General features: G+C 42.3%; 14 protein-coding genes and 1 long non-coding RNA gene across 23 annotated transcripts; 7 read left to right on the top strand and 8 right to left on the bottom strand.

The window, feature by feature from the left end:
- Positions 1-823: 823 nt before the first annotated feature.
- nbeal2 (neurobeachin-like 2) lies at positions 824-35,527 on the bottom strand. Of its 3 annotated transcripts, none has more exons than XM_076737390.1 (55): positions 34,994-35,527; positions 28,524-28,612; positions 28,148-28,312; positions 27,494-27,575; positions 27,005-27,117; positions 26,663-26,745; positions 25,882-25,967; positions 25,488-25,791; positions 25,228-25,334; positions 24,754-24,840; positions 23,694-23,777; positions 23,400-23,498; positions 22,601-23,235; positions 22,367-22,499; positions 21,896-22,015; positions 21,454-21,787; positions 21,156-21,238; positions 20,955-21,047; positions 20,628-20,799; positions 19,849-19,982; positions 18,665-18,824; positions 18,253-18,355; positions 17,929-18,079; positions 17,121-17,276; positions 16,845-17,004; positions 16,322-16,410; positions 14,963-15,673; positions 14,643-14,827; positions 14,313-14,469; positions 13,034-13,177; positions 11,668-11,991; positions 10,680-10,829; positions 10,405-10,562; positions 10,100-10,224; positions 9,889-10,006; positions 9,579-9,736; positions 9,351-9,484; positions 9,126-9,233; positions 8,937-9,032; positions 8,693-8,817; positions 8,275-8,415; positions 8,059-8,189; positions 7,794-7,903; positions 7,583-7,700; positions 7,396-7,493; positions 7,186-7,299; positions 7,001-7,087; positions 6,804-6,913; positions 6,071-6,243; positions 5,883-5,977; positions 5,683-5,799; positions 4,544-4,705; positions 4,309-4,457; positions 4,091-4,226; positions 824-3,846 (listed from the first exon to the last, which is right to left on the bottom strand). In XM_076737390.1, the coding sequence occupies exons 1-55, from the start codon at positions 35,066-35,068 to the stop codon at positions 3,739-3,741; spliced, it is 8,439 nt and encodes a 2,812-aa protein (XP_076593505.1). In that variant the 5' UTR covers positions 35,069-35,527; the 3' UTR covers positions 824-3,738. The 3 variants fall into 3 exon arrangements, with proteins under 3 accessions (XP_076593505.1, XP_076593506.1, XP_076593507.1); XM_076737391.1 differs by having other exon boundaries at positions 14,643-14,824; XM_076737392.1 differs by lacking the exon at positions 24,754-24,840.
- Positions 35,528-36,964: 1,437 nt separating this feature from the next.
- Positions 36,965-44,388, top strand: ccdc12 (coiled-coil domain containing 12). The gene is made up of 7 exons (XM_076737047.1): positions 36,965-37,083; positions 40,048-40,118; positions 42,846-42,925; positions 43,132-43,193; positions 43,293-43,327; positions 43,426-43,502; positions 44,027-44,388. Exons 1-7 carry the CDS (start codon positions 37,000-37,002, stop codon positions 44,104-44,106), a joined length of 489 nt encoding a protein of 162 aa, XP_076593162.1. The 5' UTR covers positions 36,965-36,999; the 3' UTR covers positions 44,107-44,388.
- Positions 44,389-44,674: 286 nt separating this feature from the next.
- LOC143324495 (kinesin-like protein KIFC3) lies at positions 44,675-58,872 on the bottom strand. Its single transcript, XM_076737046.1, has 22 exons — positions 58,560-58,872; positions 55,968-58,149; positions 55,170-55,435; positions 54,853-54,972; positions 54,516-54,612; positions 54,195-54,352; positions 53,812-54,064; positions 51,550-51,722; positions 51,027-51,092; positions 50,636-50,773; positions 50,026-50,223; positions 49,616-49,789; positions 48,873-49,020; positions 47,705-47,835; positions 47,502-47,613; positions 47,250-47,431; positions 47,072-47,176; positions 46,852-46,982; positions 46,639-46,759; positions 46,424-46,553; positions 45,974-46,203; positions 44,675-45,866 (listed from the first exon to the last, which is right to left on the bottom strand). Exons 4-22 carry the CDS (start codon positions 54,949-54,951, stop codon positions 45,741-45,743), a joined length of 2,772 nt encoding a protein of 923 aa, XP_076593161.1. The 5' UTR covers positions 54,952-54,972; positions 55,170-55,435; positions 55,968-58,149; positions 58,560-58,872; the 3' UTR covers positions 44,675-45,740.
- A 455-nt stretch (positions 58,873-59,327) lies between these two features.
- Positions 59,328-65,363, top strand: cep72 (centrosomal protein 72). The gene is made up of 14 exons (XM_076736347.1): positions 59,328-59,411; positions 59,648-59,778; positions 60,202-60,394; positions 60,472-60,580; positions 60,891-61,048; positions 61,152-61,195; positions 61,281-61,323; positions 61,691-61,807; positions 61,925-62,100; positions 62,191-62,275; positions 62,356-62,534; positions 62,622-62,748; positions 62,828-62,939; positions 63,047-65,363. Exons 1-14 carry the CDS (start codon positions 59,336-59,338, stop codon positions 63,066-63,068), a joined length of 1,572 nt encoding a protein of 523 aa, XP_076592462.1. The 5' UTR covers positions 59,328-59,335; the 3' UTR covers positions 63,069-65,363.
- tppp (tubulin polymerization promoting protein) lies at positions 63,899-77,959 on the bottom strand. 2 transcript variants are annotated; one of them, XM_076736350.1, is made up of 5 exons: positions 77,123-77,959; positions 71,239-71,319; positions 70,219-70,554; positions 66,070-66,223; positions 63,899-65,986 (listed from the first exon to the last, which is right to left on the bottom strand). In XM_076736350.1, the coding sequence occupies exons 2-5, from the start codon at positions 71,250-71,252 to the stop codon at positions 65,777-65,779; spliced, it is 714 nt and encodes a 237-aa protein (XP_076592465.1). In that variant the 5' UTR covers positions 71,253-71,319; positions 77,123-77,959; the 3' UTR covers positions 63,899-65,776. The 2 variants fall into 2 exon arrangements, with proteins under 2 accessions (XP_076592465.1, XP_076592463.1); XM_076736348.1 differs by lacking the exon at positions 77,123-77,959 and adding an exon at positions 71,992-72,510.
- Positions 77,960-78,630: 671 nt separating this feature from the next.
- zdhhc11 (zDHHC palmitoyltransferase 11) lies at positions 78,631-83,886 on the bottom strand. Its single transcript, XM_076736334.1, has 11 exons — positions 83,614-83,886; positions 82,247-82,465; positions 81,657-81,835; positions 81,472-81,573; positions 81,247-81,371; positions 80,973-81,128; positions 80,750-80,868; positions 80,617-80,666; positions 80,469-80,532; positions 80,298-80,376; positions 78,631-80,014 (listed from the first exon to the last, which is right to left on the bottom strand). The coding sequence occupies exons 2-11, from the start codon at positions 82,463-82,465 to the stop codon at positions 79,866-79,868; spliced, it is 1,242 nt and encodes a 413-aa protein (XP_076592449.1). The 5' UTR covers positions 83,614-83,886; the 3' UTR covers positions 78,631-79,865.
- Positions 83,887-84,482: 596 nt separating this feature from the next.
- On the bottom strand, positions 84,483-91,803 carry brd9 (bromodomain containing 9). The gene is made up of 17 exons (XM_076738206.1): positions 91,638-91,803; positions 90,182-90,402; positions 89,974-90,102; positions 89,753-89,885; positions 89,565-89,622; positions 88,616-88,760; positions 88,407-88,517; positions 87,486-87,673; positions 87,186-87,318; positions 86,889-86,964; positions 86,672-86,767; positions 86,444-86,576; positions 86,252-86,363; positions 86,085-86,141; positions 85,896-86,001; positions 84,955-85,125; positions 84,483-84,788 (listed from the first exon to the last, which is right to left on the bottom strand). The coding sequence occupies exons 1-17, from the start codon at positions 91,684-91,686 to the stop codon at positions 84,688-84,690; spliced, it is 2,019 nt and encodes a 672-aa protein (XP_076594321.1). The 5' UTR covers positions 91,687-91,803; the 3' UTR covers positions 84,483-84,687.
- A 117-nt stretch (positions 91,804-91,920) lies between these two features.
- On the top strand, positions 91,921-96,263 carry trip13 (thyroid hormone receptor interactor 13). Its single transcript, XM_076736739.1, is given in 10 exon segments — positions 91,921-91,930; positions 94,147-94,202; positions 94,256-94,346; positions 94,450-94,522; positions 94,619-94,673; positions 94,716-94,721; positions 94,779-94,823; positions 94,825-94,877; positions 95,033-95,146; positions 96,239-96,263. Coding segments are annotated over 10 exon segments (528 nt in total).
- Positions 96,264-102,196: 5,933 nt separating this feature from the next.
- nkd2b (NKD inhibitor of WNT signaling pathway 2b) lies at positions 102,197-125,633 on the top strand. 2 transcript variants are annotated; one of them, XM_076736199.1, is made up of 10 exons: positions 102,197-102,481; positions 102,609-102,635; positions 102,750-102,841; positions 120,825-120,885; positions 121,523-121,650; positions 123,112-123,207; positions 123,364-123,505; positions 123,862-123,919; positions 124,028-124,152; positions 124,253-125,633. In XM_076736199.1, exons 1-10 carry the CDS (start codon positions 102,457-102,459, stop codon positions 124,873-124,875), a joined length of 1,377 nt encoding a protein of 458 aa, XP_076592314.1. In that variant the 5' UTR covers positions 102,197-102,456; the 3' UTR covers positions 124,876-125,633. The 2 variants fall into 2 exon arrangements, with proteins under 2 accessions (XP_076592314.1, XP_076592315.1); XM_076736200.1 differs by having other exon boundaries at positions 102,343-102,481; positions 124,031-124,152; positions 124,253-125,627.
- A 1,695-nt stretch (positions 125,634-127,328) lies between these two features.
- plekhg4b (pleckstrin homology domain containing, family G (with RhoGef domain) member 4B) lies at positions 127,329-175,679 on the top strand. 5 transcript variants are annotated; one of them, XM_076737880.1, is made up of 23 exons: positions 127,329-127,483; positions 141,943-142,140; positions 143,171-144,404; positions 147,647-147,850; positions 148,056-148,179; positions 148,575-148,668; positions 149,188-149,274; positions 149,577-149,693; positions 150,065-150,163; positions 150,450-150,592; positions 150,708-150,846; positions 150,971-151,093; positions 151,189-151,353; positions 151,579-152,438; positions 153,071-153,320; positions 153,626-153,715; positions 154,070-154,294; positions 154,518-154,688; positions 154,782-154,959; positions 155,076-155,192; positions 155,485-155,763; positions 156,472-156,710; positions 157,974-159,509. In XM_076737880.1, the coding sequence occupies exons 3-23, from the start codon at positions 143,387-143,389 to the stop codon at positions 158,016-158,018; spliced, it is 4,767 nt and encodes a 1,588-aa protein (XP_076593995.1). In that variant the 5' UTR covers positions 127,329-127,483; positions 141,943-142,140; positions 143,171-143,386; the 3' UTR covers positions 158,019-159,509. The 5 variants fall into 5 exon arrangements, with proteins under 5 accessions (XP_076593995.1, XP_076593996.1, XP_076593993.1 ...); XM_076737881.1 differs by lacking the exon at positions 127,329-127,483 and adding an exon at positions 131,709-131,839; XM_076737878.1 differs by lacking the exons at positions 127,329-127,483; positions 156,472-156,710; positions 157,974-159,509 and adding exons at positions 137,015-137,213; positions 173,255-173,487; positions 175,379-175,679.
- Positions 159,436-168,282, bottom strand: LOC143325020 (uncharacterized). The gene is made up of 6 exons (XM_076737882.1): positions 168,216-168,282; positions 162,575-162,746; positions 160,842-160,961; positions 160,575-160,631; positions 160,358-160,465; positions 159,436-160,242 (listed from the first exon to the last, which is right to left on the bottom strand). The coding sequence occupies exons 2-6, from the start codon at positions 162,740-162,742 to the stop codon at positions 160,141-160,143; spliced, it is 555 nt and encodes a 184-aa protein (XP_076593997.1). The 5' UTR covers positions 162,743-162,746; positions 168,216-168,282; the 3' UTR covers positions 159,436-160,140.
- LOC143325203 (uncharacterized) lies at positions 168,707-170,954 on the top strand. The gene is made up of 7 exons (XM_076738147.1): positions 168,707-168,740; positions 168,820-168,985; positions 169,092-169,202; positions 169,406-169,462; positions 170,021-170,122; positions 170,229-170,345; positions 170,431-170,954. The coding sequence occupies exons 2-7, from the start codon at positions 168,824-168,826 to the stop codon at positions 170,458-170,460; spliced, it is 579 nt and encodes a 192-aa protein (XP_076594262.1). The 5' UTR covers positions 168,707-168,740; positions 168,820-168,823; the 3' UTR covers positions 170,461-170,954.
- Positions 175,680-186,106: 10,427 nt separating the features above from the next.
- LOC143324148 (protein FAM200A-like) lies at positions 186,107-199,009 on the top strand. Its single transcript, XM_076736375.1, is given in 7 exon segments — positions 186,107-186,214; positions 188,127-188,195; positions 191,956-193,798; positions 193,801-196,532; positions 196,739-196,894; positions 197,022-197,114; positions 197,499-199,009. Coding segments are annotated over 2 exon segments (1,995 nt in total). The 5' UTR covers positions 186,107-186,214; positions 188,127-188,195; positions 191,956-193,321; the 3' UTR covers positions 195,319-196,532; positions 196,739-196,894; positions 197,022-197,114; positions 197,499-199,009.
- A 7,561-nt stretch (positions 199,010-206,570) lies between these two features.
- Positions 206,571-209,050, bottom strand: LOC143325205 (uncharacterized). Its single transcript, XR_013077512.1, has 3 exons — positions 208,774-209,050; positions 207,750-207,991; positions 206,571-206,878 (listed from the first exon to the last, which is right to left on the bottom strand). It is a non-coding gene; the product is annotated as an uncharacterized LOC143325205 (long non-coding RNA).
- A 1,412-nt stretch (positions 209,051-210,462) lies between these two features.
- On the bottom strand, positions 210,463-212,548 carry LOC143325244 (uncharacterized). Its single transcript, XM_076738198.1, has 7 exons — positions 212,515-212,548; positions 212,270-212,435; positions 212,058-212,162; positions 211,798-211,854; positions 211,136-211,237; positions 210,913-211,029; positions 210,463-210,827 (listed from the first exon to the last, which is right to left on the bottom strand). Exons 2-7 carry the CDS (start codon positions 212,429-212,431, stop codon positions 210,798-210,800), a joined length of 573 nt encoding a protein of 190 aa, XP_076594313.1. The 5' UTR covers positions 212,432-212,435; positions 212,515-212,548; the 3' UTR covers positions 210,463-210,797.
- Between the last annotated feature and the right edge of the window lie 11,949 nt (positions 212,549-224,497).

Genomic DNA, 224,497 nt, shown 5'->3' with positions numbered 1-224,497 from the left:
CGCAGGGTAAATTACACACCTTGTAAATTCTAGTGAATGCATCGCAGGGGGGCCTGGAGACTTCAGAGGAAAACAAATGGAGAGATGCCTCAGACACAATACTACTTGCACTTCAAAGCCTGTCGAGGGATGAGAGGGCACAGAGAGGATGTTCCTGCTCTGATAAAACTTCAAGCCAGGTTTCAGTCACATGGAATTCTCCTTTCTCTCACTAATTTGCACGGACAGACAGAAATAGTCTTCTTAACTCTGATGTTTTATGACTTAAGCGTCATCCACGCTGCAAAAATCGTATCTTATCAAGTGATTTTTTTGTTCAGTGTTGACTCATAAAGGGCTTATTTTCTTTAAAACAAGTGAAAGCACAGTTCTGGCTGTGTGGTGAGGTCTTTTTATGTAGATTTAGTATTGAGTTCATCATTTATTTGATGTTTGCTCCAATGCTGCCGAGTAGTTTTTAATTTAACATTAGGCCTTAGAATGCCTTCTTTTCATTTCCAATAGAAACCAACTTGTTTTTCAGAGTCAAATGTCATTATTCTTAATTTTAATGCAGCAATCTGCCTCTGTCTCATTTCAAGATATTGATGAGCATGTCCAGAAAATTCTTAACACAAGTAGATTTTTATTGGAAACAGGATGTTGTAATCTTATTGCACCACAGCATTTTCTTCAGTTGTTTCAAGAAAAAAAAAAAAGAAGCTTTTTGACCAAAAAGTGCTTGGTAAGGCGTTGATGTTTGCTGCGCAGCGGAGCAAACATCAAATAAATAATAAAATAAACAAAGCTTATCAGCCATCAGACAGATAAGCAGTTCCCACCACTTCTTTTCTCTTTACACGTCTCCTGGTCTTGCTGTAGGGGTGCAGACTCTTTATCTGGGGGCTGAGTTCCTCTGTGGTCATACATGGGCGAGAACGATAAGGCAGCCATTAAAAAAAAACATGATTTTGTCCACAGGCCTGAGGAGAAATTAACCAGAAGGGGAGGGAAGAAGAGGGCTGAGGTCGTTGACGGAGGCCTGTTTGAGGGCTGTTGTGGTTCTTGGCAGCAACAACTTGAACAACACCAAAATGGCAGCATTTCATGAGATCCATCCCCTCAGCCTGCCCTCAGGTCTGGAGAGGTCAGAGGGAGATACTGCCAATAACTGAGAGCGAGGTGTCAACCCCTCCCACCATTGTCAATGGGGCCATATCAGAGTAACTGCATCCCTCTTCACCCTCCTACTCCACTTCCCTTATTCACATTTCTGCAGCTTGTATTTGACTGGGGGTCCACAGGTCGGTTTTATCACCCACCTCACCCCTCCCCACCCTTCTGAATTGTACCCCCGGAGGTGTTTATGGGGAGGCTGACAGGATGTTCGGCCCACCAGGAGATCAAAGCCTCCGCTTCAAGTAAATGTGCCGTTGCTCACTGTGACCTTTTCAACTCTAATTGGGATAACATCACAGACGCATGCAAGGCTGGGATTACAGTAGAGGAGCTGGATGATCGACGTCGTGGCAGCGGATCAGTTTCCTTCCTGCTGTGGTTCACACACAAGAATCAGAGCTCATTTTTCAGCAGTGGGCGATGATCCTCAGGATATGATCCGTGGTTCACAGAAAAGAGGATTCCTGAATACGCTAAGTGTGCAGTCAGCGGCCGTATTAAGACTTCAGATACAAACAGATGGAGTGGAGAGAGAGAACAGACAATCAGGATTCCCCCTGTCATGTTTAAGTTACAAGGAGCACAGGCGGCTTGATTTTGAAAAAGCAAAGTGTATTTACCACATCTTCCAAGAAAAATACAAAGGCTTAATAAAAGTAGTTCAAGAAAAATGGATCAAGTCCAAATCCAAGGCAGTGCTGGCCCTCACTTAAGGCTTTTTGTGTCACTTTGAACTGAAATCAGAACATTTGAACAAGAAATCATATAATAATATCATACATTATATAAAGCGTGACTTAAATCTACTTCCTAATGACTATACAGACCCAATTCTGAAAGGAAGCCTCCATTTTGAGCTCCACTGATTAAACTAAAGGCTCTGAGTGTTGCTGCATAATTAATTAGGTGAAATATTACATCCATAACACAAAACAGAGCAGCGTTACATGAATTAATCAGTATGCAAAATAGCAATCTAGATAAGCAAATGTGCACTTGAACAGCTGCTTATGCAAACAATCCTTTATATTCACATACTGTCTCAGTTGCACAGACAGCATCTCACCTTACTGTTGTATATTTTGAATAAAACGTGATATCAGACAGCCTGAATGTACTGATTTCATGTATTTCCAGGAAAGAAGATGAAGTGGTGAGTAAACAACATCTTAAATATAATTTCTTTTATACTTGCCAACACTTAAGAATATTCTGAGCTTCACTTACAAAGACTAGGTAATTTGCGTGTGTCCACCATGTCACTGCTGCAGCCCTCGTCCATACAGTTCCCTTTGTCTCTCTCCTGTCATGACACTGCATATAACAATCACTTTGTTCCGACCACAGTAAAAGAAGCTAACAGGAAGTGAATTCCTCCGAAGCTCACTCACAGACTGTCTGCTCACGTGTTTCAGAGTCATCAGATGTTTTCAGCACTTCAGTACAATACCAGTACAGGCAAGCATGTGCATCCAGCCAGCAGTTTACTGAGTTCATCAGGTCACACAGCAGGTCTGAGTAGGAGTAGTAAGTCGTGTTTATGTCTGATCAGCAGGGTTAAGATCTGACTTACAGAGATCTTCCATAAAACAGATGATTGTAATTCAGTGTTTATACAAGGCTCAAGACACAAGCTAAAAAAGGCACTTTCTTTCAGATCAAACAAAACAGGGATATAGTCATGTGATGCACAGAGTAATGACAAAACTAGTATGGACACATTTGTAAAGGCCTTTACTCCATTGTGTGGAAGGCATCAGAAGGCTCTCCTCTCGAGTTTCATTGCATCCAAGCTCCACGACCATGATAAAAAAAGTGAATGTATTTCACATACTTGACCATTAAAGCAGTTATTGCTTTAATTGTAACAGTTTTACATCGCTTAGAGCCTGAAGGAATGCAGAATTATACACTGTGGTATTGTGGTGCAAGGATCATCCTGATGTCGACTGCTGCAGATCACAGCGCGACATTGGTTCGCTAGTGATCAATCGCTTCCTGTGTCTTTCTTTACAAAGTCAACCCTCTTGTGGTATATACCAGTATTGCAAAGTGGAAATCTCAAACAACATCTACAGTAGTTTTCAAGTTTCAAGGAGTTTTAAGAAGGGGCCATTGCCAAAACAATGGCTTTGGGACATTAAACAGCCCAGGGATCACAGCTGTTCCTCGGACAAGAAAGAAGCCAGGATCATGGAGTCTGGGGAGTTCACAGCATTACTTCTCTCTGTGTCTGAGGCTGTATGTGCATCAGCGTGAGTACATCCCTGAAACATGACTCAGTGAATATACAGTTCAACAGCAGTTCACGTCAAACACTGAGCTCCTCTCCATCCACAGAACGAGGCCACTCTTTGGAATGATGCCGATTAAAAACAATACACAACTGTCTATGAAATACGCAATAAAATATCAAACCATTTAAGAATTTTTTTAAAAAAGTGCTCAGTGTATAGTTGCTCTCTCAGAGAGATCAGTGGCTGAGGAGGAAAGTTTCCCAGCATGTACAGTAAAGGAAAGAAGGCCTTGTTGAGTCGGCGGAGCATCCTGCCAGTGCAGATCGCTGCACCATTGCTCATCTCATTTGCCAGCATTCTCAGTGGGATTATATTCAGTTTCACCTGCCGACACCTGAGAGATGCGGCGTGTGGAGCCCCACAGACGACGGGAGAATTGTCCTGAGCGAACCTGAGAGCAGGAGGGGGAACATGTTAATCTTCACTTGAGGGCTAAAACGGAGATGTTAGACTAAAGACGCTCGATTATCATCTGAAAAAACAGGCTTTCAACAAGTACTTAGCATATGAACACCCCCGACACACACACACACACACACACACACACACACACACACACACACACACACACACGTACAAACATGCATCTCCACCCACTCCCGCATGCCACAAACACTTGATGTCCTGCTTCTCACCTCCTCTGGCTTCCCTGCCCCCACCACAATTAACTTCCCATCCTCTAGTCCCACTAGGATATGGCTGCACTCCTTTGTGACAGACACACTCCTCACAGGGACCTTCAAGGCCAGGGGCATGACTGAAGCATCCAGACTGTCAAACAGAGAAGAGCTAGAATGGAGGAAACCATAAAGTTTTGTATACACGATGCAAATGATGCTCTCAATGTCTTTACCTGCATAAATCCCGTATGTGGAGACCGCCTTGCATGGTCCCCAGGATGATGTATTCAGACACCAGGTGGAGAGCAGTCACCTGCTCCTCCATGGTGAAGGAGGACAGCAGACAGCCATTTACTGAGTAAACATGAATGGAGTACTTGCCCTGTAGGAATAAACAGACAAGGCATAAAGATTTTGAGATGCTTGCCGGAGTGTGTTTTTCCATTTGCACTGTATGTATTAATGTACCGTTCTATGAGAGCGTTCCTCCAGCGAGGTCTGTACCACAATGTGTCCCTCCATGCCCACCTGGAGCTGAGAGATTTGGGCAGGCACACAGCTCTCACCAGGAGGCCGCAGTGTTCGCAGGAACTGGCCTCGTCGGACAGTGTGCACAATCACAGTCCCATCCTGACACACAGTGAGCAGCAAGTAAGCATCAATGAAGATGACCTCTCATACATACACCTTTTTGTTTGTATGCCCATTATCTGCCTTGTGCACTTTTGTGGATGTTTTTTAGTTTGACAATGCAAACCAGGGTCTTTAAACCAAAGACACATGGACTCACAAGTAGCTAGTTTATTGGAGTTTTTTTGGCAAACTGTCATGCTGCAACGTTTGGCAACAGAGAGAGTCCAAACAGATCAATGCAAAGCGCTCCATAATGTCCATAACGGACTTTCATGATTTATACGTCTTCTCTAACTTTAAAACCAGTTGGGTGTCACACAAAACTGATTTTCCCATGGTTCATTTTCTTACATTACACTCTCCAGGAATGAAAAACCGCTGGCTATAAGATGATTACATCTGTCTCTTCATCTCTATAAAGAGTGTGTGCTTTGGGGTTGTTTCCTGTGGCTGGTACACATTACATTCTCACTTCTAATGAACCACATCACAGTTTGCTTGGAGAACATCCAAGTTTTTCAAGCATAATTGTGGTTACTTAGGTTGAACAGCATTTTTCACACCTGCAGAGGCAGAGCTCAAGCAGTATGAGAGAGAAAATAAAAAAAGCCTGACATGATAGCTTTCTATCATTACTACAGAGCAGAAACAATTAGTCGATAAATCAATTAGTTGATCAACTAAGAATTACAATTTTTTCCTTGCGTTACATAATTGAAAAAGATATCTAGCCTTTGGGTTTTTTGGTAAGATTAAAAAAAGCTATTTGATAATCTAACATTGGGCTCTGGGAAATTTTGACTATATTTTTCACTATTTTCTGACCTCTCATAGACCGAACAATTAATGAATGAAGACAATGAATGCCAGATCAATGAAAATAATCACCAGTTGCAGCCCTAAATCATTTCCTTGTTACTTATTGTGTATGTTGTGTGTTTTGTATCAAGCGTCTAACAAGAGAGGTCTCTGACCTTTGACCCTGAGACAGCCATGTCCAGTTCAGTGCTGATGGCCACACAGGTGACCTCCTGGTCATGTCCACAGAGAACCTGCACCGGCCGAGGAGACAGGCCACTGGAGAAACCACCCTGATGCACAAAAAGCCATCCTTTTGACAGTAGTTCATAATTATGCATGTGCACAAACATGTGACAGATCTGAAGATGTCTACCTGCTGTAGAACCTGCCACACTATGCAGGATGTGTCCCTTGAGCCAGAGATGAGGTAGATGCCACAGAGATCCAGAGCCAAGCAGGTAACAACGTCTTTGTGAAACACATAAAAACACAAATAAATGTGTAACACCGAAAGAAAGCATAGGTATACAGTAAGTTAGACATACAACAATAAGAGCTCACCTATGTGCCGGCAGATCCTGCCCACCAGCTTGCCCTTCCCCAGCTGTGTGACACGGAGACTGCAGTCCCAGTGTCCCCCACTGAACAGCAGGCGGCCGTCGTTGGACACCACCAGCACCTGAGCGCTGATCTCCACCCCGGGAGAGAAAGGTCCGCTCAAGAAACGCTGCGTCCTGCACCACAACGCAGGGTTGGAGAGATCAAAGCAAGTTCAAAATGAGAAGTGAGAGTGAGCCGTGGTTGAAATGTGAAGGAAATTTATAATCGGCACATTAAACTGTCATGACATCTGCAAATTACAACCTGCATGAAACCCAGTGTCCCAAAGGTTCTTAATCCTCATTCATTCTGCGTTTATGTGATCCGTGTTCAAGGTCAGTTTGAAATAAGATCCATTAAAGCACATTTCAATTAATTAAACAGGCTTTGAAGCTTCACAGACAAAGAAGCACAGCCAGGCAGATGTTATCCAACTGTCAGGGAAGTTTTATGCATCCTTTGAGTCTGCTAATGATGGCGTATTTCATCACTGGTTCTCAGAAAAGAGAAAAGCTCTGTGCAATACTCAGCTGCAGCTAGACACACAACACAATGACAACCTTACACATGGGACCCTTGTGGTTGGGACATTTCTGGGAGATTTTGGTAAACTGATATTTAACAGAGACTAATTTTGGATGGCGGGTGATGAAACCTAAATGTGGGTGGGGGTATGTTTTCTGTAGGCACTCACTTGGGGTTAGTCATGGTGGGGTCCTTAGTGAAAGTGAAGTAGTTGGCAATGTTTTTGTCATATGGCAGCCAGCTGTGTGTCCCTATCAACCCATTTGAACTCACAGTCACCTGCAGAGAAAAAGTGCCACAATACAAAAATGCTAAACTGCAGCTGTTTAAAATGAATGTCTTTTTGCTGTCATGACTGAACCTTACCAGTATATCTGAGCCCTGGATGATGAAGGAACGATTCTGGTTCTTTGGTACCACTGCCTGGACCAGAGGAAGGCCATCACTTACCACCTAAGGCACACACACGCATACACACCAACACATGATGAGTTATTCATTTAGCAGAATAATGACATCATGACAGGACTTCAAAGCATTTTAGAGCCCACCTCCACAAATGGTCGGAGCTTATTGAGCTGCTCAAAGATACTCAGGGGCAAAGTGTCCAGGCGGGCCTGCCGCCTCACCGCGTTCTCAGCTGACATGCGAGGAGGATGAGGTTCCTGGTTGGAGACATCAAGATGATAAATAAAATTTAACAGCATTTTGTTGATAAGCACGGCTTTAAAAGCAGCTGTGAATTATTCTGGGAGTTGTACCTTGAGGAGCTGACAGGGAGTCTGTCCGAAGTTGCTGATGATGCCTTCCAGGGCCTTACGCTCTGTCTCATTGGCAATTGCATCCAGATCTACTGCACCTGCAGGGGCGCCAAACAGGAAACAAGAGTGAGTCTCATACAAAAGAACACAGGAAAACACTGTTCATGCGTAAAGGCTGAAGGCTTACCCTCATAAGTGCAGTAGTAGAAGACGTTGAGGGCATTCACTGCCTCTTCACCTCTCTGCTTGCAGCCGAAGATCAGGTCAATCCACTCATGGAGGTGACTGGACACATGCTCACATTCCTTGAGTTTAAGATACATGTTGTTGTCACTTTGAATAGTTGTCCTAAAACATTATGTTAAGTTTCATCACTCTAGCTGTTTGTGTAGACTCACCAGGGCTTTCCTGTGCTTCCTGATGAAGTCCTCTCTTGATGTGGCCCAGCGAGGCAGCAGAACATCTGTCACTGGGTCCTGAGATATCTGCAAGCGTCCCAGGTCGAAGCCTACAACAGTCATGCAGCAGCGATGCATTAGGTTCTTTCATTAAACAAATATTTGAACATCATTTGTATACATATCTTTACATGCCACGACAAAAAAAATGCAGATTCATTCACTTTCAAACAGTCGACTTGCCCAAAGTTATAGTCTTCCTCACCGTTCATGTTTTGCAGGAATTCTGGGAAGTAGAAGAACTCCGGGATGAGCTCTTTGACGTCGGCTGGACTCTCCATGCGAGCCTGCCAGGCTGCTGCCACTGAGTGGAACTGTCTGTCTGCGCAGTCAAACCTAAACAACGGCAGCATGCACCAACATGAGGCCACAGAAAAGCAGGAAATTCAATGTAATATCATGCACTCGTCAGAGTTCCCACCTGCCACTCTGCAGCTGGATATGCAGAGTTGTGAATGGTTCCATGCGGATCATGTAGTGCATGACTCCTGCTGCATTAGAGTAGTGTGTGCCATAGTGGAATTTGTCGATGGTGCCTGTTGGGTCCTCAAAGCTCTCATACCTGGTGACAAACAGAAAACAGCTCACTGATTAAAGCATCAGAGGGAGGGATTTTCATGTTTTAGCCCATTATTGAAAAATTCGGCATCCTTCAATCTTTCTTAGCTTCCATGCTGCCATTGCAGTATGCTATGACTATCAACTAAAAGTCTTCTTGTGATAGGTAATGTGACACATTTCAGATTATTCAGAGACTGTTTTGAAACCTAATCCTTGTTGTTTCATTCAAGTGCTTGTGAACGACACCTGAGAAGTGACAGTCGACAGTCGACACTTACTTTTCTCTGACATTCTGTGCATGGCGAGGGTTGACGACACCTATGGGCTTGGACAAGTCTCTGAAAACGGATGGGTTCTCCAGATCCAGAATGGGAGATGTATAGTCACACAAGACCCAGGGGAACTGAAGAGAAATAAGAAACACAACAACAACATGACGCCTGTAAGCATGTCATTTTTTTGCAGTGACAGGATCATAAATAGAAGCCGTACCCGCCGTCAGGGGAGATGGTGTGTACGTACCACAGGATACTGCGACAGGTCGTTGTAGGTGCGTCCAGCGATGGTGTTCAGTTGCATCAAATACTCAAAATTTGAGATTTCTCTGCACACCCATTTCTGTTCAACACATCAAAGTCAGATTGGTCCAACACAATGAGCACAGATCATAATAACCGAGCTTCATGAAGAAGAAGTGAATTAAATAAACACCTGTGTAAGCCCAGATGCCTTCAGTAGCTCTTGGGGGGAGCGAGAGCCAAAGTAAAACAGGTTGGGAGGCCGCAGGCCCAGGATCCTAGAGTACACTTTGTTTCGAACCTGAGATGGAAGACATAAAGAATTTAAGAGCCTTTGTGTCACAACTGCAATACATCAGAAGCATCTATTTTGCTTTAATTATAAAGAAGAAGGAGATCAATTTGAACTAAGCTTCACCTTCTTCCTGAAGTTGATGAAGTAATGAGCCTGGTCTATGAAGAACAGCTCCAGTGCAGAGCGTCGCAGGTTGTAGCGTCTCAGATGGACTTCTCTGAGCTGAGACAGAGGTCTCTTGAAATCAAACCCGATTCCTAAAGACACAGGTATTATTCACCTCTGCGGGCACCGTTTGAAGAACAGTGAAAAAAAAAAAGTAAGTAAGTTTCTGATCACGTATCTTCTTACCTTCCTCTGTCTCTTCTTTCTCGCTGCTGCCATCGTAGAAGTAAAGATGATGTGTAGTAACCTCCAGACGACCTGGAACAACCGCCACGATGGTGATGAGCTCACAGTCTTCAGACAGAACCAGTTTTTCTTTCTGGCTCTCGTCCTCTCCCTCCACCCTGACAGCACAGGAAAAACTTTACATTTTCTGCACTGCATGTTAACAAATAACTGGGACATTATATTCAAGGACTTTTCAAATTTAGTAACTTGTGTCCGAGTCCCTGTGAAGTGCCTTTTTTCTGTGTGTTTATGACCCCTGGAGACTCACTTGTCATCCAAAAAGACCACGTCCTCTTCTCCTAACTGGTCATCCTCCATGTCACTTACTTTTGCCTGTTTTGCAACAGCCAATGGGAGGGGTTCGGAGCTACGAGGGCTGTCAGCTCCTGATGATGACAAAAACAAAAGCATATTTAGTGCACCATCACTGTATAACGCTCATATGACAGCAAGATGATGTCTTTATACCAGTGACATACCCATGTTGTCCCTCTGGGCGCTGGCCTCACTGTGGGGATCGTAGTTGTAGTTGGGCACAAGTTTGAGACGCATCTTTGAATAGGTCTCTGCATTGGACAATTTCAATTTCACCTCTGGTTGAACTCTGACAAAAACAAGGCAAAGGAAAAATGAAAAGTCAGCAAAGAACAGGGAAGTTTCACATAAATATTAAACAAAATTAAAACAAAATAGATCTCAGAGGCCACCTTATCCCCTCAGATGTAATTCTTGGCCAGAGAGGTTTTAAGAAAGATTCCTGATTAAAAGTCAGAGGTTGTCTTACCGAAGGGCCCATGCTCCCCTCTCACTGGTCAAAAGCCTGCGCAGAGCTCTCCAGTGCTGCCACACCACCCCCTGCTGGCTGGAGCTCTGCTTCTGCCCACTGAAGTATCTGTTGTTCTCGCTCCGGACTCGCTTCAGGTACGGGTCCACGATCACTTCCTGCTCTCACACAAAGGACACAAATGTAAGGTCGGTGATTTGAAAGGTCAAAGCCGCATTTTGAGCAAGATTTTTTTATGACGGTGTTTGTTGCATGACACCTGAAAGTTTTGTAACCTGAAACTTAGACTTGCTGTCTGATCGGTCTTTGTCCCGTTTGAAGGCTGTGCTCATCAGGTCATCGAAGCAGGAATTCCAGAAATTGGACATGATGTCATGGCTCCTCCCAAATGTGTCCAGCTCGTATTGCTCCATGGTGGGCTGAACCTGGGGGTAGATTTTCAGAAGGAGGACATTAACTCACACACACACACACGTACAAAAACGTCAAGGACAACTCAACAAGTGAAAAATCTTGGTGCTACAACACAGACTAGGAATCAGTGCTCCTAAACTTGCGTTTTTTAATTTATTGCATTAGGAGATATTTTCACAGCTTCTTACCATTTCATGCAAGAAATTTGAAGCTGTATAAAATACATACCTACAGAATGACCATATACATTCATTTAAAACAAACAGGCTCAACTGCAAACACATACACGCTTGAAAAAATCAGCCTGGGTTACATTTCAAATCGGTCACGGCAGAAAAAGCTATGCAATACTGGCTAATGTATTGCAGGATATGTATACAGAAGCAATCTAAACAAAACAGATTTATGAACATGAACTGTCACACACACCGATGATAAATCCACCTCTCAGCTCGGGGTTAGTGTTTCTGGCATCCGTTCATAAAATATCTCAGCTTCAAGTTGGAGCATAAACCGATCGCTGCTTGAAATGTATTCAGGGTCAGCTTGAAAACACTCGGGAGTTTCTGGCTGTTTTTCTTCTACTTTCTAAACTTGTGATAGCATTTCTTTAAAATGTGGATTAGATTTCCCAGCCACCCACCAGGAGGTAACTGGTCAGACCAGGAGGCAAGACTGGGAAACTCCTGAGTGCATGTGACGAAGAACAGAGCCAGGGGTATCTGAGAGTGGATGCTTGATTACATCTGCTTTGTTATACTGAAGGCTGGAAATGAGGCTCTCTAGACTCCTTAAACAAAAGCTAAATGACATCTATTTTTAAATGAAAATGTCAGCCAAAACACGGACCTGCTGCTGGTAAAACCCCTGCCACTCCACTGTGTGACAATAAGCCTTCAGGTCCTGGGCGAAGGTGGTGCTGCCGTTGGTGATGGGCAGGTTGGGTAGCAGCTTTTGGATGGTGACGGGGTCGGCGTGCTGGTCGAGCAACGTCCGCACAATGGGCACCAGATGGGGGAAAGCCTCTACATGGCCACAGTTGGTGCTGTCCATTACACCTCCCGGCCACAGGGGGGCGCCCAGCTGCCCCAGCAAGAAACACACCTCCTCCCAGCTGAGACACAGCACGGTCTGGAGGAGGCTGAAGAGCTTCAAATAAGCCATCTCACACACCTGAAGAGGGGCAAGAGGCGAATTACTTGCTATGCTTCTGACTGAGAGACAATACACACAGTTTATAAAGAGTTAGTACAAACACATACATTCAACGTGTTTTACTTAGTTTCCCACTTTACTTTTTTTTTTAACTTTATCAGTGGTGGTGCTTTACTTACATAAAAGCATCCAGACTACATTGTAAAAATACTCCTTTTACGAGTCAAAATTAGACTTTGTACACGTTAATACTTATTGTGCTGAGCGGGATTTAACTGATGTATTTTGTTGAGGTAGAGCTTGTTTTGTAAAACGTTGGGTGATTCATGACATAGCCTCATATTTTATAAGCCGATCATATTCTTTGTATGAAAAACACATGAGGTAACACATTAACAGCTGTCAGATGTATGTAGTGGAGTCAAAAAAGTCTGATACTTCCCTCTGAAATGCATAAAGTAGTACACTGCTTGAGTAAATGTACTTGATTACATTCCACCACTGGAATTAATATGGAAATGTTAAGTGTATCTTTTATTTTAAGTTGTATATTCACTCAACTTAAAGTAGCAGCAGGCTTTTCTTTCCAAGATGCCAACAGCTGCGATGTCAGGGTGCAATTAAGTTAATTTATTTCAAAGCAGACATTTTGAAAAACGAATAGCTTAAGGGGGAGTTGTACCACTTTGGAGATGAACACAACCAGCAGCAGTGTGTGATGAAAAACGTTCTGGTCAGTGCATTTATGACCGCTCGCTCTATCCCACAATCCCACAGTGAGAGCAGCAGTCATAACTCTGAGAGGAGCTGCCCTTTCATACAGAACACTCCCTGCGAGGAATGACTGCAATGTCTTTGAAAAGAAGGCCATAGAAGGCCTGGTATTTCTAAACTAGCTCTATCTGAGTGCGCTTATCAAGTTAAATGAATACTGTAAACCCCTTTAAGTTTATTTTCTGCACAGTCCCATCAATCGGGTGTTTGGGCTGTGAAAGACATGGACAGCGAGGAATATGTGTGATTGGTGTACATGACTGAACAAGTTGTGGGTGTAGCTGACCGGTGAGTGTTGCTGTTGAATGTATCTGGTGATGATCCGCAGGCCGATCTGGGCCATTTCCTTCAGCTCGGTGTTCCCGGGGCTGCCAGGGGTGCTATGCCAGGCCTGTAACCTGTCCAGCAGGTTCACCACCCCCTCAAAAATCTGCAATACAACAACGGCATGCATCAACAAAGGACTCAACAAAAAAAGGCTCGACCTGTTTCCACACCTTGCAGCATGTATGACAACCAGCTCAACCTGCACTTAAAGGGTGATTCAAACGCTACCTGCACCCAACCATGATTCTCCACCCTCCAGTAAGACAAGATTTACTGTGTATCTGAACATATCTACCTGAAAGCCGCAACATAAATTATGATAGTGTCTTTTAAATATTACATAACAGTTTGATGTTTATACAGTGTGTGCCACTAGCTCAGTCACTGAAGTCTGCTGAACTGCTTTCTGGCAACAAGAGATGTGATTGAAGAAAAAGGTGGAGTGTTGCCCTGAGGACTGGGCATTTGTAATTCATAACTATTTTAAGCTCCACTGTGCACTGAGTATTTACAGCAAGGAAAAGAAAAGCACAGATAGCGAGGTCACTCGACTGCTTCTGTCTTACTGATGTAAACTATTCTCAAGGCCTAAAGATTACCAAAGATACACCACATGATGAAGGTTTGTGATTCACGACCCAAGAGTCCGATAAGAAGATGACACAACTCTCATGTCTGTGCAGTAAATATAAAATAGCTTAGCTTAGCATAAAAACTGCAGACAGCTAACCGAGCCTGTCCAAAGGTAACACAATCCGTCCACTAGCTCCTAATCGACACGTTTTATCTCATTTGTTTAGTCCACACAAAGACTGAAGTGTAAAAATGACAAGTTGTGGTTTTATGGGGTTTTTATATTTTTAGAGTTTAGTTTTAAGTTCTAGGCTGTGAGCAGGCGCTAACGTTGGCAGGCAACCAGCAGCTCCAGTCTAGCTGCCCTCCTGATCTTTATGCTAAGCTAAACTAACTGGCTGCTGGCTGTGGCTTCATATTTAAGAGACTGACATGAGACGGGTGTCATTCTTCTCATCTGACTCTCGGCAAATAAGTGAATAAATGGATATCCAAAAATATTCAGCTATTATTTTAAGTGCATACACCATGATGCGTTTAAATCCTAATGTTTGAATATTTGATTTTAATATCTATATGAAGATATTTCATATCCAAATTTCCCCTTAAGTCCTGGTCTTTGTTTCTTTTTTATCTTCTATGTCTTGGTGGGACATGTGATATACCTTTTCACTCCACAGCGTGTTGTTGTCTGTACCCTCAGCGAACAGGAAATCCTGCAGCAGCCTGAGGAGCCGAAGCAGACCAGGACAGAAAGGCAGAAACACTCCCTGGGCCTCCCTCAGGTCTGACAGAGAGGACTCCAGCATCATCTCCAACAGACTGGCACACAGAGTAGAAAACACACTTTGAATACATCACGCCAGCGTGACACCAAAACATTTCTAGATATTTAGACAAAAGGTGACACAGCTGAAGGTGCGGTTCAGTTTGTTTTTCCATTGCTTCACTGCCAGTTCCATGCGTTTGTTTTCTTTGAAATCTTCATCACTGACCTGCGCTTGATGTCATCGGGAGGCCGGACCAGTTGGCAGGAGGAGCCCAGTTTGGTGAGAACAGAAAAGACCTGTCCTCTCTCTCTCCACACCACATCCTCTCCCCCCTCCACGCCGCTACGGCTCCACAGCACAGAGAAGACGATGTTGGTTAGCAGGTTGCACAGCTCCTCCTCTGGGGTCTGCTGTAAAGCCAACAGCAATCAGACCCAAATCCTTACAGAAAAGATCTAAACTCTCAAAAAACATGACATATAATAGACTCTCAAATCAGAGCTTATCTCAGCTCAGACAAATTTGAGCTGAGGAAGCAGCCATACCTGTGGGTTGGACGTATTGGAGATCGTATCTCCAGTAGGAGGGTCTGTCCCATAGCTGGTGTCATCCAGCACGTTGGACAGACTGGAGCTCTTCCTGGGTCTGAGCGGTGGGAAGGGCTTGCAGTGTTCTAGAGGAGATGGTGTGTTTGTTAGACTACCTGCAGGAGTGTGTGTGCCGCTCTCCCCCATGCCCCCTAGCTCCAAATCAAAGGGCGATGTACCAAAGGGGGAGAGGGGCTGGTAGTCTCTCCCATCCTCATCGGGGCGAGATGAGGTGATATCAACTGCATTGGAGATGGAGGACGAGTGGCTCCCCTGGTCTACTGAATCAAACGGCTTAAAATGGAGGGAGCCAGTGAAGTTTTTAAGCGGACCTCCACCTCCACTTGGAGGCGACTGGGACAAGTCAGAGAATCCCTCAGAGATATCCCGCTGACCGCCGTCATCCTCCTCCTCATCCTCGATGTCCTGCGAGGTGCGGTAGCTCATGAAGATGTCCGTGTTTGCGTCCTCGATGACCAGAGCCTGATCCCTCTGCAGCGGTGGCCGATAGCTTGGTTCAAAGGAGCTGTGAGTGCTGGAGCCTGCAATGCTGGCAGCGTGGGACTCATAGGACTCTTTCACATACAGCTTGGTGAGCACGTCCTGCCAGCCCGGCTGCTTAGCAAGCTGCTTCACATAATCGTCATTGGAGTAGATCAGATGAAAGAGCTGGAATAATATCAGAGGGAACAGAGGAAGAGCTTGTTTCCAGTAGAGATGATAAATATGCTTGGATGAAACTTCACACTCAAAAGTTGACCTTTACAGATTTAGCCAAGTACAAGCCCAATGCTAGATATGTTGAGACGCTGTATAAAACGAAAATAAAACAGAATGTGATCATTTGTTAATTATTTTTGACATATGCTCAATTGAAAACAGTACACAGACAGTATATTTGAAGGTTTACCTCATCAGCTTCCTATGCTTATTCTGAATTGGATGCAACAACACGTTTCAAACAAGTTGGGACAGGAGCAACAAAAGACTGGGAAAGTTGTGGAATGCTCCAAAAACACCTTTTTGGAACATTCCACAGGTAAACAGGTTCATTGGTAACAGGTGATAGTATCAAGGTTGGATATGATATCCTGGAAAGGCTCAGCTTTCACAAGCGAGGATGGAGAGAGGTTCAACACATGTGAACACATGATTGTATAAAGGACATTAATACATGGGCTCAGGAACGCTTCATGAAACTGTTGATTTTGGACACAGTTCAAGTTCAAATGAATGCATTCTGTTTTTCTTTAGGTTTCACACAACGTCCCAGCTTTGTTGCAAACAGGGTTGTCTAAATGATGTGAGCAGACTGACCTTGCGGCAGACGTCTAAGCGGACAGTGAGCTCAGCTCGATGAGACAGACAGACCACAGCCAGGAGGTCTCTGAAGTTAGGGATGGCATCTGTGGGGCAGCAGCCGAACTGATTTCATTTTAAAGTCCTTAGAAACCTATTTTTTAATCAGCTTTCTGCTAAATAAATACTGGGGTCCTTCATAAAGTCAACAGATGAGAACAACACTGGTCAGTTCACATGGAAGTTTCTGTATTTGTGATCCTTCTGTGCTGTTTTTATTGATTACATAATTAGCACCAAATGACATGGTTCTTTCCAGGACAGACCTTTAAAAAATGTTATTAAGTTGTTGTAAATTTATAGACCCCTAAAATAAAGTGTGACCAAATTCAACAAATGTAATATTCAAAATCAGACCCTGATGTGTCCTGATGAAGCAGATGCTTTTTGAACATTAATCTCTTCTCGCTTATTTAATGTCATAGAGAAAAACTTGAGATTTGAAAGCAAATTTTGGGGTGCTTTAACATTTTGGGATTACCTGTAGCAAGGACCTGCTCGTACAGACATCGCACAGTGGTCATGGTCACTGGAATGCTTTCGAGGAAACACACCAGACCAAGATATCCAAAATCCTTCAGCTTAACTCGCTGCTTGTTGCGCTCAGACACTCGTTCGCTTTTGAGGAGTTTGTATAAAACCTGCAAAATTAAAGGGACAAGTTGTTTTTTCCTGTTTTGACAACATATCACATGGGCGTTTGGAGTAATCATCAGTCATGGGATAGGCTGAAATATGTCCCGTCAGTCGTTCTCACCCTGAAGACTCTCTCTCTGGCCTCGTCTCCGAAGTTTGGAGTGAGCAGCAGGCAGTACAGCTGCTCCACGCCCCACTCCAGCAGCACTGCCTGCACCTGCTCACGAGGAGGGCTGTTCCTCAACAGTTCATACAGCACATCCAAGGCCCTCACCACCTTTGAGAGAGGAGAAAATCAAGAGGTCAGAGGTGAAGATGGAGGAGGAGGAGGAAGTACCAGGAAATATGGATTGGGGGGGTAAAGTTTAAAGTGGTCACAAGGGGAGTTTGGAAGTATACACACAGGAAATGTCTTTAGTTTTAGGCTTTATCTATCTTGGTCATATTTGTCAACACAACAAGCTTGAGGAGGCATCGGTTTATTGAGACCTGGATGCCTAAATCTCTCCTTTTCATTCTGCTGCTGTAACAAGTGAATTTACCCAATGTTGGATAAATAAAGTCTTATCTTATTTTATATAATTGTGAGTCAATCACCTTCACAAAGTGTTGTGTTTGTATTGTCATAACTATTCAGAATTTCTTAAATCTTAGCCCGACAACATTATAATAAAACACTTTTTAAACAATAAAAACTAACTAACTGAAACTAAATTGAATTAAAACAAAAAAAAATGGAAATAAAATAAAAGTAAAAACGGATGAAAAATACAAAGTCTCGTACGGGGAGGCTAAAACATGAGAATAAAAAAGTAAGCATTGATGATCAGAGGGAGTTCATTCGACTGAAACTGAAAATGAAATATGATGCTGAAAAGGTCAAATGATACCAAAATTAAACTCCCTACTGAAACACAGATAAAACAAACCTGCTGCTCCTCTCCTACAGACAGAATGTAGGCGAGGACGCTGTGAAGCTCCTCTGATGTAGGAGACTTGAGAAAATCTTTCAGCAAGGCGAACAGAGAGGTTTGAATAGTCTGCTTTTCATCGGACAGAGAGCTGCCGTCTTTCTCCACACTGTGACCAAAGATATTAGAAAAGCAAGAAAGAAACTATCAACTATCATAGTTGATAACAGGACAAGAACAAGTGTACAGATGCTTGTTTACACTCAGCTGCAGTTTCACTTAAATTTGGAATTGTCTTTATATTGTGGTGTCTTAATTTGAAACTGTGGATGTCAAACTCACCTGTAGTACGTGCGAATAGTGTCCAGAATATATTGGACCCCATACTTCCTCTTCATGCGCTGCTTGCCTTTGTTTATCACAGACGACAGGTACTGCACATGAGCTATGGAAGAAAAAGAGTGCTTTTATCATCTCCCTTCAGTTTGACATTTAGAAATGTCAAACCAATATGCAAGCTTGTACCAAAGAATTGCATTCATCTGCAAAACAGGGTACTGAGGTGCAGCTTTATGGCACACATTCACTTTTAATCCTTGCCACAGCTTGAACTCAGGACATTAATGTATTCTATGTCTGCTCTATGGTGCTTTTACCATGCATGTACACATAAAAGGGACACAAACAGCTTCGGCATACATGAAAAGGTTCACAGGTGCATTGCTCAGCAACACCAGGGCTGCTTATGCCTTACCCAGACAAACAGCGAAATGGCTTTTAGTCCAGATGCGGAAATCAAAGAGCAGGTGCTGGTAGAGTTGCTGTAGAAGTGGGCTGTTTCCCTCGTTGAAGACCTGCTCCAGCAGCAGCTGGCATGCCATTAAAACGTTCATGTCCATCATACTGCCAGGAAGCTGCAGCAGAGGAAGCACAGAGGAGGGTGTTTAAATGCATTTGTGTTTAAGCATCTTTCCATTCATTTGGATTCATCTGTGTGCATCGTCTATTTTCAGTATCACTTAGGGGCTGATGAAGTGGTCGGGTTCACTACACACTGTATGTCTGTTTCTGTCTTTGCCACTGCCAAGCTTAGCAAACCCCAAGTGCTTATTAAGACACAGTTTCCTTACAGGATGCTCCACCTTAACGTCATATATTGCGACATATCCTGTGAAAGAAGAAACCATGTCTTTGCTGCACCAAGGTGACACCTGATTGGCCTCAAATGTCAAAGATTCACATCTATTAACAGTGCGATACAATGTGAACTTCTGAACTCAAAAACATCATCACGAAGCTTAAGAAATCGTTTGCACTACTGATGCTGTATACTGCAATACTGTGCTTTGAGAGGGCTGAACACTGATCACTGCCTGAGAAGCCTTTGATACACGCTCTTGATCAAAAATCAGAAGAACTGTGTTGTCCATCACAAAGCAACAGAAGTTTGTCTTGATGTCTTAATTCTCAAAATCACCAATTTGTATTCACAGTATATAGCAACAGTAAAAAGCTAACAAAATTATTAGTTATGCTTGCTTGACCCCCTCTAAGCAGTTTAAAAACGTATCAGCAAAACATGCTGCACAACTCACTATGGCTTCCATGTCTGTTACATGATATCTAATTTGCATATAATTTTCCCAGATTTCAATACAACACTTTCATGCAACAGATTTTATAATTGATATCCTTTGTTCTCAGTCACAGAGACCACGCAATCTGGCAAACTCTGCATAAATTCCCACACACAAGCATGTGATGTTGTCATTCTGAAAGAGCCACTGCTGCTTCAGGAACACCATACCCATTCATTACACAGCAATTACACAGCCGCAATGCAATGAAAAAGGTCAAGTATTCACTTTCAGATGCTAATCAGCTCTTCGCGCAAATAGTTCCCACTTGCTGGAGCAAGCTGACGTGCAGGGCACTTACTTTGCTGAGCATGGCTCCAATGATGCTCGGCCCATGGCATTGCAGCAGGCTCTCCTGATTGACAGGGTGATGACGAATCAGGTTTTTCACCATCAGCAGGAAGGCAGCAATGCTGTTTCTCTCTAGTCTGCCCTCTGAGAGAAAAAAAAAAAATAGGGCAAAACAACTTTTAAGATTTCCTGTGTTAGCCACAGTCACATTCAGACATTACAAAGCACTTTATTGACATTATCATATCTCAGGATGAGTCATTAGTTATATGTCACGGTATTTGTCTCACGTCTGTGATGTGTTTGATCTTTGTTCCATCTACCTCCTTTTGTCCATGGTAGAATTTATGCAAGGTGCACTGAGCCACTGAAGTGCAATTCCTCATGCCCGTGCTGACTCTGACATTCAACCTATTAGCACTGATTTCGCAATCTTTGCTACGTTTGTCAGTTGTATACAATAGTATGTGCCTCTTATCTGACTGTTGAGCACTTCCTGTTTGTCCTTGCATCATGCACCATATGTACACTCTGACTCACTGCTATTCAAAATGTCTTCTGAGTCTGAAATGGTATTCATGATGGTTAAAGGCTAATTTCGCAAAAGTGCCTAAATATTTCCACCTCCACCCAAACACAATACGTGATACATGCCCACAGTCATAAAAAAAAATTACATTCAAAAAATTTCTAAGATCTTTTTCCAGAAACAATGTCACTTAATGAACACAGTATCATTGGATTTAACATACAGTGCAGGAAAAAAATTAATACTAAATACGGCCTAACCTGAGGACTTATTCAGTGGCAGCAACATGGCGGCGGGGCCTCTGGAGGAGGTGAGCTCCGGTCCTAGCAGGTCTGAGACCTCCTGACCACCGTTGTAAACCGGCTCGGCCTCACATACCTGCTCGAGCAGCGGCAGCAAAACACCTAAACCCCCCACCACGTTTAAGACATCCTGCAGGGGAGAAAAACCACACTCATAAATGTGTTTTATAGTCCTACTTTGATCAGAAATTCAAGAACAACCCTAATTCCAAAAAAGTGAGGACGGTGCATAAGAGACATCACAGCCACATTCATGAGGAAAATTCAACATGTCTCATATCTAACCTTGATGTCCCAGTTCACTACCCTGTGTCCTGTAAGCCTGCCATCATATTGGTGATTGGGCGACAGGTCCAGGCATATCTGGCTCTTGAAGGCCTGAAGAAAACATACACACATACACACACGTAAGCGAGAATATTAAGCTGGAATTTCCTAACAAATGCAGTGGAGTAGAATATGTTTTCCTGCATTTCAGTGGATCACCTGTGGAGTGTAGTAGAGCAGAAGCCTGCTGTTGAGATCAGATAACTCTCCATCCGCTTTGAATAAGGACACGTGATTGGGGCCTGTGATGGAGAGAAGAAACCAGTGTAGGCCATCAAATAAGCAAACATTACTTGATTCATATCAAAAAAAAAACACTTGCAGGGAGTATCTTTTCAACTTGTTTTCTTTACTACTAGTTTCCTGCGCATTGTGAACCCCAGAATGCTAAAAAAAAATTAAATGTTCAAGGAGTATAATGTGTGCAACATTTGCATTGTAGCAGAGCGTGACCTACCCGCAGCATGCAGAGCTCTCGCCTGTGTCTGCTGCAGAGCCTCGTGGCAGATGAAGGCAGTGCCAAGGAGCCCATCCAGAGACGTGGGGGTTCCCCACTCTGTGTCCTGCAGTCCGGCGGGGATTGTGTGCACAGGGGAGTCGCCCAAAGAGCCCCAGCGGCCTCCTGCAAAGGAGGCTGGGAAAGACTGGGAACGCATGAGGGAGGGGGCATGGGCAGGGAAGGCAAACTCAGGAGATGATGGGTTGGTGTAAGAGGACATAGGAAGGTTGGGGGAGGTGGTGGTGGTAGTGGTCCGGTGGCCTGCAGAGCCAATGCAGCAGGATGTAAAAGGCTAAGGGAGCAGGTTCAGGTGGGGGAGAAACGGAGGAAGTTAGATTGATAGAGAGGAACTACTTAGAAATAATACCATATACGTACATTAGATACCAATTTCAGTTACCTCACTGAAAGATGGAAAGCGAAGCTGAGCAGTTACACGCTGTTCACCATCGATGTAGACGGTGACCAGGTTCTGACCAAATGGACGACGGCCTGGGATGTGGACTATAGCCACTGAATGCTGTGATGAGGACATTAAAGAGCACACAAAGTTGTCAACGCTGGACGATGCAAAATTGGTGGCTGAAGTTTAGTGCTTACAGTGCAAAGGGACATTTTTGTTTTAAGAAACTGCGGCAAACAGTCTCACAGTTCACAACTTTAATTCAACCACACTGATTCTTACAGCCACTTGTCTCTTCAGGAGGTGCACTCTTCAATTTTCTACAGTGATTATCATCCAAGGTCACAGGCTCAGACAACATCGCTTAAAAAAATGATGAGTGATTTTCTCCGAGGTGGACTCTATTTTTATTTGGGACAGACTAAATGTGGACAACTGTTGGACAAAAGCCTAGTTGTCCACACTCACCCAGCATGAGTCAACTAGTGGGTGCTCAGGCAGCGCGACAGCCATGTAGTCTTTCTTAGTGCAAACAGCCACGACCAGCACGCCCTCCATGGTGAAGAAGGCTTCCAGCCCAGTTCCACTTGCTGTGAAGAAACTTTACAAAAGACAACAAATTCTGTCAAAAAATGTAAAACGCAGCCATCTATATATAATAGCTTGCAATTCAAGTTAATTCTCACAAATGTGTCCCTTTACCTGTAGAGCTGTTTCCTGCGTGGTCCTTTTCCCATGTCGTGCTGCGCCCCTGTGCCAGAGTTGGTTGAAGGTTTCCGGTTGTTGGAGAACTCCATGTTCAGGCAGAGCCAAGCATGAAAGGCAAACCCGCTGCCAGGCCAGCGTTGGATTGTGGGCACCATAATACCTGCCATGGGGGGCGTAAGATCGAAGTACTGCAAGGCGCTGTCCTGGCCTTCTCTGGCCGCCATGGTTGAGAGCACTCGGATGATGCGAGTGCAGTAGGGGTGCACCTTCCCCACCACAGTGCCATTGTCCTGGTCCACCCGGAGGAGTCTGAGCAGGCTCTTCAGCTCCTCTGGTCTCAGACACAGGGAGCCAAGGTCCTGCAGGAGGCTGAGCAGGGCGTCTGCACACTGCCTGTCCAGACTCTGGGGCTGCAAGAGCACCTGCAGCAGTGCCACCACCATGCCTGCCTCCACAGCCACAGTGCGACAGGATAAAGAGCCACCGCAGACGGCAGCCAGCCACTGGGCCACCAGCAGCTGAAGGTCCCTCTGACCCGACAGGTCTGGCAGCCACTGCAAGAGCAGCAGCAAAGGCTGGTCGTTACTAATGCCAAGGTGATGGGCGTGGGAATGCTCGCCCTCCACCGCCTGGAGACATAAACAGTGAATACAGAGAATCAAAATAAGACAAAGGAATGTTCACAAGTTAACAAGCAACATAGTTTAAGTAGGAACAAGGTCATCAATAAGAGCAAAAATGAGTTCTACTGTCTCTGCAGTCAGTGGGGATAATGAGGTAATGTGTCTTTCACCATGTTCATCAACTCCTGCAGCAGCCTTTTGGTGGGTTGACCTTGACTCTTCAGCACATCAAATAGCTGGGAGTAGCCAATCCTCTCCTTGAAAACCTCCTGAGGGGAAAGGAGACAGAAATAGGCTGGAGAAAGCTGCTCCACAGGGGATAACTAGTTGGCACACTTGGAAGGGAATACAATGAGAAAACAGCTTTCCTCAGACTGGCATCAGAGTATAATATGCTTTATAATACATGTACAAAAGTATGAAGTATTCATGATTTCACCAAAGAAGATCACCAAGGACCTTACCTTAGCAGAGGGTGAGTTACTCATTATAGCTGTGAGGACTCCTAAGGCATGAACTGTAATACTGTCTGTTCCTTTCTCCCAAACCTACATCAAAATAAAGAGGTACAGTTGATTATGGTATTGCAGAACTGCAAATGTGCACCGTTGTGAGTTGACACCAAAACCCCCCAAAAAAGGTGGACAATTCATCAACACTACATGATCAAGAGGAAAACATATCAACTTTGAGGAAATCTTTCACCAAATGAACAAGGGATTTTTGTTCTGATAAACTGTGAAGTGCAAGAGGAAGTACAGCACATTTTCACACCAAAATTATTGGAGCACACTGGCTCAAAGTAAGTGAACAGCTGTACCAGTCACTAAACAATCACCTCTTTGTCAATTACTGATAGGTCCTAGCATGCAAAAAACACAAAGCCAACCACCAAAAAAGAAAAACTGAGGCAACCCCCAGCTATTGCTGGAAATGAGGCAACATCAAACCCCAGGACAAGAGCCAGGTCTTTCATACAAGCACAACCGGTCATACGACAGAGCAGCCCAAAAAAACGGGGAAAAGAAGGAATGACATGCATCGAAAAACAACCATTTCATGCACTATGAAAAACACTGCATGCTCTTCTTACCCGGTGTTGTCAACAGGGAATTCAGCCTCTAATTATGAGTGTGATATAAATCAACACTCCCACATGAGCAAAGATTAATCCTCCAGCAGTTGATAATCTGAATCTTAACTTTTCAAGTTCAAAGCTAACATCAGCTTGTCCTTTAGTATGTTTCAAGTTGGATTCAAGTAGAATAAAGAGACGCACCAAATAACAGTAATCGCATATACCATAGGCTATAAGCAACATTGCATTCCAGATGAGACAGATAAAAACAGAACTCCAGACAACTATCAGGTACAGCCACATCACCTGCTTTATTTACAAATGAGTGTGAGCCAGACTTCCTGCCTGAAGCTTCCTGTTTAAAAAGCTCAAAGCTGTGAACGAGTGGAAAGAAGGCTGAGTTTCCTGCTGACAGACCAATATCAACACCAAGTGGGGGAAAGTACCTGGTCCACTTCGACCTCTGTGAGTAAACATGTAGTGAGGTCACACATAACCTCACGTTCCGGCCTATGCCTGTTGCTCTGAAAGAGCTACACATGCAGGTACACACGCAAACACACGCAAACACACACACACACACACACACACACACACACACACACACACACAAAACACAAAACACAAAAAGACAATTAGACAAAAAAAAGTCATCTGTCAAAGGTAATGGAGGCAGGTTTGACCCTGGTCCTGCAGGTGCAGCGGGACAAAACATAAGCTGGAAGCATAAACATTTCTGTGATATTTCACATTTACCAAATAAAAAGAGGTTAGACAGCAGATGTGGTGACAGATGTGGCGGAAACTGACATGACATAAAGTAAAAGGTGACAGACTGACAGGCAGGCAAAATGACAGAAGGACAGATATAAAGAGCTGACAGAGCAGACAGAGACATTTTAGATGGGCAGGGGTCTGACCTTGCTGTTCTGAATGAGCCTGAGGATGTGTTCAAAGCAGTTGTTGTTGAGGAACACAGCCTGCAGGACTGGTCTGTCAGAGCACTGCAGGATCTCAGGAACGGCAGCTAAAATTGGCAACAAGGATGTTGTGAGGATGTGTTAATTTATCAGACACTGGGGAAATCAATTATTTGACCTCCATACTGATTGAAGGAGATAGAAAAGGAATGCTTTCTTCAAGACGAGCGAGACTCGAGATCTCGTGGACATGCTCTTACTCAGCATTAGGCTCTGGAGGGAGATCAGGCTGTCCTCCCAGCTCTGCCTGTCTTGGTCCTCACTGCTAAGCAGACGGTTCCAGTTGAGGAGCTGGAAGAAGCTCTCCAGTATTGTTTTGATCTCCACCTGCCGCTCCGCGGGGCTGCTGGAGTGCAGCAGGTGGATCATCGCGGTCAGGCACTGCAAAGTCAGCCTTGGGAGCGCCATGGCCTTGGGTTCAGGGGAAGTCCGGCAGCACCACGCTCGCAAAACGGAGAACATGTCCTCAACAGAGTGAGGGGTGATGGAGAGGAGGCCATTCTTCTGCAAAAATACAGACAAAGTAACTGTAATCAGTTTTAATCTGCACTTGTAGTGTAATCGCTGATGAAGAGGACAGATATGATAGCAGACCTTTCCTCCACTGATGACAGCACCCTGGAGATGAATCAATCTGAGCGTGAGGAGCTCTGGGATCTGGTCGCTTTCCTGGAGGCTTCCTGTGAAAATGTGTTCAAACCAAGAAACAATTATATGCAAATTAAGAATACACCTCTTCATTTGTAGCTTCTCAAGGTTGGTTCTTTCACCTTTGCTAATGCATGCTGCGATTGACTGCAGCCCCCTGCCACGAAAAATAAAACAAAGTAAAAATAAACAGATAAATAAATAATAAAAGGGAAATGTTCATGGTACAATGGCTGAGTAAAACGTGCCCCTGAAATGGCACCTCTGTAGCTCAGTTATGCCAAAAAAGAAAAGTCTTAGCCTTGCTAATTGGTTAGGTATTACACAATTAGCTCTTAATGTTTCTAATTAAAGCATGCTATTACGGTATAATCCTCCTAAAAATTTGGACATACTGAAACATGCCCAGACTGAGATTTCCCACATGACTTATAGAATAGCGCTCGCTGATCAAACGGGCTTCTATAATTAGAAATGCTTGGACTGATAACCTGATAATGAGACGCTGAATAATTGCGTTTTTAGCCCAAATCCAAAATTTGATCAACAGAGCAAGTATGATTTTGTGGGAAATTTGGAACAAATGAAAGCAATTTTTTTGTTTGTTTGCTTCAAAGATGACAGATCTAAGTTGTGTTTGGCCAGCGGCAGGAACAGTTTGATTCTTGTGGTATGTGAGGTCTGACGGAGATCAGAGTGGCAGAGCAGATGGAAGGGAGTGTCTCACCATGGAAGAGAGCAGGCAGCTCCTCTGGCAAGGCCAGCGGGGAGAACTTATACTTGTTCCTCTCCAGCAAGCTCACCTCCTCCCTGCAACACACAAAGCCTCAAGTCACCGCGCTGACTCCCACTCACATCACGCCTAGTCAGTCAGCGACCGCCGCTAATACTGCTGCGACTCATGAGGCTTGACTTCAAGGCTTAGAGGCAACAAGACAGGGTGTTACACATCACAAAAGGTTGGGCAAGATGTTAAATGCAAAAGATAGTCTTTCAGGCTTTGTGTGGCTAAATTCCACCTCCCACACACTCGTGCAGGCTTCTGCTGGCTAAAGCAGCACACACTCACCCTGCCAGGCGTCTCCTCCATGTCTGATTAGGGTCAAACAGACTCTCACAAAGCACAAGACCATACTGCACCACCAGCTGCAGAGACGACTGCTCCCCTTGTCCCGCCTTGAGCTGATGAACATGTACAAAATACATACGATGAAACACATCCTCAGCACAGATGCACCTGTTTTTGACGTTATTTTTAACATGCAACAAATACACCACATTCCAGTACAATGAATAGAAGGCCATACACGCCCATTTCTCTTTTCACTGTGAACTAGTTCTGTTACTTCTGGGTGAGGATGTCACACTCTGTAAGCAGAATAAATTGTGTATAGGTTCACGGTCTCTCTACTGTATATCACACTTCTGCACAGTTTGGCTAAAATGGCACTAAATAATCTTTGCATGCATGACATACTGAGCCTGCTGTGGAGCCAAGACTCAACATAGATCACTGAAATCTGTGTCCTGTTTGAGCTACAGTTTAAAACAGCCTTACCTGGTCCAAACAGAAATTCAAAAGCTTGATGGTTTCGAAAACAAAACCAGGGGTCTTGTCTGGGTCGATGTTCTCCATATTCCTAGAAGTAAAGAGAAACTCACACAAGTGAGTGTTGAGAAAATCTGCCTGATGCTTACCCAATATGGCATATGGCATAAGAAAGCACCAATTCAGTGAACGCAGAGAACATAAGGGACGACTTCCTGACACTGAGCTGCAGCTGTTTTGCACAATCTGCATCGCAATTTCAGGAAAGGTTGAAAAACTAATTCATCTGGTTCCCTTTATCAATGGCTGCTTTGTTATTGGCAAGGATTTAACATTTCAAAAGGGAACCAAATGACAAGATGACCAAATTTTGTAGTTTATGTGAACTCTGGCAAATTTGTATTTACTCAAAAAAATGTATTTAGTCTCTGGTAACAGCTTAAATATTGTTTTATCCCTAAGAAAATACATCCAACAGCCTAACATCTATTACTAAAAGCAGCACAGCCACAATTTAAGGAAGAAATATTAAATGGCCAGCAACTGAAGATGTAGTCCAGTATTTCTGTCTGCTGCTTATTATCACGATAATAACAGCTCCACTATGTGACGTGTTTTCCTGCCATGACGATGAAGCACACACACGGCAGGCTGAGCCCTCACCTGCACACAATGATGAAGAACTTGATGAGGAGCAGGGGGTGTGGGGTGCTGCTGTTGTGCTCTGCTACGCCTGAGAGGTGCACCGCACTGTCCCATAGCTGGGTGCTGAGGAAAACCAGGACCTCCCTGGGGAGCAAGGGCACCTCGGAGCTGCTCTCCTCCAGCCTGGGAGATGGGAGAGGAGGACGTGAACAGAGTGGAGGCAGCAGCAGCAGCAAAGAGGCAAAGGGCGTTGTAAAAGGGGCTGTGTTTACACATAACATAAACATGTCATCGGTATCTCTACAGAGGGTCAAAGTTAATCCTGCTTTGGGCAATAGAAACTGGTGGGAGCTCTTGGGTATGTAGTTTCTGTAAAATAAATGTTACAACTCACCTCCGAGGCCCCAGTGACTGCACATCAATGAGCCTCTCGAAGGACGCCACGAACGCCTCCAACCACTGCTGCAGATAGCTCACATCTTTCTGCAGGAGGGAGGAAAGAGCATTTGAGGCAATAAAGTCAACTTTATGCCTTCAGGCACATGCACAGTGTTAGTAAAGAATGTATGTATGTATGTATATATATCAATGGAATAAGCTCTTTGGTTGAGCTTAGTTGTTGTATCACTGTCAAAAAATGTTGAGCATTTAGCTGTGACACACTGTGGCTAAAACACGGCACTGACTAAACCATATGACCTGTTTTTGAAATAGGGTGTTGCAGAGAGATGCAACTCACAGAGAGGAACACATGGTTTTACCAATTATTTCCTTTTTCAAAAACAGGGAGGTTGAAAGAAAAAACTGTATTTCATTGTCTTCAGCGAGACATTCCTACACCACTGCCTCCTTATAATGTCATTTAAGATGGCTTCAACCCTACGAGGATGTTTACATACAACAGTCGTTATCTCCGCTTTAATCAGCCTCTGCAGTGCAACATATCCTGCCACTCTTGCCTCCTCACATCAGTCTCTCAATCTCACATCGACGAAATAACACAGATGAGTAACACGGCTCACCAGAGAAACAGGTCAGCTTTAGAGTAAGGAAACTACTGAATTAATCTTGTATAAAAGAAACCAAACGATCACAAATGCGTCCTGATGATTGAGACATTTCAGGCAACTCTCAGGAACCCTGTGTTTCAAAATCTAATTGCAAAACACAGGATATCTAGAACTGTTCCTTGATGCCCTCGTGTGATGGAACAAACTGAACACTTTGATGAGCAGCAGCAGCCTCTGCAGAGCGGGAAGCGTGAAGGAAGACATGAGTCGTTTCAGACTGACTGCCTTCTTGTACACAAATAGCAGACAGTACTATGCGTACGGCACATGGTGTAACAATCAATCAGGTGCTTCCCCTTGGCCAACGAGCAAAAAATGAGCAGCGCACAGTATGCTGCAGTTGATATAAGTTACTTCAAAAGCTGCACCGTGACAAAAACCTCAAGCACAGAGCTCCAACATACATACTGTAACTACAAGCTTCTTGCATGTCTAATGTGTAGCTAACTGTCACAGTTCCTCTATTAAAGAGAAATGGAAATCTAATGCAGTTAACTCTGAAAACACTGAGTAACTATATCTCTTCTTATGCTGCATTAATGTTAAATGCACATTACCAACTGCCATTGACTTATGAGCCAGTCCATCTCTCATTGTATGTGGCTGAGCAGGGTGCCAGGTTCTTGCGAACCCAGTCTCAGGTGAGCCTTCAGCGTCGTCCTCAGCTGGCAGCTCAGAAGCTGCACATCACTCCTAACCAGCACCAGGGTCTGACCTGTTCCTTTCTTGTCTTCCAACGTCAAGCGAGCAAACCAGGAAATGACATGTCACTTTAACCGACGCTTATTTCCTTCATACTCTGCCTCCTCATCAAACCCCTTCCTCTTTTGGCTCTCCTGCTAGCTGTGAGCAGATATGAGGGAGGTCTCTAGAAAAACATCCCACAGCATCAATAACTGCCTTTGAGCTCTCTAAAGTGAAAACAACAAAAATCTGCCGTTCTCTGTCTGAACATGTGTCACTGGCTGAGCTGCGTGAGAACACAGACCAACTAAAATGTGACAAGATGAGGCAATAAATGTCATGGCGTAAGGAACACTGTATTTCCACTTGGGGAAAGTTTGGTTTGTGTGCATTCAAGCCATCACTGGAAGCTTTATGTAATAACTTTGACAAGTCAGCTATTGAGAAAAACAAAATAAAACCTCTGCGTGTACTCTGTGAGAACAGGAAACTGCAAACAACCTATTGTTTTGTGCCTCTAACATCTGGATGATCGGGTGTTTGAGACATGGGTAGGAGAGGCAGGGACATTGAGAAATAGTTGCAACACCCCTTGAGCTTTGTTTTATTTTCCAATTAAATATACAGCAGTGGAACAAGTGATTCCTCCCTAACATTGCTGAGGATATAATAATAGGCTTTTTGGATGACACCTAACAATACAGTGTTGCTGATGATGATACCCTGCACAGAATATGTCATCAACTGCAGTAATAGGGGTTAATCAGTGACTAGATTTGCAATTTGTGAGTTTGCATATGGATGTTAAACTGAACCTGACTACATGGAGAAAATAAGCATTGCTTTTCTAGTTTTATGAGTAAGGAAGTATCATTTTTCTGTTCCCTTTCAGATGCTCTGATGTGATGTTCAGGTACACTCGTGCTGGAAGCAACTGCAACCGATAGATTTTTAGTGTATAATTTGAAAAAATTAGATCACAAATAGGAAGTGAATCTAGTTTGCTAATGAGAAGTAAAACCAGGGGAACACATTATGGTTTTCTGTAGTAAAATTGGTTCAGACACCTGGTTTATGCCCGTGCCCCTCCTAAAAAGCATATTTTACAAAATTACTATTGATCCACACCTCTCCAAAAATACAAATCCTTTGATTTTACTTCTATCGACTTCTTTCCCTCATCGCTGCGCTCAAGGATTTGTTCAATGTGGGTTTGCAGAGAAACAAAAAGGAAAATCAAAGACACTATTAGAACAGACGTCACAAACCAACCATGAGGCACCAACCCCTACAAACTGTGTCATTTATCTCTGTTTTCTCTGCACATGGCCAAGCAGCTGTGCCTCTCTCTGCTGCTTGGCATTCTGCTTCGCTCCAGCTTCCTGCACAAGTGAAAGCAAAGAGCACTTTGATTTTCCTGGTTGGCCCTTCTGTTGGTAAACAGGGGAGATGGAGGCACACGAGAGAATTCAGTCACAGGGCTCATGGGACAGTCACAGTGAGCTGCAGGTGATAGCTGCTGTTGTTGCACCCCTCAGCGCAGCACACTGATGTGAATCATAGCATGATCAGTAATGGAAACAGTAGGGTGACTGATGGCGTGGTGACAAAAGCCAGGAAATGTGACTGTTCTCCGAACATAGCAGGCAGAGGAGGTGGTTTCACAGCTGCGTGGAGGGCAGCAGTCAGGTGGTCACTGTGGTCCATTTCTACCACTGCAGGCTTTAATTAGTCCCTCCAACAGTCTCTCAAGCTGATGATCACAGGATAATCACACACTTTTTTCAGCAGCTTGTGACATCAGCCATTCTGAAGCGACCGGGAAAGATGCTTCTTCCTTTCTCACTTTCATTCAGATTATCAGACTTAGGTCATCAACAGCTGCATTGATTAGTTGATTAAACAATGAACAGAAAATTAGATCGTGACTATTTAATAATGGATTATTCAGCATTTATTCAGTTAAAATACCAAATGTTTGCTGGCTCCTGCATCTCATATATGATCATTTTTCTCTGTTTGTATGACTGCAGATTGACCACAGCTGGGTATTTTAGCAGTTTTGGGACAAAATAGGCAACATTAAGACTTGACTATGGGCTCTGGCAACTTATTTGACCACAGTTATGAGCTAAATTATCTACTAATTAATTGCAAAATGCATCTGCAAAGTATTCAGTTAAGACAACTGAAGTTATAGCCCTACAACTGGCATGTAAGGAAACAAAACTACTTTAACTGTTGTCAGTACACTCCAGTATTACTGTATTATGAGTGGATAAAAGAACGAGCACATCCAAAAACAATACCATTTTGGGTGTCTTCAGACACGATCTGACAAGTCATGTTACTCCCTCTGTGATTGGATCAGACTGTTCTGTGTATGTCCATATCTGTCAGGCAAGAGCATTTGATGATGGTCTGAAACACATTCTCAGATATGAGATATGGAGCTTTGAAATTGTGCCAGCAAGGTGGTTTTCAACTGCAGCAAATGAAGGAGACAGGCATGTTTAGCTCATTGTATGATGTGCACTGAGCATTGCTTTGCTTGACGCTGCCAGAAACCCGATAACAAAGAAGCATTTCATCAATAAACACTGTATGTTTACATTGTCAATGCAATAAATGCATGTCTATGGTGAAACGATGTGTCCATATAGTGTTGTCTCAAATACAGCAAATAATCAACCCTCTGGTCTTTAACGAAAGATGCTATCCAGAAAATCATCAGCTGATCTGCTTGCCTGTTTGTTTGGTCATTTATAAAGAAAATGCCTCATTTTGGGCCAACTTCACTGCAAGATACGTTTATACTGTATCACAATGCCTTTTCAACATTTCACGTCAGTCCTCAGACCTCAGCTGATCTGAAAGTCTTGCGAGGGGCGTGTGATTTCTTGCACAATCGGAGGAAGCAGAGCTCCTTTATCACCAACAAGCCTAAGCAGGTTTGGCTTTTCTTACTGCAGATACAGAACGACGGCTGTCATACTGTATGTACTCAGACATGCTAGAATCAATTGTTGGGATTCATAACAGATTTATTACATATTGCAAACTCCCATATGATACTATAGAAGTTTACTGAATATCTGAGCAAACATGCACTGATGCTGTCAGGATATCTCTTATATACTGAGGTGGATTAATGCTAAAAAAAACCCTGAAATGACTGAAATACTTACAGACTTAAATTCAGATCTGCTACGCAGAGTAAAGACAGCTGCAGGGGTGTGTTTGTTGGCACTCAAACAGAGATCGTTAGGCCATTGCTACTAGTAAGTAAAGGCTTGTTTACAGCACTAACAAGAAGCCTATTTAATAGAGCTCAGGTCTTATGCCCGGGTTGACTCATTTGCAATAGTCAAAACTTTCCACGTTGTGTCACAAATCAGAAAACAAGGCCTGTGAGTCGGAGTTGGGATGTGTCCAGTTAGAAAAAAGAAAAAAAAGACATTGAATGTATCAACTTGACTAACAGGCAGACAACAAAAACATTACATACGGTGACATATTGATGTCTGTAGGAGAGCCAAGTGTTTGTTCTCTGAAGTGGTTCAGCCTATTGTATTCCTCTGAGTCACACAAGGTGGTGACGTTTAATACTGGGCTCAAACGAGTCCATGCCCCTCTGCCATGCGTCAACGCAGCTCAAGAATAAGGGCAGGTCATTTGCACACATGCAAAAGCAAAATCCACTAATCTCCAAGAAAGCTCGCAAATCTATGTGTCATTGTCTGGTGAGAAAAGACTATTATAAACTTTGTTCCTTTAGCCTTGAGGGCAACTGAAGAGAGCCAACTGAGAGCCAAGAGGCAGCTTAATAAGGAAGTGGTCCTGCACATGGAGATGCTAGACAGCTGTTATAGTCGGGACACACACGCACGCACACACACACACACACACACACACACACACACACACACCAATGACTCTTTCTGGCTGTGGATTATTTGTGGCAGAGCCTACAACTTGTTTAGTTTGTTAAAGACCGTGAAAGGTTTAGTAAATCCACAGTTGTACATGCAGCAGCAGCAGCAGCAGCAGCCCAGAGAACAAGTAACAGGGCGTATTAGAGACACACTTCCTCTGGGATGTGACCAAAGTGACCACAATGTCCACTTTGATTGTCCATGCCCTCAGAACTGATACACTTCTTGTTCACTTGTGCCTCTGATGCCCTGATGCCGTTTTTGCAGTTATTTCAGCTTAATGTCCCACAGTGAACATACAGTACATGCAAACACTGAGAGAAGTCCCATCTTGTTTTCTCTGTCCTCAGGCATGGAAGCAGATTGCAAACACATTAAATAGTAACACGTCATTTATTCACAGCCAAACTTTCTTCCTCCTTCAAGAGGAGACTTGACATGAAGGCACATGCAACGTCCTTGTCCAATTCATTTATTTTCATCGTTATTACCAGAATATTGCACCTTGATGAGCAACCACAGGAATGAGCTGTAGTCGTACCCACAGGGGGCAACATCTGAGACTAACATACCTCATAAAGCAATATCACAATGAGGATCTTGCCAAACTAGTTCAGATTTTAGACTTGAACTGTAAGAGTAACAGGCAATATACTGCTGGTACTAATGAGTGAGAATATTGTCTTTTCCTGGACAATACAACCAGGCTTCACTACAATATCAGTCCCATTATAGCTGAAATGTGCTTCACTGAGGAAGAGAGACAAGGAGAAACAGGAACAGGAAGTAGCCTCAGTGACACCTGCATGGCAGGTACACGATCAAACACACTTCTTTATGAGGGTTAATCTGCTTCAGTGGCTGCTTTCTGCTGTCAATAACTTCAGTGGCTCAGTGGCTCGGTGACACAGTCCTATGATACGACATGATATCCGTGTCCGGCATGCGCAGCGCAGCCTCTGCCTCTGGGTAAATAAACAGCTACTGGACAAACAGACCAGGCAATAACTGGCGACTTCCTCATTTTATCGGTTCACAACACACGGCAGAAAGAGGACACACGGTGTGGATCACAGACCACCATGGTGTGTGTATCGGTTCGTGTTTTAAACTTCAGGCAGAGCACCCGCTGCAACAACAGGTGTCACCGTCAGGTCTTCCGCACTTGCACTCACCTTTGTGTAATATAACATCCACAGCTCATACAGCCTTTCCTTCGATGGCATCCCGCCGCCCTTGTGGTTGCTCATTATTTCACCTTTTGTGTTTTGTTTTGTTTTAATAAATCATGAAAGTGATGAGCGAAGCCAGGGCTGTCTGAAGTTGTTTCCTTAAGGCAGGAGGACGCGGCACGCTCCTGCGAACCATTCCTGCAAATTCAGGCGCAGTAATCCACACAAAAGTGTCCACTGTCTCGGCACGCAAAGTTAGCAGAGTGGCACGAAAAAGCAAAACATGACGGTGTAGATCCGACCACGCCGCGATCACTGTCGAAATGGTGAAACCAGGAACAAAAATGCGTGGAAATGCATGTCTGGAGAAACACCCATGTCCGCATTTGTTGCTGTATGATTCCTATTGGAGAGAGTTCCCACGGAAGCGACAGATGCCATCCGCTCAAGACCAAGACACGACTGCGCTGCCCGCAGGAGAGGTGTGCAGTCCTGTGTTACATGTGATGGTCAGGAGCAAGTGATCATCAACTAGAGTCTGACTCCAAAAAGGCACGAAACACACTGAAGAGTTGATTGTAGATCATGCTCACAGGTAGGCTGATATTCTTAAAGACACACACACATAAACACACAGACGCAGCCTCCTGCAGGACTGATACAGGAAAGCTACATGCACTGACAAAGATGAAGTGGAAATGCATTTTTTTCTATTAAGTAATCAATGGGGGGGGGGGGGGGGGGGGGAGGCCGCACATATATGCTTGTATATGCGCAAATGATCCTAGCAATTTCTGTAGACTGAGGATGATGACGGACAGCAAGCAATATTCGGTACTGATAATACAAAAACACAAACACGTGACTGAACTTCAGATTCTAACATGTTCCTGGTGCCTTAGTAGTGAACTAATAAATAACTATTTCTCATCATGTTATTATATTCCCAATGAAGACTATCGATCAATAACCCTGTAACTCTGAGAGACCTTGGTAAAAGTGGTGTTACACACATACTGAAAAATGCATTCACTTGAAGAGTTTGCATGTTTTAAGTGGTCCCGGTGATGTAACTCCACATACTGTAAACCTACGTGGTCTGGCAACAGCATACCCATTCATTCTGTTTGTTTTACATAAATTACATAAAAAGCAGATTATAAGTTTATGGGCCTAACTAATATTTACCATACTGTAAGTTTAGTGCTTGTTTTTTGTGGGTCAGTTGCTAAAATTTGTAGAAAAGCAGAGAAAATGCACCTGTCCGTTGAATAGGTTGCTGTATAGACAACTTTTTCCTGCCTGCTCATGTACTCTATATGTAATTTGGGATCCAGGAGTTAATGTTAATTGGTAATTGTCACTTGATTGGCCACTAACATGTGTTACAAATTGGCAATTTATTGATTTATCAGTGTTTTGATATTTACTCTTGCATCTTTAACATAGTCAGGTTTGTGTTGTTACACACTGACGTTGGACATTATGGACACAGTGAAGCTCGAGGCAGCTGTATTACCATGGCGATGGCCTACATACCTAACCAGGACCTGACAGTGTGACAATCAACAGACGGGACAGTGTGCCAGTCTGTCCTATGTATTCGCCTTAATGTAAAGATCCGTTAATAGTACAAGTAGGTTTAAATAAGCTATTTGAAAATAGTCTTTGCAGTAAGTTTCTGATAGTTAAATAAATCATTTGAAGTTAACTCCATGCGCCAGTGCATCCACATCAACTCCTACATAAGATTGTTAGTGTTTAGATTTTAGAAAATCTCTTTACCTTCAATACAAATTCAATTTGTAAATGAGAATGTTTCAAATCCAATCAATAATAATAACAATAATAATATTAATGATAATGCTGTAGAAATTTGTCAAGAAAACACAAATACTATCGATCAGGAACAGGCCACTGTAATCGATGTGGTCGACGGTCGTTTGTACATCCTCAGGCAGGACAGTCAATGGATGTCAGAGACAATTGAGCGGCGTTTATACGCAAACATGGAGCGAAATGTTGGCTCGCTACAAGAGCAGGCCTTGAAGAGAAAAGAGAGGCTAAAAGCTCTAAGAGACAAAAAAATTCATGTAAGTGCTTTGTCTGGGGATGTCTGGTTTCTTAGAAATGCAACATAGCCGGTAAACAACGCTTCATTTTGTCAGGGAGGTAGCTAACGTTAGCTGACTTAGCTTGTAGACAGCGTTAGCATAGTCGTTAAACTTAGTGAGCAAATCAGTCATAAAGTTGGTTCATGGATATGTTGATGTGCTCTGACAGGATGTAACTCTTGGTTTTGATATTTAATTTAGATCTAGTTAAACTCAACATTTACTTTACAGTTTATACGGTTTGCCTGTGCAGCTAATATCCGAAGCTAACGTGAATGGACTTCTGTCTCAGAGACAAAGATAACCTGTAGTCATGTATGAAATTTAGTATCTTAGCTAAGTCTTAGTTAATAAGAATTAACGAGACCACGTGGGTAGTTTATAACAACAGTCCTTATATATTTACCACATTGACTTAGTTTATAGATCATTGGGGAAATACCAAAATCAAACAGAAGTCACATGTTCAAATTAGCCTCTCAACTTTTAGGTATGTTATTATACTGTTTGTGCTTTTGAGGCATTTCAGGGTATTTTGTCTACACAGATTAAACCTTATGCTTCTATGTACAGTGTTTGGCAAAACCAGAGCTGTATTAATAGCTAGATTTCCTTATATTTAAGACATTTGTTGGATGTTCAGCAATGCATTTAAAAGATTGGGTCCCAATAGCTTGTTGACAGAGAGAGGAACAGGATAGATGGTGGCTGCAGGGCCAGGAGCTTTGACCTATTCTTTATGTTAGGATCTCTGCTGCCTCACAGTGATATGAATCATTTGATTTTTTTTAAGGTCTCTCACTTTATTCTGTATTTTGAACAGTTTCTCAGATTGAGATATATGGGGACACCAGTGGTTTTAAATGTCTTGAACTATAATGGAATTTCAGATGGGGAAAAGCAGTCAGAGAAAGCCTGAGGATATCAGGGAACTTCTTTAAGAAATGCTTTGCGATAAATGAGGCTATCAGCCATTTACTTTTATCAAATCTTTGAACTGATTTAACAATAAAACTTGATTCTAAAAAATATGATAGCTTGATTGTTTAGAGCCCTTCACATCCTTTGCAAACCATTCACATGTATTATGGAGGATTATATATTATATTTACTGCATATATGTTTACTGCATACATACATATGTATGTATATTAGTCTCAGTATGGTAAAATAACTTTCATGCTGAGACTGCAAAATCCACAATTCAGAGACCGATGGTCATGGCGGATGGAGGCATGCTTGAGAAACTTCTCTGTTTCATCAGTTTGTATTTTAAGTAGCATCCTGGTGATGTGTTGAGTAATTGCAGTTACTAATATCAGTTTTTACATCAGTTTCTGTTATTTTCGGAATGTATGTTGCTTAGTTTCTTGTATGTCATACTTGCTTATTGTTTTTGTTGTTGTTTTCTGATTTTTATTGTGTATCTAATGGTTTTGTAAACACACTGTTTCTATTGGTACTGTCCCATAGATGGACATGATGAGTTGATGAGGAGGCAAAGGGCAGTGGATGAGGGAAGAGATGAAGACACACATTTGTAGGGGTGTGTGTTTGAATATGTGTGTGGATGAATGTAGAGGTGAAGGTGGCGTGGAGGGAAGTTTTAGATCTCGAGATAGTAAACTTTAAAAGAAAAATGTGATAACTTGGCCGTGTGTTTGTTTATCTTTGCCCTATCAAGTTGAAATGAGTACGAAAGGTCATGGGTTAGTGAGAGGGTAGTTTTCATTTTTCAGGAGCCCACAGTGGACACAAGACAAGGACCCTTCTTTGCAGCACAGCTATAAAGTGGACACTGTGGCATGCTAGTAAAAATCCACCTCTTATGGAGGACGGTGGAGGAAGAGAGATGAGAGAATTTCACTTTCACTGCTGTAAAAGTGGATTTGAATGAAGTATGGAGATAGTTCGTTTACATGAAAGTTCTGTGGGGGACAAAAAATAACAGCACATCTCTGGCCACTGCCACACGCTGCACTGTAAAGTTTAAGTTATGTGTTAAAGGTGTTTGAGAACTCCATCTTATCAGCGGCATTGTGCATTGAGCAAATTCCGCCCATGATAAATTCACTATCACAGCTCCACATCAACACACACCTTTGGTCTCGGCCCACATGTTCTACTGGACTGAGAGCCGGTCACTTGCTCCCTGTGTTGAACCATTGAAACATTACAGTTATGCTGCTTCACTGTGACAGTCTTTCAGTTCTGGATATGATTTCTTCTTGCAACAAGAAGTGTGTAAGCCACTATTCTGGCAGTTCGACTCCAGTGTGTTTCTCTCAGCTGGTGTTGAACAGAAGCGCACTGGCTTGGCCAGCGATGTTTGATAAACGATTGTTGACATTCCTGAAGCTGGGGCTTGTTTTCCTTTTGTGCTGCACTTCAAGAATGAGTCAGTCCCCCGAATTGTTCTCGCAGGTGGACAGGAAGCCTCTTCAGGAAAATGGAAGATGGGAGGAGTTCAATATGCTTGTTACTGTTTTCACTTGGGGTCAATATAATTTTTTCCTGAATTTCTGCAAGCCTATGTCATGATTTGGATAAAGTGGATGATTTAGTGTAGGCCACAGTCTGAAATGCTGCTGTTGCTGTTATCTTTTTTGTTGTTACAGCTAGGCCTGAAGCAACAAGTGATTTGATTTTCCTAATTTAATAGGCCCAGTTCTCAAAGTTCTGCATCTCCTAAATAGCAAAATGCCTTCAGTAATCGTCAAGCTTAAAATTTAAATTTGTCATTTGAGTCCCACATGATGGCTTTTACTTTACTATTCCAGATCTCTGAAATGGGCTGATGCTTAGGTTAAGGGGCTCATCTTTTTGCCTCCCTCTCGTGTTGTTGTCAGTATTTATTGAATAATTCAATGTTTCTTTATCTCAGTATGGTACTGTGTGGTAAATTGAAGTTATTTCAAAGATGGCATGATGATATTTTAACAGGGGCAAGAGGATGAGGGGGAGCCAGAGAAGAAAAAAACTTTACTAGATGAGACTACTGAAGAGAGGCACAGGTTGGTTCATCACACCACACACAAAAATAACTGTTATTTGCTTGTTTTTGTCGTTTATTTTCATCACATTTTCAATAAAAGCACGTCATGATTTTTGCAGCCGTTGCTCAATGTTGCTCACCCCTTCAGCTGAGGCTTTTGAAGCTGCACAAGCGGAACTGAAACTGATACAGAAGTACATCCTCAGATCATCATAGTATTTATCTGACCATTATCTGAACACCATCTTCTTTTAACACCGCCCATGTCTCAGTGCAGGTTGTGAGATGCAGTGTTTACACTGGGCCGGCTCGCAGCCTCGTGCTATTAACTGCTCAAATATCCAGCAGGTTACTCAACTCAGTCAGTAGGAAGGAGCAGCCATCTTTCCTGTCCTACAGGACCTTTTTCCATTGTTTATATTTAATGACTGCACTGAGGGAGTGCCACTGTGTTTCCTCCAGTCCGACAGAACAGATCTCTCTCATGAGAATAGCAGCAGAGTCTAAAGGCCTAATTTAGACATTTGTTAGTGAAGAGAAAGGTCAGCGTTCAATGTGCTCTGGGGTTTTTTTAATCTGTGTTTTGCTCAGTTGAGACACACATCTGTAGCAGGGTGTGAGTATAATGTGTCTTGCTATTAAAATTTCATGAGAGATCAAATTTCCAAACCAAGCCATGAAACACAACAATCTCACACAAGTTATTGCTGTTCAAATGGATGATCCACAAGTTTTTAATATGTTGGGCTTTTATAGCTCTGTGTGTGTGATCATACATTCCTCCACCCCTATTCCACAAAAGGCACCAGCCACACCATGCAGCTCTTCCTGTTAAGTCTTGTTAGCGCTACTGTTTCTAGATAGACTGACAGGTAAGTAGATTTAACATAATAGGAAAGCGCAAATACGCTTCAACGAAGTTCAGAAGCCTCTAAGATATGAGCTAACTACATGTTAGCTTTAACAACCTCTGTGACTCATGTGGAAGTGAAAAGGCTGGTTGTTGTCTGGAGTTATTTTCGCTGTGGAGATTGGGGCAGGTAGATTGATAGGAGTGGGTAAACATTCAAACACTGACTCACCTCCTCTTCCACAACCGTTCACTCTAAACATTCGGAGAGGGCCATGCTTGGGTCAGTGCTGCGAATTTATCACTGGCTCTCTTTGATGCTGCAGTGTGCTTGAAGTGGAGATGTGGAAACGAACTCTTAAAGTTTGGACGCATCAAACTAAAAGACAATTGAGGGAAAAAAATCATTGATGTCAAGCTTGAAAGCAGAAAGATTACGTGTCCAGCCTGTTTTTCTCTGCCCTGCCTGTGGTGGGACTTAAGAGGGCAATGTTCTTCAGTATGTGTCTGCCCATCTGTGCTTTGGTCCTCCACCGGGGTAGTTTTTTTCTATAATGCATTATGGTGACCCCTTCACCACCCCTTTAGTGCCACAAATTCTACAGGAAATGTAGAAGTCGAAGACATTGTAAAGGATTTTGCACCAAAACTTGCTTCTCAGAGGACAATCTTTAGAGATAAATTATGGCAAGAATGGAGATATGTTTTCTCTCATGGCTCTCAGATGATGGCCTTTGCACAAGTGCCACCCTTACACCGAAACTGGGGCAATGTCAGAGCATCTGGACCTTGTAACACTGACTGCAAAATTATTGAAATCTTTTCATTCGTTTCATTGACTTTTACTTTTGATAAACATTGATGTAGTTTCCCTCTATTTTACTTTTATTTATTCATTTTATTTCTCAGGGACAGTGCAAATATAATAAATATTACTGTCAGTATGTCTCACAGTCACCTGTAGCCCTGGCCAGGTGTGAAGTTAGTGACCTAAAGTCAACTTAAAATCAAGAAACAAGTTATAAATTTTATGATTATTTCCTTCATTTTATTATAGTCGCTGTCTAAGTTCATGTCATATTTATATTACAGATGATTTTATTTCACTTCAAATAAACAAAAATAGGTGTGTATGTGTGTGTGAGTGGCAGGAGAATTCAGTTTAAGGATGAGATGGATAGAGCGACATATTTCTCCACTGAGACAGAGTCCTCAGGAGAGAGTCAGGAGGCAGAGAGAGAGATGTGTGGACGAGGAGTGGACCCCAGTCAGCCAAAGGCAGAACATGACCAGCATTCCTGCCCTACCCATACAAGGCATTGGTCTGTCTGTCAGTACCAGGGGTGGTGATAAATGTACCAAGGGTGCACCCTCTCGAGCCTCATCACAAATCCACTTTAAGCCCACAACAGCTGATAACTGTCTTGGTCCGTGCTTGGTCAGACAGTAGTTCATGGCTGCCCCTGGACTTTGGGTGTAATCGGCAGAGACGTCAACTAAACTCGCCAAGAATTCCTCTGTGTGGAGATGTGATGAAAGACTGCGTAATTCAACATCAAGGAAAGCATTCCTCAGCTGCTCGCTGCTCTCCTCAAGTCCGTGCCCAGGAGCAGGTGGAACATGTTAATCAGACGTGTTCATAGGAATAAAGAGGGACATTATACCCGACCCCCTCCAGACATTAGAGGTGCAGCTGTGTAGGATTTGCAGATGGTCTTTTATGCTCCTTAATCTCTGGTGGAATATATTTGCCTACACTGCCACCCCCTGGATTTTCACAAGTGTGCTTGGAAAAAGAGTGTGGGAGACCTGTTGACTTATAATGTATCAGTTAGCATCTCTTACCAAACCTACCACTAAAAGTAGACTTGTGTGACTGTGTATTTTGGTCCTCAGAGAGCTGAAGCTGAGGAACTACACGCCGGAGGATGAAGAGCTTAAGGGGAGGCAGGTGCCCAAAGCCAAACCTGCATCAGGTGAGAACTCTTCAGTCATTAACAAGCTTTGGAAAAAAAAAAACATCAACTCAGATGATTTTAATGTCACAGTGCCTTTCTGTTGAGTGCTGTTAGTATCATACTCATTACTTTGCTTCCAGGAAGGTCATAGCACATGAGTGTTGCCCACTGCTGCCATTATCATGTATCCATTATGACTCATGATGTGTATTCTTTGCTTGCAGTGGAGGATAAAGTAAAAGACCAGTTAGAGGCTGCTCATCCAGAGCCCATCATTGAAGAAGTGGTGAGTACTCTTTTCCGTCTAAGTGTAATTTCCTCTTTTGAAGAAGCATAGCAGTTGTGGTGGTTGTAGTTGCCATATTCAGCTGTTCTCTTTCCACAGGATTTGGCCAACCTCGCCCCAAGAAAACCAGACTGGTACGAGCTTTTTTGAAAATGATTTTCCGACCTGTGCAGTGCATAAAGTCAAAGACGATTTGTTACTGACATTGTCTTTTTGTTGATTCTGAATCTAGGGATCTGAAGCGTGATGTTGCAAAGAAACTGGAGAAGTTGGAGAGGAGAACGCAGAGAGCTATCGCTGAGCTCATCCGTTAGTATTTCCCATTTCAGGTTTTTGCGTTTTATCACTGAATTTTGCTGTCACCATAGAGACAGGCCTGTCTGAGCCGGCCGTGAATTATTAGGCTAATTGCTTTGTGGTTTCCAGACTCCACGGAGACTCGAAGCCATCTGATAACATCAATGGTGTGATTCCTCCACTGATGTGTGAGCCACATTCTAAAAATAGGCGTGAGCTTTCGCAGAGAACGCAGAACAGGTTTCAAAGTTAAGGCTGTCCCTCATCGTAATGTGTGACAGACTGATTGCTCATTTCCATTGCATTTCTGTGAACATGTGTACTCACAATAACACAATTAATACATTACAGTTCATAATGGCATTTAAATATAAATAACAGTCAGTCACTTCAGATCAGTCATAGGGATGCTTGGTTACAGGGTGTCAGTGGTGCATGTTATCCACCCGGCCTGAATGAAACCTTCATCAGCATCATGACCAATATTCAGGATCCACACACAGACTGACAGTGAGTGTTTGTGTGTGTGTGTGCAGGCGATCGTCTCCAAGGCAGTGACCAGGAGTTGGCCGCCGTGGTGGGAGCTGTCAGAGTGGAGGAGGGAGACTCAGACTGAATCTAAGATGTGATTACAGAAAAAGATTACAGAGGAGAGGCCTTGGTTTGCTGGGACTGTTCTTTCACATCTGTGTCGCGCTCAAAGAGACGTCCACTTACCTCGCTGCAAGGAGTGAAAAGACGTTTTGGCAGGTCTTCATGTTCCCTTCGAGTCCTACCTTGTCTCGATGCATTACTACATTTGAATATGTAGTAGTACATTCACTTTATGTGGTTTATTGATGTGCATCAATGTTTTGTTGTAATTTTTATATTTCAAGTAAAAGAATGTGATGTTTTCAAATGTAGGATTATTATTTTCATGCATTTTGCCTTAATTGGAAAGTCGGGGTGGTCCTATATCACGCTATTTGTAATTTTATATAATGATATCAATATATATTGTGATGTGATACATTCTGCAGAAAAACACTTCATCACAGTGATGCAAAAATTGTATAAAAATTTTCCTAAAATGCATCCAGATATGTTCAAGGGACCACAGTGAAACAAACATGTCCCCTCCTGATGGGGTGCAGTAGACAATCCGGAAAGGAAGTGAAAGGGTCCAATGAGAGAAAAGACGCTTTTTAAATACATCATATTTATTCAGAAAATTACCTGAATCATCATGAAGTGACCCCTATCGTAGTTACTGCAACATCAATGACTTGCTACACTTGAATCAGGAGTTCGTGCTGATTCAGTGGGTGATAAATAGAACAATGATGAACAGTTAACAGCAAGCTGTTTTTGGTATGACATTCACAAGTGATATCTATTGCAAGCACCTAAATACCTGTTTTCAACGGAAACACTCACAGTAAAGTGCATCTTCTGTCACGTAGGCCCAAACTGTCTCCTCGATGAGGAGGATATTGCACAGTTCATTGCATTACCACTCTTAATACAAGGCCACCTGCTCTCTTTCTTCTTTTCCCAAGAGGCGAGTTATCAAGGCTCCAAAGAGGAACGGAAAGCGCTCTTCTGAAGTTCACAAAAACACCACTAATATGTGACTTAAGTGTCATTGAAATGCTTCTGACATAGTTTTGCTACAAAACAGAGTCTCCTACACACTACAACCTCCAAAAATATGCAACATTGGAGATGAAGCTCACAAACTACAGACATTTATAGCAAGATGATTAATACAGAAAAAACTGAAGTGTTGTGGCTCCGGAAGCTTGATGAACCTGTTTGAACATAATGCTGCACTAAACACTGCAAGAAACCTCACAAGGCTGACGAGATCGTATAAGATAAATCCTGGGTTTTGGCATTTAATAAAACGGAAAGTGAGATATTGTAGTTCAAGGAAGCAGCCAATCTTAAACCATGGGGGAGTCAGAGGTTGTTATGGCACTGGAATAAATACTCCTGCATGCAGATTACTTAATGATAAAGGCTTACCACTTGTCAGAAGCAGAAAATGCAAGGAGGAGGCCGATATCCTCAATGCCTAACCTCCATCAAAGGTTGGCATTCAGGTGCCACACGGACCTCCACACATTTAGCCCTTGAGCAGGATTGCTGTTGATCTCATTGACGCTGTAGCATTATGATTGATCGGTAGGGTGGATGATAATCTCGCTGATGCATTTGTGGCTTCCTGGTCATCACTGGGACCAGGAGGCGGGTGATTCCAGGCTTTCAGTCGCACTGTCCGCCACCAGACTCGATCTTCCTGGCTGCAGGACCCAGCTCCACCTTGCAAACCCTCTGGGCAAACTTGAGTGAGCAAAGTGTCTCTCCCACATTGCTCTCCAGTGCAGACACCTTCAGAAGAAAAGTTGAAACAAAACAAGGCTCATAACAAGCATCAGAAAGGATGCAATTTACTGCCATACTTCTAAAAATCTATACATTCGGAGCAGCAATCTCACCTGCACCACCATGACAGTCTTGCTGCCTTTGCCCAGGGAGTCTTGTAATAAGTACGTGAGGCGAGAGTTCCTGAAAGGGATATGAGTCTGCCGAGCTCGCAGTGCCTGAATTACGTCCCCCAGTGCCAGCAGGGAGCGGTTGATATTCTGGGCCTCTTTCAGCCTCTCTCCCTCTGCACCAGACTTCCATACCCTCTCTGAGCCAGCCAGGTCCACCAGGTTCAACTTGCCTGTGGACAGAAATGTTAATTCAGAGAAAAGGTGAAGCCATGAAGGCAAGTCATCTCTGGATCTAAATCCTGATCAGAAGCTTCCCTTTTGTGCCCTTTCTCTCTCTCCACCTTCTTTCTGCTTAAAGACTATAGATGCTGACAACGATGTCCCTCAGGTATTAATAAGGAGCCTTTCCTACACTTTCCCTGTTGAAGGTGAAATGCATGTGTGACTGACCGGTGGTTTTGGACCCGGTGGCGAGGTCAGTGCCCTGAACGGTGATGCAGAGCAGAGCGTGGGAGCGGGAGCTGTGCTGGTTCATCTGAGTGCCGAAGGTGATCCTGTTCCTCCGGGCTGTGGCTAAAATCTTCACACAAACAGGAATAATCAGTATCAGTGTAATGTCTCGTTTTTAAAGTGGAGCATGGCTTGTTTAAAACACACTGCGTCACCTTCTTGATGTGCTGAAAGCTCTTAACTTCGATGACCCTGAGGCCCGGAACATGCAGCTGTCCTGTTCCGTCCGGGTTGATTTTTATGTCCAGTTTTTCTCCGTCCTTACTCAGCAGGTCTCTGAGAAGCAAAATATAACACCATCAATAAAACAAACAATGTCGAGTAGCCGTAAATTTGGCTGTCTGGTGAGAAAGTGCTGCATGCTGTACCTTAGCACCTCGTTGTAGATCTCCACAGAGCTGACAGTGACGGTGTAAGACCACATGTCCTTCCTCTCCTCGATCTCACTGAAGAGATGCTTCAGGGCTCGCTGGTTGATGCCTGGGTTCTCCACACTGCCCTGAAAATCAGAGGATTATCAGCCTGCATCCTGTATTATGGATCATCACTCAATGGCTACAGTAACGCTGTCCAACTAGACGAACATACCTCCATGGTGTACGTTTTTCCAGAACCAGTCTGCCCGTACGCGAATATGCAGACATGGTAGCCATCGATGCAGGACGTCACCAGAGGCTCAATCTCCTGAAAGACCTGATGAAACCAAACAAAGGGTTAAAGTTCTTGCTGCGACTATATTTCCTGCACATGCTGTTCATTTGCATACCTCCTCCTGTGTGGCCTGAGGGTGGAAGACCTTGTCCAGTTCAAAGATGCGACCTTTTCCTTTGTTCAGCACGTTGAGCGAGGACTCGTTGTTGGGGTCCGTCGTCACCACCACAGACTGGCCCTCCTCGTGCTGGTCCTCCTTCAGCACAGGCTTCACACGGCACAGCACGCGGATGTTGCCTGAAAACAAGGCGGCCCAGTTAATGACACAGATTTCTTTTTCTGCAGTGACTTTTATTTGTCTTCATACCTTTCAGCTCCACCAGCTGCTCATGGTACTTCCTGCGCAGCGCAACCTCTTTCCTATATTTCTCCAGAAGATCTTTGTTGGCTTCAGACATCTCACTGATAGCTGCTGAAATCTGCCACAGACAAAAGACAGCCAAAGACTGCTTAGCAGGCTTGTCAGTTTGGTGAGATTAGCTGTTCCACTACACAGAGGGGACTGAGTACCTGTTTTTTTGCATCACTGATAGCTGCTCCGTAAAAGTCTGAGAAGTTTCGAACCTGGCTCCTCAGACTGGTGTAGTCTGTCTTCATGGAGCGCAAAGTTGGAGGGAGTGCTGTCAGACGCTTCTGCAAGCCTGACAAAAATAAAAACCTATGTAGAATCACGCTGAAATACAGTTTTGTATCAATAAATCTTTTCGAAAGGACTAGTTTGACATATTTAGGAAACATGCTTATTTGCTTTCTTGTTGATGAGAAGCTTGATACCACTCTCATGTGTCAGTTAAAGGTAAAGTACAGCCTTATCTTAGCATAGACTGGAAAGAGAAAGAAACAGCTGGCATGACATGATGTTATATTTTGTTTGTTTAATCCGTACAAAAACTGTAAAAATACCAAAATAACATTTTTACACAGGCTTATGCATGAGAACATTTCTTGGACAGGTGCTGTGACTTCCTGGCGTCTTTGCTGACCACCTGGGAGCCTTGTGATGGCAAGGTGCTCCAGGAAGTCACTGCACCCAGTCAAGAAATAGTCTGACCCATAACTCCCCTGTAAAAGCATAAGGTGTTATTTTTACACTTTCTGCGTGGATTACACAAATGAGAAATGTTGTTAGGCAGATTTTGTTTGATTTGGACAATGCTACACCAGCAGACACGAGGGCGGTATTAATCTTCTCATCTCACCCTCAGCACAAAAATAAATAGGTTAATTTTGCAAAATGATGAACTTTGTCTTCAAGGACATTTTTCTTTCATTTTCTTGCATGCAGAATCCAAGATCTCCTTCTTTGGGGTTTTAAAGGTCCAGTGTGTAGGATTCAGTGGCATCTAGTGGTGAGAATATACAAATGAACACCCCTCGCCTCACCCCTCCCATTTCAAGTGTGTAGGAGCACAAAACTCATGAAAGTCACTCTCTGCAGTGTGTGTCTGGTTTGTCTGCTCTGGGCTAGTGTAGAAACATGGCAACATGGTGGACTCTGTGGAAGAGGAGCCACTCTCTCTGTGAATATAAAGAGCTCATTCAAAGGTAACAAAAGCACTTTTTTTTTTTCAGGTGATTATACATGAATCCATATGAATATTATATTCCATTTCTGCCAAAACATCCCCTAAATCCTGCACACTGGTCCTTTAATTAGGCAGCGTTCGGTGTAACTCACTGAAGAATTGGTCCTGCAGGTTCTGAAAGTGCTCGGCTGAGCAGCTGGCAGCAGCCTTCACAGCTTCCTCCTTCCTTTCCTCCAAGTGGCCAATCTCTTTCAACAGTTCCTCTCTCAGTTTACCAATTTCTCTCTCATACGCTGCAATCTGTAAAAGGTTCAGCACAGCAATTTGTCAATCTGTCAGCTCGACGGGTCCAATCTGTGCAGGTTCAGCTCTGTAATGAGTTCATCTGTCAATAAAATTGATCCAGGTTGTGAATTTCCAGCAGCAAAGTGGAAACTTCCTCTTTCTGCCTGTGATTTTCTCTCCTCTGATCATCTGTTCTCTAAACACCGAGTGGTTTATTCATCCCTCTAGACTTTGTCAACTCTGTCTCTTTCACTTTTTAAAATTAGAGTTGATGGCACCAGGAGGACCATCTGTGATGTGTTGCCTCTTAGTGGCCAGCAGCCAACAGTAATAATTTGCGTACTGATGGATATTTAGCATCATTATAGAGCATTATTGTCAAAAGCCCACATGATGGCTCACAATTTATGTCCAGCTTGTTTCTGCACAATGATTTACATCCCAATACACAGGTCATATACATCAAGTACAAACTGCTTTATACTGTATAAAAAATCAGTTTAATCCGCTGGTGTGTGTGTGTATTACTGTGTTTGTTTACTTTAAAGCAGATAAGACAGGTAAGAATTCAAGGCAAGCTATTTACATGTGATTGTGCAGCCTCTGTTACCTTGTGCTGAAGATTACAGCTGTATTCATCGGACTTCCTGATTTGCTCCTCCAGCTGTTTGCACCGCTCATTCTGATGGGTCAGCTTTTCAGACAGCAGCTCATTCCTCTGTCTGGCTTTAGTCAGGTGCTTTAATGTGGCGGGTGATTCCACCTCCACAGTCTGGGTGACATACTGAGAGAGAAAACACATCTGATTCATCTACTCCATTAACATGAAAAACAAGGAGGCAGTGCGTATTTAATTGCAGTTTTGTTTTTTTGTTCCTTCTTTATAATTAACGTTGATGTGTTTCCAGTCAACATATCTCACTCTCAAATCCAACAAAAAGCTGTTTTATAATTCAACAGCTCCAAAGCCACTCGGCAGTGTTCAAATCTATTTCGATAGCCAGTTCAGATGGGACTCACCTTCACCACTGGCTCCTTGCCTCTCTCTCTGTCCAACTCCAGCTGCAGCTCCCTCACTCGCTCCTCTCGTTTCCTCAGCTCCTCTCCTCTCCTCCACTCGCTTTGTTCGCTCTGTCGCTCCAGGTGAGAAAGCTGCTCGGCACGCTGCTGCAGGGACATCTCCAGCTGCTGCACTCTGCTGCGGAGGTTTTCATTCTCCTAGCACAGCGCATAAAACAAAGTACAGTACAAGCATTGGAGTTAGCGGCAGCAGTGGAGGAAGTATTCAGATGAGTGAAAGTCCTGAAAGTGTTGAAAGTACAAAGACAATATAATAAATGTTTTACCTCATCATCTTCATTGATTTCTGTAAATATCTGTTTATTCTGAATTTGATGCAGCAACATATTTCAAACAAGTTTGGACAGGAGCAACAAAAGACTGGGAAAGTTGTGGAATACTCCAAAAACACCTGTTTGGAACATTCCACAGGAAAACAGGTTCATTGGTGAGAGTATCATGAGTGAGTGTCCTAACTTTTTTAGAATCTGGGTTGTATCTGCAGCCGTCAGACAATGGTAGTGCCTCGGCAGCACGTCAGTGAGCTCTCAGCTGTGCTGGTGCGTCTCACCTTGATGAGCATGGTGCTGGACTGGGAGGGGATGGCTGACAGCTGCTGCAGGAGGCCTTGGGTAACGCTCAGGCTCTGTTTCAGACTCTCGTTCTCTGCTGATAGACACAGAACCCGCTTCTCTGAGTCTGTGGCCCCCTGAGGAAATGAAACATGAGGTTCAGCATAACAATGAGAGATGCATCAAAACTGAATTCTTTGCCATGTTAATTCCTCACACATACAGTGTTTCTTCATCATAGATGTGTTATTTGAGGTGCTATACTAGGGGTGCTGAGCATTTCTACAGGATGGCATTTTATTCAGTGGGTGTGGGGATACAGCTTTGCTGATGACATGGAAAGTGACAAAGGCTTGACAAATGATTAAGTCAATAGTTCACAGCGCTTACAGTGGCCGTTCTCAGTCTTGACAGCTCCTCCTCGCGCTCCTCTATGCAGCTCTTGAGCTCATCAATCTGTGCAAGACATTTACACAATTAAAAGTTACTAACACAAGTTTGATGTCAGAATTTTTATTTAACCTTTTTTTTGAACAGGACGTCTCTTGAGATGCATCATGTCTTTTAAAGAGACAGACCTGGCCATAGTGGTCGTGTAGGGTACATTACACAGAGCCACATAAAAAATTTACAACACTCACATATATGCATGATGACATGAGACATCCTTCATTTATGAAGGTATGCATATACAGTAATTATGTGTCTCCATAAGTTATGACACCTTCTCTTCCCCAATACTTATGGGCATGAAATAATAAAGCATAACATAATGGAGATTTTGTCATAAATAATTCATACTTTTAAACAGAAGAACTTGTGCTTTTCAATTCATTATTAATGCATTTCAGACAGGCTTTTTTTCCTAAAATGGATATAGCATTTGTGATTTAACTAACATGCAGCATCATACCTGCTGCTGAAAGGTCTGTATGCGAGAGTGTCGGTCTCTTTCCTTCTGCTCCAGCTGGGAGTGCAGCAGACGCAGTTCTCCCCTCAGCTTACTCCTCTCACCCTGCAGACCGTACAGAGACTCCACCAGCCTGTGGACGCCAGCTTGTGTCCCTGTGTCACCGCTGGGCTCACCTGGGGGACATAAATAAGAAAAACGACAATCAGACTCTCCATCGGCAGCAGCAAAAGAACCTTCTGCCATCTTCGGATGCGTATTCACATTAGGCCTCACAGAACAGCAAATTTCCTTTGAACTTCCTCTGACCTGTTTTCTATATGTAATCCTTTCAGTTATGACTAATTTCCACAGTACGCTTGAATGTTTGCGTTTGTGTGTAATATTAATGAACATTAAAGATGCACTTAAAGCTCTTTCACACACCATGCAGTCACTCCGCAGTGAAGTAACATTATCATTGCCGTGTTTCCACTCTCGAATCTCAAGGGCAACTTCACAGAACCAATATAGGATTGCTGAAGCTTCTCACGTGAAGGCCGGAACATGTGCAGAGCCAAAATTCACATCTGTATATACGATGCAACAACCCGCTAAAACTCCTCTATCGTTCACCAGGGACCTGAGCAGCATGGCCAGCAGCGTTTTAATCTCCCTCCTCCTCAATGATTTATCGGGCTCTGTCACCTCTGATTTCCATTGCAGGGCCTTATGCTAATTCTATCTCCACGCCATGTCAGGTTTGCTGTGTCACAGTGGTGCAAGGAGAGGTGGTGGTGTCAGGAAAGAAGAAAAACATAAAGAGGCTGCAGCTGTGCATCAGGGGTGTTGATGCAAACGTGCTTGCAAGAGAAGTGAAAAGTCTGTGAGCTGTTCTGGTCTTGTAAGAAAACCTATTTCCTTTGACTGGAAAGCAGATGATAAAGATTTTTCTAAGAATTTTGATTTCTTCTTGGTGAATGACCACTGAATGGAGAACCAGGCGCATTGCACAAGTGGTGGAAATTCTGCACATCCAACAGGCACGGGATCACTCCTCCACTTAGGCCTGCACCTTGCATTACAGTAAATAAACAAAGCGAACAGCCTTGTAACACTGGGACAAGGACTCCGGGCTATTTTTAGTCCAACACAAGTACACGTGGCACCTTGCATGTGCCAGACCTTGTAAGTGCATTTGCAGGGAATAAAACAGCACTCTCAGCCATGTTTTATTCATGACAAAGAGCCACAGAGTCACAATCCAAGTACCAAAGACACCCACCATGTAATCATGTATCTTTGTCCTGTGACTAATGAGAGTCAGTGCACATGAGGTCCTCTGCTTAAGCACACCTCCACGGTGAGGTTCATAGAGAAACTGGTCTGGTTATCATACAATCTGACATATTTCTCTAAGGCTGCATCAGTCAGCCTGAGGACAGGAATGTGATCTGACTACAACTTCACGGAGCCATGCAAGCTTAACAAGCTGTGCACACGTGCACAGAAAAGTGATGTAAGACACTGCAGTTGGCACATCCAACCTTCTGCTCTGAGGTCAAAGAACCATCTGGTCAAATCTGAAACACAGCAGACACCGACATCTAAAGCCATGAGGTCAATTGCAGCAGTGAAGTGTTAGTCTGGCCAGCTTGACTTGGACCAACACACACATAATCTAATCAGTCTGCTCTTTTGCTGATGTCTGTGTTCCTCCATAAAAAAGGTGTCCCTGGTTAAAAAAAATCTAATCTCAGGCCAACAGTGGAAAAACACTTAAGTGAATTACATAAGGCATCGCCTAAAAAAATTATGAATTTAGAAAAAAATCCCTTCCTTTGAATGAACTTCTCAAATCCAGCTCACATTTTTACACAGTAATGGAAAACTATAGATTCCCACAGCTGTAAAAGAAAGCACCAAACATCCTAATCTATACTACGTAAGATGATGGACATACGCCTATTATGACGAGCGTGTGAAACTGTCCTCCTAATCCACCTTCCTCCATCCATCAGATAATCTCATTGAATCTTAAATCTCATATCGATTTAAATCCACCTTTAGTCCCCTGTGCCATTTCATGCTCCTATTTTCATGCCATCTACTTCTGTGTGGTTATTAAAAAAGCCATAATGACCTCTGCTTCTCTCTGCTTTTCATCATATCCACACCCACCATGTGGAAATGTAACCCATCCTGTCTTGCACCTTGATTTCATCCTCCCCCACACATTTCTTTCCTCTCTCCTCCCCCTCTGCAGCCCTTCCCTTTCTCCCTCACCCTCGCTCAATGGACTGGGGGTCTGCTGCTGGCTGATGGCCTCCTCTAGGCTGCTGATGATGCTGTTCTTGTCCCTGAGACGCTGGCGGTAGGACGCCCGCAGGGCTTTCATCTGCCGGCGGTGCTGGACGCGGTGCCTCTTCAGCTGGACCCGGTACTGGTCGGCCTGCTGCTGAAGCTGCTGGAAATGGGAGTACTGCTCCAGAAAAGTCAGCAAGTGGGACATCACCGCCACCAGGGGAGACTCTGACAACTGGGCAGCACAGAAGCACACATACACACAAGGTTTAGTGACACCGCAGAGGCTCCTATTTGGGGAACTGCAATTTATGTTCCTGCATCAGACGAGCTGCTGAGTCAAGGTGATGACACAGTTTTGCCACCTTTCCTGTTGTTTCCAGCTGAACTTGTGAGGCCCTCCTCTTCTCAGCCTCCTGCTTGAAGGACAAAAAGGCAGCCAGAGGAGTGCATGCTGGGATTTCAGGGCCGTCTTTCTCATCCTCATCACTCAGAGATATTTCATCACTGTCACTGCTGCTGCCTGGATTACAACAAATCACATAAATAATTAAGAGTAAAGGTATGCACTAATTAATCAATTAATAGAAACTATCCATATCATGAATAATGTATCATTCCTCTGTGTTACATAGCAGCCTTTATGTTGGACTATAAATATTCTGAAACGCCATCTGAGGACTCACTTGACTCACTAAGCTGAGCACAAGCCTTTTTTCCCATTTTGGAGGTGTGGCCATCTCTCCTTCTGCTCCCTGTTTCCATGGAAACAGGTCCTGGCTCCTGAGAACAGTAACATATATGAGGGTCTGACAGTAAAATACACATAAATATTTACACATTGCATACATAGAAATGCAGCCAAAGGGCAGAACGATGACACCACTAATTTCTACGTCCTTTATGATGGAGACCATAGCCTTTTCTGTACGGTGAGGTGGGAGGTGACGCATGCATGTTCCTCGCGTAAAATGTTTTCCCAAAGAGGACCCCTGAGGCTTGACTTGATGTGGCTAGACGTACGTCTGAGGAAGCTCCACACGCCCCCTCCAAGGCTTCCTCCTCCTCCTTCTTAAAGACAGTGTAGAAGATGTAGACTAAAAGGGAGTAGAAGGCATACATCTCCACGCTGTCCAAGAGTCCCTGTGAATGACAGATGAACTCAATAATCACATAAACCTTTACCGTGGTGCAGCAAAGGAGGAGTTACCCTGCTGTTATTTTAACACACAAATTGACTGATTATCAAAGGATGCATGATGATGCTGGTCTCGACTTCTCCACAGGTTCGCTTAATCATTCACCCCATCCCATCATGCACAATGCCTTATCTTCTTTACCTTATCACATATCGTCTCCTCTTTGGTGATGACAATCTGACATTCCAGCCATTTGAATTCCCCTTTCACTCTCCATCTGTGTTGTCAATGACAAATCTTCCCATGCAGCCCTTATCCTCAGAGCTGCAACAGCATCCCCGCGCTGCGTGCAGCTCCTGTTACTCCCTCTCCGCCGTTCTCTCTCCACCCCTTTCTCCTCCTCTCCACTTTGCTCCATCTACAGGCTGCATCTGCAGCGAGCATGCTCAGTGCAGTTTCCTGATCCGCTGCAGTGGTGGAGTGACAGATACAGAGTGGAGACTGATTGAGCTCTGGGGGGGTTGATGCTGATAACAGCAGCTAGAGGCAGAGGTGGATGAGATGTGCCAGATTCCAGGGGCTCATAAAGATCAGAAAGTGCAGCATAATGCAGGTGCAAATATTGAGCTGTTTGCAAAGTAGCACAGCAGTGATAAGTGATGCAAGAGCTGGACAATTGAACATGAGCAAAGAGATCTTTAGAATGCAATGCAGTATTACATAACTGGGGTGATTTTTTTTTTTAGAAACATCTATATAATTTACTCAAGTTATGTTGACTTCCTATGGTGAATATTAACAAAAGTTTTAATGGCACTTTCTTAACAACACGCAATTAAATAAAATATTAAAAGTACAACATGAACATTTTTGTTACACAGCCCAAAAAAAAAAAAAAAAAAGACATGAACTGAATGATGAATCAAAGCACAGCCAGCACAGACGTCATGAACATTCTGGCACTTCAAACACACAAATATGCACTAAATTATTGAATACCTTGAAAGTGTCTCTGGTCACCTGTGCCCTGAGGTCTGGAAAAGGCACCGTCCAGCCGACAGGCACAGAGCCACAGATGCTTGTACGCTTACTGCAGCGAAACTGCTGAGGCAGCTGCTCGCAACTCTGAAATCCTGAGAGAGAATCTGCAGCGTCCACTCCAAATCTCTGTAAAGAACAGTAACATCTCGCAAGGACAACACTGTGGACAAACCTCATCTAAGTGATGCTGAGTGAAACAGATGGGGTCATTTCTGTTGACATCACAGCCACTGAAAACCAAGGAAGTACTAAAAAGTGCATTGATAAGTATCACATGGGCTTGATGAGGTAAAAGCAGGGCCAAGGTTTTAGACCACTGCAGATATTTAAACAGTGATACTGCTGAGGCTGCAGAACATATGGGACCCAGACTCGAAGGCATCTGGATGTTTTTGGAATACACAACACTAAAACTGTTAGCAGATAGATGTGAGGAGGATTGTAACAGCCTCAGAGTGAATACTGCCTGCTACACATTCTTGGAAATAATGCTGGCTGCATCAAAGTGAAATTGAATAGCTTGTTCAATGTCACTGAGTCACTTCCAGTGTATAAAAAAAACATATTGCTGCACCACAGCGATGCAGAATGCCACCATGAGCTATCAGTTGTGAACTGTGGTCACGTACTCTCATGCAAATGAGTTTGCTCAGTGGTATCTGGGTTTTGTCTAATCCTGTGCTCTTATTCAAATGGAATTCATATGAAGTTCAGCCACAGTCTCGGTTTAGCAGCTGCACTAAATTCTAGTAAAACACCCGATGCATGACGGGATGTGGTGATGCAAAGAAACTACAAGATCAGATTTCTAAATGATTTCTGAAATACTTGGAAATTCCATCTCCGGTGTGACTCCCCATCACTAACGGACGATTTGACTGTTTTTTTTGCTTTAAAAGACCAAGTGACACAGTCCTAATTGCTTTGCTTAATAGTAACTGTATTCTGTCCTTAAACAGCCACGTGTAAAACAACAGTACATCTCAGTGTATGCAACATTAGGAACTGGTGCTGCTGTTTTATTGTTAATGTTGATTAATCCACCAAGCCCATCGATTCTTTTTAGATTCATCATGTCATCTATAATGTGTCAGAAAATTGTAGAAAAAGCTTGCCATTACCCAGAGCCCAAGGTGAAAACTTCAAAATGTTTTGTCTTAAACCCAAAAATATTTCATTCATAATAACATAACAAAGAGAAAAGCAGGAAATCCTCACATTAGAGATGCTGGAACCAGCTGTTGTGTGGTATTTTTGCATGATCATTAATAATTGCTGGATTAATCCATTATCAAACTCGTTGCCATTTCATTGTCTGTCCGTTGACAGATACAAGATAAATTTGTACATTTTAATCTGTTCTTTTGTATGTGATGCTTTCATGTTGTGTTGAATGATGCTCTGTCAGTTCTGTTGCACTATGAGGTCATCAAGGCAAATTCCTAACAACGCTTGTTGTAATGGCAATAAATCTTCCTCACAAATGTCCTGAAAGTCTTTTAAGTTAGGCACATTATTTTTTGCATAGGTCAAATTTGTCACCTGACAGTCCATAAATAATCTCAGATCCCGACTTATCATACAGATCCCTATTCATGTGCTAAATACCCATGTTACACCGGTCAGTCACATCCAACAGAAACTTGCTGAGGGCCTGTGTGGAGGCCCAACAGCCAAGAGACATGGAACCTTTTAAAAGCCACTTGATGAGTTCCTCAGTTGCAGGTGGAGAAATGAACACAGCTAGAGTGTTTGTCCCATCTCTTGGAGCCACAAGCAGCGGGAGGCTGAGGGCCACACCGCCCAAGGCCCCTAAAGCATTACCGGCAAACAGGCACACCGTCAGGCAGCAGGACAGGGAGGACAGGCCCAGGCAGCGTGCCATCACTGTGACAGTATCTGCTGAGAGCCAGTCATGCAGTCCCAGCAGCAGACAAGAGCCACACAGGAGAATATGTGCCGTGTTGTGGTCTTCGCTGAGCCACAGGAAGTCAAAGGAGACCAGCGCTGGAGCCAGAACCTCCCCGGCCCACTCTGCTTCTCTCTGGATGGAGGTGAGGTATGAGCTGGAGGGATGGAAGATGCAAAGTGCTGCAGAGAGTCCAAGCAGGAAAAGGCCTACAGAAGGAGCCCTGTGGTCCTGCAGAGAGACAGAGACATTTTGTACATGGACTCACTGATTAGAACAGAGATGCCAGCCATGGAGAGTTAAGATTACAGATATTGATTGTCTATTGCAAATAAATATGGCAATTTAGCTGAAAAACACCCAACAGAGAAAAGAATCAGTGAAAGAAGCGTAGTTTTTTAACTGTAAATAATTATTTTCCGTATGAATGACTTTTCCAATTATTTTCCTTGATTAATAGATTAATCGTTCGGTCAATAAAATGTAGGAAAATAGTGAAAATTCACGATTTGTCGGAGCAAGACAGACATTATTCCCCGGTAGATTGACTAATTGGTTGATCGGGGGATGGTTTCAGCCCCAGAAGTGCATAAATTGCAACATCGCCCATCTTTATTGACGCTACACTAAATGACACCCACCTTAAAGAGTGTATGAGACGCGTGAAGCGCTGTAGCAGTCAAAATGATGTTAGAACAAGATGTGATGAACTCTGGTATACAGCACGCCATTGATCCTGAAGACGAGTGGCATCCGTGCAAACGTCCACGATATTGACAACGCTCCGTTATTAGCGGCTGCGGAGAAAGCTAGTTCTGATGAATGTCTCTGAAGTTAACGACCACAACTGTAGGACAAATCTGCCTGTAGTCTAGTATTTTGTGGTGTCAATGGCCAGCTATACCCAGAGCACATGAGGTCAAACTTCAGCAAGAACACTTACACCTTTGTTTTGACACGTGACAAATCCGGATATGGACAGTGCGCAGGCGCGTAGAGATGCTTTCAATGCTGCTCGTAAATTCTGAACGATTCCAGTATGACAAAGTGCACACGGAGGTCTGAATTTGACTGACTTTTTGAGAATACCGTGAGTATTGATTTCTACATTTTTTAAAACGCATTTACGTGTTTTTGAATGACACTCTGCTCTACAAATGAACTTGAAATAAATGTATGTGACTAACTATCTAATTAACTAGAAATGTGTCAATTGAAATACATTTCTATTTTGTTAAACTAACATTTTAAATATAATGCTTTAGTTTACACACAACGGCAAGCCAAACTTTTAAGAATATACTTTCATTCAGCAAAAAGTGTCATAGGAAGACCGCATTAGCAGGTAGCGTGAACTAAGGCAGCGTTAAACGTTCACGAACAGCCGTTACCTGAAGGCAGCCAAAGTTCGAAAAGTATGGCGCCGGAGAGCTTGACAACAATAACAGAGCAATGGATACGCGATAGGTTACAATTAGAACATCCCTGTCTTGGTAATATTTTCTCCTGCTAGTACAAACGTTTTATGGGAATAAATAGCAGCTAACAAGCCGTGGCATTAATATTTTGTTATCTAAAGCAATTGTAGCTAGTTACTGTCTCAAACCGTAGCATCAGTTGCTAAGCTAACGACAGCTAACATAGCCACCAAATAATTGTCAATTCTATACATGAGAACCAAATAATGCAGCGCGGTCTCATTTATACATGAATTATACTTTTTAAACAGGTGATGTCCGCTCACTGAGCCTCCCGGGGACGTATGAGGACGGGAAGATCAGGCATCTTGGAAACGCACTGATTAACTTTGTCCGGCTGAAGTCTCTGGACCTTTCCAACAATGCCCTCGTTTCCGTACAGGTAACTTTAGCTTTAAACACCGGGTCGTGTTTTCAAGCTGTGAATGTTTGTAGATGTTTCATCAAATTCCACTATTCTTAACTGATGTCACAACTGGAAAAGGTTAACCACTTAACGTACAGTTTTTCCCTTGCATTTCTTCTTTAAGTTGCTTTAAAAAACTAAAGTCATGTGCTAAACCGTCCGAGTGCAACACGCTTATTGGCTTGTTAAAGATCCTCATCAGAGCCACATGGTGACATTTCTAGAAATATTCAAATCCAAGATGTACTGTGCAGGTGTCTTATGCTGCCTGACTGACACACCTGCCCTCCTTCACCCACCCCTCCCTCTCACCACAAGCCTGTTCACAGGCAGAAAGTACAGTGACGTTGTTTTGAGCGTATCTGATTGTCACTGTTACCTGGCCCCTTTCCTGTCCAGGGAGTTCAACATTTGAAAGTGCTGGAGAGGCTGATCCTGTACCGTAACTGCATACCTTCCCTTGAAGAGGTGGAAGTACTGTATGAGCTGCCATCTTTGAGAGAGCTGGATCTCCGGCTGAACCCTCTGACCAAAAGTCACCCACACTACCGCCTTCATCTGGTGCATGCCATGCCCAGTCTTCGCAAACTCGGTAAGACATAGCCACGTCGGACAGATTGTGCTAATCTCAGTTTTCAGCCTAACTGGGCGTCCTCCTTTGTTTTCTAGATGGCTGTTCAGTCAGATACGCCGAGCACAGGGCCGCCATAATGCAATTCTCTTCTGACCTTCTACCTCAGCAGAGGAGCTCGGCTTTGAACCAGGCTGCTGATCGAAGGTACACTGATTGTCAGATGCTTAAATTTAATGACTTTATGTATCACACCTCTACCAAAGACCTGGAGAACATGGAAAACACCCCCAAAGCTCTGGAACACACTACATATAGATATCAGGGAAGCAGGGCGCGAAATATTTTCACAAGAAAGCTAAAAACATATCTCTTCACTTTAGCCTTTAACTAGCTGTGACTTCCTGATACAGGTCTGAAACTTGTGCTTTGCCTCTTGCTTATGCACTCCTGTATTTCTTTTAAATTGTTGTATTCTACCTTTTCCTGTCTTTCTTGTCTTCCTTGTGGTTTTCAGAAGCAGAAATCAGAGACTGGCTTTTGTTGATGACCTGACCAAGAGGACCTCTTTCCTTACTAACAGCGATGAGGTTGTGTTGAATTTTGTTGCAGCAAATCATGGAGACCAAAGTGAAGCTTGGCCGCTCGCTGACTCCGTTCACAAGGAGGCAGAAGGTAAGATGTCAAAGTCCAAAAGCTAATTCTCAAATCCAAACCAGTAGAACTTGAGTTTTGTTTTCAAACATCTTTTATTTTCAAACTGTCTTTTGTCTTAAAGAATCGAAAGATTTTACAGAACAAAGGACTTCTTCTCCGAAACAGGTGATTTTTATTTCACAGTTGGTCAAACAGTGTTACCAGTAGTACATCTTCATTATCATATACTGCATGTGCTTTATCTTTTTAGGAAACTGCTAAATCCATCCTCAGGCACCCCCGCACAAAATATGGTAGGTTTTTGCAGCTCTCTGTTCAGAGAGTTGATTAGAGATGCAAAGTTAGTCGTGTGCACGTGGGTGGTTTATTATGAGGATGGAGATTCCTACAGCTTATATGAAATGAGCAATACTTCATGGTTCAATGGCAAGTTTCCCTACTTTAGTTCTAGCTTTATGTGGAGCAAAAAAAATCATGATCCATGAGCAATTTATGACAAATCAGCATTCTCGTTACTAATCAGTACCTCTTATTTTTAATGGTGATTAGAACAGGTAATCATAGCTGGATGAACACGGGATTAAATACTTTTTCTTCAAATAGTAATATACAGGTCACTAAATTACAGTTATTGATGCCAATGTGTAAAATCACCACTAGGTGGCGACAGAAGCCCCTGTGTAGAGAAACGCAGACCTGTGCCTGGAAAACAAAAGCAAAAAGACCTCCCCAAACAAGGCAGACATGTGGCCAAAGTGCATTTTACTCCCAATCCTGGTAAGGCCCGAATATCTGTACTTAATAAAATCCTTTGTCAGAACTTAAAAAACTTCAAACACCAAATTTTCAGTCTCTTAACAAGTTGATGAATTTACGTTATGAACATTTTTCCAGATCAAAGTCACAGCTCTTCATTCATTAACATCCGGCCTCCCAGTCCACGTCGTCCTGCTTTGACTCTGTCTGACCGCTCCAACCCCATCTTACATCCTCCAAGACTGACTTATTCCAGCTTCAACAAGACGGAAGGGGGCTCCAGCCTGCCGCAGCAAGCAGAGGAGGAAAAAAGGGTGGGAAGTTGATTCATTTGTTATTTTTATCATATAAATTAATTAAATAATATTTTTCTCTATAAACTCAACTCTGACTCTACCTCCCAGGGTAGTTATAGGAAACCCCTGGAGATGTTCCTCAACCTCGTGGACAAACACTTCACAGGAAAGAGGCATCATAACAACTTCCTGTGTGAGTTTGGTTTTTGGGAATGTGACATCTGATTACAGAAGGCCTGAGATAATAACTATCTTTTCTATTTTTGGCTCCAGCGCAAGCAGTCCAGATCCTGGGCATGATGGAAAATGATATTTCCAGTTGGGAGGCTGAGGTCAGGACCTTAAGACGGGAAGCTGATGCACTGAGTTTTCAAGCGGCTGTGCGAGAGGAAGGGCACAAAACTGAAGTCCGTAACCTCTCTGCTCAGCTGGAGGAAGCTCGCAGTGCAGTTGTAAGTGGATACAGCTCTAGAAAAGGATGTTGAGCTTTAGCTGGCTTTGGTGAGCACGCTGTATTTATTGTCTTTACTCTAACACAGGGCAAACTGAACGAGCAGCTGAGGATTGTCTTGGAGGAAAATGTGGCTCTGCAGAAACAGCTCATCAAGTTAGAACGACAGTATCTCAAGTCTATGATGAAAAGTTCACCTATTACTCAGATTAAAGGTGGGCGTAAATGCCAGTTGCAGACTTGTACAAGTGAGTATTTTGCTGTTTGCCTTACTCATACTCTGTGCTTCCTCAGAGGCTCAGACACAAGTGGAGGAGCTGAGGCAAGAGATCATGGGGCTGAGAGAGAAAGTGCAGGAGGCCGAGAAAGTCAAGGAATTGTCAAATATGCTGCAAGAAAGCCACAGGTAAGAAGATGCAGCCATCGTGGTGTCAACACACACACAAAATTGATGTTCTTACACCTAAATCAGCCCCACTCTGTTGGATGTTGGTGATTGTGCAACTCCTGCAGGTCCCTATTGGCTACCATCTAGTGTTTGCTAGCCGAGCTGAAGGTAGAAGTGGTGTTCTTTGAAGGAGAGTTTGAATGAAGACGAGCACAACAGGATGAAAACCTCAAAGCCCGGCTGTGCAGAGCGTCATATTAGCATCGCATTCACTGCACGAGGCCCAGCAGCTGCACACAGTTTTTCATTCATTGTTACGGTTTGTCACTGCAATGTGCATTTATTTTTTGGTGTGTATTAAGTTCCCAGTCCTTGTGTATTTATAGCATAGTGTTTATTATTTCAAAAAAAATATGTATAGGCTGTGTTTGCTTGACGTAAACAGTAATGGGGGAAGGCATTCAGTTCACGAAAGTTTGTGTATAAGTGTGTGACAGGGCTGTTGTGTTAAATCATTATAAAGAGGGAAATGTTAGTGAGGAGGTCATAGTGTATTTCCTGGATCAGTGGCAAGATTCTGTCTCTCTGAGCTGTTTTCCCCCATTTTTTCTTTTTTTTTAGGTCACTCGTGTCTCCATCTGCTTTGTACACTGCAGTGGAATGAATGTATCTAGATTCCAGCAGCTGCACTGTGACTTTATTTATACCTCTGCCTTAGGGCTGGAGAGCCACACACACACACACACTTGCACTTTCCTCACACAAACACTAATGCAAGACCTGGCAAAGCAGGTTAGGATGTGGATGCTGCTACATAAGCTGAATGTAGCTTTTGCTTTTATGTGAACGTTACAGGTCACTGGTTGGTGTTACTGGTGGGGAGTTTCACAGTGTTCCTGAAAAAGCCAAAAACAAAAAACAAAAAAAAAAACCCAGTGTGTTTTGACTGGCACCCTTTAACCTACTCAGCAGAGAGCTTCAGATGTGTGTTTTCTTTTTTATTTTCAATAATGCACTACAAATCATGAACATACATTAAGAGGCCGAAAGAACAAGAACAAAAACACACTGCATGCACCGGGGCACAATAGTACATTAAGTTATTTTAAAAGAAAAGAAGACAATGTTGTTCCTCCACATTAAAGGTGCACAGTATTTGGCATTAAGCACAGAAAACAGATCATATTCGAGCTACTGCAGCAGACAAAGACTGACACACTGATAGCTGCTAGTTTTGCACTTGATGCATGATTCTTTATCAGCTGAGGCTACAGGAAATGTCTGAAACTGTCACTATGTTGGAAAAATATTCTACAAAAGTTTATTACCTGCTTGCAATTTTCCCTTTATCTCATACGTACAGTGTGTAAGGATACAACAGTAAAACCCTGCTTTTGTTTTCAGTGGAATTTGTACTTTTGATGACAGTACCACCCATAAAAGGTGTTTTCTTTACCAACAAACAAATATAATAGCATTAGAGTGCAGCTGACTTTGTACATGTACAGGTTGATACATATTGATTTCAATATTCATCACTTATTTTTTTTTTTTTAAGCAAGAAAATATTTAAGTCTGTCCAGTAGTCTGTCCTCACAGCAGGCACGGCAGTTCAGATAAGATATGACAAACTCCTACTGTCATCTATATGCTTCTGAATCAAATGCAATATACATTAACATGCACAAAGTACAGCAATACAGAAAAAAAAACAACATAAGGAGCCAGTGTCATAAATTAAGCCATGTGGCTATAAATTTTTAGAATATACACAATCTTACCACAAATATATTAGAACTACTGTATAGAAATCTGATGAGGAAATAAGTCAAATGTTAAAAATACAATCTTGTACAACTCAGTTCATCTACTGTGGTTAGAGCGTCCTCATTGAGCTGAACTCACCAATTAAAAATTCAAAAAGCATGTTAGCAAAATGGTTTATGTGAGGGGAGATACAATAAGGTCTGGATGGCGACAGGAAGAGAAAAGAAAAGGAACTCCTGCACATTTAAAAGGTTTGCATGGAAGGAATTTTGTTTTTCATGTTTTACATATTCACAAACGCAAAAAGATACGGCAGCGGTGAGAAAAGCGTTCGGTCTCGCGGTGAACTGAAATGTCTTTTCGCCCAGAAGTTGAAAACAAGTTGACAAAAACCTTAATATTATTTTTCTTGGTTTGAGCTGAAGGCAAATGACTCAAATGACGGTGGGAGCTTATGAAATAAACAAAGGATTAAACAAACGGGGGTGGCAGATAAACAACACTGAAGATGGAATTAAGAATTTAAGTTTTCAAAAGAAACAAACTGACAACATCAATGTGAGAAAAGTGTGCCAATTGTCACTGAAACCCTGCACAAAATGAAAACTGCATCTCTTCAGCTACATCTGGGAATAGAAAATGTTCCATTAAAAAGTGCATTGTTGTTAATTCATCAAACTGTTGTCCCACTTCTGTTTTTCTTGGCATGTCGTTTCAATTGTGCTCAATTAATATTATAAGGCCCTATCACAACAGCAAAGCTCTGATATTCATAGCATAGCAGTTTCTCTCCGATGTTCTCTTCAGTGTTTGGCAGTAACTTGCGATCAGACAGGAATGTACCAGCTGGTGATGACTTTGTAAAAATAGATGTAAACAGTTTTCCAGTTCTCACACTTCACAAAGAGAGGAACTCAAAATCATCTCTCTCTCTCACACACACACACACACACATACACACACACACAAAATATATGGGTGGGAAAATATATGAAATCCTATTCTTTTGTGCTTTCTTTGAGTACTCTTAATAGAAAATTATCCTAGTAGTTGATCAAATGTTTTTTTTTTTTTCCTCATCCTCGCCCTCACATGGGTTTGCCCACAGTGGGTTTATTCACTTTCTTTTCGTATGAGCCTCGGTGTTTGTATCCCGAGACGTATCCGGAAGTGTCGACTATGTCTTCTCGTCCCGCCTTACCCTTCCCGCGGCCGGTGTTGTCAAACCGCTCCTTGTGCGAACCTGTAAACTTGGTGGTGTCCGTGAGACGGGTCACTGTCGGGGAAGCCACGGCTCTCTGTGAGGAAGTTTTTAAATCATTTGAGTGAATTCTGCGCCTTGTCGGTATGAAGTCAGTGACATTCACGCTTTGAGTCTTACCGTGACTCCTGCAATGACGGGTGCCTTCCCCTCAATCAGCTTGAACACCTCGGCCTCGGCCTCCTCTCCAGTCTTGTCTTTGTATTTCTTGCGGGCCAGCTCTCCAAGTGCAACCTTGAACTCGTCGTACGTGATGTTGCGAGAGGATTTCTTCCTGAAATGTAGGTGGAAAAGGATCTTAAGCATGGGATTAACACTTGTCCCATCACCGTGTTTCCCGGGACAGGAACTCTATTTAGGTTTGCTTTGTCAGCAGGTCCTTTCCACAGCCTCTCAGTAAGAGTTTGAAAGCTTGAAAACGAGTAGTGTACATGGAGCCAAGTGTGATCGCTTCAACATGGCAGATGTAAGACAGCATGGAGGTGAACTACTGAGATGAGCACTGATAAAAACTTCACTGTTTGGATGTCTTCTCCCAGTGCTTCGGTACTCAACTGTCGTCTGAGAAACTCCACAGACTTACACTCACACACACGCACACACACACACACCTGTAGGCATTAAATGCGACTCTTCATATCATGCATCAGATTCTTCTTTTTTCATCTCTTTAAGGGTCATTGCAACAGCTAACAGTAATCAGAATAAGTATGTAATACCGTAAACTGTGAAACCGTGATATTTTCTGAGGCAGTTGACAAACCGTTGCAACATCACCCTGATGTTTTCATCCCAGCCAGAGACGTTTCGACCTGCTGGAAGCAGCGAAGTGCTGGAAGGGTTTTGTGAATCCTCGTATTCTCACATATAAAATCAAACCGTTGTAACGTTGACAGCACCATACCACAGATCATCATCATCAATCATCCTCCGTCTGAGAACGCTCCAGTTTAATTGGCTGTGCGCCCGTTTCACCTCCATGTTAAAAGTGCATAGTAACACAAATACAAACAGCCATCGCTGTGGTGATAAATCACCTAAACAACGGCCTATAAAGCCTGGAGTCTCCCTGGGCAACCTGCTGTCATAGCAACAAGCTACAGTAAACAGTGATGTTTGGTTTTATTATTAATTTGACTCATCCAGTGACCCCATTTTTTATTTTATTTTATTTATTTTTTTTGCTTTTGTTTGGGCGATCCATCAGTGTTGAACCTTTGAAAGCTCCATTCCTCTGCGCCTGTCTCTCGTCAGGAGGGACACTGGACTTTCAGCTGCCACGACTGTATGAGGGAAGATAGCTGCGTGTCCTCTGCACATCTCCCCAAACTGAGCTAACACATTCTCCAAAGTACACAAATGATTAAGCCGCATAACTAAACAGCTAATCGCAATCTGAGGAGGCGGCGGCGGTAAGGGTTAAAAAGGACAAAGGTTAGAGGAGGAGTGGAAGTTTTCATTTGAGATACTGCTGTCGCTTAGTTCAAGCATCTGCAGAATATGGTCCATATGGATCTGACGCGGTAACTGACTATTCGATTTAAAAATACCCCTGCACCACCTACAATCGTGCTCAGTGATGAGGAAATACTACCAAAGCCTGGAAAATGAAGCAACCATAAGACCACGCTAGTAATTAATTAGCCCAAGACAGATTTCCAGCTCATCCATAGTTTATGCTGCGGTGTTCTGGCTCCAAGCAGGCAGACAGCACAGTAGACAGGCAATGTTCTGCAGCAGACCTCCATACCCACAGTAAATAAGGACTCATCCACCCGTGCCGTCATTAGCCAGTGCTCATTAAGATGTTTAATTTTTCGTGTGTGAGCAAAGAGCTTTGACACTGATTAAAGGGAAAGTGGAGGTCTGCATCTCTGGCATGGCAGCCCTCCTCGGCTCAGTCATGCCTGCAGTCAGAAACTACATGAGCCCCTCCCCCAGTCTGTACCTCCTTTTATCCTGTGGCTGCATCTGAAATGTACGTACACCACAGGCTTTGTCCAGATTCTACTGATTCTACTGTACGGTCCTCCCTGATTAGACCTTGTGCAGCTCAGACAACAGGGCCTGCAAATCCACGTGCCAGACACACACACATCCAAGCACCTAATGTATACAACATTATACAGATTCACCACGAAAAGAACGTATGTATGGCAGCCGGGGAACTTTCTTCTCTCAAATCCTTAAAGCGGTTGCGTTATATTGTTTGCACATTTCAAAATATTGCTCACCAAAGGAGCGTGATGAAAACAAGCTTAAATCCCACAGTCAGCTTAAAGTTCCCACTCCGGTCTTGCCAAGAAAAATGTTCACAGCAGTAAACATGAACGCCCATTGCCATGCCAACTGTGAAGGTGTTGATGTGGGTGACTCAAAGTCCAGAAAAACAAGGATACTTCTTTTGCTTCACTGTAAAAAGTGATGGCTGAAATAACGAAGGACCGTTTGGATGTATACATATCCTTAACAGCTATAAAACCTGCATGACCTTTAAGAGTACTTTCTTGGTGAAGTTGCTCATTATGTGTCAGCAGAGGCTCTCCATTGCTAAGTGCACAATAAAGGTAATCATGAAAACATGTAGACTGCAAGTTATCATTTTTATGCTTTCATCTGCATGTTGCATTCTGCATTGTTATATTCTGCCACCTTCGGAGCATAGACGTGCTATGAATGATCTGGGATAAAGCTTCAAAATATAAACATGGATAAAAAAAACCTGGTCAAAAGTACAAGTCAGTCTGAGTCTCTAGCATCTGAAGGCACATGCACGGCCTTGTACAGGCTGTGGTTGAGGACTGGATCCTGCCTCAGCTGAGTACCTTATACATTATATCTGTGCAACTTTCTACTTAATACGCATGATATCAGAAATTAAAAAGTAAGCCATTTTAGTTTCCACTGCAGTGTATGCTTAAAAGCATACGCTAAGCTAATGCTTCTATTAAAATAGAAGCATTAGCTTTGTGGAAACACATTTCTTAAATACTGGAGCACTCTCCTATTATAAAGACAGGAACAAACAGTCTCAAACAGAAAATAACACTAAAAACCATTTTGGAACCTCCTGTATATAAGTGTGTACACAAAGTGACGGAGACTGAACTATGATTACACACCAGCAGAAGACGGAAAAAGCACTAAATCAATTTGAGATTTCCAAGCAGACATTTTTCACCCCTGCAGCGAGACTCGATGATGAGTGGCTTCCAGCCATTCTCTTCTATTTTGGTGCTGTCTAGCAGGACAATCTTTATTCACAACATTCAGCCAGGGTAAAAAGCTGCTTTGTGTATGAATGAAGATCTCCAATACAACCATGTGCAAAGAGCCCTGTCCTTTCTAACAGCAGCTTTTATCTTTCCAACGTGGGGTACATCTGTATATATCTTCCTGCAGATGAGTGTGGTGGGGAAGATATTTGCACTCATCTGTCAATGTGTTATCAATCCAAATGGTTTGCAGACATGCAATACACTTTGTAAATGAAAGCACAGCTGTACAGATGAAAAGTTTGTCTTCTTCTGTGAAATAATATTGAGGCTACAGCTTATTATTCGACTCTACTTCACTTAAATCAAGCGGTAAGGGATGAGTCAACCTGGCCTGAGGAGACGCAGGATGAGCCATCTTGGCCTCTTGCTCTGGCTGCTGTTTCTGATGGACAGATTCAGCTGACCAAACTTAATATACAAAACAAAGGCAGCTTCCAGAATAGTGCCTGAAAATATCAGTTCATGTTAATATTTCATTGGTACAGGCACTAGTGAAACATGAAGAAACAGTTGACATCTTAATTAATTCTTTCAACTGCAGTCAGTTTTCATTGTCCTCTCTGGCTCGTCAGTCAGCGTACAATAAGGTCGGTGCCTGGTTTACTTGACTGTGTGCTGAAGACGAAGCCATTGATTCAATTCTCTGAACACTAATGAAATAGAAAAGAAATATCCTTCGTTCAGAGACAGTTTTCATCTCCACCTCTGTTTTTTACAACCACAGTGCTACCCTTTCTGCACCCCTTTAGTGGCCTTTCGGGCATGCTGGCTTAGGTGACTAAGCCTGCAGTCATCTCTGCTGTTGCAACAGTAAAACAGCACGATATAGTAAAAGAAGACAATCCTGTAGTAGCATGCCTGTTACAAAATCTTAGCTGGCTCAAAGGTTGGAAGATTACACAGACTTTCAGAGGATACAAACCCATATAGACACAGAGAGAATTGACAGTATTTAGCTTTAAATGCACTATGCATTTGATGCCTTTCTTACTTGACTTTGCTGAAGACGATGTCCACGTCAGTGAGGGTGATGTTCTTGCCGTCAATCACGCCACAGTCCTTGCAGAGCTTGGACCAGTTCTTGCCATGCATCTCCTTGCCGGTGGCACGAGTGTCACCATGGATGGCAAAACGCCGAAACGACTCTTCCAACGCCGTTATCTCCACTGGCGTGGACGACCCCACACCTCCTTCACTGGTCCCATTAGACTCGGACGAAAGCCTTTTGGATGTCCGGTCTTTAGACTGTTCACTGTGTGGCCGTAAAGGGGCCGAGGCCATGTTTGGATGCTTGGCTGTCTGGACTTTAAAGTCGTCTATGTTGTCTCTGAGAGGGAAAAAAATACAACATCATCTGATGATCATCATCTGAACATGTGATGTAACAGGTATACATGGCAGTTTTCAGCTGAGATAATATAATGGAAAATGTGCAGTATATGCACGGAAGCCACTCATTTAAACCACATTTAAACACAAGTGGTTTGAGAAGAGCAGTCAGTGGGGCATATTAAGGTTAATTAACAACATTAAATAATTCCAGTAAGTTTTTCAGGAAAACAGGTTAATCTAAATCATCAGATTCAAGAGAAATAGACATTTAATCACATGCCTGTACACCAAGGAGGAGGAAGAGGATATTTGGCTGAAGTACATCTGATGTAATCCTGTTCTGCAAGACTTGCAACGGACAAACTCTTTTGGAGAAACTGAACATTGGATCTTAAGATCAAGACATGGCATGCTAGTTTGTCTTTTGGCTGTCCCGTATTGTACGGTACTTCTGTGTCACAGGCGAGATTAGACTCTCCAGAGGTGTGTTTCTGTGCTCACGCTGCCTGTGAATGGGCAGATGTCTTACGTGTTCTGGCACAGAGGTGAAGGATATAAATAGATCTCTGTGGAATTCAAAGGCGCACAAATCGAGCACCAAGAAAGCAGATGGATATTTGAACTAACACAAAATGTGAAGCGAAAGCTCATTATACTGGAGACGACACCGAAAACTTACTTCTGGTCTGCCATGCTGGTGCAGGAATTTGGTTCCTTCTGTACAGTGCTCGGATTAGCTGACTTTTGTTTTCTCTTTGTGCTGTGGAAAAGATGAGAATGGAGGTGAATACTGTGAGAGGATGTGTCTGTGCAGATGTGAGTGCCAGTGAGTGGAAGGCATAATAAAGAAAAGAATTAAATTAAAGCAATTAATGCAGCTACACTACAAAAGCATGCAATATTCCACTCTTGTCCTCATCATCCTTTTATCGTGCACAATTATTTATGACATAATGTCTAATCCAGTCTGGAATACATACACAGACACACAGACGGAGCTACATTTAAGGAAAGCCTTCAGAATAGACTGAATAATAACCACAGCTTCACAAAGAGCTACATCAAAAGCCTCTTCATCATCATTAACACCAAATTCCTTCCAGATCAACACCTCAATGTTAATTATTGTTCGTTGTGACAGATCTTAAAGGTTGGATTTGCAAGATGAGCGCTGTAGGGATTCCACTCTATACACATCATCACCCTGATTTGCATCTCTGTGTGCAGAGCAGCAGCATGTCACCTTCTCAAATCAGCGTCACACTTGAACGACATCCAAAGTGCTCACCCTAATCATTATTCCTTAAGTGAGATGCAGGAAAATCGAATTACTAACATGCAAAATAGCAATAAAAAAAAGGCCTTGTGCTGTTTCTATTAAGATAATGTAACCCTGAGCTGTATTTGTCGCAAGTGATGGTGCTCTGCTCACCTTTCAGCTGTTCCCATACTTAGCTCAGCATCCTTAAAGGACGTGTGGTGCCATGGCGCGGTACACCCCAGCAAAGTCTCTAAAACAATTTGCCAGCAGTGGCACTTGCCGCAGTTTAAATAGGTAAACAAAATGCCAACTGGAGAGAGATGCCGTGTCCTGTGGACTAAACCGTCTGCTCCAGCTAGAAAAGTTTCAAGCAAGTCGCCTTTAACATGCAGTCACTCACCCCCAATGGCACCATGCAAAGCATAAAGGGTTTTGTCTCCACGACCCTGTGGCCAGAGATTGCCAATTTGACCTTGCTCAGGCCAGTCGACACTTAAATGGGTACAAAAGTTCCACGACTGACACTGCATAAAGCCATTATAATCAGGATGTCGATTCTTACGGGAGAAAAAGAAGAGATTATTAACGTGTGTGAATAATGGCATTCAGAGCAGCAGACACTGGGAAGCCTTTGTCCAGTGCTCGTGGCTTCTCTGTCTGACCCATGGCCATTTCTTCACACATACACACGTGGTGACATCGCAGAGTACCACTATTCATGGCAGGGGTTTTGTAGTCATACGTCATCCAGGACTCAGGACAATGCAGACGGAGTTATAGAGGTTGTTTATTTCTCAAGCATAGAGAATCACCAATGAGCTGCACGTGTAAAGTATATTTACATCACTACGAGAGAAGTCAGTTATCAATCAAAATGCATTTTGCTGCACTCATAACTTACTATTCAGTATACTTCCAAAGAAAACAAATGAATGAAAATGATTTCTCGCCTCAGAAGTTATAAAACATGTATTTAATTCATCTGCAGCCCTTGTTACTGGACCATAGTTTAAGGGGTTCAAGGCATAATTTTGTGCACCACTTGTATTTATCTGATATAAAGTAATCTTCAAGAACAAATCATATTTTATCTTAACAGATGGAGTCCAGAGATCAGTGCTATTATAAAGCTCCACTTGGAAAATGAGACACCAGTGTGAGTTTTTTCACAGAAACTAATGCAATCACATCTAAGGCTGCCATGTCCAGTTACTTTCAATACTGATTGATGTGGGGGGTTTTTTGTTTTTTGTTTTTTTTTTAAATTGCTTAACAATTTAGTCTAGAGAATAGTGGAAAATGTCCACAAGGTTTTGTCCAATACCCAAAGATACTTAATTTATAAAAGATCATCGCACATGTTGGAGTTATTAATGAACACAGTTCCAAGTTTAAGTGGGGACCTGCTATTTTATAACCAATAGAATCATATTGTAATGCAAAGGAAGGATTATTACTCTTAATAACGTACTTTACATGGAAACACAGTCCACTAAAATCTTTATATTATCATGTGATGCAGGTTTTGATGTTCCCTGCTTCAGTTGTTTGTTGCAGCTTCCTGTTATGCCCACAGTGAAATTCCATCATGATCAACTTTACTTTCAGTGGGGATCCACATCCTTTCAAACAAATCAGCCACTTGCTGTGTGCTTTCCTTTGTGTTTCAATGACAGCAGCAAAATCGATGGGAAACAAAGGAATCTTTTCACTGTCCTCCTCCAATTTATAGTCAGTAGTTTCAAGTGCCTCAAGTCCTCCAAGTACAACAAGCCTCCTCAAACCACATCATGTTCAGTACATGAGAGAGGTCATTAACACTGCAGTTCAGTAGCCTAGAGAGGAACACAGATGAAAGGACAGAGCTTTTTTAGTTGTATCATTAGTGTGGAGTAGAGACCAGTTGGTACAGTAAAGCTTTACCTTTCTGAATTGCTACTCTAATGGTATTTGCTCAAAATCAGACAAATACAGGCATCATTTCAGAGCAGTTTTGTCCTGTGCCTTGTTTCTGCCCCACTTTGCCACATCCAAACGAAAAGCCATTTGGTTTAGGGCAGATCTCCAGAGACAAATCTGTGACTGGATGACAGCATGCTTACATACACTCCCCTTCTGGCAATACACTGCACAGATGAGTGCTTTAACCATAAATTGACCCATTTTGAACTGCATCTATTCATAGCAACAATACTCTGGAACATTCTACTCGTTCTCAAGGGAGGAGATCGGCCAGCAGACAACACGCAGGATAAAATACCAAAAACCAAAAAATTTGTGTTTAGCTGTTCGTTTGGCAGATGGTGTTTAACTCACAAAATGAAGACACTGTTGTCAGAGTGATGTGCATGTATGTGTGTGTGTGTGTTTGTGTGTGTGTGTGTGTGTGTGTGTATGAGAGAGAGAGAGCAAAGTGTTTAACAGTAGTCTACTCCTCCATCATGCCATCGTGGTGAGTGGGCATGCAAAGATCCCATCTGCTTTCTATCCAGATCAGTGTCCTTTCCAGGCTACTGCTCTGGAATGTGACAGTGTCAGTCTATCAAAATGTAAAAAACATCATCATTGCCCCCTCCCCACTGCTCAAGACAGACCTCCATCTATACTACACCTTGTCTGCCCGCTTTCTGGGAGTAAGTACTACTCCTCTGGGCCTTAAACCTCCATCGTTGCCCTAAAACTACTCAAACACAGCAGAGAACCGTACCGCACCAATGATTAGTCCACTCAAAATTACTTTGATGACTGATTCATTTTTACTTTTTTCAAACAAAACATTTAATTGTTCAAGTGCTCTGTTGGTTAGACGAAACAAAAGAATTGATGGCATCACCTTGGCCTCAGGGAAATAGTAATGATTCATCCATTCATTGAGAAAATGATCTGCAGATTAGCAGTAATTAAAATAATCATTATTTGCAGCCCTAATGAACCACAGTGTTGCACTGGCTGAAGTGTTCTTTCATTACTATGAACGTGGGCATTGTAGTTCTTTTTTAGTTAACCCCACAGACACTGTCCTAGAGGGGTTCATAGTGGCGTAATCTCAACATCCTCGTTCAATTCCAGGGATTCCCCTCTCTCCCTCTCCCTCTCTCTCTGTGTTTCCTCTGTGCATCTTCACTTTAAACTAGTGAAGGCAAAATACATAACTAGTAAATACTCTCTAACTCTAACTCTGCGGCTGAAAATGGTCCCCAACAAAAGCCCTGTTTACTTGTACTTGAGTAATGTTTGCTAAAAACTACAGTGCTCTGCTGTTTTAGGACTTAATAATAATAATAAACAAGATAATTGTGAACCTTTTTGCAGAGTCACATCTTCCATAGAAGAATGGGTTTGTGGCCGTGTGCCACAGATAGCACGGGGAAGTTGGAAAACAGAGAAATGGACAAACACATTGTTGGTTTTGCTCAGTAATAACAAAAATATGCCTTATGAACAAGCCTTCAGCATGGCCTCAACATTGTTTCAGGATTGTTCACCTGAAACCACTCAGTGCAACTTCCAACATTTCCCAGTTTGGCCACAGTCGCCCCACCCTCACTCTCCACCCGAAGACACAAGGAGAGAGGGCATGACATCAGCGTGCTGCAGCCCAGGTCTGAGGTCACCACCATGCTGTCTCTGTCAGTCCCCCCTCCCTAAACCCTATAACTGCTTTGTGAGTCAAAGATCTTGGCAGGCATTGTGCAGTAGAAAAACAAGATGTTTGAAATTAGCTGCAGTGGTTATTGTTGGCAGCAGCAGCAAACCAAATAGAGGTATAAGGCAGTGTAAAGAAAGCCCGGGGGTCCTTATACAACCCCACATTTGTGAGGAATATGTGATGCCAGAGACAGCAGTGTCCCTGACGAGGCTCAGATGGAGGGAGGCCTGTTGAGCCAGCAGCAAATTAGCTGTGATTAGAGTCCAGATAGAGACTTTTAGAAACCAGACTGTGTTCCATAATGTCTAACTTAATTAATTAAGATAGCTCATTTTAAAGTCTCTGGAATGTCATCTCTTTTACAATAATTTATAATCTAGCAGCTGAATAATGAAAACGCAGTGAAACCACAATAGCAGCTATTCCCTAATGTTAAGGTCAAAGTGAATAAATAATCCTCCCTTTGGTTTCTTGTAGTAAAGACAATGCTGTCATCCCACAATACTTCATTTTACCCCAAAGCATTCCCATTATTTTGTAAACCTGACCCGAATATGAGTCACCACAAACAAAATAGGGTAATTTACACTCTGAGGTTAATTGTTTGTGACAGAACCCAAAGGCTGTTGGACTAGTGCAACGAAACTAAGAACAGTAAAATCTGGGACAAACTCAGTGACTGTGTCTTCTTCTCATGCATACCTAATTCAACCTATGGGGAGAACGCAGCTCTGAAACCACTCACTGAGAAGGAATAAGCATATTACCCTCCTCAGGTGTACTGTCTTTGAATAAACAACGTAATGCAATAATAACTTCTTTTCTACTGCTATAAACAGCAGCAGTGGAGCTAATTCAATTCTGGACATTAATTTTCTATCAAGCAATCAACATACACATAATTACACCAAATCCATATAACTTGCCTCCTATTACCCTCACTCATGCTTCAGAACTCAATTAACAGAAAATCAGGATGACAATAAAAGGAGGAATACTTTTTTTTTTTCTTTCATGCATAATTATGTAACTACCTACATGTAACCCAACAGCTTGGCATGAAGGCTGCAGCCACAGGCCAAACGGACTGTCAATCATTCTGTCTAACCAATAATGGTGCTTATTGGAGATTCCTCCACTCTGACTCTCACCGAGCCCACGTTTAAAAGATAAACAGAGGAGGAACAGCTCGTGTTTATGTTACAGGACGCGGCTGCAGCTGCTGGCTGAACCTCTGTGTCTCAGTCAAATATGTTACATAAACTTGCAAAATGTCAGATTCACACAGAGTCCACGTGATCCGTTTGTTATTGTCAGCCCCTCGTGCGTGCCTGCTATTGCAGAACATGGCAACACAGATTTTTTTAAAAAACAGAAAAAACACAACAAACCTTTCATATTGTACTCAACCGAGTGAAAAACATGTTGCCACACGTCTTCGCAGCTTACAGGGTGTCTTCTATTTCAATGGCAGCATAAAGGAAGCATGCGGAGACGCCAAAACAAAACAAAACCCACACCTAACACCAATCAGCTGAATTTGTGTCATCGAATTCTTCATTTTTCAGATTGTCAAAACATGCAGGTCTACCTTGAGCCAAAACAAGCTGCGATTCGCATCAGCTAATAAACCAATAAATCCGTTTCAATCACCTGGTGCCGTAATCCTCCACCTTCTGTCAAATTCACAAAACCATAACTGCGCGTCGCAGAGTCTTCAGGTCTGTTTCCTCCTCGCAGCCTGAGCTCAAGTCCTCTCGACGCCTCGGTCCCCCCGAGATGCTGAAGAGAAACCAGCCCGCTGATTGGCTGCAGCCGAGTGCGACGGGCTTGTTTTCCTCTCGCCTCGTCGTTGCGGGCTGTGATGGTGCTCAGTGGAGCGCTGATAAACAGGCAGTATGAGCCCCGAGCATCTTTTTAGTGCTTTTGAGAGGCGGGGGTGGAGGATGTAAACAAAGGGCGCGCTTGGTTTTATATAGGGGATTTCATCTTCATTAATAAACAACCAGCGAGAAGCCCCCGTGTGTGTGTGTCTATGTGTGTGAGAGAGAGGTATCATGAGCCATAGTCAGGAAATGCATCTCAGAGGGCAATGGTCACATACAAAAGCAATAAAAACATAAATAAATCTGATCCTTGCTCTTATCTGAGCACAGAATGTCTTAATGTCCCGATGGTGGCCAGAGGGAAGTGACTGTCCGGGCTTCATATCATGATGAGCAGTTTGTCAAAACAAATAAAAAACGTTTTTCAACATCCTCTCAAGACGGATGCTCATCCTCCCAAGGCTGCCCTCTCAAACTTCCTCCTCTGATGTCCAGCGCAGTAATGTGTTACACAACGAGGAGCAGCTTAATGGCTGGACATGGATGGACATTATGTAACCTCCAGTCTCACTGATGATAAAGCAGTGCCAAGCTCTCAGATGTGCAATTCAAAGAGTGGGGCAAGAGGTAAAACATGCACGCCTGTGAGCGAAAGACAAGGCCCAGAGTGATGACAGGCTTCATGATGAAAGCAGGCTGGACTGCGCGTAATCGCTTCATGACATAATAGTCCACCGCAAGCTGCTTCAATTGCGCCACCACGTGGTCAAATGCAGCCTTTACTGTCAAATTGGGCTAAAACTGTGAAACCATGAAACCACACACTGTACAACAAGGAGCAAAGCAAAAGTGACTTCATCTTAACTTTTTAGAAAATGTCCATTAGACTGAAAGGATGTTCTTTGAGGTCAGTCACACCTGTGGCATCCTGTCCAAGTCAACTTTATATGAGACACAGCCTTTCATTAAGCATCTGTCTTCTCTCTGAGCTTCATCTGACTCAGGCTTCCAGCATTTGTTTCTCAGAAATTCCCCTTCTCATTGAAAATAACAAATAGGAGACCAAAAAATTTATATTTACAAGCAACTTAATTAATGCTCCTACTTTGTTAACTTGACAGTTTGAAGCTTCCAGCTTTTTGTGTTGCTTACAAGCATTTGTTCTTTCAGACAAACAGTAAAAAGAAGAAAGTTATTTACGTTGGACTATTGGTGCACTGGGGACCACAAAGACTCCACATTACATGACACCACACATACATGTGGCCCAAATCACACTTCACATTATTATATGATATTTGATAACTGAAACATAACTACATATCACACTTTGTAGAACAATATTCACCCATTTATTGTTGGTCACATCACAGACAGTCCACTCTGAAACAAGAGACTGTTAAAGAAAGCAAACAAAATACTTTAATTTCCGGTCAAACATACCAATTTCTGGTCCATGCCCCTGAGTGGTGAAAATATGACACTGTACAAACACAAGATACAAGACAACACTTGAACTGGCAGCTATAATCAATACAATAGAGGCATAAATGTCTAAAAATATATAGATATATTCTTGAAATTCATACTGTGAAAAAGACAAATTCAAATAATTTGTTAATGAAGAGTTTCAGTAGACATTTGTCAGAATAGGAAAAAACACCTCATCATTGAATTTCAGTAGCAGCTCAAGTCTCTCCACTATACCACCAATAAACAAGTCACCTTCCTGGGCCTTCAAAACATCCTGCTCAGAACCAGTGAGCACATGAGCCTGCAGGTGCTGCAGAGGTAAAGAACTGCTGAGCTTAATCCACATTCATCTAAGAGTAGAGAGGCTCCTTTAACAAGCTGGGTGATGAACACATGAAGTAGAAATGATGAGGGAGCTTTGTGCAACATCTCCACCTCATAGTCCTGCTGTTTTCTTCAAATCTTGATCTTTTGAATCTATTGCTCTGCCCAGTGACACTTGTCATATTGCCACAAACCTCATGACGAACTGGCGGGACACCCATTTCACTCACTAAGAAATATATTTTCAGGTCAACATTACTTGCCTAAATGTTGCCTCTTGCACTGATTGCTGTGTCTGTCGCCCAACGTGCGTCTCAGCTACAGACCAAGCTGTTGCTGATGAATGAGTGTTCATATGTCGCTGGTAAATCCAAACTGTTCAGCTTAGAATATAGACAGAAACATCTAGAGGAGGTCAACTTTGGCTGTCTATAGTGCCACTATGTGGTCAAGTATGCTGAAGAAGAAAAATAATGAACCAAACATGGAAATGTAAATTCATAGTCTTTACTATCAAATCACTGGACAGTGCCAGTTTTGTGGAAAAAGCAAAAATAAAACAATGCTTTAAATAATTCAACTGTCATCATAAAAACACATAGCGTCGATAAAAAGGAACAAAACACGAGTACAGGTCCACAGTTATGTATCAAACTGCTGTCGTCAAGTCCAAGAGGTCCTTTGGTTGTGTGGCTCAGTTTCATGAGGCATATCTTCAAAATAAATAGTTCCTCGTCGCAGAATATCCTGATGCACCACCATGCAGACATCAGCTACTGCAAAGTATCATCTGGAGTCATAACTGAGCTGCCCAGAGGGTCCTGCACTCCAGGAACACTGTCAGCAGACTTCACGCTGGCCCTCTGAGCCTCTTCATCACTGTCAGGCTTCCAGCTTTTGATGCTGCTCATACATATTTCCCCTTTCAGACAGAGGAAACAAGAAGAGATAAGTACTATTTACACACTGCAAAGACAAATACTCTGAACTAATAAAGATAACTGACAAAATTGCATTTGTATGCATACTGTATTTACAATTCATTTACACTTTTACACACAGCTCTTTACACTGTGATGCAGCCTGAGAACAAAAGTCCTTTTATAAATAATGTGAACCTTCTCTTATTGTGTTTGTATTTTACTGGAAGGCAATTCTAATATTCTTGCTCCTCCATGTTTGTAAATACAGCCCTGAATACTTACTTGCTGTGCTCTCAGTGGGATTTTCTGTGCCATAATGGAAACTATTCTCCTTTTCCGCTGACTTCTTAAAGTTTTCCAACTAGACCAAAACAGATTTTTAATGCAGTATTAGCCATTTGAAGCAGGTGAAATCAGTCAAAAAGGAAATATAAAGTAAGTCAGCATGCTTACCTCAGTGCATATGGACCCTGAAAGCCGGCTTGTGAGTAAGCCTTTATCGTCAAATTTGCAGGTACTGCAGGTAAACCAGAGCGGCATTAATTATCCTTCTCTCCAAAATTCGATTTAATTAGTGTCTAACAAGAAGTGATTAGTTTACCTTGAACTCTGTGATAATGCTGGCTCACAGTCAACTGAGCTCTCCTGAGTCTTTAAAAGGGAAAAAAAACCAAATGCTTTATACACATGACCGTATAAACAAGTGACAGTGGGAGGTCAATGCGAGGTCTCACCTGTGGAGCCTTGTTTTCGGTTTTCGCGTCATGTGGATTTCTTGCCTCTGTGTCTCGGTTTCTGGCTTCCTTCTGGCGCTTCATCTTCACATAATCATATGTGCTTATGCCTTTATAAACTGGAAGGGCAAGACGAGAACACACACCAGCGGAAAATGGTGAAGACTGTTGACTGGATGAGGAGAAAAGAGCTTAAATGTCGGTCTTGAAGACCGTGACTCACAGAGGTAAAAGTGGAAGCCCAGCAGATGGCCGAGCAGCAGCAGGCAGGTGATGCTCAGCAGGACTGTGACAAAGGCTAATATAAGGAGACCAGCTGAACTAGTCTTCATGGGTGCTAAGGGTAAAAACACCAACCAGGTACCATTCCCCAGCACACCTACAGAAAGAACAACACACTTAGCTTTTAAAGATACAATCAACAAAAATACTATGAAAGCCATTTCTGTGCCTTCCATTCGGTCAGATAATGAAAGCTCAATATTCTACTGACTCACTGTTGAACTGTGGGGCGGTCCGTAGGGTGTTTGGATCCATGTAATGCTGAATAAATATGAACAAGATGACAACAATGAGCAGGAAGACACCTAGTGTAGCAGAGGACAGTGCCACAAAGAAGCACCTGAAGACGACACAAAAAGCTGGATGTTAATTTACACATTAGATTTGAACGCCAACCGTGACACAGGAAGTACTGTGGTTCATCCAAAAAGTTCTCCTACCAGTAGTTTCTGCCACCCACGCAGGTGTTCAGCCATTTGCAATGGTGATCAAAGTCTTCCACACACTTGTTGCAAACACCACAGTGTTTTACTTTGGGGCCACTGCATGAAGAATGATTACGTCGACATCATTAAGCACAACATTTAAAAAAGCAAAAATCACATTAGAGGCTTTGGATACATACACCTTGACATCACACAGATAACAGCGTAGGTCCTGGATGACATGCGGCTGCTTTGTCCGGTCAAAAAGTGGCATTGGGCTGGAATAGCTCTGTTTGGCCCTCACACTGGCATCTGCTGGGTCTATAGTCACAGCAGCAATATGGGTAAAAAAGTGTACAATGAATGCCACGGCCATCAGCTGCACACAGCAAGAGTCAAGGAAAAAAGCAATATACACTGGAAAAAATGCTTTCAGTGTGTGGCAAATGTGTGCCAAAAACTGAACGAAAACTGTTGCACACAAGTGGATCTTTTGTGTGAGAAATAAAGTCAGCTCTGAAGAAATCAACTGTTCTTAAACCAGCGCTGACATCATGCCACATTCAACATGTGACAAAAACACCACTGATTATGTCTTTCGGACGTAATAGAGACCACACAAACAGAGGCAGAGTCACGTCTGGTGTGACTGGAGCCCATACAGACGGCCCACACAATAAAATCCTTGTCTTGTCCTGCAGCAGAGACTAATGTTTGTTCCATATTCAAATCTGAAAGCTTCACACTTAACGGTCAGCTCAAATGACAGCACGCTGCGCGTTAAGGATACAGCATAGGCCACATGGCTCCATGGCACAGGCAGAAGAGGGATGTAGATGCCGAAGCTGACTATGGCGAGGTAGCTGTACAGCAGCCAGCCGATCACTTGGAAAGCCTGAGGGGGCCATGACCATCCGTTCATCCTGGGAGGCTTGGAGGGCACCAGCTCATTTCTGCTGCTGCCACGGGCGGGAGCGGTGCGTCTCAGCCTCTGACTGAAGCAGTTCATCTGGACAGCGCAAGAGAGGAAGAGACACAGTCAGTGGAGGAAAAGTTTCTTCCATGTGGCTCAAAAACATCCATCCACACATGTCACACACAGCCTGGCTCCAGCATAGTGTGGCCGCATTTGCTGGGGAAATGAGTTAGGAAAATGAGCTGAGCGTCAAGATAGTGACTGTTCACCCATTATGGACAGACACTGGCGACTAAATCAGCAGCCTTAGGTTAACCTCACTGGTATAAATGGGGTGGACAAAGTATCAGGAACCTGGGAATACAATTCAACTGAAGTAGGGCTGCAACAAATGATTATTTTCATTGATTGATCTGTCGATTGATTAATCAATTTGTTTACATGGATCAGTATTTCCCCAAGTCCCAAGATGACGTCCTCAAATGTCCACAACCCAAAGATATTCAGCTCACTGTCACAGAGGAGTAATTAGAATTGATTAATTGTTGCAGCTCTGCCCCAAAGTGCAAACTACAGCCCGGAAACTGAACATCATAATGAAGGAAGGGTTTCTTGCTGAGTTGTTGCATTAACTGCACTAGTCTAGTTTTCAGTGACTTGACAACATTAAACAGACAGAGGCAGTGGACCTTATCCACCTCGACACATGACGAAGGCAACACTGCGTATAAATAACAAGAGGGATATTATCTGTCTGTCAGAAAACAGCTGATCCACAGTCTGAGGAACATCACTTTCTGTGTAAAAAAAAAAAAAAAAAAAAAAAAAAAAAAAGGCTCTGACATCACATGTTTGGCTCTTGGCCGTTGTGCTAAACCCAAATGAACTAAAAACCTGCAAACAATCAACAATTTGTGGACTTCATAACAAAAAAAAAGCGATTAATAATTTTATTTGTTCATCAGTGTTAGACCTAGGAGTGAAATATAGTGAAAGAGGTAATAGGTGAAACGTTTGGCTGTGTGTCTTCCTGGAAACTGTTGCCTCCCTTCTGCTAAAGCTCCAGCTAACCTTCATCAGAGGTTATCTGCCTCAGCTCACCCCACATTATGCATTCAATCCACACACCGCCCGCTCGGGTATTTTCAATTTTTACGTCTTATAATAAACAATTAAAACATGCCAGCAACACCCAGTAGGCAAATAGGTCTGTATGTTTCAACACATGAAGAATTACTTACTTTTGCGGGGGAAAGACGGCGATCATAGAGTTACAATGGCTCCTATTCAAAGACATACGGAGATTTCCAGCGCTTGATATCCCATGATTAGTTTGTCAGACGGGTCGGTGCTTCAAAAAGTAAAATTCACATGGTGAGCTAACACACGCCGCCAGGACAGCGCAAAATAACAACAAAACACCCGTAATAGTGGATAAAAGGCACAAACGTTGTTGAATTTATGTCAGCGAAGGACTGAGTGAGAAGTTGAAGAAACAACTCAATCAGCAGGTCGTCCCAGCGCCATGGAAACTGTCCTACTGCGCATGCGCACTGACGGCTCCCCTCAAGATAACCAGCTTTCTATCTTGGCCCTTCGCGGACTGAACACGCATGTAGTCTGCCTCGCAAACTCAATCCCTGCGGATCTTTTTCATACTTTCAGGCCCTGGAGAATAAAAGCTCCCCCCAAAACAGCCAATGCTCTTTTCCTCTAGAAAGCAAGAGGGAACTGCGAACAAGTGATATGCACATGACACTTCTGCTTTCAAAAATAAAATCTGAAGTTTCTGATGCAACATCATGCTGAACGTAAACGTATACTGCATGCATATGGCTTTAATTTCACTTCTCTATTAGGTCTCCACATACTGAAACATCCTACAATAACAAATATTGCTCAATTAAAGCCTATGTGTGGACATTCACTGCTGCAGAAGTCTGAGGACTCAGCCAGACGATCTTTCAACATCATTTCACTGTAAATGCACTAAATTTGGATGAGTACTGCAGGACAGTTCCTACATTTACAGCAGTTACGACAGCATGTGTAATGCTGCTGATCACAGTTTTTTCATTTGCTTACTGACACTCACTTACACACACACACATTTACAAATACAGATGTGAGCATTTATTTTTAAGTGTTGCACTAATACAAAACCATACAATTACACTACAAACATTCTGTACAATCATATTTAATATTAAAAACAGGTCTGAGGCTCCTGCTCTCCCCACAGATTTTTTTTACAGTCTGAGGCTGAGTACCCCTGTGCTGTTAACACCAGCATGGCAGAGCGGCAGTGTGTGTGGTCAGCTGTTGGCTGTGCTCTCTGGCTCTGGAGACTGCAGGAACTCATAGGGATCGTGAACCATTTCAGACTGGTCCCCCACACCCAGGTGAGATGGGCTCCCTGTGGATAAAACAAAGTATGGTCATTATGTTGTTGCACGGGTGTTACTATTCTGTGAATATAACAGATACCACTGACAATAATGTGATGTTTTATCAAACAATAAGAATGAGTGAAGCTCCACTCTGAGCACCTAATCTTGTAATCTTACACCTACTGCAGATACCTAAGTGGTGCTGGTCCCTCTCTGACGCATTAGAGAGGGAGGACAGGTTGGACGAGGGTCTGGAGCCAACTCTGTCCACCTGAGCCTCCTGAAACTCCTGCAGGAGTTTGTCTGCATCATCGAAGTGCTGCTGGCCCTCCTCGTTCCCTGGCTCTTTTTTCACTGTTTTACCTGATGAAGAAAGTCAGAAGGTAAGACTGTTGCAGGAAATTAAATGAATGAACTACAGAAAAAACTGCACACCTATTCTAGTGAAGGCTTGGCTTGCAAGTACACATAAAGGAGCTTTAGGATTGCAGAGAATTACGAAGAAAAATCACAGTATGTCTTATTCCACGATCACGCACGATATCAAGGGAGGCAGGTGAAGCAACTGTTAATCAAAGTAACAGAAGTGTTGTGTGTGACGCTGGTGGTCTTGTGTACCAAAAAAAAAGGAAAGAAAGACAAAATGTTGGTTGATGCGATATAATATTAAAAGCAAATGCAGGAGGCGGTGTAAACTTCCTGCCATTCGGCCATTATTTATCGACTGGGTAGCGTCTGTTACCGATTAACCTGTTTACCAGTGGAATGTTCCAAACAGGTGTTTTTGGAGCATTCCACATCTTTCCCAGTCTTTAGTTTCTCCTGTCCCAACTTGTTTGAAAGGTGATGCTGCATCAAATTCAGAGTAAGCATATATTTGCAAAATGTAGTAAAAACTCACCCTGAGAGTTTGAATAGGATTGAGACTTTAATGCCCTTCAGTACTGCCACTCCTCACATCTTATCTCATGTTGTGCTTTCTACGGCTACAAGCATTATCACATTAACATAACGTAAGCTTAGCATTTACATGGACTCTACTTGACACATCTTACTGGCTTAATGGGGTTATGAGTGGATTACTGGTGTACATGTAAGTGCAGCCACTTAAGAGTGCTGATGGGGATAATCACCTAATGAGTTCAGCATGGATATATCCAGAGACATATCAGGATAGTTCTTCATTGACATGAAGTCCAGGACCGAGCCACTCTCTCCCAGGCCAGGGCCGTCTGCCATCTGAACAATAATACAGCGCTTCAATCAGACAGTCAAAAGACTATTTAAATGCATCTTCACTTGTAGCAGCAACTACAGCATACCTGAATGTCACAAATGCTGGATTTGGTTTCATCAGGTTTCAGCATGATGTTTCTTTTCTGCAATGTAAAATAAGCATCATACACATAACAGGAACCAGACTGTGGCGGGACTGGTCAAGACAACCTTGAAGACTGAGAGGATGATATATCAGCAACAAACCAGATACCTGTCGGATTTGACTGACAGCTTTGAGGTGATCGCCTGCTGTCATCTTGTCCAGAAGCCTGTCAACCCAATGCTTTGTGACGCTTCCACAGCCCTTGACAAACTCCTGTATGCTGAGGGTCAAAGTGCACAAAATTACAATTTCCACTCATTTCAAATCACAGTCTGACCTTTGACAGCAAAGTCCACCTACCTGAGAGCACACTGTACTCCTGTCTCATCTCCATAGGCTGAATAGAGCATGTCCACCTCATCAGATAGCAGGTCTGGAAAGATGGAGTTCTTCTGAAGGGTCTGAACGTTGTAGGCACTGCTGAGAAATGTTACTATACAGAACAAGAAAAAAGCATAATCCATTATAAGTCACAGACTTTGTGCCAATTAGTAATTGCTATTAACATAAGAGCACTTCACAGCATACCTTTGTGTCTCCTGTCATCTTTGAAACCCAAGGTCGTTAATCCAGGGAGAAGCTTATTTGACAAGGAACTCAGATCCACTTTATGAGTCTCCTCTTCTGCAAAAACCAAGAACAATATGCCTCTTTCTCAGATATCACATATACACTAATGCAGTGTAGATGCTGCATGAACATAGAGTTTTAAATATGTTTAAAAGACTAAACAATGATAACAAACCTTCCGCATCAGGATCAAGCTGATTTACAACAGTATATAGAAGAGAACTGTCTGGCTCTTTACGCAAGTAGCCCATCTGAAATCACAGAACAGAGAAAATGTAGTGTCAATACAAACTACACTGAAAAGTTGAAAAGCCCACACAGTTAATTGCTTCACCAGTATACCTCAGTCAAAACTGACCTCCTCAAGTGTGGAAGCCTACTGCCACTTTGTCAGTGTATGTTAAATAGATGAGTAAGTGAAGGAAACATTATGTATGAGTGGGAATTTATACACAATAAGTAAAGTGGAAACCTTGGAGTTAGGCATGTATCTGTTGATTCGATCCCGAGCTTCATCTGCAGAATGCTCGACGAGTGCCAGAACATGCTCCTCTGCTGTACTGTCAGTCAAGCTGCAAGCGTTTCCCTCTGGTTCATACAGATAACTGAAATACCAGAAGTGACGCTGTTATCACTTCATTACACTGACAGGGTGTTCAATCACAGTACGTCACAAACTCAGGACTTCCCCACTAGTGCTTCCAACTGCCTTTCATTCTTTAAGTATACACAAAAAGTCACATTTAATCTAGATATTACAAGTAAGGAATACCTGATGACTTCCTTCATGTCTTTGACTGGTTGTTTCCTTGACTTCTTAGCTGACTCCACTGGGATGGGGATAATCTCTGGAGGAGGTATATCAGTTGTGAGGTCTTCATCTCCCAAAATGGCTGCCTGCTGGGTGAAGTCCATGTCCTGCATGAAAGACATGCTGCGCTTCAGAGCCAACAGCCGTTCCTGTAGACAGGGTAGAGGAGAAACTCTTACTTTTGTCTGCTTAACTGATATTCCTGTGTATATACGGTAAGAGAGTAGATGGAGTAGAAAGGGACAGCTGAAAGTTGATTGTGATGACAGTGATGTTTTAAATCCACCCTCGGTCAATTGACATTGGCATTGGCATTAGTGGCTGACTTCCTGTAACGAGTCTGTTTGAGTTACTACATCCAAATTAGTTTTATTAGCGTGCAGAGCTCATGATTAGAAAATGTCATAGTGCACTGAATATATTCCATGACTCACTGTACGTGAAGCAATGCTGTGATTTGACTCTAAATGACACTGTTGCTGCAGTCTGTCTGTCTGATGTCCATCAAGCTTATTCACAAATTAAAACTTAAGTGTATAATTTATGGAAATATATGGATCAACAAATCACAGAAGTTCCACTTTTATATGTTGATATATTACACTAACATTTTGATCTACTCCATTTAGGTATTTCATACCTACCTGTAGTGAAACATTACCTGTAAAAATATTTGATCAAAAGCTAAAACAAAGGGAAGGGAAGCTAAACAAAGGGAAGCAAAGCTAAACAAAGGGAAGTGAAGCGTCTCAGCAAATGACTGTTCAATGAAGTCACACCACAAGACAGCTAAGAAAACAAAGCTGTGTGTCTAATTGATTGAATGGGTGGGTTACAAGAGAAGTATTATTTGTTTATTTTTCTTCCATTTGACATCAGTACCTTGCTCATCATCTTGAATCCTGTATGGAGCAGTTTCTTGGCAGCCTTGTAGTAGACAGTCTCTGGTCGGTTGTACACCATGGCATTGTCACACATCAGCTTGAAGTCCGCCTGAAGGCCAGAAAGTAGGTTTGTAATTTTATAATACTCTCAAAAGTAATGAACACTCATCATTCCAACTCTTTTTTTGTGTTGAAAAGTATCCTCACCTTGAATTCTGTAACTGTGTTGTACTCATTGTTTCTAATCTTGTCTTTCATGGTGCTGAAGTCCATAGGGTGTTTGATGATCATTGAGTAACCGGGAGCAATCGCATCTGTTACTGGAAATGAGAAGAATCCATGGGGGTCTTTCCTGGAAAGACAAGTGATGCCCCGTCCGTGTTATTCAGTACAGCACCAACCTTAACATTTGTTTAGGCTTGTCTTTTTGAGTGCAAGTGCTCTTGTCTGATCATGCTGGGGCGCATTATCTGTCCGGCCAATATGATCAATATGAATGTGTTAATGGTAAACTATGGCTAATATATCAATAAAGTCACATACAACTTGTATGAGTGTATAATACAAGCTCAGGTCTGTGCTCAAATAGATTTAAGGGTGGCAAGTTTATTGCACCTGACAATATTTAGCATGTAGGTGTGGCACGGAACAAACAGCAAATGCAAATGCTGCTATTATTAGAGTCATGAAAATGTGAAGGGGCTTTGTCCCGTAGGACAATGAATCAATGCATGTGCTCAGCTAGTTTAATGTCATCTGTCAATAAGCCAACAGGATGAGTTGTATGCAAAGGTGACATTCGGACCTGAGGGTGGAGTAAAATAGAAATCTCAATGTGTCCAAAACAAAAAAAAACTTTATCTTTTGGGCAGTGTGACTGTGTTCAGTAAATTTCATGGCAACGTGCCTATTAATTTGTGATATTTATTGTGTAAACTGTGCTAGTTGGTGTTCCTGTTAGTGGAAAAAAAAATAGAACTCATCGCTAGGGACAAATATCAGTCCCACCCTTAACCCCTACTTAACCCTCAGTCTTCATGCTTCTGGATCTATTAAGTCAGATTTTGTCAGCCTCCTGCTCTTCAGGAGCAGTGCTGTGGCATTAAGGCAACAGAAGGCTGAACGCAACAATTAGACTGAAATAAGTGTTCCTCACCTCTGCAGCTGCCTCAGAAAGTGCTCCAGCAGTTGTTGGCGAGGAGTGGACTCATTCTCTACATTGGGCAAACAAACAAAAAAAAATTATTTATTAGCACTTTTACAATTGAATAATTGCCCAAATTCAATGTAATGTTTACTTGTCAAAAATATTCTGATGTTGTCCTCATAGTCAGGCATTCTTACCTTGTTGCGTCCTGCATGCTCGGACCGGTCTGTCTCCCTGCTGTTCTATTTCCACCTTAATATTGGGGTGAAACTCCTCTCCTTCAGGCTCCATCTCAAATTCTCTCTCTTTCTTCTTTTTCTTCTCTTCAGGCTTATGAGATACAGTCATACCATGAGTGACTTTTTAATGAAACGATGATGAATTTAATGGTCATATTCTCATGCTTAAGTTTACTCACCTCTAATCCAATACTTATACTTTTTGACAAAGTGAACGGTTCAACAGGTACACCAGCACTGGTGGCAGCTGTAGCAGCTGCTGCTTCTGATTCATTCTGCTCTCGCTCTCTCTTCTTCCTCTTTTCCTCCTATAGGATGGGATGAATTTAACTTATAGTGGCAAAAAAGACAGGAGCTATAAGGTGGAATATTCTTCTGTAAACTAACCTTCCGCCGCCTTCTGTCCTCATCGTCCACATATTTGTCTTTATCCTTTTCAGACTTTTTCTTCTTCTTTTTCTTCTTCTCTTTGTGGCGTTCTCGTTCATGGTCCGATCTGTCATCATAGTAGCTGGAGTCATGGCCCGAACCAGAGAGCTCTGTCACCTCACTGCCTCCAACTTTGAGGACAAGCTTCAGGGGCTTCTCAAGAGCCTTGTCCTCATAGTCTACAACCAAAACAATCAAGATGAAGCCAATAAGTCAGACAGGAATCATGGAACAAGGTGAAAAGCTGGTGAAGGACTACGTGAGCATGTGGAATTATGTTGGTATTTGTACACAGTATTTCAAACTACTGCACAAACAAACATATGCATGTGCAAATAAGCATGTTTGTTTTTTCAGATTAAGGATGTTTTTATATCCTCAACAATTACAATGTCGAAGTTATTACAAGCCAAACTGCTGATGATAGCAACAACTTTTTTTAATATTATGAAAAGAACTACACTTTATCTTCCAAATTATTATGCACATTCTCTCTACTACATTGTCCTGTCTAAATCACTATTGCTATTATAAATGCCTAGAGAGATTATTTTTAAAGAATGGCCAAAGTGCAATTTACATAAAGAACATTATTTAGAGATCATGTAACATATTAATACATGAGCTCTTCTTTGAGGGGATTCTCTGATCCACAGCTTGAGCTTGTAAGGCCAGGTTCACTTTCTTTCTCTTGCTTATCAGTGTGTAATAACCTCTTTAAGAAGATTTCCCTTTAGATCACCTGGGGAACTAATTAACACACATGAGATTGATACCGGTTATAGGAGAAGAAAAGAAAAACATAACGTGCATAAACTTTCACTGAAAAGCTAAAAAATTATGTGAACTCAAATCTGACACAATTGTCACTTGCGTAATGACTTGGATCACACTGGATCTGGATCACACTGCTTTTACTTCATGCACCAAATAGGTTGTGTATTGCAAAGAGTTCATGTAAGAAGCTATGCATAACATCTACTGTATGTTGTGGCTGGGTTGTATACGGGTAACGTTAAATTACTTACAGAGCAAATTAAACTGGAATTTCAAACTAACGATACAAAGACTTGAAAATCAGATAGAACTTAACTTGCTGATTTAACTTTTACATACTAGCACAGCCAAAAAACAAACAAAACCTACTTATCATATCAAATTATAACGAACTAATTAGCACAGGATTTTCGCAGGAAATTAATTTACGCCAACGGCATCGGAAACGTGGAGAGGGATGTGCACCGTCTTGGCATATTAGTGTAGATTAAAACACACACACACAAAAAGACAACGTAAATCGTCTTTGCCAGTTGAGCTTACTAGCCTAGCTAAGCTCAGCTAAGCTAAGCTAAGATGGAAGCTAGCTGGAACAAAAGCGGTGCGGTAACTAATAGTAAAATGTGCATTCATGTACCATCAACTGTTCTCCACTCCGGTTTGTGTTTCTTGTGTTTTTTCCCCATATCTCCGTGTTTATATCCGAAGTCTTATGTTTACTGAAAATATTTTGCCACTACTCGCTAACGTTACTCCAGCTTTAGCCGGTCGTTGCAACAACAGAGCTAGCGGCAGCCGGATGTGATAACCAAAAACAAATGATGTATTTCCGGTGTAACAAATCAGCGCGAGGAATTTGAGCGACTGTCGGTTTTCTACTGGCACAGCGAACCGCTGACGTTATCGGACTGATAACCGAAATGGTGAAAGGTATGGTTTGAGTTTTGTCGATGTAGAAACTGTTTTCCTTTATCCACTGAGGAAAGTTAACATTAGTCAGCTGCAACATCGCCAACTTGCCCAGCTCACGCAATGGAAAAGTGCCTTCTGGTTAAGCAAACTTATCCGCTGAGTAAATTAGCTAAGTTAACTCCTCCATGTGATGAGTACTGCTTATAAAGCTCTGCAAAGTCAGTAAAACGTCTTTGGTAATTTGTGTCAGCCCACCCTTCATGAACTAAATGAAAGTCCCATTTTTCAACATTTACTTACAAAAGAAGTCAAAAGTTTGGGTGCAGTTCTCATTCAATGTTTTTTTCTTATACTTGCTAGTTTCTACATTGCAGATTAATACTGGAAGACATCAGAACTACAAAAGAACACAAATGGAGTTATGCAGTAAACAAAAAGTGTAAACAAAGCACTCATCAGCCAAAGTACAGATTTCCACTGGTCTAATGTCCATTCCTTGTGTTTTTAGGCCCAAGCAATTCTCTTGTTCCTGTTGGTCTCCTTCAGTAGTGTTTTCTTTGCAAAGGCCTGATTCACTCAGTCTCCTCTGAATGCTGCTTGAGCTCTGTGAAGCATTTATGATGCTGTAATCTGAGATTATCATTAATTAATTTCTGAGACTGGTAACCGTTATGAACTTCTCCACTGCAGCAGAGGTAACTCTTGGTTTCCTCGGGCGGTCCTCATGAGAGCCAGTTTCATCATAGTATTTGATGGTTTTTCGCGACTGCCCTTGCAGATACATTCAAAGTTCTTAAAATTCTCCACATTGACTGACCTTCATGTCTTAAAGTAATGATGGACCTGTCATTTCTCTTTCCTAAATTGAGCAGTCACATGTGGCTGTTTCATGTATAACCACACTATCTTGGCACAACACAACTGATGATCTCAAATGTATTAAGAAGGTAAGAAATTCTGCTGATTAACCTTAGACGGGGCATAGCTGTTAATTGAAAACCATTCCAGTTGATTACATCATGAAGCTGGTTAAGATAATACCAACAGTGTGCAAAGCTGTCAGACTAATAAAATTAGATGCCATTAATCATGCAGGATGGTATCAGATGTTACAGGTGGGAAAATAGTCAGTTTTTATCTTAATGATAATACAATTATCATGTAATGGAATTGGAGCTATACTGTACTTTCCTGTGTACTATTTTTTGTGTTAAAGCTCTACTGTATCACAACAGCCTGGTTTTTGGAGACAACAGAAGGACGGTGTCTGATGACAGCTTCCTGCAGATGCATGTGGAATCTGTGGCTGTGATTGATATGGAGCAAATGGTAACACAGGGATGTTATTTTGATGTCAGTGCTGTGGCAGAATGCCAGTATACTTTTAACTCCTTATCAGTATTTGCTGTTGGCTTGCCGGGAACCTATATGATCACTGAGTGCTGCCAACAGGTAACACTAGTGTGGACGAGAGCTCGGCACATTGGACAGAACGTCATGTTCAGAAAATCTTGCTTTCTTAGTTTGATTTATTTCTAGTTGAAGTCTGACAGTCAGGCAGGACTTAACACAGGAAGCAACCAAGGACAGTAGGTTTTAAAGGTGGCTGTAAAAAGTTCAAGGAGAGGAGATGCTGTTTCAGCTTGGATTCAGGCTTTCATGTGTCTATTTGTATGCTTGTGTTACAAACTGGCATAAAAATATGGCTTAACACTGCTCTTGTCTCGGTCCTCATGCATAACATTGGGAGGATAAAATATATGCAGATTCCACTGCATCTGTCTTAAGCAAACCCCGGCTCTAATATGAATGGGCCCTGGTACAAGAGGACTATGCCACAGGGGTGGTTTGAGGAGTTGCTGTGAATGTTTGTTACTTTTTCCTTTTGTGAAACCCTTGAATTCACTGGAATCCATTCAGTCATCTGTGAATCCGACCTGACCAAAGCCTCCTTTGTTTCTTATGGAGAAAACTACAGTTGTTTTGTAACTAGCTTTTAAGCTCCCATAGAATAAGTATTGCATAATCGAAAGAGACATCAATGCTGGCGTTAATATAAAGATGCGGTTAGCGTAATAATGATGATTGAGTGTCATTATTTTAATCTGCTCTGCCATCCTGTGTGTGTGTTATATTTTCACCTTGATCCTGCACAACTTGAAAGACCCTCTTTTCCCTTTGGCTCTTTAAAATTTTATCTTGACTAAATATTTCCCTCTCTTTGTTTTGAACAGCTGAATTCCATGGGATTTGGGACAGGATGGTATTTGTGAGTGAAGTCAAAACTTAGGTGCTCAGGTTTTTCACATGGCTAAACTTCACATTGTTTTCATATTCCTGCAGCTCCTGGACTCTGTCAAAACGGCGTTTTACTTCTCCAACAAGAATATGCACTGCAGCCTGATTTCATGGAAACATGTTGTGCTGCTTCAAGGTAAATCACTAATGAGAAATCACATTCACATGAATTGGCTGAGGTTGTGTCAGAAATGTGCGTAAACTAAGTAATTTATGGTTTTGTGTATGCCCACATTCAGGACCTCTGGGCACAGGGAGAACATCACTTTGCAAAGCTCTCGCCCAGAAGCTGTCAATCAGACTGTCAAGTTGGTAAGACAATCCTCATTTTAGTGAAACCGCTTCAGCAGTAACTACACCTACTCTTTTCATTTCAAAATACACTCAGGCACACTCCTCTCCCTGCAGGTATTCTTATGGGAAATTTGTTGAGATAAGCAGCCGTTTGTTCTCAAAGTGGTTTGTCAGAGGTACAGATGGCTCCTTTTTATGTTAAACTGTGCAGTTGGAGGTTGATCTAGATCGAGCTGATATTATTTCGGTAGCTAATCATGCCTCTTTTTTACAGAGCAGTAAGATGGTCACGAAGATCTTCCAAAAGATCCGAACAACCTATCAGTGACAAAGATGCTCTTGTATTTGTGCTGATTGATGGGCTACAAATACTGTGAAGTGAACGTTTATTAATTCTATCTTTTCAGTGCATTCCTTTATTGATTGGCTTCCATATTCACTGGAAAGAGAAGACTTGTGCACTTGATGTTCCTTAGTTATTCCATGTTCAGGTGTGTCTCTGTTCCTCTTTGTGAACCTGTTTGACAGAGATTTGGTGGAGAGTCTGACAGCAGCTAGGGTGGCCTGACAACTGGGAAGAGAGCCCCCTGACGCCATCCGAGTGGTCAACAACTTTCTCGCTCGATTGGACCAGATCAAGTGGTCAGTAAGCAACGTAACCAATGCACTGTTTGACACTGCACTGCCCACCGTTCAACTGCCAATGAGTCCTTGTCTCAGCAAAAGACCTCCTCTTCAGGATCCCAGGAAGCAAAGAAAAGGTACCATTGCGTTTAAGAGTAACCCTACATTTAAGATATGATTAAAGGATACACACTGTACAATCATCGCCTCCTGTATTAAGTCCTGCCAGAATAAAACTTTATTGATCCCACCCTGGGGAAATTAAGTTGTTGCAGACAGCAATGATGGCAAGAATAAGAAGGAGATGTAGAAAAAGAGCAAATAAACAATAAAAAGGGATACAGAATAAAATGAACTATATATATGTGTACATTACATACAAAAGAGTATAAAAATAATATTGCCTTGAAATGGAAATTTTTAGATCTGGATAATAAAATACAGCAAGTCTGTCCCCACTTCCTTTGTCTTTGTCTTTGGCTTTAATGTGCAGCTGGTTCAGTTCACACCATTTGACAAAGTTGGTGATGACTTTCCCGCATTCCAGCTCATTCCCCTGTGATACACATCCAACACTGGCTGTGTCATCGGAGAGCTTCTGGACGTGACAGCTGTCAGTGTTCTGTCTGAAGTCTGATGTGTGGAGGGTGAAGAGGAAAGGAGGGAGCGCTGTCCCCTGTGGAGCCCCCATGATACAAACTACCACATCAGACACGCAGCTGCAAAGCCTCACATACTGTGGTCTGTTGGTGAGGTAGTTGATGGGCCACGCAGCCAGGTGGCAGTCTACTCCAGCTCCTTCCAGCTTCCCCCTGAGCAGTGATGGCTGGATTGTGTTGAAAGCACTGGAGAAGTAAAAAAAAAAAAACATGACCCTCACAGTAACACAAACTGAAAATACCAAAAAAGATGTGGAGGTGGGAGAAAAATATCACTGGACAAAGCCAGTAGGGAGGTTTAGACACATGACTGTGCCTCTAATGTACACCGAGGCTGATCTGCTGGTATAAACCAAAATGTTGTGGATGTGACTGACTTTAAATCTTTGAAGCACTGATGGGTGAATTCTGGGTACCTTTTCCAGACCTCTCTATTGTTGTCCCCCTAAAGGCGCTCCTCCAGCTTCCTCCTGTAGCTGTCTTTGCCTCTGCTTATCTCCCTTTTCAGCTCCCTCTGCACCCTCCTCAGCTCATCTTTGTCCCCAGATCTTAAAACCCTCTTCTTCTAGTTTGGTAGGGCTTTCAGATCCGGGGACACCCAGGGTTCTTTATCTGGGAAACACTGTACCTTCCTGGTCAGTCTCCTCCCTGTGTGGACTGCACAACACTTCCCAGTCACTGGTGTCAAAGCAGTCCCTCAGTGCCATCGTGGTCTCCTCAGACCATCTTCTCACATACCTGATGGCTGATGGTTGTTTATTCACCACAGGTATGTAGGCAGGGAGCAGATGAACCAGGTTCTGATCAGAGCAGCCATTAGGGGGAGGGGTGAAGAACTGTAGGCATCCTTTGTGTTAGCATACAGTAGGTCCAACGTCCTATTGTCTCTGGTGTGTCTTAGTTTCAAAGTGATGTTTTCTAACATGAAGCTTTATCTGAACAGTGCCAGCTTCTTTTTGTTGTCATGCTCCAGGGATAGCTCAGATTTGTGTTGGCATTGGTTATTTCCTTGTATTGATATCACTACATACATATTAACTCAGTCTGTGGATTTTGTTGGCAATATCCCATTGAAAGGGCAGACATGAAAAGCAGTCCCATGACGGGCCAGAGGCCTCGGTGGATTAACATTGTCTGACTCCTGTGTTGTGTGTTTTATGACATACATGATGATCACAATAAGGGCAGCAGCCCGCAGCGATAAAAGCAGATTGCAGGCGACCTTGAACCTGTCTCCTATAAGATATCTGAATAACTTTGCTGTGTAAAACCAGAAACCCCCACAAATATATAAAATGTACATTTGCAAACGTGGAAGTAAACAGGGCTCTTCCAGCTTGTGCAGCTGTGTGAGATAACACATCACTCGCTCATGAGACGGACTCCCGCAGGCAGACTCCAAGTGATACAATGTCTGAGTGCGTGTTGTCGAAAGATGATTCAGTTTTTCAATGTATCAGCCGTACGCACAGTTTACACGAGCGGATCAGTGTCTCCATTGTTCATATGAACACGTTTTGCATTCTGTGAATGCTCTGCTGCTTTGCATGTCAGCTGCCGGGTTCAGACAATGTGCCCTTTGTTTGTTGTTGGGCAACAGCTTTTTCACTCCACTTCAAAAGTGGAGGCTGGAGGCTGTTCCTGAGTCTTTCACTCACATGCTTCATTCCTGCTCAGACCTCATCACTGTCACCTTTCAAATGACTTTTTTTGTGGGTGTTTTATTAAGCGCGTCTCACATAGAACTTTGGTGCATTTGATTTTACTGTCTAAAGCCTGCCGTTAGGATCAAGCAAAAGATTTATACTCTCTTTATGCTCTAATCAAGACCTTCAAGCACAGATTTTTCTAAAGTATTGGGTTTTATAAGAAAGCCAGAATGGATTTCCCCTCATTTCATTAAAGAAGCATAACTGTTGTTTATGTGAATTATCCCTTTAATGCCACAGTATCTTTTTACACCTAATTGTTTGGCGCCTGCTATTTTCATACGCCAATGAAGTTTTTATGTGAGATGAATTGCACGAGGACCCTGTACTTTTCTCTAATCTGATCAATGATCACAAAGTGGAGAGAAAAAAGGAAGACGGAGAAAGGGAGAGCTGTAGGAACGGGCACGGTAAATAAAACCATAATTGCTCTGTCTGGAGGCCCTTTTCTTTTGACTGTAGTTGGTCCAAAACCAGGCAGCTGTTAAAAGGCAATCAAGACTGAGAAGGAAGAAAAGTCAAAAGCCTTATTGTTGCAGGGTTTTATCACAGTTTCGAGCAATTTGAAAATGTCAGAAAACTCCAAACAAAACAAACAGTCTGATGTTTATCCTCTCAACCGTTGTTCAGGTACATGGCTGAAAGCAACGGAATATCGCAGCATGTGCCAATGGTGATTCACATATGGGAGGGGATTAATTTACACACAGACTTATAGGCATGTTCAGAAGAAACTGAGCAGAACTGCACACAAAACCAGGGACAGGTTATGGTTTATGTTGCTATAATCTTTCAGATGATCGTGAAGTCTTGAAAAACCCTGCACTTCTGCCAGGATGATGATCCACATCCTCCGTACAAATACTCGACGAGCCCATAAAACTTGAGCCGTGTCAGGACTTCTCAATTCTTCATCCACATGACAGCCCTTGATGATAAACCAGGTCTTTCATCTTAGTGAATATTGCCCTTAAAAAACAACTTTAGCTCTCGCTCCCTGTGTGTTCGCAGTCTAAACTAGCCTGTCAGAAACTGTAACAGTAGTTTGTTTTTTTTTTGCAGCGCATATGCATGTCATCCATTTAAGTGGTATGTTAGGGGGAGAAGGAGAAGGAGGACGAGGGAGAGATACCTTGTAAAGAGGCAGAATCCTGAGAGCCACGCTGCATAAAGAAATGACGATAATTAGGCACGGCAAGCGGGATCAAAGAAGGCTTCCATCAATGAGCTATGCAAATGTGTCGGCTCATCCTGTCAACCACAGACAGTGATCTGAGACTCCTGTGTCTATGGGAAGTCAAATGGCAGACAAATTGACAGGAAGTGCAGTATAGCTGCTGAAACTGAAAACTGAAACTGGGACACTATCATATAGTAGCACTCACAGAAAATGAGATGCTCTCCCAGTAGCACAGAGAATAAATGCCTCTTATGTTATTCCAGGCAGAGCTCCTCTGTCTAGGTAATAGAGGATAAAGATAAGGTCGAGTGCGTACTCTGTAATTTCTTCTAGGACAGCAGCACTGACAGGAACAGTGAGTGTGTGAGTGACTGGCTCCATCTGTTAGAACAGTTGATGCCTCGATAACATGCAGAGATCAAAGTGGCATCTCTCCTCGGTTTGAATGTAATCTGCACAGGAGTGGAATATTGACAAAACACGAGCGTCGCATTCATGTTTTTGTAAGGTTGCCTGAAACTTACTTGTTATTGCTGGTGAGAAGTTGTCCAGGCTACAACCAGGCTTTATCGAAATGAAAACTATGTCACGAGGTCACCTGACATGCCGACTTCCTGCAATACAGTCCCTTCCTGCCTCCTCCTCCTCCTTCTCCTCCTCCTCCTCCTCCTCCTCCTCCTCATCGTAGTGACCACGCTCTACTGGGCCCACGTGCTGGCATCATTTCCAGCATTCACTTTTCTTTTCAGAGTTCAGTCTCATGGATGTCACTGTTTTAGCCAACATCCACAGGAGCCCGCTCACGCCTGCAGAGTGCAAACGAGAGAAACAGGAGGCTGACTGCAGTTTATTGAACGGCCACCGGTGTCATTCATGATAGCAGAGTTTTTTCTGAAAGTTTGTTTACGGGGCAGAATTCATTTATTATAGTGCTGACAAAGTCTGATTTGGGCAGGAGGCTCTCCATATTCAAGTCCCTCATGTGATTTAAAATCCGGAAATGTGTGAAATTAGAGTGAAACTCTGTCTGAGTGCAAGTAAATGTACATAGACTCTGAGATGCTGATGTGTGGCTTCACAGAGTATAACTGATGAAGTTGGTGAATATCATCTTTAAATGTGGGTCTCTACCTAAGAGCCTGTTCAAGCCCTTAAAGAAAGCTTGCATTGAAATGATTATTGATCACTTTGAATCTTATTTCAAAAATTTATTGAGAATGTCTATATATATCTTGTGTGTGTACTTTGAAAAATGTAAATTAACACATAATTTAATGATCTATTATCTGTTGTGACCACATTTTTGGTTAAGTGGTGGACTTATGTTCCATTTACATTTATTTACATGTCAAGAAATGTCGTATGTTAAATGGGCTTTCTGTACACACAGGACAATGAACAGAGCCCAAAGCATGTAGCCACTAATTCATATTCATAAAATGCCCCAACTTGTAGTTGCAGGACCTTCAGAGAACATCTCAAGGACTTTACAGGGACGTTTGGGAAAAGTCCTCCAGACGTCAATTATTATCAGTAGTATAATTATTTTTATGATTAGGCTACTAGTACTCAAACACAGAAGGTAAAACATTTGGCTCAGCAATGAAGCCACACGACAAAGGAAGGAATCAAAAAGCTTTTTACTCACTTGTAAACACTGCGAGGCGTCTAGGAGAACCTTCCATGACCAAACACTTTTGGATTTTGACTTTAAAATGTTTCTGGTCAGAAAACCATTCAGTGCAACAATTAAGAATTACAACCAAAGTGAACTTCAAGTCATCATGACTGATTGCATTATGGGGAAATGTTGCAACAAAGAACAATAGAGGTCTGGCTGTGGTTACAGTATGTGCAGCAGGCCCTGCTTTAACACCCTGCCAAAGGAAACAAACTGTAAAACAGCTGAAGAGCTTTTGATGTCTGGTGGGTGAAAGTACAGCATGTTCTTCCTGGTTCTCTTTTATAAACAAAAGTTTATCTTTAGCATCTGTCGTACGCAAGCCTGAAACAAATGATGGAAATTATAATGAACAGCTTTTCAGAGTGCGGTTAGCACACAGACAAACAGCATAATCATTCACTAAATAATAATGCTATTAATTACCCCTTATGTTTATCCACACCACAGAATTTGGGAAACATCAGTTCATTAAAAAACCACAATCTAATTGGGGTTGAAGCAGTCAAGCATAAATGCTCCTCTAATTGTGATTTATATACGATCATAAACCTTTGTGAAGATACATTCAGTTAACGCTTCTTTCATTAATAACTCTGGATCTTTACCTTTTGGTGTTTAGGTTAGTTTGATTAAGAAAAACTTGCGATACAAACGGGTCTACAAACTAATTTTATTTAAAATGTTGCAAGTTATTAGCAAAATAATAAAAGTGTCCTCGTCATAAATCTAAAATCTACTTTGGAAAGCATGAATGGAGCCGGACGGAAAACTATACCAACAGAGGACGCGGTTTTACGTTCAACGACACACCCACACGAGCAGCCAAACCAGTGTTCAGTGCGTCAAGTCGGATAGGACGAACCGGAACACGAGTGAAAGGACTTTTCAAAAATAAAAGTACGTTTGATAAAACTGGAAGGAAAAAAAATAGCTGAAACGAAAAAGTCATATCTAAACTAAATACCATTGGGCTAGTTTTTCGACGCACCATTCCAAACCAAATGAACTTTTAGGTCACTAACCAGCATGCTGCTTATAGCTTAAGCTTAAGCTATAGTAGAAATGAGGATTTGTTTGGTTTTCTTGTAAACTTACTTCTTCTTTTTTTCTTTTTTTTTTTTTTGCTTGTTTGTTTTTTGGCTGTTTTTCACACACATCTCGCAGCTGAATTAGACACTTATCAGAAAAAGGACAGCAAGGATCACGGGCAGGATCACACAGACTCATTTGCAGTTTTTAATTGTGACACTATTACATTTGCACAATAACTTCACAGTGCAGCGAGTTGCACTGTAAGGCAGCAAATCAGTGAGTGCAATCTAGTATTTTTTCCCTCTAAAATTCCATAAACAAGCCTTCACTTTAGCCCATCTGCAAAATTATGTTCACTCTTTAAAGGCTGAGTAATTAGTTAATAAAAATAATAAATTGGCCAGATTAACCATCAAAAAAATGACAGCTGCAGCCCTCATGAAATGAGGAAAATAATGGAGAAATTCTTCATAGTGGCTGATTTATGATTAGATAGATGCTTATCCAAATAAAAATATAATGACCTAACCTTCAGGAAACCTACAGAGACGGCAAAAAATACATTTTTTAATTCAAGCCATTTATAAGTCTGCTTATATCAAGCTGTTTAATTGAAACCGTTTTTTTAATACATACAAATTTTGTAAATTCTCGATGTCATGTCGTGATTTTTAACGTTTTGCGACGCTTCTAGCGATGCTGAGGTTTTATTTTATAAAACATGACACAGAAGTACCGTGCATTTTGCGTCTGCCTTGACACTGGCTCCGTGATCTGTGCTGTGTTCAAAGCGCTCCCACATCCAGTTGGACTGGAGTGAAGCCTGGAGACAGACAGACAGAGTGCCCTGTCTCCCTCACACATCATTTCTACATGTTTATCTCGTTCCGGCGCAGAAACAACTGATGCTTCAATGAACACGCGGTTTAATTACCTTCCTCTGGATGAAGTTGGACTTTTCTTCTCGCAAAACAAACACAATGTGACCATGTTGAGTCAGTGACTGTATTATCCTTGTCCGATTTCGCAGTACCTTTATTGATCCAGGGAGGAGGGACTTAAGAATGGGCAAACTTCAGTCAAAACATGGTGAGAAATTTTGGAGCTCAAAGTGCTGAATGACAACATTTTTAAAGCATTTCCAGTGTTGTTTTCATATCGTACAAAAAAACTAACGATTGTCTGTTCTGCATCCCTGTTTGTGATGGATCCGAAGCGTGTAAGCGCAGAGAAAACCCTGAAGGTGAGGACGGATCATTTCGTATAATGGGGCTTTATAAATGGTGATGATGTGCTGAAGCATAGTTTGAGCTTCCGCTTCATACCTGCTGATCGGTGTGTTTTCTCCATGTCTCAGGAGACAGTTTTGTAGTGAACGCGTTCCTCCGGAGAGGGATGGAGGAATGTGAGAGGTACAGCGCGACGGATCACAAGCTGAAGAACATGCAGGTACAAGGCTTTTTTTTCCTTTTTTTTTTTTTTGGTCTCTATTTCACGTATATTTTCGCTTTCTTCGTTAGTGACAGCCAACTCAACATCAAAACCATCTTATTTTGACTCCCTGTTTTGATTTACGTTGAACGAAAAGCCATTGAGTTTTTAATTTTAATCACCTGTAAATGTGTGAAAACACCTTTCAATGCTGACTTCAAAGCATTTTCAAGAGCAAAACAAAAAAAATTAGCATTCAATAACAATCAATGTAGCCCTATGATTTATTTTGGCACAGAGGAGCCTTTAATCCTGTTCTGCCTGAATGGGAAAATGCTGGCTGCTACTCTCCGAAATAATCATCACACCCTTTTTGTTAAGCTGTGCAACATTCCTGTTGGTCTAACAGTTTCACATTGACAAAAATAATTTATTGTCAGGGAAAAAAAAGGTGTGCCAGGTGTGTGCTTGTGTGCTTGTGCATGCATTTGCTGATGGGATGAGTGTCAAGCGCTTCAAAGATGAGCTGAGAACTTCTTGGCATAAGAGGAAGCGATCTGCATTCACAAAGCATGTGTGAAGGCGTGCTGATGCCTTTGCAAAGTTGTAGGTTGTTGTTTTTTCTGTCATGTCTGGCTCTGGCACAACACTGCAGCGGTTATTCCCCTGCCAGCATCATTGGATGGGGTTATGACAGCCCTGAGCCTCGTGTGTGAAACGGCTTGGCAAGGCAGCACGCACGCACACACACACACACACACACACACACACACACACACACACACACACAGACTGGATGGAAAGGTAGTCGTTTCACAGACTGAGGGATATAAAGTTTGCTCTTGTGGCTGCTGGCATCATGACTCAGGGCTGTGTCTTTTTCCTCAATGCCTCCCATTCTAGTGCGGCTCCCAGTGGGCAGCCTTCTGCGGCATAACATTACATCACTTCAATTAGCGTGTCGTTTTGAGGGGTACAAGAGCCCACGAGCTCTCAGACACAAACTGCGAGAAGTTCACGCAGAGGTACTGACAATCTGTGAGGTGGGTGGTTGTAATAGTGGAAGAGTTATAGATTATATCAGGGCTATAAACCGCCCACTCATGGCAAATTAAAAGAGAACTTTACTCTGCTTCAGAGGAGTCTGAGTTCACACTCCCCTGAAGGGAAACCACCAAAGGCATATGCTTGACACTTATTAGTAGGCGGGTCCCACCCTTACTTCTATGAAAGTCATGCCCCTGATTTATTTTGCGTCATTCGTTGGTTGCATTAGAGGCTCGTTCACGGACCACAACTGGATAACTATCAGCTTTTAACCAGCCAGCCCTTTACTTTTCCTGCTTTCCTCGAGACTAATGTAAGATCGACTGAGAGGAGGTGAACAGTAAAACGCAGTCACATCTGTTACAACATGTGCTCATGAAAACAGTATAGAAATATTGCTTTGTGAAGAATGGCTCAACTTCACGCTGGATTTTGAATGGCACATGAGCAAAATGTGAATAATAGAATACAATGCTTGTATGCAGGATACAGAGCAGAGCTGAAATAATTAGAGGGTGAACTGATCAGGCCACTGACAGAAAACTAATTGACGACTGCTTTGATGATTATTTTTCAAGTCTTTTTTCAGATTTTATGCTTTTCTTTCTCTGATGTGACATAACTTAGACAAAAACAAGCAATCTGAAGACATCTCTTTGGGCTTTGGGAAATTGTAATGGCTATTTTTGCAGATTGACCAATAGTGAAAATATAGGTTAGCTGCAGCCTTAATGCAAAGTATCAAATGCCAAACAATCCAGTATCATGAATGGAATTGATGTTATAATGATATGTGTTGCTTATATGCTTGCTATTGTAGAGAGCAGAGGCAATATGTGACTGCCTGCTCGTTAGTAGTGACAGCTCTATTCATGTTGTTTGAAATGAGCCTGTGCCTACATTAATGTACAGCTAGCTGATATCCCCGGGGATGCTTTTGATGCCGTATAGTTTCCCATCTATCGGCATGACTTTCAACACAGACAGAGTTTATCTCCACTGTAAGACAGCACCACCATTTCCACATTTGATCCCATATACCATTAATTAATTCTTTGCTAGGATCGCATTACATTGTCCCATTTCCAGATATGATTATTGGATTATGGTTTCTTAGATGTCTGGGGTTTAGACCAAGATTAAACAAGTCCAAGTCAGATAGAAAATAGCAGTAATTATAGAATTTTTTTAAGGGGATTTGAAGTTTTTAGACCAATTTCAGCCACATTTTCTTCTCCTGAATGTTTTAGCTTATGCTTCTCACCAGATAGTAGTTTTTCCACTTAGTCGTGGTTGATGAGCAGCAGGGACAGTTAAAATTACTTATGATTTGGTACAGGAGGAGGTTGGCCAAACACACTGTTTAGCTCTGACCATCCCCCTCCTCATTGTCAAGGGGGGGGGGGTAGGATTCCTGAGCTGTCTGGCTGCGACTTCAAAGCGCAGAGCTGGGAGTTATAAAAGGGCTCTGATATCAGTGGAGCCTCCGAACCCTCACCCCTCTATCCCCCTGCCCCTGTCCTGGGGGATGGGCTGAGATGGAGCACAACCACGGGGAGGAGTGGGGGGGACAAGCGCTAACATAGCCCGTGCCCAACATCAGTTTGTGTAAACCTGTGATTGTCCTCAATAAATCAGTCAATTCTATTCAACACATTCTGAATGCTTTGCCGCGCTTTAACAAGAAATAACAAAAGATCAAAGGACGCACAGGCCTGTTTAAATATTGATATTGGTGCAAACCATGTTTCAAGACTGCAGCTGGTAAGCTGCCCTCAGTATGTAACGCTATAGGCTCTTAATGTGTCATCTGCGTGGACAAAGAGAGCGTGATTCAGCAGGATGGCTTGGCTCATCCGGCCTAGATTTTGACACTTTGTTGCAGGTGTTCAAGACAAGTCTTACCTGTCCAAGCACCTGGTGCAACGTAGAAATATTACAGGTGAGATCAAAGTGGCAGTCCACAGGTTGAGTCACCCACCAAAAAATGAGCCCAGTCTGTAGTTATTGAATATGTAAGATGCAGAAAACTCCTAACCCTGTACTTATCCACCCTTGTGTTCATTAGTGGAAGAGCTCTGTGAAGGTTCACTGTGTCTCACCTCTGGAAACATCAACACATCAACAGTCCAGACCCTCACGCACACAACCTCAGTGCTTCATTCTGGAGCTTCAAACAGACATGCTCGGATGCCCAAATAATGACAGGCTAATTCGGCCTTTCAGCACCATCTTTTGTCTCAAAACTTCCCACAGACTTGGCCCGTGAGGAGGGAGTGTGTCAACATTCTAAATTCCACAACAAAGACCTTTATTATTCCGCTTTGAAAGGTTAATGATATCACACTTGAAGTAAAAAGGCTCGGTTAGGGATTCGGTTGGATGTAATGATGTGCCAAAAGCTCCGAGACGCAAATTTATTTTGACTTTCGGAGAGTTACACAGCACTCACTCCTCAATAATAAATTTAGTTTAAGAGCAGAGTTCCCAAGCAGCTCGCTAAACCAACTTTAAGCTAATGTTTTTTTAACATTCATTTGGAATCTGTGAATAAGATTTTCCCCTTATATAAAAATCCTCATTTGGCGATCCCGCTCAAAATGGATGTTATGTTTGGACAGTTCCGCCGCTGGGCATTTGGGTATATCTTCTCGTCACCATGTTAATTTTGAGTGAGCAGTATTTGATTTGGATCTGACGCTGGGATGTCTGGGTAGTCTTAAGGCTGTGACCCTACACGACATTTCAGTGCACGGCCGCAAGTTTCAAACTGAGGTCATTTCTTTTGAGTTTGGAGTTGTGTGTGTGCTGGATACGCTGGTCGTGCAGCTCCTGAAGAGTACTTGAAGACTTCTTTCACGAGATGTTCTCGCCAGAAACATCTCGTGATTTTTCACCTCCGCCTCTCTTACGTCTGCAAATGACAAAAAAAAAAAAAAAAAAGGAAAAAAAGGAGCGTGACGCTGATGCGGCACTAGCAGGGAGCAATAGATGGTGGAGAGGAGACAAAAAGGTGTGCTCATATATGTACTGCTTTTGAAGGGACTTGAAGGCATTTGGAGAGTTTGTTTTTTTCCACCTCTCTTTTTTTTTTTTTTTTTTTTGAAATTGGCTTCACAAGAAGGCGAGCTGTGAGCCTTCATCTCTGAATGAAAAGCATGTGGCTGGCATCCAGAACAGCGGGGTCTTTCAGCACGGCCCCGGCAGACATCTGTTCCTGGTTTGTACAGCAAAATCCTGGAGCAGGGAGAGGGGCTGTGGTGGAAATGGGGTGGGAGAGGGTGGCGGGGAAGAGGAAAAGAGGAGGAGGAGGTGGGAGTTTAAGGGTGTTTCTTTTTTTCATGGGGGAGATATCTGAGGGGTTTTAAGAGTAGTGGGGGAAGGGGCGTAAAGGGAGAGCCTCATCGGCCCCGTCCACTGCATTGTTGAGATGACCATTGCGCTCATCTTCAATATTAACTTGTAACAGCTGTTAAACATGCAAATCACGCCCCTCTTTTAGGCCTTTTTTTTCTCTCTGGGTTGCCATTTGCCCAGAACAAACATTCACTGCTCCGTCAGTGTAAACATCATCACCTGGTTGGCTCTGACAGCCGTCACAAGTGCGAGATGCTTGTTTTATCCATTCTTTCATGTTGGAGTGTTTCAGTGTGTATCACCACATGGCTTCGCCTGTGAGTCAGAGGTTGAGTCCCTCTCTCGCTCTCTGTATGTGGATGAGTGAGAGGCAGAGAATGGTTTGTGTGGCCTGTGCCTAACGGAGAGAGACATTCAAACACTGCCGGCAGTGTTTATTTTTCTTCGGATATTTATACTGTTTGAAGGACTTTGAAGCAGTTTCCTCACTTTCTCATTCAAATTTGCCTGCGACCTGCACTCATGAAGGGAGCACGCCGTCTCTCTGGCCGTCAGGAGGAATCAAAGAGCCATCAAACATGTCACACAGACAAGCTGAGGCCTTTAGCTTGAGGCCAGTTGTTTGTTTTTCCCAGTTGGTAATCTAAACATTGACAAGCAACGATTTAACCATAAGATATAAGAATAATTTTGATGGTGCATTGACTTGTAATAGGGAGAATGGTGCCTCTTTCATTGCCCCTCTGTTCCCTGAATGCCTGTTCTTGAACTATGTAACTTGGGTTACATTGATCTTGTGTGAGCGGTGTGTAACGCTCAAAGTGTGTCAGACAAAGCTAGCTCCGTATTCTTAGTATGCGCATCATGGCAGAGGCAAAGAGATTGGAGAGGAAGCTTAGAAGAGAAAAAGAGAGCGCGACCACACCTTCACACCCAGGGGTGTGTGGACATGGGAGGACAGCCGAGAACAGGCACTCAGCTGTGGGCACGGGTCCCACCGACCTCCCTCGCTCCCTCTGGTTCTCCTGCAGAGTACCAGGCGTGTGGAGAGTGAGCGAGAGGCCAAACTAGAAAACTGAAGTTGCACTGTTCAATGTATATTATGTGCAATTTAGCCAATAACATGTCGCCAGCCACATCTTTTTCGATTACGCACATAACCTGCATTCAAACACGTAGCAAACAATGAATGGACTTCAAATGCTGGCAGTGTTTTGGCAAAACTGAAACATTTTTGTCCTGTAACATCCTGTAATATCACACTATCCTGTCAGAAGGCCTGGTTGTTTGGCTTCCGACGACATCTTTGCCAGTTCCACGTCCTTCAGCTTGTCAACAAAAGCATGTGTGCAGCTGTCTATGGGAGGCAGGGATCAAGGCGCGATTTGCATTTACAACAGTGTTAAAGTGAATTGCACTCTATTGGGTGCCAAGTTGAAAAAAAAATACCCATATTCATGCATAATGTTGCTGTAAAGGCATAGTTCTACATTTTGGGAATATACACTTCTTTGCCGTCCTGCTGAGAGTTAGATGAGAAGATTGATACCACTCTCATGTCTGTGCAGTAAATATGAAACCAGCCGCTTAGCTTAGCATTAAGACTGGAAACGGGGGGAAACAGCTAGACTGACTCTGACTGCAAAAGGTGCTTTCAGACAGCAAGCTACCTCAGAGCCTACCACCACAGGCTGCTGCTGCTGTCTGTCCACCTAATATAACCTCATCACACAGCTAAGCAGGTTGTAGTCACAATATGACACAATTAATCATGCAAATTTTGCTGACTAATTTCATAAACATTGTTTATCATCCCAGACTGTCATAAACTCCAGTGGCAAAGTGCACATTCTGACCGACGGTAGCCCTGTGTGAAAAATCAAAATAGACGTATAAAGTAACAATTGCTTGTTGTCTGGATCGTTTGGTTTTAAGGGGACAACATTGCGACAGCATTTGTCGTACCATAACATCATTTTATGACATAAGTAAACATTTAGATTTCTCCTTCAGCTCAAAACAGTAGTATATATTTAGACGAGAAATGACACTTGCTCAACCTCCTTCATTATTGGAGCTCTTATCTGCAGACGTATAGAATGAATCTCACCTTTGTAGTTATCTCAGCTCCCTCATCTGTGCTTTGAAGTCCCTGCTTTTCATGATATTTATGAGATATCTGTTTGTGTGCTTCAGAGAGATCGGTGTAGCTTTACAGGACCAGATTGCTGCGAGTCATCAGGCGTGCAGTTGTACGTGAATATTTCAACTTCCTGAATGGAGCCCATACCAGGTGTTCAGTGACATTACATGACCTAGACGTGCATGGTCACTGATGACAGCAGGGAGACCTCACTTCCCCTTCATTGGATAGCGTGCTGGTGGCTGTTTGGGGCAAGCCCCGCCGAGGGTTAACACTGGTCTGTGTCTTTGCTCTCACTCCCTGCCAGGGGAAAGAAAATACCTGAAGCTGGAGCCCAGTGCTTAGCACTGACATTTTTGGCAAAGGCTGCTGGATCCAAGTCTGTGTTTGATCTTATGCTTCCCCAGCCAAGTAAAACACCGGGAGACTCAAAGGTTATTACATTTTAGTGTGTAAGGTATGTTTCCACATAAACCCTTGTTCCCCCTTAGAAAGCTTTAGCTCGTTTCCAAGTGGACTTCATTTCGCAAGCCTTAGAGCAGCCAGGGGAATATCATATTTTTTCAGTTATGATTGTTGGTGGTGTTATTATATGCTGTCATTACAGTCATTGTTAATTGATTACACTGTTTAAATGACAAATTCACTGAGTATATTTCATGTGAGGAGCTTGGGGAGGACAGTGGAACCTTCAGAGTCAATGCGTAACTTCTACATATACAGCTTAACATGATCGGAAGAGACACTGCGGATCTATTTTGTTCAATATTTTGTTGCCTTAAATATTTGCAGATTGAAAGGAATACTGAGGTTTGGGCTTGTTTGTTTAAAGAGGACAGGGGATTCCTCTCTTGGACATGAGATTGTTATCCTATGAATTCAACCAGTGGAAACTTGAGATTGACTCCACAAAGGTCAGAGGCTAACTTGACGTATATTCCACAATACAAGCAGAGGGGGAACAAAGAGTGCAGCACAATAGCAGCTATGAATGACTTGGACCATAAATCTGTGCCATCAATGCCTCTATTTATGTTGCATCTCCTTTTGGCCCACTGGTAAATAAGATTCACTCTGTGTTCTTAAAAAAAAAGAAGCCTTTGGAGTCACCCCTCAATGCTTCGCAACTTCATCCTTGCTCCACATTCCTAAACCTGACGCCCTGCTAGGTTTGAGACCGGAGAGTCAAGCACCACCCACCACAAACCCTGGCTTCCTGTATGCTAAAAAAAAAAAAAAAAAAACACAGGCCAGTGGAGGGCACTCCATGCTGCTGGCATTGTTACTCTTTGTGATGCTCTGTGGTGTCTGATGCTGTGGTATTCTTTGCATATAGATCAAGCATGACATTTGAGATTATGAGAGCATCGGCATGATTTGGAGTGTTTCTTCCATGAGGAGCCAGTGCCTTAAATTCATTTGATGTTCAAGAACCTTGAAAAAGATGTGGAACTCATAGCAGAACTGTGTTCAGAGGTGAACAGACTTTACACAATATCCATCTTCCCGTCTTCCAGTTTCATATACAGAATGCCATAGCACAAGATTTATCAAACACACCCAAACCCAGACCCCTGAGGAGTTAGGCATCTTTCTCTGTGCTCTGAGCTGAGCCTCCCCCTCTTTGGGACCCCAAGCCTGCACATGTGTAGGTATCGCTATTACTCAGCTCATAAAACGCCACAGTCCCATCTGAAAGTGGTTAGCTGTTGAAACACACTAGCAGCTTCAAAGCTTGGATCCAGGCTCTGCAGACAGCACAGGCCTGGCCCTCCTTCTGCACATCAGATTCCGCTCCGATGGGGAATGGCTGCAAAGTTGCTTTTGTTACACAAACCTGTTCCCGTCATCAAAACCCTCAATGGGTCTCCGTTGAGAGGAAGTGGTTTATTTTTGTCATGGGTGGTAATTTTTCAGGGGGAATTTAATTTGGTAAAAGAATGATTGCGGAATGATTCTATGAATATGTACAGAAGACATAAGAATTCAGCGGTTCTCACAGTCTGTCGTGGTGTATTTCTATACCCAAACACCTTTTGTGCTCTTTCTATATGTGACAGAAAGGGAGGGAGAGGATGAAACAGTGCTGAAAGAGGCCACTGTTCTCATTTCCTCTGAAGGCAGCCTTCTTTTCTTCCCCCACCCATTTCTTTCCTGAGCCCCGTCCACTTCAAAAGCTGACCTGGCCCTGTCTGCCATGTAACTTGTTTACCTAAAGGCTCATTTCAAATAAACAGCAGTTCTCCTTGGGATGCCTGCCCCCCTCACTGAGAGCCTTTCAGACACACCATCTGCTCATAGGAGGTGCTTCAGAAAGAGAACACACTCTTCTAAATCAGGATTTTATTTCATGATATTGCTGCTAAGTGACCTTTGTAGCATTACAAAAAAACCCCAAAACCCTCAGCTTACAGTGATCAAAATGTATTTAAAAAGAACAAAAAAGCCTTTCGCTCATAGAAAATCTGCTCCTGAAAGCTGGTGGCACAATGAAACATTCTAGGCAGCAGAATTGCCTTTAAATGAATACAGCAAAGTTCTCAGACATAGTAGCTCTGCAAGGTCTTTCTCTATAACCTGCAGCTACTTCATTGTGTTGATAGGGGCTGACTGATCCTATCACTTAAAGAATGCCAGTGTATCAGAATATCTGAACTTTGACCCACAGTGTCATGTGCTTGGCTTTGAGAACCGCTCTGTCATGGCACCACCTGATTATCTCATAGCGTGTAAGGTGTAACTGCACATCAGCCCCTTCTGCCTTTGAAGCATGAATTGTCTTTCAAGGACTTTTATCAAACATCGAGAGTCACACTTAATGCTTTTAAGTGGACCGCCTCCAGACTTGTCGTGTGATCGAGAACAAGACTCCATCAGTCTTGTAGCTTTGCATGTGAGATAAGATAAGAATATACAAGTTGAGCTGAGCTAATGCAGCTCATGTTTAAGTGCTCATGCTCACTTCATATAGCCTCACAGCTATGGTTTCCAGTAATTATGGCTGTGAAAGTAGCAGCTCTCTGTGCACTCTGCTGAGCTGCCCTCTGCACCATAGCCTTTTGATCTCTGCTTGTGCCATGGATGAATTACGTTGCAGAATTTCACACTGGGGAACAGTGTTTCAGACACACACAGCTAGTCTGTCAGGTCACTAACGTGCACACATGGCAGCTTCAGCCCAAAAGGACAAAGCACAGATATTGCACTCTTGCAGACTCTGGCCTCAGAATCTTTACTTGGCATATTTCTGCAATGTGTCACAATTAAAAATTATAATTCATGGTTTGCACCGTGAGGCTTTTAAATTCTTGTCTTGCAGCAACGTTTTCAAAAGTAATTCATCATACGCATGCCCTCACATCCTTTTTATTTTTTTGACCAGTAATTTTCTTTGAGAATAATTCAACAGAAATATGAATGAGCTTTGCATGATGTTGGTGCATCAGTAATTGGCGCATGTGCTACTTTCTTCTTTTCTACATCTCATCTGTTCCTCTTCAGCTTTCAACTTTGTCCCCTTTTTCATGGGAAGTTGTGTCTCATATGCCAAATCATTACAGCCAGTGGCCCTTTAGCAACGATCCATTTCACATATCCAGGTTTCCTTCACATCATCTCTGGATCGTGGAGTCTCCTCTGCTTCCTGAGCCCAGCAGGAGTGTATTTTTAGGAATCCTTAGGAAAACACTTGGTGTTGACCCTGGGATGACCCCCTGTCCAGTTCCAGGCCTGTGAGGAACTTCACAGCTTGGAATTAAGCCTGTTCTTGCAGTGTCAAGAATTCTTGTGGTCTTTGAGACTGGCAATCCTTACTGGCTGGAGGAGACAGCGGTACCGGACAGTCAGAGAGAGTTACACAACAACACAGAGAGAGACAGGAGCTAAAAGAGGAGCGGCCACTTTGAATATGCAGCGGTTATTTTTTCTGCATGTCAGATTTAAGATATTTAGTGTCAAAAACTGCAGCAGTCTGCAAAACCAAGACATTTTTTACCCAAACAATGTTGGCAGGGTGGCCTCGAGCCTTAAATATTCCATAGTAAGGAGGAAAGGTACCAATTATGCAAACCAGTGGTGTCTCTTAGGACCTGAGGTTTGGCAAGAGTCATTGGGAATAGTTAGGCTATAGCAGATGAGTTATTAGGGGCCCTGTCTGTGTGCTTGCTTGTCTACCTTGGTTATTTGTTGCATCCTACTGCACTGAACTCTGTATTTTGGCTGTCTCTGGCCAGCAAGCCTGATTCCCTCTGAAGACTGAATGAAATAATAGTACAGTACAACGGCCGCCCGTCTCTGTTTGCCCTGTGTGCCTCCCAGATGGATATGTTGAGAGTTCATGCTACATTACTGGCTGATTGGTCACCGCCGCAAATGCTCCTCTTATCGTGGTCAGTCATATGGATCGGTACTTCTCTGTGTAAGTTACCCAAAGGGAGCAGTAACTAGTGGACTGTAGAGCTGTGGTTTTGACCCTGAACCTGCTTTTATCCTGACGGAAGACATGTTCAGGAAGCCAGCAGGCAGCTCTTCCACCAGCCCACCAGCCTTTAGCAGCAGGAGTGCCCCAGATTTAAGTGAGCAGCCAAAAAGTTGTCATGGATTACATCAGGGGTGCCCAAACTTTTCCCTTGGAGGACCACACCTGAAACTTAATGGTGGGACAGGGGCCAAAAGCAAACACGTGCACTGTTGCTTTGTTAAGATACAAAATAGTACTGAGATCCTAAGTTCCCTTAATTGACTGATTTCCTGTGTGAAGTGTTACTCTGGATTAAAAATTAAAAACTGTCAAGTGTTTATTCGATACACAGCTGAAATACTTTGTAAAAACTCAGGAATGATTAACAGTAGTGAACACTTGAAATAGATAATGAGCTGTAAAATAGTTAAAAGTTACACACTTCAATTTTATGTAAAGATTATTGCAACAATACCCACTTAACATGCAGCTTCGAATGCATTTACACTAGCGTATCTGGAACATGACAGGTGGTGCTGATGAAGAGGTACTTCATCTGACAACACTGTGGGGTTACGTCAGACGAAAAGGTTGGGAACCACTCTACATGGGCAGTGATGCTTCTCTTCCACACTGGCGTGCAGCTGTCCCTCCCCAACATGGTTTGTTTACATTTCTCAGTCACCCACAGGAGCACTATAACGCCTGCAGCTCCACCAGCCTCCAACCACAGAGCCTCGCCCCTATGAACTGCCAGGCCTGCTTTTCAAAGCTGTGACTCAAATCCTTTGCAGCTTAACAAAACGAGCAGTGAAAACACTGGCGTTGGTGGTTATCTCACAGGTGAGAGCAATTATAACTGACATTTCAATACAAGACAGACAGCTGCAACCTGACGCTAACTACAGTACACAACAAGCGCTCTTAAAGGTGAGAGTGATTGTGTTGAAATGGTTTTCTCCCAGCAGAAGAGGACAAGGTGGAGAGGTGCTTACAAAGCCTTGTTGACTGTAACTGACAGGCCATCAGTTTGAAGAGCTGATTTATACTAAACCCCCTGGCTACGTGAGATGATTGCAGCTGATCGCTTTCAAATGCTGCTCGGCTGGACACTTGTGGAGGGTGATACGTGACTGCGTGAGAGGTGGAGTCGCTTTGGACCATAATGGGATTGGCATTGCAGCCACCTCACCCACAACCTGGCATTCTCAGATCCAGTGTGTTGTTTAAAGGGCCTGTGGAATGTGGAACAAATCCCCTCAGCTTTATCGGCCTGGGCGCGCTCCCCATTGGCCGGGCTTAAGAGCCAGGGGCCTGCGCGGGAGCTTACAGAATTTCACATGGAGGCCAGAAACAGAGGAACATCCTGTTTGAGTCTAACCGCCTGTCCCACACTTTGCTTTGATATGCCGTCGCCTTGTGCACTCGCTCCTTTCTTGTTTGTCAGGTTGTGAGTGCCTGTTTGAAATCTGGACTGTGTATGTCCCGTCTGGTTTCTGTGTACTTTTTGGCATCTGGGGCTGCAGCATATGATTCATTTTAAAGCTGAAATAATTCATCAGTTGATCAATTTGAAGGAAAATCTGTAATCTATATAGTTTAAGCAATTTACTAAGCACATTTGCCAAAACATTTGCTGGCTCCAGCTTCTCACGTGTGAGGACGTGGGTTTTGGACTGTTTAAGATGTCACATTGAGCACTAGGGAATTGTTACAGGCTTTTTCTTGAGGCATGTTTAATTGATCAATTGAAAATAATATTGATAATGAAAATAATTAGTTAGTTGCAATCATGTAACATTCTTAATGCCATACCCTACTTGAGACATGGACCCTTGAGTTGAAACTTCTCGAGTTTGTAAAGTAAAAAGTCAGCATCACTTATGGTTGGTACAAGAACACATTTTACTAAACTTTTGTTTGAGCAGATCATTAAATATGTGAGTGCATATAACACATGGCATTGGTCATATAAAAGTCCACACAGAGACTATTGCATTACACCAGCAAGCCCTGTTACCTCTGAATTAAAGCAACATGCTCTCTGTTGTGCAGTCACAATGTGTGTGGCACCACAGTTTAAGCCTTACTTCAGGTTTTTTTTTTTTTTTTGGATACTGTGAATCATAACAGGCGCTTTCTGTTGTTCTCTTTCCAGTAACTACTAAAATACATTAACAGTGTTATAATCTCCAACCTCTATTTAATACATTTGCTTAACCCAGATTCATGTTTGTGATTCCAGTCACTGGTATGAAGCACATCGTGTCCAGTACAGTACAGTAGCTGCCTGTGTGACAGCTGAGAGGAGGGCATGACATTACATCAGACTCCTATCAAAGCCCGCTTTAATGAAGGCAAGCTGATTACAGCACCGGTGACAGATGCAGGGTGGTCAGCCAGTGATGCTAATCTGTGTTTATGCCATCCAGCAGGTCATAATCAAAGTGAGAGAAAGATCAGCGATAGGGTGAGGAGCGGCCTGGAGGGGCATGCAGAGTTTAGGAGATAGTCTCTCCTGATTGAAGGGGAGCGGGTGACTTTCAGTGGTTTACGTGCTGCTCTTACATAGACGGGCAAGCATGCTCATCTCCCCCCACAGCTGTTGTTATACTAGGACCGAAGAGACTTCGCCCCAGTGATTCATGTCCTGCCAAGGGAGAGGTCTTGCCTCCTGTTTGACCTCAGAGAGAGTCCTGCTACCCTGAAAGAGCCATATCTGGGCCATCTTGGCCACATGGGGCCAGTCCAGATGACAGGATGGCATTCTGCTCTGATCTCATTTCCATTCATAGAAAGACATGTCACAACACCCTGATACATAGATAAAATACCCTGATTAGTGGACAAAGGCATGTTTTAGTTATCTAATAATTGCAAGCATAAAATCATAAAAACATGCTTTTAGCTCGTGTTTATATTGTGATCACGATGAACATTATTATGCAGGCTGACTCAGATCCAGCAGTATACGCAGCACTGTTTGTTTTAATATTGCTACTCAATACTAGCTGGAGCCAATCTGCTCTGTTGACTCTGAGCAACATAATTACCCTGACTTGGACTGAAAGCTGAGGCCCGATGAACCAAAGGGAGAGAGAGCTTTCTGTTCAGGCGGCAAGAGACCAACATATTGTTCTTTTACTGTCTTGCAAGAGAAGAGACAGAAGTTGTGCAACTGGCCTTCTCTCTTTAGCTCCCCATATTTTCAGCCCCAGCCCCTTCCCCTCTCTCCACCCCTCATCTCCCTCTCTGTTACTCTGCCTCTCTTCAGTATAACCACTCACATCTGGTTTTGAGTCAAGGCCAGGTTGGTTTCTACTGGAATGGAGGGCTTTTATTTCTCAATGGCCCCACTCCCTCTCCAGTTTCATTCTGCGGTGAAGAGTATGCAGTTTGTTTACGAACTGGTGTTTCTTTCTTTATACTGATACTACTTAGTCCTCACTTTCAATGACTGGGGAACCCCACAATCATCCCCAATTAATGGCCAGTGGGAGCTAGAGTGCTGGTCGGCTGGTGGTCATCAAGGCTTTCCTGTGGCGCCCTCCCAAGTGTCAGTTCCAGGTGACTTTGTAATTCTTTGTAATTGTAGTTCTCGCAGTGGTAGCTACTCAGTATTTATCTCCCAAGACACTCTTTGCATCAAATTAAGGAAATACTAAATGAGATTGTTGGTTTGGTTAAAAAAGAGAAACACAAACACAGAATTTAACGTAGAGTTGTAGCACCGTCTGTGCAGTAAAAGTCATCTGCGAACTAATTGCGACTTAATATGATAAAGAAACTATCTGAACTATTTCAGAAAACCACATAGTTTCAAAATTACATGGAGGCGCTTCCACACAGTATCCTGTTTTTGCACTTTTTCCAGCATATGTTTGTGCTTGGATACGCATCCAGACATCTGATCAAGTTGCCATATTTTGTACCCCGAGGCCAGAGGAACTGTGTAAACAATCTTCATGTTAGCCTCCCCTATTTTTGAAGATGTGATTTTCAAAATCAGTTGTGCATCATATGGTTTGAAGAATGGACTAAAAGAAGCGTGCATGCTTATATTTAGGGGTTGAGACCGAGGGGGGGAGTGAGAACAAAGATGTGCAGTGTTTTCCAGCAGGAGGATGGGTGGCAGGCAGGCAGAGAGAGAGAGAGACTGCTGGGGGACGTCTGATGTCACCTGGTAGAGAGCTATGAAAGCTTCCCCTGGTTACCCTATCCCACATAAAAGTCTGGCAGTAGGCTGAGGCTTTAGGGAAGCTTGGCAGAACTGCTGCATTAAACAGGAACAAACATCACACACCTCACTGTCTGTCTCTCATGTCAAGGCGTCTGGGAGACAGAACCTGTTTACATGGAGCACTGTCAGCGCATATTTCCAATGCACTGTTTGTTAAGACAACTGAGATCTGATACAGCCCCTTGTCAGTGTTGTTGAAGCGTCTGTCCCACACATGCTCTTTTCCATCTGTCCTCCCTGTACATAACATCACACAGCGTGTAGATGTGTGTATCACGGGTTTCAGGTGTACGCCACCGGTTGAAAACGAGGAGCACTTTGCTCCAAAATGCTAACTTGTTTGCGTAGCCCACAGAGCAGTTTGTGATCTGATAGTGAAAGAATGAGAGCTGCTAGATGCCAGAAAGCAGTTAATTACACATGTGGTGGGCAGATTTGAGAGCCCGACACCGTGGGCGATGTGGATGGAGATGCCATGTGTTTAGATGTTAAACTGCAGACTGCGGTCAGACCCAGCCTGCTCTCTCATTAGTTCCCCCAATGGATGTAATGAGCGTGGAGGTGGTGGTGCTGGTGGTGATGGTGGGTGGAGAACCATGTGTTCAACACAAGCCCTGCTGGTCCCCTCCTTGTGCTCTCAGCAAGACGTCTCCTGATATCTGAATTTTAATTAGAGACGAGATTCGCTCTTGGCAAGTCTGCTGATTGATTTGTTTCATTATATTTAACGGCGAATCCTGTCTTCCATTTAGAGGTGCTTATACCTTGCACTGCACCCTCATGGGAACGAGGATGAGAAAGACTCAATGGTTGTCTTTGATGCTCCTCCGAGCTGCAGAACAGTGCGTCTGTGTGAACTCCTTCTTCTTCTTCCTTACACACTGCCCTTCATTAAGGGACTGGGTACAAAGCGAGCAGATAAAAGCATCCAGTGCAGAAAGGAAACAACAACTTGGCTGCAGAAACCACAAAAAATGGAAACTGTGTGTGTGCTTTTGCGCGGGGATGCACATACACTTGTCTGGTTTCTAGCATGTGTATTTGGTGATTAAAGACTGCAGCTTGTTTGGGGCCCAGGGAGCGGTACCAGTTGTCTCCACCTTTCCCACAAGCCTTCCAGAGTCTGTAAAAACCCACCTCCACCTCTCCCACTGCGCTCACAGGGATTGGAGTAAGCAGAAGATAGGCCATATCTCCACTTTAACAAACCACATCCTCCTCTGCTTCTACTCCTATCTGCTTCTCTCCTTTCCCATCTTTGTTCCTCTTATCTTTCCTTTCCTCATTTGTGCCCTCTTTCGTCTACTCCTTTCTGTCTTCTTTACTCCTCCCGCTTACTTCCTGCACCTCTCCTGTTTCCCTCTCCACCTCTCCCCAAGACTCTACTCCCATTCCTCCGCTGTTTTCTCTCACTGTCTCCGGTGGCCAATTTACAGGGGGGTGTCCGAGTCTTGACCCTGACACTCAACCCGCTCCCCCCCTTCAGCGGTGAAGGTCAGGGCCAGATTACAGGCTGGAGGTATCATCCTCTGAAGTGAGGAATAATGACGGGCTCTGAGATTGTTAAATAGAACCACAGGCCCTGGCGCTGTCATTACTCGGAGAGAGAGGGGAAGGGGAAGGGAAAGGGGGGCTCATTCACCTAAACGCATGCAGATGTTCAGACTCTTGCTTGAGCCTCGGCTCTGTTGAAGGTACATGGAGTTCTTTTGTTTTCTAGCATCTATCTGTTTTTTATTTGTCTCGTTTCAGTGGGCCTCCTTGATTCAATCTGGTGAGATTTCATTTCAAAGTGTGTGTGGAGCAGCTTAGAGGACTGAGAATGACGTAAATAAGATGAATCATTTGTTGTTTAAATACTTGTGGTTTAGGGCCTGTGCTGCACTTAATTTTCATTGTTTCCACAATCCAGTTGTAATTAAAGAATGGCTGTGTGTGTGTGTGTGTGTGTGTGTGTGTGTGAGACCAGTGAGATCCTGCTGCCTTTGCCTCTGTGTGCCTCTGCATTAGCACATGTGTGGGATGGTTATGAATACATTGTGGTTCTGTTTTATTCGGGATATAGATTATTCACATATGACAGGGGAACTTTCCCCCCTTCCACCCCTTTGTCCTGCTTTTGTTTTATGGCCATGGAGTTGTATATTTAATCAGCCCCATCCTATCTGCGTGGAAATTTCCATCTGGCAATTATTCTCCATTCAAAATAAATACGCGAATGCTGCTGAGAGCTCATTGTGGGCTTTGCTTTACATAAACCTAAACTTCACAGAGTCAAGTTTTTACAGTGATGAAATACAACAAAAGCTTTTCCCAAACTCTGGGTGTCTTCCATCAAACTCTCCTCACTGGGTTCCTTGTCAGGCAGGATGAGAATAAACAGGTTGGCTGAGAGAGAGAGAGAGAGAGAGAGAGAGAGAGAGAGAGAGAGAGAGAGAGAGAGAGAGAGAGAGCCCCAGTGATGAAGTGCATTATGGAGTTTTTGATGGATGCGAGGGGTCCGTTTGAAGGGCTTGGAGGAATCTTGAAAGCTTGGCTGTGGCTGCGCTCGCCGTGTCCCAGACAGTGAAACACAATAAGCGTGCAGATGTTCAAAGTGTTTGGCCGCGCCGGAGCCTCCAGCCCTCTCCCTCTCATCTGAGTAGGAAATGCTTTAGCTGGAACTGTTTGTTTTCTCTGTGTCTGTGGTCTGAACTGTAGATTCACTTACATCTCTGATCCCCCCCCCCCCCCTTCATTTCTTTCCTTGTCCCAGGAGTTTCCAAATGGCGAGCAGAAGGAAGGACAATTCACAGATCAACACTGTCCCCTAGAGGGTAGGTTGAGAAGGATGTTTTCTCACTTCGCTCACTGATGCAGTCCATGCTATAACAATCACTGAACACTTGAGGCCACAGAAGACACATCTAATGTTGCATGATAGATGTACGATTCCATAAATAATATAACCTGAAACCTGGCAGATATAGATCTGGATGACATCACTGTATGCATTTATTATTTCATGATACTTCATGTTCAATCAGTATAGCGATTGATGACAAAAAGATTGATGGCCTCTCCTCTGATGGATGCATACAGTGAGTCAGGCTGAACGAGATTAAAGTATTTTATCATCATCACATTTATTTATTTATTTATTTTTTTTTGCTGTATTATTTTACAGACTTAAATGCAGTTTTTAACATGTACATATCACCATGTGCTGCTATTGTGAATAGAAATCCTGCACACTGTACATAATGAATTTAGACATGTTTACATGCATATGTTGTGCATAATCATCCCCTTCATGTACGCATAGTCATTCAGAACTTAGAATAGCTGACCTGTATATAGACTTTAATTAATGTTGTTGGCTCTTGGTGATTTTCATGACCACTGAACTACACAAAGCTTCTGAGCGAGAAATCAGTGTTTTTGTGCTTAAAATGTGTCCTCTTGTGTTGACAGTGGTTCTTCCTCCAGAGAAGGCTGAGGGCTGTGAAAGCTACTTGCAGTACCTGCACTCGGAGGACGGGGAGCGGGAGATACTGAGAGATGTGACCAAAGCTACCGGGAAGAAACGCATCAGTCTGGACGTAAGCAGATATAATACCCTGAAAAAAGGCAGTGCTGTAATGTGGTTTAGTTTCCAAAAACAGTCCAACCTTGATTCCAAAGAGTTGGGACACTGCATGAAACACGAATAAAACAGAATGTAGGCATTTTCTAAACCTTTTTGAAATATCCTCAATGAAAACAGTACAAAGACAATATATATTATGTTTACCTCATCAATTCATTGACTTTTACAAATATATGCTCATTTTGACGTAGATGCAGCAACACGTTTCAAACACGTTGGGACTGGAGCAACAAAAATTCAATATTGACGTGGTGAATAGGCTCAAGCGTATGCAACATGAGCTAATAGTAATTAGATCAATAACTCTGAACTAGCATTGCTTCACATGACAGGGTTTTTGGGGGGGGGGGGGGGGGTCAGAAAAGGTCTCTCTGAACCATTTGCCAAGAGCGAAGAGAACTGGGTGTTGAAACCGTTTTGTGAAAACATTTGAACACAGGTTAGGAAATAAATGCCCAGTGGGTAAGCTCTGTCCGGGCTGCAGCTGTATGTCAGAACATCTGTCTGTATGTTGAGCCTGCTCCAGACCGTATCCTGATTGAATTTAGGGACCAATAAATAGAATAAATAGATTGTAATGTTTATACTTGTGCTTTAATAAACTGCTTAGATCTGCCCTTTGGTGATCACTCCTGGTTATGTGAGCTTAGGAGATATTATAGAACCATAAAGGGCTGCCTCTCTCCCTGGGGTCTCCTCCCTTGTAAATGCTCACTGCCTTTCACACAGTGTCAGCTCTCCACCGTGCCTGCAGCAGGGGCTCTATTCCAGATGTTTATTTTTCCAATTATGGCCATGTTACTAGATACATCTGAATCAACGTTCCTGCCAAAAAGTTGTAACTGAGAATAGTGGTTGTGCTCATTTTTCCTGGAGGACGGTGAAAAGACAAGGTCATAGTGGTCTTTTTCTTCTTTGCTCCGCTGACACAAAGTAAAGGCAACTGATAAGTGATCTGCTGGAAACCGGAGTTTCAGTTGGCCTCTGCTCTTTTGTTCTCAAGATGTATGAAATCATGTAAAGGGATTTTTTGAGTCCAGCACTGTTTTTTGCAGGGGAAGGCTGCCTTTAAACACGCCTGCTGATTAAGTGCACACTGATTCATGCAACGCTTGATTTGATGTGACCAGAGGGGATAGTGTCATGAATCTTTCTTGTTAACAGTAAATTCTCATGAGGAATGAAGGAAAACAACACTGAAACGCCTTTCGAAAAATCTTTACAAATCACACTGAAGACAGCGGCGATGACGGTGAAATGGGACACATGCTACTGCGCCCTGGTGTCATAAATGCTGCCGTGTCTTTGACGTACTGTGGAAGGACTATGGCTTTACTGGTGACTGGCAAAAAAGTTGTGGATTGAAACTGTTTATGTGCTGAAAGTATGATTAAGTACATGTTTGTATCCACAGGACTTGGAGTGTGACGTTTCTGTGGAGGATGACAACCGCCAGGAGTGGATCTTCACTCTGTATGACTTTGACAACAGTGGGAAAGTTACAAAAGAGGTGTGTGTGTGTGTGTGTGTGTGTGTGTGTGTGTGTGTGTGTGTGTGTGTGTGTGTGTGTGTGTGCGCGCGCGCGCGTGTGTGTGTGTGTGTGTGTGTGTGTTAGTTGTCATTCCTAGGACTACAGACTTGCTAAGTGTCTTTTATGTCACTATAGGACATGTCCAGTCTGATGCACACAATCTATGATGTAGTGGACGCCTCTGTGAACCACTCCTGCCATAATAAGAGCAAGACTCTGCGCGTCAAACTGACAGTCACTCCAGAGCCCAGGTGCCACAGGAGAGAAACAGGAACAGGTACATGACCATGAAAACAGCATCACACCTCTGACAAGATGTATTCTCTCTGTATGCTGTGCGGCAACTCAGTATCCCCGATATTTGTTGATTTCAGGGATAGTTTTGACTCCTGATTCATAGTCTGCAAATCCTAGTTATTATTCTATAAAATACAAACAAATCATCTAAATTGTGATGACTTCTTGCATTTCCTCTGAAGGCTTACTCGGTTTAGGTTGTGCAAAACAATAAAAGTAGCAAACTGTAATGGTGCAGCATGTGAAAAAAAACAGCCACTGAGTGTTTCAGTTTGCAAGCCTGGATGTTGCGTAACACCTTTTCCTGATCTGAGTTCTTGTACCTTCCCTCTTCAGATCGCTGTCATCAGGAAGAGGGGCGTTCATCTGACAAGCGGCTGTCCTCCTACATCAGGTTAGTACACATCAACTGTTCTGCGCTTAGATGCTGATCCTTGTGTGTATTGTAGTAATTTAGTCTTCTCATTTGTCCACTAATTGTGAGGGTTTTGCACATTTTTAGCAGCAGGGGGCAGAGCAATGAGATGACAGCTGAGGGTCAGCATTACTGTGTGGATGAGAACACAGAGAGAAGGAATCACTACCTGGACCTGGCTGGTATAGAGAACTACACCTCCAGATTTGAAGGTAAGTGTCTTTCTCTATGCTGACGCACAGTGGAAACAGCAGCTCAAAACCCAGTGTTATACTACAGCTACTGACCCTGTGTCTCTTCTTTGTCTTTCAGGGACCACCCTTCCCTTTCCACCTCAGGAGGCTCATGGTCGGAGTTCCCAGAGCCAGAGCCGATCACGTTCCCAGGAACCAGAAACCCAAGTTGTTAACCAGCGCCGCTCACAGGTCATCAGCGATAGCTATAACCCTACAGAGTCTCGAAGCAAGGGTACACAATTCCTCAAATCCCCCAAGGGAACCTACAGGGGAGGTGGAGGGAATAACGGGGGCAGCGGAGGTGGCAAATCCACTAAATGTCACGGCTATCACCCGCCTGTGCAAACCATGCTGCACAGTGGGAGCGCAGCAGGACACGGGGGTCAGGATGTGTACCACTTGCCACACCAAACCCAGTCCTCCGGCCACCATCAGCACCCTTTGCAATACAGTCACAGCAAACGGCTAAGAGCAAAAACCCGAGAGGCCATGTCCCCATCCAAAACCCCACTGTCGCCTCAGTCCCACCCCCAGCAGCAACCCCCTGTGCCCTCTGTACTGCCAAGCCTGGAGAGAGAGCAGGCGTCCGGTCCACCTGGGAGCCCAGGGTTTGTGGTTCCTGTGGTCCAGCGCCATGAGCACCACCATCACCACGAACACCACCACCACCATCACTACCATCATTACCATCAGACATGACCGCCTTCAGTGTGCTGTGACTGAAACTGTACAGGACCAACCACAACCAACCACACCAGTCTGAGGGACTAAACGTCATCCCACGGGAGTTTCTCACGCTCTGTCCAGGATCTTTTCATTCTCCTCTTGCAAGCTATACAGATATATCCTGAGATTAGATGTATTGAGGAATGTATAGTGTGATGGCAGATGATATTGGACCGGAAGGATGTTTTTCTGAAGTTACTGTGTAATAACAAAAGATGTGTGGCACAGTTTTGAAGTTTTCGTAGATTCTCTGATGGGACTGCTGTGATTGTTACCCATGTTCAGCAAGGGCACAAGATGCCAGGAAAGAACATGTCAGAGGGCTTTTGATGTGACATCCTTTCCCTTCTGATACTGTTGGTTGAAGTCCCTGGAAGCTATATGTCAAGAGTAGGTGTGTTGTTCTGTGTGAGACCTTTCCAAAACATGGATCTCAGGTGTAAAGGTGCTGCTGCTCTCAAGCTTTTCACAGAGGCTCCTTCCTCAGGGAGGCCTGATGTGATGTGGACTGAGGGGTTTCCTGTTTGTGTGTGTCGGGGGGAGTATATGAAATCACCACTGCCAGTTTTAATGCAAAAATATCTCGCTATATGTATAAAAAAAATCTATATATGTAAACACATTTTACTGTATAATTATTATACTGTATATGCATATTTCACCGTGGATATAATTATGCATATATGTATTTTGTCTTTTATATATTTTAATAAACGTTATATAGTTCACTTATATTATTGCCGTGAGTTTGTGTCCTCTGTTCATTACCCACTTGATTATGGTGCATTTGCTGCCCCCGTGTGGTGAGAAGCAGAACAACATCAGCACAGAAGCACACAGTATGATAATACGATAAGTAGAAGGTAACTGTGGTTTGAGAGGCCTGATTGTAAATTGGTTTGTTTTCCGATTTTAAATGAAAGGGAAGAATATAGAATGAGTATAGATTAAATTAGAGCAATATCTGGTCATGCATTCGTGGCTTTTTGATCAGTAAATGAAATAATTAAACTACTATCAGGTGATGGTTTTGTTGTAACTATCACAAGGAGATGAAGAACCAAAATGTAGACAGCATCAGAACATGCATTCTGACAGCAGAAATGTCTCATGTCTCTTTCCTGTTTGCACTTCCATCTCCTTCTCTCAAATAAGGTCTATACAAACTGAAATAAAATCTAACTCAGGGCCATAAGATTAAGTAATAATGTAGGGCCAGTCCTCTCAGTATTTCAGTCAATATTGTTCTTTAATTGTGCATAGTACTGAACAAATTTGTAATAGGGTTTTGCAGTGTGCACAATATCAGAAGCCTAAAACTGACCTAAAGAGCTAAATGGAATTCAGCCACCTTAAAATATTTTATTTGCTCCTGTGCTTGTCTTGAAAAAGCCGCACAAAACAGCTGTCTAATCTGGGGCACTGAAGCTGGCCACCAGTCTGCCTGCCTCTGAGTGACTTGCGTCAGCCACTAGGTGGCAACAACTTACTGCCACCAGCCTCAGTGTTACAGCTGCAGGTTCAAAATAGTGAAACATAAGTCTGCGCTTCACTGACTGATGCTGATGATCCTGAACCACTTTCTGTGACTGGCAGGCGAGGTTGATTCCTCGTGAAAAATGTCCTTGTGTCCATAGCTGTTAGTCTGAAATCGGCTGTAAACTGGTTAGAGAGCTGGCTTGCAACCTCGCTCACTGACTGAGCAGACTGCATGGAGCATGGCACACACAAGACAACAACCCCTAATGACAATGTTAAGGCCTATAGATGGCGACATTTTCCCAATAATATAACTTTGAACCATAGATTTACCTGTCCAATCAGAGATCCTGAGGGTTAAATACTCAAAGTTTAAGTTATTTTTAAAGTTTGAAAGATTCGGGGCTTTTGAGAAGACACTGGGGGCTGGAACCCATGAGTGTTTGCCTCTGAGATGCCCATCACCTCCACAAGGGGGTCAAGCAGAGCCATTATCTTGCTGAACGTGCCTGTTTCACGTGACCATAGATGCAACACTCTACCTGTCATTCAAGTAAAACCTAGAAAGGAGCGGGAGTACAGCAAAGTGTGAGATAAGTCTCAGCAAATTTAGACTTGTTATACCGAAAACTGTATTGCAAATAATAATTGAAAACCTGTTGGCGGAAGTTTCTTTGTGTCTTCTGTTAATTGCCAGCCCCGCTCAGAGAGAGCAGCATTCCCTGCTCCAGTCGTCAGGGATTTAGGGAAGGACTGAATCCGAGCCCCGACCGAGGCAAACAATGGCAGCTGTGAAAGGCGAGGGGAGGGTCGGCCTAATGCAAATATCCCCTCTGTGCGCCCTGCAGAACCTGCGCTAAACTCCCACAAACTACCAACTAAGTGCGTAAGTAGACGCTGACTGCAAAACGGCTCATGTTTTGGTTTTCGTCGCTCTGCTTCGTGCCAACTTTCGGGGACCAAAGTTCTTCCATGGAGGCTTCCTCGATTCAGCAACAAGTGGGAAAGCGGAGGGGAGACGCTGACTGGAGACGAGACGCCGCAGCATCTCTGCAGTGCGCACAGTGCACCTGCTGAAGGACGGGACGGAGAGGTCGGAAAGGTATGGCGTCCGGATGCAATAACTTCCTAAACTTTCTCCCCCAGCCCGTCTTACAGGAGTACATTTCTCCCCTTTAATGCATTCCTCAGTCTTACTTTTCCTAACTGTGTGCAAGACTTCAGGGGGAACTTTTTTTTTGGTGGGGGGGGGGGGGAGTCCAGCTTTTCTCCCAATATACAACAGTTTTGTTCGACCCACCTTTTTTTCCCCCCCTGTGCGGCTTATTTAGTGCAGCTAAGCCTGGCTCAGGAAAACGTGATTATCCTCAGACCATCGACACGCTGGCTTTCATTCAAGACATGCATGAGAAAGGCTCTGCAACATAATAGATCAGTGGGAGTCTGTCTGCTTGTATAGGCGTGGGGCAAACGGAGGCGAATGTCGCTTGAATGTTGATGTTGGGTGTCCACGTGAGGGAAAGAGACGACAACATTTTGAGACATATCGATTGCAAAACTGTGAGACTGACCCTCTGGCGTTTGCATGCTAGTCCATTTAAATGTGGAGTAGGAAAGTCTTTGAAAACGTTTGGTTAAAAATAGCACCGATAAGTCAACTCTGAGCCCCATTCTTGCATCAGTTCTGCAGAGTTTTTGCCTGCAGTGAGCAAACAAGTAAAGGAGTGAAATGCTACTGTAAAATCCCAGCATATCCCCCCAGAGAAACATCAAAGCGGACTCAACATGAGGCCTTTATCTGAACAATTGCTCCATTCTCTCCTGCACCCCAACCCCGGCCACCCCCACTACCCCCTATTCCCAATTTCCACTTGATTAAGCCCTAAACTGAGCAGAGCTGAATCTGGAGGGAAAATGGTTCACTAATTCTGACTCTCAAGTCTGACACAAAAGAGGAAGACTGTTCTCTGCGCTCTAATTTGAGTCTGATTCAACAAGCTGACAAGAGTTTCCTCTGCTGGGCGATATTGTTGAACGAAAATAGTCATGTGAATGTGAGGGAGAATTGACAGATGACTGAAAGCAAACCCGCTTCTTGTTTTCACTTTAATCATCCAGCTCCTGCTTGATTAGTCCAGCCTTATGATGCACAAATGTATTGCCGAATAAGCTTTTTCTTCCATCAGATATCACCAGTTGTGCCAGTTTGCGTGTTGTTAACTACTGAAGAACCATGGCATCAACATGTGTAGCAAACCATAAAAATGCATGGACAACAAAGGCTGCAGACTGAAGTTTTCGGGGATTGGTGTGAATGCCACCAGTGCAGTTTATGACAGCTCTTTGCAATTCAGGAAAGAAAAGCTCTGACAGCTCCTCTTTGAGCAGCTCTTTAGAAACCTCCCACTGCTACTGCTGCTGCAAGCTCATCCGAGTCTAAGCAGCGCAGCGTAAAGTTGAAATCCATTTCTCGCTATTGGTTTTTCCAGTGTTTGTTAGTAATTATCCATATTGGGGAGAGTAAGCAGAAGCGACCGGCAGAACACTGTACACATTCTCTGTCTGGTGGTGAGGTTGCCGGGCAATGTGAGCTGCTGGATGAAGGCTGCTCAGATGGCTCTTTTTCCTCCCTCCGGCTGCTCGCTCTCCATCTCTTTCTGTCCTGCAACCCCCCACCTCTCCTCTCAGCTTGCCTCTCCTCTTCTGCATACTAATAGATGGACCAAAGCCTGATTACAAACCAGGCCTGGCAGGCTGGTTATTAATATTCTTCACTGTGTGGTGTGTTTACAGGGGCGGAAGTTTATGGGAACTTCCTCTATTGTTATTTGTGAGATTTATTGTTTTCACTGCTCTACTGTTAAATACAGTAGACAGAAAGTCTACCACTCTACAGTTACTGTCAGGCACGTATGTTAGTCCTGTTGTACTCTGCAGTAAAGTGAAGTTTTTTTTATATATCTCTGTGTTGTCCACCAGAGGAGGGCAGTGTTCAAGTTCTGTTGAGAGCCCATAAACCCAGTGGAGGAGTTGCAGATCTATTCTTAACTGTTCTTGAAGTTCTTTGCTTTGATAAAAATGGGTGAACTAGGGAGCTACAAACCCCTTGACTCCAGACTCAGCATCTCTAAAAAGCCACATAATTCCAGGAGTCTATCTCCAGGCATCTTTAAACAGGAAGGAATCATTACTCTGACAACAACTTGCAAACAGATGGAGTGCGTAGTTTATATAAAAACGGGCGCTCTCAATTGCCAAAGGCCACCAGTGCACCAGCAGTTAGTGGAACACCACATCAGTGTAATGAGCGTGAAAATTTGCTGTTTGTTTTTAGTATTTTTTGGGATTGTTTTGTCTTTTAGAAACGAGAATTCAAGCAGCTCACTGGACATTTTTCCTCAAGTGAATCATTTTCCATAACAGAATTGCACCCAAACTTTTCAAATGGTAAAATAATAACATTATATCTTTCAAACGTGAATTTTAGACTTTAAATTATGTGTGAAGTTCAGAATGGATTGCCCTAATAGACTTGGGCTTAGGCTTAATGATTTATCTGAACCAGATATGCAAATGTACATATAGGGAAGCATAGAAACTCAGCATTGTGTCATTGAGGAGTTACTCAATGACAAAAATTATTCCATGATAAGACCTATCCTCAAGAGACAGGTATAATTAGAGCTATGGAAACAGGAAACACCTCGCCCTCCCTATCGTTTTCTCCCCCCTCTCTCTCCCCCCCATTCTCTCTATCTCCCCCTGTCTCTCTCTTTCTCTCTTCCTCTTCTCTCTTCTCAGATGTGCATTTATTTGTACAGATTATCAGGTGCAGAGACATAGAGTGAGGCCTATAATGAGTCCTGTGATGGTTATCAGTGCGCCTTAAATCCTTGGCTTTACTGGAAATGAGGACTTGGATTTTTTTTCTCTCGGAAAGCAATTACCTTAATTAAGCCGCACATTCAGCATGGAGAAGACAAAATCTGACTTTATGTGTTGTCAAAAAAATACCTTAAAACTAACTGCCAGAAACAGAAAGGCATTCAATTCACAGTGACATGGAACAGAGAAACAACCAAATCTCGCCAATTGTTTGGCAGTATGACTTAATAAAACACTTGTTGGCCCACCAATCAAATAATCAGCTAATTTTTAGAGCTTTAGTTGGCGCACTGTGGCAAATATGACAAATGTGAGAGAAAGTATCCAGACTTGTTTAATTATATTCATTTTCTCTTCATGACGTCAGCCACTAATATTACGGACACTGCAGTGTCGCTCTGTCTAAACCTTAATCCTCACGTATTCTTCAGATTGACTTGAACCACAATGCTTTGCCTGCCTGTGATTCATTTGTGATGAATGTTTACACGCCTTAGTTTAACCCAATGTAAAGGATGTGGGAGAGGGGCCTCTAATTTCTGCTCCTTCCTCCAAAGATTAAAGACCCTGCAGAGACCAGGTGTACATTTAAGACCTAAGATTAGCCACCCATCGCACTTACCTTCATCTTAGACCGCATAAACGACGTGCTCGTGTACTGCACTCTGTCTCTGTGAAGGAGCACAGAGACAGTATTATTATTATTAGAGTAAGGGGTTTCTTTTGACTGTCCAATAAATGGGATGCACCAACGCTTAACCCAACTGCAACAGAGAGAGCAAGAAAGAGAAAAGTTAGTGTTTTTTATTGATTCAGAGGAGCAGCTCCCACCTTTTCCCCTTCCCGGTGTGGAATGCACACCTGGAGGTGTTTGCTGAGTGGCTGTAGTAATCCATATAACAATGCAAGATGACATCTGGTGCCTTCAGAAGCACCCCGGGCCGTGTGCTCTGACAGGCGCTGCATTGTCTCTGGAGATCAGTGAGGCTGTGATGCTGCTGATCTCTTTATTGTGACATTTATCTTTAATCCTTTAATTTTATTACTGACAGAAGAACACAGAGTCCGCTGGGTTTTAAGATGACCACAGTCTTTTAGATTAGGAGACAATGTGATGAACTGATTTTTTTTTAAAAAGATAGAAATCCTCAATCCAAAGTGTTACATACATTAAGGACTCTGTGAACTGGACATTGGGGAACTGAAAGCATAGGCAAAGTGCAATTGTCTAGACTTTGTTGACATGGCAGGCCAAGTAGAGTTGCACTGCTCTCAGTTTCCCTTGCAGTGTACACACAGGAGGGAGATGGGCGCAGATAAAACGGCCGGGTTACGCCCCGCTGAGGAATTGGGATGCCTCGGGGGCTGGGAAACTTTCTGCCTGGCTAGCCTTAATATTGTGATTCTCCTCAGTCAACAAAGCAGTGCATTTGATGGAACATGTCAGGTTCCTTCAGGACTTGGGGGCTGGTCCTCTCCTCTGGTTAGACAGCTGTCAGCCCCTCAGAGCCCAGAGAGCCAGCGATTCCTCCAACGCGTTGCTGGAGACTTCAAAGCAGGAGAGCAGTGTGAGGTGAGTGCTGACTTTCAAAACAATTGAAAAGCTTTAGCTGGGATTGATTTGGATTCTGCGTTGGGTTGTTGAGTCAAGTTGGACTTTGTGGTCTTTGGAAGTTATTCACTGCCATGAGATCTCTGAAGTATTGTTCTGCCTGTGGATGTTTGTTATTTGCTCTTAGAATTAAAACTGCTGTCTCTATGGGAGAAGTTGAGCAGCAGCTATTGTTAATTGCACTTAATCTAAGAACAAGTGTTGGTGTTGTTGTGCAATAGTACACATAGAGGATGGCAGTCACTGTAAACAGTTTATAGTGTTGAAATAGTTTAGATTTTAAAGTGAATTTTGATTGCAGACATGTGAGTTAAGTATAACTACTAAAGAGGAGAGTATTACTGGCCTTTTTGTAACCTGTCACATGACCTGATTGTCAATTAACAGAAATGCAATAGTGCATAATACACTGCTCCTTTGGCCGGAGGAGCTTCTGTTGCCTTGATAACTCAAACACATACAATAGATGCAATGCAGTACAGCTAAAATACTTGATATGACACAGGACGTCAGTCTACAGTATATAGTGGATGTATGTTTTTAAATTCTTGCTGGAACAGATTTAATGGTGCGTGGTTATCCAGGCAAGTCTCTGCAAGCATAGTAAATCAAACATGAGTGTGTTTAATATGGGAAAGAGTTTTTCCATGACTTACCTGTGCTTCCGCCCTACAGCACAGATTAAATTTGATTAGATTAGATTAGACATTAAAGGGGCAGAAAGCTTGATTACAGTAGTTTTACAACAGGGATTACTAATGAAACCCTTTAAAACATAAGCTCTGCATAATGAAGTTTAAGTCATACTTCGTTGTAATTGTCCACAGTACACAGTGTAGCATATGAACTCTTGGTCAGACTGAGCCTGTCCCCTCCTTGACTCCTTGATGATTTCAACTGTGGGAGCCGCTGCTGTAACCTGACCTTGCCTCCTCCAGCCACCTGTGCTCGCGTGCTCAGAGAAAACACAGGCTTTTGTGTTGGAGTGAGACGTCCACACAGTAGGGGGTTAACGTACATTAGGCGGCTATGACAGGTGGCATGCTCTTCCTGCGCTGCCCTGCAATAAAGAGCACGAATATGGTCGGGCTGTTGGTGGAACAGCTGCACCTCACTGTCGTGGAGGTGGGGGTAAATCTCTTTCCTGACAAAGACGTCAGAAAAAGACCCCGAAATCTGATTTAAGATGCATGTCTTTTGAAATGTGCAGCGTATGTACGTCTCCTCACAGATTTGAGCCTCAGTCTAAAGTGCACTCTTTGCATGGCAATGGGAGGCCGGGGGGTTGGGGTGTCGTGGGTGATTTTGTTTGTGTAGCTGTGTGCGTTCGTGTAGCACAGTAATCAGTCTGAATCCCGGAGCCTAAAGTGCAACAGCACCCATGTGTCTGTCTGTGAGAGGAGGAACGGCTCAGTCACAGCCCCCAGTGACTGTCTTTACCCGCCGCTGAGACTGGTTAGGAAGGGGGCAGAAGGGGCAGCAGCTCAGCCTGGATGGTGATGTGATGTGAGTTCTTCAGGGTGTGTGGCAGAAGTCGAGTGATGAGTCATTCACTCAGCCCTCTGTGTGGACTTAATGGTTCAAAACTGACCCGTAAGTATAAAAGCTCTTACAAAATTGTTGACATCTGTCGAACAGTGTCATTTTCTGTTTGTTTGTTTTTTTTGGTAAATTAATTGTATTTGGGTATTGATGCCACTTTGTTTGACATTTTGATGTTGATGGTGTAATACATTAGACAAAGACATTATGCTGCTGTGTAGATACAAGTAAATTCAGTGATGTGTTTGCTGATCACATCCTGCCACAAGTGTCGCAATTTAAAATAAAATGATGGAGTGTAAGAGGACGAAAACTTGAAGTTTTCATAACAGCTGTTGCTGGGTGGCCTGTGTGGCAGTTTGGTACGAAGTGAGGTCGGACCAAGGTGTCACATTCCACAGTTTGGTGTGTGTGTGTGTGTGTGTGTGTGTGTGTGTGTGGGTGGGGGTGGGTGGGGGTGGGGTCATCATAAATGACCTCCCATGTATTTACAACAGAGCATGTACATGATCTAATATTGCTTAAATTTAACATAGTTTGGTCTCCAGTTAAGCCCTCCGTGTGTGTGAGCGTGCGCGTGTTCATGCGCGCTTGTGTACGTGAGTGAAATGGACAGCATCAATCTTTCAATCTGAATCCAAACAACGACTGTGTCTGTCCTCCCTCTTAAATCTGTCCTATATTTTTATCTGTTCAACTGCAGTATGATATGACATTGAGAAATGATGAAACTGCAGCTCTCATGTCATCAGACTAATTTGTTCCCTTGATAGTGTTATCAGATCGTGCGCCACCACTGGGACTCGCCTATCTGCTTTTTCAGATCACATAAATATTGTTTACCACAAGTCTGCGTAAGTGAGGCTATTTTAAACTATATGGTTGCTGATGGAAAAACAACAGGAAAGGTTTAATTCTTTTGGTCGTGCAACCGTATTAGTTTAAATGGAGCTAATGTTGTATTGTGCTGCCGACTCTAAACATACTGTAGATACAGTAAGAATGTATGAAGGCCACAGATGGATTTATTTTCATCTTAGCTCAGGGAGGTCAGCACTGTGATCTAGATCACCACAAATTTAAATATACGTTTTGGCTCCAGGATACGCGTTGTTTTCTGTTTATCCCAGTGCAGAAGGGCTTGATCCTGACCTAAATCACCAGGAACACAAACACACGCTGATGCCTCCTCGAGTGGCCACAGAGGAACCACATGTCCACATTCCCAAGCAGGACGTGTAAAGACGGGAAAATATAGATGAAAGTTTGTCACGTGACCAAAAATCCCCTCTGAGTCAGTTAGAAACTTTTTGTCACTGGATTATTATGTCCAAAATGTCAGGATTTGGGATGATCAATGAATGAGGGATTATAAAAGGGAATGGAAAATATACATTGTATATGAGACATTTAAGAACACATGACACAGTGCAGCTTTGAATCTCTTGGAAGAGAGCGTTGAGTAAATGAATCTACAGCCTTGCTGAGAGTAAACTGATACACAGACTTAAATTATTCTGTGTGTGTGTACCATAATTCTCATCTGCTTTCAAAATGATGCTGTAGCTACATTTAGACGGTGATATCATCAACAAATGCATAAATTTTTCTATATATTGTAGTAATTTTCTGGGTGTATAGTTTTATCACAATCATAAGCGTATCAGAGTAGCTGGATTATTCAAAATCCATCCAGTGTTAGTATTGACCTCGTAGTGGAAATAACACCCAGTACACACCTGGAAAAAATAAACTGTACACTCATTTGAATATAATTAGGTGAAAACTGGGGTGCACTGGTGGACTAGGGGTTAACACTCCAGCCTGGAACATGACATTCCCAGTACAAAAGCCTCGGGGGACCTCTTTTTCACATCCTTCCCACTCATTTCCTGTCATCTCTCTGCTATCAACTTCATTTCATTTATTTCTAAAGCTCAAAAACGTCACCATGCTGCCGTGACAGGCACGGCTGCAGCCTCAATTTTCTTGGCCAAAATTATACAGGACTGACTCAAACCTGCTTCGGCGGGCACCCTGCTGCCTCAGTTGGCCGACGCGCCTGCATCATGGACACGTGCCGACCCGAGGCCTTCGTCGACTTCAGCTCGAACCGTTCCGTTGCGCAGTTTCAACCCAATCAGATAAGTAAGAATTAAAAAGAAGGAAAAGGAGAAAAAAGGGAGACATAAAAGACGAAAATGTGCCCTCACTGACAGTGAAACCAGCCCAGTGGGAAAGGCCAGGCAAGCAGAAATTACAGGGTCAGCCATGGCACAAACATTATACGACTGGGAGAGAAAGAGGAGTGTATATTTGCATAGTGCATATGTGAGGTATGTGTGTGTCTGTTTATATAGCAGATTATAGAGTAGATACACACATAAGGCTAAATGTAGGTCTACTGTATATATAACAATACGTGCTGCTACTGGTTCATGATATTGCGTCGCAGTTTACAGTAACGCCTCTGCTTTTTTCGTCACGTGTGCTTCCCAGAAGTTCACTACGTTAAAGTGTAAGTTTCTCTGCCTGCTTCTGTCAACATGAGAGTAACTAACTGTGTGTCTGTGTGAGCCCTCGTGCGGTGACGGCGTGTCCTCTCATCTCTGTTGGGTCATTGTGATGTCTGCCTCTAATGACAAGAGTGTAGTGCTTCCCTCTAAATATAAACCAACCCAATTACCTATCCTCACTACCTCCTCTGTTTACACAGGCTGGCTTAATGTGATCTTCATATTTTCAGACAAAGCGTGCATTCTCATGGAGCGCGTTTTCCAGAACAAGGATTTCCTGTGTTTAGGAGGAGATGGGAAGGAGCTAACATGCTGTCACTTTGCTGCATTCCAGCAGTAAAAACATGCTCGCTTCTCCAGTGTTTCTTGTGTGGCTGAGAGGGTTATCTTGTGCTGCCAGTCAGATGTCATCATCGTTAACTAATGATATAAGTTTATTTTTTCATGTCTTTAAGTTAAAGACATTTGAGTATGCAGGTTTGAGGATGTCATATCTGTCTTATGTAACTGGAAGATGTCCCACATATGTCAGCCCTGTGTAAGGCACAGTTAAAGACTGGGATTCCCCTGACAGTATTCAAGGGGAGCGTCATTGTAGTGAGTGACCTGAGCCACCCATCCTATGCTGATGTCTTCCTTTCTTTTTCCTTTTGAAAAGCAGCAGAATAAGCTGAAACCCTAGTCCATTTGTATTGTCAGGACAAAGAGAGACTATTGTGGCAGGAGGGGTGGAGGGGAGCTGCCGGTGGAGGTAGGGGTGCAAGGGGTCAGGGGGGTGCAGAGAGGAGTTAGTCAGAGTCCGACCCCTGCTGGGCGGAGTGCAGGGTGGTGGGGGTGTGCGGGTCAGGTACTGTTTTTTTTTCTTCTTTTTCTGAATGATGAGCCTGAAGTTGCAGCAGTTTGCATTTATCCAGCTGGAAGAGGCTTCAGCAGCAGGGTGGGGGAGGTTATGCTGGAGGGAGGGAGGCAGGGTGAGTGACGGGGAAGCCAGCGCACTGCCTCTCTCACGCTCCGACAGGAGTTCAGTCTGCTCCAGCTGCCTGCACCACAGCACACCGAGAGAGCAGGAGAGAGAAAAGGCACGGGACCTGTTGATATCACAGAAATGACTCCCAGCACACACACAGTGGATTATATTCGGGATCTTAGCGCTCGGATTTGATGACACAATTTTTTTGCTGCCGTTCGGTGTTTTGTCTGGTGCCTAAATGCTGTCACTGGGCAAAATGCACTCCAGAGCTAAGTCCCGGAGTTGTGACAACTACCTGAGTATTAAGGTACAAGCTTGAAAATGTCTTCAGTCCAGTTTTACTTTGACTTTTTGGAAGTTTCTGTTTCTTTCTGTGTGTTTCTGCATGTTTTAACTGTACTGAGTGTACAGCTGGCTTCCTGGAAACCTCCATCGAACGTGTTGTGTTATTGTGCACATTCTCATGATGGATGTTTTTGTCCCAGCTCGTCGACAGATGATGTTTTGACTTCTTGCTCTGTAGCCAAAACATAGCAGGTAGCTTTTTATACCTGCATAAAGTGAAGGAAAAGAGATATTTGTGCTGATATTTTTGTATTATGTTTTCTCTTATTTTTCAGTAGGAGAACTTAATGCGTAACAGTAAATGTGAAAATGTTTGTAATGTAACAAAACCTTGTCCTCTGCTCCCAGATCTTTGCCTGTTTGTTGTACTCTGCGTTCACTTTGAAGGACATTGGGAGTATCATTCTTTATTGATGGCCCTTCCAAATGTTGAATGACAATTACAACTGATTTTAGTGCATCTCTGCAGTGATTAAAGACAAGTTAAGTGTGCAGTGTTGACAGGGAGCTAAACACTGTAATTGCAAACCAGAGCTCAAAAATACTACATATTTCAAATCCTCAATTGATTTCTTTAGCAGATACAGACATCGACATATTTCAGCAGCGTGCCATCATCAGCAATGGTGGGCTTTTGTTTGCAAAAAGAAAAAGAAAAGTAGAATGAAAACAAGGTCTGATGAACGTCATTTTATCATTTTCAGGGTCAGTGAAATACACAAGTTTGTATCCTCTCTGATAAGTCAGTTTCCTTTATCATCCTCCCACTTATTTGGTATGCAGCCATGCTATATTTACCCCGCAGAGGTATCAGCAGACTTTGTTAGTCTCCTTTGTCTCCTCTGTCACTGCTCTGATTGGTTGAAGGACGTCCATTCCCTTTTTGTCTTTATGCAAAGGCTCATCAAATATGTGACTGTGCACGGGTGTGTCCTGCATACAGAAAATCTACCTATAGGGTCGACAAGGTCTGTCAGGGCTGCTCAGGAACAACATCCTCTCAATGTTGTTTACATCCTGTAGGACAAAGTCATTAGTTGCCGACTGACTTCATGGATCAAGTCTTTCTGATAAGCAGCGTGGGAATCTGGGAAATCATTCCCCATACCCCAAGAGCATACAGTTACATTTTATTTTGTGTAACACATTTAAACGACTGAGCTTGAAAAAACATTCAGGCCTTTCATTTTCCAGTGTACCCTAAAGCCTGATGATTAGCAGATTTTTTTTTCTCTTAGCTGTTGCATTAAAGTCAAGTCTCAGGAAAGTAAATATGAATGAAAGGAGATTCTAAAAAAAAGTAAGTTTTGCTCAAGATAAGTGGGTGGGCCAGTTTATCACCTCCAGACTTCCATTATTGTTGATCTGGCTGTCACCTCACAGACCCAGCTGTGTTTGTCACACAGTCAGCGTGGGCCACTCAGGGGTTAAAGTTTATCTGCTGAGATAACAGTATAACATTTACAAAAGTGCCCTTTTACAATGCCATTCTAACATTATGCTGTGGTCCACTGGAGAATGTGCTCTGTCGTGTTTAAACACAGACAGAGATTAAGTATTTTTGTGTGTGATGTCGTGTGTGTGTGTGTGTGTGTGTTCATGTACAGTTCAGCTTGAGTTTGATACTGAGACATAGAAGAAGTGTGTGTCGTCAGGTGATTGTGGAGCAGTGTTTTGAATTAATAGAGATCTTTGTATTCATATTACTTACTTTGTTGTCTCTGCTTGATGTAACTGACAAAGTTTAAGTTTAGAGGGAGTTATTGGTGCAATGTTCAGATCTGCTGTCTGACTTCATATCCCAGCCCCTCTCCTCCTCTCCTCTCCTCTCCTTGCCTCTCCTCTTCTCATGAGATAGGGTTTCTTTTGGTAATGATCAAAAGCTGAATCAAACTGTAGACTTAGCGGTAGGGTCTCACCAAGCTCCTTTGTTGGCGTCCTGGCACCTGGCAGAGGGCAGGTCTGAGCAACCTGCAGCCTTTGTCAGCTCACTGCCTTTGAGGCTGTTAGTAGGGTGGTTAGTGAGCAGCCTGTATGGGGGCTCCAGGGCTCTCCTGTTACACTCCCCTGGTGGCTTCATGCTCCACTGGACGCCTGGTAGGCAGCGCCTTTTGTGTCCCTGACCCACTAAATGTGTCAGTGACCACCTCTCGCTCACTCTGTCTCTGTAGGTCTCTTTCTTTCTCTGTGATGCACCCCTTCTCTCTTTCTGTTCCTCTGACTTTGATTCTTCCACTTTGCAGTGTGACACATGCTTTAAAAGGTGCTGTACTTTGAGAGTCACCAGCCAATGAAACGTTTGCCCATGGCATATTTGATATCTCTTATATGTTTTACTGGAAAACACCAGGAAAACATAACACAGCTTACAAGCTCTCGCTTAAATTGCAGTATTTGTTCCCACCACAACCTCAGCCATACCTTAATATTAAAGGGAATCAAGCCTCTATCTTTGCCTGCTTCATAGAGAGGCAAAAACCCCGTCATTTAGCCTACTGACTGGCTCTGCGCACCATCTGAACAGCTGGTTTACCAAAGGTGAGACAAAAGTGTCCCACCTGGAGCTTGAAGCCATTAATTACCACCTCAGTCCTCCGTCACACAAGCAGCTGCTTACAAAGACCTGGCATCAGAGAGGGTGGGACTTCCCAATCTGCTCCTGTCCTGGCTGAGGGTCTGAGACTAGACATACCCGACCATACACACTGCATTCCTCTGTGGCTCAAAGCGGATGGGAAGCTCAGCTCTGGTGGCTAAGCTCAGTCGTTGTGCTGAGACATGCAGATATGTCTCCCAATGGCCAGGTAACAAAGCTTCACATGCTTCCTGACAATGGAAACCTATATATGTTGTACCTCATGTAAGTTATTAATCAACAAGGTGACAATGTAACATATAATGGCCGCTACTCTGAATGTAAACATTGTTATGCAGCCATTGTTCAGAAAAAGGGCAGTTTTTGTGTCTGTATTGTACCATTGCATTACCACTCTTGTTCGACAGGTTGAATGGCATTTGATTTATCATTGAGCTCAGGTCTCTGCTATGTCGATTAGTTGTTCTTCAAAACACTATCCTTGTCATAACTACAGTTTTTTTTCTGCCTTGGGAACCTGAAGAGAAACTTGCTGGTCTGTCCTAACTATGTATTGAGGGCTTTCCTCCTATTGTTAGCTTTCCTCCAATAAAACACCATGTTATTCTTCTCCTCCCGGGTGTAACAGTGACTAATGCCCAGAGACATTTTTGTCCCGCTAAAAGCAGGCTGACTGCTAATGGAGGTGGGCGTTTTGTTTCAGGGCACCAACACTGTACAGCACATGCCACTTAAAGAGGCGGAGTACACAATGAGCGCCTTGTAGTAGAGTCGTGGCATGTGTACCAATGCACTGAACTGTACTCACTCTCCTCTAATTGATGGTGCCGAGCTGCTTAGATCAACAGGACAGTTTCTACAAAGAGTGAAACATGGGCTGTCTGACAGGCTCAATTCACCAGGGCACAGGCAATCACTTGATTTCTAAGCATCGTTTTTTACGCACTTTTATTGTAATGTAAATGCAGCATAGACACTCAAGTGAATGCTAGTTGTGGGGAGCTGAGTCCGCAGCCCCCACGTTCTTCAATGTGGTACACAGTTGTCATAGTGTGGGACTTTCCCTGGCATTGCTAGCTATCTGTGTGGTTATCATTGGAGGCAGATGTCTCTATTCCACTGTTGTGTTCCATTCGGGAAAGACCGATAGCTGAGGGATGTTTGGCCTTGGCTCTGACTACTGGGAGGAAGGTCATAGCCTGAACTGTGAACATAACTACAAGACCAGGTCAACCTCATCCAGGACTACTGTAATCCCAAATGTGCCATCTCATTCCTGGACAAGCTGTAAGCAACAGTGTGGGACATGTCATCTGTTCTGGTGGGAACAGGCGGTGGTGGCCCAGGTCATGTAAGGGTCAGATGATAGTTATCAATGACGTGATTATTATTAGTGGGTAACATTGCACCATCCCGGCAGCAACTGGAGCCCAGTCTGGACTTTCCAGTTCTGCTGTTTATGTCCGCTGGCAGTGACGTCACTTTCACCAGGTGTTTCCCCTCTCCTGATGGAAAGACCATCATGGCTGAAATTTCCTGTCATGTTCAAACTTCCTGACTGTCTCGCTAAGTGGGATCATGCTCAGTACTCATGTGTAAATGCTGTAACTGTATGTTTATGTAGTTTAAATGCTTGTACACTAAGCAGATGCCTTGTTATTTGGCCATAGTTGTACAACATTTGTTTGATATTTTTAGCAATGCTCACGGCCCGACTGTAATATTTCAAGAACTATTGAATGGATTACCATGAAATTTTAAATTGGGTCCCAGAGGATGAATCCTACTGACTTCTGTGAGCTCCCAGGGGGTACAAAGGAAAAATCCAAGTGGTCTCAATATGATTAAAGGGAGAAAAACTTTAATGTTTCAAACAAAGATATTTTTTTTTCTGGCTTTTCTCTAATTTTTGATATTTTCTTGTCAAATGCTGGATACTTTCACTTCACAGACTCCACTTTCACTTCACACGTCTGAAATCCTACAAATGAAACTCTCTGAGAGGGAAAAATATTGTTTGGCAAGCCTGCTCCCACGTTCAAAGTGTCACCTGATGAAAGATATCAACCTAAAACCGCTCTTTTTTTTCCCTCAGGACGCTGAGTCTTTGGACAACTGTATCCAGAGCACTTTGTCAGCTCTGTACCGACCCTTCAGTGCCACCGCTGCCACTGTCCTGTGGCAGCTCTTCAGTGTTGTGGAAAGGCAGTACAGAGGAGACGGCCTCCGCTGCCTCATTGACTTCTTGCTTCCTGCCAAGAGGATCCTGCAGATAATCCAACAAGAAACTTGTGTGAGTTGTTGATAGATGTGTCTCCTGATCAAATCAAGGAATCCATCGATGACTTATGTGATTTTATTATTATTTTTTTTTTTTTTTTCCAGAATTCATGTTGAGTTACAACATAGTCAGAGATTTACCTGGAAGTAAAAGGTAGAGAAAGGGGCACAACAAGAACACATGTTTGTGTGCGTCAGGCCTTGGTAGCTCCCTAAACACTTCCATCATGGAACAGTAAACATCTTGAAAGATAAGCCAGACAAAATGTTTGTGACAAAAGAATGTGAGAACTGTGCAGCTGAGTGTGAATATCTTTGCTGAGTGGGAAGCGGGAGCATCAGACTGAGACAGAGTTAATTATTGTTCTGAAAACAAGCTGAAAAGCAGCCATTTTTCTCTGAATAGGGAAACAGAGGCAAACTGTGGTCTTTTTGAGAGGCTGCCATGGACTCTTGGGTCCAAAGTGAAATTCAATATTCTCTCTCACAAGCTTTGATTGCTGTGGGGCTGTATGACCAAAGCACTGAAACTTTATTCCTCTGTATTCATCTCTGCTGTGATTACACTGTGACGATAGCCATAGAGCAATAGTTTCACCTAAGCCTAGCCCCTGAGAACGGCTTGCTGTGCATGAGAGTCTTTGTATTGCAGGCAATATGAGAGGTTTCATAGGAAGACCACATCCTCAGTCTTTGCCTTGACATTCATAAGAGATGAAGAAAGCCAACCCTTGAATGCAGCGTCTTTGCTCTCAGGGTCTGTTTTTATTCTGTCGTGTTGGAGATTTGTGTTCTGGTTGCTGCGAAACTAGACCTGATCAGACAGGTTTTCCTCTTCAGTCGAATGATCGCTGACAGTGATTCATCCAGTACGTCCCATGAAAACATCTTGCCTGTCCATTAAAGTTAAACATGTGTTTGAACACAGCTCCGCAAATGTCAGCTGAAATGATGCAAGTTGTACCACAGCTGACTCATGACACACAGGTGATGATAATCTTTTATGGGAGTGGGGATTGACTGACTTCTGTGTTTTCTCTCAGGTGAGGTTCAGGGGATTGCTCTTCTATCATGAGGGGTGGCCTCTCTGCATCCACGACAAAGTCACCCTGCAGCTCGCCCCTCTGCACAAAGTGCGACTAAAGCAAGGAGACTTCTACCTACAGATAGTTCCTTTAGGCCGCAAGACTGCCAAGCTAGTGATAAAATGTTTGTCAGCCAGTGGACAGGCCATTACAGAAATCCCCATTGCAGAGAGCATGTATGGCAGTGTCTTCACAGCTGAGTTCTTGCAGAATGTAACACGTGACCGAAACCTGCACCCACTACAGAACTGTCTGCTTACCACTGGTACGGCGGTGTACAGGACGCCGTGGAAGAACGTGGTCAACCCCCTGTTTGTCAGCAGCATGTCGGATCCCATCATGCAAGCACACTGTAGCAGAGGTGGCTTCCGTGGCCATCTCAGCACCTGCAGCACCAGTGGATCCACAGGGACTCTGGACAGCCACCGCAGTTCCAGAGAGTCCCTGCACTCTCAGGGAGCTGACTCCATCTTCTCTGAGCCCACCTCCCCAAACCACATGGACCCCAGCAGTGAGACCCACCGTGTCAGGGCGCAGGAAACTGCTACACCCATCATTAAAATTGAAAGATCCACTGAAGAGTGTGGGACAGGACAAGGAACAGGAGATAGTGGTGGGAGAGAGAGAGCCCCAGGGTCCAAGATGCTCTCTTTTAGCACTGACCTCAGTAACCCAGGCCTTCGACACCGTCTTCCAAGGGACTCCGTAGCCTTTGAGAGCAGGAGACTTTTCAGGAAATCTTACATGGAGGCCCTCCAAAACCCCATGAGCCTCGGATCCAGCTCCGAATCCATCCTGGAGGAAAGCCCAGAGCACAGTGCTGGCCTGAGAGAAAGAACGGTGACACCAGGTAGCAGCCCCGACACCCGGACCTCCTCCAGAGAACTCTTATCTCGGAGGCTAGGGAGCCGGGGCTGGCTCAGTGGTGACGACTCTAGGCCCAGCACACCTTTACTTTACTTACAGAGGGGGTTGAGGAGTGCAGAGAGACGGGCAGAAAGACGTTCAAAGTCACTGGAGAGGACGAACAAGGCAGGTCAGGTTAAAGGCCACCGGGAACGATCCTCTTCTGGAGGCTCAGTTAGCATCTCCCCCAAAAAGCTGATGAATGGCTACGCTCTTCGTTTTGGGAAGCTGGATGTCGAGGCAGCTTTTCCTGGCTCTGAGAGGAGAAGCAGCAAAGAGGAGTCAGGTACGCAATGCTGCACTGATGTTCAACCCTTTGAGGTCACAATGTACAAAATCATCCTGAAGTTACTGTCACTCATTTTAGTGTTGGCTTCACCAGAAGTAGAAAGTACCTAAAGAGATTTACTCAGGCAATGTGCTTTTGTGCTGTTTTGAGATATTTGTACTTTACATACATAATTGCATTTTACATTACATTCATTACATTTGATTGTTGACTCTGTGATATAGACCTCTGTTTCTGTTCAAAAACTGTGAGAAACACATCACCGAGCCACACTGATGTAGGAGATGACATGTTCCTTGATAACAGTGAACATGGGCACTGTGGTTTATTTTGAGTTAACCCCGTATTTACCATAGTACTGCCATAAATACCCACTAGAGCATCAAAATGTGTGGTAATCCATGACTGAAAAGTCCACTATAAACAAATTTTCTCCTGTTTCAGCAACATTTGCCATAAAACTATGCACAGCTGTTTGGAGATTGCTTGGCTTTTCTAGAAAATGAAACTATACATTTGTGACCTTTTGTTTGTTTGTTTGTCTAAATTGGAATGAGTGGTCTTTAGGCTGAATGCTGCAAACAGGGTAGGGAAGTGAGAAGGCATTGAGAGACCAATTAAAGCATTGTTGGTTTTGGTCTTTAAAGGATTTGTTGACAATAAGAAAAATAACCTTCAGCATTGACAATCTTGGTTTTCTCCGACAGTGGTTGGGTCACCATGACAGTCCATTATTCATCATTTCTCGCTTATCAAATAATACAACCTCAGGGTGTGAAAGCCAAGTTTCACACTTAATAGCCAGATAATGGTAGTTTCTCACTAGTGTGTGTAATCATACCCTGCAGCAGGGCTGGTTACAACTGAGCTGAGACAGCTCATAACTCCGAAGTGTTAATGCTGTCATTGGTGACAGATTGCTTGTCAGAGCCCTCGTGTATTCTTTGGCACATCCAGGGGACAGGTATGGCCCCACCCTGGAAACCGAACTTTAGTCACAACCCTGTGTTTTCTTTACCACTGTCAGTCTGTTTTTTTGGTGTGTGTTGGTTCATACGGGGTAACTCAGGAAAGCAGCGATGTGAGAGTACCGCCTAGGGAATCATGCTGTTTTTAGAAAACAGAGATTCTTCCGTGAATTGAAATGTGAGGTAAAATCTGAGTTTATTTAAAACTGTTAATCCTAACTCTGAACAATGCCAGGCCATAGCTAAGGCTGTTAGTACTTTTTTTTTTTTTTTAATACAAGCAACCTTATTTATGTTCATATATACATGCGCACCACTCAGCAAAAATACAGTAGTTAAATCACATCACTGTTGCATTCCTGAGATTACCTCAGAGGGGATTGTATTTCAGCTGCAAAGCAGGTTTCCCACAACAACATTTCAAAGGCAGTAAAGGATCTTGTAAACCCTGTAAACCAACCACAGGGACCCCAGCATCCCACAATGAGATGATCCCACAGTGTTATTCGGGCTGGGGGTTGCACTGATCCCAAATGGGTTGCCTCATTTAAAAAAGTTTCCTTTGTGAATTAATCAGCCATTGGGGATCCACGAAAAAGCCTTTTAAACTATGCCTGCCTCTTTGGCGAGTCTATACAGTGCAGAAACACAAGACCTAACTTGCACTGACTCACACCACTGTAAAAAGAAATACCCACAAGGGTTGACGTACTCATGATATGGAGCAGAAACTGCAATATCACAACATTCACCATGATTTATGTGATCAGTAGCTTCAAATTCCAGTGCTCAGTCCAGATTTAGCCTCTTTAACGGCTTAAAAATGTGTCCCGCAGACTACACAGAAAACAGACTTTCACATAGGACAATGCTCAGGAGGCTTTACTCTACATTTGTCACTTCCTCTGAAAACAAAGCAATTTAGGAAACATGCAGCAAACACAGGCCTGGCCACACAGTCGCACAGGAAATGCACTGACTGTTTGAAGACAATAGAGGCTGAGCTGGGAGGGTTTACTGTCACACAACAGAGCAGGACAATACAAGAGGCCTCAAACTGTTTAAAAAGACAACACACAACAGGTGTCCATCAGAAACAGATTCGTAATCACAGATCTGTCGGTGGGGTTGGTTAAATAAAGGCCTATCAAGGTTTTATCTTTATTCTCAAGCAAGGAATTTAGCTTGGATGACTGATGTTTTCAAAGAAGCTAGTGTATGACTGGGCCTTTAAGGATAGCAATGTCGGTCTGCCGCTCAGATGGTCAGTCCACCACTTTGATCCAGGCTGAAATATCTCAGCAACTACGAGATGGGTCGACATGAACAAACATTCACGTTCCTCAGAGAATGAATCCTCAGAAGTCCCTCATCCTCAGCTCTACTCTGTGTTTAGTGCATAACAGCAAATTCTAGCATGCTAACATGCTAAACTAAGATGGTGAACCCTGCAAATAGGCAAGCAGCTAACTGTAAACATAACAACCAGAACAGAGGGCTAATGGTTGTTTTTATTAGCAAATAATCTGATAATTATTTCCAATTATTTCAATTGATTAATTGTTTTGTCTAGAAAATAGTGAAAAATGCTAATTACAATTTCCCAGAGTCCAGTGTGACATTTACTATCAAGTATGACAGAGAAAAGCTTTGCATAAGAGTTGCTAAAAACAGAGATTCTTTAGCATTTTAGTTTGAATAATGCCAGATTAAAATGACTAGAAATTAAAAGAAGTCATTCATGAAATAACTGTTGCAGCTCTACTGTATAATGTGCATACTGTGGTATCCATTTTGCTGCTGCTGTTGACATTCTTCCTTGGCCAAACCTCAGTGAAGTATCCAGTTAGGCATACACAGACATGCACTCTGTGTGTGTGTGGATTTGCATGCTGTTTCGCCTCCTCGGGAATAGGCTCAAGACTATAAACTGTGGTACCACTTGGGAATGTCTGGAGCAGCATTCCTTTTAACAGAGCCTCAAGGTATGGAAAGCTGAAGTGGAGGATGTGAAGATGTGAGAGCCTAATAACGCCAGAGTTACCTGTGAGTCAGGCTGGATAAACACCTGGTCTCCATGATGAGTCAGTGTGAACTCACTACTACAGTGCACCACTAATAAAGATTTGTTTTATGAGGTATTACGATGAGGTACTGAGGTGAAAGGAAGCGTCTAATTTCTGTTGCTTGCATTGTATTTTTATACACTTGTTGTCCAGTAAATATCACAATTAATAGATTTGTGCTCACTATTTATAATTATTTCTACAGGACAACGTGGTGACACTATCAGCAGTGAGAGCAGGCGGCACAGGCATAGTGGAGAAGAGTTACACAGTCCTAAAGCTGCCAACGGGACGGCCATGAGGTTGGCTTCGGTATCGTGTTCTTCCTATGAGAGGAACTCAACCCTCGCCAGACTGGTGTCAGATGTCAATCAAGAGCTGCTTACATCGGGGGCTGTCATCTTGCCAGGTAGGAGACGAGCGATTCAGATACAGCTGATATTATCTGCTTTCACACTCGTTTGCTCTCAGCACTATTAGTTTCTTGTCCCACTCAGAGACTAACTTTGACATCATGAGAGTGAACTGCCTAAAGCTTCGACAGTCTTGACCTAGAATGTGATAGTAGACATATGAGTGGTTAGTGACCCCCCTGCTGGCCTTCTCTCTTCCAGGAAACATGGATCGCAGTGGGAGGGCAGTGCTGCAGGTGTGCACAAGGGCTCAGGTGTGGGCGGGTGAGAGTTGCACGGTCAATGACCTCACCTGTTTATTGGGCTACTACTACCACACGCTGCGGTAAGTCACACATACTCAGGATTTTTTTCTTTCACACCTCGTCGTTTACCCCTGAGGTGAACGTGACTGCTGTCCCGTGCAAACTTTATTATATTACGTTCTACAGCTGATAGATAAATGAAAAAGTTAGTATTTTTAGATTATGCATTATTTGTTTATACATTGCAGTTTTTTTGTAAAGCAGTATAACATACATTCACCAAGACTGCACAAAATCAGTGTTTTACATCCATGTCGCTAAACTCATCTACAAATGTCACAAAATAATCAGATACTTCTGTGTTCAGCTTTTTCCTCACTTATCAGACAATGCCAAGCTCAAAGCTTGTACAAAAACTACAAGCAATGAGTTGTCTGTCTCAGAAAGTGTACCAACTGTAATGCTTTGGTTTCAGGAAAGAAAGGCGTGATCAAGGTCTATCTGTTGTAATAGATAGCAGGAGGCAGCAGCCTGTTCCAGCTCTGTTGTCATCTCTGTCTGAATTGCAGGTGAGCCCACAGTGGAAAATATGTAATTACCTTCCAACACACGCCCAAAGAGCTTTCAGGCCCTGCTGAATCTCTGTTGTCCTCTGAGATGTAATGCTGTGCCTCTCTGGGTCCCACTATGACATTCCTTACACGTTTCTTATTGCTCGACCTCTCAGTCTCTGACACAGTTTGGTTTTTTTTTAAAGAGGCACACCTTTGAATTTGTACTGACTGCAGTTCCAAGACATTTTTCTGAAAAAGCATGCCCTCTGGGCTTTTGTGGAGAAGCCTGTGCTTACTTGTCTGTTTTTAACCACACACTGGGAACGGGCTGGCTGCAGCCAACTCGCAAGAGACATATCATCATGTTGTGATGATGAGTTTCTTACTTGATGTAAGGACGATAATTCTTTAAACCACAACACCTATATTAGAAGTCAGATTGTCCAGCTGTTCGTGTAAAAAATCTACATGTATTATCGTTTATTTTCTTCATTTTAAGTGACTATCAAAATTGCTTGTGCATGTGTTCCTCAGGCATTAGTACCAAATGCACTTTACTCGATTCTGTTCTTGGTGGACAAGGAGGCAGCAGCCAAACCTGAGAGAGACATCAATGTACAGGTAAATAAAGGCTCTTGCTGTCAGATGGATGACAGTTATTTCAAATGAAATGATGTGTTCACGTTTTTGAAGGATATATTGAAGCAGATTTCATAAATACTTCACAAGAGGTCAGAGTTGATAAGCTTATTTGTGACTGGATTCAGGTTTGATAAATTCCTATCTAACCATGATGACACAGATTGGAGGTGAGCAAGAATTGGCATGTGGGTAGTTAATGGTTAATGTTGCCGTAGCTTTGAAGAGGGATGGCGAAGTAAAACTGAGGCCGAGTGTGTGACTTTGTGCTCTTCTTGCCACAGACTGAGACACTGTCATCTCTGAAAGCCCTCCTGAAGCACATCGACCAAACTCAGCTGACACGAGACCTGGAGGGCACCTTCCACTACGACCACAACCACTGGATCCACTTCAGGCAGGTGGGTGCGACAAAGGCCAACACTGTTGTTTAAACATATGTACACTTAACTGAGAGCTTGACGAGAATGGGGATATCTTTTTCACTTTGCACTTTTAGATTGTCATCATTCAGAAGAAAAAAAAAGAAAATTATTTTCCTTGTTGCCAAAGTTTCATACAGTTTCAAGAAATGGCTTCCCCAGCCCAGTTGAGACACATATGTGATAATGCTTTTCTTGAATCAACCCCCTTGAATTTCAGGCAGGGACAGGAGCCAATCGTTTACTTTTTTGCAGAACATCCTGCAGATATCTAAGAATGACCAAGGGCTCCAGTAATTACCGATACTCTGACACTGTTAAAAAACTTCTCTTTTCTGTCTCTCTCCTAGAAAATTGAACCATTTGCCAGCAGTTGCAGTGCAGCCATCTCCTCCCTCCAGGAGTCTATCAGCACACTGAGCAACAGCAGCAACCTGAAGACCTCGAAGGTCAGACCCACCCCCTGCAGGCCGTCTGACCTTCTGATTTATGTGTCTCCACTGACACACAATAGCTCTCTGCCGGCTTTTTTCCTTCTAACTGGAGTAAACAGCTCAGGAGTTGGTTTTATGGCCAACATTTGTGATCTTTGTGCCTGTCAAGGTCAATAACATTACCAGGATTTTGTTTGGAGTTTGAAATAAAGAAGATGTTTCACTTCATTTGTGTTTGCATCCACTGCAAAATTGTATCCACTCATTTGATTTTATTCACCACCATGCATGTTTGGTTCAGGAGGTGTCTGAGGTGATGGAACAGCAGAGGGATCTCATGAAGTGTGTACTAGAAGACACTCGCCTGAACAGACTGCGTTTAGAAGGAGGCACTGTCCTTGCCCGCATCAGGAGGGAAGAGGCCTGTGAGAATGAAAACTACAGGTACTCTAGGGCGGACTCTCAACCACGTTAGACTGCTCAATATGAGTAAAAATGATAATAGAATAAACTGTTCACAACCTGTTTTGCCCTGTTATTGTTTTCTTTGTCCATTTAGAGATGCTGTCGACATGTTGAATGCACTGTACAACCAAGTAGATGAAGAAGTCCATAAACTTGTGATCCTATCCAACAAGTCTCAGAAACAGTTAGAGAACCTGTTGGAGGTACGCAAGTTTGAAGAGCAAACACAGCAGGTAAGCTTGAACTCTTCCATCCTTGACAGTGTCATCTGTGCTGCAGATTTCCTGCTGCTTTTCTTCGCTCTTGACCGAATGGGATCCTCAATCAATAAACAATCCCAAATCCTTCTCTTTCCAGGTCAAACTCTGGTTCAGTGGAGAGGGAGAGAAGCAACTCACTCCTCTGGAATCGCTAACTCTGTCTGCGGCCAAAATTAAGGAGATGAGAGAGAGCTTGGAGCAGTTTCTGGAGGAGTCAGTGGTAAATAGAGCCATTTCATTTTTTTTAACACATTGCTCCTGGACCACAGAAGATAGTCAGTGCTGAATTGATCAGTTTTGCCCTTATCCTCACAGCACCAGCAGAGGCATGGCCTGCAGCTGGTGAAAGAGTCTCCAGAGTCCCTTCCGGGTTCTGTCCTCCTTGACTTTAAGCAACATCTGGGCTCCATCTTAAGCAGAGTGGAGAGGAGGAAGGCCCAGCTAGACATCCTGACCAACCTGTATGAATTCTATGACTCAGTAAGTATTAAAATCTAATGTTAATATCCTGACTTCAGTTATGTTACATTTTACATTTTACTACTTGTGTAGGGGTTACAAGCAATAGCATAAAACATGGACAGTTGCATTAGCAGGACTCCTTCACAACTGAGGCATATTTCGAGGGGATTTTTTTCAGGATTAACCCTTCTGTGCATCGAATTATGATTAAAAAGTAGATGAACTGCTCTTTCAAATGTGCAGGCAAACCAATGGATGGAGCACTGCAAGGATTATTTTCATCACCTGAGTCTGGACAGTACAGGTGTCAGCCTTTCCTCATCTGTGGTGCAGATCCTGCAGGATTACTACGCCGAGGCATCCAAGTTCTCCATGGACAACTTCAGCACCCTCAATGACATGGTGATCTCCTTGGAGAGTCCCCAGCAGCTGCAGCAGTGGAATACAGTGTGGCACAAATGTCAGCAGACCAAACAGCAGTTGGAAGAGGCTTTAGCCCGAGCCACCACAGCAGCCCCGATCTCCACAGCTGGTGATCCGGTGACTGCAGAAAGTCAGACTGCCTCTCCAGAACTGCATGGAGCTAACGCATGTGTGCTTTTACCTGGGGCAATTACACCCTTACCTTTTGAGGACAACAAGCCTCACTCTGCTGAGCCTTTCTCCAAGAGCCCCACCAGTTCAGTCTCCTCCTCTTCGCATTTCATTTTCCCCACCGACTGTGACAGCAAACTGAGGCAGAGTCCGTCTATGTTTGACGACACGGACAGCGACTGCACCGTCGACTCAACCATCTCCTGCCAATCGGAGCCCGTCTACTCCGGGGCCGCCCGCCTCCGCAAGCAGCCAATGAAGAAGATCATGAAGAAGACCATGAGCTATGAGCTGACCCCAAGGGACAGTGGTCACTCAGATGTCAGCCACATTCATGGCTACACGGGTGTGTATATCAAGGGTTTGGAGGTGGCTAATAACGTGTCTGCAGAGAAGAAGCTGCAGAGGCCCGATGTGACGAGCCCCGCGTTAGGACGCAGCAGCAGCATGTCTACGCCCTCCAGGGTCCACGTCAGACGCAGTGACGGAGATGGCAAGAAACAGAGCAGGTGAGGGAGCGAAACACTGATACTAAACATAGACTCTGCATGTATGTGGTTAATATGTGTAGAAATGTATACAACATGGACATTAGCCACCCGCTGAGAAAAGCTGTCGAGAACAGGAACAGGAGGGCATCATGTGCTTCCTCTGGGGTAATGCAGTTTATTTAGAACCTGATTTGGAGAGGACAGAAAAGAGCACCGGCTGCTTGTGAGAAGTGCTGGTGTGCAAGAAAAGTCAAGGTACACCAAAGAGAAAAATGCAGAAGTGCCGATACTGCATACTGGTAGGTAATGGTCCACTTCGAGCACTGCCACCCATTTTACTATATTAAAGTCATCATATTATATCTGTTATAGATCTATATTGATACTAATTAGGGCTGCGACTAACAATTATGTTGATTATTGATTTATGGAGGTTTATTTTTGCAGTTTATCTATGAAACGTATAATGAAATAATGCTGTGAAAATCCTGCATGCCTGCTTGATAAATGATATAAAACAACTGCTCAATCATCAAAAATAACAAAAGCTTTTTATTGATTACCTAAAGTTGTTTGGTATTATACTAATCATTATACCAAGGCACTTCAAACATCCTAAATACTCAGTGCCATGTCTTTTTGTTCACCAGTAAAGTGCAGCACATCATGGATGAGATGATTTCCACAGAGAGGGAGTATGTCCGCTCTCTCAGCTACATCATTGAGCACTATTTCCCTGAAATGGAGCGCCTGGACTTGCCCCAGGACCTGCGGGGAAAGCGCAGCATCATTTTTGGGAATGTGGAGAAGCTGTGGGACTTCCACAGCCAGTACTTCCTGAAGGATCTGGAGTCATGTGCCCACTCCCCGCTGTCCATCAGTAGCTGTTTTCTCAGACATGTGAGTCCGGACAGTCAGTCGCTGTGCCCTGAGGCGGCTTGCTGGCAGCTTATAAACAATGCTGAGGTCCAGTGTCTCCCAATAACAGTGACTGATGTCACAATGCAGCACAATGTTTACAGTGAAGTGTCAGGGTTTCACTATCACACTGCTCCATTACATATAGAATATAACTGCTGGAGGAACCCATATGACTGCACTTACAGTCTCTTGTGGGTTGAATCATTCATAGTGTTTGGCAAAGTGACCTGAAATGTCTACATTTCACTGCAGTCAGTGTTATAACTTGTCAATTTTGTGTGCAGGAGGATCAGTTTGGAATGTATGCTCTGTACAGCAAGAATAAGCCCCAGTCCGACGCTCTGCTCAGCAGCCACGGGAACGAATTCTTTAAGGTGCGTCTGGAAAGTCTGGCTCTGGTTAAATATGTTGAATTTCATCCACATCACATTAATGGAGCTGCTCAGTTTTTTCAAATGTAAAATGTGCCACACAGTTTTGTGCCAAAAACTCTTTTATGGTAGATGTTAATATTGGCCTAAAAACAGTATCTCTCAGGCAAACACAGGTGCCCTGAATCAACATCAAGCAGCTAAAGGCTAGTAAACAATATTCAAGATAACAGGACTGACCCACAGTTTGCATGATCCACAGCATATTTGTGATATTTGCACAAGTAAGCCCATGTTCAAAAGACCTTTAGAATAAGTACAAATGCCACAATAATGATCCTCAACGTCTCTCTCCAGAATAAGCAGATGGAGCTCGGGGACAAGATGGACCTGGCGTCCTACTTGCTGAAGCCCATCCAGAGGATGAGTAAATATGCACTGTTGCTCAAAGACCTGATCAAGGAGTGCAGTCAGTCCCAGGAGCAGGAGCTGAGCGATCTCCGCACGGCAGAGGAGATGGTCAAGTTTCAGCTTCGCCATGGCAATGATCTGCTGGCTATGGATGCTATTCGGGGCTGTGATGTAAGTAGTAGTAATGGGAAGAGAAGCCTGTGCTACTGTGATGAGTATTTTGATGTCACCACAAACACCAAATACTACTTAACATTACTATCAGGCAGTCTTGTACGCCAGAGGTCATTAAAGCTATTTTTGAATGAGTCATCTTGTTATGGATGGAGCGGAGTGAGGTCAGGAATTGGATTGTTCCCTCTGACGCATTCCAACGATTGCGTTTCCCCTCCAGGTGAACCTGAAGGAGCAGGGTCAACTCCGCTGCCAGGATGAGTTCATCGTCTGGTGCGGACGGAGGAAATACCTCCGCCACGTCTTCTTGTTTGAAGACCTCATCCTCTTCAGCAAGACCAAAAAGATTGAAGGAGGATATGACATTTACATCTATAAACAGTCCTTCAAAGTAAGAATTTGTTGTTTGAGGAGGATTTTTATGACAGTTTGTGCTATGTGCTATAATGACAGTTCATTTCGTTTTTTATTCTTTTCTATGTAGACAGCAGAGATAGGCATGACTGAAAATGTTGGCGACAGCGGCCTACGTTTTGAGATTTGGTTCCGTCGGAGGAAGTCACAGGACACATTTATACTCCAAGCCGGCTCGGCGGAGGTCAAGGCTGTGTGGACTGCCATCATAGGGAAGATTCTGTGGAGGCAGGCGCTCAGGAACAGAGGTGTTTTTAATTGGGATTTTGATCTGAATATCAGTGTGGCGAATGCTCACACCTTTTATCTCATGTGCATAGCTTTTTATTTATTTTCATTAAAGATTGGTTTTCATGCCTTTCAGCGTTGCGCATGCAGGAAATGGTGTCCATGGGAATTGGAAGCAAACCTTTCATGGACATCAAGCCAAGCGATGCAGCTATCAGTGACAGAGCCATTGACTATATCATGAAAGGGTCAGGTGAGCTGTTTTTGCCTCAGTAATATTTCCCTCCCTCTCTGTCTGACCGTCCTCTTTTGTCGCATGTTCGTAATAATGTTGTCTTGCTCACACGTGTTTTAATGCCAGGAATATTTTGAGATTTGCGTCAAGTTAACACGGCTGATGTAATCGAAGACGCACCGATTTGAAGTCATTACCGCTGCAGTGTCAATTGTCATCACGAGCAACCACAGGAAATTTCCTACTTTCTTGCCTCTTTTCGTCCCTCCTGTGATCTCACAGCTCAGTGTGTTTGTCTCTCTCTCGACAGAGTCTAGGACCAGGGCATCCATCGCCGTGTCTTCGTTTGAACACGCCACTTCCTTCAAGAGACCTCACTCCACCATCTCCAACAGCAGCACCTCCTCCTCCAGCAGCCAGTCGTCCTCCTCCCTGCTGGGCTCACTCAATCTCCATCTTTACTCCTCGCCCTCTCACCCACACACACATCCGTACCCAATGACCGGCGTTCCCTCCTTTGCCCAGTGGCCCTATGATTGCATAGAGGAGGATGAGCTGGAGCAGGACACTGGCAGCCAGCCCTCCATGAGTGAGTGGCTATTTTTCCCATTATTTTCACTGAAGAAAAAAAGTCAGGGAATGATTCTATGTTCATTTTGATGATCAGATAAGTGGTAAACATCAGATATAGTAAAATTCTGGGTGAAAATACGATTTTAGAAATGCTGTTTTCAGTATAAACACTATTCACAGTAGACTTGACTTTTTCGACGCTTAGCAACACAAAAAGACCCTTCAGTGTAAAAATGAAAACAGATCTCTTCAATTAATTACAAATATAAAATACAAAATACTCATTTGCATAAGTATTCACCCACTCCAAGTCGGTGCTCACAAAGCAATAAAAAGCAGATAAATGAAAAGATAACACTACTGCACTGGAGACATGCTTCAAGATAATAAAACAAACTATAGTAATAAAATGACACAAATTAAACAAGAAAATAAAAAATATATTGTGAGCCTTAAAGTCTTCATGTGTAGCAGTTGGAGGTTTTACTGTCTGTCACCGTGTCTTCTCTGCTTCTACCACTTGGAGTCGCCAAAGTCTGAAAAGTTCAAATCCTAAACCCGGCCGCTTCAGGAGTGCACAAAAGACAAAGCCAAAACAAACTTACTGCCCGGGCACTGGCTGAACTTCCTTGAACTGCTACCTAAATAGGAAATTAATGGAGGTGTGTGCTGCTTGAGCCAGTATTACAGTATTAATGTATCTTTTCTCTGTGTTGTGGGGCAGTCACTGAGAGCTCAGAGACATCTTCCCAGTGTACCTCCAGTGACAGTGTAACAGGGCTGAGCACCCTCACTATACCAGGGCACTCTGGTATCGTCACAGACTCCTACAACAACAACAACAACAACAACGACCCCCCCTCGTTCCTGTGCACCTCCACACCTCCCTCCTCCATAGTGTCTCCTTCAATATTCCAGAAAGAGGAAGACCTCCAACCCCAGGGCACGAAGTTCATCACAGCAGTGAGTATTTCATTACCTTTTTTATTATCTTTTGCTTAAATGGCCTGATGTTGTGCACCACGTTGTGTCATGAGAGGGTTTTTTGAGGATTATTAGATAAACTGTAGCTGCAGTGACACCATTGCTGTTTTGTGGCTCTCTCTCAATTCCTGTGTTTGAGTTTAAGCCTACCTTTATACAAAGGTGTGAATACTTCACCTCAGAACATTCTGCATGTATTTTGTCTTTCTGTCCTGGTTCCTTGTGTTAAATGTTAGTTGGTTTAGGGACAATGAATCTCATGAAGTACTTCCCTTTTTCACACTATTCATATCTTTTCCCATTTTTCTGATTCCATCAGTGTCTTTTTTTATTGAAAGAGAGGTAGTGTACTTGATATAATGTATTGTACTTATTTTGTACCTTTACATCTTCCCCAACTTGATCCCATACTATTTTTATGTTTTTTCCTATTGACGCTGCGAGGGTCCTTTAGCTTTGCCTTCATCTACTAGTACGAGAAACTCAGCCCAAAATCAACAGAGTAAAAGGCATTAAAGTCTTGGGCTGGTGATTTTATTTATTTATTTTTTTGCCAGAACATCTAAAAGTTTGCACTTCCTGTCATCATATCATTCTGAAGTTCTCCTGCTTTGTGAATGTAATTTTTGCATTGGTCTTCATACACAAAGACAACAAAGATGAGAAAGGATTGTCATTCGAAATGTTTTAGCACCATGTTTATTATTTGTCTAAAGCCAGAAACATATTTTGTGATTTTACAGCCTGATCACAACCCCAATTTGGCTCTGATGATCAATTTTTTAAAAATTGTTTCAAGTCTGTACTGATATGTGGTCATATGCTTAAGTTCAGGATTCATACATCTCACCTCACCAGGTCAGTTAGTGTTGCTGCAATCATAGTGAGCATGTTTGGCTTTTCCACCTGTAAATTGTGGTCTGAAGTCTGAGAATGAACTTGTACCTCATGTGGAGAAAATTGTCATCAGCAGACACTTTTTTCTTCTTTCCGTTCACACGTTGATTTGAACATGGAGCATTTGTTCTGAAGTATACACAGTCTTCTTATTAACCGCTATAATGAGATCCAACAAGCTACACAAGACAGACCGCGAAATTGTTGCCAGTTTGGGAGAACTAGTTATTTCAATGAGCTGGTATTATTTTAAGTTGGAATTCAGACTCTGAGGATTTGAAGTGCTGGAAATTACTTGAATTTTCAGTTTCACTTACCACCCTTGTGCTGTTTTGTTTTTACCAGAGCAAGACCTCTCATATAGCAGTAGGCCTCTCTACTGTGGTCTGACTCAGAGCTGAGGGGTTTTAGCTCAGTAAGTAACTGGTGTCCTCAGAGATGACATCTGTGTTGTTCCCTTCACAGCCTCATTAACACCTGTGAGGAGCCTTTGGCCTGACTACTAATCTGTGTGAAATGTGCTTCTGGTGCCTGTGTTGTGTGCTGCATGGCACGGTGTCCTGATGGGTGGTTTGTTTTTTGGCTCTTTAACATGTTTTCCTCCTGCTTTCCTCATCCTCTCATTTTAGTCTGTTGATCTGTTCGGCATGAGGGTGACATTTTGTCGTAAAATATATGTTGTGGAGTGTTTTGAGCATGAACGCATGCATGTGCTGTTACAACCTTTGTTTTAGGGCATTTATGGTTAAGAGGTTTTGTTTTTTTGTTTTTTTTTTCCTCAAACTTTTGACCTTGTTTTTGTTTGTTTCCAATTTTTTAAATCAGTTCAATGTTCATCTTTTATTGTACATAATGAGAACTGTATTGCATAACCACAACAAATAAAAAGATTCAGTGCAAAAATATTACATTGCAAACAGCAGCGTTAAATTTGGTGAGCTGGAGGTTGTAGAAAATGGACTGAGCAGGACTGAAGGCATGTTGAATTAACAAGAAGTGTTGCCGTTTGTTGTAAGCAAATGAATGAAACACTTACAATTATTACACTTTATTATTCCCCATGTTTAGATATTACTCTGACTGTATGGTCAGTTTTTAACCAAGAGGACCCCAAAAGTAGTTTTAAATGTTTAAATATGTGACTATAAAAATGTTGTCATCAAAGAAATTAAAGAAACAAACGTGTTGGCTCCTTTACATAGCTTTGATAAATGTTTAAGCAGATGGCAAAATATTCTTTATTTATAATGGATTTCAATATGCAGTAGTCTTCCCAGAATGTCCCTAGCTAACTTTTCAAGAAACATTCTTGAAGCTGCAGTCAGTGGTAAAAGTAATTTCCGCTGTCTTGATTTCTAATTAAGCAGTTAATGGTTTGACAAAATATGTAATCTTTAAAATATGCCATTTTATACGTACAAGGTATGTAGAGGTCTGGAAATGAGTATATAACATGTAGAAAATACATTTCATTAAATCCCTCATTCTTCTTCCTTCTTTCTTCATAGTTGTGAAGTCCTCAAGCTGAATGATACTTGACGCCACAGCAGTTTGCATGTCAGGATAAGGACATGACAATAAGAGGAATTCATCTGCGGAGCACTAAGACGTAAATGGATGAAGCTCGACTATTATGACACTTCATTATGATACTGTAAAATTGTAAATTGACACATAATACACTGCCATGATGGTACGTCAGTGGTCTGTACATTTGTTTTAATGAACTAGGAATAAATCAGTGTTTATATTGTAGATGAGTTTTTTTATTATGTATTTTACAAATTAAAAAGAAACAGCAGGCAGATCAATCCAGTCAATGTTGTACTGTCCTTTTTCTTTCATTTTCTGTTGTTGCCATTCTTGTGCTGTGACCAGTTTGTACAGATGATTTCAATATTTGAAACAAATTGTTGTATTTTTTTTTTTTTTTTTTTTTTCTATGATTAAGTTTTCCTGAACTTAATTTCCACCAGTGGCTACTGACTGCATTGCCAGCCAAAACAAGCCCATAGTCTAACATGCAATCCTTCATAGTTGAGATAAGCTTTCTGTATGTGAAACCAGCTGAAAGTGTGAACGCAGCTAAAAACAGTTTGCAGATATTTCCACTGATAACCAAGCATGGGTGTAAAACCACACACACGCTTGCAGACAGAGAGAACAGCACGAGACCCAGTGCTACCGTTGCACAGAGAGACGCAGGGGATGAGGAGAATGAAGTGGTTTTTCCTTCACACGAGAGAAGCTGACATTTGTTTACCACAAGCCCTGTATTCTTGGCCTGAGTCAAACATCGTGTGCAGACCACAGCCTGGGCTGTTCAGTAGGGGTTTCAACTCCAATATAGACAATCGAGATAGAAAGCCACAGAGATGTACAAAAAAAACCATAAAACGCTTGCAAATACAGAACTTCTTTGAAGCACAAGTATACAGCCCCTTGGTCCTCTCACACACAAACAGTTCATTGAAAGTATTTCATTTCTTCTTAAATCATTTCAACAGCTCGATCATGGCGATTGGGCATGAAGTTTCTCTTTTGAGAACCAGAAGCAAAGGACTGCAGAGAGAAAACCCTTGAACCCCAGCACACAAAGTTCCAGCAGCTCCATCTGTTAAAAAACATACAGACCATCGAGAATATAACAGTTCTATATATGTAAATATTTATAGCTACATATGCACTGCGACATGTTTCATTTTGTCATATTAGTTACATGGTCTTACCCTCAAATGCTGCTCATTTTCTGGACTCCAGCGAGCCAGGTCAACACTTATCAGACAAGCTGCACCTACAGCTACAACAATACAGCCACTGTTAACGACGAGGGACACCTAGAACATAAGCCACACATTCGTCTTTCATTATTGACTTCATATATCTGGCTAATAATCACCTTTACCAACTGTATGTTTTGCTGGGTTTGTATTGAGTCGTACTTACGGCTAGTAATCCTGGAAATTTGAACAACAAGTTGGAAACAACTCCAGCAATGATGAACTGCAGAGGAGAAGAATGCAGCTTAGAGCTGATTAAAAACATGCACAAGTTTTCATTCTGTTTGACCTGATGGATCATATCTAAGACAAGTTGGATCTATGAACATTTGTTTGAACTCATTCTTGACAACCCTCTACTTTTTTCTGCTTTATTGGTGTATGGTTTTTAGTAATTACTTTTGTCATTTGAGTCATCTGAGCAGAGACTTACGAGAGCTCCTGTCATGTGGGAAAGTCTGAACAGAGTGAAAAGGGACTGTCTCATCTCCTGGGTTACAGCAAAAACAATTCCCAATCCAAAACTGAGGAGACCACTCACCACCTGCAGAGACTGACAGAGAAACGGAGATTCTTTTAGTATTTGCTGTTAATATTACAGGATTGCCTTATCTCAGCTTCATTTCCATAAACATAAAACAGGATACAAGAAGGGTGCATGTGCAAGAGTGTACTGATGCATCAAAGTACATGAATTCCTGTGCACATTGTAAGAAATATGTAAGAAATAATTAACATTATCTCATGCATAACCATGCATGAGATAATGGACAAAGAGTATCTAAGACCTCAGCAAGAATGATTATGTTGCATTGCATCGACTGGTGTGTTGTCCTTGCATTCAGTGCATGAGATGAGTGAATTCTTGCTCAGGTCTACTAATCTGCAGCATGAATTCATGACAATGTATTTGTCCTCACTTCGAATTGTCACCACAGAAGCGCCCTAAAATAAATTAACTACATAGAGAAATACAGCCTACGTGATATATTAGTATATAGCATGAAATATTGTGTGATTCATTAATGTTTGTAACATTAATGCAAAAGAAAAAGGAATGTCATCCCCAAAATGAGACGCATTTTCATCCAAATCGTAACAATAGATAAACACAGTCTAAACAAACAAAGAATGCACTGGTGATTTTACCTTTGAGACACTGTGCACATATTCACAGTATCACAGGATTATATGAAACTTCAGCCTTTACGCTGACAAGGGAGAATATCACAAAACCCACCAACCAAGAATTTCCTGTTGCTGCTGTCCAAATCGGCACAATGGGTTCAAGTTATTTTAGGTGTCCCTCTTTTTGGTACCTCTCATCTCTTTGTGATATTTTGCAGGAGTTGTCTTGTAAATATTTGTAAACATGAAATCACATAGTTACAGGGAGGAATGAGAGAAAAGATTGTGATCACCAGTGTGTGGACTCGATCCAGAAAACAAAGCAGTGATGTATGAGAAAAACATCCACCTTTAGGTCCTTTTTTCCATGACTGTACACACTATTGTTACAACTTGACACAGTTACACTCACGTATTAAATAAAAGGCTTCTAATAAAAAGACCTGAACAAATCACATTAACAGGCGATGCTCATCCTGCTCAGGATTTGTCTGGATTACACACTGAGAAAGAAGTTTGTATTGTTATAGTCAACTTAATTATTATGAGACAGTGACATGCACACTGACAGTAGCTCATGTCAGCCATGTTGTCCAGTAAGTGCAGGGTTGGTAGTTCGATCCCTGGCTTCTCCTAAATGCATTATGAGCAAGACACTAAGCCCCGAAGTGCTCCTAATGAGCGGCTTACCGCCATGCGTGGTAGCACTTCCATCAGTGAATCAATGTGTGTGTGGACACGTGAGATATTGTGAAGTGCTTTGCGTTGTTTTCAGGACAAAGATACTGTAACGCTGTATTTTGTTAAGACTGGTAATTGTTTTATATGGTTATTTCTAATACCATCATTCCTATGGAATCTGTTTGGAGTCCTCTGCTTTCACAAAATGTGGCACGCTCTCCTGGGGTCATATCGTTGATCAATATTGAGTCTTAAAAATCGGGGCAACAAACCCTAATTTAATACGCAGGATGAAGTGCCACGATTTTCTTACAGTAAAAGCACCATTAGAGTACAAAAACAAGGCCAGTTTCTTACTCCCAACACAGCAGGTTGTTTCTGCAGGAGGTCATGCAGCTGCCCTTTGTCGTCGGGTACGAACTCTGAAGCCTGGTAACATCGTATCCTCAGCGGCTCTATGCAGCTGCCCCTGCGTCGCTCCTCATCAGCTCCACGGATGTGCATGTCAACATCGGCACAGGCCATGGTGCTGCAGGGATGAGAGTTTTTCGGAATAATGTTTTAAATTTTAAATTGTAATTCTAACATGGGACGGACACTACTGTAGCCGTAAAAGTAATGACCAGAAAAACTGAAAATCATTCATGTCAATAAGGTGGACCAGATGTTAGATATCTTTCACTATAATGCAAAGATATACCATCACCACAGATTTGAAAAGCACCATGGAACTCAGTAAATTTCTAAACAATAAAAAGAATAAGGTCGGTGTGCATGTCTACAGAAATGTAATGGTAATACCTCACTGTATATAAAATCTTAATGGGAAGATGAACTACAGACCGAAATTTCAGAGTGTGATTGGCGTTTATCATGTAAGACACAACATAGCTCTACGAGCTCTAAACGCTGGAGAGAGTTTGGCTGGAAAAATCTGACACGTTGCTTTGTCACGCCGCAAATTAAAAGCAAACAGACTGGACTATAACAGAAATGTTGGAGACTATGTGGAAACTATAATGCCAATCACAGTCATATTTTCTGGTCATGTGCCAAACTACAAACTTTCTGGAATGACAGTATTGGACTTTTGGAGGACATCTTAAAATATAAGGTACCCAAGGACCACGGATTCTGTATCTGGGATTGATCCCAGAAGGAGTTATTACGAAAGAAGACAGGTACCTCTTCAAAATAATGATTGTTGCCTATAAGAAGGCCATTACTAGGAACTGGTTGAAACCTGATGCTCCAAAAACAGGGCACTGGATGGACATTATGGAGGAGATCTACTCAATGGAGAAAATGACTTTTCATCTGCGAATCAAAGCAGGTGACTTTGCACAAAAATGGAGAAAAACCAAGATAATGCTTACTCAACTGACTGAGAATTTGTATGACCCCTTTTGTATTACTTATTTTTTATATTTCTTATTCTTATCTTATCTTTCTTATCATTATTATTTTTTCTCTGTTCCTGCTGTCTTTATACAAACAAAACTAAATAATAGTTTTACAAAAAAAAAAACAAAAAAAAAGAAAAAAAGAATAAGGTCAATAATAAAATCCTGGACAAGTATATGGTATCTGTATTAGATTTCCATCTGTTAATGCCGATTTAATTGCTAGTCGTGTTGTTTGTAGCTGTTACTTAAAATCTTTCATCATAGATTTAAAACAATAGCTTATGTTACAGGCTCGGTCAGTTTCGCTATCCACAACGAGCGTGACGTCATACGATGACGTCAGACGACGATGTCAGCATTGAAAAATAATCGCTCAAGATCAAAGGCAAAATAAAATCGCTCAAGATCAAAGGCAAAATGCTCAAGACCAAACGCAAAATAAAAGAGTTCAAGATCAAAGGCGATTATGTTTGCTTTGATGTTAAACAGGATAAAAGTACTCTCAGACCCATACCAAACTATCAACTGACATACAGAAATCGAATTACAGAATAACAGACAGAACATTTCATCGCATATTAGGTAATACAAAAGAAATACCATGACAGAAAACAGACAGAACAAGAGAGTTAGACACTCCAAACAGAGCAATCTTCTCCCAGCTCGCAAGAACATGAATAGAGGCGGTAGAGTTCGCGAAACCCCTAACGTTTACTTATCTGTTGGGGGGTTCGCACTGCCTGAAAATTTAAAATCTATTCCGGAAGATGGTCTCAGTCACATCCTTACAGATACCAGACTTGGCAGGCCTCATCTTCCTCTTGATGCAGTGGTGGGATTCGCGACAGACAGGCAGCCATATGTTGACATGAACATGTTTGAAAAGTGTCACAACGAAGGCAAGATTAGGCAATTACGCTCTAAAATCCAAGGACTCTATAATGCCTCGATGAATCTTGAACAAAATGCCTTGAAGAAACAGCAAATGGAACGGGAGGCGCGTCAATCGACAATCGAGCAGTATCTGGACAACAAACGTAATGCAGAGTCATTCATCGCAGAGATGAGACAGAAGGCTCAGCAGAAGAAAATACACAGCAAGCATATAGCGGAGGTCAATGCCGCCATTAGAGCTGAAAATCGAGCCCGCCGCAAGCAGCCGAAACCTGCGTACATTGATGCTGTATTGAGGCTTGAACAGAATGATGAGTGGGACCAGTACTTCCAGCACCATGCTCAGCATGCATACCGTGAGGCTTCTGAAGACCTAAGGAGGGCAAAGGAAGCCTATGATGACAGCTTGGGACCCACCCGCTTCCCACCCATCTCCAAACCACCTAGATACGCCCCAACTACAGATGATGAAATAACTATTCTCAGTCAGATCCTTGCAGATATTGAACGTGGCAGGCCTCATCCTGAGAATATTCCTGTCAGAGACACTGGAGTTCGCGAAACTTCCAACGTTTACTTATCTGTTGGTGGGTTGGCACTGCCTCAAACTTTAAAACCTACCTATGACGATGCTCTTGGTTACATTGTTGCAGATATCGAACGTGGCAGGCCTCATCCTCCTCTTGCTGCAGAGGACATGAACACGTTTGAAAATCCATACATCCACCTCCCACCCATCTCCAAACCACCTAAATACGCCCCAGCTACCACTGAAGATGGTCACATCTATGCAGATACCAGACCTGGCAGGCCTCATCCTCCAGATATTCCCCGCAATGGCATCCCAGCTGCAAAGAGAAGAAACAGTAGAGTTCGCGAAACTCCTAACGTTTACATATCTCATGCTGGGATCCCACTGCGTCAAACTTTAAAACCTAAACCTCCACCCGACAGGAACCCCACATTATGGACTGCTCTGGAAAGATGGAGAACGTAGGATGATCAACCTAAGGTCCTGGTTCAGGCCAGACCTTTCTGTGAGGAGTTTGCATATTCTCCTCGTGTGTGCGGGTTTACTCTGGGTGCTCCAGTTTCTCCCACGTAACTATCCAAAAATATGTCAAGTCACTTGAAATCAAGACTTGAAATTTGCAAATAGATAATTAATCTGGCCCATAAAGAATAGAGAACTGATCATAGATTAAAAAAAAAAAAAAAAAAACTTAAATGATGAATAAAAACATCAAATCAAAAACCACAAAAACAATAATGTGAAATAAATATTAAATAAAAAAAAAAAGATGAATAAATAAATCTCTATCTGAATTTATATGTCATTGAAAATTGTTTTCAAGTGTATGGAAATGAGTGATGTGTCCATTACAAACTAAATGTTGTTCCATGTTACAGTTTAACTGCAGTTAGATTGAGTGCTGTGTTCACATGTACAGAAATCCAGTTTCAAAAAGATATAAAATAAACAAAATGGAACTAGAGCAAGAAATTATGACAGTAGGTCTGTGAGGCTGTTAGCCATCTTAATTTACTGCGTTAGCAGAGAATATTGAATCTCCATGAGGAATCTTGATAGTCTGAGTTAGGTCCAGAAGATGTCTGCCACCATCAATACACACATCTCCACACTACTGAAGAACCTCATCAACTTTGAGTGGGACTTCCAGGGGAAGTCCAGGGTGCGTTCCTCACCCTGAAGTTAAGCATGCACCTTCCTCACAGCTCTGTTTTCAGAGGTAAAACACAAACCTACCTCACAGGATTATTTTAAGGCTAAAAGCAAGCCGACCAAACAATTTTTTTCTCCCCAAATGTTGCTGATGCATATTTTTAATAATGCTCTTCTTCTTCTTCCAAAATGGTTTCCATACACATTTTCAACATGTTCCTAACAGTACAGTGATGCTGCTAATGATACATATGGTCAGAGGCTTTTTCTTGATATTATCATAGAAAGCAGAGAATGCATTGAAGTACACCTAGAAAACATAAGTGTCCCTCAGAGGATTTTTTATAAGTTAAATACTTATTTTCGTTGTACAAGTTGATTGATCAGAGGTCAACTTCAAGATGGTACGATCCTTAGATGGTAAATCCTCGGCCTCCTCCTCCTCCTCCACCTCAAAGCAATGATATATTCCATCTTTGTAGATAACGTTAAGCATTACAGTGATAACATTTGTATTTGGAATGAAATGACGTGGGTAATAGCGGACAATCATCACTTATCAATCAATCATCATCACTTACACACGTTTTTTCCGTGTGTCTGTCTCTCTCTGTCTCTCGAGTGCTCTGAGACAGATGCAGTATATATGCTCTGTAGGATGCCACGGCTGTTTCTGGTTGGCACAGCGACGTTAATTGATTAGTTTGCATCCTTGTTTCACCTGTGTACATTCGGTCAGGTCGAGTGACCATTACGTGTGCCGAACGCGCTTGCGATGTGGTCAGATGAGATACTGATCAAAATATATAAATTTAGGTCTGACTGTATGTGCTGACTCAGACAGTTGCACTGAATGTGGCTGTTGTTAATTATTAACCGCAGTGAAATGCCAGACACTGTGGAAATCTGCATGTGAGGTATTGGTGACGTGGGCGCACGACTCCACGACTTTATGAAAATCCACTTGCCAGCGGCTTGCCGCTGGCGCAGAGTTGACCAGGTCTGGGGTGGCGAGCTCTCAGCGCACTTTTACGCCGACCGAAATGGACCGAAAACCCAAATCCGCCGGCTCCTGCCTCCCCCGACTGCGCCAGAATGCCCATCCTGGCGTACCCCTGTGCGCTTCGATTTACCAAAATACCAAGTGTACTGCGCGCCCGCCTGCGCTGCACAGAAACACCACTGCGCGGGGTGCGCACCCTGCGTTCCGCCAGCGGCGGGGACGAAAATAGATCCCATTATCTACTGTAGACAATAAAAACTAAAAATTCTTTGCAGTTTCACGTTGGGGACCATTTTTCTTAAGTTGTTGAACTACTTGTCAGCGAAGTCTGTCACAGAGTGCTGAAGCCCTCCCCATCTTTACTTCAGAAAGTCTCAGCCTCTCTGGGATGTTCTTTATATGTCCAGTCATGTTACTAACCTGTTGCTAGTTCACCTCAGTAATTGTAAGATTTCACAGCTTTTCCAGTCTCTTGTTTCCACTGCCCCAACTTTTTTTGAAACGTGTTGCTGGCATCTGATTCTAAATGAAGATATCATTCATTCATCTCCTACGGGGAGATACTACTACTACTACTACTACTACTACGATACTTTCATGTGAAAAGGGTTTGTGTAAATCAGTTTAGTCTTTAACAAACAAAGTGGACAATTACTAATGATATTGATGATGGTGGTAAACTTAACATAATAATATACTACACATGTATTTTGTTGTTATAGCTGAACTTTTGCGGCATCAAATAAGTGAGTGCAGTGTAATTCAATGCAGGTGTGTCAAGCCCTTAACAACCTGCAGCAGAACATTATCACAAAATATCAATAGCTGCTCCCACTCGTCTAATTCTCATAAACTTAATGAAGTCTTTGATGAAACATCAGTCCGCTATAGTACATACACGTGCATAAACAAATGCTGAGATGCTTGCAAGTTCATATTCTCCATCGCAAATATGTACAACAATATTTTGCCTAGTGCAATTCAACAAAGATTTTAGATTGGGTTTCTTACCACGTTTGGCTTGAGAAGTGCCTGTTTCACACTCTGGATCTGTCTCAAGCAAGTGCTTCATTCAGACAGACAGACATGATCTTCACATCCCTGCAAATACTTTGAAAGATGAGGTCATCTCACGCCCTAACTTCCTCTCTCTGCAATATCATCACGTTCAAGCCTGAACGCCTCATGGCCAGAGCTTTCATGTTATGCTTACCGTGTTTCTGATTCAACTACAACACTTTTCTTTAAATTCGTGAGCACAAATAAGTTACGTTAGGTTTTAAATGTTTCCCAAAGTCTGCATGCAAACACTTGTCGGGTTGGGTGGTTGTGTGTGTGTGTGTGTGTGTGTGTGTGTGTGTGTGTGTGTGTGTGTGTGTGTTTGTTTGTGTGTGCGTGTCAGAGAGAGAGAGAGAGAGAGAGAGAGAGAGAGAGAGAGAGAGAGAGAGAGAAAATGATTTGGGGTACTGGGCCATTTCCTTTTCAAACTCATTTGACAAAGCAGAAACTTTCAGATCTCATACAACAGGAAAAAAGGTATTTACTGAAAACCTCAATCACAGGTCACCAGTGACATTAACTGCTTTAAAATCCTTTACTTTGAACTTGTTTACAGAACAATGAAGAAGACATTTGTTTGTGATGAATCAGTGATCATCACCATTCCCCTTGGCAGTCTAACGGATGCTCGAGACGGTCAACTGATGCCGGAGAAATTTCAGTGTGTGTACAGAGATTCCTACAAGGTCTTTGTTGTTAATGGAAAACCTAAACCTCTCGGAGTAAGTTAAACTTTTTCATACACAGGTAGAGACATTGTGATCACAGACTCTTTCACAGGTTTGTGCTTATATTTCCTCCTTTGCTTCTCTTTTTTTTTTTCATTAGGCAGCCCAAGCCATTGCCGGTGTGTTCATTCTCATTCTTGGTCTGATTTTTACTCAGACAGAATACATCTCTAAACTTGTCATCAGGATCTACACTCTACCCAGTGTCGTGGTAAATACAGCTGCAAAAGAAACAAATGTTTAATTCACTTTCGTTAACAATCGAAATAAAAAAACGCAGGAAAATAGAATTAAAAAACAATTCTTCATGCACTTCCATTGCTATCTAATTTATCTTCAATTCTTTTGATATTCTGCAATATTTAGTACTGCATTTCTGTGTATAATCATTCATATCATATATCAATATCTTAGTTTGTGGTCTCTGGTATGCTGTCCTATGCTGCTGGACAATCTCCAAACATGTACCTGGTAAGATTAAAATGTGTTGCATTAGTGAAAATGATTTTTCCTTGTGGTGAACATTTCACAGCGCAGGGGAAAAAGTTAATTCTTTATGCACAAAAGATGAGTTAACCCTCTGAGTTTAAAAAAAAAAAACAGTATGTGCTCACTGGATAGTATTATTGTTGAGATGGTAGTATATTTCTAATGCCTTTTGATGGAACACGTGAATTGGAGAGTGCCTTCAAAAACATGCAATCATACAAAATGTATGTGATTAAATCCAAAGGACATCCAGAGATAAGTGCAGTTGTAATTACTTGTTGTCCAATTATGCTTTGAATTTGATTTTTATGTGACAAACATGTTTTTAGATTATCGAGCTGATGATGAAGAAGAGATGTGTTCAAGAAAACACGAATTTGAATTCAAATAAGTTTGTATATGATGTGTAACTAATGCTGTCTGATCATTTCAAAAAGGCTCAAAATCATCACAAGTTCTAGAATGTGAGAATGTTCTTGCTTTTGCTCTCTAATGATTTACAGTGACGCCTGCATAATAACTGCCCTTCTCACCCTCCAGACAAAGCTGTCCTTCTCTCTGAACATCATTAGCTTCTTCTGGTCGGTTGCGGCAGTTTGTATCTGCGCATTCAGTTTTTCACTGAGTTTCCACAGCCTGAAGGTAAAGGAAAACCACATTTATCCTTTGATTAAGTTCACTTTGTGGCTCTCTGAAATGCGAAGAAAATGCATATTCATCTCCACCACTGTCTCAACTGTTTTCATAGCTCCATGAAGGAATCCACGGGCTGATTATGACTCTGCTGGTTGCTGAGAAGTTAATAGCCCTATTCTTGATCTACTGGTTGAGTAAAGCTGTATGCAGACAACATTTCAACACGTTGGTATGTAATTTCCTTTAAACACATGGCAACAGATAGAGAGATAAGATTAGTTGTAAATTATACTGGTCATTCTTTTCCTCTGCAGCCCATCATACTGCTGAAACAGGCGGACTGAATTCAGAGGTGTGATGGAGCTCAACAAACCAACCACTGACCACCTCATTCACACGGCACCAATGTGGTATCAATGTTATACCTCTCAACATACAAAGACCGTTAAATCAACTGTTTCTGCTTTCATTTCAGAAGTAGTTGCGAACAGCAGATTGCATGTGAATGAGGCACTTCTTGAATATAGAATACATATTATTGTGTTTGCATACATCTAGCTGTTTATGTTGCATTTTTTGACCATTTTATAACAGTATTGGCGTTTATGCACTCCACAGTTACTTTGGATTTCTACTCTGAGACAGTTAGACCATTTTTAAAACTTCTTTGAAGTTTTCACCAGTGGCATCTTTCAAACAATCCTTTTTAATAAAGTTCATTTTAGCAAATAGATGTCGAATATGCGGCTGATGGTTTCGTGCTTCTTGGCTATTGTGCTGCATTTTGAGACTGTAGACCACTGCTCTGTATTTCTTTCATTTTAGATTCATTACTGACACCCAGCTATCAGCCAATGGGCCTCATTTTGATGGTTCTTATTCTAATTAAAATATAAAGTTTTAAACAGATGACAGATTCTTGAATTCAACTTAATTTCAACTTAATTACATAACTTTTTTTTATCCATGAGGCACATTGCTTTTTTATATTTGCAAGAGGATTTTTTTATGCCATTGATTTTTTAAATCATACTCTGTTCTTTGTGAATACGTTTAAACAAAAAACAAATAACAAATAAAGGTGATTTTTGGTTTGTTTATGTTTCATTTGTCTTCTTGTGGACCTACAACACATTCCTCTACTTTGGACAATGATACATAAGAGCTAACAATAATTAACTGGTTTTAAGACCAGTAAATTAACCCCCCAAAAAGACATGTAACAGCACACTCCCAAAGAGAACAAGTTGCTTTTTACATTGTGTGTTATAGCCAAAAAAATTATGTTTGCCTTGCAAAACGTTTTCAGGTCATTTTGCAAATCCAACCTGTTTTTTGAAGCTTTACTGCTCATCATTTTTTGTGTAGTACTCCCCATGTAGTACAGTGGATGATTTGTTTACCCATATACTCAATTTACTAAAGGTGGAGAGATGATATAGTTCAAATGTCTCATAACCAACAGAACTTAAATTAACAGTGAATCTTTAGACAATTTGTGTCCATGGGTTGGACTTCCTTGCTGCTGTTTAAGAAAAAACGATAGAGACCCCTGGTGGGAGCTGATGTTTTGGTTTCACTGACATGTGAAATCATGAGTGACCACAAGGGGGCGATAAACACACAACAAATTCAGTCAAGTAAACGTACTTTCCAGTGAAGGATGTATTCGAGGAAGCGCGTTCATTAGATATGCAATTAACTGTACTGTTGTACCTTGTTCAAGTTCCCATAAACCTTCAGTGTTATTCACTTTTTTTTGTTAATATCAAATTAAGAGGACACAGTTCAAGATAATTCAATTGGTAGATACAGGAGTCAGCCTCTGCTCTGTTTCAAAGGTCATGGAGGTCACGCTAAAAACAATCATAGCAGCACATGATGAAGGAGAGCACGAGGACTCTTCCGCTTTGGGACACTCCCTAAACACATGCACACCAATCAAAATCACAAGTGAACAATTTCCCTAAAACTGTCTTCGCCTCTTTTTAAGCCTCTGGCGCTCATTCGCTCGCTTCTGCATTGTACGCTGGTAGCTTGCTATGTGACATTTTTAATTCATTTTAACTATTTCCTGCTCCAGTTTGCGGCGCTGGTTGCAGCTGCTGGTCGTGGTGGCTCACTTTTCTCATGCTATTGTGAGGAGCTGCCGCCGCTCTCCTGACTGCGGCCATCTATGGCGTCCGTGTACAGCGGATCTCATACCTTGAGCAAGGATGATGTGAATTACAGAATGCATTTCCGAATGATAAACGAGCAGCAGGTTTAAGATATCACCATAGAGTTTTTCTACAGGCCGCACACGATAACGCTGCTGACATGCACGGTGCTCAGCTTGATGTATTTCACATTCGCAAGGTAAGTGGTTCTCAGCTAGCGGTAGCTCTGAGGGTTAGCTTAGTTAGCTAGCGCTCGGCTAACAGGAGCAGTGATGCTGTGAGAGACTGCCAGGTACACAGGGAGGTTAGCTAGCTGTTAGCTACTATTTTATGGAGACTCTGAAAGAAATTCTACATGCGCACGAGGACACAGGGCTAGCTTATCGAGCGATGGCTGCCTGCATTGTGTTGTCATTATTATTGTTTCTAAGCTAATAAAAAGGGGTGTTACATAACGTTAGTCCAGTGATGAGCAGTTTCCTGTGCTGACATTAGCCACAACAGTATAAATATAAAACACAAAATACTCATTTGCATAAGTATTCATCCACTCCGTCAGTCGGTGCTCACAAAGCAATAAAAAGCAGATAAATGAAAAGATAACACTACTGCACTGGAGACATGCTTCAAGATAATAAAACAAACTATAGTTATAAAATGACACAAATTAAACAAGAAAATTAAAAAAATAAAAAATATTGTGAGCCTTAAAGTCTCCATGTGTAGCAGTTGGAGGTTTTACTGTCTGCCACCGTGTCTTCTCTGCTTCTACCACTTGGAGTCGCCAAAGTCTGAAAAGTTCAAATCCTAAACCCAGCCGCTTCAGGAGTGCACAAAAGACAAAGCCAAAACAAACTTACTGCCCGCGCACTGGCTGAACTTCCTTGAACTGCTACCTAAATAGGAAATTAATGGAGGTGTGTGCTGCTTGAGCCAGTATTACAGTATTAATGTATCTTTTCTCTGTGTTGTGGGGCAGTCACTGAGAGCTCAGAGACGTCTTCCCAGTGTACCTCCAGTGACAGTGTAACAGGGCTGAGCACCCTCACTATACCAGGGCACTCCGGTATCGTCACAGACTCCTACAACAACAACAACAATGACCCCCCCTCGTTCCTGTGCACCTCCACACCTCCCTCCTCCATAGTGTCTCCTTCAATATTCCAGAAAGAGGAAGACCTCCAACCCCAGGGCACGAAGTTCATCACAGCAGTGAGTATTTCATTACCTTTTTTATTATCTTTTGCTTAAATGGCCTGATGTTGTGCACCACGTTGTGTCATGAGAGGGTTTTTTGAGGATTATTAGATAAACTGTAGCTGCAGTGACACCATTGCTGTTTTGTGGCTCTCTCTCAATTCCTGTGTTTGAGTTTAAGCCTACCTTTATACAAAGGTGTGAATACTTCACCTCAGAACATTCTGCATGTATTTTGTCTTTCTGTCCTGGTTCCTTGTGTTAAATGTTAGTTGGTTTAGGGACAATGAATCTCATGAAGTACTTCCCTTTTTCACACTATTCATATCTTTTCCCATTTTTCTGATTCCATCAGTGTCTTTTTTTATTGAAAGAGAGGTAGTGTACTTGATATAATGTATTGTACTTATTTTGTACCTTTACGTCTTCCCCAACTTGATCCCATACTATTTTTATGTTTTTTCCTATTGACGCTGTGAGGCTCCTTTAGCTTTGCCTTCATCTACTAGTACGAGAAACTCAGCCCAAAATCAACAGAGTTAAAGGCATTAAAGTCTTGGGCTGGTGATTTTATTTATTTATTTTTTTTGCCAGAATATCAAAAAGTTTGCACTTCCTGTCATCATATCATTCTGAAGTTCTCCTGCTTTGTGAATGTAATTTTTGCATTTGTCTTCATACACAAAGACAACAAAGATGAGAAAGGATTGTAATTCGAAATGTTTTAGCACCATGTTTATTATTTGTCTAAAGCCAGAAACATATTTTGTGATTTTACAGCCTGATCACAACCCCAATTTGGCTCTGATGATCAATTTTTGAAAAATTGCTTCACGTCTGTACTGATATGTGGTCATATGCTTAAGTTCAGGATTCAAACATCTCACCTTTAGATCAGTTAATGTTGCTGGTATTATTTTAAGTTGGAATTCAGACTCTGAGGATTTGAAGTGCTGGAAATTACTTGAATTTTCAGTTTCACTCACCACCCTTGTGCTGTTTTGTTTTTACCAGAGCAAGACCTCTCATATAGCAGTAGGCCTCTCTACTGTGGTCTGACTCAGAGCTGAGGGGTTTTAGCTCAGTAAGTAACTGGTGTCCTCAGAGATGACATCTGTGTTGTTCCCTTCACAGCCTCATTAACACCTGTGAGGAGCCTTTGGCCTGACTACTAATCTGTGTGAAATGTGCTTCTGGTGCCTGTGTCGTGTGCTGCATGGCAATCAGTTCAATGTTCATCTTTTATTGTATGTAATGAGAACTGTATCGCATGACCACAACAAATGAAAAGATTCAGTGCAAAAATATTACATTGCAAACAGCAGCATTAAATTTGGTGCGCTGGAGGTTGTAGAAAATGGACTGAGCAGGACTGAAGGCATGTTGAATTAACAAGAAGTGTTGCCGTTTGTTGTAAGCAAATGAATGAAACACAATTATTACACTTTATTATTCCCCATGTTTAGATATTACTCTGACTGTATGGTCAGTTTTTAACCAAGAGGACCCCAAAAGTAGTTTTAAATGTTTAAATATGTGACTATAAATATGTTGTCATCAAAGAAATTAAAGAAACAAACGTGTTGGCTCCTTTACATAGCTTTGATAAATGTTTAAGCAGATGGCAAAATATTCTTTCTTTATAATGGATTTCAATATGCAGTAGTCTTCCCAGAATGTCCCTAGCTTACTTTTTAAGAAACATTCTTGAAGCCGCAGTCAGTGGTAAAAGTAATTTCCACTGTCTTGATTTCTAAGTAAGCAGTTAATGGTTTGACAAAATATGTAATCTTTAAAATATGCCATTTTATACGTACAAGGTATGTAAAGGTCTGGAAATGAGTACATAACATGTAGAAAATACATTTCATTAAATCCCTCATTCTTCTTCCTTCTTTCTTCATAGTTGTGAAGTCCTCAAGCTGAATGATACTTGACGCCACAGCAGTTTGCATGTCAGGATAAGGACATGACAATAAGAGGAATTCATCTGTGGAGCACTAAGACGTAAATGGATGAAGCTCAACTGTTATGACACTTCATTATGATACTGTAAAATTGTAAATTGACACATAATACACTGCCATGATGGTACGTCAGTGGTCTGTACATTTGTTTTAATGAACTAGGAATAAATCAGTGTTTATATTGTAGATGAGTTTTTTTATTATGTATTTTACAAATTAAAAAGAAACAGCAGGCAGATCAATCCAGTCAATGTTGTACTGTCCTTTTTCTTTCATTTTCTGTTGTTGCCATTCTTGTGCTGTGACCAGTTTGTACAGATGATTTCAATATTTGAAACAAATGGTTGTATTGTTTTTTTTTCTACGATTAAGTTTTACTGAAATCAATTTCCACCCAACATGCAATCCTTCATAGTTGAGATAAGCTTTCTGTATGTGAAACCAGCTGAAAGTGTGTGCGCAGCTAAAAAGGGTTAGGGTGGCACGGTGGTAACACTGTCGCCTCACAGCTAGAAGGTCCCGGGTTCAAATCTCGCTCGAGGAAAAAGGGCCTTTCTGTGTGGAGTTTGCATGTTCACCTGGGGTATCCTCCATAAAAATACCCCCACTAAAAACATGCAAGAAGATCGCCACCTGACCAGCTTTCAATACTGTTATATTGAGTTCTTTCAATAAATTATTTCTTATGTAATATTGCATATGTGCAATATTCTTGGTCTGGTGTTTACAGATCTGGGTGTGATGCTGCATGTTAACTGCAGTTTGATTGTACATGTGTGCAGCTAGATCAACTGTGTCTCTTGAATACCCAAGATTTGATGGTGGACCATTGAGGGTACAGTCACACATCTGAGGCAAAAATTCATATCAAAATTCAGCAAACTTGAACCCCATCATATTCACCGCTTGTGAATATGATAGGAACAAACTGTTGTTGATGGTTTGACAGTTGTGAAGTACCGTGGGATCATGGGAGTTGTTTTCCTTTTTAAACAACCACCACTGCCAATGAAAATGAATAATTCTGCTCCATCACGAGAGATGCTAGCTAGTTGGCTGACTTCTTTCCTCACTATGATGTATCATGTGCTGTTTCCCATGTTTCCCTGTAAGTTATAGTAACTAGAGTAAGTAAAGGAAAAGGCGATATGATGCCATTGACCAGCAACCAAATGGAAGGCACTGAGTAAAATTACAGACATTTCTGGCTTTGCAAATTGTTGGAAACATTTGAAAATGTCAGTATACAACTCAACAAAACATTTATTTGCAGTGCACAAATGTTACATATTGGAGCCTTTAAGGTGTTTTGGTCCCCACCAACCCCCTGAATCTGGCTCTTCAGCTGCTCAGTGCTCCACTATTTTCACCAGCTACTTGAAAACTCAGTCAGCTGTTTGGTGCTGGGCAGGTAGCAAACAGTGGGCTTAGAGCTTTTTCACTGAACACAGCTGCTAGCTGAGGCTGGAAATGAGCACGATAAGAGCAGAGAGGCTGAGAAAACCAAACACAATCAGCTGAAAAACCCTAAAATGCTCCATTGAGTTGAGTAGAGTTGGGTGAGGTTTCTCTGTGTGTTTGTCATGATGAGCTCCACCTTCTACACTATAGTTATTTGACACATTGCCAATAGAAAAATATAAATAATCGCAGCTTTAAGTTTTAATGACATGCCTGAAAGAAAATGTCAACACAACAAAACTGCTGAGCCAAAACGTCTTTTATGAACTTAACATTTTAAGTAAGACATGTTAAATCACAGTGCTGATCACAAACATCACTGTCGCTTCAAGTCACCAAGAAAAGTAATAAGAAAAAAACAATAGAAACACTCCTTGGGGTGTACTGAAGAACTGTACACATGTCTTACGGCGAGTGGAGGCTTTCTGCCATCCTGAAAGCAGAAAAAATGTTGACAAATTATTTTTCATATTCTCATGTTTGTGACTTTACTTTCTTACGATACCAAACTAAAACAGAAACATCCAATGCCCAAAGTATAGCATAAGCAAGACGATGATAGTCACAACAACCAGCAGCGTGTCAGGGCTAATACACATATAACATGTAGCTTTATAGCAATGTGAAATACTAATTAGCGTTCAAAGATTAATTTGAATAAAATTCAGATCATGATTGAAATTATCTAATTTGCTAGAGTATCAAAAATGCTTGATAAAATCACACGAGTTCACATTATAAAATGAAACTCACACTTCTTCATTCCCCTCTTGTGCATTTTACGAGGGTGCAGATCTCTCTGTCGAGATAGTATAAAAACATAATTCAGTTCAAAACAGCACAGTTCTCATTATTTTGACCTTTCTGTGGGGACACCACAGGAAAATCCAATACCAACACCCAACTTACTGCCTTGGTTAAGGTGACAGGGTGCTCTGGCAAGTCTTTCGGCTTCTTCCTGGTCTCAGGACAATTTGTGAGAGTAAGTAGAAACTCCCTTGTGTAACATATTCTGCCTAAAAAAAAAAAAACCAATACACACACACACACACACACACACACACACACACACACATATTTATATATATATATATACACAGTATATACACACAGTACCAGTCAAAACTTTGGAGACACCTTCTCATTCAGTGGTTCTTCTTTACTTTTGCTATTTTCCATCGTTATTCAGTGGGAACGCAGGTACCATCCATTCACCTTCTCTGCCTCTCACAAACACACAGAGATTTTTGAGCCAAAAATCTCACATTTGGACTCATCAGATCAAAGTACAGATTTCCACTTGTCTGGTGTCCATTCCTTGTGTTTTTTGGCTCAAGCGATTCTCTTCATGTTGGACTCCTTCAGTAGTGTTTTTTTTGCAGCAGCAGCAGTCACCTCCAAATAGTTGCTGCAACTTGAACTCTGTGAAGCATTTGCGTGGGTTATTTACTGTATACCAACAATTACTATCAAAATTAGTAATTTGGGAGATGCGTTTATCCAAAGCAACGTGCATATGACCATACTGGCACAAGACAGCTGATGGTCTGAAGTGCATTAAGCAAGAAATTCTACTAATTAACTTGTGACAAGGCACATCTGTTAATTGAAAACCAGTCTGTGGAACTACCTTATGAAGCTGGTTAAGATCATGCCAATGGTGTGCAAAGCCATTATCAAGGCAAACAATGGCTACTTTGAAGAATACATAAAACATAAAACCTATTGTGCTTTGTTTACCATGTAAGTCCACACGTTCTTTCATAGTTTTGATGTCTTCAGTATTAATCTGCAATGTAGAAAATAATAAAAACTAGACAATTTCCCCTGGGGAAATTTTGAAAGGGCCACGGGGCCTACTGCCCAACTGTGTACATATACATTACATTATCTGCCCATATGTCTGTTTGTGTGTGTGGGAGCATGAGAGAGGAGTGCTCAAAGAGGTACTGAGCCTCAGAGGTTGCCACGGCAACTTGAGAGCCCCTCCCAATCATGCTCTGTGAGACACAGCTGCGCACGCACACACACGCCCGCTCTCAGCACTCAGGCACACACGTGTGGCAAGCCGTTCCTGCCAGAAATACGCCACATTCAGTCACGTTTCAAGGTCATTATGGCGTAAAAAACGTTTTTTACGCCGTAATGCGCAAAAAGAACGCCGCTTCTTACGCTGTAATGAAGTCCTCCAAGAACGCGCGTAAAAAACGCCGTTTTGCGCATCAAAACGCGCGTAAAATACGCGCGTTTGTGCGCACCACAACGCGCGTAAAAAACGGCGTTTTCCTAGTATGATAATAATCTCCACCCTTCTTTTCTCTCAGCCACTGAACTTGAAGGGTCTGCGCCCAATCGCTGATCAAGACAAGCAGACCAAATCAGCTCAACACAGATCTCCTTTGTGGCAAAGTTTGTCCTGATTTACCTTGTAGTTTCTCGTAGGTTAATATTTTGGGTGATAGGCAGGAACATATCCCATAAATTAACTTCATCGTCCTCTTCCATGCATCGTTTATTTATTTGTTTATTTATTTTTTGGTCAATGCTTCTAATGTTATTGTTGATTTTCACTGGTTTACTCCCTGACCAATGGAGTGAAGAAGTGGTACAGTGGTTAGAGCTCTGGACTTTGAAACAGAGACCTTTTAGCTTACAGGAGCGAGTGGCATTAATTACTCGAACCCTTTGTATTGTATGTATTCGTTTGGATGTAAACCCACTGACTTTGCAGCCCTGTGTTAGTAAACATGGTGGCAGAAACCTGTGTGTACTTGTACTTCCTCTCATTTCTGTCGTTGTTTAAACTCCCCTTCCATGCATTGTTAGGATATATAGACATATATTTTGGCTACACATATACATACATATATGTGTGTGTGTGTGTGTGTGTGTGTGTGTGTGTGTGTGTGTGTGTCCAGAGCTCTAACCACTGTACCACTTCTTCACTTCATTGGCCAGGGAGTAAACCAGTGAAAATCAACAAAATCAACAACATAGAAGCATTGACCAAGAAAAATAAATAAACGATGCATGGAAGAGGAATTTAAAATAACGACGAAGTTAATTTATGAGATATGTTCCTGCCTATCACCCAAAATATTAACCTACGAAAAACTACAAGGTAAGTCAGGACAAACCTTGCCACAAAGGAGATTTGTGCTGAGCTGATTTGGTCTGCTTGTCTTGATCAGCGATTGGGCGCAGACGCATTATCATACTAGGAAAACGCCGTTTTTTACGCGCGTTGTGGTGCGCACAAACGCGCGTATTTTACGCGGTGTGATGCTAGCTTCTAACAGTCCACGCAATACACACCCATTGAAATCTGAGAATTTCTCCAAAAACGCTCATGGTCATTGATCAGGGATTACTCAAAAATTATACGAGCTATCAAAACGTAGCTTAATACAACAATAGACAAGACTTGTGTCTACAATTTAAAGTTTAAATGGAGTCTCTATAGGTGAAAGTATGCCAGAGCAGTAGCCAGTAGAAAAAGTGCAATACATTTTTAGTTTTAGTATTAAAACCATCAAAGTAAAAGTTCAAATTTGAAAAAAGTAGGTTGTAATTCGGTTGATGCAGGGACTTTCTGCAAAACCACTAACACACATACCAGTAACAACTGGTAAAAACTAACCTCCCTGCTTAAACACATAAACTTTACAATGAGTGCGGCCAGTTTCCAGGTGAGCAGAAGTGCGTATATTTCAACAGTCATTAAAAAACACGTTCTGTCTTACCTTCTTTCTGTTTGGGCTGGCTGGCAATCTCGCAGGACTGCTCTATCTCAACATTTGTCTATCAAGCACAAAATTAAAAAAAAAAAAAAAAGTTGTCTGAATAAACTGCTCAACAGGCAAAGAGTTTATTAAAGCATAATGGAAACAAATGCTAAGCATGAATCAGCAGTCGCAACTGACCACAATTTTGATAATCAATATAGTAACTGAAGTCAATTATCAAGCAAAACTGCCAAACATGGTACGGTTTCAAATTCTCAAATGTGATGATTTGCTGCTTTTCTGTTCTGTATCATCAGACGATTGATAAATTATTAAAAGAATGAAAATAACATAATGAACACATAATGAAAATAACTAAGTTTCAACCCTGAAATTTTGTCTTCTTTGGGATTTCTTACCTTTTCATCCATTTCCTCCATCACTGCCTGTGCACATGCAGCATTCACACTGGGCTCTGAATAAAGTGACAGAATTCTCCAATGAACATGTCCTTAAATATGCACACAATGAATTTCAAACCAACACCTTGGATCCATTCCGATCTGTCTTACCATCCAGTGCAGCCTGCTTATCGACGTCATCAGGGCGGTTGCGGCGCAAGGGTCTCGCAGGCACCAGATGTTTTTGGAGGACTCTTCCCTTTGACAGCTCCATTCTGGTGTCCGTGAGGTTCAAACATGTTTTAGAGAGAGAATTAAAAATATAAGCATCCTACAGAATTCAGTCTGTTGACAGTCACGTTTAGTTTCTACCCTTCAGCAGTCAGACCAGGGATGTCCCAGGTTGAGAGTAGCACAACAGCTAACGTGAACAATTCCGCAGAAACGAACTGAATTGGTCCTTCTAGCTTAAGTGGATTAACTGTAAAATAACGGCATAAAATCGCAATATGTGAATCCTAGTTGCAGAACACTGTTTCTAACGCTCTTTCTGTCTTGATTGTGCATTGATGAAGGTTTGGGAAACGGGTGGAGAACTCTTGTCCATTAAAAAGTGTTTCATGGCAGACATCCGTGTGCCGTTAAACCGCTGAATGCAGGATAACGGCAAGCGGCGACCATGAACGGTCCTGTGTCGTGTTGCCGAATCACTGCTTTTTTGTCGGTTTGTCATGGGAGGTCCGAGTGCATTCAGCCACTTTGTTTGTTTCTCGTTTAAAGGATCTTCCTGAACATACACGGACCTCGGGACCGTGTCAGACACGGTTTTACATCAGCTTATAACATTAACACACCAACGTTCAATAACGGCAATAATGATGCACAGGTTTGACCTGCTTTAGCAAGTGACATTGGCCTGATGACCTTAGTTCGTACGGGTAACTGTTAATTTACGATTTCCCTCAGTAACTGTCCGTTGTTTTACTTTATATAGAAGCCATATTATTTACCTGTACGTCTTCAAAATTGCCTCTGCGTTGTTTTCCGTTTTGTTTTTCCTCACTTCACCGGCGACCTGCTAACTAAAGCAATTCCAAAACTTCTGGTTGCCAAGTTACAAAATGTTTTTTTTCAAATTAGTGCGCGAGATCATGTTAATGCAAATATAAGCGACCATGTGGGCAACGGCTTGCAAATGTAGTTAAATGGGCTCACAGGGCACTTTTATTTTGATGCTGTGAAGATTGTTTTCGTGTAAACGAGAGGCCAAACCGCATGAAAACATATGCGTTTTCCCTGAGAGTAAACGGGGTCTATTAATGTTCTGGGGCCTCATTTATAAAACTTGCTTACGCACAAAACGGGGCTTGAAAGTTGCGTACGCAGCTTCCTACGCAAAGGTTGTGATTTATAAAAATAAACTTAGCGTGAGAATGTGCGCACCGGTACGCCAACTTTGATGCTTGCGTACGAGCATTTTGGAGACGGGAAACCGGCGGTGCAGATGGTGAGGTGGTGAATTGACGCCAGATTGATCTCATACATTTAATGTCATCACATATCAGACTTATAGACCCGCGTAATCATAAACACCCAAGTCTGCAGTATTATAGATGTGTTCCTTTAATGAGCCGTTAGCAGGCACGTGCAGGGGGGGGGGGGGGGGGGGGGGGGCGGAGGGTGCTTGACCACCTGCCCCTTTGCCCCTTGGCACCCACAGTGCCCTTTTGTCAGAGTGTTTTTTTTTTTTTTTTTTTTTTTTTTTTTTTTTTTTACGGCTATGAGCGTATAAAAGTCAGGTTGTGTTTCCGAAAATATAATAAAATAATAATATTAATAAAAAGAAATAATAATAATAATAAAGATCGGTCGGTCACATGACGTCCATAACGTACCCTCATTATGCGCTCACTGCCCTGACGCGCTCGGACATGCCCAGCTGGCAACGAGTTGTCAATCCGAAGACCCCAGACGGCCGAGAGAGTGGAAAAACTGACCCGGTAAGTAGGATCTGCAACGTTATTTTTTTGTGCACACAGTGTCATCTTGATATGATGAAGTGAAATGAGCAATGAGCATCCTTTGTCGTCCAAATCTCCATACCGCATCTGCCTCTCACAAGTTAGGCTAGCTAACCACAGCGTGCGTGCTGTGGGGATAAAGTCGGTCGGGACGGGCTTTTGTTGTTGTTTCTGTACCAGTACGCTACTCTTGTTATGGGGAAAACGCATAGAGACACATCATATATTATTTGACAGTCAAGCAGTTTTCTCCCTGTGTCTAGAAGCAATGAGGCATGTGGCTAAGGTTAGCCTATATATTTTTTTTTTCCATGCATGGCATATGTCTCCACCGCGACTCTCTCTCTCTCTGTGTGCGTATGTGTGTGTGTGTGTGTGTGTGTGTGTGAGAGAGAGAGAAAGAGAGAGAGAGAGACTACTTTTTTGACAGGCTTACTCAAAAGTGATGCAAGGCATGAAGAAATTATGCGTTAGGCCTATGAGAAATATATCCTATAAATATAAGTGTAATGCATAAGAATTATATAACTTTTAAAGTCTGTATTGGGCAAAGTTGATAGGTATAGATAGATATAGATATAGATATAGATATAGATATATAGATATAGATAGAGATACTGACCTACTGACTGACTGTTAGCCTTGGCTGAGGCCTCTCTCTATGAGTAGTCACCTCCAAACTACCAGCAGTATGGCAGGTCAGTCCCAGTGAGCCATTTTCAATGTTTATTATCTTTGCATCTTTCCATGACACTAACACTTATATAATCAGCTATATCTCCCCCATGTTTTTTCTAGTGTCTACACTCCGGATCAGTACAGCCCACCTCCAGCAATATCAGCAGCAGTAACCTCCTCAGTGAGGAGTTTAGTTGAGGGGATTGGTGAGGAGTCCTCACAATTGCGGCGATTACATCTGGGAAACCGGACATTGCTGCAAATTGCCTTTTAATGTTGGCCTGTTCACCCACAGGGTAAGGAAACCTGATTTATCGACTGGTCATTTTTATAATGCCATCCAAAACGGCTGGCATTATGGCGCTGAGGGATGGCTGCTATATCCCAGACCTAAGGACATAATTTAACTGAATTATATCATACCCAAACGGGGCTTTAGACAGACAATGTAACATTATGTAATATTAATCATATCAAACACTTACCTGTCGGCTAATTCCCGCTGAAAGGAGCCAGTCGCCAGAAACCCCAGAGTGGTCAGCACCTGGATATGCACCGGGATGGCGCGGTTCCGGCGGGTGGGTCCATCTAACACTGGGCCCAGTTCAGCACATAGATCCAAGAGCACCGCTCTAGGGAATCTAAATCGGCTTATTAGCCAGTCATCATCATGGGCCAGGGAATCTCCGTGGTCCCTAAAACTTCTCTCCATCCTGATCCTACCATGATCTTCCAGCAGTGCCAGCGCATCCATTGTGCAGCATTACACACGAGTGTCACCACACTATTTATATGCTTACTCAGCAAATTGAATGATTGTTACACACCTTGTCAGAATTAATACTAATCCATCAGTGCCATCCACCGCCCTGTATCATTTGAAGATGGAAGTATGATATATGAACATTGTGCATACAGTAGTAGGCCTAACGGCCAGGGCCGTGCAGAGACCTTTGGAAGGGCAGGTACTCAAAGTTAAAAAGGGGCACATTGAGCACAGATTTGAAACACGGTACAGAAGTATACCTTGCAATATAAACCGTTGAATTTTAGCGACCCTTATTCATAAAGAAGGGAACACAGAATCACAACATACCATATCGTTGAAATATTCATTTATTTTTTAGAGGCCACAACTGCAAAGCAAAATATGTGTCCTTTTACCTCATGGGTACAACATTGGACACCTTTAGTCGAGGGGATTGGTGAGGACTCCTCACCAATCCCCTCAACTAAACTCCTCACTGAGGAGGTTACTGCTGCTGATATTGCTGGAGGTGGGCTGTACTGATCCGGAGTGTAGACACTAGAAAAAACATGGGGGAGATATAGCTGATTATATAAGTGTTAGTGTCATGGAAAGATGCAAAGATAATAAACATTGAAAATGGCTCACTGGGACTGACCTGCCATACTGCTGGTAGTTTGGAGGTGACTACTCATAGAGAGAGGCCTCAGCCAAGGCTAACAGTCAGTCAGTAGGTCAGTATCTCTATCTATATCTATATAGATATATCTATATCTATATCTATATCTATATCTATCTATACCTATCAACTTTGCCCAATACAGACTTTAAAAGTTATATAATTCTTATGCATTACACTTATATTTATAGGATATATTTCTCATAGGCCTAACGCATAATTTCTTCATGCCTTGGATCACTTTTGAGTAAGCCTGTCAAAAAAGTAGTCTCTCTCTCTCTCTTTCTCTCTCACACACACACACACACACACACACACACACACACACACACACACACACACACACACACACACATATGCACACAGAGAGAGAGAGAGTCGCGGTGGAGACATATGCCATGCATGGAAAAAAAAAAATATAGGCTAACCTTAGCCACATGCCTCATTGCTTCTAGACACAGGGAGAAAACTGCTTGACTGTCAAATAATATATGATGTGTCTCTATGCGTTTTCCCCATAACAAGAGTAGCGTACTGGTACAGAAACAACAACAAAAGCCCGTCCCGACCGACTTTATCCCCACAGCACGCACGCTGTGGTTAGCTAGCCTAACTTGTGAGAGGCAGATGCGGTATGGAGATTTGGACGACAAAGGATGCTCATTGCTCATTTCACTTCATCATATCAAGATGACACTGTGTGCACAAAAAAATAACGTTGCAGATCCTACACTCAAAAAAGTGAATGAGGTGGGTTGTGCACTGTATATTATTTTTATGTGTTCAGTTTACTTAAAATACATGTCTTTGTTAAGTTGAAGTATTTTTTTCTAATAAAGTCCATGTAATTGTCTCTTTCGTTATGTGTACAAAATAATCATGTGTTGGTTAATCACAAACCATTTAAGTGAATGATGATTGAAATACTTATTACACCCAGAAGGTGGCAGTAAGCAGAAGATTCAAATGCTTCAGACTACGCATGCGCAAACTGAAACTGTCAGCGTCCTTCGTTTTTGGCGGTGAAGTTGCCAACGGTTTGTCTGCGTTTTCTGACTTGAGGTAAGAGGACATTTTTTCCCATACCTATTGTAGTACTTTCATACTGAGCATGATTTGATATTTCCGAAGTGTTTGTGTTTCTGAGAGCAGTAACTTGTCGGTCAAGGACGTTGGGGGGAGGGGGACCAAGAGTTTGCACGTAAATTAGCTAGCTACTAAAATAAAGCACCAGTGGCATTTGCTAAGGGTAGCGTTAAATTGTCACCAACAACGGGAGCCTCTACTGTTATGTTGTAAGGAGCAGTAGAGCCGTTGTGTTGAGCTGGGAAGCGGGTGTTTGCGGCGGATGCTAGCCGCTACCGCTAGCCGAAGTTAGCATCGAGCTAGCTCATGACAACGGCTCTCATACTTGTTACCAGTCGAGGCTTAGTTGCTGTTTTGTGGCCTAAAGTTATATTCCAGCTTGAAAAAACACTGCTAATGTCTACCTCTATGACTCTTTAGTAGTTTGAAATGAATCGCGTGGTCCGGGTTGTTTTCATAAAGACTGAGGGGCTTTTTAGAGTGGAGTGATGCATCCTGCTACAATACACGTTCTTTGGCTTCACGTCCTTCTGGATCATCATTGGTGTTGCTAAGGTAAATGTGGGTGGTAGCCACGGATTCACCTGACTCTGACTGGTTTATAGAGGTGTCGATCATCAAAATTGACCAATGGGTTGCCGAGATATCTCTCTCCGGACCGCCCCAGTGAGCTTACGCACATGCGCGCATGACACAGCCTGCAGACAACACAGAGGCTGATCGCGGAGTTTTTATCAACAATGGCAAGATGAAAACAGGAAAAATGTACAGCAGAGGAGGTTCTCTGAATCAGATGGTGGTGCTAACATGTACTAACAACACAATGCCAAGCGTTAGTGTGACAGATAGAGCAATGATCCATAATATGTTGGTGGGTAAAGTTAAACCCCCCTCTCTGCTCCTCCGGGGGCTACACTGTAAATAGTTGCGTTAAATATTTGTTGTGGTGTTCCTGTTGATTGATTTTATATGTTGTTTATGTATATTTCTCCTTGTTAGTAATATATCTGCTTCAGTTGGAGTCAAACTTCATTTCTTTTTCTACTTTTCTTTATTTATTTGTTTATTTTTTTTACAATGCTTTGTTAAGGATCTTTAGGCTTATTCTTAAAGTGTGACACAGACAGTCCCAAGGAGGAGCTATTGTGGTCCTGAAATGTTGAGCTGTCATTGAAGATTAGAAGTAGCTATTACCACAGTTCACCATTGATGTGGATTTAATGTTGAGTTACAGCTGCAGAAATCAGGTACCGACTGAAGTGAACATAACAAACAAACAAACAATATACCTCTGCAGTTCATATACTCAGTAAGTGAAGTTTCCCACATCACTGAGTTGCATTTGCTGTGATTTGTGATTTAGGGCCCAGCTGTGATATTGTATCACACTTTTTCTGATGTTTTACTATGCTTTGTACAGATAAAGTCGGTAGATCTTTTGTCAAAAGAAGTTTGTTCATATTCTTTCAAAGAATAATAAACAAATTTAAGCCATCTAGCCGCATTTAATACAGAAAAAAACACATGGGAAAGTTACCAATTTGTGGACCTGAGGCATGGTAAGCTGTGACACTCCATGGCACTGATCAGTTTCAAAGCAGTACGGCAGGACTGATCCACTTTGTGATGAATTTGAAAGTGTACTTTGCATATCTATGTACACTTTGGAATCTTATGGGGTGCCCCCTAGTGTTGTTTTGTTTTTTATGTTTTTTTATTTGGATTGAGTGTATGTAAGTCATCGTGAGGACTGACATGAAAGTAGGTTTAAAGGAAATGTATCTATTGTAGGACTCTGTACAAAGCACACAAATAATTTATCTGTTAACATTTTTATAATTTTTTTTTTCTCTCTTTTTTTTGTAATAATCATGTTGCAATATTTCAGGTCCTGATGAGCGAGTGAGTCCTGATTCATGCTTCTTCCTGTCTGCCAATAGCACAGTACTCATAACAGGTATGATCACACCTAGCTACTTTAATGTATTAATGTGAATTGAGTTGCCGGTATTCTTATTTTAAGGAACATTTATCAGGTGACAGATTAATTCTCATGCTCTTGTTCTGAATATGTTTTTATTTTTTAGATTTCTAGTTATCTTTAAAACAAGTAATGAACTACATTAATTTATGGATCCTATTAACATGATGAATTTCAGATCCTGGGTGTGATAGCTGTTTCCTAACTCATTGATGTGGTGTAGACGGCACTGCTGAGCTTGCCCGTGATATGTTAACAGTCTGACTTTTCTTTCTTAAAACCGTTTTACAAATTGAGTTTCCTTTACCAATATATCCTTTGTGTTTTTTTTTGTTTGTTTTTTGCCCCCTCCCCTTCCCCTCCCAGATTTGAATGTGGCAGTGTAAAGGTTGCAGTTCAAAGACCTCAACTAGAGGCCAGTTGCTTAAACATTACAGATTAAAACATCCACATTATGGGCGCATGCATCGATATCCTTGCCCATATAGTAGTTGTCCATGTACTTCTAAGTCATGGAATGCGCTCAGGTCACATTTGTGTAGAGTCCACACTAGAGAAACATCACGGCAAACATTGACATCGGCGACATTCAGCTGTCATGTTTGTGGGTTCTCTGAAGTTGCCTCTGAAAAGGAGTATTTCACTCATATAAATTTGCATCTCAAAGCCAATGAAACAGTCCCCTGCATGTTCAAGGGTTGTACATTTAGGACAAATATTTATGGGACATTTAAATCGCATAAAAATAGAAAGCACCTTGGTTATTCTCACAGTGACTTTAAACCTGGAATAGTTGCAGAAAGAGACATTTTTGAAAGCTCTAGTGTTTCAGGTGATCATGGAGACAATGAAGAATCAGAAGAAGCCCAGCTTGAAGTGCAGTCTAGTTTGCAGAGAGACTGCTCAGAAAATCTTGAGAAGATGATAGAAGAGAAACTTGCAGCAGTGTTGCTTAAGCTGGAAAACATACTCCATGTTCCCAGTAATGCAGTCGATGAGCTTTTACAGGACTTGCACTTCCTAATGAGTTCTGCATCCCAGACTACATTAAATGCCATTGTTTCAGATTTTTGTACTAAGCATAATCTTGCCCTTGATGCAAAAGAAACTGAGGAATTGGCCTCTGCCTTCTGTCTTGCTAATCCCTTGACCAAAGCAATTGGAGATCAGGGCCCACTTGGCACTGCTTTTAAGCGGAAACAGTACTTCAAAGACAAGTTCCAAGTAGTTGAACCAGTTGAATATGTTTTGGATAAGGAGCGCAACCATACCTACCAATATGTACCATTATTGCAGTCATTGCAGCAGCTCCTTAGCAAAGATGGTATAATTGATGATGTAGTGGAAAACTACAGTGCTCACCAAAATGAAACTGCACAACAAGAATACAAGTCATTTCAGGATGGAGAGTTTTTCAAACAAAATGAGTTCCTATCTTCAGGGGAATTGAGAATAAGTGTGACCCTTTACATTGATGAGTTTGAAGTGTGCAACCCTCTGGGCACTTCCAGAAAGAAGCATAAACTTTGCGCTATGTATTGGATTTTGAGCAACTTACCCCCAGGCCAGCACTCCTCTTTGTCATCCATCTACTTGGCAGTACTGTGTAAAAGTAACTACATCAAGGAGTACGGATATGGAAAAGTGCTTGAACCTCTTTTGCGTGATCTGGTTGTCTTGGAAGAGCATGGCGTGTTTGTCCCACAGATTGGAAAAAATATTAAAGGCACAGTACAGTGTGTAGCTGCAGATAATCTGGGTGCCCATGGTATTGCAGGCTTTGTGGAAAGTTTTTCAGGAGAGTATGTTTGTCGATTTTGCACAGGGCGTTTCAGTGATTTTCAGACCAAGCAGGTTCTGTCGGGTGAGTTTAATCTTAGATCCAAAGACGAACACAAAGAACATGTCAAACATGCAGTGGAAAGTGGAAAGCCTTGTGTTGGAGTGAAAAGGCCATGTGTGCTGACAGAAAATCTTTCTCATTTTGATGTAACAACTGGATATCCACCTGATGTACTCCACGATCTGTTGGAGGGTATTGTTCCAGTGGAACTTGCACAGTGCCTGGGTGTGTTGATATCCAAACAATACCTCTCTTTGGACACTTTAAATAAGGTCATTCTCAGTTTCCCCTACAAAGGAGAAGATAAAACAAACCGGCCCCATGTTGTGCCACAAAAACTTTTAAGCAAAAAGACAATAGGTGGCAACGCAGCTGAAAATTGGACCCTCATAAGATTGCTGCCTTTCATGACTGGAGATGTTATACCTGACGGTGAACCAGTGTGGGAAATAATTTTGGATTTAAAAGAGATAGTGGAACTTGCTGTTCCCAGATCCATACAGAAGAATCCATTGGATATCTTCAGTTCAAAATATCTGATCACAGACAGAAATATCAAGAAGCATTTCCCAACCAAAAGCTCCTCCCAAAGCATCACTTCTTAGAGCATTACCCTCACATGACCCGATGTTTTGGTCCTCTAGTTGGGGTCTGGACCATGAGATTTGAGGGCAAACACAGTTTTTTTAAAGAAGTCGCCCATCACACCAAGTGTTTCAAGAATGTTCCTCCAACACTGTCAAGAAAACACCAGATGATGATTGCTTATCACTTACACTCATCACGTCCACAGAAACCTGGAGTTGAAGTATCAAGTGTATCGAGAGTCCCTGTTGAGGTGCTGAAAGATGATGTATCATTGCCTCTTCAGCATATGTACCCAAACATGGCACAAGTAAACATGGCTAACAGTGCAGATTGCAAGGGGATCAACTATAGAAAGGGAATGATAGTCATTTGTGGATTTACAGATGGGCTACCTGAATTCGGAGAGATAATAAGGATATGTGTACTTCAGCATACCCTGAATTTCATAGTCAAGATGTTCTCAGCTTGGTTTAGGGAGCACTACCGGGCCTTTGAACTGCAACCATGTCCAACTGGCACAATGTCCCTGATAACACATGACGAACTGGCAGAGAAGTACCCATTACATGACTACTTTGTTGGGCCCCTTCGACTGGTTACATTTAAAAGATATCCATATATTAAAAGCACATGTTGAATATGTGAGTAAATGGCTTTAATTGATAGCTTACTACTTTATTCTCACTAGCATGAGCACCTAATACTAACCCGTCACCTCTTTTCACTTTGCTGTTTACTAACCTGTTCTGTGTATGCACTAACTCCATGTCACTGGTAGGGCTGGGCAATATTTTGATGTCATATCGATATTGTGATATGAAACTTGATATCATCTGGGATTTTGGATATTGAAATATCAGAATATGGCGTAAGTGTTGTCTCTTCCTAGGTTTAAAGGCCTCATTCATTCATTCATTCATTCATACATTACATTAAAGTGATGACATTTTCTGAACTAGCAGTTATTTGCTTTTACCCACATAGTTATTATTATTGTGTAAATATTTTGTGGAAGCACCATAGTCATCCCCACTATATCATCACAATATCAGTATTGAGGTATTTGGTCAAAAATGTCATATTGCCTACTCCAACCTAAAGCAACTAATTTGAGCACTGTTAACCATAGTATGACACTTCATTTCCATACTATTATCATTATGTCACTGGCTTCTGTCTGTGGATTGCTCAATGTTCGCTTCAGTGTCCTGTTTGATTTACATATGACCAAAGTCAGTTGGTTTCTTTCTAATTTGAATGCTTTTAATTTATACAAATTTAATGACTTTATACTTGTCTTTTCAGCTTCTGTAGACTGACGCATTTGGATGATGGCTGCACCAGTAAAACTGCGGATTATCCTTGGTTCCAACAATGCTGAAAAACTGACCATACAATCAGGCATGCCAACGTCTGTTGAGGATCTTGCAAATGAGATCAAACGTCAGTTTGATATAGAGGGGGACATTAGACTCCAGTACATGGACAGTGACTTTGATAACGAGTTTGTTAACCTTAACCAAATTTGCGACATTCAAGACAAGAGCACAGTGAAAATCATCCGCTTGTCAGATACTCTAGACCATTGTTTCCTAAAGACTGGGTCGTGACCCTCATGTGGGTCGCGGAAGATTTTTTTTGGGTCGCCTCGCATGTTTCTCTGGTTGACGGTCATCCCGCATGTCTGCATCAGAGCATGTGAGCGGAGTGGAGCGGCGAGAATTCCCGCTCCTCGCTCACATAGGTTGCCGTCCCCCTCTCTCCTTGCTCAGAGTCGCAACACGCCGCCCCACCCATAACCGCTCAGCGCTCCAGCAAGACTGCATCCCGCTCCGCTCCACGCTCGCTCCACGCTCCGCTCCAAAAATGTTTGCATGCATATTAAATTTACATGTTTAGCTGAAGCCTTACATCTAATCAGAGGCGGACTGGGAAAATACAAAGTATATGTTCTATGGCTAGATTTTATTTTTTCGGACAGCCTATTAACAAAGTTCTGCCACTGAACATCATAAAGTTTAAAAGATGTTTATTGAAAAAAAACACAAATGTTAACACTTTTAAAATTAAGAAAATAATTTTACCTAACGGAATTAGCTGGTTAAATACACTTTTGTTAGTTATTAACCTTTCTGAAACTATTTTTCATTCACCGTTTTCTGAAGTGAACACCGTTGCATTCTGCGGTATGTTTGGGCATGCATCGGGTCCGTGATGTGAGCGGTAACGGAGCGAAACTGGAGCGGGATAACGCCCCGCTCCACCCGAATCATCCTAGAAAAAAAAGTCCCGCTCTGCCCTCCTTTCAAAATTCGTCCGCTCCGCTCCCCGCTCGCTCACGCTCCGCTCCGCTCACATGCTCTGGTCTGCATCTATAACGCCAAAATAACTGCCAGATTAAAAGCCGCCATCTGTTCCTGCAAAGTAAAAAAAAAAAAAATGTATTAAATTAAAATTAAAATTAAAACTCGCAAAAATGTTCAAAGACAAGACCGATTGTGGAATGGACAGTGGGCTTACGTGTCTTCTTCTCCGTGTTGTTTGAGCTAAGACGGCCTCCGTAACTGTGCTTTCGTACTAACTGTCACTCCAGCCATGCTGTGTTTTTGATCCGGTCTGGTAGTGAGAGCACAAATCGATATTGCAGTAAGTTTTCCATGCAAGTTGAGAAATGCTTGCTTGGCTGTCAAAAAAAAGCTCAGTGCAAAATCTCAGTGCAGCTCAGTGTGAGGGAAACCAGGGGGCCGTCCAGGATGATGCTGATGCGAACACAAGCATTGCAAGTGATGAAAATGAAGCTAGCACAGGCAGTAACGTGCAAGGATCGGAGCAGGAGCGTCCAGCAAAAAGACGAAAAATCATGGCAAGACCTTACAAAGACTATTTTTTGAATTATGGTTTTGTCAACTGTGCTGCTCCGAGCCACGATGCAAGGCCAATGTGTGTTATCTGCAGGGAAAAACTGGCCAACGAAAGTTTAAAGCCAACTAAACTCAAGAGGCATCTAGAAACCCTGCATCCAGATTTAGTGGACAAGCCCTTAGATTTTTTTCAAAGAAAAGCACGGGAGATCAAAGCATCAGCCGATGTTCTACGAAAAAATGTCACATTAAACGAAAAAGTCCAACTTGCCTCCTACAAGGTGGCTGGAGTGGTGTGGCAATGGAGAAAGAACCACACACCATAGCGGAGCGGTTAATTTTGCCTTCCGCAATTGACATGGTCAGCATTGTGATTGATGAGAAGTCGGCTGAAAAAATCAAAAGCGTCCCCCTGAGCAACAACACTGTGTCACAAAGAATACATGACATTGCAGACAACTTGGAAGAACAGCTCGTTAGCCGACTAAAGAAAGCAGGATGTTTTTCCATACAACTGGATGAGAGCACAGACGTCTCCGATTGCGCCACATTGCTGGTGTACGTCAGATATCCGTGGGAAAATGACTTTATGGAGGACTTGTTGTGCTGCTTGAATATCCCAATGGGAACTACAGGAGAAGACATATTCCGTGTCTTGAACGACTACATGATTAAGAGTGGACTTGACTGGGGTAACTGCGCAGGTGTAACCAGTGATGGGGCAGCAAATATGACGGGCAGGAAAAGTGGAGTGGTGGCACGAATAAAGGAGGCAGCGGGGAAGGAGATCACATGGAATCATTGTTTCATACACCGCCAGGCACTAGCATGCAAAGGCATGCCCCCCGCCCTCGAGAAAACACTGAGCGAAGTTGTTCGCGTCGTAAATTTCGTAAGGGCCAGCTCACTTAACCATCGGCTGTTTGATCAATTGTGCACTGACATCGGAGCCGAACACACGCACTTACTCTTTCACACAGAAGTGCGCTGGTTGTCGAAAGGCAGAGTGTTGACGAGGTTTTATGAACTGCGGCACGAAATCCACGCGTTCCTCATACAGAAAAAGTCACATCTGGCCGAATTATTCACTGATGAGTGGCTGCTGAACCTGTCTTACCTGGCTGACATCTTCTCGTCGCTCAACGAGCTGAATCTTAAATTGCAAGGTCGCCACGACAACGTTTTTATCAATCTGAACAATGTGCAGGCCTTTCAAAAATCACTGAAGCTGTGGGTTGCACGGCTCAGAAGGCCAGACCCCAGCCTCTACATGTTCCCCACTCTGCAGCAGCACATCGAGGAACAGGATGTCGTGGCCGCGCAAGTCAACCGCCTCTCTGCGCTTATTCAAAGCCACCTTGCCGTGCTTGTGGATAGGTTTGATGGCTACTTTCCACAAGAGAAGTATTCCGCCCTGCACAACAAAAGGTGGATACAAAATCCGTTTGAATTTGAGACTGCAGAGTCTTTGCTCGAGTTGACGCTCAGCCCTGCAGAGGAGGCGGAATTGTTGCAGCTCAGCTGTGATGGCACTCTGAAAAAGCGGCATGAATGTGCGGCGACTTTGTCGTCATTTTGGATTGGGGTTTCGGCGGAATACCCTGTCCTCAGTGGGGCCAGCATTTCAGTGCTCATCCCATTCACCACAACATACATGTGTGAACTGGGATTTTCGGTGCTCACGAAAACAAAGACGAAGCACAGAAATCGACTGAACGCTGCTGCTGACATGCGTGTTGCGCTCTCCTCCTGCACCCCGGACTGGAACGCGCTACAGAAGCGCAGACAGGCCCACCCGTCTCATTAGCTGAGTCATCAGCCCATCCAATCTCGTTAGGCCTAGTTATCTTGATGTAATTATTATACTGACTATTTTGTTACTTTATTGTTGGTTCAATTGAAAAGAAAAAGAAAATGAATAGAGTTACTTAATTTATCCCAAGAGAAAGTAAGGGAGTCTGCTTTTGGATTATTGCTGGTTCAATTACTGTTACTTGTAAAATATCATCCTTAATGTTCAACAAGACTGTCCCTGATTTACTGTTCTCCTGCACCCCTGTATGGGGAAAATAGAGCCTATAATATAAATACTTGAAAAGAAATGTTAAGAAATCATTTTGTTCAGTTGATAGATTATTCAACAATAAAATATCCACCTTACTGTTCAATACTGGTCAATGACGTCTTTATTTTTTGATTAATGTATAATTTCTACTGATGTGGGTCACAAGAGTTTGTGACTTTTAAAATGTGGGTCACCAGAAAAAAAGTTTGGGAAACACTGCTCTAGACCTCAGCCAAGGCAGCATGAACCAGAGTGGGGAAGAAGCATCCTCGTCATCTTCTGACACATTAATACTCTCCTCTGATTCAGAATCTGCTCGATCACATTGGCCCACAGCGTTCCAAATTCCAAAGTTTTCATATGATGTGGAGATGCAACTTCGAAGTGCAAACCAGGACTTTGTATCAAATGGAGTTCTTCTGACCCCTGGTCATAAACTTACATCAGACATCTTGGAAAGTCTTGCTCAGGAAATCATCAAGTTCCAGGGATATCCCTCAAACTTGGAAATTGAATCTGTTGCTGAAGCTTTAATCAAAGCACATCCATGTTTGAGAGAACAGGGATCCTTCAGTGGTTTCTACGGCTGGAAAATAAGCCTTAAGTATAAGATGGCAAACTACAGGACAAAACTTAGAAACTTGGGGTGCCCAGAACTGAGCATCAATTCCCTAAAGCACAAACCTGCAGATAGATGTCAACCTGCCTACGATGTCAAAAAACCGAGGAAAGCCGAAGTAAATTTTTGTCCTCCCTATCCTGCTGGAGAGACCAAGGACAGCCTTGAAGGGGAAAGATTGGCGTTGTTATCTGAGGTCAAGAAGAGACATAATGATAAAGTTGTCAAAGAAAAGATGGCTAAGACCTTCGCATACAGAAGGCAGGAGGTCGTCAGAGACAAGCCCATGATCGCGGAGTTCAAGATCAGGTGGCCAGGACTGTTCACTGTGGCAGAGGTATGAAATGCTTTTTAAATCAGCTATAGTCAACAATTTATTTTTTCACATGGGAATGTTAATCATTTTGTGTAAAATGTAACACTGTGCGGTTATATTACAGCACAGCCTGTTTTTTTGTACATTCTTGTGAGTATTTCTGTTTAAAATGTTAAAAGTTTTAATAGGTACCAATAATATGTTGTTTTTGGACATTATATTTTCAGGTGGAAGCAGAATTTGTGAGGATCACTACCGGACCCCTTGTCTCAAAGTTCCATGCACAGCTTGACCAACACACTGCCCAGTTCATCAAACTGTTCAGGAAGAAAGGAGGCTCTGCAGGGACTAACATCAGCAGGATTTTGGTCCCAGTCACACAGGTATGTTTTGCTAGCGGTAGTGAACAATATGGAATTATAAATTGATGTTGACTAGTCAGTTTTGACAAGTATACTGACAAGTTAACAGGCAGAATAATATTTCAGTATTTTTTCTCTCTCTCTTTAGAATGAAACTATTGAAAAGAAGAGGGAGTGCATCCTCAGGGCGCTTTGTATCTACCTGAACGAAGACCCGAACATCCTCTTCAAAGAATATCTGGTTGGTAATTTTAATAGTTTAGATTCTACCTGTAATAAATCAATTTCAATTTTAACCTCTGTGGGGGTGTTCCCAAGGCCACTGACGTTGATGGCTTGTTGGTGCCCTGGGTGTGGCTTCGTTAGAGTTGGCTGTTGTTACAACAGAATGGAGCACTAAGAGATATATTAGATGAAATAACTCAGCTGACAAATTCATTCTCTAAAATTCTGATGGAAATCGCTCGGCACTGCTTTATCTTATTTTTACACAAATAGCACTTTTTGAAGTATCATGCGATTTTCATTAGAAGGAAACCTGAAAGGCAAAAGTTAATCTTTGGAATTCTACAAAATATGTGATTTCATAGATTGGTTGTGTCCTTTCTTTCTCCCGTATGTAAAGGATACTGATGGTACTGCTGCACAGAGGGAGGTTGAGCAACTTACCCTTGGCATCTACATCATCAAAGTCGAGGGAGGTGATGCCACCACTCCTCCAGCTGATGTTGGAATAGTGATCGAGGGTGTTGAAGTTCTACATGACCTGGGAGACATCGCCTCTGCATGTGCACTCTTAATGGGTGTAATATATGCACTGAACCTGAGTTATCCTAAGGAACTGAAGACCTTCTTTGAAGTACTTCAAAAGCTCTTCCAGCTTGATGCTGGCAAACTCTCAACCAAGGTACAGATGCTCAAGAACAAACTGTATCAATGAACCAAACATTGATTTGGATGCTGAATGTGAATAAAAGGATTATCTGTTAGAAAATAGAAGAGGAGGAAAAAAAATCAATTCAGAAAAATAAACAAACATTTGGAAAAGTTTTGGAAAACTACTACCATAAGTGAAAATTCTAGTGGAAACCCACCTGGAAAATCCTGGAAAAGGGAATTTGAATTTCTTTGGTAAAAATGAGTGGTTGCACGACTAAGTGACAAGTGAATTGAGAGACCATGCAGCACCAAAATTGTTGACAACTGAATGGATATTTTGTAGACTTTTTAAAAACCAGCTGCACCCAAAACAACTGCAGAGAAGTTGAACAAAACCATCTTTCATACTGACAACTTAAAGCCAACACAAGGAACCTTCGTTTGGCAGTTCCAGTGGACAAAAGGCACCATACTAGACACTGTATCATACTAACTTACTGCCAAACTTTGCCTGAGAAAATGTGAACAGGCTCTTCTGCTCTGCCTACTGTAAATTGTTTTGTCTGATTTTGCCTGCCTCCAATCCAGTGGCAACCAATTAGAATGGAAAATCACAGAAATAGAAGTAGCAAATCTTCTAGCTGAAGTTCTTGTTTGTTTATGTAGATATTGAAACTCTTTCATAACCAGTTAAGAACTCCTTGTAGTGGCTACAACATGAGCTGACATGTTTGTAAAAATGTTAATGGCAGTTTTTTTTGGATTCACACTACTAAATTAAAGGTTGACAGCAGCACGTGTGTTGTTATAGTTTGACTATTATGCTGTTTCAAAAACATTGAGAACTACAAGCTTGTTTTATTGTTATATAATAATATTGACAAATCAGGGATGTTTTGTTGGATATTTCATTTGTTTATGCTGCATCAAGGTGGTTTATAATTGTTAATGTTGGGTAACAATGCTGCAACACAAGTTGACATGTTAGTTAATAAAACTACATTTCAGGGTATTCCCTCCACAATATTAAAATGAAAGTTCACAGCAGCACGTGTGTTGTTATAGTTAGATTATTATGCTGTTTCAAAAAAAAGAGAACTCCAAGCCTGTTGTATTGTTGGACTGCATAAAAGCAGTTTACAACTGTTGGTTGTGAACCATGCTGCACCCTAATGTATGTTAAGGGTTTTATTTTGGACCAAGTGGCAACAAAATGTTAAATGAATGTTGGTGAATAAAGGAAATAACAAAAATATGTTGGGCGTACGAAATTCATTTGTGTGGAACCTGTTGACAAACTAGAATTAGGTCACACTAATTAGTATAAAATAAATTGGATGAAAACGTATTTTAATAAATTGAACTTAAATTTATTATTTTACTTCTATGAATAAAATATGTTTAAAGGACAAATGTAAAATATGTAGCCTGAAAATATATTATTTATGTCCATATAACATAACTGAATTTGATTGGGTAAGCTTAAATATCTTTTGTTGAACAGAAGTAATTTTATCTAGTTGGGTCAATTCACTTTGTGTTAATGTAATACAAGTTCATTAAGTTAGATGACCTTAACATTTTTGGTTTTAACTAACATAATACACTTTCGTGGAACCTGTTGACAAAATAAATTTAATTAAAGTCAATGTTTCATTTTTTTGAGTGTACTTACCGGGTCAGTTTTTCCACTCTCTCGGCCGTCTGGGGTCTTCGGATTGACAACTCGTTGCCAGCTGGGCATGTCCGAGCGCGTCAGGGCAGTGAGCGCATAATGAGGGTACGTTATGGACGTCATGTGACCGACCGATCTTTATTATTATTATTATTTCTTTTTATTAATATTATTATTTTATTATATTTTCGGAAACACAACCTGACTTTTATACGCTCATAGCCGTAAAAAAAAACAAAAAAACAAAAAAAAAAAACACTCTGACAAAAGGGCACTGTGGGTGCCAAGGGGCAAAGGGGCAGGTGGTCAAGCACCCAGTGCCCTGTGAGCCCATTTAACTACATTTGCAAGCCGTTGCCCACATGGTCGCTTATATTTGCATTAACATGATCTCGCGCACTAATTTGAAAAAAAAACATTTTGTAACTTGGCAACCAGAAGTTTTGGAATTGCTTTAGTTAGCAGGTCGCCGGTGAAGTGAGGAAAAACAAAACGGAAAACAACGCAGAGGCAATTTTGAAGACGTACAGGTAAATAATATGGCTTCTATATAAAGTAAAACAACGGACAGTTACTGAGGGAAATCGTAAATTAACAGTTACCCGTACGAACTAAGGTCATCAGGCCAATGTCACTTGCTAAAGCAGTACAAACCTGTGCATCATTATTGCCGTTATTGAACGTTGGTGTGTTAATGTTATAAGTTGATGTAAAACCGTGTCTGACACGGTCCCGAGGTCCGTGTATGTTCAGGAAGATCCTTTAAACGAGAAACAAACAAAGTGGCTGAATGCACTCGGACCTCCCATGACAAACCGGCAAAAAAGCAGTGATTCGGCAACACGACACAGGACCGTTCATGGTCGCCGCTTGCCGTTATCCTGCATTCAGCGGTTTAACGGCACACGGATGTCTGCCATGAAACACTTTTTAATGGACAAGAGTTCTCCACCCGTTTCCCAAAACTTCATCAATGCACAATCAAGACAGAAAGAGCGTTAGAAACAGTGTTCTGCAACTAGGATTCACATATTGCGATTTTATGCCGTTATTTTACAGTTAATCCACTTAAGCTAGAAGGACCAATTCAGTTCGTTTCTGCGGAATTGTTCACGTTAGCTGTTGTGCTACTCTCAACCTGGGACATCCCTGGTCTGACTGCTGAAGGGTAGAAACTAAACGTGACTGTCAACAGACTGAATTCTGTAGGATGCTTATATTTTTAATTCTCTCTCTAAAACATGTTTGAACCTCACGGACACCAGAATGGAGCTGTCAAAGGGAAGAGTCCTCCAAAAACATCTGGTGCCTGCGAGACCCTTGCGCCGCAACCGCCCTGATGACGTCGATAAGCAGGCTGCACTGGGTGGTAAGACAGATCGGAATGGATCCAAGGTGTTGGTTTGAAATTCATTGTGTGCATATTTAAGGACATGTTCATTGGAGAATTCTGTCACTTTATTCAGAGCCCAGTGTGAATGCTGCATGTGCACAGGCAGCGGTGGAGGAAATGGATGAAAAGGTAAGAAATCCCAAAGAAGACAAAATTTCAGGGTTGAAACTTAGTTATTTTCATTATGTGTTCATTATGTTATTTTCATTCTTTTAATAATTTATCAATCGTCTGATGATACAGAACAGAAAAGCAGCAAATCATCACATTTGAGAATTTGAAAGCGTACCATGTTTGGCAGTTTTGCTTGATAAATGACTTCAGTTACTATATTGATTATCAAAATTGTGGTCAGTTGCGACTGCTGATTCATGCTTAGCATTTGTTTCCATTATGCTTTAATAAACTCTTTGCCTGTTGAGCAGTTGATTCAGACAACTTTTTTTTTTTTTTTTATTTTGTGCTTGATAGACAAATGTTGAGATAGAGCAGTCCTGCGAGATTGCCAGCCAGCCCAAACAGAAAGAAGGTAAGACAGAACGTGTTTTTTAATGACTGTTGAAATATACGCACTTCTGCTCATCTGGAAACTGGCCGCGCTCATTGTAAAGTTTATGTGTTTAAGCAGGGAGGTTAGTTTTTACCAGTTGTTACTGGTCTGTGTGTTAGTGGTTTTGCAGAAATTCCCTGCATCAACCGAATTACAACCTACTTTTTTCAAATTTGAACTTTTACTTTGATGGTTTTAATATAATATATAACATATAATCGGTATCAGCCAAAGGTTCAGACATACCTTCTCGTTCAGTGGTATTTCTTTATTAGGGCCACGGGGCAAGCCACGTGCACTATTGTTATCCTGCGTGTTTCTTCTTCTTCTTCTTCTTCTTCTTCTTCTTCTTATTATTATTATTATTACTATTATTATTCTTCCTCTTCCGTGTCAAATTTCGATTCGCTACTCCTCCTACAGTTTTGGGAGCACCCACGCAAATGATATATCAAAACGTGCGTCTCGATCGGGATCGGCGTGCTATTACTTTTGTTGAATTGAATTGAATTGAATTGAATTGAATTGAATTTCCGATAAGAAATGAATGGGAGGAGGTCGAAAAACTAAAAATGTATTGCACTTTTTCTACTGGCTACTGCTCTGGCATACTTTCACCTATAGAGACTCCATTTAAACTTTAAATTGTAGTCTTGTCTATTGTTGTATTAAGCTACGTTTTGATAGCTCGTATAATTTTTGAGTAATCCCTGATTAATGACCATGAGCGTTTTTGGAGAAATTCTCAGATTTCAATGGGTGTGTATTGCGTGGACTGTTAGAAGCTAGCATCACACCGCGTAAAATACGCGCGTTTGTGCGCACCACAACGCGCGTAAAAAACGGTGTTTTCCTAGTATGATAATGCGTCTGCGCCCAATCGCTGATCAAGACAAGCAGACCAAATCAGCTCAGCACAAATCTCCTTTGTGGCAAGGTTTGTCCTGACTTACCTTGTAGTTTCTCGTAGGTTAATATTTTGGGTGATAGGCAGGAACATATCCCATAAATTAACTTCGTCGTTATTTTAAATTCCTCTTCCATGCATCGTTTATTTATTTTTCTTGGTCAATGCTTCTATGTTGTTGATTTTGTTGATTTTCACTGGTTTACTCCCTGGCCAATGAAGTGAAGAAGTGGTACAGTGGTTAGAGCTCTGGACACACACACACACACACACACACACACACACACGTATGTATATGTATATGTATGTGTAGCCAAAATATATGTCTATATATCCTAACAATGCATGGAAGGGGAGTTTAAACAACGACAGAAATGAGAGGAAGTACAAGTACACACAGGTTTCTGCCACCATGTTTACTAACACAGGGCTGCAAAGTCAGTGGGTTTACATCCAAACAAATACATACAATACAAAGGGTTTGAGTAATTAATGCCACTTGCTCCTGTAAGCTAAAAGGTCTCTGTTTCAAAGTCCAGAGCTCTAACCACTGTACCACTTCTTCACTTCCACTTCACATGTTCCTGCCTATCACCCAAAACATTAACCTACGAGAAACTACAAGGTAAGTCAGGACAAACTATGCCACAAAGGAGATCTGTGCTGAGCTGATTTGGTCTGCTTGTCTTGATCAGCGATTGGGCGCAGACGCTTCAAGTTCAGTGGCTGAGAGAAAAGAAGGGTGGAGATTATTATCATACTAGGAAAACGCCGTTTTTTACGCGCGTTGTGGTGCGCACAAACGCGCGTATTTTACGCGCGTTTTGATGCGCAAAACGGCGTTTTTTACGCGCGTTCTTGGAGGACTTCATTACGGCGTAAAAAGCGGCGTTCTTTTTGCGCATTACGGCATGACGTTGAAACGTGACTGAATGTGGCGTATTTCTGGCAGGAACGGCTTGCCACACGTGTGTGCCTGAGTGCTGAGAGCGGGCGTGTGTGTGCGTGCGCAGCTGTGTCTCACAGAGCATGATTGGGAGGGGCTCTCAAGTTGCCGTGGCAACCTCTGAGGCTCAGTACCTCTTTGAGCACTCCTCTCTCATGCTCCCACACACACAAACAGACATATGGGCAGATAATGTAATGTATATGTACACAGTCGGGCAGTAGGCCCCGTGGCCCTTTCAAAATTTCCCCAGGGGAAATTGTCTAGTTTTTATTATTTTCTACATTGCAGATTAATACTGAAGACATCAAAACTATGAAAGAACGTGTGGACTTACATGGTAAACAAAGCACAATAGGTTTTATGTTTTATGTATTCTTCAAAGTAGCCATTGTTTGCCTTGATAATGGCTTTGCACACCATTGGCATGATCTTAACCAGCTTCATAAGGTAGTTCCACAGACTGGTTTTCAATTAACAGATGTGCCTTGTCACAAGTTAATTAGTAGAATTTCTTGCTTAATGCACTTTAGACCATCAGCTGTCTTGTGCCAGTATGGTCATATGTACGTTGCTTTGGATAAACGCATCTCCCAAATTACTCATTTTAATAGTAATTGTTGGTATACAGTAAATAACCCACGCAAATGCTTCACAGAGTTCAAGTTGCAGCAACTATTTGGAGGTGACTGCCGCAAAAAAAAAAAAAAAAAAAAACACTACTGAAGGAGTCCAACATGAAGAGAATCGTTTGAGCCAAAAACACAAGGAATGGACACCAGACAAGTGGAAATCTGTACTTTGATCTGATGAGTCCAAATGTGAGATTTTTGGCTCAAAAATCTCTGTGTGTTTGTGAGAGGCAGAGAAGGTGAATGGATGGCACCTGCGTTCCCACTGAATAACGATGGAAAATAGCAAAAGTAAAGAAGAACCACTGAATGAGAAGGTGTCTCCAAAGTTTTGACTGGTACTGTATATATATATATGTGTGTGTGTGTGTGTGTGTGTGTGTGTGTGTGTGTGTGTATTGTTTTTTTTTTTTTAGGCAGAATATGTTACACAAGGGAGTTTCTACTTAGTCTCGCAAATTGTCCTGAGAGCAGGAAGAAGCCGAAAGACTTGCCAGATCTCCCTGTCATCTTAACCGAGGCAGTAAGTTGGGTGTTGGTATTGGATTTTCCTGTGGTGTCCCCACAGAAAGGTCAAAATAATGAGAACTGTGCTGTTTTGAACTGAATTATGTTTTTATACTATCTCGACAGAGAGATCTGCACCCTCGTAAAATGCACAAGAGGGGAATGAAGAAGTGTGAGTTTCATTTTATAATGTGAACTCGTGTGATTTTATCAAGCATTTTTGATACTCTAGCAAATTAGATAATTTCAATCATGATCTGAATTTTATTCAAATTAATCTTTGAACGCTAATTAGTATTTCACATTGATATAAAGCTACATGTTATATGTGTATTAGCCCTGACACGCTGCTGGTTGTTGTGACTATCATCGTCTTGCTTATGCTATACTTTGGGCATTGGATGTTTCTGTTTTAGTTTGGTATCATAAGAAAGTAAAGTCACAAACATGAGAATATGAAAAATAATTTGTCAACATTTTTTCTGCTTTCAGGATGGCAGAAAGCCTCCACTCGCCGTAAGACATTTGTACAGTTCTTCAGTACACCCCAAGGAGTGTTTCTATTGTTTTTTTCTTATTACTTTTCTTGGTGACTTGAAGCGACAGTGATGTTTGTGATCAGCACTGTGATTTAACATGTCTTACTTAAAATGTTAAGTTCATAAAAGACGTTTTGGCTCAGCAGTTTTGTTGTGTTGACATTTTCTTTCAGGCATGTCATTAAAACTTAAAGCTGCGATTATTTATATTTTTCTATTGGCAATGTGTCAAATAACTATAGTGTAGAAGGTGGTGCTCATCATGACAAACACACAGAGAAACCTCACCCAACTCTACTCAACTCAATGGAGCATTTTAGGGTTTTTCAGCTGATCGTGTTTGGTTTTCTCAGCCACTCTGCTCTTATCGTGCTCATTTCCAGCCTCAGCTAGCAGCTGTGTTCAGTGAAAAAGCTCTAAGCCCACTGTTTGCTACCTGCCCAGCACCAAACAGCTGACTGAGTTTTCAAGTAGCTGGTGAAAATAGTGGAGCACTGAGCAGCTGAAGAGCCAGATTCAGGGGGTTGGTGGGGACCAAAACACCTTGAAGGCTCCAATATGTAACATTTGTGCACTGCAAATAAATATTTTGTTGAGTTGTATACTAACATTTTCAAATGTTTCCAACAATTTGCAAAGCCAGAAATGTCTGTAATTTTACTCAGTGCCTTCCATTTGGTTGCTGGTCAATGGCATCATATCGCCTTTTCCTTTACTTACTCTAGTTACTATAACTTACAGGGAAACATGGGAAACAGCACATGATACATCATAGTGAGGAAAGAAGTCAGCCAACTAGCTAGCATCTCTCGTGATGGAGCAGAATTATTCATTTTCATTGGCAGTGGTGGTTGTTTAAAAAGGAAAACAACTCCCATGATCCCACGGTACTTCACAACTGTCAAACCATCAACAACAGTTTTTTCCTATCATATTCACAAGCGGAAAAATCAAATTTGCATCGTCTCCTCACATGGGGTTCAAGTTTGCTGAGTTTTGAATTGAATTTTGCCTCAGATGTGTGACTGTACCCTCAATGGTCCACCATCAAATCTTGGATATTCAAGAGACACAGTTGATCTAGCTGCACACATGTACAATCAAACTGCAGTTAACATGCAGCATCACACCCAGATCTGTAAACACCAGACCGAGAATATTGCACATATGCAATATTACATAAGAAATAATTTATTGAAAGAACTCAATATAACAGTATTGAAAGCTGGTCAGGTGGCGATCTTCTTGCATGTTTTTAGTGGGGGTATTTTTATGGAGGATACCCCAGGTGAACATGCAAACTCCACACAGAAAGGCCCTTTTTCCTCAAGCAGCAGGCACCGGAGGCATGGTGGAGGACACACCCCCAGCGCCCACAGCGAGATTCGAACCCGGGACCTTCTAGCTGTGAGGCGACAGTGTTACCACCGTGCCACCCTAACCCTTTTTAGCTGCGCACACACTTTCAGCTGGTTTCACATACAGAAAGCTTATCTCAACTATGAAGGATTGCATGTTGGGTGGAAATTGATTTCAGGAAAACTTAATCGTAGAAAAAAAAAAATCACACAACAATTTGTTTCAAATATTGAAATCATCTGTACAAACTGGTCACAGCACAAGAATGGCAACAACAGAAAATGAAAGAAAAAGGACAGTACAACATTGACTGGATTGATCTGCCTGCTGTTTCTTTTTAATATGTAAAATACATAATTAAAAAACTCATCTACAATATAAACACTGATTTATTCCTAGTTCATTAAAACAAATGTACAGACCACTGACGTACCATCATGGCAGTGTATTATGTGTCAATTTACAATTTTACAGTATCATAATGAAGTGTCATAACAGTCGAGCTTCATCCATTTCCGTCTTAGTGCTCCGCAGATGAATTCCTCTTATTGTCATGTCCTTATCCTGACATGCAAACTGCTGTGGCGTCAAGTATCATTCAGCTTGAGGACTTCACAACTATGAAGAAAGAAGGAAGAAGAATGAGGGATTTAATGAAATGTATTTTCTACATGTTATGTACTCATTTCAAGACCTCTACATACCTTGTACGTATAAAATGGCATATTTTGAAGATTACATATTTTGTCAAACCATTAACTGCTTACTTAGAAATCAAGACAGCGGAAATTACTTTTACCACTGACTGCGGCTTCAAGAATGTTTCTTAAAAAGTTAGCTAGGGACATTCTGGGAAGACTACTGCATATTGAAATCCATTATAAATAAAGAATATTTTGCCATTGATATTCTGGCAAAAAAAATAAATAAATAAAATCACCAGCCCAAGACTTTAATGCCTTTAACTCTGTTGATTTTGGGCTGAGTTTCTCGTACTAGTAGATGAAGGCAAAGCTAAAGGAGCCTCGCAGCGTCAATAGGAAAAAACATAAAAATAGTATGGGATCAAGTTGGGGAAGACGTAAAGGTACAAAATAAGTGCAATACATTATATCAAGTACACTACCTCTCTTTCAATAAAAAAAGACACTGATGGAATCAGAAAAATGGGAAAAGATATGAATAGTGTGAAAAAGGGAAGTACTTCATGAGATTCATTGTCCCTAAACCAACTAACATTTAACACAAGGAACCAGGACAGAAAGACAAAATACATGCAGAATGTTCTGAGGTGAAGTATTCACACCTTTGTATAAAGGTAGGCTTAAACTCAAACACAGGAATTGAGAGAGAGCCACAAAACAGCAATGGTGTCACTGCAGCTACAGTTTATCTAATAATCCTCAAAAAACCCTCTCATGACACAACGTGGTGCACAACATCGGGCCATTTAAGCAAAAGATAATAAAAAAGGTAATGAAATACTCACTGCTGTGATGAACTTCGTGCCCTGGGGTTGGAGGTCTTCCTCTTTCTGGAATATTGAAGGAGACACTATGGAGGAGGGAGGTGTGGAGGTGCACAGGAACGAGGGGGGGTCGTTGTTGTTGTTGTTGTTGTTGTTGTAGGAGTCTGTGACGATACCGGAGTGCCCTGGTACAGTGAGGGTGCTCAGCCCTGTTACACTGTCACTGGAGGTACACTGGGAAGACGTCTCTGAGCTCTCAGTGACTGCCCCACAACACAGAGAAAAGATACATTAATACTGTAATACTGGCTCAAGCAGCACACACCTCCATTAATTTCCTATTTAGGTAGCAGTTCAAGGAAGTTCAGCCAGTGCCCGGGCAGTAAGTTTGTTTTGGCTTTGTCTTTTGTGCACTCCTGAAGCGGCCGGGTTTAGGATTTGAACTTTTCAGACTTTGGCGACTCCAAGTGGTAGAAGCAGAGAAGACACGGTGGCAGACAGTAAAACCTCCAACTGCTACACATGGAGACTTTAAGGCTCACAATATATTTTTTATTTTTTTAATTTTCTTGTTTAATTTGTGTCATTTTATTACTATAGTTTGTTTTATTATCTTGAAGCATGTCTCCAGTGCAGTAGTGTTATCTTTTCATTTATCTGCTTTTTATTGCTTTGTGAGCACCGACTGACGGAGTGGATGAATACTTATGCAAATGAGTATTTTGTGTTTTATATTTATACTGTTGTGGCTAATGTCAGCACAGGAAACTGCTCATCACTGGACTAACGTTATGTAACACCCCTTTTTATTAGCTTAGAAACAATAATAATGACAACACAATGCAGGCAGCCATCGCTCGATAAGCTAGCCCTGTGTCCTCGTGCGCATGTAGAATTTCTTGAAGAGTCTCCATAAATTAGTAGCTAACAGCTAGCTAACCTCCCTGTGTACCTGGAGGTCTCTCACAGCATCACTGCTCCTGTTAGCCGAGCGCTACCTAACTAAGCTAACCCTCAGAGCTACCGCTAGCTGTGAACCACTTACCTTGCGAACGCGAAATACGTCAAGCTGAGCACCGTACATGTCAGCAGCGTTATCGTGTGCGGCCTGTAGAAAAACTCTATGGTGATATCTTCAACCTGCTGCTCGTTTATCATTCGGAAATGCATTCTGTAATTCACATCATCCTTGCTCAAGGTATGAGATCCGCTGTACACGGACGCCATAGATGGCCGCAGTCAGGAGAGCGGCGGCAGCTCCTCACAATAGCATGAGAAAAGTGAGCCACCACGACCAGCAGCTGCAACCAGCGCCGCAAACTGGAGCAGGAAATAGTTAAAATAAATTAAAAACGTCACATAGCAAGCTACCAGCGTATAATGCAGAAGCGAGCGAATGAGCTCCAGAGGGTTAAAAAGAGGCGAAGACAGTTTTAGGGAAATTGTTCACTTGTGATTTTGATTGGTGTGCATGTGTTTAGGGAGTGTCCCAAAGTGGAAGAGTCCTCGTGCTCTCCTTCATCATGTGCTGCTATGATTGTTTTTAGCGTGACCTCCATGACCTTTGAAACAGAGCAGAGGCTGACTCCTGTATCTTCCAATTGAATTATCTTGAACTGTGTCCTCTTAATTTGATATTAAGAAAAAAAGTGAATAATACTGAATGTTTATGGGAACTTGAACAAGGTACAACAGTACAGTTAATTGCATATCTAATGACTGCGCTTCCTCGAATACATCCTTCACTGAAAAGTACATTTACTTGACTGAATTTGTTGTGTGTTTATCGCCCCCTTGTGGTCACTCATGATTTCACATGTCAGTGAAACCAAAACATCAGCTCCCACCAGGGGTCTCTATCGTTTTTCTTAAACAGCAGCAAGGAAGTCCAACCCATGGACACAAATTGTCTAAAGATTCACTGTTAGTTTAAGTTCTGTTGGTTATGAGACATTTGAACTATTGTTTTACACATCATCTCTCCACCTTTAGTAAATTGAGTATATGGGTAAACAAATCATCCACTGTACTACATGGGGAGTACTACACAAAAGATGATGAGCAGTAAAGCTTCAAAAAACAGGTTGGATTTGCAAAATGACCTGAAAACGTTTTGCAAGGCAAACATAATTTTTTTGGCTATAACACACAATGTAAAAAGCAACTTGTTCTCTTTGGGAGTGTGCTGTTACATGTCTTTTTGGGGGGTTAATTTACTGGTCTTAAAACCAGTTAATTATTGTTAGCTCTTATGTATCATTGTCGAAAGTAGAGGAATGTGTTGTAGGTCCACAAGAAGACAAATGAAGCATAAACAAACCAAAAATCACCTTTATTTGTTATTTGTTTTTTGTTTAAACGTATTCACAAAGAACAGAGTATGATTTAAAAAATCAATGGCATAAAAAAATCCTCTTGCAAATATAAAAAAGCAATATGCCCCATGGATAAAAAAAAAAGTTATGTAATGAAGTTGAAATTAAGTTGAATTCAAGAATCTGTCATCTGTTTAAAACTTTATATTTTAATTAGAATAAGAACCATCAAAATGAGGCCCATTGGCTGATAGCTGGGTGTCAGTAATGAATCTAAAATGAATGAAATACAGAGCAGTGATCTACAGTCTCAAAATGCAGCACAATAGCCAAGAAGCACGAAACCATCAGCCGCATATTCGACATCTATTTGCTAAAATGAACTTTATTAAAAAGGATTGTTTGAAAGATGCCACTGGTGAAAACTTCAAAGAAGTTTTAAAAATGGTCTAACTGTCTCAGAGTAGAAATCCAAAGTAACTGTGGAGTGCATAAACGCCAATACTGTTATAAAATGGTCAAACAATGCAACATAAACAGCTAGATGTATGCAAACACAATAATATGTATTCTATATTCAAGAAGTGCCTCATTCACATGCAATCTGCTGTTCGCAACTACTTCTGAAATGAAAGCAGAAACAGTTGATTTAACGGTCTTTGTATGTTGAGAGGTATAACATTGATACCACATTGGTGCCGTGTGAATGAGGTGGTCAGTGGTTGGTTTGTTGAGCTCCATCACACCTCTAAATTCAGTCCGCCTGTTTCAGCAGTATGATGGGCTGCAGAGGAAAAGAATGACCAGTATAATTTACAACTAATCTTATCTCTCTATCTGTTGCCATGTGTTTAAAGGAAATTACATACCAACGTGTTGAAATGTTGTCTGCATACAGCTTTACTCAACCAGTAGATCAAGAATAGGGCTATTAACTTCTCAGCAACCAGCAGAGTCATAATCAGCCCGTTGATTCCTTCATGGAGCTATGAAAACAGTTGAGACAGTGGTGGAGATGAATATGCATTTTCTTCGCATTTCAGAGAGCCACAAAGTGAACTTAATCAAAGGACAAATGTGGTTTTCCTTTACCTTCAGGCTGTGGAAACTCAGTGAAAAACTGAATGCGCAGATACAAACTGCCGCAACCGACCAGAAGAAGCTAATGATGTTCAGAGAGAAGGACAGCTTTGTCTGGAGGGTGAGAAGGGCAGTTATTATGCAGGCGTCACTGTAAATCATTAGAGAGCAAAAGCAAGAACATTCTCACATTCTAGAACTTGTGATGATTTTGAGCCTTTTTGAAATGATCAGACAGCATTAGTTACACATCATATACAAACTTATTTGAATTCAAATTCGTGTTTTCTTGAACACATCTCTTCTTCATCATCAGCTCGATAATCTAAAAACATGTTTTGTCACATAAAAATCAAATTCAAAGTATAATTGGACAACAAGTAATTACAACTGCACTTATCTCTGGATGTCCTTTGAATTTTATCACATACATTTTGTATGATTGCATGTTTTTGAAGGCACTCTCCAATTCACGTGTTCCATCAAAAGGCATTAGAAATATACTACCATCTCAACAATAATACTATCCAGTGAGCACATACTGTTTTTTTTTTTTTAAACTCAGAGGGTTAACTCATCTTTTGTGCATAAAGAATTAACTTTTTCCCCTGCGCTGTGAAATGTTCACCACAAGGAAAAATCATTTTCACTAATGCAACACATTTTAATCTTACCAGGTACATGTTTGGAGATTGTCCAGCAGCATAGGACAGCATACCAGAGACCACAAACTAAGATATTGATATATGATATGAATGATTATACACAGAAATGCAGTACTAAATATTGCAGAATATCAAAAGAATTGAAGATAAATTAGATAGCAATGGAAGTGCATGAAGAATTGCTTTTTAATTCTATTTTCCTGCGTTTTTTTATTTCGATTGTTCACTAAAGTGAATTAAACATTTGTTTCTTTTGCAGCTGTATTTACCACGACACTGGGTAGAGTGTAGATCCAGATAACAAAGATGTATTCTGTCTGAGTAAAAATCAGACCAAGAATGAGAATGAACACACCGGCAATGGCTTGGGCTGCCTAATGAAAAAGAAAAGAGAGAAGCAAAGGAGGAAATATAAGCACAAACCTGTGAAAGAGTTTGTGATCACAATGTCTCTACCTGTGTATGAAAAAGTTTAACTTACTCCGAGAGGTTTAGGTTTTCCATTAACAACAAAGACCTTGTAGGAATCTCTGTACACACACTGAAATTTCTCCGGCATCAGTTGACCGTCTCGAGCATCCGTTAGACTGCCAAGGGGAATGGTGATGATCACTGATTCATCACAAACAAATGTCTTCTTCATTGTTCTGTAAACAAGTTCAAAGTAAAGGATTTTAAAGCAGTTAATGTCACTGGTGACCTGTGATTGAGGTTTTCAGTAAATACCTTTTTTCCTGTTGTATGAGATCTGAAAGTTTCTGCTTTGTCAAATGAGTTTGAAAAGGAAATGGCCCAGTACCCCAAATCATTTTCTCTCTCTCTCTCTCTCTCTCTCTGACACACGCGCGCGCGCGCACACACACACACACACACACACACACACACACACACACACACACACACACACACACACAACCACCCAAGTGTTTGCATGCAGACTTTGGGAAACATTTAAAACCTAACGCAAATTATTTGTGCTCACGAATTTAAAGAAAAGTGTTGTAGTTGAATCAGAAACACGGTAAGCATAACATGAAAGCTCTGGCCATGAGGCGTTCAGGCTTGAACGTGATGATATTGCAGAGAAAGGAAGTTAGGGCGTGAGATGACCTCATCTTTCAAAGTATTTGCAGGGATGTGAAGATCATGTCTGTCTGTCTGAATGAAGCACTTGCTTGAGACAGATCCAGAGTGTGAAACAGGCACTTCTCAAGCCAAACGTGGTAAGAAACCCAATCTAAAATCTTTGTTGAATTGCACTAGGCAAAATATTGTTGTACATATTTGCGATGGAGAATATGAACTTGCAAGCATCTCAGCATTTGTATATGCACGTGTATGTACTATAGCGGACTGATGTTTCATCAAAGACTTCATTAAGTTTATGAGAATTAGACGAGTGGGAGCAGCTGTTGATATTTTGTGATAATGTTCTGCTGCAGGTTGTTAAGGGCTTGACACACCTGCATTGAATTACACTGCACTCACTTATTTGATGCCATCGAAGTTCAGCTATAACAACAAAATACGTGTATAGTATATTATTATGTTAAGTTTACCACCATCATCAATATCATTAGTAATTGTCCACTTTGTTTGTTAAAGGGTAAACTGATTTACACAAACCCTTTCACATGAAAGTATCCTTGGACAAGATACTGAACCCCAAAACTGCTTCTGATGCTGCGCCATCACTGTGTGAATTAATACGTCTGTCGCTTTGGATAAAAGCGTCTGCCAAATGACTAATTGTAATTGTAGACTCATTAATCATGAAAAGCCAGTGATGCTCAATTCTGGACTTGGTATTATGCTCCACATTAAATATATGAATCCGCAAATAAATGTCATCATTTTCTGAAAATGATATCTTCATTTAGAATCAGATGCCAGCAACACGTTTCAAAAAAAGTTGGGGCAGTGGAAACAAGAGACTGGAAAAGTTGTGAAATCTTACAATTACTGAGGTGAACTAGCAACAGGTTAGTAACATGACTGGACATATAAAGAACATCCCAGAGAGGCTGAGACTTTCTGAAGTAAAGATGGGGAGGGCTTCAGCACTCTGTGACAGACTTCGCTGACAAGTAGTTCAACAACTTAAGAAAAATGGTCCCCAACGTGAAACTGCAAAAAATTTTTAGTTTTTATTGTCTACAGTAGATAATGGGATCTATTTTCGTCCCCGCCGCTGGCGGAACGCAGGGTGCGCACCCCGCGCAGTGGTGTTTCTGTGCAGCGCAGGCGGGCGCGCAGTACACTTGGTATTTTGGTTAATCGAGGCGCACAGAGGTACGCCAGGATGGGCATTCTGGCGCAGTCGGGGGAGGCAGGATCAGCCGGCGGATTTGGGTTTTCGGTCCATTTCGGTCGGCGTAAAAGTGCGCTGAGAGCTCGCCACCCCAGACCTGGTCAACTCTGTGCGCCAGCGGCAAGCCGCTGGCAAGTGGATTTTCATAAAGTCGTGGAGTCGTGCGCCCACGTCACCAATACCTCACATGCAGATTTCCACAGTGTCTGGCATTTCACTGCGGTTAATAATTAACAACAGCCACATTCAGTGCAACTGTCTGAGTCAGCACATACAGTCAGACCTAAATTTATATATTTTGATCAGTATCTCATCTGACCACATCGCAAGCGCGTTCGGCACACGTAATGGTCACTCGACCTGACCGAATGTACACAGGTGAAACAGGGATGCAAACTACTCAATTAACGTCGCTGTGCCAACCAGAAACAGCCGTGGCATCCTACAGAGCATATATACGGCATCTGTCTCAGAGCACTCGAGAGACAGAGAGAGACAGACACACGGAAAAAACGTGTGTAAGTGATGATGATTGATTGATAAGTGATGATTGTCCGCTATTACCCACGTCATTTCATTCCAAATACAAATGTTATCACTGTAATGCTTAACGTTATCTACAAAGATGGAATATATCATTGCTTTGAGGTGGAGGAGGAGGAGGAGGCCGAGGATTTACCATCTAAGGATCGTACCATCTTGAAGTTGACCTCTGATCAATCAACTTGCACAACGAAAATAAGTATTTAACTTATAAAAAATCCTCTGAGGGACACTTATGTTTTCTAGGTGTACTTCAATGCATTCTCTGCTTTCTATGATAATATCAAGAAAAAGCCTCTGACCATATGCATCATTAGCAGCATTACTGTACTGTTAGGAACATGTTGAAAATGTGTATGGAAACCATTTTGGAAGAAGAAGAAGAAGAGCATTATTAAAAATATGCATCAGCAACATTTGGGGAGAAAAAAATAGTTTGGTCGGCTTGCTTTTAGCCTTAAAATAATCCTGTGAGGTAGGTTTGTGTTTTACCTCTGAAAACAGAGCTGTGAGGAAGGTGCATGCTTAACTTCAGGGTGAGGAACGCACCCTGGACTTCCCCTGGAAGTCCCACTCAAAGTTGATGAGGTTCTTCAGTAGTGTGGAGATGTGTGTATTGACGGTGGCAGACATCTTCTGGACCTAACTCAGACTATCAAGATTCCTCATGGAGATTCAATATTCTCTGCTAACGCAGTAAATTAAGATGGCAAACAGCCTCACAGACCTACTGTCATAATTTCTTGCTCTAGTTCCATTTTGTTTATTTTATATCTTTTTGAAACTGGATTTCTGTACATGTGAACACAGCACTCAATCTAACTGCAGTTAAACTGTAACATGGAACAACATTTCGTTTGTAATGGACACATCACTCATTTCCATACACTTGATTCATCATTTAAGTTTTTTGTTTTGTTTTGTTTTGTTTTGTTTTGTTTTGTTTTGTTTTGTTTTGATCTATGATCAATTCTCTATTCTTTATGGGCCAGATTAATTATCTATTTGCAAATTTCAAGTCTTGATTTCAAGTGACTTGACATATTTTTGGATAGTTACGTGGGAGAAACTGGAGCACCCAGAGTAAACCCGCACACACGAGGAGAATATGCAAACTCCTCACAGAAAGGTCTGGCCTGAATCAGAACCTTAGGTTGATCATCCTACGTTCTCCATCTTTCCAGAGCAGTCCATAATGTGGGGTTCCTGTCGGGTGGAGGTTTAGGTTTTAAAGTTTGACGCAGTGGGATCCCAGCATGAGATATGTAAACGTTAGGAGTTTCGCGAACTCGAGTGTTTCTTCTCGTTGCAGCTGGGATGCCATTGCGGGGAGTATCCAGAGGATGAGGCCTGCCAGGTGTGTAACCGTTATCCCGTCGATTAACGATCATATGCGTTCTTCCTCTGTATCCATTCTTTGCAGCCGTGGTGCCATTGCGGGGAGTATCTGGAGGATGAGGCCTGCCAGGTCTGGTATCTGCATAGATGTGACCATCTTCAGTGGTAGCTGGGGCGTATTTAGGTGGTTTGGAGATGGGTGGGAGGTGGTTGTATGGATTTTCAAACGTGTTCATGTCCTCTGCAGCAAGAGGAGGATGAGGCCTGCCACGTTCGATACCTGCAACAATGTAACCAAGAGCATCGTCATAGGTAGGTTTTAAAGTTTGAGGCAGTGCCAACCCACCAACAGATAAGTAAACGTTGGAAGTTTCGCGAACTCCAGTGTCTCTGACAGGAATATTCTCAGGATAAGGCCTGCCACGTTCAAGATCTGCAAGGATCTGACTGAGAATAGTTATTTCATCATCGGTAGTTGGGGCGTATCTAGGTGGTTTGGAGATGGGTGGGAAGCGGGTGGGTCCCAAGCTGTCATCATAGGCTTCCCTTGCCCTCCTTAGGTCTTCAGAAGCCTCACGGTATGCATCCTGAGCATGGTGCTGGAAGTACTGGTCCCACTCATCATTCTGTTCAAGCCTCAATACAGCATCAATGTACGCAGGTTTCGGCTTCTTGAGGCGGGCTCGATTTTCAGCTCTAATGGCGGCATTGACCTCCGCTATATGCTTGCTGTATATTTTCTTCTGCTGAGCCTTCTGTCTCATCTCTGCGATGAATGACTCTGCATTACGTTTGTTGTCCAGATACTGGTCGATTGTCGATTGACGCGCCTCCCGTTCCATTTGCTGTTTCTTCAAGGCATTTTGTTCAAGATTCATCGAGGCATTATAGAGCCCTTGGATTTTAGAGCGTAACTGCCTAATCTTGCCTTCGTTGTGACACTTTTCAAACATGTTCATGTCAACATATGGCTGCCTGTCTGTCGCGAATCCCACCACTGCATCAAGAGGAAGATGAGGCCTGCCAAGTCTGGTATCTGTAAGGATGTGACTGAGACCATCTTCCGGAATAGATTTTAAATTTTCAGGCAGTGCGACCCCCCCAACAGATAAGTAAACGTTAGGGGTTTCGCGAACTCTACCGCCTCTATTCATGTTCTTGCGAGCTGGGAGAAGATTGCTCCGTTTGGAGTGTCTAACTCTCTTGTTCTGTCTGTTTTCTGTCATGGTATTTCTTTTGTATTACCTAATATGCGATGAAATGTTCTGTCTGTTATTCTGTAATTCGATTTCTGTATGTCAATTGATAGTTTGGTATGGGTCTGAGAGTACTTTTATCCTGTTTAACATCAAAGCAAACATAATCGCCTTTGATCTTGAACTCTTTTATTTTGCGTTTGGTCTTGAGCATTTTGCCTTTGATCTTGAGCGATTTTATTTTGCCTTTGATCTTGAGCGATTATTTTTCAATGCTGACATCGTCGTCTGACGTCATCATATGACGTCACGCTCGTTGTGGATAGCGAAACTGACCGAGCCTGTAACATAAACTATTGTTTTAAATCTATGATGAAGGATTTTAAGTAACAGCTACAAACAACACGACTAGCAATTAAATCGGCATTAACAGATGGAAATCTAATACAGATACCATATACTTGTCCAGGATTTTATTATTGACCTTATTCTTTTTTTTCTTTTCTTTTTTTTGTAAAACTATTATTTATTTTGTTTGTATAAAGACAGCAGGAACAGAGAAAAAATAATAATGATAAGAAAGATAAGATAAGAATAAGAAATATAAAAAATAAGTAATACAAAAGGGGTCATACAAATTCTCAGTCAGTTGAGTAAGCATTATCTTGGTTTTTCTCCATTTTTGTGCAAAGTCACCTGCTTTGATTCGCAGATGGAAAGTCATTTTCTCCATTGAGTAGATCTCCTCCATAATGTCCATCCAGTGCCCTGTTTTTGGAGCATCAGGTTTCAACCAGTTCCTAGTAATGGCCTTCTTATAGGCAACAATCATTATTTTGAAGAGGTACCTGTTTTCTTTCGTAATAACTCCTTCTGGGATCAATCCCAGATACAGAATCCGTGGTCCTTGGGTACCTTATATTTTAAGATGTCCTCCAAAAGTCCAATACTGTCATTCCAGAAAGTTTGTAGTTTGGCACATGACCAGAAAATATGACTGTGATTGGCCTTATAGTTTCCACATAGTCTCCAACATTTCTGTTATAGTCCAGTCTGTTTGCTTTTAATTTGCGGCGTGACAAAGCAACGTGTCAGATTTTTCCAGCCAAACTCTCTCCAGCGTTTAGAGCTCGTAGAGCTATGTTGTGTCTTACATGATAAACGCCAATCACACTCTGAAATTTCGGTCTGTAGTTCATCTTCCCATTAAGATTTTATATACAGTGAGGTATTACCATTACATTTCTGTAGACATGCACACCGACCTTATTCTTTTTATTGTTTAGAAATTTACTGAGTTCCATGGTGCTTTTCAAATCTGTGGTGATGGTATATCTTTGCATTATAGTGAAAGATATCTAACATCTGGTCCACCTTATTGACATGAATGATTTTCAGTTTTTCTGGTCATTACTTTTACGGCTACAGTAGTGTCCGTCCCATGTTAGAATTACAATTTAAAATTTAAAACATTATTCCGAAAAACTCTCATCCCTGCAGCACCATGGCCTGTGCCGATGTTGACATGCACATCCGTGGAGCTGATGAGGAGCGACGCAGGGGCAGCTGCATAGAGCCGCTGAGGATACGATGTTACCAGGCTTCAGAGTTCGTACCCGACGACAAAGGGCAGCTGCATGACCTCCTGCAGAAACAACCTGCTGTGTTGGGAGTAAGAAACTGGCCTTGTTTTTGTACTCTAATGGTGCTTTTACTGTAAGAAAATCGTGGCACTTCATCCTGCGTATTAAATTAGGGTTTGTTGCCCCGATTTTCAAGACTCAATATTGATATGACTCCAGGAGAGCGTGCCACATTTTGTGAAAGCAGAGGACTCCAAACAGATTCCATAGGAATGATGGTATTAGAAATAACCATATAAAACAATTACCAGTCTTAACAAAATACAGCGTTACAGTATCTTTGTCCTGAAAACAACGCAAAGCACTTCACAATATCTCACGTGTCCACACATTGATTCACTGATGGAAGTGCTACCACGCATGGCGGTAAGCCGCTCATTAGGAGCACTTCGGGGCTTAGTGTCTTGCTCATAATGCATTTAGGAGAAGCCAGGGATCGAACTAACAACCCTGCAATTACTGGACAACATGGCTGACATGAGCTACTGTCAGTGTGCATGTCACTGTCTCATAATAATTAAGTTGACTATAACAATACAAACTTCTTTCTCAGTGTGTAATCCAGACAAATCCTGAGCAGGATGAGCATCGCCTGTTAATGTGATTTGTTCAGGTCTTTTTATTAGAAGCCTTTTATTTAATACGTCAGTGTAACTGTGTCAAGTTGTAACAATAGTGTGTACAGTCATGGAAAAAAGGACCTAAAGGTGGATGTTTTTCTCATACATTACTGCTTTGTTTTCTGGATCGAGTCCACACACTGGTGATCACAATCTTTTCTCTCATTCCTCCCTGTAACTATGTGATTTCATGTTTACAAATATTTACAACTCCTGCAAAATATCACAAACAGATGAGAGGTACCATAAAGAGGGACACCTAAAATAACTTGAACCCATTGTGCCGATTTGGACAGCAGCAACAGGAAATTCTTGGTTGGTGGGTTTTGTGATATTCTCCCTTGTCAGCGTAAAGGCTGAAGTTTCATATAATCCTGTGATACTGTGAATATGTGCACAGTGTCTCAAAGGTAAAATCACCAGTGCATTCTTTGTTTGTTTAGACTGTGTTTATCTATTGTTATGATTTGGATGAAAATGCGTCTCATTTTGGGGATGACATTCCTTTTTCTTTTGCATTAATGTTACAAACATTAATGAATCACACAATATTTCACGCTCTATTTTCTCTATTTAGTTAATTTATTTTAGGGCGCTTCTGTGGTGACAATTCGAAGTGAGGACAAATACATTGTCATGAATTCATGCTGCAGATTAGTAGACCTGAGCAAGAATTCACTCATCTCATGCACTGAATGCAAGGACAACACACCAGTCGATGCAATGCAACATAATCATTCTTGCTGAGGTCTTAGATACTCGTCGTCCATTATCTCATGCATGGGTATGCATGAGATAATGTTAATTTTTTCTTACATATTTCTTACAATGTGCACAGGAATTCATGTACTTTGATGCATCAGTACACTCTTGCACATGCACCCTTCTTGTATCCTGTTTTATGATTATGGAAATGAAGCTGAGATAAGGCAATCCTGTAATATTAACAGTAAGTATAAGAAGTGGTCTCCTCAGTTTTGGATTGGGAATTATTTTTACTGTAACCCAGGAGATGGGACAGTCCCTTTTCACTCTGTTCAGACTTTCCCACATGACAGGAGCTCTCGTAAGTCTCTGCTCAAATGACTCAAATGACAAAAGTAATTACTGAAAACCATACACCAATAAAGCAGAAAAAAGTAGAGGGTTGTCAAGAATGAGTTCAAACAAATGTTCATAGATCCAACTTGTCTTAGATATGATCCATCAGGTCAAACAGAATGAAAACTTGTGCATGTTTTTAATCAGCTCTAAGCTGCATTCTTCTCCTCTACAGGTCATCATTGCTGGAGTTGTTTCCAACTTGTTGTTCAAATTTCCAGGATTACTAGCCGTAAGTACGACTCAATACAAACCCAGCAAAACATACAGTTGGTAAAGGTGATTATTAGCCAGATATATGAAGTCAATAATGAAAGACGAATGTGTGGCTTATGTTCTAGGTGTCCCTCGTCGTTAACGGTGGCTGTATTGTTGTAGCTGTAGGTGCAGCTTGTCTGATAAGTGTTGACCTGGCTCGCTGGAGTCCAGAAAATGAGCAGCATTTGAGGGTAAGACCAAGTAACTAATATGACAAAATGAAACATGTCGCAGTGCATATGTAGCTATAAATATTTACATATATAGAACTGTTATATTCTCGATGGTCTGTATGTTTTTTAACAGATGGAGCTGCTGGAACTTTGTGTGCTGGGGTTCAAGGGTTTTCTCTCTGCAGTCCTTTGCTTCCGGTTCTCAAAAGAGAAACTTCATGCCCAATCGCCATGATCGAGCTGTTGAAATGATTTAAGAAGAAATGAAATACTTTCAATGAACTGTGTGTGAGAGGACCAAGGGGCTGTATATTTGTGCTTCAAAGAAGTTCTGTATTTGCATGCAAGCGTTTTATGTTTTACGTTTTGTTTTTGTTTGTTTTTTTGTACATCTCTGTGGCTTTCTATCTCGATTGTCTATATTGGAGTTGAAACCCCTACTGAACAGCCCGGGCTGTGGTCTGCACACGATGTTTGACTCGGACCGAGAATACAAGGCTTGTGGTAAACAAATGTCAGCTTCTCTCGTGTGAAGGAAAAACCACTTCATTCTCCTCATCCCCTGCGTCTCTCTGTGCAACGGTAGCACTGGGTCTCGTGCTGTTCTCTCTGTCAATCTGCAAGCGTGTGTGTGGTTTTACACCCATGCTTGGTTATCAGTGGAAATATCTGCAAACTGTTTAAGAATCAGAGGGACAATCCCCTTTATTTGTCATACAGATACATCCATGCACACACATGTGTGGTGAGGTCTCCCTACTGGAGTCTCCAGTTAGAAGTTGTTGTTGTTGAATGGTGCCCGCGGCTCACTGCATGGACAGGCAGGCTCGCTGTTCTGTGCCCGAGCTAGGGACCACGACCCACCTCAGCAACACTCAGCAATGCTATTGTATACAGCTGTATGTTCTGTACTTACCAAGCAACTTCAGTAAAGTTCCTGAACGGATCTTCCTTGTTGTGTGAAATATTTCCCACCCACGCACATCCAGACGAAGGAGTATCACTCCCGCACAACAATATAATTCAGTTAAATTATGTCCTTAAGTCTGGGACATCGCAGCCATCCCTCAGCGCCATAATGCCAGCCGTTTTGGATGGCATTATAAAAATGACCAGTCGATACATCAGGTTTCCTTACACTGTGGGTGAACAGGCCAACATTAAAAGGCAATTTGCAGCAATGTCCGGTTTCCCAAACATAATCGACGCAATTGACTGCACTCACATTGCTATAAGGGCTCAGAGTGAAAATGAATTTGCTTATGTGAATCGAAAAAATGTGCATTCACTCAATGTACAAATTATTTGTACCTCGGACATGATCTTGACGAATGTAGTGGCATGGTGGCCTGGGTCAGCACATGACTCATTCATCCTGACGCACAGTAGTGTAGGGATCTGTAATTTCTGCCACAGATCGCTCTGTGGCACTGGAACTATTCACTGCGGTGACGACGTGCCGCCACTCATTTTTTTTTTTTTTTTTTTTTTTTTATTGTATTCGTGACGCCACTACTGTGACCACCAAACAAAATGTCCTTTCTGGCCTCCACCTCACCCACAAGCACCTCGATTTCAGTCTCCGTAAAATTTCTTTTTCTTTTCTCTGCCATGATCGAACGTAAAATGCCATTGATCAGCAGGCATATTTATATGCAAAGCAATTCATGAGGTACTTTGCATTGACGATTCATGGTCAAATGTGGGTGTGTCGGGGGCGGGATGTGAGGTGAATCCACCTGCGCAATCTTCCAGGTGGAGTGTGATTTATAAAGGGAAAATTGCGTGCAGGTGTGAGTACGCACGGTTTTATAAACCCGAATATTTTTTGGCGTACGCCATTTTCAGCTTTTGGGCGTACGCACACTTTTAGTATGGATTCTACGCAATGTTGCTGTCGCAGTTTAGTTTGGTCACGTGACCTTCCTGCTGCGCCAGGCTTTTGTGTTATTCATGATCCTGCACTGCCATCTACTGGTGCTTTCACAGTATGACACGTTACATATGTCAGTTGTAATTCAGGTTATTCTAACATTACTGCCACTGTAGGTTAATTATTATTAATACTGTTATTACTGTTATCTTTGCAGACATCACAAACCACACACACACACAAATGCTACAGTGTCCTGTTTATTTGGAAACAAGTCAATAAGGCCATCAAAGGGAGAGAAATTGCTGCGTCTTCCCTGACCAGAGGATTAGGCCAGCTTATGCACAGCCAGCGTATCATCACCGAAGCTGTTCCCTTTCAAACTACTTTAAAATCCTTTACTTTGAACTTGTTTACAGAACAATGAAGAAGACATTTGTTTGTGATGAATCAGTGATCATCACCATTCCCCTTGGCAGTCTAACAGATGCTCGAGACGGTCAACTGATGCTGGAGAAATTTCAGTGTGTGGACAGAGATTCCTACAAGGTCTTTGTTGTTAATGGAAAACCTAAACCTCTCGGAGTAAGTTAAACTTTTTCATACACAGGTAGAGACATTGTGATCACAAACTCTTTCACAGGTTTGTGCTTATATTTCCTCCTTTGTTTGCTTCTCTCTTTTTTTTCATTAGGCAGCCCAAGCCATTGCTGGTGTGTTCATTCTCATTCTTGGTCTGATTTTCACTCAGACAGAATACATCTCTAAACTCTTCATCAGGATCTACACTCTACCCAGTGTTGTGGTAAATACAGCTGCAAAAGAAACAAATGTTTAATTCACTTTAGTGAAAAATCGAAATAAAAAAATGCAGGAAAATAGAATTAAAAAGCAATTCTTCATGCATTTCCATTGCTATCTAATTTATCTTCTATTCTTTTGATATTCTGCAATATTTAGTACTTTCTGTGTATAATCATTCATATCATATATCAATATCTTAGTTTGTGATCTCTGGTATGCTGTCCTATGCTGCTTTACAGGTGTGATGGGGCTCAACACACCAACCACTGACCACCTCATTCACACGGCACCAATGTGGTATCAATGTTATACCTCTCAACATACAAAGACTGTTAAATTAACTGTTTCTGCTTTCATTTCAGAAGTAGTTGCGAACAGCAGATTGCATGTGAATGAGGCACTTCTTGAATATAGAATACATATTATTGTGTTTGCATACATCTAGCTGTTTATATTGCATTGTTTGATCATTTTATAACAGTATTGGTGTTTATGCACTCCACAGTTACTTTGGATTTCTACTCTGAGACAGTTAGACCATTTTTAAAACTTCTTGGAGCTTTTCACCAGTGGCATCTTTCAAACAATCCTTAAAATAAAGTTACTTTTAGCAAACAGATGTCGAATATGCGGCTGATGGTTTCGTGCTTCTTGGCTATTGTGCTACATTTTGAGACTGTAGACCACTGCTCTGTATTTCATTCATTTTAGATTCATTACTGACACCCAGCTATCAGCCAATGGGCCTCATTTTGATGGTTCTTATTCTAATTAAAATATAAAGTTTTAAACAGATGACAGATTCTTGAATTCAACTTAATTTCAACTTAATTACATATTTGCAAGAGG

This window comes from Chaetodon auriga, chromosome 8, assembly GCF_051107435.1.
Source record: "Chaetodon auriga isolate fChaAug3 chromosome 8, fChaAug3.hap1, whole genome shotgun sequence".
NCBI lineage: Eukaryota > Metazoa > Chordata > Actinopteri > Chaetodontiformes > Chaetodontidae > Chaetodon > Chaetodon auriga.
The sequence above is the reverse complement of the archived record's forward strand: the minus strand, read 5'-3'. Positions and strand labels throughout refer to the sequence as shown.

Bases quoted from the DNA above. Each gene is read 5' to 3' on its own strand.
- zdhhc11 (XM_076736334.1), bottom strand. From the start codon at position 82,465: ATGAACTGCTTCAGTCAGAGGCTGAGACGCACCGCTCCCGCCCGTGGC. The intron at 81,836-82,246 runs GTATCCTTAACG...TGCTGTGTGCAG, and splicing joins GGAGCCATGTGGCCTATGCT to CTGATGGCCGTGGCATTCAT. The intron at 80,015-80,297 runs GTAAGTATTCAG...TCTGTCTGAAAG, and splicing joins TCCCACTGAGAGCACAGCAA to GGGAAATATGTATGAGCAGC.
- ccdc12 (XM_076737047.1), top strand. From the start codon at position 37,000: ATGGAGCGAAATGTTGGCTCGCTACAAGAGCAGGCCTTGAAGAGAAAA. The intron at 40,119-42,845 runs GTTGGTTCATCA...TTTGGTCCTCAG, and splicing joins ACTACTGAAGAGAGGCACAG to AGAGCTGAAGCTGAGGAACT. The intron at 43,194-43,292 runs GTGAGTACTCTT...CTCTTTCCACAG, and splicing joins AGCCCATCATTGAAGAAGTG to GATTTGGCCAACCTCGCCCC.
- LOC143324495 (XM_076737046.1), bottom strand. From the start codon at position 54,951: ATGTATGCCTTCTACTCCCTTTTAGTCTACATCTTCTACACTGTCTTT. The intron at 51,723-53,811 runs GTGAGGGAGAAA...TATGTCCCCCAG, and splicing joins CCCCAGTCCATTGAGCGAGG to GTGAGCCCAGCGGTGACACA. The intron at 47,836-48,872 runs GTGAGTTACACC...TATTTTTGTCAG, and splicing joins CCTGCAGGACCAATTCTTCA to GCTTGCAGAAGCGTCTGACA.
- LOC143325020 (XM_076737882.1), bottom strand. From the start codon at position 162,742: ATGGCCTGTGCCGATGTTGACATGCACATCCGTGGAGCTGATGAGGAG. The intron at 160,632-160,841 runs GTAAGTCTCTGC...TCTCCTCTGCAG, and splicing joins CCCACATGACAGGAGCTCTC to TTCATCATTGCTGGAGTTGT. The intron at 160,243-160,357 runs GTAAGACCATGT...GTTTTTTAACAG, and splicing joins AAAATGAGCAGCATTTGAGG to ATGGAGCTGCTGGAACTTTG.
- LOC143325244 (XM_076738198.1), bottom strand. From the start codon at position 212,431: ATGAAGAAGACATTTGTTTGTGATGAATCAGTGATCATCACCATTCCC. The intron at 212,163-212,269 runs GTAAGTTAAACT...CTTTTTCATTAG, and splicing joins GAAAACCTAAACCTCTCGGA to GCAGCCCAAGCCATTGCCGG. The intron at 211,030-211,135 runs GTAAAGGAAAAC...CTGTTTTCATAG, and splicing joins TGAGTTTCCACAGCCTGAAG to CTCCATGAAGGAATCAACGG.
- brd9 (XM_076738206.1), bottom strand. From the start codon at position 91,686: ATGGGGAAAAAACACAAGAAACACAAACCGGAGTGGAGAACAGTTGAT. The intron at 87,674-88,406 runs GTACTGATGTCA...CCCTGTCTACAG, and splicing joins GATTCAAGATGATGAGCAAG to GAACGGCTGTTGGCTCTGAA. The intron at 86,965-87,185 runs GTTTCCACTTTA...CTGTGATTTCAG, and splicing joins GATACATGCCTAACTCCAAG to ATGGGCTACTTGCGTAAAGA.
- nkd2b (XM_076736199.1), top strand. From the start codon at position 102,457: ATGGGCAAACTTCAGTCAAAACATG. The intron at 102,842-120,824 runs GTACAAGGCTTT...TCCTTGTCCCAG, and splicing joins ACAAGCTGAAGAACATGCAG to GAGTTTCCAAATGGCGAGCA. The intron at 123,506-123,861 runs GTACATGACCAT...TTCCCTCTTCAG, and splicing joins CAGGAGAGAAACAGGAACAG to ATCGCTGTCATCAGGAAGAG.
- LOC143325203 (XM_076738147.1), top strand. From the start codon at position 168,824: ATGAAGAAGACATTTGTTTGTGATGAATCAGTGATCATCACCATTCCC. The intron at 170,123-170,228 runs GTAAAGGAAAAC...CTGTTTTCATAG, and splicing joins TGAGTTTCCACAGCCTGAAG to CTCCATGAAGGAATCCACGG. The intron at 170,346-170,430 runs GTATGTAATTTC...TTTCCTCTGCAG, and splicing joins GACAACATTTCAACACGTTG to CCCATCATACTGCTGAAACA.
- nbeal2 (XM_076737390.1), bottom strand. From the start codon at position 35,068: ATGAGCAACCACAAGGGCGGCGGGATGCCATCGAAGGAAAGGCTGTAT. The intron at 25,792-25,881 runs GTCTGCTATCAT...GTATTTTTGCAG, and splicing joins CTGTCATCAGTGGAGGAAAG to AAGAATGGCCTCCTCTCCAT. The intron at 24,841-25,227 runs GTCAGACCCCTG...CTGCATGTGTAG, and splicing joins GGCTCATTCAGAACAGCAAG to CTCTTTCAGAGCAACAGGCA.
- plekhg4b (XM_076737876.1), top strand. From the start codon at position 137,145: ATGCTGTCACTGGGCAAAATGCACTCCAGAGCTAAGTCCCGGAGTTGT. The intron at 154,295-154,517 runs GTAAGTAGTAGT...TTTCCCCTCCAG, and splicing joins ATGCTATTCGGGGCTGTGAT to GTGAACCTGAAGGAGCAGGG. The intron at 154,689-154,781 runs GTAAGAATTTGT...TTTTCTATGTAG, and splicing joins TCTATAAACAGTCCTTCAAA to ACAGCAGAGATAGGCATGAC.
- tppp (XM_076736348.1), bottom strand. The intron at 70,555-71,238 runs GTAAGTTTTCGG...TTTCCCTCTCAG, and splicing joins ACCAGCATGGCAGACCAGAA to AGACAACATAGACGACTTTA. The intron at 66,224-70,218 runs GTAAGAAAGGCA...CCTACATTTCAG, and splicing joins ATCGTCTTCAGCAAAGTCAA to GAAGAAATCCTCTCGCAACA.
- cep72 (XM_076736347.1), top strand. From the start codon at position 59,336: ATGGCGCCGGAGAGCTTGACAACAATAACAGAGCAATGGATACGCGAT. The intron at 60,395-60,471 runs GTAAGACATAGC...TTTGTTTTCTAG, and splicing joins GCCCAGTCTTCGCAAACTCG to ATGGCTGTTCAGTCAGATAC. The intron at 62,749-62,827 runs GTGGGCGTAAAT...GTGCTTCCTCAG, and splicing joins ACCTATTACTCAGATTAAAG to AGGCTCAGACACAAGTGGAG.